This window comes from Pelodiscus sinensis, chromosome 31, assembly GCF_049634645.1.
Source record: "Pelodiscus sinensis isolate JC-2024 chromosome 31, ASM4963464v1, whole genome shotgun sequence".
NCBI classification, from domain to species: Eukaryota; Metazoa; Chordata; order Testudines; family Trionychidae; genus Pelodiscus; species Pelodiscus sinensis.
The window spans coordinates 7,737,597-7,943,635 of NC_134741.1; the positions used below are offsets into that span (position 1 = coordinate 7,737,597).

General features: G+C 53.0%; 4 protein-coding genes and 50 non-coding genes across 65 annotated transcripts; 27 read left to right on the forward strand and 27 right to left on the reverse strand.

The window, feature by feature from the left end:
* Window positions 1–503: 503 nt before the first annotated feature.
* On the reverse strand, window positions 504–191,630 carry LOC142821517 (uncharacterized). Of its 10 annotated transcripts, none has more exons than XM_075912670.1 (11): window positions 191,356–191,630; window positions 188,997–189,462; window positions 186,973–187,044; window positions 186,155–186,385; window positions 185,819–185,841; window positions 185,201–185,308; window positions 185,005–185,120; window positions 179,647–179,706; window positions 178,120–178,320; window positions 174,883–174,996; window positions 166,167–174,578 (listed from the first exon to the last, which is right to left on the reverse strand). In XM_075912670.1, the coding sequence occupies exons 1-11, from the start codon at window positions 191,613–191,615 to the stop codon at window positions 173,158–173,160; spliced, it is 3,072 nt and encodes a 1,023-aa protein (XP_075768785.1). In that variant the 5' UTR covers window positions 191,616–191,630; the 3' UTR covers window positions 166,167–173,157. The 10 variants fall into 10 exon arrangements, with proteins under 10 accessions (XP_075768788.1, XP_075768793.1, XP_075768785.1 ...); XM_075912672.1 differs by having other exon boundaries at window positions 186,155–186,226; window positions 186,973–187,068; XM_075912669.1 differs by having other exon boundaries at window positions 186,973–187,068.
* On the forward strand, window positions 27,704–27,777 carry TRNAI-AAU (transfer RNA isoleucine (anticodon AAU)). Its single transcript has one exon. It is a non-coding gene; the product is annotated as a tRNA-Ile (tRNA).
* On the reverse strand, window positions 28,757–28,828 carry TRNAE-UUC (transfer RNA glutamic acid (anticodon UUC)). The gene has a single exon. It is a non-coding gene; the product is annotated as a tRNA-Glu (tRNA).
* On the reverse strand, window positions 30,044–30,125 carry TRNAS-GCU (transfer RNA serine (anticodon GCU)). The gene has a single exon. It is a non-coding gene; the product is annotated as a tRNA-Ser (tRNA).
* Window positions 31,649–31,753, forward strand: TRNAR-UCU (transfer RNA arginine (anticodon UCU)). Its single transcript has 2 exons — window positions 31,649–31,685; window positions 31,718–31,753. It is a non-coding gene; the product is annotated as a tRNA-Arg (tRNA).
* TRNAC-GCA (transfer RNA cysteine (anticodon GCA)) lies at window positions 33,782–33,853 on the forward strand. Its single transcript has one exon. It is a non-coding gene; the product is annotated as a tRNA-Cys (tRNA).
* Window positions 37,799–37,871, forward strand: TRNAV-AAC (transfer RNA valine (anticodon AAC)). The gene has a single exon. It is a non-coding gene; the product is annotated as a tRNA-Val (tRNA).
* TRNAK-CUU (transfer RNA lysine (anticodon CUU)) lies at window positions 40,726–40,798 on the forward strand. Its single transcript has one exon. It is a non-coding gene; the product is annotated as a tRNA-Lys (tRNA).
* On the reverse strand, window positions 41,307–41,388 carry TRNAF-AAA (transfer RNA phenylalanine (anticodon AAA)). The gene has a single exon. It is a non-coding gene; the product is annotated as a tRNA-Phe (tRNA).
* TRNAI-AAU (transfer RNA isoleucine (anticodon AAU)) lies at window positions 43,721–43,794 on the forward strand. The gene has a single exon. It is a non-coding gene; the product is annotated as a tRNA-Ile (tRNA).
* TRNAE-CUC (transfer RNA glutamic acid (anticodon CUC)) lies at window positions 45,991–46,062 on the forward strand. The gene has a single exon. It is a non-coding gene; the product is annotated as a tRNA-Glu (tRNA).
* LOC142821711 (small nucleolar RNA U3) lies at window positions 47,385–47,600 on the reverse strand. The gene has a single exon (XR_012898397.1). It is a non-coding gene; the product is annotated as a small nucleolar RNA U3 (small nucleolar RNA).
* TRNAR-CCG (transfer RNA arginine (anticodon CCG)) lies at window positions 49,210–49,282 on the forward strand. The gene has a single exon. It is a non-coding gene; the product is annotated as a tRNA-Arg (tRNA).
* Window positions 51,167–51,249, reverse strand: TRNAL-UAA (transfer RNA leucine (anticodon UAA)). Its single transcript has one exon. It is a non-coding gene; the product is annotated as a tRNA-Leu (tRNA).
* Window positions 53,746–53,854, forward strand: TRNAL-CAA (transfer RNA leucine (anticodon CAA)). The gene is made up of 2 exons: window positions 53,746–53,783; window positions 53,809–53,854. It is a non-coding gene; the product is annotated as a tRNA-Leu (tRNA).
* Window positions 55,025–55,107, reverse strand: TRNAL-UAA (transfer RNA leucine (anticodon UAA)). The gene has a single exon. It is a non-coding gene; the product is annotated as a tRNA-Leu (tRNA).
* On the forward strand, window positions 57,656–57,729 carry TRNAT-AGU (transfer RNA threonine (anticodon AGU)). Its single transcript has one exon. It is a non-coding gene; the product is annotated as a tRNA-Thr (tRNA).
* Window positions 61,026–61,098, forward strand: TRNAA-UGC (transfer RNA alanine (anticodon UGC)). The gene has a single exon. It is a non-coding gene; the product is annotated as a tRNA-Ala (tRNA).
* Window positions 62,483–62,555, forward strand: TRNAV-AAC (transfer RNA valine (anticodon AAC)). Its single transcript has one exon. It is a non-coding gene; the product is annotated as a tRNA-Val (tRNA).
* Window positions 64,066–64,137, forward strand: TRNAK-UUU (transfer RNA lysine (anticodon UUU)). Its single transcript has one exon. It is a non-coding gene; the product is annotated as a tRNA-Lys (tRNA).
* On the forward strand, window positions 65,659–65,731 carry TRNAF-GAA (transfer RNA phenylalanine (anticodon GAA)). Its single transcript has one exon. It is a non-coding gene; the product is annotated as a tRNA-Phe (tRNA).
* Window positions 68,208–68,289, reverse strand: TRNAL-CAA (transfer RNA leucine (anticodon CAA)). The gene has a single exon. It is a non-coding gene; the product is annotated as a tRNA-Leu (tRNA).
* On the reverse strand, window positions 72,472–72,543 carry TRNAE-UUC (transfer RNA glutamic acid (anticodon UUC)). The gene has a single exon. It is a non-coding gene; the product is annotated as a tRNA-Glu (tRNA).
* On the reverse strand, window positions 73,240–73,321 carry TRNAS-GCU (transfer RNA serine (anticodon GCU)). Its single transcript has one exon. It is a non-coding gene; the product is annotated as a tRNA-Ser (tRNA).
* On the reverse strand, window positions 75,975–76,047 carry TRNAV-AAC (transfer RNA valine (anticodon AAC)). The gene has a single exon. It is a non-coding gene; the product is annotated as a tRNA-Val (tRNA).
* TRNAK-UUU (transfer RNA lysine (anticodon UUU)) lies at window positions 76,494–76,566 on the reverse strand. The gene has a single exon. It is a non-coding gene; the product is annotated as a tRNA-Lys (tRNA).
* LOC142821557 (E3 ubiquitin-protein ligase TRIM15-like) lies at window positions 84,009–85,876 on the reverse strand. Of its 2 annotated transcripts, none has more exons than XM_075912819.1 (3): window positions 85,608–85,876; window positions 85,275–85,297; window positions 84,009–84,556 (listed from the first exon to the last, which is right to left on the reverse strand). In XM_075912819.1, exons 1-3 carry the CDS (start codon window positions 85,872–85,874, stop codon window positions 84,406–84,408), a joined length of 441 nt encoding a protein of 146 aa, XP_075768934.1. In that variant the 5' UTR covers window positions 85,875–85,876; the 3' UTR covers window positions 84,009–84,405. The 2 variants fall into 2 exon arrangements, with proteins under 2 accessions (XP_075768934.1, XP_075768935.1); XM_075912820.1 differs by having other exon boundaries at window positions 84,470–84,556; window positions 85,655–85,876.
* On the forward strand, window positions 91,102–105,256 carry LOC142821519 (uncharacterized). Its single transcript, XM_075912680.1, has 10 exons — window positions 91,102–91,496; window positions 91,850–92,320; window positions 95,623–95,718; window positions 96,295–96,507; window positions 96,816–96,838; window positions 97,511–97,626; window positions 98,176–98,235; window positions 99,764–99,964; window positions 102,550–102,663; window positions 102,960–105,256. Exons 1-10 carry the CDS (start codon window positions 91,368–91,370, stop codon window positions 104,201–104,203), a joined length of 2,667 nt encoding a protein of 888 aa, XP_075768795.1. The 5' UTR covers window positions 91,102–91,367; the 3' UTR covers window positions 104,204–105,256.
* TRNAT-UGU (transfer RNA threonine (anticodon UGU)) lies at window positions 109,958–110,031 on the forward strand. The gene has a single exon. It is a non-coding gene; the product is annotated as a tRNA-Thr (tRNA).
* TRNAR-UCU (transfer RNA arginine (anticodon UCU)) lies at window positions 110,793–110,897 on the reverse strand. The gene is made up of 2 exons: window positions 110,861–110,897; window positions 110,793–110,828 (listed from the first exon to the last, which is right to left on the reverse strand). It is a non-coding gene; the product is annotated as a tRNA-Arg (tRNA).
* Window positions 115,000–115,073, forward strand: TRNAM-CAU (transfer RNA methionine (anticodon CAU)). The gene has a single exon. It is a non-coding gene; the product is annotated as a tRNA-Met (tRNA).
* TRNAV-AAC (transfer RNA valine (anticodon AAC)) lies at window positions 116,082–116,154 on the forward strand. Its single transcript has one exon. It is a non-coding gene; the product is annotated as a tRNA-Val (tRNA).
* TRNAL-CAA (transfer RNA leucine (anticodon CAA)) lies at window positions 117,739–117,847 on the reverse strand. Its single transcript has 2 exons — window positions 117,810–117,847; window positions 117,739–117,784 (listed from the first exon to the last, which is right to left on the reverse strand). It is a non-coding gene; the product is annotated as a tRNA-Leu (tRNA).
* Window positions 120,227–120,298, reverse strand: TRNAE-UUC (transfer RNA glutamic acid (anticodon UUC)). Its single transcript has one exon. It is a non-coding gene; the product is annotated as a tRNA-Glu (tRNA).
* On the reverse strand, window positions 120,812–120,893 carry TRNAS-AGA (transfer RNA serine (anticodon AGA)). The gene has a single exon. It is a non-coding gene; the product is annotated as a tRNA-Ser (tRNA).
* On the forward strand, window positions 128,610–128,681 carry TRNAG-UCC (transfer RNA glycine (anticodon UCC)). The gene has a single exon. It is a non-coding gene; the product is annotated as a tRNA-Gly (tRNA).
* On the reverse strand, window positions 131,392–131,500 carry TRNAL-CAA (transfer RNA leucine (anticodon CAA)). The gene is made up of 2 exons: window positions 131,463–131,500; window positions 131,392–131,437 (listed from the first exon to the last, which is right to left on the reverse strand). It is a non-coding gene; the product is annotated as a tRNA-Leu (tRNA).
* On the reverse strand, window positions 132,955–133,026 carry TRNAC-GCA (transfer RNA cysteine (anticodon GCA)). The gene has a single exon. It is a non-coding gene; the product is annotated as a tRNA-Cys (tRNA).
* On the forward strand, window positions 136,815–136,897 carry TRNAS-GCU (transfer RNA serine (anticodon GCU)). Its single transcript has one exon. It is a non-coding gene; the product is annotated as a tRNA-Ser (tRNA).
* TRNAE-UUC (transfer RNA glutamic acid (anticodon UUC)) lies at window positions 138,121–138,192 on the forward strand. The gene has a single exon. It is a non-coding gene; the product is annotated as a tRNA-Glu (tRNA).
* TRNAI-AAU (transfer RNA isoleucine (anticodon AAU)) lies at window positions 139,186–139,259 on the reverse strand. The gene has a single exon. It is a non-coding gene; the product is annotated as a tRNA-Ile (tRNA).
* TRNAI-AAU (transfer RNA isoleucine (anticodon AAU)) lies at window positions 140,914–140,987 on the reverse strand. The gene has a single exon. It is a non-coding gene; the product is annotated as a tRNA-Ile (tRNA).
* Window positions 143,230–143,302, reverse strand: TRNAV-AAC (transfer RNA valine (anticodon AAC)). Its single transcript has one exon. It is a non-coding gene; the product is annotated as a tRNA-Val (tRNA).
* On the reverse strand, window positions 146,655–146,728 carry TRNAT-UGU (transfer RNA threonine (anticodon UGU)). The gene has a single exon. It is a non-coding gene; the product is annotated as a tRNA-Thr (tRNA).
* On the forward strand, window positions 150,689–150,761 carry TRNAK-CUU (transfer RNA lysine (anticodon CUU)). Its single transcript has one exon. It is a non-coding gene; the product is annotated as a tRNA-Lys (tRNA).
* Window positions 151,174–151,245, forward strand: TRNAV-AAC (transfer RNA valine (anticodon AAC)). The gene has a single exon. It is a non-coding gene; the product is annotated as a tRNA-Val (tRNA).
* On the forward strand, window positions 153,161–153,232 carry TRNAQ-CUG (transfer RNA glutamine (anticodon CUG)). Its single transcript has one exon. It is a non-coding gene; the product is annotated as a tRNA-Gln (tRNA).
* TRNAG-UCC (transfer RNA glycine (anticodon UCC)) lies at window positions 156,697–156,768 on the reverse strand. Its single transcript has one exon. It is a non-coding gene; the product is annotated as a tRNA-Gly (tRNA).
* On the forward strand, window positions 159,425–159,498 carry TRNAI-AAU (transfer RNA isoleucine (anticodon AAU)). The gene has a single exon. It is a non-coding gene; the product is annotated as a tRNA-Ile (tRNA).
* TRNAE-CUC (transfer RNA glutamic acid (anticodon CUC)) lies at window positions 160,428–160,499 on the reverse strand. The gene has a single exon. It is a non-coding gene; the product is annotated as a tRNA-Glu (tRNA).
* On the reverse strand, window positions 163,842–163,931 carry TRNAY-GUA (transfer RNA tyrosine (anticodon GUA)). Its single transcript is given in 2 exon segments — window positions 163,842–163,877; window positions 163,895–163,931. It is a non-coding gene; the product is annotated as a tRNA-Tyr (tRNA).
* Window positions 165,809–165,882, forward strand: TRNAT-AGU (transfer RNA threonine (anticodon AGU)). The gene has a single exon. It is a non-coding gene; the product is annotated as a tRNA-Thr (tRNA).
* TRNAF-GAA (transfer RNA phenylalanine (anticodon GAA)) lies at window positions 167,941–168,013 on the reverse strand. The gene has a single exon. It is a non-coding gene; the product is annotated as a tRNA-Phe (tRNA).
* LOC142821539 (uncharacterized) lies at window positions 190,446–200,386 on the forward strand. 2 transcript variants are annotated; one of them, XM_075912774.1, is made up of 7 exons: window positions 190,446–190,942; window positions 193,809–193,831; window positions 194,534–194,649; window positions 195,216–195,275; window positions 197,037–197,237; window positions 198,480–198,593; window positions 198,909–200,386. In XM_075912774.1, exons 3-7 carry the CDS (start codon window positions 194,541–194,543, stop codon window positions 199,922–199,924), a joined length of 1,500 nt encoding a protein of 499 aa, XP_075768889.1. In that variant the 5' UTR covers window positions 190,446–190,942; window positions 193,809–193,831; window positions 194,534–194,540; the 3' UTR covers window positions 199,925–200,386. The 2 variants fall into 2 exon arrangements, with proteins under 2 accessions (XP_075768889.1, XP_075768888.1); XM_075912773.1 differs by having other exon boundaries at window positions 190,449–190,942; window positions 198,906–200,386.
* Window positions 200,387–206,039: the final 5,653 nt, after the last annotated feature.

Genomic DNA, 206,039 nt, shown 5'->3' on the forward strand with positions numbered 1-206,039 from the left:
TGACTGAAGGAAGGTTGCAGGTGGAGCACAATAAACTTAACTGGAGAAGTGCTGCCTTTACAGGCCAGAGGTAGCAGGATTCACTCCCATCTTCTCCTGCCTGCGCCTTGGTGCTGAGGGACCGGCCCCTTTCCTGCTGCCTCAACTCTTATTCCCACAATGCACTTTGTGCAGGGGCCATTGGTTTTTGTGCCAAGGTACATGGCTGGGAGCCAGGACTCAGGGCCCTTCCCCAAATACACAAATCCCCCCCTCCGACCTGCTCACACTGTCTGGCTGCCTCCAGCATGGGCTAAGCTCAGGGGCCAGGTGGGTGACCTGCCTTGCAACTGTAATATCATCAGACCCCTCCCACCCGCCCGCTTTGTCTGGCAACAGTGCTCCAGTGGGCCTCAGACACCCAGCAAGAGGAAAAAAACCATGTTTTTTAAAACCTCAGTGCATGGAAGACAAAGCACCAAGATTTCACAGTACCCAACCCAACCCCAGCAAGTCCGACTCAGATCTGAGCTCAGATTACAGGATTCAGAGCCCTGAGTGCTGCCCCTTACACCATTGGACCTGGGCAGCTAGTACTCTTAGTTCTCAGGCTGGCCTCTGTTTTCCTGGCTTCCCGCCAGCTGCTTCATCTCTCAGGACTGCTGCTTTCAGGACAATTCCCTTGTTAGAACCAGTCACACTCTGGGGTCCGTGAGGATCCATCCCGCATGAAATGTGTGTTACACAAAAGTCTCTTGTTCCTGGCCCAGTTCCCAACACTGGATGCAAACGCATGGTTGCTATGGGGGTGTAGCAAGTGCCCCCTTACATAGTGGATTATTTTTAATTAAACATTTGCATCTCCATTTGTGTCACATTTTGGATTTCTATTAAACAGGGATTCTTAAAATGACCACAAACCCCTAATGTGTTCCTGCGCCAATGCATATAAACCAGGCAAACCCAGCCCTCAGCTGGAACCAGTTCAAACCCGCTGTGTGTTTGGTTTCTGTTTCCATCCATTCCACAAGGGAGAGATCTGGATGCCCATTGGCAAACCACAGAGCTATTACTAGTCACCCAGCTGTTTGGCAGACAGTATTTAAGGGCAATAAACTCAAGTGAAGTACTGGGGTTTTGTGTTCAATCCTACTCTAAAACAGTGATTTATACTTGCTTTACCTTTACAATTAACTTATAAAGCTGGAGTCCCAGCCCAGAGGCCAGTGAGGAAGGGAGCAGTTAAAATGCTCCTTTATGTCTTCTCTCCTCAAAAATCCACCCTCCTTTCTTACGCATCTGCCGCTGTGCCAGGCTCCCTCAAGCAGAGGGAGAAATGGGGCGATAACCTGATGTAGATATGAAATGCTGATGACCCTGACTCCATTTAGTGGCTCCGTCATAACGTAACCTAAACACGGTTATAACATTGCTTTTTAATGAGGTAGAACAATTAAACCGAACACCCTCACCCAGGGGAGATGCAGAGAGCAGAAGTTTCCTGCCTCCCTCAGCTTGTCTGGCTTCTCGGCCCCTTTCTTGCCTCTCTTTCCCAGCTGAGCTGACCGAGGGGCTGAAAGGGACTGCCGCTGCTGCTGGCCGGGAAGAAGATGGGCAACAAGACTCTGGAAGCAAGAGGGGTCAAGGGTCCAAACCTCTCTGTACCAGTCTGCCGGGAATCCTGGCCACCCCAGCATTCACTCTGATGAGGCCATAATATGCGAGAGGGAATTTTGACTAGTCCCCATCTCTCAGATGCAATCCCAACTCCCACAGGGTTCACTAGAAGGGTACAGCCTGGTAGGGCCTGAAAACCACTGCTCTAGGTGAAGTTTGAACTCACAAGCTCAGCCTGTTTTCTATGACTATTACTTTATAGGTACTGGACACTGACCCATTGCACCACTGGAGCACTTTCTCCAAAGTCCTCAGATTGTGAAAGTCAAGAAGCACAAAGTGGAATTGAAGCAAAGGGGGCAAGAAGATCAGTTCTCAAGGTTTTCCAACAAACCAACATCTCACCAGCAGATCCCACAGAGATTTGAACTCAGCTTGTAGGATTCAAAGTCCTGACTGCTGCCCCCTTACGCCATAGGACCATCACTCTGTTACATACATGAGTTTCTCAGCTGGCATCTGATCCTCTGATCTCCCTTTTTTTCCATTCAGCTGCTTTACCTCTCCAGACCCTGCCCCATCTGTATGTGGCCTCATGGGAACTATCTGGCTCCCTCTCCAGCAGAGGAAGGAGAAATGTTGCCATGTGTTACACACGTTGGCACTGTACAGACATCGTCCCAGTATCCTCCTGCCCTGAGCTCCATGGGACAGGGAGAAGCTCCAAGAGATGGCTCCCCTGGGATCACATCTCACATGGATCCAAAGGCTGGGGGCTCCCAGATCCACCCTACAGACGGGAATGCCAGTTCCTAGAAGCTCCCACCTAGAAACCCGTGAGTGAGGGTTCACAAAGAAGCTGGGGGAAGAGTAGTTGCAGAGGTTTTTGGGTGGGAGAGTGCAGCTTCTTGGCTGTTGAGATAAGTTCAAGAGCAACAAAGGGAGAGGAGGAGAAGTGGCTGCCAGACACTCTGCATGGCCTCAGGAACTGGACCAAGAGCTGTCCTTGTGTTTCTTGCTTTAAAGTGTTGCTTCTCAGCCATTTGGCTAAGATCAAGCACTTCCCGTGTCTCGGAAAGGATGAAAAGTAGTGAGAGTCAGCATGTACCTCCCCACATTATATTAGCTGGGAATCAAACCCAGGTTAACTGCTTGGAAGGCAACTATGCTCACCCCATACCACCAATCCCTATGCTTAGCATGGCTGTGAAAATTAGTGAGGGAAGTCCATGTCTGCCATGACATGCTGGAGGGTGACCGTGTGGTTTGGGTAAAGCATAACTTCTTGCCCAATTGGCAAAAATCAGGAGTGGTGATGTTGGGGGAGTAGCAGCTCTGTATTCTCTGTGGTGTGAGGAATTGGGTGGCAGAGGAGTCCCAGAGGTTTCTGGGTGGGTGAGTACAGAATCTCAGCTCTTGGGCTGGGTTCAAGAGCAGCAAAGGGAGAGGCAGGGAAGTGGCTGCTGGACACGCTGTGTGGCCCAGGGATACGGACCAACAGCTGTCTTCATATTTTTTGCCATAAAGCCTTGTTTCTTGGCTGTTTGGCTAAGATAAGAACATAAGAACGGCCGTAGTGGATCAGACCAAAGGTCCATCTAGCCCAGTATCCTGTCTACCGACAGTGGCCAGCACCGGGTGCCCCAGAGAGGGTGGACCGAAGACAATGATCAAGCGATTTGTCTCCTGCCATCCCTCTCCAGCCTCTGACAAACAGAGGCCAAGGACACCATTTTATCCCCTGGCTAATACCTTTTATGGACCTAACCTCCATGAATTTATCCAGCTTCTCTTTAAACTCTATTATAGTCCTAGCCTTCACAGCCTCCTCTGGCAAGGAGTTCCACAGGTTGACAACACGCTGTGTGAAGAACTTCCTTTTATTAGTTTTAAACCTGCTACCCATTAATTTCATTTGGTGTCCTCTAGTTCTGCTATTTAGGGAACTAATAAATAACTTTTCTTTGTCTGCCCTCTCCACAGCACTCATGATTTTATAGACATCTATCATATCACCCCTCAGTCTCCTCTTTTCTAAACTGAAAAGTCCCAGTCGCTTTAACCTCTCCTCATATGGGACCCGTTCCAAACCCCTAATCATTTTAGTTGCCCTTTTCTGAACCCTTTCCAAGGCCAAAATATCTTTTTTGAGGTGAGGAGACCACATCTGTACACAGTATTCAAGATGTGGGCGGCCCATAGTTTCATACAGGGGCAGTAAGATATTCAGGGTCTTATTTTCTATCCCGTTCCTAATAATTCCTAGCATCCTATTTGCCTTTTTGCCCGCTGCTGCACACTGCATGGAAGTTTTCAGAGAACTGTCCACGATAACTCCAAGATCTCTTTCCTGATTTGTCGTAACCAAATTAGCCCCCAACATACTGTACGTATAGTTGGGGTTATTTTTCCCGATGTGCATTACTTTACACTTATCCACATTAAATTTCATTTGCCATTTTGTTGCCCAATCACTCAGTTTGGTGAGATCTTCTTGGAGTCCCTCACAGTCTGCTTCTGTCTTGACTATCCTAAACAGTTTTGTATCATCTCCAAACTTTACTACCTCACTGATTACCCCTTTCTCCAGATCATTTATGAATAAGTTGAAAAGGACTGGTCCCATGACTGACCCTTAGGGGACACCACTAGTTACCCCTCTCCAATCTGAAAATTTACCATTTATTCCTACCCTTTGTTTCCTGTCTTTTAACCAGTTCTCAATCCAAGAAAGGACCTTCCCTCTTATCCCATGGCTATGTAATTTACACAAGAGCCTTTGATGAGGGACCTTGTCAAAGGCTTTCTGAAAATCCAAGTATACTATATCTACTGGATCCCCCTTGTCTGCATGTTTGTTAACCCCTTCAAAGAACTCTAATAGATTAGTAAGACAGGATTTCCCTTTACAGAAACCATGTTGACTTTTGTCCAACAAATTATGTTCTTGTACGTGCTTCACAATTTTATTCTTCACTATTGTTTCGACTAATTTGCCCAGTACTGAAGTTAGACTTACCGGTTTGTAATTGCCAGGATTGCCTCTAGAGCCTTTTTAAAATATTGGTGTCACGTTGGCTACCTTCCAGTCATTAGGTACGGAAGCCGATTTAAAGGATAAGTTAGTATCCACAGATAATAGCTCAGCAATTTCCCATTTGAGTTCTTTTAGAACCCTTGGATGAATGCCATCCGGTCCCGGAGATTTGTTAACATTAAATTTTTCTATTTGTTCCAAAACCTCCTCTAATGACACTTCAATCCGGGACAGATCCTCTGATTCATCACCCACAAAGGAAGGTGCAGATTCAGGAATCTCCCTATGTCCTCAGCCGTGAAGACTGAAGCAAAGAAATCATTTAGTTTCTCTGCAATGGCTTTATCGTCCTTGATTGCTCCTTTTTTAGCTCTATCATCTAGGGGACCCACAGGTTTTATAGCAGGCTTCCTGCTTCCAATGTACTTAAAAAACATTTTATTTCTTTTTGAGTTTCTGGCTAGCTGTTCCTCAAAATCTTTTTTTGCTTTTCTTATTACATTTTTACCCTTGATTTGATAGTGTTTATGTTCCTTTCTATTTATCTCACTAGGATTGAACTTTCACTTCTGAAAATATACCTTTTTGTCCCTCACTGCTTCTTTTACATGGTGGTTAAGCCACAGTGACACTTTTTTAGGTCTCTTGCTATGTTTTTTAATTTGGGGTATACATTTAAGTTGGGCCTCTATTATGGTGTCTTTAAAAAGTTTCCATGCAGCTTTCAGGGATTTGGCTCTAGTCACTGTGCCTTTTAATTTCTGTTTAACTAACCTCCTCATTTTTGTGTAATTCCCCATTTTGAAATTAAATGCCGGGGTGCTGGACTGCTGAGGTGTTTTTCCCACCACAGGAAAGTTGAATGTTATTATATTATGGTCACTATTCCCAAGCGGTCCTGTAACGGTTATTTCCTGGACCTGATCCTGCACTCCACTCAGGACTAAATCGTGAATTGCCTCTCCCCTTGTGAGTTCCTGCACCAGCTGCTCCAAGAAGCAGTCATTTAAGCCATTGAGAAATTTTCTCTCTGCTTCTCTTCCTGAGGTGACATGTATCCAGTCAATATGGGGGTAGTTAAAATCTCCCATTATTATAGAGTTCTTTATTTTGGTAGCCTCTCTAATCTCCCTCAGCATTTCAATGTCAGTATCGCTGTCCTGGTCAATTGGTCGGTAATATATCCCTACTGCTAATTTCTTATTATTGGAGCATGGAATTACTATCCATAGCGATTCTATTCAACATGTTCATTCACTTAATATTTTTATTTCATTTGATTCTACATTATTTTTCACATATATTGCCACTCCGCCACCCACCTGGACTGCTCTATCCTTTCTACATATTTTATATCCCAGTATGATTGTGTCCCACAGATTTTCCTCATTCCACCAGGTTTCAGTGATGCCTATTATGTCAATCTCCTCCTTTAATACGAGGTACTCTAGTTCACCCATCTTATTAGTCAGACTCCTAGCATTTGTGTACAAGCACTTTAAAAATTTGCCACTGCATATTTGTTTGCCCTTCCCTGATGCACTGGATTCTTTTGTATGTGGTTATTTGTCTACTCTGGCCCATGGTTTGCCCTCTCCTCTCTTCTCTCTCTGACTACAACTTAGAGAGTCTCTATCAATGGATTCTCCTCTAAGAGAAGTCTCCCTCCGATTCACATGCATCTCCACACCAATCAGCTTTCCGAAACTTTTCTTGCACAAAAGGCCAGTGTGGACAGGCAACATGAATTTCTTGCGCAAGAAGCCCCATGGCTAAAATGGCACATCTTTTACACAAAGGCACATGCCAGTGTAGACGTTCTCTTGCTCAAATACACTAATGCAAAAACTCATGTAAACGAGTATTTGCGCAAAATCTTGCCAATACACATTGGCAGTAGCCAATTACTCTAATGCAGGGGGTAAGGAATGGTGCCCCTGGCCTCTGTTTGTCAAAGGCTAGGAGACAAATTGCCTCATTATGATCTTTGGTCTACCCCCTCTGGGGCACCTAGTACTGGCCACTGTCGAAAAAAAGGATACTAGGCTAGGTGGACCTTTGGTCTGACCCAGTATGGCTGTTTTTATGTTAAAGTTAGACCTGTGTTTGAAGCCTTTTCTGCAATCAGAGCTGTTATGAGGTGACTCTCTTGTATGTTTTATCTGATGGTTAGTAGGGCTGGAGCACCAACTCTTTCCCTGCAGTCAGAGCAGGTGAAGGGTCTCTCTCATGTGTGGGTTCTCCTATGTATAACAAGGTGTGAGCTTCTACTGAAGCTTTTCCCACAGTCAGAGCAGGTAAAGGGTTTCTCTCCTATGTGGGTTCTTCTATGTCTACCAAGCACTGACTTCTGACTGAAGCGTCTCCCGCAGTCAAAGCAATTGAAAGGTTTCTCTCCTGTGTGAGTTCTCCTATGTTTAACAAGGTCTGATCTCTCCATAAAGCTTTTCCCACAGTCAGAGCAATTGAAAGGTTTCTCTCCTGTGTGGGTTCTCCTATGTCTAACGAGGTTTGAGTTCTTCCTGAAGCTTTTCCCACAGTCAGAGCAATTGAAAGGTTTCTCCCCTGTGTGGGTCCTCCTATGGATAACAAACTCTGAACTTGTACTATAGCTTTTCTGGCAGTCAGAGCAATGGAAAGGTTTCTCTCCTGTGTGGGTCCTCCTATGTCTAACAAGGTGCGACCTCTGATTGAAGCTTTTCCCACAGTCAGAGCAGTTGAATGATTTCTCTCCTGTGTGGGTTCTTCTATGTCTAACAAGGTATGAGCTGCGACTGAAGCTTTTCCCACAGTCAGAGCAATGGAAAGGTTTGTCTCCTGTGTGGGTCCTCCTATGGTTAACAAGGTATGAGCTGCGACTGAAGCTTTTCCCACAGTCAGAGCAATGGAAAGGTCTGTCTCCAGAGTGGGTCCTCCTATGGTTAATAAGGTGTGAAATCTGACGGAAGCTTTTCCCGCAGTCAGAGCAGTTGAAGGGTTTCTCCCCTGTATGGGCTCTCCTATGTGTAACAAGGTGTGAGCTGCTCAGAAAGCTTTTCCCACAGTCAGAGCAATTGAAAGGTTTGTCTTCTGTGTGGGTCCTCCTATGTCTTACAAGGTGATCGCTTCTACTGAAGCTTTTCCCACAGTCAGAGTAGTTATGGGGTGTCTCTCTTGTATGTATTTTCTGATGGTTCATAAAGTGAGAGTGCTGACTGAGGCTTTTCCCAGAGTGAGAGCACTTCAAGGGCTTCTCTCTCATACGGGCTCTTTGATGTTCAATAAGAGTTTCACAATCACTACAAATGCAGGGTGACTGTTGATGGGAGATTTTCTGTTGAACAGTTTCCGTGTTACTTTTCTCCCCTCTGCTTCTGTGACTGTATTTACCCTGTCCCTCTCCTGGATGGTTTCCATGCTGCCTTTCTGGGCTATGCTGACTCTCGCAAGTCTCTCCCTGCTCATGTATGTGGGAAACATGCCCTTCAGGTCTTCCCAGTAACATCTCACATGGAGACACTTGCTCCGATCCGTCCTGCTGAACAAGATCATGGTTCTCAGTCAGCATCCCATCACCTGTTGGGATAGAGAAATAATCCAGACAGGAGTTATTGTCTATGATGAGCTGAAAGAAAACTCTGAAAGAGGAAAGGAAAAGGGGACACGCTAAAATAATGACTGAATTATCATGAGCTTAGCCCCCTTCACAACTCTTCCACAGAGGAGAGATCCCAGCCTCTCCCCACCCACCACACTCTGGCTCAAGTTGAAGACAGACTGAAGAGTGAGATAGACTACATGAAAACACACAAGTTACACCTGCTATAAGCTGGTTTCTGAGGCAATTTAACTGATTGCTCACCTGTGTGGGTGCCACTGATGATCTCCCCTTCCTTACAGCTCTGGTGATCTGGGACCTGCAACTCCTCCTCTCGCTCCACCCAGGAGATCACATGAGCTTCAGAGAGTGGAAATCCTGTTTGGAGAGCAATTAATCAAGTGCTAATCTTGTTCATTAAGGTCTCTGCCATTACTGCTTCCAGAGGCAGGATCGGAGTCACCCATCCAGAGAGGCTCCTTTCCCCACCTTGCAGAGAATGGGATCTGGCTGATACAAGAGCCCAGGACACACACACCTGCAGTAAAGGTGCACCCCCCCACACCTTGAGAATGGCCCAGCTCTTTCCCCGGGGGAGCTGAGCACTCTGCTGCACTCTCTAGGGTACAACTCAGTCCCCCTCAGAGCCCATTCCATCCCCCCCATCCCCAGTATCTCTGGGCAGGACAGGAACACACTGCTCAGAAGGGGAGCTCTAGGGAGGGCTGGCAGGTCTGACACCAAGGCCCCCAGACAGGGCTCAGACTGTAGTGACCACATGCCAGGTCACTAGGACTTGGAGAGGAAGGACTAGCTCTTGCTTCCCAAGGCTCTGTCCACAAAGCTCCTGGCTGGTGGGCTGGGCTCCCCCTGCTCTTTGGCTCAGATGTTCTACTTGGGCCAGAAGGAGGCAGAGGAGGTTGTCGAAGCAGCTAAGTGAATCCTTGGCAGGCTGCTTCAGGCCCTGCCTATGCTCCTAACCCCGACTACCTGTGTCTGGGTGGGCCCTGCTAGCTGCCCACAACAGCTGCCATTCCCACGGCTGCCCAGGGTGGCGCTAGGCTTCTCCAGCGACCAGCCAGGGTGAAGCTGGGTCGTGCTGCTTCTCTGATGCTTGGGGCTGTTACTCAGCTCCTCGTCTGTAGCCTTGGTTCTACTTTGCCAGCAGAAGACTTTGTGTGGTTTCCCAGTCTGCCTCTTCCAGCGAGCCTGGCCTTTGATTTGGGAGGCACAGAATCTACCACATTTGCACCTTGTAAGCGCCTTCCCCTGAGCTTTGCCTCCACCCCTTCTTGGACCTGCATTTAGTGTTTGGAAGAGCCACCTGTGATGTGACCATGGAGATCATTGTGCTACCACTGTTACACAATCGCAAGAAACCTTGTGCAAAGTGTGCTGTGTGCCGAGTCAATGGGAAAATTCTGATCTGATGACTATGATTATCTTGTTTATGTCCATTATTTTGTAACTAAAACAAGCCAGGCTTTGGCAGAATGGTGGAGCACTGGGTACCAACTAACCAAGAAATCCCATTCCTGAGCAGGAGGAGGGCAATCAACTCAACGCTCTCTGCAGTAACTGCAAACACACAGTCCTAACAAATAGCTGTGCACATGAACAGGATGAGGGGATAATGGATATGGATGTTTTTTTCAAACAAACAGGCAGAAGGCCAAAGGGGGTAGCAACACATGGAACGCAACATGCATTTTGTTTGTGTCAATGTGAGAGGAGGGGCATGTTGATACTGGCTGAGGGGCAGTGTTCTAGCTGCTGACTGAGCTGGTACCATTATTGGGTTGGGACAAGTCTCACTATACCTGTGCCTGAGGAGAGGGGACACTAGCACCCTGCTCCTTTCACAATAAACCTGGCCGAGTGCCTTAGCCTCCGAATGGAGCTTAGGTCTTTCTTAGCGGCAACCCTGTGGTGTGCTGCATGGATAAGCTGCACGCTCTGACAGTGCCGCTGGCATCAAGGCTCCAGAAAGAGCCGCACTGAATAAGCCATATCAACGCTCTGTGGCGCTAGCAGCAATTCTAATGGCACTGCAGTTGCTGAGGGAAGCAAAATTATCAATCACAGCAGCACCTGGGAACTCTGATGTAAATCAGGACCCCATTGTGTTATCGCAGTGCTCATATGGAGCTAAGCATCACCCCTCTTTAGTGTAGGTATCCTTCCCAGCCCTGAGAAACAGGGACACACTATAAAAGCTAGTAAAGAGAGAAATGACCACACAGAGAGTCTAAGAGACTTGATCAAGGTCACACAGGAAGATTGTGATGAGCAGAGAACTGAACACAGGTCTCCTGAAGATAAAGCCAGACATTCACACAGGAAGAAAAAGTCCCTATCCAAAGATATTTCACTCTAAAAACACAACACAGATGACGTGATTTATCTCTACTGCACACAGAGGCAAGTGAGCCCCAGAGAGAATAAAGCTGAAGTTTTGAAAGGAAACCCAGCCTGTGCCTGAAATGCAAGGAGAGCTCTGCTCACGTTTCTCTACTACAGAGCTACCTCGGACAAAATACTCACAGAGCGTGAACTGCCTCATCCACCCTCCCTCAGCCCCAGTATCCAGCCCCTCCCACTGGCAAGAACAGGATGTCACAGATTAGCTAGAAGCAGGGAAGGACTCTGGGAACCACACCCTCCTTCCAGTGGCTGAGCACACTGCCACATGGGGACCCTGCAGCCACTAACAGCAGCCAGACCCAGACCTCTAGTACCTGCTGTTCCTGCCTGAGCCCTTCCATTCACACCTCTGGTCAAGGCGCAAGATGGGGGGGCAGAAGCGCAGTGAGACCTTAGGTGTGGGAAGAGGCACACCATTGTTACATCCCTGAACCTGCTTTCCCTGGGAGTGGGCACGGAGGGGACAGTCTTTCACACAAGAGCCAGGATTATTATGGCAGATACTCCTGACATTGGGGGCAGAGGCAATGAATAACCCTGAACCAAACCCAACCCAGATGCTCCAGAGCCCACCCAGCTGCTGTTACCCAAGGAGGCAGGAATCCTTACTCAGCCAGCTCACAGCCTCATAATTTTCCTGCACCACATCCCAGTAGAGGGCTCTCTGGCCCGGGTCCAGCAGAGCCCATTCCTCCTCAGAGAAATACACAGCCACCTCCTCGAAGCTCACAGGCTCCGCCACGGCCATTTCCTGTCCCAGGCTCTGCAGGCCAGGGGCTGAGCTGGAGTCAGACATGGGTGTTCTGCAGCCTGGCAGGGGGAGAAAAGGAATTGGAGACATTTGAGAAGAGGCTTTAATCCTTTCCAAGCCCCCATTCTTCCCAGACTCTGTCCGTGGTGACACACATGCTAGACTGCCATTGTGGGCAAAAGTTTTAGTCTAGATATTCCATAAACAGCGCACAGGAGTTAGATCCCAAATACACATTCATTTCTGTCTGTACCTGGCTTGTGTTACATTACTGCGTCTGTAACAACGGGATTTAGTTCTCAGCACCCAGTGTTTCTGATAAGCCTGACCATGGACGTAGGTTAAATGTAGGCTGCTGTATTTAAAACCCTTAGTCTTCATTCATTGATTTGCAGCACAAACTTTGCTCTCTCATCTGAAAGACGTTAGAAACTCTTTCCACAACAGAGTCAGTGAAATTAACACCACCATTCAGATGTTTATTATTAAACATGTGCGCTGAGTGTTAGCAGGATGAGATCTTAAAATTAAAGATCTTCTCAGTCATGCAGTCTGACCCCCTCAGTGGCACAAGCCATTGCACTTAGTCCAGTTACCCAGGCACAAAGCTCTGTTTCCCCACAGTAGCTGTGTCTAGACTGGCAAGTTTTTCCGCAAAAGAAGCTGCTTTTGCTGAAAAACTTGCCAGCTGTCTACACTGGCTGCTTGAATTTCTGCAAGAACACTGACGATCTCATGTAAGAAATCAATGCTTCTTGTGGAAATACTATGCTGCTCCCGTTCGGGCAAAAGGGCCAGTGTAGACAGCTCAAATTTGTTTTGCACAAAAAGCCCCGATCGCGAAAATGGCAATCGGGACTTTTTTGCGCAAAAGCGCGTCTAGATTGGCAAGGATGCTTTTCCGCCAAAAGTGCTTTTGCGGAAAAGCGGCCGTGCCAATCTAGACGCTCTTTTCCGCAAATGCTTTTAATGGAAAACTTTTCCGTTAAAAGCATTTGCGGAAAATGCCAGTCTAGACGTAGCCAGTGTTTTCTAGAAAGTCCCCCAGTGATTTGAAGACATCAGGAGATGGAGAATCCACCAGTTTTTTGCTCATTTGTTTCAGCAGCTAATCCTCTTCCCTGTCGAACATTTTTGCCTCTTCTCCAGCCTGAAATAGTCTGGCTTCAGCTTTTACTTACTTGGCTCTCACTGAGCCTTATCCAGTCAACGGCATGGGCAATACATTTTGATGGGGGGGCCAAATGGAATGTGGCTGAGAGCTGCACTCTTCCATGACATTAATGCAGGGTCTGGGATGGACATTGGGAGAAGGAAGCAAGCTTGGGGTAAGGGTTTGGGATGCAGGACAGATAGAGTGGTCTAGGAGGGAGTTTGGGTGAAGGAGGCAGGCTGTGATCTAGGACACTGGATTCGCCAACTACTCATTAGATATTTAAAGTAACTTTAATTTAGGTAAGTGGCTGAGTGGACTAATAAGGGGTTGTAGGTTTCTGACCACTGAGAGCTCTTGCATATATAGATGAAGGAGTACAACAGAGTTTGGGCATGGTGAGTGTGGGGCAGGAGTGGGGAGCAGAGATTAGGAGGGGAAGGGAGAGGTTGGGGTGGCAGAGGCAAGCTCTGGCCAGGAGATTTATCTGAGTGACTCCTGGCCAGAGGCCAAGCACCTCAGGAAGGCAGGGAGCCTGCCCGACCCTCTCACAGGCTGCAGGGCCATGTGGGTGTGTGAATAATTATGACCCAGAGGGGAGGGAGCGCGGTGCTTTATTTCTGTCCAGAAACCGGCCAATGAGATTGTCCTGGGGGGTGGAAACAGCACCTGAAGCCTTCCCCCCTCCCCTCCAGGCTCACAGTTGCTTTCTGAGGGACCTGTAGATGGGGAGTGGCATCTGTGAGCTGGATCCGATGGCTTGGTGGGGTGGATCCGACCCATGGGCTGTATTTTGCCCAGGCCTGCACTAGACGTAACAGCCCTTAGGGATCCAGAACTTTCTTGCCTTGAACGAACTGCCGATTTATTGTTTGAAACCAACCCCATATTGAAACTGAGCAGTGAAATCTGAGCTTGAAGGTGCTGTCCACTGTGTGCTTTAACTTCACCCCTTTAGCATCACAAACCCACAGACCAGTGTTTCTCCAAGGCTACGTCTAGACTGGCCCCTATTACGAAATAGCCATGCTAATTTCCAACTTGGGGATATTTAAATCCCCCACGGATTTCCCTATTCCAAAGTTGGAAATTAGCATGGCTATTTCATAATAGGAGCCAGTCTAGACGTAGCCCAAGGGTTCACAGGTCCCCATGCAGTGCCCCTGGGTCTCCTCACTGATCAGTGTGTGAGAAATAAGGCTGTGTGCACCGTGGTCACTGGGTCTGGTTGGTAACTTCAATGACAATCCCATGAGGATGTTTTCACTGGAATTTTCTCATCATTTAAAGACTCTCCACCTGCAAACTCACCCTGTCTGAAAGCTCCCAGGGATTTTCCTCTTGCTCTCTCCAGTGTAGAGGGCAGCGTCTCTGGTGGGGGAAGGGATAAGGGAGGTGAGACTCCAGGCACTCCTCTTTATAACAATGTCCCCACTCTGAACTCTGCATTTCAATTGTATCAGAGACCAGACAGACACACACTCAGGAACTGAGTATGAAAGAGTCTGAAACTTTCATTTCCTCTCTCATTCGGGCACCTCCCAGCAATGGAGCCAACATCCCAGCAATGGAGCCAACATCCCCGCAACCTGTCCCAGGAGAGACAAGCTGTAAGTGAGATTTACTTTACCCTCCTCACTCCCTCCCACTTGGTTTCTCATTCACTTACTGCCTCTTATCATAACCTGGAGCTGTGGTGGTGGGACACGTGGCCAACACAGTAACTTTAACCATTTTGATCTCTGAATGGGAGGTCCAGAGTTTGCAAACCCCTGGCTCTATCTCCAAGTAGCTGGGTCTGTTCAATCAGTGTCTCTAAGGACAGCAGAGTGATGGGGCCGTCATTCTCCACGTGGGAATTGAGGCAGAGGAATATTGGCTTCAGAGGCCAGATTCAATGGTCTCAGATACTTGAACCATTTTCTCCTCATCCATCTCTTCCAGGTACCTTTGAACTCCCTCAGAGTCTCTGACAGAGCAATCATTTTCTGAGAGAAACTGCTGACTTGTTCTTCCAGTTCAGGGGAAATCTCCTCTGGTAGCTGGAACTGCCCCATCTCACACCTGGACAGAAACAATTCAATGTGATTGTATTTAGTTTACTGCTGATAAGTTCTGGCTAGGAAGTCTCAGCTCTAACAGGCCTGGAGTTAGAATTCCTCCAATTTTCCCAGCATGAGAGCAGGAACACCACAGTCAATGGCCATGCAACTTTCCCCTGAAAGGCCCCATTGCTGTTCTTCACTTCTGGCCTGAGAAGACTGGCTGGGGGACAAAAGGGGAATTGAGTCTTCATGGCCAACTCACTCCTTGGCCTTCAGGCACTGAGAGACAAGAGGTTCCCAGGTGAAGGACTGAAGGAATCTGTCCAATAGGGACTAGACTGAGACACCAGCTCCACCCTCCCCTGCTCCTTCCACACAGGTCCCCAAACAGCCCTCAGATGGGACAGACTCTTGGTCCTTGCTGCCCTGGGCTGACTGTGCCCAGTGCCCAGCAGTGACAGGCCCATGTTCCACCCCACAGTTCTGAGGTAGCCAGTCCACAGGGAGGTAACAGCTCCAGGAAACACTTGAGGTCAGACTGTGCCCTGAATGGGGAATTCCAGAGTCTGCTGTGTGAGGATGAGACCCTCAGAATTAAATAAATGAAAAATATTCGTATCTAACATCTGGCTGTAGAGCCCTGGGGAGATGTGGTGCTAACATCAGCTCCAAGCCTTTTCCCTGCTCTCTGCAGTGTGAGGGGAGTGAGAGCCACATACCTAATCAGGGTGCTTCTGACGTCCTAGAAAAAAAAGACACAGAAAAGACTCTCAGCCCCATTGGACACACACAGGGGATCTCAGGGAAGGGATTTTGTAAACATGGGAAGAGAGGACCTGCCCTGGCCCCAGGAAAATGGATCCCCTGAGAGAATGGGGCTTTACAATCTCTAGTAGCTCTGTGCCTGTAACTTTACAAAGCACAGCAATCCTCATATGGCAGCAATGCACATGGAGTTACACCCAGATCTGACAACTGGACCACAGCACTTGGGATTCAGGAGCCTCCTTTCCCTATGTGGCGAGCTGAGACATTTCTCCCTCAGTCTCACCTTCAGGAGTTCATTTGCTGGCTTCTGACACTTCCCCTCCAGCTCACTGATCCGCTCCCTGAGACAGGAAATCTGCACAGAGAGTTTTCTGACAGTGTCAGTCTGGAGCCTCCCAATCTCCTCATCCAGCTTCTCCAGCTGGGCCAGCAGGAGTCGCTCTTGTTCCTCCAGGAACTGCCGCAGCTGCTGAAACTCAGCCACAATCATCTGCCTCTCTGCTTGGGTCCATTTCTGTATGAAAACAGGGAAAGGGCTGGTCAAGGGCATGAACGGAGCCCAGGGCCCTTTCATGGAAAGCTGAGTGCGCAGTAGGGAGAATTTCTTGGAAAACCCTAAAATGTGTGACATTTGACTCTACTTTGTGGTTAGTAGGTAGAGGTGGCTCTCCCAGCATCTCCTTTGGCCCCTGTGTCCCCCTGAAAGGGATTTTCCCATGTCTGTCATGGGCAGCTGTGACGTACTGTTGGTATCTTGCTGGTTGCTGGGCTTGGGCTGTGGGTGACCCCCACTGGTCATTTTCTGTACCGCGGCCCAGCAGAGTAGCTGATGGTCAGGGAGGTAACCTGTTCGACCAGTTACCTACCCGGGAGAGGAACAAAGGAAGGTGGAATGCCGCCACTGCCTGGGGGCAGGGCTGGAAGGGTTTTTTTTTACTGTTGGTCTAGGAAGCAGGGGAGAAGGAGCTAGGGAGGGGGCTGGGATTGTAGGGCCCAGTCATCCCCCATCTCAAGGGGGGGCACTGAGGCCTCCTAGTCCAGTTCCTGTAACCAGATTACATTCGTGCTGTGCTGTATTCTGGAGAAGCAATAAACTCCCTCTATTCTACTGGCTGGTGGAGTCTGTTCGTGCCACTACAGGGGTGCAGGAGGCGGGGGACCCCGATGCGCCGCCACAGCAGCATCTTTTGTTATTCATGGGCTCTGGAAATTCAGACCCTGAGCAGCATGAGGCAGGACTCAGCACCACCCTGACAGAGATACCCTGTGAGGAAAAAGAAGGAAACATGTTAATGTACCAAGTGAGCAGAAAGCCCTTCAGGAGGGGACACAGCTCCTTTGGGGAGGATGTCTGGGAAAGCCAGAGAGGCTGGTCTCATGCAGGGCCGCATTATGACTTTTGTGGGCCCTAGGCACTTTTGCCTTCATGGGCCCTTTCTTCCATAAAAAAATATATATATATAGACATAAAAAAATTATATTTTACGACTGCGTTGGTATAAGGACGAATATAATCCAGGCTCAATTATATTCGTCTTTATACCAATGCAGTCGAAGTAAACTGCCCTGAGGCAAAGTGGGCCTCCTATCCGCCATCATTCAGTTGGCGCCTATGGCCGAAGCCATACTGGCCATACAGTTTACAGTCACTAAGCTTCTCACTATAGTACAAAATAATAGTGCATATATCAAAGCGTTCTCCATTTTGATTACTTAAAAGGTATATGTATTATAATTAATTTCATCAGTAAGTTATATCTTTAGGTTAGTGATTACCTTATATAAATAATTTATTAATTTTGCAAATATGGGATTGTTATTCACTAAATGTGTGAATAAATTTGAATGGAATGAAGTGCACATGTATATTTTATTGTGTTTATATTGGGTGCTTAATTATAACATTTGAAAAAAACCGTTACATCTCAAATATACTCACCTTATTTCAGAATTGATAAGTAGTTCCATAAAATTATTATATGTACAGGCAGTCCCTGGGTTACGTACAAGATAGGGACTGTAGGTTTGTTCTTAAGTTGAATCTGTATGTAAGTCGGAACTGGCGTCCAGATTCAGCCGCTGCTGAAACAGACCGCCAGTTCTGACTTGGTTCTTAAGTTGAATCTGTATGTAAGTCAGAACTGGCGGTCAGTTTCAGCAGCGGCTGAATCTGGACGCCAGTTCCGACTTACATACAGATTCAACTTAAGAACCCGAAGTCAGCTGCTGCTGAAACTGATCAGCAGCTGATTCCAGGAAGCCCGGGGCAGAGCAACTGTGCCTTGGGCTTCCTGTAGTCAGTGCTGGTCAGTTTCAGCAACGGCTGACTTGGGGACGTCTGGGTCAGAGCAGCTGGGGTGCTGCTGGGTTGCTCCAGTAGCACCGCTCCTCGGCGCTACTGGAGCAACCCAGCAGCACCCCAGCTGCTCTGCCCCAGGAGTCCCGATTCAGCCGCTGCTGAAACTGACCAGCAGTGGCTGAATCAGGACGCCTGGGGCAGAGCAGCTGGGGTGCTGCCGGGTTGGTCCAGTAGTGCCCAGAGCGGCGCTGCGGGACTAACTGGCAGCGCCCCAGCTGCCCTGCCCCAGGGTCCACAACAAAAGCCTGGTCTGCTGGGGAGGGCACACTAGCTGCGCCCCCTTCCCCAGCAGACCAGGGACACAGGGAGAAAAGCGGCAGCGGGGGGTGCCTCGCCTCTGAGGCTTTGCTCTAGCGCGGGACCACTTTGCTCCCGGTGCCCCTGGTTTGCTGGAGACGGTCCCCAGCAGACCAGGGGCACCGGGAGCAAACCCGCAGCAGCGGCGGGGTCCCCGCGCTTCTGAGACTTTGCCAGAGCAAAGCCTCAGAAGCGCGGGAACCCGCCGCTGCTGCGGGTTTGCTCGCGGTTCCCCTGGTCTGCTGGAGACGGTCCCCAGCAGACCAGGGGCACCAGAAGCAGCTTTTCTCGCCCCGGAGGTCGAGGTGGCTGACCGCTGCCTGTGAGCTCCGGGGCGAGAAAGCCCCGTTCGTAAGTGCGGATCCGACATAAGTCGGATCCGCGTAAGTCGGGGACTGTCTGTATACATGTGCAAGTAAGTATTCGGTAAAAATGCAAATGTGTATTACTGACGGAAATTCCGTTACGGTGTAATATCCGATTGTTGAGTTGAGCTCTAACTTTCTATTTGAATTATTGCAATTAATAATATAATATAAACAATTAAATTTTTAAATACTGTGGTTTTTTTTATTTTAATAAACATTTTTCTGAGCCCTAAAAATTTCGTGGGCACAAGGTACTTATGCTTTGGTGGGCCCCTTCCACCATAATAATATCAATATTAAAAATTATTTTTGATATAACTTTAACTACTTCAACATTTTATTTTTTTTCTTTTTTAGGCAAAATTTAATAGATTTTCGTGGGCCCTAAAAGTTTTTTTTTTTCTGATGTGAGAAAAAAAATTAAAACATTTTCTTCAACCCTAAGAGTTCATTTTTTCTTCTGACTTTAAAAGAAATTAAAACATTTTTGTGGGCCCCTAAAAGTATCATAGGCCCCAAGCACTGCGCCTAATGAATACGTTGGCCCTGGACTCATGCACTGACATGGATGCTCAAGGCCTTTCTACACATGGATCTCACCCTGCAATCCACGATCCAGGAGAAACACAAACAAGCCCAACCTCACCAAGGCCACACAGGAGTCTGCCTCCTAACACAGCCCTCCCAATGCCAGTTCCTGCTGGTCCATAGCCACAGGCACCTACCAGATACTCCTGGCGTTTTCCTTCTGCTGTTGTTTTCCTTCCCAGCACCTGCTCTCTCTCTTCCCTCAGAGTCTTCAAATGGGCCTCCAATTTTTCCTGAAGAAACAGATATAAGCACGAGGGCAAACCCCATCAGATGTTGGGAGCCCATCTGTCTGCCTTTAAGAGAGTCCCTGTTTTGTGGAGCTCTGCCCTTGTCCAGTAGGGACTCAGCCCTGGACATGGTTTTGTCCGTAGAAGGAGACTGCAGATGCAGCAGGACACCTGCGACGGTGGGAGAATGATCAGTAGTAGCACCTTTATAAAGAATGATGCAGGTGGGGATTAGGGAGGTAAAAAATCGTTAACAATACTAATCATGTAACCGATTACAATTTTATCAGTGACAGGAGTTCTTTAACCTGCTGACAGGGCTGATAGTGGAAATGGGCTCTCCTGGGCCAGGGATCTCTCCCGAGGTCTGCCTGGGGTGGCCACAAGGACTGCTGGCTGATGATAACTCCCAGCAGCTGCAGACTGACATTAGCTACCAGAGGGAAGCAGGCACTGGTGGGGCAGTGGGGAATTTAACTAGTAACTAGCACTGATAATTAAAACGCCCCTGACAGCAACTCTGTACCTTGTACTCCTGGGCAGCTTCCTTTATGGGCAGCACCCTGGGAGCCTGGGATCTGTCACACACCACATGGATGGGAGTTTGATCCTCTTCACAGAACAGCTTCAGAGCCTCCTGGTGCTCCCCGCACACCCCGTCCCATGTTGCTCTCTTTGCTGACTGGAAACTCAGCGGCTTGGCTAGTTCCACCACGTTTGCCAGCTGCCGGTTGGGCCGGAGGGGTCCCTGCTGCTCAGTGTCTCTGCCCTGAGGGCTGAGGGGGGCCTGGCAGGAATTGTGCCCACACTCCAGAGCGACAGGGGCTGTGAAATCCTCCAGACAGACGGGACGCGGCGCTTCCTCCCGGACACTTTCCACGGGGCTCTCTGCAGCCATGGCTGCCTCTGGGCTGGGGGACAGGGGCCGTGTCACTGTCCTGAGCTCAGCGATGGGGGGGGCGGGTCCGGGGGGCGGGGGCGGGAGGTATCAGCACTGAGGATAAAACAAAATTAAAAACTGAAAAAGCCCCAAAATATTCGTTCAGTCCCTGCCCCCGCCAGGGCCCCCCATGGCCCCTCAGCCACCTGCCCCAGCCAGACCCCCCCCCCCGCACACTCTGCAGCCCCGCTGTGAGCCCCGGCGCGCACCCCCAGACACCCCGAGCCCGGCGGGAGAATCAGGAAGCCCGACGGAGGGACCGCGGGGGGGGGGCGCCCCGATACCTAACGCCGCCCCCTCCCCTCTGTGCCAACCCCGCAGCGAGTAACGGCGCTAACGGTCCCCCCCGAACGGCTCCCACCTCAGGGCGCGCGGCGAGTGACGTTACTGCGGCCGCCGCGGGGCGGGCGGGGAGCGACGGGCGGGGACGCACTAAACTGCCGGCTGCGGGGTGTAGAATGGGGCGGGCGCGGTCAGACCGCGCATGCGCACCGGGCTAGTGACCCCGCTCAGAGTCCAGCGCCCGGGGTTTAGCTCAGCCCGCGAGCTGCCCGGCCACGCCCCCAGCGAGATTCTCCAGGCCCCGGGGCACCCGCTCCCCGCGTGTCTGTGCCGAGAGCAGCTCCCCTGGGGCGGGCACCGGCTCTGCGGGGGGAGCCTCCCGCGGGACAGCGGAGCGGCCCAAACCAGCTGCTGCGCCGGGGGCCCGGAGGGGGGGAGCCAACGGGCTGCGGGTCCCCCCCCCTGCCCCTGAGCCCCATGGCCCCGCCGCAGTGCAGCCCCTGCTCCTCCATCGCCCCCACAGCCCGGCGCCCCAGCACTCGCCGTGGCAGCCACTGGCCGCAGCGGGAGCCCGACGGACCCCGCCCCCCACTGTGACGTTGCTTGCTCCGCCCCTTGTTCTCGCTCCGATTGACAAGGGTTCCCCGGGCTGTCACGCCCCAGTGACGCACAATTGCCAGCCCCCCCGTGGCCTCATCATCATCAGTGACGTAATTGCTCCGCCCCTTGCTCTCCCGCCCAGGTGACGGGATTCCTCTGGCCCAGCTGTCAGGCCGGGAGTGACGGGGCCGCCCAGAGACGCTGAGGGCGGGGCAGGGACTCGGAAGGGGGCGGGGCCGGGGCTCCACGAACCAATGAGAGCGCGGAGCCCAGTGACCCGCCTGCTGCCGCCTCCCCCTCCGGCCGAGACACGGACCCGCCTCTCGGGCCACTGGGGCGGGAGCGCGCGGACTCGGCCGGGCCCGGGCCCTGGAACGTGTCACCTGCGGGGGGGCGCCGGGTCCTCGCCCTGGGCAGGCAGCTCCTGCGACTCCCCCCCCCCGCGACCGTGACAATCCCCCTGCGAGCCCCCCCACAGCTCCCCCGCGAGACCCCCGCAGCCCCCTTGCAAGCCCCTCACAGCCCTTCCTGCGAGCCCGCCCCCCTCCAAACCTCCCACCTCATCCCACGGGGCTTTGACAGACACCCCGATATCGTGCAAAGCCCCGCTCTGAAGTGCCCCTGGGCTCTGTTTGTAGGACGCTGGGAACGGGCCACAGGGGGCCGGTCACTGGGGATCCCTGTTCTGTTCATTCCCTGTGGGGCACCCACATTGGCCACTGTGGGCAGACGGGACACGGGGCTGGAGGGACCTTTGTCTGACCCGGCCTGGCCGCTCCTGTGCGCATGAGACTCATAAAGTCATGAATTTTGGCAGCGCTATTGACACAGGCTCCTTTTGGAACGAGCCAGAGCAACCTTAGTGCACGTCAGAATCGGGCCCTTGAATCATGGATTCCAGCTGGAATAAGTGTTTGGCCTGAGAATTGAATGTCACTGGGCTTGGAGGGAGCAGATGCCAGCGAACCTCGATTTCACTGTCCGCTCACAAACTGATGAAAAATCTTTCCCTTCATAGTAACTGAAAGTTCCACACAGGCCCAGGAAGAGCCAGGCTGCTTGAAAACTTCTTATTTTTGAAGAACTTTGACTTACTCTGTTTTGAGAGTCACATTAACAATTTCCGGTTTAACAATAAAGTTTTTCCTGTTTGAATCTCAGTGTCTGTCACTGAATAGTTACTGTCTGAGCCAAGTACTGCCTGCCCCTCCCCTTAGCATTTCCCACTGCTGTGAAAATTGAACATGGGAAAACTGCAACTAGATCCATATAAATACTCAACTGTTACTTTATCTGTCAACATCAAACACAATGAATTCTGCACAAGATTCACTCTCACTCCTTATAGGCACAGTTCTGGGAGCTGAGCAGCACAGCCTGGTGGATTCTGGGGAACATGTGATTCCCCAGGGACCCTCCACACCAGCCCAGGGGCAGGTGCCAGAGCCAGAGTGTGGGACATTGATCACGGAAGCCTCCAGGGCTGGGATGTCTCCTGCTGGCTCTTCCCCTTCCAGGAAACAGCCTGAGTCAGCTCCAGGGAGGGGAACAGCCAGCTGTTGCTGGAGGCAGGTAGAGCCTGAACTCAGGAAATTGAAACTGATCCTCTTCCCCAGCCCAGAGGGAGCCATGGCCGCAGCGAGCACAGTGGAAAGTCTCAGAATGGAAATGACTTGTCCTGTCTGCCTGGAGTATTTCACGGACCTGGTGGTCACAGCCTGCGGGCACAATTTCTGCCATGCCTGCCTCAGCTGGTGCAAGGAGGGACCCGGCTCAACCGTCACCTGCCCGCAGTGCAGGGCCCCTGTGCAGCAGGGACCCCTCAGGCCCAACAGGCAGCTGGCGAACGTGGTGGAACTCGTCAAACAGCTCAGTTTGCAGGTAATGAAGGGAGCGGGCAGGGGCGGGGTGTGCAGGGAGCACCAGGCAGCACTGAAGCTGTTCTGCCAGGAGGATCAAGCCCCATCTATGTGGTCTGCAGAGAGTCCTGGGTGCACCAAGCACACACGGTGCTGCCCATCTGGCTAATTTCCCTGACTGTTCTCTGGCCCAGTGCAACTCACCAGCCAGCTGAAGTCTGCCTGGCCCAGGAGAGGCTGTGACAAAAGAAATGCTCCGGCCAGGGGGCAACAGAGGCCAAAATCCAAGTCTTTAAAGACACTGCATGTGAGAAACTTCTCTGAGATGCTCAGCGGAATCCTTCTGAACCTACCCCCCTCCTCCCGGGAGAAATGAGGGCCCATTACCGCATGGGAGGGGTATGGATCAGCAGCAGGCTGGCCTCTGGGAATGTGCTGCCTTCAGACAGGAAAAGGGGAGTTACAAGCTGCTGTTGTTGTTACAGATTTGATGACTAGAATTTAATGTTATTACTTGTATTTGCATCGCAGTTGCCATGTGAGATCCGGGCTCTGCACAAAACACAACCAGGGACAATCCCTGCCCTCAGCAGTTTACACTCTAGATAGACAAAAGTTAGGAAGGAAATTGAGGCACAAGGGGAGGGGGGAGAGAGAAGAGACAGTGAATCAGCCAGGTAGTTCACGGGTGAGGTCTGTTTAGAACCTCAGTTTCTCCAGACACAGTTCATGATCCTAACCACTAAGCCATGCTGCCACCTTAGCCCCAGGGCTGAAATGTGTTGGTTAGGTGAGAAAGATGGCCAGCGGGGGGTCAGTTTCCCACTGGGATGCTGAACTCCTGGGCTGCTCCAGGAGGGGTTAAACTCAGATTCTGTGACCAGCACTAGAGGAGATCGCTGGGCTGAACACTGTGTGGGACCCAGGAACCTTGAGTTCACCCACAGCAGGGCTCCAGGCAGCGCAGGGCCACGCCAGACACCACTGGGAGCAGACTGGGTTGGAGCAAAACTACCCCCAGGCTGGAGCTGCCCAGTGCGACTCTGACCTGTGCCAAGCAGCTTTTGGGAATCTCCCAGGATGCACTGCTGCCAAGAGCTGTACCAGGCACTGGGTACCTGCCCAGAGGGTATTACCACTGCAGGGCAAACCCCAGCCATCCTGAACAGAAATCAACCTGTTTAATTAAGGGAGTCACAGACCCATCTGCAGAGCACAGGACATGCCCACGCCTGCCTGCCAGGCCTCCCCCACCTGCATTGGTCGGCCTCTGTGGGCCTGTTCCTGCCTCAGTCAGACCATCCCCACCTACATCATTCTGCATGGAGGTGCCGCCCCCTCCTGCCCCCACCCTCACAGGTGTCCTGCTGCAGCCTCAGTGTCCCTCAGCTACGGCTACACTATAGCCTTCTTCCAGAAAAGCTTATGCAAATGAAGCACAGTGTGGAATATCGCTGTGCTTCATTTGCATCAGTAATTAGCATCCGCTTTTGAGAAAGAGGCTTTTGCGCAAAAAGGAGCTGTGTAGACAGCAGATAAAGGCAACTAAGTGGAGGGAGAAAAGGGGATACTTGAAAGCAGCAGCGATGCACAGCTAGGCCTGGGATCAGCTGGGCGGCACTGCTGCTTTGAAACGCCAAGGCACCGTTCTAAGGGGCAGCACCGCTGAGCTGATCCCTGGCTCGGTGTTTCAAAGTGGCAGTGCTGCACAGCTGATTCCAGCCTCAGCTGAGCGTCGCTATGCATATGGAGCCTGGGGTCAGCTGGGGACACCCCAGCTGATCCCGCGTTCCACGTGGCATTTCAAAGCAGCAGCGCAGCATGGAGCCCGGGGTCAGCAGGGGACTCTGACTCTCACTGGGGACTCTTGTGCATTTCAAAGCTGGCACCCACCTGCAGCCCGGAGTCAGCGGGACTTCCCACCTGCCCTGGGCTGCACACAGAGTTCTGCATTCCTCCTTTGAAACATACTAGAACCCCAGTGGGAGCTCTTTTACATTTAACATGAGGAATGCAGAAGTGCCTATCGACTAATCGAGAAGTCGATGGAAATTCCATCTACTACTCGACTAGACAATTAACCACTAGTTAGCATCCTGAGTTTCTCCATGATCTTGGGTGTGGACAGGCCCTGAACTTCCATGGCAGGGGATGAGTTAATGTCCAGCCCTGGTGGCTTTCCCAGAAATCCTCTGCCAGGGTCAGACATGGAAACATCCCTTTCAGAGGGACATAGGGGGCAAAGGGGAAACAGAGACACCTCAGCTTAGTACCCATAGGGTGGAGCCAAGTGTCAGAAATCTGTGGGTTTGCCAAGTTCTCCCTGCTGTGCACTCAGCTCCCCATGAAAGGGCCCCGGGCTCCATCCATGTCCCTGACCAGCCCTTTCCCTATTTTCATGCAGAAACAGACACAAGCCGAGAGGCAGAAGATTGTGGCCGAGTTTCATCAGCTGCGGCAGTTCCTGGAGGAACAAGAGCGACTCCTGCTGGCCCAGCTGGAGAAGCTGGACGATGAGACTGGGAGGCTCCAGACTGACACTGAACTGGAAGAACAAGTCAGGGGTTTCTCCCAGAAAACCACTGCGCTGTCAGAGACTCTGAGGGAGTTCACAGGTACCTAGAAGGGATGGGGAAGGGGAGAGTGAGCGAAGCATCTGAGGCCATAGAAAGAGACCATTGATGGTCATTTGGTTCCTAATTTGATGAAGCTTCTGTTGAATTATGGGATGAGAATGGTGCCCACTTCCTGTCCCAGAAACTCAGGTGGATTAATTGAACCTTATTTGTCCCAAAAGCCACTTTGTAATTGCACTGACAGAGCACAAAATGGCCGACACACAGACAGAAAGGCACCCAGCTCCGTGTTGCTCTCTGCAGAGACGCTGAGCACACAGACCCCACGGCTCACAGGTAGAGCCAGGAGTTCGCAAACTCTGAACCTCCTGCTCGTGTCAAAGGGACCCAAGCGGGTGAAGTTACTTTGATGCCAAAGTCTTGGCAGGATCTGGGCCTAGGCTGTGACAATTGTCAGGAAGTGAATGAGCCAAACCCAGTGGAGTCTGCAGTCGGGGAGGGGTTGTTGAGGAGAAAGCGAATCTCTTCACAGATTGCCCTGGGCTGGCTGTGAAGCTGCAGGGACGTAGGTTCTTTTGCTGGGAGAGGCCTGAGTGAGACAGAAAGTAGGAGGCTTCAGGACTTTTTAATTGCATTAATGCCTAGCTGAAGTCGAAGTAGCTTAATTCAGCTTTTAGAACCATAGCATCATAGGGCCGGAAGTGACCTCAGGAGATCATTGAGTCCAGCTCCCTGCCGAAAGCAGGACCAACCCTAGTTAAATCTTCCTAGCCAGGGTTTTGTCAAGCCAAGACTTAAAAATCTCTAGGGATGGAGATTCCACCATCTCCCTAGGGAACCCATCCCAGTGCTTCACCTCCCTCCTAAGGTAATAGTTTTTCCTAATATCCATCCTAGACCTCCCCCACTGCAACTTGAGACCATTGCTCCTTGTTCTGCCATCTGTCACTACTGAGAACAGCCTCTCTCCATCCTCTTTGGATCTTCCCTTCAGGAAGTTGAAGGCTGCTATTGAATTCCCCCTCACTATTCTCTTCTGCAGATTTCTTCTTCTTAAACGTTTGTACTCCAAGTGGAGCATAGGTCATCTACAAGTCTCCACCTCACTGTGTCTTGACTCACATGAGTGTAGATTATGAAACTTTGTAGTTGTTGTTGCCTTGGAAACTCCCCACAGACCTTCCCTTGGGGTCCCGGGCAGCCGGTCACACTGCACAGCTTACTGTGATCTGAGGGTGCTGTGTAGACACACCCACCCTGTTGTGTACTAGACTGCAGGGGGGATGCTCTGGCCACTTCCTTTCCTCGTCTCTCTCAGGCTGTGTCTCCACTGCAGGGATACGTCTACACTGCAGGCTTTTTGCACAAGAGCAGCTGTTCAAAAACTTGCAGAGCATCTACACTGCATCAGAAAACAGGGCTTCTTGAGCAACAGCTATTCCTCTCCCCCTGGGAGTTGCCCCCTGGGAAAGTGCCTGCTACACAGGGGAGAGGCAGCTTCTCCCTCCACATGGTCTCCAGCCGGCTCCCTGGGGGTGGGGCCTTGGCTGCTTCCTTGCTGGCCTAACAAGAGAGCTCATTGCCCCGCCTCCATGAACCTCCTCACAAAGCTGATTGGCTGGCTAAGAAGGCCACTCAAGGGCACAATCACTCAGCTCCCTGGCATGCACTGAGTGATGGAGCTGACTGACGGGAGGTGTCGGTGGAGTAGGACAGAAGCCCAGCCCCGTCTCCTGTCACTGGAGAGATGGCCCTGTGCTGGGAAATGAGAGTATCCCAGTGATGCTCCTCGCAGCCCAGGAGAAGAAGGGGGCTCTGGGTGGAAAGAAGCCAAGTAAAGCAGGTCCTAGTGGGCATGAACTGGGCACCAGTTTGGCCCAGTTGATTGAGGGGTGGTTGGTGTCATGGGCAGCGCTCAGGACTCAGAACCCTGGAATCTGAGGCCCCTTTCCTGCCCCCCTTCCCGGGCTGTCCCAGTGGCAGAAAGGGGCTGCGGCTGCTGCTGGCAGGGAAGAAGCTGGGAGGCAAGGTGCTGGCAGCAAGAGATTCCGGCTTCTCTTTGCCCTGGGTCTGCCGGCCACCAGCCACCTTGACCAACCCTCAAACCAGCTGCACTAGCCAGCGCACGTCACAGTGAGTCGCTAGTGGCCCTGTCAGAGAAGAGCCATTGGCAGCTGCAGAGACGTCCCTGCAGCTGCCTGAGGCGCCTTTCTTGAAAGGGCCACTGGTGAGCTGTGGAACTGCACTTTTGTAGGCTGGCTAGCTCAGTTGGTTAGAGCGTGGTGCTAATAACGCCAAGGTCATGGGTTCAAGCCCCATGCTGGCCACAGGGGTGTTCAGTTTGGTGACTTCCCTTCCTTTAGCTGCCTGCTATGGACAGGGAAGCAGAAACAAGCAAAAATGTGAGCTTTGCAGGAAGCAGGGCAGAGATCTGGTAGGGGGAGGCTCCAGCCTGTACAGCTCCAGTGGCTAAAAGGGCCTGGGCCTGGCTTCCTGTCCCCAAAAGCAGGGGACCTGATGCCCAAATTCCTGCTGCTGCAGTGGCTACCTCAAGGCACCAGCTGGGGGGCAGGCTCTGGAGCCCAAGCCACACAGGGAGACTCAATATGACTGGGAGGCCTGGAGCGTGTGAGCCCTGCACAGAGGCTGCTGCTGGGGGCCTGCTTCAGTGGCCCAGCAGCTCAAGTTCCCCTGAACCAGCTTCTCTCCCTGGAGCCACCCCCCAGCGCTGCTGAGGCCCCTGACATGAGGCAGTGGGACCACCAGAGGAAGGTGCCAGCCTTAGCCCTTCCTCCCAGCCTCCTCCCCCTCCCAGGGTCTTTCCCCAGCCCCTCCCCAGTTCTACAGTCCCCACATAAAAACCAGAGAGTTTGTTCTTTCAAGGGAAAAGTCCTGATTGTGTTACCGGGGCGGGGGGGAGGGGTAGTGGGAAAGGGGGTGTGTTGGAGGGGAGACACAGAGGGCAAAAAATGAGGAGTAAAGTTAGTTGGAACCTAGGGGCTGGGTTTGAACTACTGCAGAAAAAAGGACTCTGCCCCTGGAGCTGCCCTGTCCGCTCCAGAGCCCTTAGGCTGGCACTGGGGAGGCCTGAGCCCAGGCAGTGCCCAGCCAAGGGGGAGGGAAGGGCTGGGGGATGTTCTGAAAGGCTGCTGGCAGCATTAGACCCTTTTTTTAGCAGTAAGGGAGAGGTGGGAAAGGGGCCCTGAGTTAACCTCTTGGGTCACAGCTGCTGTAACATGTGGCAATAAAGTTGACTAAGGCCATGAAAGTAGACTATGGAGTTGTTTGGTAAAAGTTGCCAGGGGCTTCCCTGACTGGGAATTGAACCCAGACCACAGCAGTGAAAATGCTGGATCCTAACCACTAGACCATAAGGGACACATAAAGCATGTCTCCTTGCTCACCTACACTAGCCTTTCACAGGCCATTTAATGTCCACTTCAGGATGGGGGGGAGGGTCCATTCTCCCTTTCCCAGAGGGGACAAGAACAGCCAAATAGAACATCAAAGCAGCCAGACTGGGCCATGCCAGTTTGCCAGACCAAATAACTAGCCCCTCCCCCGCCACTCTGGAGTCTCTGCCTCTCATGGGCCTTCTCATCCTCAGGCTCCGCTTTGTCTCCAGACAGACCCTGCTCTGCTGCAGCCACCTCCCTCCGGCTGTCACTTCTAGAGCAAAATGCATCCCCTTCATTCTGACTTTGCACACCTGGGATTTTAGCACTCAGAGCTGCACCTAACACCAGCATTGGCTAGTGAGGGGTCTGAACAGCTTCTGCAGAGAGGGAGAGAGAGAGAGAACCACTGTGGAGCATCCTTGCCAACTGTCTCAGAAAGCAGAGGAATGTAAATTCTTTGAGAGGTGGGACAGTGCCAGAGACAGAAATTCACCTTCTAAATGTCCCTTCTTCAACTTTAGCTCCTGATTAAGCCCCTTTGAAGAAGCCAGATACACAGGAAGGGCTGATCACACCTCTCTGAAAATCAGCTTTCCATGGGTATCTGTAGCTGGCTCCAAGTCATGGGACTTGACATCTCGTCTCCCTCCCGAAACCAGGGAAGTGTCTCCCACTGCTGCAGCCTCCTGAGGCTCTATGGCCGTGTCTGTACAGCAGGGACAGCAACACTCACAGCCCCACAGGAGGGTCCCTGGCCTAGCAATGTGAACCCCTGAGCAGCCTCTGATGTTCCCTGTGTGAGCCCCAGAACCAGCCCTGAGTAAGGGGGGCAGAGGGGGAGCAGCTCACACATGCCAAGGGGCTGGCCAGGAGCAGGACATGAGCCCTGGGAGGCAGCAGTGACATCACAGGGGCCTTGTTCAGCACCTCAGCTCATTGGCTGGGAGGCAGTGACCTCACAGAGGGACCATGGCAACAGCCAGGTGGGACAGGCTGCAGGGCTGGGGCATCTCAGAGACCCCCATGGCCTGGCTGCCTGGAATCTCCTTTGTGAGGTTTCCCCTTGAGGTCAGAAGGGATTGAGGGTCCCAGCTGGGAGTGTCTCTCTGGAGATTTCCCCTGTGGAGCAGGCAGGGTTGCAGGAGAGGCTGGCACTGAACCTCCAAGAGAGGCAAGAGAAAGGGCTGCAAGCACCCGGTGAGGATGGGATTTGAACCCATGCATGCAGAGCACAATGGATTAGCAGTCCATCGCCTTAACCACTCGGCCACCTCACCTGAGCTGTTACAATTTGCTTCAAATCACATGAAGTCAGCACTTCAGGGAACCTTTCTGCCACTTGCTGACTGGCCAAGGACACCCAGGGCTGGAAGGTTTTGGCTTTTCACAATGTTCCCTGGGCTGTTGTACAAAGCTCAGTGCTCGTAACAAACCCAAACACCCCCTGGCTACATCTACCCTGTTTTGTGCAAAAGGTCTTGCCCAACAGTGTGTCCACACTGCCATGTGCTGTTGCACAAGAGAAGTGCTTTTCTGTTAAGCAGCCATGGCAGTGTGGATGGTCTCCTGCGTAGGAAAGCTCTGACGGGCATTTTAGATATTTGGCTTTCTTGAGCAAGAAACCCCTGTTGTCGGTCCACACTGCCTCCTTGTCTACGAGTTCTTGCACAAGAGGGCTTATTACTCATGGGGAGAGCAATAACTTCTGTGCAAGAAGCCCTGTTGTCTGATGCTGCACTATAAATTTACTTGTGCAAAAATGTGCCTTCAGTGTAGACGCTCTGTAAGTTTTTACACAAGAGCAGTTGCTCTAGCACAAAAAGCCTGCTGTGTAGACGTAGCCCTGCAGTGTAGACACAGCCTGAGAGGCACGAGGAAATGAAGTGGCCAGAGCCTCACCCCAGCAGGCTGGTCCTCAACAGGACGGGCACGTCTACACAGCACCCTCACCTCGAAGTGAGCTGTGCAATGTGAGCGGCTGCCCGGGACCCCAGGGGAAGGTCTGTGGGGAGTTTCCAAGGCAACAACAACTACAAAGTTTTATAATCTACACTCATGTGACTGTGATTTATTCCTCCACTAACAAGTGTCTCTGAAGGGATGAGAAATGCAGGGCCCAGGTGCAGGGAGCCGGGTCACATTCTCCTGCCTGAGTCTCAGTCCTGGCTGAAGCCTGGCGACAGAGAGAAGAGGTCAATGCAAACAGCCCCATGGCAGCGAGGGAGTCAGTAGGTAGGTGGGTGAAGCAGGGAGCTGGGGGCAGAGTTCAGCTCTAACTCACTAGGGGTGCGTCCCGTACTTCAAAATAATCAATGCGCCTATTTTGAAATAGCTTATTTTGTAATTTGGGTCTGGCTACACAGCACTTGGAAATAAATCCGCATGCAGGGACGTCGGAATAGCGAGCCTGTTATAGCTTGAAATAAGGGGCTTGCTCTTAAGACGCGTCAGTGTGATATGAGCACCACGTCCTCTAAACCTCTGAGCTAGCCGACCCACAGTTGTGAGTCTCACAAGTAGCACTCGCAGGGATGTTGTGGGCTCTGGAACAAGGTGGGTGAGGCAGCAAAGCCTTTCACAGGCAGGGGAATTAGCTCAAGTGGTAGAGTGCTCGCTTAGCATGCAAGAGGCAGTGGCATCGATGCCCACATTCTCCAGTTACAGCTCTCTCTTTTAATTTCAGTGGCCCCCTCCATCTTCCTTCCTTCTCACCCAAAAGAGACAGACCCCGCCCTCCCCCCCCCAGCAATTGCCATGCTGCAAAGCAGAGAGTGGAGATATCAAACTCACCAGCCCATCAGGCTCTGTGGTGCAATGGAAAGCACTTTGGACTTCTAAGCTGTAATGGTTAATGTGAGTCCAGCTAGACATTCAAAGATTGTGGGTTCCAGTCCCACCAGAGTCACTTTAGCTGCTTCCTCATTTCCAGGATGCAGCTTTTACAGACCAGTCAATCCTTAGGCTGACACTGGGGTGGGCTGGCATCCAGGCAATTCCCAGCAGACCCCAGTAAGGGTGGAGGGAAGGAGGGAAGGGCTGGTCCTTGGGGTTAGGGGCTGGGGGTTGCTCTGAAAGGCTGCAGGTGCCATTAGACCATTTTGTCCCTCCCTGTCTCCTGCTAGTGCTGAGCAACACTCAGGCTGTGACACGGCTGCCAAACATCCTGGACAGTTAATAATGAGCCAGACGGGTTTGTTGGCAGCTCAGTGTGTGGAGCCTTAGATGAAACATTTAAAGGTCCCTGGCTCAATCCCAGGCTTTGGCATGTCTCTCGGTGCAGCAGGGCCCTCTCTGCTCCCCTGGCCATGCTCGTGCCCTGTGACATCCCCTCATCCATCCTGGCAGCAGCCCATCTTTGCTTCTAAACCTCCCTCAGATTGGCTGCTTCTGCTTCCTTGGCTAAAGTCCCTCCCCCTGTGCGTGTGGCTGGCAGGGATTGCTAGAGGGATCCATTTACATGTAGCTTCACTGAAACCCCCCTCACTGGCCTGCGCCCAGGTCAGTCCATGTGTGTTAAAGGGCCTCAGGGAGCACAGAGCAGAGGGATCCCCTCGACACACACACACAGTCCCAGCCCCAAGCCTCCCCCATATCCCAGATCCTGTGCCCTGACTTCTCTACCCTCCCACATCCTCACCCCTGCCCTGAGCCCCCCCCCACTCTCACACACTCCCCAAATCCCTGCCATGAGCCTCCCACACTCCACATTTTAATTTCTTACAGGTACTGTCCTATCACAACCCCTCCCCCAACTTCCTGCCTTGAGCCTCCCCCTCCCTCCTGCCCAGCCCAAGGGGTGGTGCCCAATAGAACAGGCCCTGTGAGAAATGTGTCACTTTCACCCCTGGGAGCAGCTCAGCCATGCAAAGGGGCTGCCTGGGGCAGGACATTAGCCCTGGAGGGCAGGTGTGGGTGTGGCAGTGACATCACAAAGGCCTTTTCCAGCCCCTCAGCTTATTGGTTAAAGGAGGTTGGGAGGTGATGACCTCACAGAGAGTCCATGACAATGGCCAGGTGGGACAGGCTGCAGGGCAGGGGCCATCTCAGAGCCCCCCCCCTCCCCCCCCCCATGGCTTTGCTGCAGGGAGTCTCCTTGAGAGTTGCCCTTGAGGCCTTTTTGGAGCCTTCTCCTTTCCCACGACTAACTGACCTAGAAGGTCGATGTCTCTGTGGAGAAGGGAAGAGCTTCCAAGAAGACCATTATATGTATAACAGGAGAATTAGCTCAAGTGGTAGAGCGCTTGCTTTGCATGTGAGTGGTAGTGGGATCGATACCCACATTCTCCAATGAGGGGAAAAATTTCCAATTTTTCTTTTTACCAGCAGAGCCAGCCAGGGGGCTAAGTGGCTCCAGTAGGCCCCCCGCCCCGGCCCCCACTTCCTACTTACTCTCCCCAAAAGCCAGCCACGTTGGGGCAGAGAGCTGCTGGACACCAGCCCTCCTGGGCCGGACAGTGGCAGAAGCACTGGAGAAAGGTTGCAGGTGGGGCAGAATTAGCTCCATTGGAAAAGTGCTGCCTTTGCGCATGAGAGGTAGCAGGATTCACTCCCATCTTCTCCCACCTGCTCGCTGGTGCTGAGGGGCCAGCCCCTTTCCTGCCGCCCCACAATGCGCTTTGTGCAGGGGCCTCTGGTCTTTCTGCCAAGGCGCGTGGCTGGGAGCCAGGACTCAGGACCCTTCCTAAAATATACAAATCCCTGCCCCCCACAAGTCTCTGTTCCACTCACACGCTCTGGCTGCCGCCCACATGGAGCTCAGGGGCCAGGTGGGTGACTTGCCTTGCAGCTGTGACAGCATCAGACCCCTGCCACCCGCCTGCTCAGTGTGGAGACCAAGCCCAAGGGTGGCACCTGGGATGTGAGTTACACAAAAGCCTCTTGTCTCTTGTTCCTCGTCCAGTTCCCAACATTGGCTGCAGACACCACTTTCTGTGGGGGTGTAGCTCAGTGGTAGAGTGTTTGACTGCAGATCAAGTGGTCCTTGCTTCAAATCCAAGTTCCCCCTTGGAAAATTTCCTTCTAGTGGAAATATTTTCCTTTCCAGTTCCATCACAATCTGGCTTTACATTGCTTGAGGTTCTTGACATTAATAAGAACCCATAATGCAGAGCTACTCAACTTTGGAAGCCCTGGTGGCCACAATGAATGGCATTTCACCAGGATGGACAGGGAAGGTGTCCCTAGTTAGTGTATTCCAGGAGCTGGGAATGGGTGACAGGAGGGATCACTTAACAAGTGTCTGTCCTGAGGATTCCCTCGGGACAATGAAATTGGCTGCTGTTGTGAGACAGGATCCTGGGCTAGTTGGGCAACTGGCATGGCCCAGTCTGGCTGCTTTGATGTTCTGTTTGGTTTCTGTTCTTGTCCCCTTTGGGCAAGGGAGAATGGACCCTCATTACCCTCATCCTGCGAAAGGCTAGTGTAGGTGAGTAGTGTAGGTGAGCAAAGAGGCATGTGTCAGGTGTCTCTGGTGGTTAGGATACAAAACTCTTGCTGGTCTGGTCTGATTCCCACTCAGGGAAACCAGCCAGATGTTCCACTTGGCCACTGTCTAGTCATTTTTCTCACCTCAGTGTCTCATTGTCTCATGTAAAAGCAGCTGTGACCCAAGAGGTTACTTCAGGCTCCTTCCCACCACTTCCTCACTGCTAAGGCAACACTTGCCATTTTCACATGGGGCAGAGCTGGGTGACTCAAACTGCCCCTTCTCTCTCTCTCTCTCTCTCTCTCTCATGGGCAGTGCTACAGGAGGAGAAGCTGACACTCTGCTCCATGCTTCCTTTCCACTCTTTCACCTTTCAGAACTTTTTTCTCCTTGCTTGTTCATAGCAGGTAGGTACACAAAGGCAGGGCACCAAACCAAACAGCCTTGGCACCAGCATGGGGCTTGAATCCATAACCTTGGCATTACTAGTATCAAGTATTAAACACCCAAACCAGCAGTGCCACAAGAGAGCTGTTGGAAAAAACACTACAGACAGCTACAGGGACGTCTCTGCAGCTGCCAAGGGCTTTTCTGTGATGGGGCCACTAGTGACTCACTGTGATGTGGGCTGGCTAGTCCAGCTGGTCTGAGGCTTGGTCAAGCTCATCTTGCCCTACAGGGCCACTGGCAACAGCTGCTCTCTTGTGTGCTGCTGTGGGGAAAAGCTTCCCTGACAGCTGCTGATCTAGCTTGGTGGGGACAGTGTTAAACTGAAGGTTTAAAGGTGTCTGGTTCAATTCCTGGCTCTAGCAAGAGACCTTTGTTTCTGTGGCTGAGCTGTTGGTTGGGTCCTCTGTAGAGAACCTGTCTGTCCCCCCTAAAAGGGCCTTGCCTGCTCTGCCTCATCCAGGGGAGGGGAAAAGAACTCTCCTTAGAAGTAGAGTCAAACCAGCCACCTAGGGGCAGCTGCTCCAGTCCTCTGCTCTATAAGCTGAGATATGGAGGGGCCTATGGAGGGGATGCTTCTCTGTCAAGGTGTATCTGTACACAAGGGCAGGAACAGAATCCTGGAATCACCTTCTGCCCAGACTCACCCTCTTGGAAACAGCTGGTTTGTATAGGTGAGGAGAGAGGGTCTGTGCCCATCTGCCAGTAGCTCCTGGGGTGGGGGGCAGGGCTTTGTGTGTTGGTATCACACGTGACATCACAAATGCCCTGATGCACATGGCTTGACACCCCCTCCTGGAGCAGCAGCAGGCTGGGAGGGTGGCGCGCTGGGATGGAACAGGCTGTCAAGCCTCTTTGGCTCCTGCCATCTGCTGCTACATGGCACCAAATTTTGGAAAACCCTGTTCTCTGGACATGTCCCTTCTGCCTCGTAGAAAGAGTGTCCTCTTCAGTCTGGACGTGGCACTGAAAGAAGTAGAAGGAGATTGACGGGATGGGGAGAGTGGGGAGAGTGTCTCAGGAGTTTGTTGCTTTGGTTAGAGGTGTGGCCAAAACACAGGCCTCTCTGTGAGGAAGATTTGAACCTTTGCAAGGAAAGTCTATTAGATTTCAAGTCCAACACCTTAACCACTTGGCCATCACAGCTGTGAGCTCAGCGGTGCTTGGGCACCAGCAAACAAAAGATCTGAGGGCCACATTGTCATTCCCTTCGGTGGGGCCCTGCTAGACTGTAGCTGTGAAAGCTTAAAAATCAACAAATGGTCCTAGAATGAGAGAATCCTGCCTTGTGTCCATGTTTGCTGTCCCAGAGAGCGGCCCCATAGCTAAGCTGGCCCAGGCACCTGCCAGGTCTGGGGGAGGTGAGGGATGCAGCCCCCAGTGGTGCCTGGCCAATGTGTCTGCTCTTCCCACCATCCCCCCTTATGTAGCTGGAGGCAGCTTCCTTCAGTTGAGCTTGGCCATGTCCTCACAGCAGGAAGCCAAAGGCAGCAAGAGCAGATTTCTGGCACCTAGTAAGGTGCTCTCTGGTAATAAAGGTTTTCTGTCAACTTTTAAGTTCAAAAAATATGAACAGGAACATAACACCAAGTATACATGTTGTGTCCAAATATATTTATAGCTGATTTAGACCAACTGACATTAACTGAGATTTTACAATGTATTCATCTCAATACATATGGATTCGTTGGGGGCCATAAAAGATAGATATTGCCAAATTACCTGTGGGGCCGTATTAAACCGGAACACGGGCCGCAATTGGCCTCCGGGCCGGACTTTGGACATGCCTGCCTTAGCCAAACAGTCTGACGTCAGGGCATCCAATTACAGAAATCGTCAATTAAATTTGGAAAAAAACAAAGCCTTATCAACAAGATGGCAGACAGGTACGAGGGAGTACATCTCCTGTCCCAACCAGCCCAATTAACACATACCAATAGCCCATCCTGTAGGCCTCTTCTCACGGGGTGACAGAAAGTTCACTCTGGTCTACGTGCTTGAGAGAAAAGCTGAAATGGTTTCTGATATACAAGATGGCTTCTAGCTAAACATAAAATAGCTTCTACACAGGGAACACGAGGCTTTTGTGTAACACACATCTCAGGTGGGATGGACTCTCACTGAGCCCAGACTGAGATGGACCCTAACGAGTGAATCTTGCTACCTCTGGGGTCTAGCAGCTTTTCACCCCAGCTTTGTGGGAGGCCAAGTAGGAAGGGGCCTCTGGAGGCTCATAGCCCGCTGGCCTGCTGTGTCTGTGGAAAGGGGGGAAGAGGACACATACTTCTCACTGGGGAACAGGGCGCATGGATCCCACTCGTTCCTGCAGAAAATGAAACAGGCTGAGCATTTTGCAGAGAACAGGCCAGAGCCCTTCTCCTGCCCCTGGAGAGATGGAAATGGGGCCGTTCCTTGTGGGGAAAGAAGTGGATGTGTCGGGAGTGGGGTTCGAGCACAAACCTCTCCACAGACCAGAACCCCACATTAGGGGCAAAAAAGAGCCTTGAGTCAGGCAGTGGAGAACACCTGGCTCCTGTTACGCTGAGATGGGATATTAGGAAACTTTTTCCATGCAGCCTGGCTAGATCAGTTGGTAGAGCATGAGACTTTTAATCTCAGGGTCATGTGTTCAAGTCCTTTGCTGGGCAGTACCCTTCTTTAACTCACATTCTCAGCCTGTGAGCAATTGGCTCTCAGTTTTCACCAGTGTTTTAGAAAGAAAAAGTCTAGTCCTGGGGTCCAGCTTTAGTAGAACCAAAGAGAGAACCAACTGCAGTTTCCATCTTCTAAGGAGAAGGGAAGAGAATTTTCTTCTCAGTTCTAGCCACATCAGCCCAGGGAGGAGAAAAAATAACCCTTCGCCGGCTGATTGTCCCCCGTCAGCTTCTGTAGCGTCACCTCCTTCCACAGCAGCTCCAGCTTTGAGCTACAAATCTCAAGGGGCTGGTGAGGAAATTAGGCGCTTCCCTGAGAACAAGAGGTGGAGTGTTCACAAGGAGCATCCCCCTCCCCTGCAGAGCAGGGTGTTAGAAAGAGCTAGGAACAGACCAGTCAGACAAGTTCCACCCCTCAAAATGTGTTTCTGTGGTGTAGTGGTTATCACGTTCGCCTAACATGCAAAAGGTGCCTGGTTCAAATCCAGGCAGAAACAGAGAGTCTTCTCTTATTGCGCTGCCCAGGTAACTGCAGCTGCTGCTGACCAGCCTGTTGATGAGCCCAACGCTCATGTGACCGGGGGGGGGGGGAGTAACGTCAGCTGATAATGCCCCTGGGTGGCAACCTGGGGAAGCCAGATAAATTAGGCCAGGCAGCTGCTTGTGCCTTGGCCTCCCCTGCCCTGGGAGGCTGGTGCATTGGGCCGGCTCTGCCTACTGCCTCCCTTGTGTGACTTGTCCAGTGTAACAGGCCACATGTCGGAAAAGCCTCTTCCCCCCCCCCCAAAAAAAAAGCAGAAGAAAAAGCTGCACAAATTGGGTTTTGAAGTTTGCGTAGCTTTTCCCAGAAGAGCAGTGTAGGGCAGACATAGCCTGAGTGTTGCTCAGCACTGGTAGGAGACAGGGAGGGATAAAACGATCGAATGGCACCTGAAGCCTTTCAGAACAGCTCCTAGCCCCAACCGCAAGAACCAGCCCTTCCCTCCATCCTCACTGGGGTCTGCTGGGAACTGTCTGGACTCAAGCCCACCCCAGTTTCACCCTAAGGATTGCCTGTTCTGTAAAAGCTGTGCCCTGGAAATGAGAAAGCAGCTAAAGTGACACTTGTGGGACTTGAACCCACAAACTTTGAATGTCTAGCTGGGCTCACATGAATCACTGCAGCTTAAAATAGTGATAGAAAAGTAGCTATGTTAGTTTAGGGTAGCTGAAACAAAATACAGAAAAATAGAGAAAAAAACAGTTTCTTGCCATTTCAGCCAGAAAGGACATTATATCAATGACTTAATTACCTGCATCCTGCTTCAAAAGCCTTTTAAAACTGCACTTTTAAGGGAATTCTCTGAACTGTTATTCATGCTAAAATTCGACACTTTACGGCGGGGTCCTAACAAAGACTCTAGTTATCTTACCCATTACAAAGATAGCTTCCCCAATTATCACCTCTAATATCATTAGCTCACAGACATTTACCTTCCCCCCCCCCCCGCATCCCCGTTCTGTTCTGAAATTTGATTTGTCCTTTTCATATGTGTTCGGTTTTTTTAATTGTATCCGTTGATATATATGGTTGTGACAATTTTCTTCCACTATTTGATCTGAGGAAGTGGGTCTGGCCCACGAAAGCTCATCATCTAATAAACCATCTTGTTAGTCTTTAAAGTGCTACGTAGTCCTGTATTTTGTTGCAGCTTAAAAGTCCAACATGCTTTCCATTGCACCACAGAGCCTGATATCTCCACTCTCTGCTTTGCAGCATGGCAATTGCTGGTGGCAAAGAAAGGGGAGCCAGGTCTGTCTCTTTTGGGAGAGCAGGTAGGAAGAGGGAGGGGGCCACTGAGCCCCTGACAGTGAAAATAAGGGATAAAAGCTGAGCTGCAGTTGGAGAATGTGGGCATTGATCCCACTGCCTCTCGCATGCTAAGCAAGCGCTCTACCACTTGAGCTAATTCCCCTATTGCATTTATAGAGCCCTTCTTGGAGGCTCTTCCCTTCTCCACAGAGACATCGGCCTTCTAGGTCAGTTAGTCGTGGGAAAGGAGAAGGCTCCGAAAAGGCCTCAAGGGCAACTCTCAAGGAGACTCCCTGCAGCAAAGCCATGAGGGTGGGGGGGCGCTGAGATGGCCCCTGCCCTGCAGTCTGTCCCACCTGGCCACTGTCATGGATTCTCTGTGAGGTCATCACCTCCCAACCTCCTTTAGCCAATAAGCTGAGGGGCTGCAAAAGGCCCTTGTGATGTCACTGCCACACCCACCCCTGCCCTCCAGGGCTAATGTCCTGCCCCAGGCAGCCCCTTTCCATGGCTGAGCTGCTCCCAGGGGTGAAAGTGACACATTTCTTACAGGGAGTCCTGGGAGATGAAGCAGCTGGAGAGAAGCCAGGAGAGCAGAGGCCAGCCTGAGAGCTGAGAGTCAGAGGTGCCCACTGCACTGTCACACCACAGGTCGTATGGTGTAAGGGGCAGCACTCAGGACTCTGAATCCTGCAATCTAAGTTCAAATCTCAGTGGGATCTACTAAGACTCAGCTGGTTGTTACAAGGTTCAGGTGTTTTGGCTTCCATGCCCTGAGGCTCAAAGAAGAGAGTTTTGTTCCTCTTGCTGGGTGTCTGAGGCCACTGGAGCTCCATCTCCAGACGGAGGAGGCCGGCGGGAAGGGCCTGATGCCATCACAGCTGCAGGGCAGGTCACCCACCTGAGCCCAGCCCGTGCTGGAGGCAGCCAGACAGTGTGAGCAGGTCAGAGAGGGGATTGGGGGAAGGGCCCTGAGTCCTGGCTCCCAGCCACGCACCTTGGCAGAAAGACCAAAGGCCCCTGCACAAAGTGCATTGTGGGAATAAGAGTTGGGGCAGCAGGAAAGGGGCTGGCCCCTCAGCACCAGGGCGCAGGCAGGAGAAGATGGGAGTGAATCCTGCTACCTCTGCCATGGCTTGGCCCAGGAGGGCTGGGGTCTAGCAGCTTTTCGCCCCAGCTTTGTGGGAGGCCAAGTAGGAAGGGGCCTCTGGAGGCTCATAGCCCCCTTGTCTGCTGTGTGTGTGGAAAGGGGGGAAGAGGACACATACCTCTCACTGGGGAACAGGGCGCATGGATCCCACTCGTTCCTGCAGAAAATGAAACAGGCTGAGCATTTTGCAGAGAACAGGCCAGAGCCCTTCTCCTGTCCCTGGAGAGATGGAAATGGGGCCGTTCCTTGTGGGGAAAGAAGTGGGTGTGTCGGGAGTGGGGTTCGAGTTCAAACCTCTCCACAGACCAGAACCCCACATTAGGGGCAAGAAAGAGCCTTGAGTCAGGCAGTGGAGAACACTTGGCTCCTGTTACCCTGAGATGGGATATTAGGAAACTTTTCCCATGCAGCCTGGCTAGCTCAGTTGGTAGAGCGTGAGACTCTTAATCTTAGGGTTATGGGTTCAAGCCCTATGCTGGGCAGTGCCCTTCCTTAACCCACAGACTCTGGTGCTGATTGTGGAATAAAAGCACTTTATCTTTAAACAGCTGCCATGTGAATGTACCTGAAAGTCACAAGGATCAATGATCTTTGTGAAAGGCAGGTGGCCAGTAATTAGAGCCCCAGGTATGTTGTGTGCACAAAGGAAGGTAGGAATGTGCACTGGGCAGTCTGATAATGGTGCTTAGTGAAAAGTAATAGGTGTAATCGCAGTGCGCAGGAGGGTTTTTCTTGTGCAAGAAGGGGCAGTGTAGACGCTCCTTCTTGTGCAAGAGTCTCTTCTGAAAAAAGTGGTGGCAGCTTATTAGCTATGCAAATGAGGCTCAGCAATATTCCACACTTAGCCTCATTTGCATATTACTCATGCAAGAAGCTACAAGTGTAGAAGCACAGGTGTCCCTTCTGATGGGTCAGGCACGTTCTTCTCAGGAGTCTCAGAGTTTGGGTACCTTGTTGCCTTAGGAAGGGGTGTTACCAAAACACAGGCCTCACTGTGAGCAGGATTTGAACCTACAGAGGGAAACCCTATTGGATTTTTAGTCCAACACCTTAACCACTCAGCCATCACAGCTCTGAGTCCTAGTAGCTCAGGGAAACCGGTAAATAATCTCAGTGCCAAGGCCTGACGTCACCTGACAGAATTCACACAGCAAACCATTTCAACGGTCGTACAGAGGGGTCCTGGGCGCTCTGGTCTGAGGCTGCCTTGGAGGTGAGTTCAGCTTCCAGGTCTCCCTCCTCCTTCTTGGTCTTCTTCCTTCCTTTCCCTTTCCCTCCTTCTTCCTCTTCTCTTCTCCCCTTTTCCTTCTTCTCCCTGGTCTCCTTCTTGGACCCCAGTTTATATAGTGATAATTTAGTCCTGCTTAACCAATTATTTTAGTTTAATGTTACTAACCAAAGCTAACATACTATTATGATTTACCTAACCAATCATACTTCACCGCCTTTGTTGATTTTCCCCCAGCAACATTAATGATACAGCCGACAGAAACAGCTACAAACCAGACAGCGATCACACAGACAAACAATAGGAAAGTGAGGACAATAATCATAGAATGCCGACTGCACAAACACAACTCTTGCTAAGCAGTGTTTTGCCAGACAAAGTGCTGTTAACTAAGTTCTCTCTACCCATCCTTAGATCTCTTTCTTACTTGGTGACAGTGGGGGTCAATAGGATCAGACCCCATGGTCACAGCCTAGTGTGACCCTATTGAAATGCCACTTAGATGGAACGTGAGCCCAGTCTCTACAGTTAATTGCTGCTGTTCTGCAGTCTGCTTTAGTTTAGATCTGCCAAATAGCTAGAGGTCTTTCAATGGACACACATTGTTACAGAACCTTTCCAAGCATAAGACACCCAGACCCACAATCAACACAACTGCAAAAGGACTCAAACCCTCAGTCTTTTGACCCAAAGTCAGATGCCTTATCTTTTAGGCTACACAGTCCTATTTAGGAATGGATATTTTGAAGTGTGTAAGAAGGGAACAGTCTAGCTAGCCCCCCCCCCCCCCCCGCTTTGTTCTGCCAAAGCCGGTTGGGTGGGGTGGGGCTGGTTATGGGGAGGCAGAGTCCTGTGCCTGTCTCAGGGTATCCCAGGGAGGCTCCTTGCAGCCCAGGAGAAGAAGGGGGCTCTGGGTGGAAGGAAAACAAGCAAAGCTGGTCCGAGTGGCCATGAGCCAGAACTCCAGTTCAGCCTAGTTAAATCACTGCTGGCTCATGTAGGTCCCATGGGCTGTGTCTCGACGGGCCAGTTTTTCCGGAAAATCAGCTGCTTTTCCAGAAAAATTTGCCAGCTGTCTACACTGACCACTTGAATTTCTGCAAAAGCGCTGACTTCCTACTGTAAGAAATCAGTGCTTTTTGTGGAAATACTGTGCTGCTCCCATTCGGGCAAAAGTCTTTTTCCAAAAGACTTTTGCACAAAAGGGCCAGTGTAGACAGAGATTTCTTTTTTGCAAAAAAGCCCCAATCGAGAAAATGGTGATCGGGGCTTTTTTGCGGAAACGCGCATCTAGATTGGCCACGGACGCTTTTCCGCAAAAAGTGCTTTTGCGCAAAAGTGTCCTGCCAATCTAGACGCTCTTTTCTGAAAATGCTTTTAACGGAAAACTTTTCCGTTAAAAGCATTTCCGGAAAAACATGCCAGTCTAGATGTAGCCATGGTGTAAGAAGCAGCACCCAGAACTCTGAATCATGTGATCCGAGTTCAAATCTCAGTGGGACTTGCTGGGGTTGGGCTGGTTGCTGCAAAACCCTCCAACTTTATGAGCTTTGGGCTCCTTATCTGCAGGCTCCCCAGAGAGAGAGTTCTGTGTCTGATGCCCCCTGGAGCTCAGTCTGATGCTATGGTCTGCCTGGCTGAGATGGGCTGGGCCCTAAAACTTAACCTGCCTGGAGCTTGCTGCTTACCCTTGTGGTCTCTTGTGTGGTCCCCAGGAGCTGCCAGGCTCTGACTCTTGCCCCCCTGGCGCTAACTGGTGCCCCCCCCCAAACAATCTTTTAAATGGGTCTTTCTGGTCCCTCTCAGGGTGTTTTTCTCCTCAGCAGCAGCGCACAAGAGAGAAGCTGTTGCCAGTGGCCCTGCAAGACAAGATGAGCTTTGCCTGCCCCCCTCAGCCTGACTCGTTACTTGGCCCCATTCCTGCCTCTCTTCCCAGTGGCTGAAAGGGGCTGCGGCTGCTGCTGGCAGGGAACAAGCTGGGAGGCAAGGTGCTGGCAGCAAGAGATTCCGGCTGCCTCTTTGCCCTGGGTCTCAGTGCGCCATGCCGGCCACCAGCCACCTTGACCAAACCTCAAAGCATCTGGACTAGTGAGCCCACATCACAGTGAGTTGCTAGTGGCCCTGTCAGAGAAGAGGCACCTTTCTGAAAGGGCCATTTGTGAGATCAGCTTCCGAAGGCCAACTAGCTCAGTTGGTTAGAGCGTAGTGCTAATAATGCCAAGGTCATGGGTTCAAGCCCCATGTTGGCCACATGGTTGTTCACTGCAGTGACTACTCTCCCTCTTTTTCTCTCTCTCCCCTCCCCCTAGACACAGTCTTTAGCTGCCTACTATGGACAGGGAAGCAGAAACAGGCAAAAGGCTGAGAGCTTTGCAGGACTCAGGCCAGAGAACTGGTAGGAGGAGGATCCAGTCTCCACAGACCCAGTGGCTAAATGGGTCTGGCCAGCTTTCCCCTAATGGCAGGGAAAACTCTTCTCTTCCCTCCATTGTCCCCAGTGGGGTGACCTGATCTCAAATTCCTGCTGCTGCAGTGGCTGGCCCATGGCTCCTCCAGCCCAAGCCACAGAGGGAGGCTCCATATGTCCAGGTGATGGGACCATGTGCCCAGCCCACAGAGCTGCTGCCAACCACCTGGTCACCTGCTTCAGTGGCCCAGCAGCCCCTCTCCCAAAACCTGCTCCTGCTCAAGGCCCCCCTGAACCCACCCAGGCTCCTGCTCCTCTGACTCTGCACTAGCCAGACCACATCTCAGTGAGTCGCCCGTGGCCCCATCAGAGACGAGCTCTGGGCAGCGGCAGAGACGTCCCTGCAGCTGCCTGTGGGGTCTTTCCCAAAGGGCCCCTCGTGGGCTGCTGGCTCAGCTGTTTAGAGCTTGATGCTGATAACGCCCAGGTCGTGGGTGCAAGCCCCATGCTGGCCACAGGGGTGTCTGGTTTGGTGACCTGCCTTTGTGTAGCTGCCTGCTATGGACAGGGAAGGAGAAAGAAGCCCTGGGAGGTGAAGCAGCAGGAGGGAAGCAAGGAGCAGAGTGTCAGCTGCCAGCCGAGAGTCACAGGTGCCCTCTGCCTCCTGGGACCGCCCCTCCCTGAGCCCCCAGCCCCCTGTCTCTCACCGTGTGCCCCTTGGGGAGTCCACTCGCTCTGGGCTCCGGGGGCCTCCCGCTCCCACAGGGAATGACACAGCCCTGTGCCCTCGCCCAGAGCCACTCCTAGCCCATGTGAAACAGGAGGGTTCATTGAGCGTCTGACACAGCACAGGGACCCAGGCAGGCAGCAGGGGCTGCGGGTGAGGAGTGAGGGCACCAGAGGGGGCAGGGAAACAAGTAGCACCAAGACTCTTGCCACCAGGGTCTGGCCACCCGACTCCCTGCCCAGGCTGCTGGGCCCCCGACCACTTCAGCTGCCAGGTCAGCCTGGGAGCTAAGGCAGGAATGGGGGGAAGGAGCAAGTCAAACTGCAGGTGGCAGGAAACACCAGTCTCGCCTTCCTGGGCCGGGCACGACGGCATCATGTTTGTGACACGGCTGCCAGACATCCCGGACAGTTAATAACCGACTAGAGGGGTTTATGGGTAGCTCAGTGTGGGGAACCTGAGATGAAATATTTAAAGGTCCCTGGTTCAATCCCAGGCTTTGCCATGTCTCTCGGTGCAGCAGGGCCCTGTCTGGTCCCCTTGCTGTGCTAGTGCCCTGTGACATCCCCTCATCCATCTTAGCCACAGCCCAGCACTGGAAACTCCCGTCCATCTGATTAACCCCCTTCACTTCCAACCCTCCCTCAGAGTCCTTGCTTTCTTGGCTAAAGTCCCCTCCCTTGTGCGTGTGGCTGGCAGGGGTTACTAGATGGATCCATTTACATGTAGCTTCACTGAAACCCCCCTTGGTGGCCTGCGCCTAGGTCAGTCCGTGTCACTGGCTCAGGGGTTTCTCCCCCCAGCGCGCTGCAGAGAAAGCCCTTGTGTGTTAAAGGGCCTCAGGGAGCCCAGAAACCAAGTTAAAAATAAACCAAAAGGAAACATTTTTGCGCCCAGTGGAACTCCTTGCCAGAGGATGTTGTGAAGGTGAAATCTACAAGAAGGTCCAAAATAGAACTGGAATATTTAATGCAGGAAAGGTCAATCAATGGCATTTAACCAGGATGGACAGGGCAGGTGTCCCTAGCTGGTGTATACCAGAAGCTGGAAATGGGCGACAGGAGGGATCACTTAATAACTGTCTGTCCTGAGGATTCCCTCCGGACAATGAAATTGGCTGCTGTCATGAGACAGGATCCTGGGCTAGTTGGACAACTCACATGACTCAGTCTGGCTGCTTTGATGTTCTGTTTGGTTTCTGTTCTTGTCGCCTCTGGGCAAGGGAGAATGGACCTGCCACCCCATCCTGAAGTGGACAGAAAATGGCCTGTGAAAGGCTAGTGTAGGTGAGCAAAAAGACAAGTTTCATGTGTCCCTGATGGTCTAGTGGTTAGGATCCAGCACTCTCACTGCTGTGGCCTGGGTTCGATTCCCAGTCAGGGAAACCAGCCTGTGGTTTCATGTGACAGCTACCTAGTCTCTATTCTCACCTATGTGACAGCAGCTGTGACCAAAGAAGTTACTTCAGGCTCCTTCCCACCTCTCTGGCACTGCTGAGACAACACTTGCCATTTTCAGAAGGGGCAGAGCTGGGTCACTCAAACTGCCCTTTCCCTCTCCCATGTCGGCAGCCCTGCAGGAAGCTCTGTGGCACACACAGCACTAGCCTGTGTAGTCAGGTTGGTACAAGATCCATTGGTTCAGTTTGGTTGTTGAAGGAGACAGAACTTGCTGCAGCCTCAGTACCCTGCGGAAATGACCCATCAGGCCTGGGCCCCTTGGAGAGGCAACGATTCCCCACTGGCCAGGGCAGAGCCTCCCTCTGACACAGTCATGGAGCCTTCTCCCCCTGGTCCTGCCTCCCCCTTCACTCTGCTCTCACTGCTCGGTGCTGCCAGGGAGGGGCCTCACTGCTCATCAGTGTTTCTGTTCCAGGAGCAGGGTGAGTTTCATCTTGTGCACCAATATTGAGTCTGTGGGTGCCTGTTCGGGGGTGAGCCCCTGCGGTGCCTGCCAGTTACTAACAGTTACTAACAAATATCTTAGCTACACGTTATGGGAGAAAGACACTAACCCAAGGGATAATTAACACTGGGCTGCGGCTGGGCTGCGGCTAGTCTCTGCCTCCCGCAGGGCCACTAGGGAACAGATGGGAGACAAGGCATAAGGCAGATCCAAGGGGCTGGCTAAATCCAGTGTGAGAAGCAAATGGAAAAAGACGCAGCAGCAGGTGAGAGAACATCATGAAAACATCAGGATCAGGACCAGAGCAGTTTGGCTATGTCTACATTGGCAAGATTTTGGGCAAAATCTTGCCGCCTGTCTACACTGGCCACAAGTATTTACGCAAGAACAGTGAGTTTGTAATGTACAAAATCAGTGGTTCTTGCGCAAACACTCTGACGCGCCCACTCACGGATAAGCCCTCTTGTCAAGTATTCTTGCGCAAGAGGGCCAGTGTAGACAGCAACGTTAATTTCTTGCACAGCAAAGCCCAATGGCTAAAATGGCCAGCGAACCTTTCTTAAACAAGAGAGCATCTACACTGGCACGAATGCTTTTGCACAAAAGCACATGCCAGTATAGATGCTCTCCTGTACAAATGCTTTAATGCAAAAATTCTTGCATTAAAAGTATCTGCACAAAGTCATACCAGTGTAGATGTAGCCTACAAGTAAATCCAGAAATTAAACAAAAACCAAGACAAAACAATAAAGTGAAATCCCCATTCCTCTCTACTGCAAAACTAATTTTGAACATTAGCTAACCACTCAGCCTGTGTTCTCTTCCTCCAGCTTCCCAAAAAGAAAGAAAGAACAATCATCAACAGCAGACAGCAATTACATTAAAGCAATACTGTCTGCTTGCCTCATGCTCAGAAGAGAACACTGTCACTCATCCTCATGGATAGCGAGACCAACCACTTTCAGCTGTATTTCTCTAGTTACCAACTATAGGAATGATCCCTGAAAGTACAGTCTTATTAACACCCGCTTCCCTACACACCCACACTCATGTGCATTCACTTTCTCCTCATGAGGAATGTTTTCAAACAACACTTAGAAAACTAAAAAACAGAAATAATCTCAGCAAAGTGCTTGTCCCATTCAAACACACTCCACCAGGTTTAGAAATCTGCATATTAGAATATGCTCCATGTCCCTGTTTACAGAAACACGCCTCCTGATTAGCATGTGGAGCACCTGGCAGCCAATCAAAATCTCCTGGTCTACGTCTACACTGGCACCCTTTTCCCGAAAAGGGATGCAGATGAGCCAAGTCAGAATTGCAAATGCAGCGGGGATTTAAATTTTCCCCGCTGCATTTGCATGAACATGGCTGCTGCTTTTTTCCGGCTCGGGGCTTTGCCGGAAAAAAGTGCCAGTCTAGACGGGATCTTTCGGAAAATAAAGCCTTTTCCAGAAGATCCCTTATTCTTCTTAAAATCAGGAAAATTTAAATCCCTGCTGCATTTGCAATTCTGACTTGGCTAATCTGCATCCCTTTTCCGGAAAAGGGTGCCAGAGTAAACACAGCCCTGCTGTTTCATCCTGAAACTGCAGTTCCTGGGGCTACTCTAAGTCAGTGGTAACAAACTGCCAGTCCGCAGACCAGCAAGGGGCCAAGAACCCCTGCCTGCCGGGCAGAAGTGGAAAGTAATAAAGTAGAAATACTTGATCACACTACTCAAGACCTTTTTTGGGTATTTGTACTTTACTCAAGTAATTTATTTTTGTTGCACTTTCATTTTTATTCAAGTTATTTTATTTTTTATAGACAATATTGTACTTTTTACTCCACTCCCATGTCCAGAGGCGCTGGGTTACTCACGACTTACATCGTTCTGATTTGCTAAAGCCCAGCTGCATGTGCAAGAACCAGTCATCCAAGAAACAGCCAATCCAAAAGCACAATGCCCCTGCCAAGGAAGAAGCCTTTTAATAGCTGCTCCAACACCTTGTCATTCAAACCCAGTATCCCTGCAGGCCCTGCCAGCCTGAGACCTGAGCGAGCAGGGCGGCTGCCCAGGGCTCTGTGCTGAGCGGGTGATATGAGCAGTCTCATGTGACCTTACCTGGGGCCAGGCAGCTAAACAGGAGGGAACCCAGCAGCCGGGGTCAGGGAGGACAGAGACACTTACTTGTGCAGGGTGAATCCTCTGCTCTGGTGGGTGGGTGCCGGGGGCAGGGGCTCCCCATTCCCCCTGGGACAGAGGTCCCTGTAGAAGCCCTGTGGGGGGGGGGGGCAGGCTGTGCTGGAAGAGGCTGGGGGTGGGCGGCCGAGGGGGGTGGGGATTGAAGAAGCATCTGTGTGGGCACTTGGGCAGCCAGCTCGTCAGTGAGCAGCAGAGCACACGGGCCCAACACCCCCCAGCCGAGCCCCCCAGCTGCTCTCCCAGGGCTGTGGCCGACCAGCCTGCACTGCTGCCAGCCCGGGCTCAGCTCTGCCAGCAACCTGCCCAGTTGCCTCTCTGCCAGGGGCTGCAGACGTATCTGCTGGGGTAGAGAGGAGGGACGTGTCTGCCCAGCCAATGTGAGGGGTGCGCCTTTGGGACAGAGAATTTCTGTCCCATCTCCTTGTTTTTTGTCTTGTCCCAGTGGCCTAATGGACAAGGCACTGGCTTCCGGAGCCAGGGGTTGTGGGTTCAAGTCCCACCTGAGGTATAGAGCTGTGACCTTCTGGGGTTTGATTTTGAAGCACTGTTTTGCTTTTCCCCATGGGAACTGAGAGATGGTTTCCCAAGAAGTGTCACATCCCATAGGACAGCAGCTGTCTAGTCCCACCAGCTCCAGGAGTGACTCAGACAGAGCGAGGGGGCTGGAGCAGAGCAGGGCCTGTCTGGTGACAAGGCAGAGCCTGAGGAGGGGCAGCTCTGGCAGAGGCTCAGTAGGAGCCAGGGGGGAGCTACTTGGCCTGGCCCTTTTACAAAGCCCTTGAGCATGGGGCTGGCTTTGGGGGAAAGTTCCCTCAGCGATGGGATGGGGAGGAGGTTGGGCTAGGAAGGCGCCGTTCTCCCTGCTCTTGCCCCCAGATGACATGGCTGCCAGGCCTGGGTGCGGGCAGACTGGCAGTTGCTGCACCAACACGGGCAGGAGTCCCCACTGATGTGGGGGGAGGCAGCCCCACCAGCAGGCACAAGGCTGGGCCAGCATACGGGGGGAGGTGTTCGACTGCGTTTCCCTGCTGACATGGAGCTGGGATGCCAGGTGTCTGGATTTGAACCAGACAGTCCAGTATTTGAGCTTTCTGATCAGGAAACAAACTGAGAAAATAGAAATGTCCGGTATTTTCTAAATAACAATAATGTCGATTGTGGTGTCATGTCAAGTGTCTCTGGTATTTTTGTAGAAACCATCTGGCAGCCCTACACGGAGCCCAGGTGACAGGACACCTCCTAGTACTCACTGCTGCTAGCAACACCCTCACACCACTCCTCACAGCTCCCCCCACCATGGGGCAGGCAGGAGGGGATTGTTCCCCCCAACTGACAGAGGGAGGGACAAAGGCTGAGAAAGGCAAAGGGCCTTGTCTGACCTCACACAGCCAGTCTGGGGCAGCGCTGGGCACAGGACCCAGATGCTGAAACTCCCCCTCAATCTGGAGTTTCACACCCTGACTGATCAGAATAACGTGACCTCCAGTGAGATAGAGCCCCACAGCCCCGCCTAGGGATGGCTCAGCCAGTGGGTTAGAAGCACCGGGACACAGAGAGACTCAGGAGCTGCTCAGAGACAACCACTGGCGAGAAACAGAACAATTCCCCGAGCAGACGATTGGTTCTGGCTCATTTGCTGGGACTTAAGGAGAACAAGGAAGTCCTGAGTCTCCTCCCTGTGACTTCCTCCCAGCTCAGCCAATCAGAACTGGGACTAGAACTGGAAGGCTGTGTCCGCACTGATGGGCTGTGTCTACACTGGCGGGTTATTGTGCAAGAAGGGCCGTTCTTCCGCAGAGCATCCACACGGCCCACTCGCTCTTGTGCAAGAAGTTTTACAGTAAAGCGTGGTAAGAAAGGGCTTCTTGCGCAAGAGCTACGCTCTTTTCTAACAGGTGTAAGTCCTCTTGTGCAAGAGGGCAGTGTGGATGCAGGACAAGGGTTTCTTGCCCTATAGCTAAAATGGCCATCAGAGCTTTCTTGCACAGGAGAGCATCCACACAGCCATGGATCCTCTTGCACATGGCAAGATGCCACCAGACATAGCCAAAGGGACCTTCAGAGATGAAGTCCAGTCCCCTGCGATGGTAGCAGGGCAAATCACAGTCCAGATGGATGTCTCTGCAAAGCAGGGAGCTACCAGGAGTGGGGTTTGTAAGTCCTCTTGTGCAAGAGGGCAGTGTGGATGCGGGACAAGGGTTTCTTGTGCAAGAAAGCCCTATAGCTAAAATGGCCATCAGAGCTTTCTTGCACAGGAGAGTATAGATCCTCTTGCACAAAAGCACATCTCACACATGCCACCAGACATAGCCAAAGGGACCTTCAGAGATGAAGTCCAGTCCATAGCAGGGCAAATCACCATCCAGATGGATGTCTGTCCAAAACAGGAAGCTACCAGGAGTGGGGTTTGAACCCACACAGACAAACATCTATTGGATCTTAAATCCAACAACTTAACCACTCGGCCATCTTGGTGATAGAAGAAAGGCTAGATGTGTGCAAGTTCTCTCTCCCAAATAGCCCAGGGACTCGTTCTCAGAGCATCTTCCCGGCCCATCCCTGTGCCAGGGCTTCCCACTGAAAGGGTGAGAAAGCCTCCCCCTCTTCCCTAGTAAGGAGGGAAGCAGGGAAAAGGGAAACCAAACAAGACAAAACCCAACGTCCCCAGGGATTCCGAGGGACAAAGGCCTGGTGGGGAAAATACCCCCCGCCCCCGACCTTCACCTAGGCTATGTCTACACTCCCAGCTTCTTGCACTAGAAATATGCAAATGAGTCTAAGTTTAGAATATAATGGAGCCTCATTTGCATACCTAATGAGCTGCCATTTTTGTAGAAGCAGTTCTTGCACCAGAGAGAGCTGTCTACACTGCCCCTTCTTGTGCAAGAAATCCCCTCTTTTGCAATGCCACTATTCCTGAAAATAATCGTCGTAGCGGCCTTGCACGAGAGGGTTTTTCTTGTGCAAGAAGGGGCAGTGTAGACAGCTCCTTCTGGAGCAAGAGCCTCTTCTGCAAAAAAGGTCACTCATTAGGTATGCAAATGAGGCTCGGCGATATTCGACGCTTAGCCTCATTTGTATTTTTCTCACGCAAGAATCTGTGAGTGTAGACAGAGCCCTAGTGTTTTCCCTGCCTTGCATTTGGCCAGCCCCCATGGATCAGGCCAGTGTTTCCAAATCTTTTTTTTATACCATGGATTGCCAAACCCATTCACAAATTTTTGAACGACCGGTAATATTACATTTACATATCTGCATATCCATTATGCAAATAACAAATCTGCAAATATGGAAATAAACTGTTGCCGGTCCCTAACAGATCAGTGTTTGCAGATATCTACACTTAAAAAAATTCACAGAAACAATTCCCCTCAGGCTGCTGGAGGGGGCAGCTCCTCCCCCAGGGGGACTGGAGCCTGCAGAGGGAGGGGCGCAGGGAGAGGCACCCACAGAGGCAGGGGGCATTTGGGACACCCTGGTTATAAACTTCAGAAATTTTGTCGGGGGCAGAGCAGTCGGTGCCCTCAAGTGCCACCACCAGGCACCTCTGCCCCCCCTCCTGCCCCATGGGTGTGGGGGAGCTCCCGTTGTATCTCCCCCCTTCCTTCCGTACAAGCCCTGCCCTGTGTCTCCCCTTTCCCAGCCAGGCTGCTCTTGCTCCCCCAGTCTCCTCCCAACCTCCCCTGCCCCCTTTCCTTTCCTGTGACCCCCCCCCCCCAAGTTTCCCTCCATTGCACCCCTGCTCCCAGCCACCCCATGTCTGGCATGATCCCTCCAACCTCCCTTCAGCACCTCCTGTCTCCCCTTCCTGCCCCACCTCACACGTCCCTGTTCCCTTTCACTTCTCTTATCTGCCCCACCCCTCTGCCTGTGCTGGGCACTACCTGGACTCAGGCCTCCCCAGTGTCAGCCTAAGGGCTCTGGAGAGACATGGTAGCTTTGGGGCTGGGCTGCTGCACAGCTTAGGGCAGGGGTGGGCAGTGACTTTTGATGTGGAACCACTCCCAGGGCTGCACTTTTCCATGCTATTAATGGAGGAGGTGGGGGTCTGGGATGCAGGTTGGTGCAGACAGGAGCTTGGGGCAGAGGACTGGGGTGCAGGAACAGTTCCAGGAGGTTGGGTTGTGACCTGGGGCAGAGGATTGGGGTGCAGGATCTGGAAGGGGTAAGGGATCAGGATGGGGGCAGAGGGTTTGGTTTACATGGGGTACCAGTGGGTTGAGGGAAGGGAGGGGCTGGGGTGCCAGAGGCAGGCTCTGGCTGGGAGACTTACCTGGCTCACTCCTGGCCAGCAGCCCAGCACATTTCTCAGGCAGCCTGCCCTGCCCCCACACAGGCTCTCAACCTCCGTTAGCCAATAAGCTGAGGGGCTGCGAAAGGCCCTTGTGATGTCACTGCCACACCCACCCCTGCCCTCCAGGGCTAATGTCCTGCCCCAGGCAGCCCCTTTGCATGGCTGAGCTGCTCCCAGGGGTGAAAGTGACACATTTCTTACAGGGACTGTTCTATTGGGCAGAACACTGCTGGGGGCGGATACGTGTCTATTTGAGGCAGGTTCCTCACTCCCACCTCCCAGACACGTACTGTGGCACAAAGACTAACGGTCCCTGCACAAAGTGTGTCACAGGGATAAGCGTTAGCCCCGGGAACAAGCATCGCCCTTCAGAAGAGACACCCCTGGTATGGAGCCAACAAGCCCAGGAGACACCCACCTCAGGATCCCCAGGCACTGACACAGACTCCCTGGCACAGGAGAATCCCAAGCCTCAGTTCTGCTGGCCAGAGTTTTCTCCTCTTCTGTTTCTTGTCAGCTCCCTGCAAAACACCTCACAACGTTAGATGAGGGTGAGTGGGGATAAACCCAGCTGGGCTGTAGAGCGGCTGTTAGATGGGGAAAGAGAGGTGCTCCCGCCGCCTCCCCGAGCAACTCACACATGTAAGAAAACTGCCATTGGAGATGTCTGCATGGGTGTCAGGATGGCCGAGTGGTCTAAGGCGCCAGACTCAAGGACCTGTCTTTCCCTTAGTTGGGCGTTCTGGTCTCCAAATGGAGGCGTGGGTTCAAATCCCACTCCTGACACATCTTCTTTTCTTAAATCATCTCTTTTATGTCTAGAGAGGTGACCTCATTTCCTCATTTCTCCTGACATTGTAGGAGCCCTTGCTCCTCCCACATGCTCAGGAAAGCATTTCTCTTAGGCTGCATCTACACAGCAGCGTTCCTTGGGCATAACGGCCATTATACTGCAATAACAATGGGAGCGTCTACACAGCAATTCCATTATTCCGACGTCTGTAACACACCATCCAGACCAGTGGTCTGAGGAGCCAGGAGGTTTCCAGGCTGCAGACAGCCAAACCCACAGGCAAAGACAAAGCAAAGTCCCAGCCACTTCCTGCTCAGCCCAGTGGGGTCTCTGTGTGGCCCCCAGACCTTTTGTTTGCCATTCCTCAGGTGCAGGGGCCCAGATTCAGCAACACTCACAGGCCCCACAGGAGGAGGCTGGTTTCCTGCTTCACCCCACGGCCCAGCAATGAGCCCACAGACTCCCCCTGTGCTCTGGAAGCCAGGTTAGTCATGTGAATTGGGTGGGGGTAGGTAACATCAGGCCTGGGCACTGGGATTATTTACCAGTTTCCCTGGGGGCCCTGCTGTTTTCACAGCACAAATATCTTTCCCATCACCCCGAGTCGTCCCTTTCCCAAGCTGAGAAGAAGAAGTTCCATGAACTCCTGGGAGCTGCTGTTCCAAAGAAGAGGCATTTCCCGTGGAAAAGATGGCCAAGACCAATCCCCTACACAGTACCCCAGAAAATACCAATGGACACTGGGCGCTTGTAAAGCTCCCTCTCAGGCAGCGCTACGGAATGGATCCAGCTGGCCATCGGGCTGACTAACGCCATCAACAGACGAGTCCCAGTGAGACTTCTCAGCCCAAGTGCAAAGACTGTGGAGTCTCCCACTCCCAGCCCAGGGGCAGAGGGGCAGCGCCCTGAGGAGGCGGGTCCCGAGGCAGCAGAAACCTTTGAAGGGAACGGAGACGTAAGGTCAGAAGGAAGGAGAACGAGTCACCTCTTCCCAGGAGAGATGTGGTGGGAAACTACCAGATCCGGTGCAGATCTCACACATGGCAGGGGGGATGTGCTCTTGCGCAACATGCCACCACAGCCAAAGGGACTTTCAGAGATGAAGTCCAGTCCATAGCAGGGCAAATCACCATCCAGATGGATGTCTCTCCAAAACAGGAAGCTACCAGGAGTGGGGCTTGAACCCATTCAGACAAACATCTATTGGACCTTAAGTCCAACGCCTTAACCACTCGGCCATCCTGGTGATGAAGAGAAAGGTAGACGTGTGCAAGTTCTCTCCCCAAATACCCCAGGGACTCGCTCTCAGAGTATCTGCCTGTCCCATCTCTGTGCCAGGGCTTCCCTCCGAAAGGGTGAAAGAGCTGCCCCCTCCTCCGCAGAGAGGGTTTTTCTTGTGCAAGAAGGGGCAGTGTAGACGCTCCTTCTGGTGCAAGAGCCTCTTCTGCAAAAATGGTGGCTCATTAGGTACGCAAATGAGGCTTAGTGATATTCGACGCTTAGCCTCATTTGCATATTTCTCATGCAAGAATCCGTGCGTGTAGACGTAGCCCTAGTGTTTGCCCTGCTTTGCATTTGGCCAGCCCCCATGGATCAGGCCAGTGTTTCCCAACCATTTTTTTTTATACCATGGACAGCCAAGCCCATTCACAAACTTGTGCCAGACCAATAACATTATATTTACATATCTGCATATACATTATGCAAATAACAAATATGCAAATATGGAAATAAACTGTTGCCAGTCCCTAACAGATCAGTGTTTGCAGATATCTACACTTCAAAAATCACAGAAACAATTCCCCTCAGGCTGCTGGAGGGGGCAGCTCCTCCCCCCGGGGGACTGGTGCCTGCAGAGGGAGGGGCGCAGGGAGAGGCACCCACAGAGGCAGGGGGCATTTGCGACACCCTGGTTATAAACTTCAGAAATGTTGTTGGGGCAGAGAAGTTGGTGCCCCCAAGTGTCACCACCAGTCACCTCTGCCCCCCCTCCTGCCCGATGGGGGTGGAGGAGTTACCGTTGCCCCCTTTCACTTTCTATGACCCCCCCGAGTTTCCCTCCATTGCACCCCTGCTCCCAGCCACCTCATGCCTGGCATGATCCCCCCAACCTCCCTTCAGTGGCTCCTGCCTCCCCTTCCCGCCCCACCTCACACGTCCCTGTTCCCCTTCACGTCTCTTATCTGCCCCCACCCTCTTCAGCCACCTCCCCACTCTCTCTGGGATGGTTCCCCCTGCCCGGCATGATCTGGTAGCAGCTTCCCTGGCCCCAGGCTGGGATCACAGCCCCCTCTGCTGAGAGCAGCCCATGGCCAGATCCTCCCACTGCAGCCCTGGGGGGGCCTGCTCTCTGGGAAGGGGAGGCGGTGCTATACCCAATGCTGGGGCTCAGGGATACACCAGAGCTGGGCCCTGCAAGCAGAGGGCAGCAAAGGAGCCAGGCTGAGGCTTTGCAGGGAGCTGGCCGGGGACCTGGCAGGAGGAGGCTCCAGCGAGCACAGAGCCTGCGCAGGGCCAGCCTGCTGGGAGGGGAGCAGGAGCATCCAGCACCATTCAGGCCAGCGGCAGCCGACACTGGGGGAGCTCTGAGACTCCCGGGCAAAGGCCTCCAGCCCCACAGCCCTGGGGTTAGGTGGCCCTGGAACCAGGCCCCCTGGAGTATCATTGTGGCCAGGGGGCTCTAACCCACAGGGGGGCTGGCCCCAGAGCCCAGGGCCTGGGAGTCTGGTCAGCAAGTGAGACTCGCCCGTCAGTCCAAGCTGCTTTCTCCCCGGCTGCCGTTCCTGCCTGTCCCGTGCCAGCGCCGCACGCAGGCCAGTGGGGCAGGACGGGGGGTGTCAGTGGGGCCCTGCTCTCAGACCGTCCCTCACAGGCCCTGTGGGCTGCTGGAGGGCTGAGCCCGTCACCCAGGCCTGGCGCGGGGATGGACCATGGGGCACGTTTCCCCCTGTGAGCGTGTGCGGGGGCAGGAGGGAGCCATACGGGCCCGGCTGAAGGTTTTGTGCTGGGGCTGGAGGCTTGAGCCCGAGCTGTCGGCCTCAGCGGGACTTGCTCCTCCCCCCTCTCCTGCCTTGCTGCCTCCTTTGGCCAGCAGTGCTCAGGGGCAGCCGGGAGAGCCGGCACCAAGGGCAGAGGAGGCCGAGGCACAAGCCCCTCAGAGGGGACAGGCCTGAGGCCTCTGGCTTGCCCAGGCTCACGCCAAGGGGCTTTCTGTGGTGCCGGGCGGGGGAGGGAGGCCAGGCCCAGGCCGGTGGGAGAAGGGGCAGCGCCTGCCAGGGCAGCAAGGGGAGCTGCAGGGAGCGAGACGCAGCGTTTCTGCCGGGATCACTCAAGGGTCCTTCTGTACGTGAAGGCTCCTGTGACACCCCTGTGCTGCTGGGTTCTCCTGCTCTGGCTCTTGCCCTGGCACTCGTCCAAGGGCTACCGGGGCAAAGCAGCCTGCCCCAGGCACCTTCCATAGCTCAACTGGCAGAGCAGAAGCCTCTAGCGGGTGCTCAGGAAGTGCCCTTAGGTGGCTGATTCAACTCCAGCTGAAAGGAGAGATTCTTCTCCCTCCCCCTGGCTGCAGGCCCGGCCTTAGGACCAGGCGGCTGCCTTGGGTCTGTCCCTTTGGGGCCTGGTGCTACAATTGACAAAAAGGTTTTGGGTTCCAGCTGCCAATCAAGTGTCTCAGGCTGCGCAGACCTTGAGTCATGGCAAGAGCTGGAGGGGAATGGGGAACGGCTGCACTTTGGAATGGGAAGGGGGTGTCTGGAACCATAAAGTAGAACAGTTTTAAGACTGCTTTCAAGTAGGGCACCATGGCTTAGCTGGCTAAAGCACCTGCCTAGTAAGCAGGAGATCCTGGGTTCAACTCCCAGTGGTGCCTTGTTACCAGGTCAATGGGTCTTTTCTTCCCACCATTCTTCAACATGTATCTGGAGTTGGTTTTACCTTCAGCTGAGCTTGGTGGTGCCTTCACAGTGGGAGTAGGATAATAGCAAAGAGCAGGAGGTGCCCTAGGGGTTTGATTTAGTGAGGCTTAGCTAGACTTGCTAAATCAAGCTCTGGAAGATGGATTGCAGCAGTGATCTCCACCAGAGTGAAGACATGGCCTAATGGTGCAATTAGTTAGATGCAGACACTAACAGCCCCACTGCTGGTAACTCACAGAGGCTACATCTACACTAAGGCTGTGTCTAGACTGCATCCCTTTTCTGTAAAAGGGATGCAAATTGGACACATCGCAATTGCTAATGATGCAGGGATTTAAATCCCCCCTGCTTCATTTGCATAAAAATGGCTTCCGCTTTTTTCCGGCTTGGAGCTTTGCCGGATCTTTCAGAAAATAAACCCTTAAAATAAGGATTAAGGGATCTTTTGGAAAAGGTTTTATTTTCCGAAAGATCCGCGTCTAGACTGGTGCTTTTTTCCAGCAAAGCTCCGAGCCTGCGTGTTGCACAGCACTGGTAGGAGACATGGAGGGTCAATTGACACCTGCAGCCTCTCAGAACAACCTGTCTCGACCCCCAAGTCCTAGCCCTTCCCTCCACCCTTACTGGGGTCTGCTGGGAATTGCCTGGATGCCAGCCCACCCCAGTGTCAGCCTAAGGATTGTCTGGTCTGTAAAAGCTGCATCCTGGAAATGAGGAAACAGCTAAAGTGACTCTGGTGGGACTTGAACCCACAACCTAAGAATGTCTAGCTGGGCTCACATTAGCCAGTGCAGCTTAGAAGTCCAACATGCTTTCCATTGCACCACAGAGCCCTATGGACTGTCAACATTGATATCTCCACTCTCTGCTTTGCAGCATGGCAATTGCTGGGAGAAAAGAAAGGGGAGCCACGTCTGTCTCTTTTGGGAGAGCAGGTAGGAGGGGCCACTGAGCCCCCAGCAGTGAAAACTAGGAACCAGGACAAAGCTGCAGTTGGAGAACATGGGCATCAATCCCACTACTTTTTGCACACAGAATAAGGGGTTTCTCATTTGAGCTAACTCCCCTGCATGAGAACACATCCCCTGCTCCACCCATCTTCTTCTAGACCCCACAAGGTCTCTGTGGCGGCCTGAGGCTCCTTTCTGAAAGGGCCACTTGTGGGACTGACACCCGTGGGCTGGCTAGCTTGGAGGTTTAGGGGACGTGATGCTCAAAGCACACTGACACGTCTTAAGAGCAAGCCCCTTATTTCAAACCATAACGGGCTCGCTATTCCAACGTCCCTGCAAACCTCATGGCGCGAGGAGTGAGAGGCATTTCGGAACAGTGATTTATTTGGAACTAAGTGCTGTGTAGCCAGCGCCAAATTACAAAATAAGCTATTTCAAAATTGACTTGAAATGAGCTACACAATTGTATCACTTATCTTGAGCTATGGGACGCACCCTAGTGAGTTAGAGCCCAGCTCTGCCCCCAGCTCCCTGCTCCACGCACCCACGTACTGACTCCCTCGCTGCCATGGGGCTGTTTGCATTGGCCTCTTCTCTCTCTAGCCAGGCTTCAGCCAGGACTGAGACTCAGGCAGGAGAATGTGACCCGGCTCCCTGCACCTGGGCCCTGCATTTCTCATCCCTTCAGAGACACTTGCTAGTGGAGGAATAAATCACAGTCACATGAGTGTAGATTATGAAACTTTGTAGTTGTTGTTGCCTTGGAAACTCCCCACAGACCTTCCCCTGGGGGTCCCGGGCAGCCCACTCACACTGCACAGCTCACTTCAAGGTGAGGGTGATGTGTAGACGCACCCATCCTGTTGAGGACCAGCCTGCGGGGGGAGGTTCTGGCCACTTCCTTTCCTTGTCTCTCTCAGACTGTGTCTACATTCCAGGGCTACATCTACACTGCAGGCTTTTTGTGCAAGAGCAGATGTTCTTGCGCAAAAACTTGCAGAGCATCTACACTGCACGTACGTTCTTGCACATGTAAATGTATAGTACAGCATCAGAAAACAGGGCTTCTTGCACAAGAGTTATACCTCTCCCCACGTGGAATAAGCCCTCTTGCACAAGAACTCATCCACAAGGAGGCAGTGTGGAGAGCCAAGAGGGGTTTCTTGCTCAAGAAAGCCCTATGGCTAAAATGCCCATCAGAGCTTTCCTGCGCAGGAGAACGTCCACACTGCCATGGGCGCTCTTACAGAAAAGCACTTCTCTTGTGCAACAGCACATGGGAGTGTGGACACACTGTTGGGCAAGACGTTTTGCACAAAACAGTTCTTGAGCAAGAAGTCTGCAGGGTAGATGTAGCCAGCCCCTCTCTCCAGGGAACTGCAGCCCCTCGGACCAGGCAGCTCCTCCCAGCATTCAGGAGGCACTAGGCCGAGAAGAAACCATCTGACACGGTGCTGCCAGGCAGGAGCCTCACTGCTAGTCACTGTTCCTGGTCCAGGAGCAGAGCGAGTTTTGCCCTGGGCACCGATAATGAGGGTTTGTGCCTCTGTTTGTGTGAGCCCCCATTGGCTCCTACTGGGGGGTGGAGGGTCCGCTGATGCCATAGCTCCTCCTGGGGAGGGGTGGAGGGACCCCTGGTCCAGTATTTCCTGCTATGGAGAAGTAGAGGTAGCCCATTCCCTATAGCTCCTGCCGGAGGGGACCCTGACCCCTTATCTCATGATGCGGTTTCAGTTTTTCCCTGGCGGATGCTCCAGACATGAGGGATTCCAGCGCACTGGCCCAGCCCGGGCCGGCAGTGATGGTTTTATACACAGCAGGGAAATTCCCCGGCTTCTCTCCCTCACAGAGCTGCTGCCTCTCCGGGAGGCGGATGAACTGCGGGTGCGGGACAGCTCCCTGCCAGCAGGGACAGCAGCCAAGGCACCAAATATCGCTGGGTCTGCAGCCAGTGCTGGGAACTGGGCAGGGAACAGGAGGCTTTTGTGTCACACACGTCTCAGGTAGGACGGACCCTCACTGAGCCCAGACTGTGACTGGTCCTAGCCAGGAATGTGTCCGGGGCTGGTTTGTGACACTCTCAGGCCGTGTCTACACTGGGCGTAAGAGCGACGCTGCCGCGGTCGATGTTCCGGGCTCTAGGGAAGACCAGCTGATTGGAACTGAGCTGTGCAGAGTCTTGTAAAGGGAACCGCAACTTCTCTGGGTATTTGACGAGTTTTATATGAGGGTTTATCAGAAGGGATGTTGTGGGCTCTGCAACAAGGTGGGTGGGACAGGAAAGCTGCACACAGGCAGGGGAATTAGCTCAAGTGGTAGAGTGCTCGCTTTGCATGCGAGAGGCAGTGGGATCAATACCCACATTCTCCAGTGCAAGGTGTTTGCTGCTTCCTCTTTTCCACAGGCAGAGCCAGCCAGGGGCTAAGTGCTCCCAGGGGCTCCTTCCCTCTTCCATAAGGAAATGGGCTGGTTTCTGCAGGGCAGGGGGTGTCATGTTTGCCTCACAGGGTGCAGTTCCCTGGGTAAAAGTCAGGCAGGCCAAGTTCAGCCTGTAACACCCAGCAGAGGGGATTCGCCAGCCTGGGGAGGGAAGGAACAGACCAGCACTTGGGAGCTTGGCTGCCAGCTGCTTAGCACATCTGGACACAGAAGAATCCCAAGACTTGGTTCTGCCAGGCTCCAGTTTCCCCTCTTCTGTTTCTTTTCAGCTCCCTGCAAACTGCCTCCCAGCTGTGGGTGAGGCTGAGTGTGTGTGAAACCAGCTGCGCTTTGGATGATTTTGCTAATTGTTTAAAAAGCCTCAGGCACCTCTTCTGCTTGGGGAGGTATCTGTAACCATCCTTCCCGTTTGTCTATACCAGAGTCTAAGGGTACGTCTACAGAATCTGACGGGGGACAATCAGCAGGCAGAGGGTTATTTTTTGTCCTCCCTGGGCTGATGTGGCTAGAACTGAAGAGAAGAAAATCCTCTTCCCTTCTCCTCAGAAGATGGAAATTGCAGTTGGTTCTCTCTCTGCTTCTACTAAAGCTGGACCCCAGGACTAGACTGTTTCTTTCTAAAACCCTGGTGAAAACTGAGAGTGAATTGCTTAGGGTACGTCTAGACTACAGGCTTTTGTCGACAGAAGTTTTGTCGACAGATACTGTCGACAAAACTTCTGTCGACAAAGAGCGTCTACACTACATTCAGTTCTGTCGACAAAGCAAGCTGCTTTGTCGACATGGTAGTGTAGACGCAAAGGACAGTTTACATGCAATAACACCTTCTGTCGACAGAAACTCTGTCGACAGAAGGCGTTATGCCTCGTAAAATGAGGTTTACCAGCGTCGACAAAACTGCTGAGTTCTGTCGACTTTATGTCGACAGAAGTCAGCGGTAGTGTAGACGCAGGTATAGTTTTGTCGACAAAAGTCCACTTTTGTCGACAAAACTCTGTAGTCTAGACACACCCTAAGACACAGATTAGATTTTGCTTCCCAGTGGTGCCGCATCCCTCCTTTATCTCTGCAGTTACAGCCCCTTCTCTCTCCCATTTCTAACCCATCTCCTGGGTTTCCATGCTGTTCACTTTCCTGTGGGCATTGGGCACCTGCCCCCGTCAAACCTACTTGAAATCCTCAATTTGGTCCCTTCCTGAGGACACAAAATTAAAAACTGAGAATTCCTTTGCCCCGCAGCAATCTCTGTTGGACAAAGCGTTAGCAACTGAATATTTGCCCAAGTTTAAGTGCAACAGAAAACAAAAGCTAGTGTGTTTCTGTGATGTAGTGGTTATCACGTTTGCCTAACATGCAAAAGGTCCCTGGTTCAAAACCAGACAGAAATACAGTGTCTTTCCTTATTGCAGTTCCCCTTGGTGCCCACAAGGCATTTCCAGGGTCTGCCCTCTGATGCAGGGCTGGAGGGCCTGTGTGTTGGCTTTCAGGAGCATGTAGGAGAGCTAAACAGGTTAGGCTGAGATGGGAGGAGGCAGGGCTGGGGCTGAGACTTCTCAGCAGTCCTTTATGTGGGACCAGGTCATTGAAGGGACTCAATTCAGGGCTCACCCTGGAAGTGCCACTACTGTGGCTGTGCACCTTCGGGTCAGTGTGGCTGTCGCCTTTGGTGCAAGGGGACACAAAGCCACATAATGTCCTGCCACATGCCCAGACATCCTAATCCCCTCACTTCCTTCCCACCCAGCACCCCCCGCTTCCTTTGACACCCTCCCTTGTTCCTGCTCCCCCACCCTGCTCCTGCATCCACGTTCCTTCTCCATCCTTTCTCCTGGCCACACACGGCTCCTTGGCGCTTCTCAAGCCAGGCCCTGCAAGGAGCCACCAGAGCAGGAACCAGCCCTGGGAGCTCAGCTTGCACCAGATCTGGTAGTTTCCCACCACATCTCACCTGGGAAGAGGTGACTTGTTCTCCTTCCTTCTGACCTTACGTCTCCGTTCCCTTCAAAGGTCTCTGCTGCCTCGGGACCCACTTCCTCAGGGCGCTGCCCCTTTGCCACTGGGCTGGGAGTGGGAGACCCCACAGTCTCTGCACTTGGGCTGAGAAGTCTCATTGGGACTCGTCTGTTGGTGGCGTTAGTCAGCCCGATGGGCAGCCGGATCCATTCCATAGCACTGCCCGAGAGGGAGCTTTACAAGTGCCCAGTGTCTGGTATTTTCTGGGGCTCTGTGTAAGGGGTTGGGCTTGGCCATCTTCTCCACGGGAAATGCCTCTTCTTTGGAACAGCAGCTCCCAGGAGTTCATGGAACTTCTTCGTCTCAGCTTGGGAAAGGAACTACTCAAGGGCGATGGGACAGAGATTTATGTAATGATGACAGGGGTGCAGAAAGCAATAAGAATTTTTTTATTCTACTCAAGATCCCAGGTGACAGAATGAAACTGGTAAGTAACCAAATTAAAAATAAACCAAAAGGGACCATTTTTGCACCCAGTAGAACTCCTTGCCAGTGGATGTTGTGAAGGTGAAATCTACAAGAAGCTGCAAAACAGAACTGGATAATGTAATGCAGGAAAGGTCAATCAATGGCATTTAACCAGGATGGACAGGGCAGGTGTCCCTAGCTGGTGTATTCTAGAAGCTGGGAATGGGCGACAGGAGGGATCATTTAATAACTGTCTGTCCTGAGGATTCCCACTGGGCAATGAAATTGGCTGCTGTGGTGAGACAGGATCCGGGGCTAGTTTGGCAACTGGCATGGCCCCATCTGGCTGTTCTGCTGTTCTGTTTGGTTTCTGTTCTTGTCCCCTCTGGGCAATGGAAAACGGACCCATGTCCTGGAGGGGACAAAAAGTGGCCTGTGAAAGGCTAGTGTAGGTAACGAAAAAGATATTGTCATGTTTCCCGGGTGGTCTAGTGGTTAGGATTCAGCACTTTTACTGCTGAGACCTGGGTTAGATTCCCAGTCAGGGAAATCAGCCCCAACTTTGACATGACTCTTTCATCTTACCTCCTAGTTACAGCAACTATGGCCCAAGAGGTTCACTCAGGGCCCCTTTCCCACCTCTCCCTCATGGCCAAGACAGCACCTGCCATTTTCACAAGCCCTTCAGAAGGGGCAGAGCTGGTGACTCAAACTGCCCCTCCCCTCTCCCATGTGGGCAGCCCTGCAGGAAGCTCTGTGGCACACACAGCACTAGCCCAGCACAGTGTCAGGTCGGCACAAGATCCATTGGTTCAGTTTGGTTGTTGAAGGAGACAACCCAGAACTGGCTCCAGCCCCCACTCAGTAACCTGGGGAAATGACCCACCAGGCCTGGGCCCCTCGGAGAGGCAACGATTCCCCACTGGCCAGGGCAGAGCCTCCCTCTGACACAGTCATGGAGCCTTCTCCCCCTGGTCCTGCCTCCCCCTTCACTCAGCTCTCACTGCTCGGTGCTGCCAGGGAGGGGCCTCACTGCGAGAGCCGCCTGGGCAGGTTCCTGCCACAGAGACACGTCCCAGAGCAGGACGGATGCTCAGACCGACACTGAGTGTTGCTCAGCGCTGGGGTGAGACAGGGAAGGAGAAAAGGGTCTAACGGCGCCTGCAGCCTTTCAGTACAGCCCCCGGCCCCACCCCAAGTCCCAGCACCAGCCCTTCCCTCTGCCTCTGCTGGAATTCACTGGGCACTGTCTGGACTCAGGCCTCCCCGGTGCCAGCCTAAGGGCTCTGGAGAAGACATGGCAGCTCCATGAGCAGAGTCCTGAGCCCCTGGCTGGGCAGGGCTCATTAAGCAGCTGGGGAAGGCTGGTCTGCTGCAGAGCTTAGGGTAGTCGGGGGCAATGACTTTTGCTGGGAACCGCTCCCAGGGCTGCACTTTTCCATGCTATTAATGGAGGAGGTGGGGGTCTGGGATGCAGGCTGGTGCAGACAGGAGCTTGGGGCAGATGATTGGGGTGCAGGATCTGGGAGGGATGCGGTTTCAGGATGGGTGCAGAGGCTTGTGTTTACATGGGGTACCAGTGGGTTGAAGGGAGGGAGGGGCTGGGATGCGAGAGGCAGGCTCTGGCTGGGAGACTTACCTGGCTCACTCCCGGCCAGCAGCCCAGCACATTTCTCAGGCAGCCTGCCCTGCCCCCACACAGGCTCTCAACCTCCATTAGGCAATAAGCTGAGGGGCTGCAAAAGGCCCTTGTGATGTCACTGCCACACCCACCCCTGCCCTCCAGGGCTAATGTCCTGCCCCAGGCAGCCCCTTTGCATGGCTGAGCTGCTCCCAGGGGTGAAAGTGACACATTTCTTACAGGGCCTGTTCTATTGGGCATCACTCCTTGGGCCAGGGGAGGCTCAAGGGAGAAACGAGGGGGGTTTCAGTAAAGCTACATGTGAATGGACCCATCTAGCAACCACTGCCAGCCACACGCACAGGGGGAGATGTTTGTGCAAGCACAACATGCAGTGAAGACATACTGGGAGAGAAGTGGCAGGCCCAGAAAAAGTAGCTCTCTCAGTTGCCAAAGTAGCTCAGTGGGGAGAGCGTTAGACTGAAGATCTAAAGATCCCTGGTTCAATCCCAGGCTTTGGCAAAAGTCTTTGTTCTTGAGGCTTGTCCCTTCTTTGGCTCCTCTGTGAAGAGCCCAGCTGGGCCTCCTGGAAGGGCCTTGTCTGCCCTGCTGCTCCAGCTAGGAGCCAGCAAGTCCTGCCCCTCCTCTGCCAGGGAAGGAAAAAGGAGCTCTCCTTAAAGCAGCATCAATGCCCTCAGAACACCTGCCCTGGCTCTGCCAGCTGAGTTGTTGAAGCTCCTCTGTCACTGCTGCTTTGTCCATCCTGGCAGGAACAGAATCCGGGATTCACCCAATCAGGCCAGTGCCCAGTAACCCCAGACAGACGTGCACATCTGCACGCTGGCAGCAGCTATTGTGGGACTCTGCAAATCCACCACTAGACCTGAGTCCCCACATGCCCGGCAGCCCAAGGGAGGGCTCTGGGGTCTCAAGCAAACAGAGTCTCAGGCGGGGCGGGGGGAGGGTCTCAGCAAACTGGGATCTCGGAGTTTGGGATCTCTGGAGGGGTGAAGCATCAAACCAGCCTCCTCCTGTGGGGCCCGTGAGTGTTGTAGAATCTGGGCCCCTGCAACCTGGCAACAGCAAACAAAAGGTCTGGGGGCCACACAGAGACCCCGCTGGGCTGAGCAGGAAGTGGCTGGGACTTTGCTTTGTCTTTGCCTGTGGGCTTGTCTGTCTGCAGCCTGGAAACCTCCTGGCTCCTCAGACCACTGGTCTGGGTGGAGCATTACCGAAGTGAGAATAATGGAATTGCTGTGTAGATGCTCCCATTGTTATTGCAGTATAATGGCCGTTATTCCCAAGGAACGCTGCTGTGTAGATGCAGCCGCAGAGAAATCCTAAGCAAGCGCTTCTACAATGGCAGGGGAGACCCACATCTCCATTCAGAGGCCATCCTGACACAACTGAAGTTTTCTTATATGTGTGAGTTGCTCCGTGAGGCCAAGGGGGCCCCTCTCTTTCCCCTTCTAACAGCTGCTCTGCAGCACAGCTGGGTTTATCCACTCTCACCCTCACTCACCGTTGTGAGGTGTTTTGCAGGGAGCTGAAAAGAAGGCTATGGCTACACTTGTGGCTTCTTGCACGAGTAATATGCAAATGAGGCTAAACATGGAATATCTCTAAACCTCATTTGCATAGCTAATGAGCTCCATATTTGCGGAAGAAGCTCTTGTGCCGGAAGGAGCTGTCTACATTGCCCCTTCTAGCATAACGAAAACCCTCCTGCAGAATGCCGTTATGCCGATTATTTTCAGGACATCACAAGGGCCTTTTGCAGCCCCTCAGCTTATTGGCTAAAGGAGGTTGGGAGGTGATGACCTCACAGAGAGTCCATGACAATGGCCAGGTGGGACAGGCTGCAGGGCAGGGGCCCTCTCAGAAATGCCCCCCTGATTTTGCTGCAGGGAGTCTCCTTCTTGAGGTCTGCTCTTGAGGCCAGAGAGAGAATGAGGGTCACAAGCACAAGTGTGAGGAGGAGCCTCATAGGAGTCATCGCCTTTCCCTCGACTGACTGACCTGGAAGACAGATGTCCCTGTGGAGAAGGACAGAGTCATCAAGAGATGCTGCACTAGTATAGCAGGGGAATTAGCTCAAGTGGTAGAGCACTTGCTTAGCATGTGAGAAGTAGTAGGATTGATACCCACATTCTCTAATGCTGTGTGGTCCCTTTTTTTTTTTCACAAGCAGAGCCATTCAGAAGACCAAGAGCCTCCAGTGGCTCCTCTCTCTTCCTACTCACTCACCCTAAAAGCCAGCCACGGCTTAGTTCCAAATCAGTAAATCTCATTGCACAAGGGACATCGCCTCTTTCGAAATAGCTATTTTGAAATAGTGGTAGTGTGGATGCTCCACTGCTGTTATTTCAAAATAGCTCCTGCCCAGGGCCATACAAAGTAATTACTCCCCAGTGCCTCCTGGGGATCTAAGTCCAGGTAGAGCGTCCACTGGCAGCTTCTTGTGCAACAACTCTTTTGCGGAATAGTTCTTGTGCAAAAGGTCTTGCACAAGAGAGCATCCACACTGCCATGTGCTTTTTTGCAAGAGATGTACTTTTCTGCAAGAGCATCCATGGCAGTGTGGACGCTCTCTTGCGCAATTAAGCACTGATGGCCATTTCAGATAGGGGCTTCTTGTGCAAGAAATTAATGTTGCCTGTTGACACTACCCTCTTGTGGAAGAGCTGTTGCACAAGAGGGTTTATTCCTCGTGGGGAGAGGAATAACTCTTCCGGAAGAAGACCTGTTTTCCGATGCTGTACTGTAAATTTACTTGCGGAAGAACATGCGTGCAGTATAAACGCGCTGCAAGTTTTTGTGCAAAAAGCCTGCAAGTGTAGACATAACCCCCGAGATGGATTGCAGCAGAAATCCCCACCTGAGCAAAGACAGGGCCTAATGGTGCAAGTAGTGAGATGCTGACACTAACAGCCCCACTGCTGGTAACTCAGAGATGCCCTTGTTGTCCTAGGAAGGGGTATGGCCAAAACGCAGGCCTTACTGTGAGCAGGATTTGAACCTGCACAGGGAAACCCTATTGGATTTTGAGTCCAACACCTTAACCACTCAGCCATCACAGCTGCATGTAGTGGGGGGACCAGGGAAACTGGTAAATAATTCCAGTGCACAGTCCTAACATCACCTGCCATAGAATTCACACAGCAAACCATTTCAACAGCTGTGCAGAGGAGTTCTGGCTGTTCTTGTCTTAGGCTGCCTTGGAGGTGAGTTCTGCTTCAAGGTCTTCGCTCCTCTTCCTTTCCCTTCTCTTCTCCCCTTTTCCTTCTTCTTGCTGGTCTCCTTCTTGGACCCCAGTTTATATAGAGAAACTCAATACTGCTTAGTTCTTCCTTAACCAATTATTTTAATATAATTTCACTAACCAAACGTAACATACTGTAACAGAATGACCTAACCAATCATACCCCACCGCCTTAGTTGATTTACACCTAGCAAAATCAATTATACAGCAGACAGAAACAGATCCAAACCAGACAGTGATCACACAGACAAACAACAGGAAAGTGAGGACAAGAATCATAGAATGCCCATTGCACAACCACAACTATTGGTAAGCAGTCTTTTGCCAGTCAAAATGCTGTTAAGTTTTCTCTACTCACTGTGAGATCTGTTTCCTGCCTGGTGACAGTGGGTGCCACTAGGATAAGAGACCCTCCTCCAGCCTTGTGTAGCACTATTTAAATGACATTTAGCTGGAATATGAGCATGTGACTCCAGGCTTTACAACTAATTGCTGCTGCTCTTCCATTTGGCTACAGAAGAAGGCTTCAGTTTAGACCTACTGAATACCTACAGGCCTTCCAATAGGGTTACAGAAAAACCACAGTGCTACATAGGATCTTTCCAAGCCAAAGATAGCAGGATCCACAAGCACAGACAAATGGAAGTAAATACAACTGCGAAGGGATTCACACCCTTAAACTTTTGATCCAAAATCAGACACCTTATTCTTTAGGACACACACTCTTGTGTTGGCTACGATTGGACTTCCTGAAATGTGTAAGTAGGGAGTAGTCTCCCTAGTCCATCAGGTTTCATTTTCCTTGTTTGGGGGTTTAGAAATCATGTCTGAGCTGATGAATTATTCTTATTGTGTGCAACTAAGGATTGCAGCCCAGGGATTTTTCCTGAATCTATGTTACCACCTAGGCTTAAATTCAACACTACACCTAAGCTTAAACAAAGACATTAATTATCTTACCCATTACAAAGATAGCTTCCCCAATTATAACCTCTAATATCATTAGCTCACAGACATTAACCTCTGCCCCCATCCCTCTTCTGTTCTGAAATGTGATTTGTCCTTTTCATATGTGTTCGGTTTTTTAATTGTATCCTTTGATATATATGGTTGTGACAATTTTCTTCCACTATTTGATCTGAGGAAGTGGGTCTGGCCCACGAAAGCTCATCACCTAATAAACCATCTTGTTAGTCTTTAAAGTGCTACATAGTCCTGGTTTTTGCCTCAGTCTGGAGTTTCACACCCTGACTGACCAGAATAAAGTGTCTCAAAGCCTCACATAGGGACAGCTCAGCCAGTGGGTTAGAAGCACCGGGACACAGAGAGACTCAGGAACTGCTCAGAGACAACCACTGGCGAGAAGCAGAACAATTCCCCCAGCAGTCGATTGGTTCTGGCTCATTTGCTAGGACTTAAGGAGAACAACAAAGTCCTGAGTCTCCTCCCTGTGACTGGCACCTGCTCGGTTAATCAGAACCAAGAGTCTAGTCACAGAGCACTAGAACTGGCAAGGATCTTCAGAGGTGAATTCCAGTCCCCTGCCCTCATACCAAGGCAAAGCACCATCCAGATCAATGTCTCTCCAAAGCAGGGAAACTACCAGAAGTGAGGTCTGAATCCACACAGACAAATATCTATTAGAACTTAACTCCAACACATTAAACACTCGGCCATCCTGGTGGTGCCAAGGTGGGAGGAAGGATGAAAGATCTCTCTCCAAACAGCCCAGGGACTCGCTCTCAGGGCATCTGCCCATCCCATCTCTGTGCCAGGGCTTCCTGCCGTGAGGGTGAGAGAGCCGCCCCCTCCCCACAGCCAGGAGAGAAGCAGGGAAAAGGGAAACCAAACGAGACAAAACCCAGCGTCCCCAGGGATTCCGAGGGACAGAGGCCTGGTGGGGAAAATACCCCCCCCCCCTTCACCCAGTGTTTTCCCTGCCTTGCATTCGGCCAGCCCCCAGGGATCAGGCCAGTGTTTCCAGCCTTTGTATTTATCTACCATGGACAGCCAAACCCATTCACAAACTTGTGCCAGAGCAATAACATTATATTTACATATCTGCATATACATTATGCAAATAACTAATATGCAAATATGGAAATAAACTGTTGCCAGTCCCTAACAGATCAGTGTTTGCAGGTATCTACACTTAAAAAATCACAGAAACAATTCCCCTCAGGCTACTGGAGGGGGCAGCTCCTCCCCCGGGGGACTGGAGCCTGCAGAGGGAGGGGCGCAGGGAGAGGCACCCACAGAGGCAGGGGGCATTTGGGACACCCTGGTTATAAACTTCAGAAATTCTATTGAGGCAGAGGAGTTGGTGCCCCCAAGTGCCACCACCAGTCACCTCTGCCCTTCCCACCCCCCTCCCCACCTGATGGTGTGAGGGATCTGCTGCTGTATCTCCCCCCTCTCCTTCTGTACAAGCCCTGCCCTGTGTCTCCCCTTCCCCAGCCAGGCTTCTGGGGCTGGAGGCTTGAGCCCGAGCTGTCGGCCTCAGCGGGATTTGCTCCTCCCCACTCACCTGCCTTGCTGCCTCCTTTGGCCGGCAGTGCTCAGGGGCAGCCGGGAGAGCCGGCACCAAGGGCAGAGGAGGCCGAGGCACAAGCCCCTCAGAGGGGACAGGCCTGAGGCCTCTGGCTTGCCCAGGCTCACGCCAAGGGGCTTTCTGTGGTGCCGGGCGGGGGAGGGAGGCCAGGCCCAGGCCGGTGGGAGAAGGGGCAGCGCCTGCCAGGTTTCTGCATGGTTTCACTCAAGGGTCCTTCTGCGTGTGAAGCACCAGTGACACCCCTGTGCTGCTGGGTTCTCCTGCCCCTCCCCTTCGGGGGGCTCTTGCCCTGGCACTCATGGGAGGGCCAACCTGGGCAAAGCAGCCTGCACCAGGCACCTTCCATAGCTCAGCTGGCAGAGCAGAGGCCTGTAGCGGGTGGTGGGCAAGTGCCCTTAGGTTGCTGATTCAACTCCAGCTGAAAGGAGAGATTCTTCTCCCTCCCCCTGGCTGCAGGCCCGGCCTTAGGACCAGGCGGCCGCCTTGGGTCTGTCCCTTTGGGGCCTGGTGCTACAGTTGACAAAAAGGTTTTGGGTTCCAGCTGCCAATCAAATGTCTTGGGCTGCGCAGGCCTTGAGTCATGGCAAGAGCTGGAGGGGAACGGGGAACGGCTGCACTTTGGAATGGGAAGGAGCCAGCCATGGTGCTCTCCTCAAAAACAACCCTAAAACAGTCCCTGCAGCTGCCTCCGGCTCTCCTCTGAAAGGGCCACTAGCCACTCCCTTTGCTGTGGGCTGGTTCATTCAGAAACTTAGCAGTTGGGGCTAATAGCATTAAGTTGTTGGGCTCAATCCCCTTGGTGAGTTGGTGTTTCTCAGCCAGTCGTCTGGTTTTCAGTCTAATGCTCTCCCACCTGAGCTACTCTGGCTGCTACAAGCAGGCCTCTCTGGAAGAGGGGGAGGGGGACAGAGCTAATCAGATTAAGATAATTTGTCAGTGCCAGGTTGTGCCTGAGAAAGCTGACATGACGATCAAACACAAGAATAACTCGAGGGCTATGTCTACACTTGAGGTTTCTTGTGCAAGCAAGAAAACATCCACGCTGCCATGTGCCAGCTGTGCTTTTGCGCAAGAGCGCCCATGGCAGTGTGGATGCGCAACGGCAGGGATAGCCCCACATTACTGAGTGGGGGCTGGAGCCAATTCTGGGTTGTCTCCTTCAACAACCAAAGGGAACAAACAGATCTTGTGCAGACCTGACTGTGCGCTGGGCTAGTGCTGTGTGTGCCACAGAGCTTCCTGCAGGGCTGCCCACATGGGAGAGGGGAGGGGCAGTTTGAGTCACCCAGCTCTGCCCCTTCTGAAGGGCTTGTGAAAATGGCAGGTGCTGTCTTGGCAGTGAGGGAGAGGTGGGAAAGGGGCCCCAAGTGAACCTCTTGGGTCACAGCTGCTGTAACAATGAGGTAAGATGAAGGAGTGGGCAGCTGTCATATGAAGAGTGAGGCAGGTTTCCCTGACTGGGAATTGAACCCAGGCCTCAACAGCGAAAGTGTTGAATCCTAACCACTAGACCCCCAAGAAGACATGAAGATGCTTCTTTCCTTACCTACACTAGCCCTTCACAGGCCACCTTCTGGCAGTGAAGGACTCAGCACATGGGTCAGTGGGTGGGGCAGGGAACTGGGAGTAGATCTTGGCTCTAACTCACTAAGTCATCTTGGCCTGTTCAGTGAATCTCTCCCTGGCTCTATGGCCGTGTCTGTACAGCAGGGACAGCAACACTCACAGCCCCACAGGAGGGCCCCTGGCCTAGCAATGTGGCCCCCTGAGCAGCCTCTGATGTTCCCTGTGTGAGCCCCAGAACCAGCCCTGAGTGACGGGGGGAGGGGGAGCAGCTCACACATGCCAAGGGGCTGGCCAGGGCAGGACATGAGCCTGCACGGCAGCAGTGACATCACAAGGAACTTTTTCAGCACCTCAGCTCATTGGCTGGGAGGCAGTGACCTCACAGAGGGTCCATGGCAACAGCCAGGTGGGACAGGCTGCAGGGCTGGGGCATCTCAGAGACCCCCATGGCCTGGCTGCCTGGAATCTCCTTTGTGAGGTTTCCCCCTGAGGGCAGAAGGGATTGAGGGTCCCAGCTGGGAGTGTCTCTGTGGAGATTTCCCCTTTCCCCAGGCTGCAGTGGGAGGGGCTGGGGCAGGCAGGGGTACAGGAGGAGCTGGCACTGAACTGAAGAGAGACCTAGGAGAAGCAAGAGGAAAGGCTGTGAACATCTGATGAGGATGGGATTCAAACCTATGTGTGCAGAGCTCAATGGATTAGCAGTCCATTGCCTTAACCACTCAGCCACCTCATCTGAGTGTTGGGAATTTGTTACAAACTACCCAAAGCCATCACTGCGAGGAACCATTGTGCCACTCGCAGGCTGGCCAGGGACACCCAGGGCTGGAAGGTTTTGGCTTTTCACAATGTTCCCTGGGCTGTTGTACAAAGCTCAGTGCTGGTAACAAACCCAAACACCCCTTGGCTACATCTACTCCGCAGGCTTCTTACACAAGAACTGTTTTGTGCAGGAGTTCTTGCGCAAAATGTCTTGTGTAATAGCACGTCCACACTGCCATGTGATTTTGCACAAGAATGTCCGTGGCAGTGTGCGCACTCTCTTGTGCAAGAAAGCTCTGATGGCCATTTCAGCCATGTTGCCCGTTCATATTACCTTCTTGTGCAAGAGCTCTTGCACAAGAGGGTTTATTCCTCATGGGCAGAGGAATAACTCTTGCCCAAGAAGCCCTCTTTTCCTACGTTTTGCCATAAATTTACTTGCACGAGAACGCGTGTGCAGTGTAGATGCTCCTCAAGTTTTTGCAGAAGAACGGCCATTCTTGAGCAAGAAGCCTGCAGTGTAGATGTAGCCCCTGGGAGCCCAGAGAGGGGCTGTCTAGTCACAGTCTGGCTCGGCGCGCTCTGCAATGGGAAGATGTCCATGGAGCAGGCAGATGGCAGCGGCACAGGGCTCTGGTGGGCCCAGCATCCAGAGGAGCGTTTCCGATATGAGTGTTTACTGACAGCGTCCGTCTCTGGTCTGATTTCACAGTGTGGTGAGACACTGGCACCCACAGCAGCATGGATGGGGTGGCTGGAGGAAGTGGCTGGCGGGCGGCCGGTAGGAGCAGTGGCAAGTGGCCAAGGGAGAGGGTGAGCCTCATTTGCATATCTAATGAGCCACCATTGTTGTGGAAGAGGCTCTTGCGCCAGAAGAAGCATCTACACAGCCCCTTGCGCAGTGCCACTACACTTAGCCTTATTTGCATATTTCTGGCGCAAGAACCTGCCAGTGTAGACATAGCCCAATTGTTTTCACTGTCAGGGGGCTCAGTGGCCCCTCCCTCTTCCTACTTGCTCTCCTAAAAAAGACAGATCTGGCTCCCCTTTCTTTTCCCCCAGCAATTGCCATGCTGCAAAGCAGCTATCAAGAGACAGCAAAACCAACAATTTCTGTGGCACAATGGAAAGTGTGTTGGACTGTTAAGGTGTTATGATCCAGGTCAGTTATTCAAAGGTTGTGGGTTCAAATTTCACCACAATCACTTTAGCTGCTTCCTCGTTTCCAGAGCAGCTTTTACAGAACAGGCAATCCTTAGGCTGGCACTAGGATGAGCTTTAGTCCAGCAGACCCCAGCAAGGGTGGAGGCTGTTCTGAAAGGCTGCACATGCCCATGGACCCTTTTGTCCCTCCATCTCTACTACTAGTGCTGTGCAACACTCAAGCTATGTCTACACTACACTGTTCTTTTGAAAAAGCTTGGTAAATTGTGAACCCCAGTTTGCATAGCTTTTTCTGCTTCTTTTTTTGGAAGAGGCTTTTCTGACATTTGGTCTGTCTACACTGGGACAAATGTGGGGAAAAAAACCCTTTTTTGGAACATCCCTTATTCATAAAATGAAGTTCACAGAGATGCCAAAAAAGCATGTCTGCTCTTCTGAAAAATTTAGTGGAAGAACAGATGTGATCCCTGGACTAAAGCATTGTCTCTTGTGCAAACAGAGCCCTGATGTAGCATCTTATTTCAAGTTTAGGGTTCAGCGTAGCAGAGGGTTGACATATGGTAAACATTTTGAGCTACAGAAGTTGTCATTTTTATCTTATTTTGAAAAACGCTTTGGTGTTTACACAGCACCACATTTTGAAATAACCTGCTATTCTGAAATGTCCCTTCCTTCTCATGGAATGAGGTTTACAGGGATGTTGGACTAGCGAGCCCGTTGTATTTCAAAATAATAGGGCACTGTTAAGATGCAGGATAGATATTACAGATGCCTTAGTACCCTGAAATAGCCCTGCAGGGTCAAGGTCACCTTATAGGACCACAACAGGTTTGATGCTGAATTTTCAGCCTTCTCCTCTTGGATGTCTTTGCTGCTGTCTACAGCCACGCGTAGGCCTGACTCTGCATTGCCAGGGCCCCAGCCCCTCCCAGACTGCCAGACAAGAGACAGAGCTGCCAGGGGGCAGGTGTTTTCAGACTCGCAGCAGGGGGCACAAATCCCTCTCTAGGGAGCCTGCAGGAAAGGGAGCCAAAGAAGGTGGATTTTGAGGACTCTGCCTCCCCACAGCCATCCCCACCCCCACAGGCTTTGGCAGAACAAGGGGGGGAGGCTCTGCTCACCCTACTGAGTCCCACTGAGATGTTGAGCTTTTGTCCTGCCCCCCTCAGCTTGGCCTCCCTCCTCTGCCCCATTCCTACCTCACTGCCTCCTTAGGAAAGTCACACAAGGGAAGCAGCAGGAGGAGCCGGCCCCATACGCCAGCTTCCAAATGCAGGGGAGGCTGAGACACAAGTGTCCATCAGGTGCCTGGCCTGACCCATCTGGCTTTCCCAGGCTGGCAACAAGGGGCATTCTCAGCTGATGTCACCCCCCCCATTGCATGGGAGTTGGGCTTATCCCAGGCACAGTCTGAGTAGCAGGAGCTGCATGTATCCGGGGCGCAGCAATAAGAGAAGACCATGTGTTTCTGCCTGGCTTTGAACCAGGGACCTTCTGCGTGTTAGGCAAATATGATAACCACTACACCACAGAAACACACACAAAGGCTGGGACTTGGAGGACAGTTCTGTTCCTGGCTCTTTCTATCACCCTGCTCTGCAGGGGAGGGGATGCACCTTGTGAACACTCCACCTCTTGTTCTCAGGGAAGCCACTAACCGGAGCTGCCAGCTCCTCATTTCCTCACCAGCCCCTTGAGATTTGTAGCTCAAAGCTGGAGCTGCTGTGGCAGGAGGTGAAACTACAGAAGCTGACGGGACAATCAGTGGGCAGAGGGTTATTTTTTCTCCTCCCTGGGCTGATGTGGCTAGAACTGAGGAGAAAAAAATTCTCTGCCCTTCTTAGAAGATGGAAATTGCAGTTGGTTCTCTCTCTGCTTCTACCATAGCTGGACCCCAGGACTAGACTTTTGCTTTCTAAAACCCTAGTGAAAGCTGAGAGCAAATTGCTTGTAGGGTGAGAAAGTGAGTTAAGGAAGGGCACTGCCCAGCATGGGGCTTGAACCCATGACCCTGAGATTAAAAGTCTCATGCTTTACCAACTTAGCTAGCCAGGCTGTATGCAAAAAGTTTCCTAATATCCCATCACAGCATAACAGGAGCCAAGTGTTCTCCACTGCCTAACTCAAGGCTCTTTCTTGCCCCTAATGTGGGGTTCTGGTCTGTGGAGAGGTTTGAACTCGTACCCCACTCCCGACACACCCACTTCTTTCCCCACAAGGAACGGCCCCATTTCCATCTCTCCAGGGACAGGAGAAGGGCTCGGGCCTGTTTTCTGCAAAATGCTCAGCCTGTTTCATTTTCTGCGGGAACGAGTGGGATCCATGCACCCTGTTCCCCAGTGACAAGTGTGTGTCCTCTTCCCCCCTTTCCACAGACACAGCAGGCCAGGGGGCTATGAGCCTCCAGAGGCCCCTTCCTACTTGGCCTCCCACAAAGCCGGGGTGAAAAGCTGTTAGACCCCAGCTCTCCTGGGCCAAGCCATGGCAGAGGTAGCAGGATTCACTCCCATCTTCTCCTGCCTGTGCCCTGGTACTGAGGGGTCGGCCCCTTTCCTGCTGCCCCAACTCTTATTCCCAACAATGCACTTTGTGCAGGGGCCATTGGTCTTTGTGCCAAGGTGCGTGACTGGGAGTGAAGGCTCCGGGCCCTTCCCCAAATACACAAATCCCCCCCTTCTAACCTGCTCACACTGTCTGGCTGCCTCTAGCACCAGCTGAGTTTAGGAGCCAGGTGGTCTACTGAGCCTCCGACAGTGAAAATAAGGGATGAGAACTGAGCTGCAGTTGGAGAATCCATTGTGCTCTGCACGCTTGGGTTCAAATCCCATCCTTGTCGTCTGTTTGCAGCCCTCTCTCTTGCTTCTCCCAGAAGTTCAGTGCCTGCCCCTCCTGTAACCCTTTTCCGTTAAAAGCATTTGCAGAAAATCATGCCAGGCTAGACGTAGCCGAGATGTCTGCCTCAGTGACGGCCCTTTTACAGCCCTATCCAGGCCCTGCAATAGCTCAGCTGGCAGAGCAGAGGACTGTAGCAAGTGCCCGTTAGGGGGCTGGTTCAGCTCAAAGGGGAGACTTCTTTTCCCTTCCCCTAGCAGAGAAGGAGAAGAGAGGAAGGGCTTGCTGGCTCCTAGCCTGCACTGAGCTGCAGCCTGGGCTTTCCACATCCACCCGATCCTGCTATAGCTGAGACCTGCCATGGCCTGGTCACCTCTTCCTAGCACAGAAGCCCACGCTCAGCCCTGCCAGGCTGGAGCCCAGGCAGGAATGCTCTTCCCAGACCTGTTGTGTCTTCCCCTGCCTCAACTCAGCTCAGAACTGGACCTGCCGTGGCTGGGGCGCCCTTCTCTGGCTGGAACCCAGTCTGGGACTGGACCTGCTGTGTGAGGTAGAGAGGCCTGTCCTGTGGCCGTAGCAGAAGAGGAACCCCTGGGCACTGACCAGCCCTTGTTGCTGTGGCTGTCAGCAGGGAGGAGGGTCCAAAGGGGACACTAGGCCAGCGTGCCCCGGAGCAGGGCACCTGCCAGGCAGTGTCCGGCTGGGGGGAAGGGCTCTGGATGTTGCTGCTCACCATGCACGGGAAAGGTTCCTGTGCCACTGCTGGGGATGGGTGGCCCTTGCTCCCATTCTGGCCCCCCCAAAAAAACAAACCCTCCCCCACCCCGTGGGCCTCACCCCAGAGGTTGGCTTGTAGCAAAGTTACTGCAGAGGTAGGAAGCAGAAGTGGGAGGCTGCAGGTGCCTTTATGTGCTTTTGCCATGAGGCTGGTACTTCCTGTCCCCAAACAGAAGCTTCACCACACAGGCCCCTGCCTGGCTCGCTGGCTCAGCAGGCGTCGGCCCTGGTCTGTCACTGGGGTTATGGCACACCCCATGTCCCTGGCTGGAGCACCAGGTGGGGGAGGCCGTGCTCATGCCGATCCGCCTGGGAGTGGGCCCAGCTGCACAGCACAAGTATGAAATTCAGACAGACCCAGAGCTCCCAGGGCAAAGGGGAGACAAACGGACCGACAGGAGACTTGCAAAGCAGCATGTTTGCAGATACCTCCCCTGGCATTTCTGCTTTGAGTCCTGGCAAGCGAATAACATCGGTGTTAACAATTTCCTCGCATGTCTCCCCTAATTCACACAGCACCACACAAGTGACCTGGGGTAAGTGGCTGGGCCTTGGGACTGGGCACAACCTGAATGTTGGGGTGATCTGTCGTTTGAGGAAACATCAGTCACAGAGGCCGGCTTGCCCCGGCGACAGGCCAGACCAAAGTCCCCGCGGGGCCTGTCTGTGACTCCTTGTTGAGGGCCATAGACCCCCCACCCAGCACTTGCAGGGTCCCTGCTCAGCCCAGCAGGCCAGGGGAGGCGGGGTGGGGCAGAGAGGAACAGGCTCCCAGGCTGCTCCAGGTTCACCGCGGAGGTGAGTGTGGGGAGGGGGGGACAATCCCAGCTGCCACCCCACACCAGGCCCCTGATAATTCTTCGGCTTGCGTTGCACAGGGAAAGAGATGGAGCAGGGGAAGAAGGGGTGTGATGGGGCAGAGCAGGGGTGGTGCAGGTAGAGCAGAGGCAGGGTGGGACTTGTGCCAGTGGGGTTGCCCCAGGTCCCCGGTCTCCCTTAGGGATGGCCCTGCTCACCGTGTCCTTCCTGTCATCCAGCCCCTACCTGCGAGACACCTCCCCCAACTGCTCACTGTGTCCCTCCTCTCCTCCAGCACCCTGCCCGCAGGACCCCCCACCCTTCACTTGTCATGTCCCTCCTGTCTGTACATCCCCAACCCTGAGAGACTCCCCCCCCTCTCGCCCGCATCTCTCCTCAGCTCTCCTTGACCCCACCCCCCACCCCCCGCTGTGTCCCTTCCCAACCTCTGCATTCACGGGGGCAGGGCAGGAGGGGTGCAGCGGTGGGACTAACCAGGGAAGAGCAGGGCCTGGAGTGGCTCTGGGGCAGGGCCTGCGGTGGAGCAGGGGTGGGACGTGGGTGGCAGAGACGGGCCAGGGAACCAGCCTCCCCCGGGGAAGCTTCTCCCCCCCCCCCACGTCCAGGCTGTTAGTGCTTGAGGGGCTCACACTGGATAGCTGGGGGGTGAGGTCTCAGTACAGAGCCGCCCCCAGCCTGGGGACGGGCCCTGGTGTGTGGCTCTAACCAGGGGGTGAAATCACCAAACCCCCCCTCCCCCTCCCCGACTGCATATGGGGCGAGGCAGGTGCCTGCCTTATTCTGGCAAGAAACACCTCAGGTGCCTGAGCCACCCGACCCTGCCGCTGGGTTCCCGCCGGTGGATTGCTAAGCAGGGACTGGCGCCCCCTGCAGCCCAGACGCAGGCATCTCCCTGTGAGAGGGGCGGGGCTTAGCGCACCCCTCCCCTCCTGTCAGCATCTCCCCTGGCTGGCTTAGACGGCTCCCGGGGACCTGCCTGCTGAGCTGGCTTTTGTGTGTGTGACGCCCACGCGTTGCTTACGGAGTTTAAGCCCCTAACTCAGCTGTGCAGGTCACACTCTCTTCCGGGAATTATCTAGTGGCCAAAAAATTAGGCCCCATGATGCTCAGCATTACAACACCTGGGACCCTTCCTGGATTGCACCTTGTGCACCAGCCACCTCCCCACACAGCCCCGTGGAGGAGCTGCTGGTTGACAAGGTGTGGGCAGGACAGAGGAGCCCAGGCTGGGCAGGAACACAGCGCAGCAAACCCCAAACTCTCCTCCTAGGGGTGGGATATTCTCTGTGGGCACTCCGGGGATGCACCCCCCTCAGGCAGCAAATCCCTGGCCTCTGCCTCCAGGAGCTGCAGCTGAGACAGTGAAGTGGCACAAACAAGAATTGCTTGTCTAGTTTATTTACAGTAAGTCACCGACGCTGGACAGCGAAAGGGCCTGAGAAGGAGGGTTCAAAACCCAGCCTGGAAGGAGATTTTCACCATGTCTCCAGGACTCTCCCTTTAGTCTTGTTTTATTTTCATTTGAATTTTCCTTCTAATCCCCTCTGGCTAAACAAACCCTTTTCCTGCCTCCCCCAGGCCTCAGGATTAAAAAATAAAATAATAATAAAAACCCTTCATGCGACTGGCCCAGTGATTTTGAAGGGGATGGTCACCAACCAGTAGAGCTTGGAGGCTCTGACAGGGGATCCTGACTGGTCTGGCTGGGAGCCTGTCAAGTGCTGGCACGTCAACTCCCCTCCCCCCAGTGCCCTGCTGCTCCTGCCCAGCGCCTCAGCACTGCCCCCGGGATCCTCCTGCTTGTTGTGCAGGGTGGGGGAGACAGAGGCAGGGGGCGCTGATGTCATGCTGTCCCTCTCCTCCTGTACAGAGTGAGGAGGGTGAGACCTCAGCAAAGAGGTGGGGCAAGAGCAGGGCCTCGGAGAAGGGGCGGGGCAGGGCAGGGGTACTTGGGTTGCGGTAGCTCCTGGACTGACTTAAATAAAACTCGGGATCTTCTGTTTCCAATGGCTGGAGTTGGCTGTGTGAAGGGGTTTGGTCTGTCTACATCCCTCACCCTCCTCCGCACTCTGTGTGTGACCGTCAGTGTCACCGGCTCCCCAAGAGTCACAGGGGAAGGTGACTGTGCCCTGCAGCAGGAGCTCTGGCTGGCAGATGGGTACAAACCACTCCCTGTGTCTGTGGAGCTTCCAGCTTCTCCCCAACCCCTTAGTGATTAATTCTGTGTCCTCCCCCACCCCTCCTACCAGCCTGTCCCCTGCCCGACTCTTAGATCTGCCCCCTGCCCAGCCCTCACCTCTGCCTGTCCCCAGCCCAGCTGTTAGTTCTGCCCCTGCCCAGCCCCCACCTCTGCCTCATCTGCATTCTCAAGGGGTTTTCTCCGTACCCTTCCAATCTCTGGGGCTGGAGGGAGGGAGGGAGGGGCAGGAGCTTTCAGGGATCCTAGAAATGAGGAGCCAGGAGGTAGGTAGGGGGAAGTCCTCCAGGGTCACAGAGGGGGTGTGTGAGGCTAGAGAAGCTGATTTCAGGGACACAGGCTGAGTGGGGATGCTGACCACACCCCCAGCCAGGGTCGGATTCTCTCCCCAGGGAGGGAGCCCGTCGGGAAAGTGAAGATCAGGGCCTCAGAACCAGCATCAATAAATCTCACCTGCCCCCGGTCACAGTCCAGACAAACACGGATCCTGCTGGGGGGGATCAGGTGCAGGGGAGTCAAAGGGGAGGTGAGAGCCCGGAACTGACTCTCCCACCTCTCCACAGCCCAGATCCCCTCTTTAGGGATACGTCTGATCCATCCCTTCCTGCTCACAGACTCTCTGGCCACCCCCACAGCCCAGTGTCGCCCATCCCCCACCTCCACCTCCCAGCAATGTCTCCCCGAGGTGAACCCCTCACGGCCCAGCACATAGGGCCGAGTGTCAAATCTCTCCGGGTTGTCAGGCAGTCGCTCCTGGGTACGGTCCCAGATAACATATTTCCCATCCTCAGACAGGACGAGGCTGGGATGAGCCGTGTCTGGATCCAGAGTCACAGTCGCTGGGGAGAGAGAATCAGGGCGTGAGGGGCAGAGCTCAGCCCTGGGGGCGGCTGGGGCCATTTCTCACCCTCCCCAGCAGCCCTGTTGTGGCTGGGACAGGCCTGGGCCCCAGGGAGCTGCCTCTGCCCTGGGCCCTGAGACTGAGCTGAGCTGTCACTGCAGCACCTGAGCTTGGGCAATGGGACCCGCTTCATCAGCTTCTCATTTGTGTGCAGAGGCTGCAGCCTCCTGCCCCCCAACTCGGGCTGCTCCACCCCCAGGGCCAGGCCCAGAGCAGGAGGGTTCGGGGGGGGGAGGGCAGAGGAGGCAGGTTCCAGCTTTAACCCCCAGAGGGAAACTCCCTCCCCTGCTGCAGCCTCCACCCCCCGCCCAGGGCACAGAGGGGAGGGGGCAGCGCGGGGGAAGAGCCGCCTCACCCCAGAGAGCAGGGCCTGGGCATTAGTCACCCCAGGGCAGTGGAGGGTCCAGGGCTCTTCAGGGCAGCCAGGCTCAATGGGGGGAGCCCAGCTCTGGCTTCTGGCCTGGCCGGGGACAGGGCCTCTGGGGAAGGGGATCTGGGGTGGGGTCACTGGGAGGGGCAGCACAGGGCAGAGGCTGGTGCCCAAGGAGGGGCTGCGCTGATCAGCTGCCCCGACACAAAGTGCAGCCCCTGTCTGCAAAGCCCCCTGCCTGCAAACTGCGCCCTTAGTGAGAAGTGGGGGGGTCCGACCATCCCATTGCTTAAAGGGGCAGGACACGGCCCCTCGTCCTTCTGATCCAGTGCCCCTGGGGCTCCTCACCACTCAGTGGGCAGGTTTGGGCTCTGCCTGTCGTGGTCACTGGGGGTTTGGTTGGTGACTTGAGCTACAAGCTCAGGAAGGTGTTTTCAGTCTCCACTTGAAACCTCACCTTGTCTGAAAGCTCCCGGGGACTTTCCTCTTGCTCTCTCCAGCACAGTGGGCAGCATGTCTGGTGGGGGAAGGGAGAAGATGGGTGAGATTCAGGAGTCTATATTGCCCACGACATCCCCAATCCTAACACACAGAGCTGGGTTTTTGTTATAGCTGCCCTCCCCCCCCCCCCCCCCCCGAACCCTCTTGGGTATGTCTACAGTGCAGAGAAGAGGCTGCTGCTGCCGATCTCCCAGGGTTTGAATTAGCAGTCATGTTAAGACAGCTAATCACACTGAGAGGCTCTTCTGTAGCTGGTGGTAGACCTGCTTTCAGGAGGAGTAAAGGAAGTCAGAGGGAGAATGCTCTTCTCTCCATTTTCTGCTATGTGTACATGCCAAAAGGCCCTGGGGATTCCAGTGGATGAGAAGCTGGTTATGAGTCAAGAGGGTACCCTTGTAGCCAAGAAGGCGAATGGCATATTAGGATGCATTAGGAGGAGCATTGCCAGCAGATCTAGAGAAGTGATTATTCCCCTCTATTTGGCACTAGTGAATCCACATCTGGAGTATTGTGTTCAGTTCTGGGCCCCCCACTACAGAAAGGATGAGAAGAGTGAGGGGGGATTTGGTGGCAGCCTTCAACTTCCTGAAGGGGGGTTCCAAAGAGGATGGCGAGAGGCTGTTATCAGTGGTGACAGATGGCAGAACAAGGAGCAATGGGCTCAAGCTGCGGTGGGGGAGGTCTAGGTTGGATAGTAGGATTAAACTATTTCCCTAGGAGAGTGGTGAAGCACTGGGATGGGTTCCCTAGTTAGGTGGTGAAATCTCCATCCCTAGTGATTTTTAAGTGTTGGCTTGATAAAATCCTGACTGGGTTGATTTAGTTGGGGTTAGTCCTGCCTTGGGCAGGCATCTGGACTCAGTGACTCCTGAGGTCTCTTCCAGTCCTATGATTCTATGTTTCTAAGAGCTGAATTAAGCTACTTCAACTTCAGCTAGGCAATTCATGCCGTTAAAAAAGTTTGAAGCCTCCTACTTTCTCACTCAGGCCTCTCCCTGCAAAAGAACCAACCTCATAGCCTCACTGGAAGCCCAGGACAATCTGTGAAGAGATTCGCTTTCTCCGCAACATCCCTTCCCACCCTGCAGACTCCGCTGGGTTTGGCTCATTCACTTCCTGACATTTGTCACAGCCTAGGCCCAGATCCTGCAAAGACTTTGGCCTCAAAGGAACTTCACCCACTTGGGTCCCTTTGACACGAGCGGTTCAGAGTTTGCAAACTCCTGGCTCTACCTGTGAGCCGTGGGGTCTGTGTACTCAGCGTCTCTGCAGAGAGCAGCACGGAGCTGGGCGTGTTTCTGTCTGTGTGTCGGCCATTTTGTGCTCTAACAGTAGCTGTAATTACAAAGTAGCTTTTGGAACAAATAAGTTTCAATTAATCAACCTGAGTGTCTGGGATGGCAAGTGGGTGCCATTCTCACCTCACAATCAACAGAAGTTTAATCTAATGAGGAACTAAATAACCACCATCGGTCTCTTTCCATGGCCTCAGACGCTTCACTCACTCTCCCCTCCCCGTCCCTTCTCGGTACCTGTGAACTCCCTCAGCGTCTCCGACAGCGCAGTCGTTTGCCGGGAGATACCCCTGACTCGCTCGTCCAATTCAGGAGAAATCTCCTCTGGCGGCTGGAACGGCCCCATCTCACACCTGGGGATAGACAACGTCACATGGGGACAGTGCACCGAGTGACTCAGTTCCCCAGCTCTGGCCAGTGAGTCGCTGCTCTGCTGGGCCTGGAGTTCGAATCCTCCAGTTCTCCCAGCCCCAGAGCAGGGGCAGCGCAGCCCTTGGCCCTGCAACATCCCCTCAAAGGTCCCATGAACAGTCTGCAGCTCTGGCCTGGGGAGACCAGCTGGGGGACAGAAGGGGAACTGAGTCTCTCCAGCCAACTCACCCCTTGGCCTCCAGGCGCTAAGGGGCAGGAGGTTCCCAGGGGAAGGGCTGTAGGAATCTGCCCACTAGGGACTCGACTGAGACACCAGCTCCCCCCTCCCCAGCCCATTCCCACAGGTCTCCAAACAGCCCTCGGGTGGGACAGACTCTGGGTCCCTGCTGCCCTGGGCTGAATGTGCCCAGTGCCCGGCAGTGACAGGCCCATGTCCCACCCCACAGCCCTGAGGCAGCCAGTCCCCAGGGAGGTGACAGCTCCAGGAAACACTTGAGCTCAGACTGTGCCCTGAATGGGGAATTCCAGAGTCTGCTGGGCCAGGGGAGAGCCGCAGGCTGACGCTGATCAGAGATTTGTGCCCAGCCTGTGACCTTCCCCTCACATCCGGCTGCAGAGCCCTGGGGAGATGTGGTGCCAACATCAGCTCCAAGCCCTTTCCCTGCACTGTGCTGTGTAAGGGAAGCGAGAGACACCTACCTGCTCAAGGTGCTTCTCACGTCCTGGAGGAGAGAGAGAGAAAAGAATCTCAGTCCCATTGGGCACACACAAGGGACTCAGTGAAAGAATTTTGCAAACATGGGAACAAGGGGCCCTGCCCTGGCCCCAGGAACATGGATCCCCTGAGTGAATGGGGCTTTGCCATCTCTAATAGCTCTGTGCCTGTGACTCTGCAAAGCACACGAGTCACTCGCACGGCAGCAATGCACACGCCGAGTTACACCCAGATCTGACAGCTGGACCCCAGCGCTTGTGATTCAGGAGCCTCCCTTCCCTGTGTGAGGAGTTGGGACGTTTCTCCCTCAGTCTCACCTGCACGAATTCACTCGCTGGCTTCTGACACGTCCCCTCCAGCTCACCGATCCGCTCGCTGAGATGGGAAATCTGAGCAGAGAGTTTCCTGACAGTGTCAGTCTGGAGCCTCCCAGTTTCCTCATCCAACTGCTCCAGCTGGGCCAGCAGGAGTCGCTCTTGTTCCTCCAGGAACTGTCGCAGCTGCTGAAACTCGGCCACAATCTTCTGCCTCTCGGCTTGTGTCTGTTTCTGTATGAAAATGGGGAAAGGGCTGGTCAGGGGCATGGATGGAGCCCGGGGCCCTTTCGTGGGGATCTGAGTGTGCAGCAAAGAGAACTTCTTGGAAAACCCTCAGATTTCTGACATTTGACTCTACCCTGTGGGTCAGTTTTCCCTTTGGCCCCTGTGTCCCTCTGAAAGGGAGACCCCCGTGTCTGTCATGGGCAGCATCTTCTGCTATCCATGAGCTCTGGGAATTCACATCCGAGCAGTAGGGGGCAGGACTTAACACCCAGATTCTCTTTAAATTTCTTCATCAATGTGTGGAATATTTTTTCTATGTGCACTGAGGCAAGTGTAAATATGCACCACCAGCTGAAACACCTAGCTGTTGACATTCTGCCAATTAGCTGGGGAGCATCTGAAACTCTCCTGAGCTGCCGCCCAAGCACTCAGTGTACTGGGAACACTGCTTGGCCCCACACTGACACAGATACCCAGGGAGAGGACAGAAGCAAAGCCATTAGCAGGAAATGAGCAGACCCAGCAGACAGCCCTTCCCCGGGACATTCAGGTAACTGGAGGAGGATTTATGGGAAAGCCACAAAGGTTGGATATGAACTCATCCCCTGACATGGAAGCTCAGGGCCTGTGCAGATATGAATCTAATCCAGCAACCCAAGATCATGGCGAAACTGAGGATGTTAACTAGCGATTAATTGATTAGTCAAGTAGTCGATGGAATTTCCATTGACTACTTGACTAGTTGATATACACTTCCCTATTCCTCCTTGTACATTTCAAAGGAGGAATGCAGAATTCTGCATGCAGCCCAGGCTCAGCGGGAAGTCCCACTGACTCCGGGCTGCGTGTGGGTACCAGCTTTGAAATGCACAAGAATTCCCAGTGGGAGTCAGAGTCCCCGCTGACCCTGGGCTCCATGCTGCGCTGCCACTTTGAAATGTCATGCGGAGCCGGGATCAGCTGGGAAGTCTTCAGCTGACCCCAGGCTCCACATACACTGCACCACACAGCTGAGCCTGGGATCAGCTGTGCAGCACTGCCCCTTTGAAATGCCAAGCTGGGATCAGCTGTGCAGCACTGCCCCTTTGAAATGCCAAGCTGGGATCAGCTGTGCAGTGCTGCCCCTTTGAAGGCCGCCATGGTGTTTCAAAGCAGCAGTGCTGCACAGCTGATCCCAGGCTCAGCTGTGTGGCACTGCCACTTTCAAGTACCCCTTCTTCTCCCCTTTGCTGCCTCTGTCTGATGGGGGGGGGTGGAAATCAACTAGTCGACTAGCTATCAGATCAGCATTTGCTGTTTTTACAAAAGCGCGTGGAGCGTCCTAACGTCAAGAGCATTTTTGCACAAGAAAATGTACAGCAGATCGGCAGAACAGAGGGCTTTTTGTGGCATAGCTATTCCTCTTTCTATGAGGAATAACTCCTTTTTGTGCAAGAGTTCTTGTGCAAAAAGGTGTGTGTGGATGGGCAACAGGGTTTTTTGTGCAAAAAGTGCTACTGGAAAAAAGCACAGGCTATTCTGTGAATAGCAATCAGAGCTTTCTTGCAAGAGAGTGTCCGTGCAGTCTGGATGCTCTCTTGCGCAAAAGCGCATCGCTCTTCCGATGCACTTTTGCAGGGTGGACGCGTTCTTGCACAAGACGTTTTTGCGGAAGATCCCTTCTGCAAAAATCTTCTTGCGCAGGAAGCCTGCAGTGCAGACATAGCCTAAGTGATGCCAATCCCAGGAGCCACCAGGGTTTAAACAGGGGCTGGGAGCTCAGCCCTGAGGCCTGGGGACTGCGCTGGTAGGACAGAGCTGGGCTAAGCACCAGGGCAAGCCCATTCGTTACAGGGAGGCTCAGAGGAGCAAGAGCATCACTGGGCTGCTGTTCGGTAAAGTGGAGGGAGTGGGGGAGGCTCCACCCTCCCTGGAGGGGAAGGGCCTCAGGCGGAAGGGGCAGGGATGGGGACAGTCAGCCCTCAGCACCACATGGAGCGCGCTGAACCATGTCCCCCTCCCTGCCCCCCCACCCCCCTCCCGCCCCCGGCAGCCCTCACAGCCACCCAGTGCACTGCAGCAGTGATTTAATCAGCAGACCCCAGGGAAGTTGCCCTTTGTCTCCCCCCCCTCTCCACTGTCTGAGGGCTTGGGGGGGCCATTTGTCTGCACAGTCCCAGTTCTGTGGGGCTCTGTCCCTGCCTGGTGGGGACTCAGCCCTGGCCGTGGCTTTGTCTGGTGAGAAAGGGACAGGAGGAGACTGAGGCTGCAGCAGGAGGGGGTGGCACCTCCACGCAGAATGACATAGGTGGGGATGGTCTGACAGAGGCAGGGACAGGCCCACAGAGGCCGACCAAGCATTGAGGGAAGGGCCAGGAGGCAGGCGTGGGCATGTCCTGTGCTTTGGGGATGGGTCAGTGACTCCCTAATTAAACAGGCTGATTTCTGTTCTGGATGGTTGGGGTTTGCCCCAGTCCCTGGTACAGCTCCCGGCAGCAGTGCATTCTGGGAGATTCCCACTGGCTGCCTGGTGGGACTAAGGGAGCCTCACTGGCTGGTCTGTGCCCAGGTACCCACTGGCACAGGTCAGACCGGCACCGGGCAGCTCCAGCCTGGGGGTAGTTTTGCTCCAACCCAGTCTGATCCCAGTGGTACCTGGCACAGCCTGCACTGCCTGGAGTCCTGCTGTGGGTGGACTCAAGGCACTTGGGGTCCCACATTTGCATCCAGTCCAGTGACCTCCTCTAGTGCTGGCGGCAGCATCTGAGTTTAACCCCTCCTGGAGCAGCCCAGGAGTTCAGCATCCCAGTGGGAAACCTTCTGTCCCTGCTGGGCCTCGAGCAAGGTGCCTTTCCCACCTAACTGACACATTTCACGATGTGGTTGAGGTGGCAGCAAGGCCTAGTGGTTAGGACCATGGACTTCATCTGGAGAAACTGGGATTCTGTGCTGAGCTCAGCCACTGACCTACTGGGTGATTAACTCCCCTGCGTTGTGCCTCAGTTCCCCTCTTCACCTTTTGTCTATCTCTAGACTATAAACTGCTCAGGGCATGGACTGTCCCTGGCTGTGTTTTGCATAAAGCCCGGATCTCACATGGGGTCTGTGAGAGCAACTGTGATGCAAATACAAGTAATTAAAACAATCTCTAGTCATCAAATCTGTAACACCAGCCACTTGTAACCCCCCCTTCTCCAGTCTGAAGGCAGCACATTCCCAGAGGCCAGCCTGACATTGATTGCGTCCACCTCCCATTTGATTTCTTTGGTTACAGCCTGTCCCAGGCCAGGCAGGCTTTAGCTGGCTGTTGAGTCGCACGGGGCAAGGGAAGAGTCAGGGAAATTAGCCAGTGACTAAAACCCAGAATAATTCCCCAGCAGACAGGGCAGCAGCTCCCTACCTTGTACTCCTGGGCAGCCTCCGCTATGGACAGCGCCGTGTGCGTGCAGTGCTTCTGGGACCTGTCGCACATCACGCAGATGGGGCCTTGATCCTTCTCACAGAACAGTTTCAGCACCTCCTGATGCTCCTCGCACAGCCCGTCCCCTCCTGCTTTCTTCACTGGCCAGAGGGGTCCCTGCTGCACAGGATCACTGCACTGCAGGCAGGAGGCGGCTGGGAAGGGTCCCTCCCAGCACTGGCTGATGCAGGCCTGGCAGAAATTGAGCCCACACTCCAGAGAGACAGGGGCTGTGAAATCCTCCAGACAGACAGAACAAGATGCTTCCTCCTGCAGGCTTAGTACAGGCTCACTGTGGCCAGGGCTCCTTCTGATCTGGGGAACAGCATCAGTTTCAATTTCCTGAGCTCAGGCTCTACCTGCCTCCAGCAACAACCGGCTGTTCCCCTCCCTGGAGCTGACTCAGGCTGTTTCCTGGAAGGGGAAGAGCCAGCAGGCGACACCCCAGCCCTGGAGGCTTTGGTGAGAAACGTCCCACACTCTGGTTGTGGCCCTGGCACCTGCCCTTGTGCTGGTGTGGAGGAGCCCTGGGGCATCACATGGACCCCAGAATCCACCAGGCTGGGCTGATCAGTTCCCAGAACTGTGTGTGTAAGCAGCCAGAATGAAGCTTGTGAAGAATTCATTGTGTTTGATGTGTGATGTTGACAGGTAAAGTAACAGTTGATTATTTATGTGTATCTAATTACACGCTCCCAGTTGCAGTTTTACCACGTTCAATTTTCACAGCAGTGGGAAATGCTAGGGGGAGGGGCAGGCAATATTTGGCTCAGACAGTTGCTATTCAGTGACAGACACTGAGATTCAAACAGTAATTTTTTTATTATTAAACCACAAATTGTCAATGTGACTCTCAAAACAGACTAAGTGAAAGTCCTTCAACCATAAGAAGTTCTCAAGCAGCCCGGCTCTTCCTGGGCCTGTGTGGAACTTTCAGTTACTATGAAGGAAAAGATTTTCCCCTCGGTTTGTGAGTGGACAGTGAAATCGAGGTTCGCTGGCATCTGCTCCCTCCAAGCCCAGTGACACCCAATTCTCAGGCCAAACGCCTATTCCAGCTGGAATCCATGTTTCCGGGGCCCGATCCTGACGTGCACTCAGGCTGCTCGGCTCGTTCTAAAGGAGCCTCAGTGTCCCTAGCGCTGCCGATGTTAATGACTTTACGGGTCCCGCACAGGAGCGGCCAGGCCGGGTCAGACAAAGGCCCCCCCAGCCCCGTGTCCTGTCTGCCCGGTGCCCAGTGCGGGTGCCCCAGGGGGAGGGAACAGAACAGGGATCCCCAGTGACCCGCCCCCCGCGGCCCGTTCCCAGCGTCCTGCAAACAGAGCCCAGGGGCGGGGGGGGGGGGGATCTGCCTGCCCAGGGCGAGGACCCGGCCCCCCCCCGCAGGTGACACGTTCCGGGGCCCGGGCCCGGCGAGTCCGCGCGCTCCCGCCCCAGTGGCCCGAGAGGCGGGTCCGTGTCTCGCGCCCGAGGGGGCAGCGCGCAGGCGCGTCACTGGTCTCCGCGCTCTCATTGGTTCGTGGAGCCCCGGCCACGCCCCCTTCCGAGACCCTGCCCCGCCCTCAGCGTCTCTGGGCGGCCCCGTCACTCCCGGCCTGACAGCGGGGCCAGGGGAATCCCCGTCAGAGCAAGGGGCGGGGCAATTCATGTCACTGATGATGCGGCCACGGGGGCGGGCAATTGTGCGTCACTGGGGCGTGACAGCCCGGGGAACCCCTGTCAATCGGAGCGAGAGCAAGGGGCGGAGCAAGCAACGTCACAGTGGGGGGCGGGGTCCGTTGGGCTCCTGCTGCGGCCAGTGGCTGCCACGGGGAGCGCTGGGGGCGCCGGGATGCAGACAGTGGAGGGGCGGGGGGAGGGGCGGGGGTTGCACCGCGGCGGGGGAGGGGGGCGCTGCCGGGTGTCAGGCTGCGAGGGGGCGCATGGGGCTCGGGGGAGATCGGACCCGTGGGAAAGGGCAGCGCATCGCCCCGGCCCGGCGCCCAGCAGCGGAAGCAGCATCTGCCCGGGGGCCTGGGGGCGTGGCCAGGCATGTCTCGGTCTGAGCTAAGCCCGGGCGCTGGATTCTGATCGGAATTACTGACCCGTTGCGCATGCGCGGTCTGACCGGGCCCGCCCCATTCCGAACCCCGCGGCCGGGTTTTCAGCGCGTTCCCGACCGTGCTCAGGCCCCGCCCACCTCGCAGCAGTTTGCAGCAGCGTCACGCGCCGCGCGCCCTGAGGTGGGAGCCGTTGTGAGGGGCCGTTGGCACCGTTACTCGCTGCGGGGGAGGCCGCAGCCCAGCGTCAGGGAGCGGGGCGGGGAATTGGCGCGTCACAAAAACTCAACCCGCGCGTGCCCCCCCCCCTCGGGCTTCCTGATGCTCGGGGTGTCTGCGGGGGGCGGGGCTGTGAGGGGGCTGCAGAGTGTGCGGGGGGGGGGGGGGATTTAAACACAGGGTGGGGAGGGGCACAGAGACCGGGGGGGGGGTCTGGCTGGGGCAGGGGGCTGAGGGGCCCGGGGGGGGGGGGGGAGGTGAGCGAAGCTTTGGGGGACTTTTTTGGTTTTTATTTTTGATTTTTTTTGTATCCTCAGTGCTGGTGCCTCAGACCCCCCCCCCCCCCGGACCTGCCCCCCCCCATTGCTGAGCTCAGGACAGTGACACGGCCCCGGTCCCCCAGCCCAGCGGCAGCCATGGCTGCAGAGAGCCCCGTGGAAAGTGTCCGGGAGGAAGCGCCGCGTCCCGTCTGCCTGGAGGATTTCACAGCCCCTGTCACTCTGGAGTGTGGGCACAATTCCTGCCAGGCCCCCCTCAGCCCTCAGGGCAGAGACACTGAGCAGCAGGGACCCCTCCGGCCCAACCGGCAGCTGGCAAACGTGGTGGAACTAGCCAAGCCGCTGAGTTTCCAGGCAGCACAGAGAGCAAGATGGGACGGGGTGTGCGGGGAGCACCAGGAGGCTCTGAAGCTGTTCTGTGAAGAGGATCAAACTCCCATCTGTGTGGTGTGTGACAGATCCCAGGCTCACATGGTGGTGCCCTTACAGGAAGCTGCCCAGGACTACAAGGTACAGAGTAACTGTCCAGTGTGTTTTAATTACAGTGTTATTTCACGAACAGTTACTGGGCACAGTTGTGACACAGCTCTGTAAAACCTGCAAGAGATGCTGTAAAAAGTAAATGCTCTGGCTTTGTGGAAACTTACGTAAGATACCTGATGTGGGAAATGTTTCTCTGAGGCTCTGAATCCTGAAACCCAGCCCTCACTGGTGACGGGAGGGGGGGGGGTGTTAACAATCAGGGTATGTCTACACTACAGCACTAATTCGAACTAACTTAATTCGAATTAGTTAATTTGAACTAAGCTAATTCGAACTAGTATGTCCACATTGAGTGGACCCTGAACCAAAGTTAAGGCTGGCTGGAAGCAGTGCCAGCAGGGCATCAGGTTAGGACTTAAGAGTATGGAGCTGCTTCCTCAGGCTAGCCGAGGGCTGTGCTTCAAGGGACCCGAACCCCACCCCGGACAGACAGTTCAGGGTTCCCCGCTTGCTTGTCTACCTCGATGAGGGACAGCAATGCAGTCCTGGCTTGGAGTGCCCTGAGTGCCCACACTCGGCACATCACAGCACTCGGCCATCAGCCCGTCTGCACTTGCCGCAGGCTGCCATCCAGGGGGGGTCAATCGGGGGGGCTACAGGAGAGTTTCCATCCTGAGGAGCCCGCAGAGCCACCCCAGTCCTCCTCATCAGGGGCTCATACCCCATTCATCACTCACATCCTTCCACTTACCCATCCCTAGCCCCCCTTCCTGATGTACAAAATAAAGGACACGTGTGGTCAAAAATAGAAACTCTCTTTATTTAACAAAACTGGGGGAGACTGGGAAAAGGAGGTGGGAGAGGGGAAGAGAGAGGGTGAGAGAGGGGAGGAGGGAGCTGGAAGGGGGAAGCCAGGGGAACAAGGAGGAGGGGAATACAGATGTGATCTCCTCACCCCAGAAAAGAGATTTTGGCCTTGGAAAGGGTTCAGAAAAGGGCAACTAAAATGATCAGGGGTTTGGAACAGGTCCCATATGAAGAGAGGCTAAAGAGACTGGGACTTTTCAGCTTAGAAAAGAGAAGACTGAGGGGGGATATGATAGAGATCTATAAAAGCATGAGTGGTGTGGAGAGGGTGCATAAAGAAAAGTTCTTCATTAGTTCCTATAATAGAAGGCCTAGAGGACACCAAATGAAATGAATAGGTAGCAGGCTTCAAACTAATAACAGACAGTTCTTCTTCACAAAGCAAATAGTCAACCTGTGGAACTCCTTGCCGCAGGCTAGAACTATAACAGAGTTTAAAGAGAAGTTAGATAAAGTCATGGAGATTAGGTCCATGGAGTGGTATTAGCCAGGGGATAGAAATGGTGTCCCTGGCCTCTGTTTGTGGAAGGCTGGAGATGGATGGCATGAGACAAATGGCTTGGTCATTGTCTTGGGTCCATCCCTTCCAGGGTACCTAGTGTTGGCCACTGTCGGCAGACAGGGTACTGAGCTAGATGGACCTTTGGTCTGACCCAGTACGGCCATTCTTATGTTCTAAGCTCAGGGTCGGGGGTCTCACTGGACCACCTTGATTTTCATGCAAACCTGCTCCTAGGTGGCCAGGCTGGCAGCTGTCCTGCCCTAGATGGCCACTTTCCTGTGCCTAGTGTGGAGGTCGTGGACGTTGGACACCTCCCCCCAAACCTGGATGAAGTCCACAATCTCCGCACTAGACCAGGTGGGCGCCCACTTTTGCAGCCCCGGGCAGACTCCTGGGAGCCGCCAGCCTGGTCCCGGGAAGAGGCAGAGGGTTGAGTGGCAGCGGGTGGCTGGCTCATGCCATGCCAGGTGCAGGGTCTGCTGGCTGGGTGCTGGGAGGCTTGCACCTGGCATGGGCACCGTAGCCAGACGGTGCCCCTTTAAGGGCTCCGGGGCCGGGAGGGGGGCAGATGAGTTTCCCTGGTGGTGCCCAGAGTGGCCACCAGGGCAAGCTGGGAAGGGCTAGCCTCCCACTAGTTCGAATTAAGTGGCTACACAGCCCTTAATTCGAACTAGGCGTTAATCCTCGTAGAATGAGGTTTACCTAGTTCGAATTAAGCGCTCTGCTGGTTCGAATTAAGTTCGAACTAGCGGTTTGCCTGTCTAGCGCCTATGAACGTTAATTCGAACTAACAGCTGTTAGTTCGAATTAAATTTGTAGTGTAGACATACCCTCGAAGAGGTTTAGATCGCAGGAGGTACAAGCCACTCTGTCAGTGAGCTGCCTTGGGATTGGAGAAGAGTAGGTTACAAGCTGTTAATGATCAGAAGAACAATCTGTCATTTGCCTTATAGATCCGCAATGGCAGCAGGGACCTGCAGAACATCCAGCAAGGGAAAATCCCTTCTCTGAGCAGGTCACAATCCAGTTAGACAAACTGTGGGAAGGGAAGGTGGGGCAGCACCTAGTCGCTCATAGTCGCCAAGCATGTCAGGGATAGAGTTTAGCACCATACCCTGTTAGACTTACACTGCTCCCTGCCCCTCAGCATCACTGAATAGTGATGAAGTGTGGCCCTTTAGGAGGGAAAGATGCCTTGATAAAGCCCTAGGTCCAGCAGGGAGTGAAGGTTTCTAATAGGGATACTGAACTTCTGGGGTGCTCCGTGAGGGGTTAAACTTCAATGCAGCCACTGACACTAGATGAGGTTGCTGGGCTGCATGCTGTGCGGGGTCCCGAGTGCCTTCACTCCACCCATAGCAGGACTTCAGGAAGTGCAGGTCCATGCCAGACACAACTAGGATTCAACTGGATTGTAGCAAGAGTTCAAACTGGTTAACTGAAGAGCCAATGCTTATCGGTGCCAGTTACTGGTTAAACTCCCCACTTCCCCAGCAGTGCCTGGTTCCCTCTGGCAGCTAACGTCAGTCTGCAGCTGCTGGGAGTTCCCATCAGCCAGCTGTCCTTGTGGCCACCCCCGGCAGACCTCGCGAGAGATCCCTGGCCCAGGAGAGCCCATTTCCGCTACCAGCCCTACCTGTCAGCAGGTTAAAAAACTCCTGTCTCTGATAAAATTGTGATCAGTTACATAATTAGTATTGTTAAGCATTTTTACCTCCCTAATCCCCACCTGCTTCATTCTTTATAAAGGTGCCACCACTGATCCTTCCCCCACCCTTGTAGGTGTCCTGCTGCATCCTCAGTATCTTCTTGTGTCTTTTTCTATGGACACAACCATGTCCAGGGCAGAGTTCCTGCTGAAGAGGGGCAGAGCTCCACAAAACTGGGACTCTCTTAAAGGCAGACAAATGGGCTCCCGACATCTGATGCGGTTTGCCCCTGTGCTTATCTGTTTCTTCAGGAAAAATTGGAGGCCCATTTGAAGACTCTGAGGGAAGAGAGAGAAAAGGTGCTGGGAAGGAAAACAACAGCAGAAGAGACACGCCAGGAGTATCTGGTAGGTGCCTGTGGTTTGAAACAGCAGGGACTGGCAGTGGGAGGACTGTTAGGAGGCAGACTCGTGTGACATTGGGCTTGTTTGTGTTTCTCCTGAATTGTGGATTGCAGGGTGAGATCCATGTGTAGACAGGCCCTGAGCATCCATGTCAGCGCATGAGTTAATGTCCAGCCTTTGTAGCTTTCCCAGAAATCCTCCTCAAGGGAGCTGTGTCCCCCCCTAAAGGGCTGTCTGCTCACTTGGTGTATTAACATGTTTCTCCTTTTTCCTCCTGGGTATCTCTGTCAGGCTAGTGCTGAGTCTTGCCTCGTGCTGCTCAGGGTCTGAATTTCCAGAGCCCATGAATATCAAAAGATGCTGCCCATGACAGACATGGGAAAATCCCTTTCAGGGGGACACAGGGGCCAAAGGAGATGCTGGGAGAGCCACCTCTGCCTACTAACCACAAAGTAGAGTCAAATGTGACACATTTTAGGGTTTTCCAAGAAATTCTCCCTGCTGCGCACTCAGCTCTCCATGAAAGGGCCCTGGGCTCCATACATGCCCTTGACCAACCCTTTCCCTGTTTCCATACAGAAATGGACCCAAGCCAAGAGGCAGATGATTGTGGCCGAGTTTCAGCAGCTGCGGCAGTTCCTGGAGGAACAAGAGCGACTCCTGCTGGCCCAGCTGGAGAAGCTGGACGAGGCGATTGAGAGGCTCCAGACTGACACGGTCGGGAAACTCTCTGCCCAGATTTCCCATCTCAGCAAGGGGAAGTGTCAGAAGCCAGCGAATGAATTCCTGCAGGTGAGACTGAGGGAGAAACGTCTCAGCTCCCCACTCAGGGAAGGGAGGCTCCTGAATCACAAGTGCTGAGGTCCAGCTATTAGATCTTGGTGTAACTCCATGTGCATTGCTGCCATGTGAGTAACTGCCATGCTTTGTAAAGTTACAGGCACAGAGCTACTAGAGATCGTAAAGCCCCATTCACTCAGGGGATCCATGTTCCTGGGGTCAGGGCAGGGCCTCTCTTCCCATGTTTGCAAAATCCCGTCCCTGAGGTCCCCTGTGTGTGTCCAATGGGGCTGAGAGTCTTTTCTCTGTCTTTTTTCTAGGACGTCAGGAGCACTCTGAGTAGGTACGTGGCTCTCACTCCCCTCACGCTGCACAGCTCAGGGAAAGAGCTTGGAGCTGATGTTAGCACCACATCTCCACAGGGTGCCAAGAGGCAGATGTTAGAGATGAATATCTCTGACTCATTTAATTCTGCGGGTCTCACCCTCACACAGCAGACTCTGGAATTCCCCATTCAGGGCACAGTCTGACTTCAAGTGTTTCCTGGAGCTGTCACCTCCCTGTGTACTGTGGGGTGGAACATGGGCCTGTCACTGCTGTGCACTGGGCACATTCAGCCCAGGGCAGCAAGGACCAAGAGTCTGTCCCACCTGAGGGCTGTTCGGAGACCTGTGTGGAAGGAGCTGGGGACGGAAGAGCTGGTGTCTCAGTCTAGTCCCTACTAGACAGATTCCTTCAGCCTTTCACCTGGGAACCTCCTGTCCCTCAACGCCTAGAGGCCAAGGAGTGAGTTGGTCATGAAGACTCAATTCCCCTTTTGTCCCCCAGCCAGTCTCCCCAGGACAGAAGTGAAGAACAGCAATGGGACCTTTCAGGGGAAGGTTGCATGGCCATGGACTGTGTTGCTGGGAAAATTGGAGGAATTATGACTCCAGACCTGTTAGAGCTGAGACTCACTAACCAGAACTTATCAGCATTAAATGAAATACAATAACATGGAATTGTTTCTGTCCAGGTGTGAGACGGGGCAGTTCCAGGTTCCGGAAGAGATTTCTCTTGAACTAGAAGAACAAGTCAGACGTTTCTCCCAGAAAACAATTGCTCTGTCGGAGACTCTGAGGGAGTTCAAAGGTACCTAGAAGGGATGGCGGAGGGGAAAGTGGTTCAAGTATCTGAGACCACTGAATCTGGCCTATGAAGCCAACCTTCCCCTGCCTCAATTCCCACATGGAGAATGACGGTCCCATCACACTGCTCTCCTTAGAGACACTGAGCGAACAGATCCAACTGCTTGCAGATAGAGCCAGGGGTTTGCAAACTCTGAACCTCCCATTCAGAGATCAAAATGGCTAAAGTTACTGTGATGGCCACGTGTTCCGCCACCACTGCTCCACGTTATAATAAGAGGCAGTAAGTGAATGAGAAACCAAGTGGGAGAGTGTGAGGAGGGAAGAGTAAATCTCACTTACAGCTTCTCTCCTGGGACAGGTTGCGGGGATGTTGGTTCCATTGCTGGGAGGTGCCCAAGTGAGAGAGAGAATGAAAGTTTCAGACTTTCATACTCAATTCCTGAGTGTGTCTCTGGTCTCTGATACAATTGAAATGCAGAGTTCAAAGTGGGGACATTGTTATAAATAGGAGAGCCTGGAATCTCACCTCTCTTATCCCTTCCCCCACCAGACACTCTGCCCTCTGCACTGGAGAGAGCAAGAGGAAAATCCTTGGGAGCTTTCAGACAAGGTGAGTTTGCAGGTGGAGATTCTTTAAATGATGAGAAAATTCCAGTGAAAACATCTTCATGGGATTGTCATTGAAGTTACCAACCAAACCCAGCGACCATGGTGCACACAGCCCTATACCTCACCCACTGATCTGTGAGAAGCCCCAGGGGCGCTGCATGGAGACCTGCAAACACTTTGAGAAACAGTGATCTATGAGGTATGATGCTAAATGGGTGAAGTTAAAGCACACAATGGACAGCACCTTCAAGCTCAGATTACACTGCTCAGTCAGTTTCAATATGGGGTTGATTTCCAGCAATAAATAGTCTGTGAGCTGCCTTACTTCCACTATATCAGTTCGTTCAAGGCAAGAAACTGCTGGATCCCCAAGGGCTGTTACGTCTAGTGCAGGCCTGGGTAAAATACAGCCCATGGGTTGGATCCACCCTACCAAGCCATTGGATCCAGCCTACAGATGCCACTCCCCATCTCAAGTCACTCAGAAAGCTACTGTGAGCCTGGAGGGGAGGAGGGAAGGCTTCAGGTGCTGCGTCCACCCCCAGGACAATCTCATTGGCCAGTTTCTGGACAGAAACAAAGCACCGTGCCCCCTTCCCTCTGGGTCATAATTATTCACACACCCACATGGCCCTGCAGCCTGTGAGAGGGTTGGGCAGGCTCCCTGCCTTCCTGAGGTGCTTGGCCTCTGGCCAGGAGTCACTCAGATAAGTCTCCTGTCCAGAGCTTGCCTCTGCCACCCCAACCTCTCCCTTCCCCTCCTAATCTCTGCTCCCCACTCCTGTCCCGCACTCTGCATACCCAAACTCTGTCCTCCTCCTGCAGCTATATATGCAAGAGCTCTCACTGGTCAGAAACCCACAGTCCCTTATTTGTCCACAAATGAACAAAGAACTGGTGGATTCTCCATCTCTTGATGTCTTCAAGTTACTGGGGGACTTTCTAGAAAATACACTGTGGGAAAACAGAGCTTTGTGTCTTGGTAACTGGACTACGTGTAATGGCTTGTGCCACTGAGGGGGTCAGACTGCATGACTGAGGATATCTTCTGATCCCATTAATTCATGAATTTTAAGATCTCACCCTGGAAACACTCAGCACACATGTTTAATAATAAGCATCTGAATGGTGGTGTTACCTTCACTGACTCTGTTGTGGAAAGGGTTTATAACGTCTCTGTCAGATGAGAGAGCAAAGTTTGTGCTGCAAATCCATGAATGAAGACTAAGGGTTTCAAATACAACAGTCTACATTTAGCCTATGTCCATACTCAAGCAGATGAATATGTGGCTTGTTATAAGAAACACTGGGTGCTGAGAACTAAATCCCATTGTTGCAGAGGCAGTAATGTTGTAACTCACGCCAGGTACAGACAGAAATAAATATGGATTTGGGATCTAACTCCTGTGTGCTGTTTATGGCATATCTAGACTAAAACTTTTGCCCACAATGGCAGAGTCTGGGCAGAATGGGGATGTGGAAAGGATTAAAGCCCCTTTTGAAATGTCTCCCTCTTCTCCCCCTGCCAGGCTGCAGAACACCCATGTTTGTCTCCAGCTCAGCCCCCGGCCTGCAGAGCCAGGGACAGGAGATGGCCGTGGCGGAGCCTGTGAGCTTCGAGGAGGTGGCTGTGTGTTTCTCTGAGGAAGAATGGGCTCTGCTGGACCCAGGCCAGAGAGCCCTCTACAGGGATGTGATGCAGGAGAATTATGAGGCTGTGAACTGGCTGAGTAAGGATTCCTGTCCCTTTGGGTAACAGCAGCTGGGTTGGGTTTGGTTCAGGGTTATTCATTGCCTCTGCCTCCAATGTCAGGAGTATCTGCCCCAGTAGTCCTGGCTCCTCTGTGAAAGACTGTCCCCTCCGTGCTCCCTCCCAGGGAAAACAGGTTCAGGTCTGATTCCACTTCCCCCCCATCTTGCTCATCTTGTGCTTTGACCAGAGGTGTGAGTGGAAGGGCTCAGGCAGGAACAGCAGGTACCAGAGGTCTGGGTCTGTCTGCTGTTAGTAGCTGCAGGGTCCCCTTGTGGCAGTGTGCTCAGGCACTGGAAGGAGAGTGCGGTTGCCAGAGTCCTTCCCTGCCTGTAGCTAATCTCTGTGACATGCTGGTACTTGTCAGTGAGAGGGGCTGGATGCTGGCGCTGAGGGAGGGTGGATGAGGCAGTTCACGCACTGTGAGTATTTTGTCCGAGGTAGCTCTGTAGTAGAGAAAAGTGAGCAGAGCTCTCGATGCATTTCAGGCACAGGCTGGGTCTCCTTTCAAAAGTTCAGCTTCATTCTCTCTGGGGCTCACTTGCCTCTCTGTGCAGCGGAGATAAATCATGTCACCTGTCTTGTATTTTTATATCTTCAGGTAGGAACTTTTTCTTCCTGTGTGAATGTCTGGGTTCATGCTCAGGAGACCTGTGTTCAGTTTTCTGCCTGTCAAAGTCCTCCTGTGTGACCTTGATCAAGTCCCTTAGACTCTCTGTGTGCGGTCAGCTCTCTCTTTACTAGCTTTTATAGAGTGTCCCTGTTTCTCAGGGCTGGGCAGGATACTTACACTAAAGAGGGGTGATGCTTAGCTCCATATGAGCACTGCAATAGCACAGTGTGGTCCTGATTTAAACCAGAGTTCCCAGGTGCTGCTGTGATTGATAATTTTGCTTCCTGCAGTGACTGCAGTGCCATAGGAGTTGCTACTAGCGCCACAGAGCGTTGATACGGCTGTTCAGGGCTTCTGGAACCTTGATGCCAGCGGCACTGGCAGAACGTTAAGCTTATCCATGCAGCGCACCACAGGGTTGCCGCTAAGAAAGACCCAGGCTCCATTCGGAGGCTAAGGCACTCGGCCAGGTTTATTGTGAAAGGAGCAGGGTGCTAGTGTCCCAGCACCTCAGGCACAAGTATAGTGAGACTTGTCCCTACCCAATAATGGTACCAGCTCAGTCAGCAGCTAGAACACTGCCCCTCAGCCAGTATCAACATGCCCCTCCTGTGGCTTCTCCTCTCATATTGACCAAAATAAAATGCATGTTGCGTTCCATGTGTTGCTACCCCACTTGGCCTTCTGCCTGTTTGTTTGAACAAAACATGCATATCCATTATCCCCTCATCCCGCTCTTGTGCACAAGGGTCAGTGAGCTATCTGTTAGGACTGTGTGTTTGCAGTTCCTGCAGAGAGCGGTGTGTTGATTGCCTTCCTCCTGCTCAGGAATGTGATTTCTTGGTTAGTTGATAGCAGTGCTCCACCATTCTGCCAAAGCCTGGCTTGTTTTAGTTCCAAAATAATGGAGATAAACAAGATAATCCTAGTCATCAGATCAGAATTTTCCCATTGACTCATCACACAGCACACTTCGCACAAGCTTTCTTGCGATTGTGTGACAGTGGTAGCACAATGATCTCTATTGTGGCTCTTCCGAACACTAAATGCAGGTCCGAGAAGGGGTGGAGGCAAAGCTGAGGGGAAGGCGCTCACAAGGTGCAAATGTGGCAGATTCTGTGCCTCCCTGGAGCGGCCCCAAATCAAAGGCCAGGCTCACTAGAAGAGGCAGACTGGGAAACCACACAAAGACTGCTGCTGGCAGAATAGAACCGAGGCTACAGACGGGGAGCTGAGTAACAGCCACAAGCATCAGAGAAGCAGCACGGCCCAGCTCCACCCTGGCTGGTCGCTGGAGAAGCCCAGCGCCACCCTGGGCAGCTGCGGGAAAGGCAACTGTTGTAGGCAGCTAGCAAGGCCCACCCAGACACAGGCAGTCAGGATCATAGGCAGGGCCTGAAGCAGCCTGCCAAGGATTCACTTAGCTGCTCAGACAACTTCCTCTGCCTCTTTCTGGCCCAAGTAGAACATCTGAGCCAAAGAGCAGGGGGAGCCCAGCCCACCAGCCAGGAGCTTTGTGGACAGAGCCTTGGGGAGCTAGAGCTAGTCCTTCTTCTCCCAAGTCCTAATGACCTGGCATGTGGCCGCTATAGTCTGAGCCCTGTCTGGGGGCCTTGGTGTCAGACATGCCAGCCCTCCCTAGAGCTCCCCTTGTGAGCAGTGTGTCCCTGTCCTGCCCTGAGATACTGGGGATGGGGGGGATGGAATGGGCTTTGAGGGGGACTGAATTGTACCCTAGAGAGTGCAGCAGAGTGCTCAGCTCCCCTGGGGAAAGAGCTGGGCCATTCTCAAGGTGGGGGGGGGGGGAGTGCCTTTACTGCAGGTGTGTGTGTGTTCTGGGCTCTTGGAAAGGAGCCTCTCTGGATGGGTGACTCAGATCCTGACTCTGGAAGCAGCAATGGCAGATACCTTAATGAACAAGATCAGCACTTGATTAATTACTCTCCAAACAGGATTTCCACTCTCTGAAGTTCATGTGATCTCCTGGGTGGAGCGAGAGGAGGAGTTGCAGGTCCCAGATCACCAGAGCTGTGAGGAAGGGGAGATCATCAGTGGCATCCACACAGGTGAGCAATCAGTTAAATTGCCTCAGAAACCAACTTATAGCAGGTGTTAGTTGTGTGTTTTCATGAAGTCTGTCTGATTCTTTAGCCTGTCTTCAACTTGAGCCAGAGCATGGTGGATGAGGAAAGGCTGGGTTTTCTCTTCTGTGGAAGAGTTGTGAAGAAGGAGGGTGAACTCATCTCATGATAATTCAATCATTATTTGAGCGTGTGTCCCCTTTTCTATTCCTCTTTTAGAGTTTTCTTTCAGCTCATCATAGACAATAACTCCTCTCTGGATTATTTCTCTATCCCAACAGGTGATGGGATGCTGACTGAGAACTGTGATCTTGTGCAGCAGGAGGGATCGGAGCAAGTGTCTCCATGTGGGATGTTACTGGGAAGACCTGAAGGGCATGTTTCCCAGATACGTGAGCAGGGAGAGACTTGTGAGAGTCAGCATAGCCCAGAAAGGCAGCATGGAAATCATCCAGAAGGGGGACAGGATAAATCCAGTCACAGGAGCCAAGGGGAGAAAAGAAACACAGAAACCATTCAACAGAAAATCCCCCATCGACTGTCACCCTGCACTTGTAGTGACTGTGAAACTCCTATTGAACATCAAAGAGCCCACACAGGAGAGAAGCCCTTCAAGTGCTCCGACTCTGGGAAAAGCTTCAGTCAGCACTTGCCCTTTACGAACCATCAAATACTACATAGAAGAGAGACACCCCATAAATGTTCTGACTGTGGGAAAAGCTTCAGTAGAAGCGATCACCTTGTTACACATAGGAGGAGACACACAGGAGAGAAACCTTTCAATTGCTCTGACTGTGGGAAAAGCTTTATTGCGAGATCAGACCTTGTTATCCATAGGAGAACTCACACAGGAGAGAAACCTTTCAATTGCTCTGACTGTGGGAAAAGCTTCCAGAAGAGGTCAAACCTTGTTACACATAGGAGGAGACACACAGGAGAGAAACCTTTCAATTGCTCTGACTGTGGGAAAAGCTTTATTGTGAGATCAGACCTTGTTATCCATAGGAGAACTCACACAGGAGAGAAACCTTTCAATTGCTCTGACTGTGGGAAAAGCTTCCAGAAGAGGTCAAACCTTGTTACACATAGGAGGAGACACACAGGAGAGAAACCTTTCAATTGCTCTGACTGTGGGAAAAGCTTTATTGCGAGATCAGTCCTTGTTATCCATAGGAGAACTCACACAGGAGAGAAACCTTTCAATTGCTTCGACTGCGGGAGATGCTTCCGTCAGAATTCACACCTGGTTAACCATAGGAGGACCCACTCAGGAGACAAACCTTTCACTTGCTCTGATTGTGGGAAAAGTTTCAGGAAAAGCGAATACCTTGTTAGCCATAGGAGAACCCACACAGGAGAGAAACCTTTCCATTGCTCTGACTGCAAGAAAAGTTTCAGTACAAGTTCAGTGCTTGTTACCCATCGGAGGACCCACACAGGAGACAAACCGTTCGATTGCTCTGAGTGTGGGAAATGCTTCAGTAGACGTTCATACCTTATTAGACATAGGAGAACCCACACGTGAGAGCTACCCTTTACCTGCTCTGACTGCAGGGAAAGCTATAGTCGGTGCTCCTGCCTTACTAACCATCAGATAAAACATGCAAGAGAGTCGTCTCATAACAGCTTTGATTGCAGACAAGGCTTCAAACACAGGTCAGACTTTAACATAAGAATGGCCATACTGGGTCAGACCAAAGGTCCATCTAGCGTAGTATCCTTTCTTCCAACAGTGGCTAGTACCAGGTGCCCCAGAGGCAGTGGACCGAAGATGATGGTCAAGCAATTTGTCTCCTGCCATCCTTCTCCAGCCTTTGACAAACCGAGGCGAGGGGCACCATTCCTTACCCCCTTGCTAATACCCTTTTAAGGACCTAATCTCCATGATTTTATGTAGCTCTTTTTTAACCCCTGTTACAGTCCTAGCCTTCACAGCCTTCTCTGGCAAGGAGTACCACAAGTTGACTGTGTGCTGTGTGAAGAACTTTCTATTATTAGTTTTAAACCTGCTACCCATTAATTTCATTTGGTGTCCTCTAGTTCTTATATTATGGGAACAAGTGTACATAGTTTTTCTTTATTCACTCTCTCCCCACCACTCATGATTTTATATACCTCTATCATATCCCCCTCAGTCCCTTCTTTCTGAACTGAAAAGTCTCAGTCTCTTTAGCCTCTCCTCATATGGGACCCATTCCAAACCCCTAATCATTTTAGTTGCTCTTTTCTGAACTATTTTAATGCCAAAATATCTTTTCTGAGGTGAGGAGACCACATCTGTACACAGTATTCAGGATGTGAGCGTGCTGTAGATTTATATACGGGCAGTAAGATATTCTTCATCTTATTTTCTGTCCCCTTTTTAATAATTCCTAACATCCTATTTGGTTTTTTGACTGCCACTGCACACTCTGGACATTTTCAGAGAACTATCCACGATAACTCCAAGTTCTCTTTCCTGATTAGTTGTAACTAAATTAGCCCCCATCATATTATATGTATACTTAGGTTTATTTTTTCCAATGTGCATAATTTTACACTTATCCACATTAAATTTCATTTGCCATTTTGTTGTCCAGTCACTCAGTTTGGTGAGATTTTTTTTTTGAAGTTCTTCATAGCCTGCTTTGGTTTTGACTATCTTGAACAGTTTAGTAACGTCTGCAAACTTGGCTATCTCACTGCTCACCCCTTTCTCTAAATCATTTATTAAGTTGAATAGGATTGGTCCTAGGACTGGGGGAACACCACTGGTTACACCTCTCCATTCTGAAAATTTACCATTTATTCCTACCCTTTGTTTCCTGTCTTTTAACCATTTCTCAATCCATGGAAGGATCTTCCTGGTTATCCCATGATAACTTAATTTACACAAGAGCCTTTTGTGATGGACTTTGCTAAAGGCTTTTTTGGAAATCTAAGTACACTGTATCTACTGGATCCCCCTCGTCCACGTGTGTGTTAAACATAAGACAATCTACAGATGAGAGAGAACTATTCAGCTGCTCTGACTGTGGGGAAAGCTTCAGTCAGAGCTCAACTCTTGTTATCCATTGGAGAATCTACAGTGGGAAGAAACCTAGAACCTGAGTTCCCTGTAAGCTATGTGTCCAGGTGGCTGTGCCTCAGCTTATTAAATGCCATATGAGCTTATAGGGCTTTGGTGGGGAGAGATACCTCTACCCACAGGTCTCAACCCCAGCCCAGTTCTGCTGTGGCCAGAGGACAGTTGGCTATCCCATGGCCCCAGGCCCAGAGTTACCATGGCAGGGAGAGGTGTGTCTCGTTCCTCCCCCTTCACAGTAACACGTGTGCTGGGGCAGTGAGAGCTCGTGGGAGTCTTTTCTCCTTGATGTGGCCTACATGTCAGTCCCCTCTATCTTTAAGATCACAGTCCCAGCTAGAGCCTTCAACCAGTAGTCCTAAGATTTTCCATCCATGAGCAGAGTGAATTTTTTCTTGTGCACAAAGAGTGACATCCTGTGTGCTTGTTCAGATGTGTGCCTACGTGGCACCCAAGAGTTATTGAGAGTTTTACACACACACACACACATGCAATTTAAATTATGGAAGAAATATACTAAACCAAAGGATAATTAGCAAGGTGCGTGACCCTGCACACATGCACCCTGAAAATGTACCAGCTTGGCACGCAGTCTCATTTCCACCCAGCCTTGCTCTACCGTTCCTGCATCCATGAGCTCCCCATCTCCTGCACCCCCATCCTGTGCACCCTTTGCCACCAACCCTGCATTGTGCCCCTAACTTCTGCAGTGTTCCCTTCATCCCAACCCCTGCACTTTTCTCCCAGTCTAATCTAGTCATAGGCTGTGTCTAGACTGGCCAGTTTTTCCGGAAAATCAGCCGCTTTTCCGGAAAAACTTGCCAGCTGTCTACACTGGCCACTTGAATTTCCGCAAAAGCACTGACTTCCTACTGTAAGAAATCAGTGCTTTTTGCGGAAATACTATGCTGTTCCCATTCGGGCAAAAGTCCCTTTTGCGCAAAAGGTCCAGTGTAGACAGCTGAGATTTGTTTTCCGCAAAAAAGTCCCGATCGCGAAAATGGCAATCGGGGCTTTTTTGTGGAAAAGCGCGTCTAGATTGACCACGGAAGCTTTTCCACAAAAGTGCTTTTGCGGAAAAGACGCCCTATGGCTAAAATGGCCATCAGAGCTTTCTTGCACAGGAGAGCATCCACACTGCCATGGATCCTCTTGCACAAAAGCACATCTCCCACATGGCAAGATGCCGCCAGACATAGCCAAAGGGACCTTCAGAGATCAAGTCCAGTCCCCTGCCCTCATAGCAGGGCAAATCACCATCCAGATGGATGTCTGTCCAAAACAGGGAGCTACCAGGAGTGGGGTTTGAAACCACACAGACAAACATCTATTAGATCTTAAGTCCAACGCCTTAACCACTCAGTCATCCTCATGATAAGGGAAAGGCTAGAAGCGTGCAAGTTCTCTCCCCAAATAGCCCAGGGACTCACTCTCAAAGCATCTTCCCATCTCTGTGCCAGGGCTTCCCACGGAAAGGGTGAAAGAGCCGCCCCCTCCCCCACAGTGAGGAGGGAAGCAGGGAAAAGGGAAACTAAACAAGAGAAAACCCAACGTCCCCAGGGATTCCGAGGGACAAAGGCCTGGTGGGGAAAATACCCCCCCCCTTCACCTAGGCTCTGTCTACACTCCCAGCTTCTTGCATGAGAAATATGCAAATGAGCCTAAGTGTGGAATATCATGGAGCCTCATTTACATACTTAATGAGCCGCCATTTTTGCAGAAGAGGTTTTTGTGCCAGAAGGAGCTGTCTACACTGCCCCTTCTTGCGCAAGAAAACCCCTCTTGTGCAATGTCTTTCTTCCTGAAAATAATTGTCGTAGCGGCATTGCACAAGAGGGTTTTTCTTGCGCAGGAAGGGGCAGTGTAGACAGCTCCTTCTGGAGCAAGAGCCTCTTCTGCAAAAATTGCAGCTCATTACGTATGCAAATGAGGCGCAGCGATATTCCATGCGTAGCCGCATTTGCATATTTCTCATGCAAGCATCCGTGAGTGTAGACAGAGCCCTAGTGTTTTCCCTGCCTTGCATTTGGCCACCCCCCATGGGTCAGGCCAGTGATTGCTAACCTTTTTTTAATACCATGGATGGCCAAACCCATTCACAAACTTTTGCCAGACCGGTAACATTACATTTACATATCTGCATATCCATTATGCAAATAACAAATCTGCAAATATGGAAATAAACTGTTGCCAGTCCCTACAGATCAGTGTTTGCAGGTATCTACACTTAAAAAAATCACAGAAACAATTCCCCTCAGGCTGCTGGAGGGGGCAGCTCCTCCCCCCGGGGGACTGGAGCCTGCAGAGGGAGGGGCGCAGGGAGAGGCACCCACAGAGGCAGGGGACACCCTGGTTATAAACTTCAGAAATTTTGTCAGGGGCAGAGGAGTTGGTGCCCCCAAGTGCCACCACCAGTCACCTCTGCCCTCCCCCTCTTGCCCCATGGGGGTGGGGGAGTTGCTGTTGTATCTTTCCCCGTCTCCTTCTGTACAAGGCCTGCCCTGTGTCTCCCCCTCCCCCAGCCAGGCTGCTCTTGCTCCCCCAGTCTCCTCCCAACCTCTTCTGCCCCCTTTCCCTTCCTGTGACCCCCCCAAGTTTCCCTCCATTGCACCCCTACTCCCAGCCACCCCATGTCTGGCATGATCCCCCCAACCTCCCTTCAGCACCTCCTGCCTCCCCTTCCTGCCCCACCTCACACATTCCTGTTCCCCTTCACCTGTCTTATCTGCCCCCACCCTCTCTGGGATGGCTCCCCCCGCCCCGCATGAGCTGGTAGCAGCTTCCCTGGCCCCAGGCTGGGATCACAGCCCCCTCTGCTGAGAGCAGCCCTGGGCCAGATCCTCCCACTGCAGCTCTGGGGGTCTGCTCTCTGGGAAGGGAAGGGGGGCCTTTCCTACCTGCCCCCCCAAATGCTGCCCACCCTGGGGCGGGGGCTGGGCCAGGAAGGGGCTGTCCAGGCTGGGGGCGCTGCCGTGGGAAAGGTTCCCAGGTAGCAGCTTTCTACATCCCACTGGCCCTGCAGGAGATTCCCCCTCCTGGCTGCAGCCCGGGCTCCGGGGGCCCAGCAGTGCTGCACCCAATACTGGGCCTCGGGGATCTGCTCGGAGCTGGCCCCCAAAGGCCCCGCAAGCAGAGGGCAGGAAAGGAGCCAGGCTGAGGCTTTGCCAGGAGCAGGCCGGGGACCTGGCAGGAGGCGGCTCCAGCGAGTACAGAGCCTGCGCAGGGCCAGCCTGCTGGGAGGGGAGCAGGAGCATCCAGCACCATTCAGGCCAGCGGCAGCCGACACTGGGGGAGCTCTGAGACTCCAGGGCAAAGGCCTCCAGCCCCCCAGGCCCTGGGATTAGGTGGCCCTGGAACCAAGCCCCCTGGAGTAGCATTGTGGCCGGGGGGCTCTGACCACAGGGGGGCTGGCCCCAGTGCCCAGGGCCTGGGAGTCTGCTCAGCAAGTGAGACTCGCCCGTCAGTCCAAGCTGCTTTCTCCCCGGCTGCCGTTCCTGCCTGTCCCGTGCCAGCGCCGCACGCAGGCCAGTGGGGCAGGACGGGGGGTGTCGGTGGGGCCCTGCTCTCAGTCCGTCCCTCACAGGAGAGCTGGCACCAAGGGCAGAGGAGGCCGAGGCACAAGCCCCTCAGAGGGGACAGGCCTGAGGCCTCTGGCTTGCCCAGGCTCATGCCAAGGGGCTTTCTGTGGTGCTGGGCAGGGGAAGGAGGCCAGGCCCAGGCCAGTGGGAGAAGGGGCAGTGCCTGCCAGGGCAGCAAGGGGAGCTGCAGGGAGCGAGACGCGGCGTTTCTGCCTGGATCACTCAAGGGTCCTTCTGCGGGTGAAGCGCCTGTGACACCCCTGTGCTGCTGGGTTCTCCTGCCCCGCCCCTGGGAGGCCGTCCCCTTCGGGGGGCTCTTGCCCTGGCACTCGGCCAAGGGCCACCTGGGCAAAGCAGCCTGCCCCAGGCACCTTCCATAGCTCAGCTGGCAGAGTAGAGGCCTGTAGCGGGTGCTCGGCAAGTGCCCTTAGGTTGCTGATTCAACTCCAGCTGAAAGGAGAGATTCTTCTCCCTCCCCCTGGCTGCAGGCCCGGCCTTAGGACCATGCGGCTGCCTTGGGTCTGTCCCTTTGGGGCCTGGTGCTACAATTGACACAAAGGTTTTGGGTTCCAGCTGCCAATTTAATGTCTGGTGCTGCGCAGACCTTGAGTGCAATTTTACAGTTGCTTCCAAGGAGGGCACCATGGCTTAGTTGGTTAAAGCACCTGCCTTGTAAGCAGGGGATCCTGGGTTCAACTCCCAGTGGTGCCTTGTTGCCAGATCAGTGGGTCTTTTCTTCCCACCATTTTTCAACATGTATCTGGAGTTGGTTTTACCTTCAGCTGAGCTTGGTGGTTCCCTCACAATGGGAGTAGGATAGTAGCAAAGAGCAGGAGGTGCCCTAGGGGTTTGATTTAGTGAGGCTTAGCTAGACATGCTAAATCAAGCTCTGGAAGATGGATTGCAGCAGCAATCTCCACCTGAGTGAAGACATGGCCTCATGGTGCAATTAGTTAGATGCCGACACTAACAGCCACACTGTTGGTAACTCACAGAGGCTACATCTACACTAAGGCTGTGTCTAGACTGCATCCCTTTTCCGTAAAAGGGATGCAAATTAGACACATTGCAATTGCTAATGATGCGAGGATTTAAATCCCTCCCTTCATTTGCATAAAAATGGCTTCCGTTTTTTCTGGCTCGGAGCTTTGCCGGATCTTTCAGAAAATAAACCCTTAAAATAAGGATTAAGGGATCTTTTGGAAAAGGTTTTATTTTCTGAAAGATCCGCGTCTAGACTGGTGCTTTTTTCCAGCAAAGCTCCGAGCCTGCGTGTTGCACAGCAGTGGTAGGAGACATGGAGGGTCTATCGGCACCTGCAGCCTCTCAGAGCAACCCCCAAATACCAGCGCTTCCCTCCACCCTTACTGGGGTCTGCTGGGAATTGCCTGGATGCCAGCCCACCCCAGTGTCAGCCTAAGGATTGACTGGTCTGTAAAAGCTGCATCCTGGAAATGAGGAAGCAGCTAAAGTGACTCTGGTGGGACTTGAACCCACAACCTTTGAATGACTAGCTGGGCTCACATTAACCAGTACAGCTTAGAAGTCCAACATGCTTTCCATTGCACCACAGAGCCTGATGGAAGGCTGGTATTGATATCTCCACTTTCTGCTTTGCAGCTTGGCAATTGCTGCGGGAAAAGGAAGGGGAGCCAGGTCTGTCTCTTTTGGGAGAGCACGTAGGAAGAGGGATGGGGGTCACTGAGCCCCCAACAGTGAAAACTAGAAACCAGGACAAAGCTGCAGTTAGAGAACGTGGGCATCAACCCCACTACTTTTTGCACAAAAAGCAAGGGGTTTCCCCTTTGAGTTAACGCTCTGCATATGAGCACCTCACCTACCCCACCCACCTTGTTCTAGACCCCACAAGGTCTCTGTGGCAGCCTGAGGCTCCTTTCTGAAAGGGCCACTTGTGGGACTGACACCCATGGGCCGGCTAGCTCGGAAGTTTAGAACATGGTGCTCATATCACACAGACATGTCTTAAGAGCAAGCCCCTTGTTTCAAACGATAACGGGCTCACTATTCCAACGTCCCTGCAAACCTCATGGCAGGAGGAGTGAGGGACATTTCGCAATAGCGATTTATTTTGAACTAAGTGCTGTGTAGTCAGCACCAAATTACAAAATAAGCTATTTCAAAATTGACTCAAAATAAGCTATACAATTGCATTGCTTATCCTGAGGTATGGGACACACCCCAAGGCTGTGTCTACACTGGGCCGCTTATTCTGGAAAATCAGCCGCTTTTCCGGAATAAGCTGCGAGCTGTCTACACTGGCCCTTGAATTTCCGGAAAAGCAATGATGCTCTACTGTACAAAATCAGCCGCTATTCCGGAAAAACTATTCTGCTCCTGCTCGGGCATAAGTCCTTATTCCGGAACACTGTTCCGGAAAAGGGCCAGTGTAGACAGCCCAGTAGTCTTTTCCGGAAAAAAGCCCTGATCGCAAAAATGGTGATCGGGGCTCGTTTCCGGAAAAGCGCGTCTACATTGGCCACAGATGTTTTTCCGGAAAAAGGGCTTTTCCGGAAAAGCACCCTGCCAATGTAGATGCTCCTTTTCCGGAAAAACTGAAAACGGAATAGTATTCCGTTTTAAGCAGTTCTGGAAATTCATGCCAGTGTAGACACAGCCCTAATGAGTTAGAGCCCAGCTCTGCCCCCAGATCCCTGCTCCATGCACCCACGTACTGACTCCCTCACTGCCATGGGGCTGTTTGCATTGGCCTCTTCTCTTTGTCGCCAGGCTTCAGCTAGGACTGAGACTCAGGCAGGAGAACGTGACCCGGCTCCCTGCACCTGGGCCCTGCATTTCTCATCCCTTCAGAGACACTTGTTAGTGGAGGAATAAATCACAATCACATGAGTGTAGATTATTAAATGTTGTTGTTGCCTTGGAAACTCCCCACAGACCTTCCCCTGGGGGTCCCGGGCAGCCCGCTCACATTGCACAGCTCACTTTGAGGTGAGGGTGATGCGTAGACTCACCCACCCTGTTGAGGACCAGCCTGCGGGGGGAGGTTCTGGCCACTTCCTTTCCTTGTCTGTCTCAGACTGTGTCTACATTCCAGGGCTGTGTCTGCACTGCAGGCTTTTTGTGCAAGAGCAGATGGTCTTGCACAAAAACTTGCAGAGCGTCTACACTGCAGGCACGTTCTTGCACATGTAAATTTATAGTACAGCATCAGACAACAGGACTTCTTGCACAAGAGTTATTCCTCTCCCCACAAGGAATAAGCCCTCTTGTGCAATAACTCATCCACAAGGAGGCAGTGTGGATGGGTAACAGGGGTTTCTTGCTCAAGAAAGCCCTATGGCTAAAATGCCCATCAGAGCTTTCCTGTGCAGGAGAACGTCCACACTGCCATGGGCGCTCTTACAGAAAAGCACTTCTCTTGTGCAAAAGCACATGGGAGTGTGGACACACTGTTGTGCAAGACCTTTTGCACAAAACAGTTCTTGAGCAAGAAGTCTGCAGGGTAGGTGTAGCCAGCCCCTCTCTCCAGGGAACTGCAGCCCCTCGGACCAGGCAGCTCCTCCCAGCATTCAGGAGGCACCAGGCCGAGAAGAAACCGTCTGACACGGTGCTGCCAGGCAGGGGCCTCACTGCTAGTTACTGTTCCTGTTCCAGGAGCAGAGTGAGTTTTGCCCTGGGCACCGATATTGAGGGCGTGTGCCCCCCTGGCACCCATTGGCGCCTGCTGGGGGGTGGAGGGTCCCCTGGCCCCATAGCTCCTCCTGGGGAGAGGTGGAGGGACCCCTGACCCAGTATTTCCTGCTGTGGAGAAGTAGAGGTAGCCCATTCCCTATAGCTCCTGCCAGGAGGGACCCTGACCCCTTATCTCCTGATGTGGTTTCAGTTTTTCCCTGGCGGATGCTCCAGACATGAGGGATGCCAGCGCACTGGCCCAGCCCGGGCCGGCAGTGATGGTTTTATACACAGCAGGGAAATTCCCCGGCTTCTCCCCCTCACAGAGCTGCTGCCTCTCTGGGAGGCGGATGAACTGCAGGTGCGGGACAGCTCCCTGCCCGCAGGGACAGCAGCCAAGGCACCAAATATCGCTGGGTCTGCAGCCAGTGTTGGGAACTGGGCAGGGAACAGGAGGCTTTAGTGTCACACACGTCTCAGGTAGGACGGACCCTCACTGAGCCCAGACTGTGACTGGTCCTAGCCAGGAATGTGTCTGGGGCTGGTTTGTGTCACTCTAAGGCCGTGTCTACACTGGGCGTAAGAGCGACGCTGCCGCGGTCGATGTTCCGGGCTCTAGGGAAGACCAGCTGATTGGAACTGAGCTGTGCAGAGTCTTGTAAAGGGAACCTCAACTTCTCTGGGTATTTGCTGAGTTTTAGATGAGGGTTTATCAGAAGGGACATTGTGGGCTCAGGAACAAGGTGGGTGGGGCAGGAAAAGCTGCTTACAGGCAGGGGAATTAGCTCAAGTGGTAGAGGGCTCACTTCGCATGTGAGAGGCAGTGGGGTTGATGCCCACATTCTCCAGCAATAGATGTTTGCTGCTTCTTCTTTTCCACAGGCAGAGCCAGCCAGGGGCTAAGTGCTTCCAGGGGCTCCTTCCCTCTTCCATAAAGCAAGGGGCTGGTTTCCGCAGTCCAGGGGGTGTCATGTTTGCCTCACAGGGAGGAGTTCTCTGGCTAAAATCAGGCAGGCAAAGTCCAGCCTGTAACACCCAGCGGAGGGGATTCACCTGCCTGAGGACGGTGGGAACAGACCAGCACTTGGGAGCTTGGCTGCCAGCTGCTTAGCACATCTGGATACAGAAGAATCCCAAGACTTGGTTCTGCCAGGCTCCAGTTTCCCCTCTTCTGTTTCTTTTCAGCTCCCTGCAAACTGCCTCCCAGCTGTGGGTGAGGCTGAGTGTGTGTGAAACCAGCTGCGCTTTGGATGATTTTGTTAATTGTTTAAAAAGCCTCAGGCACCTCTTCTGCCTGGGGAGGTGTCTGGAATAGACGCCTAGTGTGACATCACCCTGGGGTTTTACCCCTTTGACCTCACCCAGAGACTCCTGAGAAGTCTATCTGCTGTGTCCAACTCTGCCTCAGGCCAAGTGTTTGCATGTTTCATATCTAAGGAAACTCCTCCTCCCTTTTTCCCTGCCAGTCCTTCCTGAGCAAGCTGTACCCTTCTGTGCCAATATACCAATAAAGTGTATTATCCCACCACGTCCCTGTGATACCAACTTCTTCCTGCTCATTACCCATTGTTTCCATGTGTCTATACCAGCATCTAAGACACAGATTAGATTTTGCTTCCCAGTGGTCCCTCGTCCCTCCTTTATCTCTGCGGTTACAGCCCCTGCTCTCTCCCATTTCTGCCCCATCTCCCAGGTGTCCATGTTGTTCACTTACCTGTGGGCTTTGGTCACCTGCCCCCATCAAACCTAGTTTAAAGCCTCCTCACTAGGTTAGCCAGTCTGCACCCAAATACTCTTCCCTTCCTCGACAGGTGAACCCCGTCCCTGCTGAGCAGCCCTTCCTGCAACAGCATCCCATGGGCAAGGAGGCCAAAGCCACCTGCCCACGGAGCTGTAGCTTTCTGTGCCCAGGAGGCCAGAAACCGCCTGGACTCCATGGCTGGAGTGAAATGGGGAATGGCTGCACTTTGGGAGTCAAAAGTGTTGTCTGGAAACATAAAGAGCCATTTTAAAGAGGCTTTGGAGGAGGGCACCATGGCTTAGCTGGCTAAAGCACCTGCCTCATAAACAGGAGATCCTGGGTTCAACTCCCAGTGGTGCCTTGTTGTAACCTTTGCTCACATTTTCCTAGGTCCTTCTGGGACACAGAAGAGGCCTCCCCTGGGCACCCATGGAACTGCTGGTTCAGGAAAGGCTGACTGGGGAGGGATGTTGGGAAGAAGGAAACAACAAGCCTGGAGCCAGTGCAGGGGCTGCTGTGACTGGCAATAACAGGGCTCTCACTGCAATTACTGGGACAGGAGAGTCAGCACCACACACACTTGTGAATGTGTGAAGGAGTCAGGGCCTAGAGAGCCTGAGGGTGCAACCTCTGCAGCTCCTGCAGCCATGGAGAGTCAGGGTCTGTGGGCATCAGGAGCTTCTCACTTGTGGGGGAGAAACCTCTTGGGACTTGTGGTTTCCTTCTTCCCAACACACCTCTGCAATCAGCCTTTTCCTGAACCAGCAGTTCCATGGGTGGCCAGTGGAGGCCTCTTCTGTGTCCCATAAGGGCTTAAGTAAATGTGAGCAAAAGCTGCAACAAGGCACCAATGGTAACTGAACCCAGGTGCTGTTGTCTATTAGGCAAGTGCTTTAGCCAGCTAAGCCACGGTGCCCTAATCAGACCCACCTCTAAACTGTTCTACTGTATGGTCCCAGACAACACCATTGTCTCGCAAAGTTCAGCCATTCCCCATTTCCCTCCTGCCTTCCCACCCTGGTGGTGTCTGGCTCCCTGGGCACAGAAGGCTACAGCTCAGTGGGCAGAGGCTCTAACATGCACATCTCCCCCAGCCACTGGGACTGTGGAGTTGCCTTTGAGGTTCTGCAGGGTTGGGGGAGGGCAAAATGCAGCAAACTTTGATTCTCTGGCTTGTAAACCTCTTGGTCTCAGGGTTTAGGTTGGAGTCCCCAGGTGGGGGCCCAGCCTCCTTCAGTTTGGTCCCTTCCTGAGGGCACAAAATTAACAACAGAGAATTCATTTGCCCTGCAGCAATCTCTGCTGGCCAAAGGGTTAGCAACTGAATATTTGCCCAAGTTTAAGTGCAGCAGAAAATACTTTTCAGTGTGTTTCTGTGGTGTAGTGGTTATCACATTTGCCTAACATGCAAAAGGTCCCTGGTTCAAAGCCAGGCAGAAACACAGGGTCTGCTCTTATTGAACTTCCCCTGGGTACCCACAAGGCCGTTCTAAGGCCTGCCTCCGGGTGCAGGGATGGGTGGCCTGTGTGCTGGCTTTCAGGAGCATGTGGGAGACAGCTCAGCAGGTTAGGCTGAGATAGGAGGATGCAGGGCTGGGGCTGAGACTTCTCAGCAGTGCTTTACCTGGGACCAGGTCATTGCAGCCACACAGTCCAGGACCCACCCTGGAAGTGCCACTGCTGTGCACCTTCAGGGCAGTGTGGCTGTGGCCTTTGGTGCAAGTGGACACAAAGCCACATAATGTCCTGCCTCATGCCCAGACCCCAGCCACCCTGTTCCCCTTGCTTTCTTCCCCCCCAGCTCACCCAGCACCCCCAGCTTCCTTTGACACCCTCCCTTGTTCCTGCTTCCCCACCCTGCTGCTCCCTGCTGCTCCTTCATCCATATCCCTTATGCTCCCTTTCTCCTGGCCACACACAGAACACACGGAACTACTTGGCGCTTCTCAAGCCAGGCCCTGCAAGGAGCCACCAGGCAGGAACCAGCCCTTGGAGCTCAGCTTGCACCCGATCTGGGAGTTTCCCACCACATCTCACCTGAAAAGAGGTGACTTGTTCTCCTTCCATCTGACCTTACGTCTCCGCTGTACGTCTCCGCTCCCTTCAGAGGTCTCCGCTGCCTCGGGACCCACCTCCTCAGGGCGCTGCCCCTCTGCCACTGGGCTGGGAGTGGGAGACTCCACAGTCTCTGCACTTGGGCTGAGAAGTCTCACTGGGACTCGTCTGTTGATGGCGTTAGTCAGCCCGATGGCCAGCCGGATCCATTCCGTAGCGCTGCCCGAGAGGGAGCTTTACAAGTGCCCAGTGTCCATTGGTATTTTCTGGGGCTCTGTGTAGGGGATTGGGCTTGGCCATCTTTTCCATGGGAAATGCCTCTTCTTTGGAACAGCAGCTCCCAGGAGTTCATGGAACTTCTTCTTCTCAGCTTGGGAAAGGGACAACTCAGGGGGGATGGGAAAGATATTTGTGCTGTGAAAACAGCAGGGCCCCCAGGGAAACTGGTAAATAATCCCAGTGCCCAGGCCTGATGTTACCTGCCCCCACACAATTCACACAGCAAACCTGGCTCCCCGAGCACAGGGGGAGTCTGGGGGCTCATTGCTGGGCCGTGGGGTGAAGCAGCAAACCAGCCTCCTCCTGTGGGGCCTGTGAGTGTTGCTGAATCTGGGCCCCTGCACCTGGGGAAAGGCAAACAAAAGATCTGGGGGCCACACAGAGACCCCGCTGGGCTGAGCAGGAAGTGGCTGGGACTTTGCTTTGTCTTTGCCTGTGGGCTTGTCTGTCTGCAGCCTGGAAACCTCCTGGATCCTCAGACCACTGGTCTGGATGGAGCGTTACAGACGTCGGAATAATGGAATCGCTGTGTAGACGCTCCCATTGTTATTGCAGTGTAATGGCCGTTATGCCCAAGGAACGCTGCTGTGTAGATGCAGCCTAGGAGAAATGCTTTCATGAGCATGTGGGAGAAATGGGGAAATGAGGTCACCTCTCTAGACATAAAAGAGATGATTTAAGAAAAGAGGATGTGTCAGGAGTGGGATTTGAACCCACATCTCCATTTGGAGACCAGAACACCCAACTAAGGGAAAGACAGGTCCTTGAGTCTGGCGCCTTAGACCACTCGGCCATCCTGACACCCATACAGACATCTCTACAGCCACCTCCAATGGCAGTTTTCTTACATGTGTGAGTTGCTCAGGGAGGCGGTGGGAGCACCTCTCTTTCCCCACCTAACAGCTGCTCTACAGCCCAGCTGGGTTTATCCCCACTCACCCTCATCTACCGTTGTGAGGTGTTTTGCAGGGAGCTGACAAGAAAGAGAAGAGGAGAAAACTCTGGCCAGCAGAACTGAGGCCTGGGATTCTCCTGTGCCAGGGAGTCTGTTTCAGTGCCTGTGGATCCTGAACTGGGTGTCTCCTGGGCTTTTTGGCTCCAGACCAGGGGTGTCTCTTCGGCAGGGCGATGCTTGTTCCCGGGGCTAACGCTTATCTCTGGGACACACTTTGTGCAGGGACCGTTGGTCTTTGTGCCACAGTACGTGTCTGGGACGTGGGAGTGAGGAACCTGCCTCAAATAGACACGTATCCGCCCCAGCAGTGTTCTGCTTGAAACCCTGGAGCCCTGGCTTTAACTGGTGCCTGGCACGTGGGGAATTAGATCTAGGGGGAGATTTCTAGAGCCCCACAACAGCTGCTGCTCACATGCAGATGTGCACATCTGTCTGGGGTTACTGGGCACCCGGACTGCTTCCTGTCCCTGCCAACCTGGGCAAAGCGGCATCACTGCCTCAGGGGTTCCTCTCCTCAGCGCGCTACAGAGAAAGCTCTTCTGTGTTAAAGGGCCTCAGGGAGCCCAGAGCAGAGGGAGCTGGGAATCTAGTCCCATTGATCCCCTCAACATACACACACAGTCCCAGCCCCAAGCCCCCCCACATCCCTAATCCTGTGCCCTGACTCCCATATCCTCCCACATCCTCACCCCTGCCCCCCACTGACACGCTCCCGAAGTACCTACCTTGAGCCTCCCACACTCCACTCCACACTTTAATTTCTTACAGGTACTGTCCTATCACAACCCCTCCCCCAACTTCCTGCCTTGAGCCTTCCCCTGCCCAAGGGGTGGTGCCCAATAGAACAGTCCCTGTAAGAAATGTGTCACTTTCACCCCTGGGAGCAGCTCAGCCATGCAAAGGGGCTGCCTGGGGCAGGACATTAGCCCTGGAGGGCAGGGGTGGGTGTGGCAGTGACATCACAAGGGCCTTTTGCAGCCCCTCAGCTTATTGGCTAACGGAGGTTGAGAGCCTGTGTGGGGGCAGGGAAGTAGCTTCCTGAGAAATGTGCTGGGCTGCTGGCCGGGAGTGAGCCAGGTAAGTCTCCCAGCCAGAGCCTGCCTCTGGCACCCCAGCCCCTCCCTTCCCCCACCCACTGGTACCCCATGTAAACCAAACCCTCTGCCCCCGTCCTGAACCCTCACCCCTCCCAGATCCTGCACCCCAATCCTCTGCCCCAGGTCACAACCCAACCTCCTGCAACTGTTCCTGCACCCCAGTCCTCTGCCCCAAGCTCCTGTCTGCACCAACCTGCATCCCAGACCCCCTCCTCCTCCGTTAATAGCATGGAAAAGTGCAGCCCTGGGAGTGGTTCCCAGCAAAAGTCATTGCCCAGGCCAGCCCTAACCTGTCCAGCAACCCAGCCCCCCCCCCCAACTGCTTAATGAGCCCTGCCCTGCCACGGGCTCAGGACTCTGCCCATGGAGCTGCCATGTCTTCTCCAGAGCCCTTAGGCTGGCACCGGGGAGGACTGAGTCCAGACAGTGCCCAGCAGAGTCCAGCGAGGGCAGAGGGAAGAGCTGGGATGTGGTGGTGGGGCCAGGGGCTGTTCTGAAAGGCTGCAGGCGCCGTTAGACCCTTTTCTCCTTCCCTGTCTCACCCCAGCGCTGAGCAACACTCAGTGTCGGTCTGAGCATCCGTCCTGCTCTGGGACGTGTCTCTGTGGCAGGAACCTGCCCAGGCGGCTCTCGCAGTGAGGCCCCTCCCTGGCAGCACCGAGCAGTGAGAGCTGAGTGAAGGGGGGGCAGGTCCAGGGGGGAGAAGGCTCCATGACTGTGTCAGAGGGAGGCTCTGCCCTGGCCAGTCGGGAATCGTTGCCTCTCCGAGGGGCCCAGGCCTGGTGGCTCATTTCCCCAGGTTACTGAGTGGGGGCTGGAGCCAGTTCTGGGTTGTCTCCTCCAACAACCAAACAGAACCAATGGATCTTGTGCCGACCTGACACTGCGCTGGGCTAGTGCTGTGTGTGCCACAGAGCTTCCTGCAGGGCTGCCCACATGGCAGAGGGGAGGGGCAGTTTGAGTCACCAGCTCTGCCCTTCTGAAGGGCTTGTGAAAATGGCAGGTGCTGCCTTGGCAGTGAGGGAGAGGTGGGAAAGGGGCCCTGAGTGAACCTCTTGTGTCACAGCTGCTGTAACAATGAGGTAAGATGAATGAGTAGGCAGATGTCAGGTGAAAAGTGAGGCTGGTTTCCCTGACTGGGAATTGGACCCAGGCCTCAGCAGTGAAAGTGCTGAATCCTAACCACTAGACCATCAGGGACACCTACACATGGCTCTTTCCTTACCTACACTAGCCTTTCACAGGCCACTTTCTCTCCCCTTCAGGACATGGGTCCATTTTCCATTGTCCAGTCTGAGCCATTCTAGTGCTCCCGGCATGTGGCACTGCCCCCCGGCTCATGGTGCGTGTGTGGCTCCACCCTGGGTGCACAGTGCATATACAGCCCCTCCCCCTCCATGCAGGGAGCTTGTGGTGGCAGGATGCTCTTGTGCTGCCCAGCCTGGCCCTGCCACCACCGCCGGCGTGCAACCCAGGGTCCCCTGGGGCAGGCCATGCAGAGCCCCACAGCTGCATGGGGAAGGGCACTGCTGTCAGGTGCTGTGGAGGTTAATGCAGCCCCAGGGAACTGCTGCAGCCTGCCAGGAGCCAGGGCCTGATGCCCACTAGCTCAACCCTTAATCCAGTCCTGATGCCAACAGTAACAGCCCCACTGCTGGTAACTCACAGAGGCCCTTGCTGCCCGAGGAAGAGGTGTGGGCAAAACACAGACCTCGCTGTGAGCAGGATTTGAACCTGCACAGGGAAACCCTATTGGATTTCTAGTCCAACACCTTAACCACTCGGCCATCACAGCTCTGGGCAAAGTGGATCCAGGGAAACTGGTAAATAATCCCAGTGCACAGCCCTAATGTCACCTGCCACAGAGTTCACACAGCAAACCATTGCAACAGCTGTGCAGAGGAGTCCCAGCCGTTCTGCTCTTAGGCTGCCTTGGAGGTGAGTTCTGCTTCAAGGTCTTCCCTCCTCCTTCTTGGTCTTCCTTTCTCTTTTCCTTCCTCTTCTCTCTTCTTTTCCTTCTTCTTGTTGGTGTCCTTCTTGGCCAATGTAGACGTGCTTTTTCCGGAAATCCTTATAACGGAAAACTGTTCCATTTTAAGCATTTCTGGAAAAGGGTGCCAGTGTAGACGTAGCCCTAATGTGTTTCTGTGTCAATGCGCATAAACCAGGCAAACCCATCTCAACTGAAACAAGTTAAAATCTGCTGTGTCTGGTTTCTATTCCCATCAGTTCAGCAAGGGTGTGATCTGAAGGTCCTTGGTCTACCTGGGCTGTGCTGTGCAGAAGAACAAGAATCACACCCACTGGGGGAGGAATGGCCACTATCTTTAAATCTTCTGGAGTTTGATTTAGCAAGTCCCACTAAGACTCACTAAATCAAATTCAGAGGGTACCCCACCAGCTTCCAGTACTTCTGCTCTTTGCTCCCTTTGGGTTCCTGCAGTAGGGACATAGCCAGGCTCAACTGACGGAGGCCAACTCTCGCTATGTAGGGTATGTTTACACTTGCACCCTCTTTTCCAAAAAGGGATGCAAATGTAAAGATTGAAAACTGTAAATGAAGCCACCAGGGACACATACAATGGGCCTGCAAAAAAATGAAACAGCTGAGCACTTTGCAGAGAACAGGCCAGAATCCTGCTGGGAGAGGCTCCATCATGCACAGACTCTGCGCAGGGCCAGGCTGCTGGGAGGAGGCTCTGGCCATGGACTTTCCTCCCCTCTCTGTTACCTCCTGCACCTGGGGCTGAAAGGGTTGTGGGCTGCCAGACAGTCCTGCCCAGCTGCCTTCCCCAATGGGAGCAGAAAATGTTTATTGGACAGCTCACACATTGTCCCAAATGCACTGGCCTGAGGGCCTTAATTCTTGCTGCCCCTGGGTGCACCCAAATGCCCCTTCTGAAGGGGTGGCAGGCTCCCCAGCTCACTCCCCTCCTGTCATACAAAGCTTGCAAATGGGGTTGATTTTCCTCCATCTCCCCTTGCTTGCTGCTGCGCTAAAAGAAATCTTGAAACCAGCCCCGTCTCCTGTCACTGGAGAGATGGCCCTGTGCTGGGATATGAGAAAGGATCCCAGTGATGCTCATCGCAGCCAAGGAGAAAGAAGGGGGCTCTGGGTGGAAGGAAACTAAGTAAAACAGGTCCCAGTGGGCATGAGCTGGGCACCAGCTTGGCCCAGTTGAGTGAGGGGAGGTTGGTCCCATGGTGTCAAGGGCAGCGCTCAGGACTCTGCTGCTCCTGGCAGGGAAGAAGCTGGGAGGCAAGGTGCTGGCAGCAAGAGATTCCAGCTGCCTCTTTGCCCTGGGTCTGCCGGCCGCCAGGCACCTTCCTGTCCCCAAAAGCAGGGGACCTGATGCCCAAATTCCTGCTGCTGCAGTGGCTACCTCAAGGCACCAGCTGGGGGGCAGGCTCTGGAGCCCAAGCCACACGGGGAGACTCAATATGACCGGGAGGCCTGGAGCATGTGAGCCCTGCACAGAGGCTGCTGCTGGGGGCCTGCTTCAGTGGCCCAGCAGCTCAAGTTCCCCTGAACCAGCTTCTCCCCCTGGAGCCACCCCCCAGCGCTGCTGAGGCCCCTGACATGAGGCAGTGGGACCATCAGAGGAAGGTGCCAGCCTTAGCCCTTCCTCCCAGCCTCCTCCCCCTCCCAGGGTCTTTCCTTAGCCCCTCCCCAGTTCTACATTCCCCAACCAGAGAGTTTGTTCTTTCAACAGGGAAAGTCTTGTTTGTGTTACCAGCAGTGGGAGGGGGAGAGGAAAGTGGGAAGAGGGTATGTTGTGGGGGGGGGGGGGGATTGGTGTGTGCTGGGGGGAAGGCACAGAGGGCAAAAAATGATGAGTAACATTAGTTCGAACCAAGGGGCTTGGTTTGAATTAATGCAGCAGCCCCTGACGCCCTTTCACTTTCAAAACACTGCATGGGTGAGAGTATGCAAATGAAGTGTGCACTATTTAAATCCCTGCTTCATGTGCAACTCTGGAGTGTCTACTTTGCTAGAAATAAGACCCCAGTGTAGACACACCCACACAAGGGCTCAGCCACAGGAGCTAAGATTTCCACCAAGGACTGGGATTGAACCAGGGGGCCCTTAGCACTTCACACTAATACACCCCCCATTCAACTACTTCAGCTGGTATGAGGGCTGCTCTGACATCACCACTTCTCCCTCAGGGATACTTTACTCCCCAGCCATGCAGAAGGGAGATGCTGTTGCTGGTGGCCCTGCAAGGCAAGATGAGCTTTGCCTGCCCCTCACACCCTAACTCGCTACTTGGCCCCATTTCCTGCCTCCCTTCCTGGGCTGACCCAGTGGCTGACGGGCTGTGGCTGCCAATGGCGGGAAGAAGAGGTGGTGAGACCCTGGTGCCAGGAGGGCCCACCCACCTCTTTCCTGCTTGGACCTGGCTCCCAGCCTCCCCCCATGGCCACAGGGGTGTCTGGTTTGGTGACCTGCCTTTGTGTAGCTGCCTGCTATGGACAGGGAAGGAGAAAGAAGCCCTGGGAGGTGAAGCAGCGGGAGGGAAGCAAGGAGCAGAGTGTCAGCTGCCAGCCGAGAGTCACAGGTGCCCTCTGCCTCCTGGGACCGCCCCTCCCTGAGCCGCCAGCCCCCTGTCTCTCATCGTGCGCCCCTTGGGGAGTCCACTCGCTCTGGGCTCCGGGGGCCTCCCGCTCCCATAGGGAATGACACAGCCCTGTGCCCTAGCCCAGAGCCACTCCCAGCCCGTGTGAAACAGGAGGGTTCATTGAGCATCTGACACAGCACAGGGACCCAGGCAGGCAGCAGGGGCTGCGGGTGAGGAGTGAGGGCACCAGAGAGGGCAGGGAAACAAGTAGCACCAAGACTCTTGCCACCAGGGTCTGGCCACCCGACTCCCTGCCCAGGCTGCTGGGCCCCCGACCACTTCAGCTGCTGGATCAGCCCGGGAGCTAAGGCAGGAATGGGGGGAAGGAGCCAGTCAAACTGCAGGTGGCAGGAAACACCAGTCACGCCTTCCTGGGCCGGGCACGACGGCATCATGTTTGTGACACGGCTGCCAGACATCCCGGATGGTTTGTTAGTTGCTCAGTGTGGGGAGCCTTAGATGAAACATTTAAAGGTCTCTGGCTCAACCCCAGGCTTTGGCATGTCTCTTGGTGTAGCAGGGCCCTCTGCTCCCCAGCCATGCTAGTGCCCTGTGACATCCCCTCATCCATCTTTGCCACAGCCCAGCACTGGAAACTCAGGTCCATCTGATTAACCCCCTTCGCTTCCAACTCTCCCTGGGTATGTCTACACTACCCTCCTAGTTCGAACTAGGAGGGTAATGTAGGCATACCGCACTTGCAAATGAAGCCCGGGATTTGAATTTCCCGGGCTTCATTTGCATAAGCCGGGCGCCGTCATTTTTAAATCCTGGATCGTTCAAACCCCGTGCTGCGCGGCTACACGCAGCACGGACTAGGTAGTTCGGACTAGGCTTCCTAGTCCGAACTACCATTACTCCTCATTCCACGAGGAGTAACGGTAGTTCAGACTAGGAAGCCTAGTCTGAACTACCTAGTCCATGTCACGTGTAGCCGCGCAGCACGGGGTTTGAACGAGCCGGGATTTAAAAATGACGGCGCCCGGCTTATGCAAATGAAGCCTGGGAAATTCAAATCCCGGGCTTCATTTGCAAGTGCGGTATGCCTACATTACCCTCCTAGTTCGAACTAGGAGGGTAGTGTAGACATACCCCCTCAGAGTTGCTGCTTCCTTGGATAAAGTCCCCTCCCGCTGTGCGTATGGCTGGCAGAGGTTCCTAGATGGATCAATTCACATGCAGCTTCACTGAAACCCCCCTCGTTCCTCTGCACCCAGATCAGTCCGTGTCACTGGCTCAGGGGTTTCTCTCCCCAGCGCACTGCAGGGAAAGCCTTTGTGTGTTAAAGGACCCCAGGGAGCACAGAGCAGAGGGATCCTCTCAACACACACACAGTCCCAGCCCCAAGCCTCTCCCACATCCCTAATCCTGTGCCCTGACTTCTCTCTCCTTCCACATCCTCACCCCTCCCCTGAGCCCCGCACCACTCTCACACACTCCCCTACTTCCTGCTTTGAGCCTCCCCCCGCCCAAGGGGTGGTGCCCAATAGAATAGGCCCTGTAAGAAATGTGTCACTTTCACCCCTGGGAGCAGCTCAGCCATGCAAAGGGGCTGCCTGGGGCAGGACTTTAGCCCTGGAGGGCAGGGGTGGGTGTGGCAGTGACATCACAAGGGCCTTTCGCAGCCCCTCAGCTTATTGGCTAAAGGAGGTTGGGAGGTGATGACCTCACAGAGAGTCCATGACAGTGGCTAGGTGGGACAGGCTGCAGGGCAGGGGCCATCTCAGAGCCCCCCCCCCACTCCATGGCTTTGCTGCAGGGAGTCTCCTTCTTGAGAGTTGCCTTTGAGGCCTTTTTGGAGCCTTCTCCTTTCCCACGACTGACTGACCTAGAAGACAGACGTCCCTGTGGAGAAGGGAAGAGACACCAATAAGGACAGCTATAGCACAGCAGGGGAATTAGCTCAAGTGGTACAGTGCTCACTTTGCATGTGAGAGGCAGTGGGATCAATGCCCACCTTCTCCAGTGCTGGAGGCAAGCCCCAATTTTCTTTCTACTGGAAAAGCCAGCCAGGGAGGGGGCTAAGTGCCTCCAGTAGCCCCCCCTCCACTTCCTACTTGGTCTCCCCGAAATCCAGCCATGCTGGGGCAGAAAGCTGCTGGACACCAACCCTCATGGGCCAATCAGTGGCAGGAGCACTGGAGGCAGGTTGCAGGTGGGGCAGAATTAGCTCCACTGGAAAAGTGCTGCCTTTGCAAGTGAGAGGTAGCAGGATTCACTCCCATCTTCTTCCACTGACTTCCTGCTGCCCCAACTCTTATTCCCACAATGCACTTTGTGCAGGGGCCATTGGTCTTTCTGCCAAGGTGCGTGGCTGGGAGCCAGGACTCAGGACCCTTCCCAAAGTATATGAACGCCACCTCTCCGTTCCACTCACACTGTCTGGCTGCTGCACACATGGGCTGAGCTCAGGGGCCAGGTGGGTGACCTTCCCTGCAGCTGTGATGGCATCAGACCCCTCCCTCCCACCTGCTCAGTCTGGAGATGGAGCTCCAGTGGCCTCAGACACCCAGCGAGAGGAACAAAGCTCTCTTTGTTGAACCTCAGTGCATGGAAGCTGAAGCACCTGAACCTTGCAACAACCAGCTGCGCCCCAGTAGGTCCCACTGAGATTTGAACTCAGATTGCAGGATTTAGAGTCCTGAGTGCTGCCCCTTACACCATAGGACCTGTGGTGGGAAAGTGCAGTGGGCACCTCTGACTCTCAGCTCTCAGGCTGGCCTCTGCTCTCCTGCCTTCCCTCCAGCTGCTTCATCTCCCAGGACTCTCTGTCCTGTCCCAGCTCTGCTGCTTTCAGAGCAAATTCCTTGTTAGGGCCAGTCAAAGCCTCTCCTGATCAAGTGGTCTGTGGTTCAACTCCAAATTCCCCCTTGGAAAAAATTCCTTCTAGTGGGAATATTTTCGTTTCCCGTTCCATCACACTCTGGCTTTACATTGCTTGAGGTTCTTGACATTAATAAGAACCCTTAATGCAGAGCTACTCAACTTTGGAAGCCCCGGGGCCACAATGAATGGCATTTAACCAGGATGGACAGGGCAGGTGTCCCTAGATTGTGTATACCAGAAGCTGGGAATGGGTGACGGGAGGGATCACTTAATAATTGTCTGTGCTGAGGATTCCCTTGGGAGAATGAAATTGGCTGCTGTCGTGAGACAGGATCCTGGGCTAGTTGGACAACTGGCATGGCCCAGTCTGGCTGCTTTGATGTTCTGTTTGGTTTCTGTTCTTGTCCCCTCTGGGCAAGGGAGAATGGACCCTCCCCCTCATCCTGAAGTGGACAGAAAATTGCCTGTGAAAGGCTAGTGTGGGTGAGCAAAGAGATACATTTCATGTGTCCTTGGTGGTCTAGTGGCTAGAATTCAGCTCTCTCATTGCTGTGGTTTGGGTTCTGTTTCCAGTCAGGGAAACCAGCCTTCTCCGTATTCATGAAATCTGCCTGGTCTCTGCCCTTCTCCATCATGGGGAGGGCCAGTGGGTGGAGGGAAGGGAGGGGCTGGGGTGCCAGAGGGAGGCTCTGACTGAGAGACACTCCCAGCAGCCAAGCAACAATTCCCAGGCAGCCCCTTTCCTGCCCAGGCAGTATGGGTCATACACATGGATGAATAAGAGCAAACCTGGCTCCCAGAGCACAGTGGGAGCTTGGGGGCTCCTTCCTGAGTCATGGGGTGAAGCATCAAACTAGGCCATGGAGACAGGGAGAGGTTCTCTGAATGGGCCAAGGTTGCCCAGCTCTGCCCCCAGCTCCCTGCCCCACCCATGGACGTGCTGGCTGCCAGGGGGCTGTTTGCATTGGCCTCTTTTGTTTTCTTTTCTGCTGAGAGATATTGGGACAGTTGGCCAGGGCGTCCTGCAGTTGCCATCTCCCTCTGTGCAGGTGCTGTCCAGAGCCCCGACTAGCAAACGCTGACACTGCTGTTAGGTCCAGACCAGAGGGGAGTGTTGAAGGGTTATTTCGGAAGAAGGGTTTTCTCCCCAAATAACTGCATCTAAACAGTGTTTTTTATTTCAAAAGAAAGTATTTCGAAATAGCGCCCGGATGCGATTATGCAAATGTAGCGTGGGATATTTAAATCCCGGTTTCATTTACAATTTCGAATGTCTCCATTTGCATCCCTCTCCTGAAAGAGGGTGCAAGTGTAGACATATTTTGGGGTATTGCAACCTCCCGGCACTCACCTAATGTTCCCTCCTCGCTGCCTGAAGACGTTTGGGAGTCCCCCTGCATCTGGGGACCGGCTCCAGGGTGAAGGTCACAAAGCTTCTGGAATCTTCCTTCTCATCCTGGAGCTGCAGGTCATCAGCATTGTCATCCTGAAGCTGCAGCTGCTGCTGCCCAGGTGTCTCCATCCCAGACTCCACAACTATCCCTGAAGACAGGGGCTCCTCACACCCCAGGATTCGGTCCAGTTCCTCACAGTATGCACAGTGCTGCGGTGCTTACCCAGCACGGGAGCTGCCCTCACAGACCCTCACATACCTCTGCCACAATTCGTTGACCTTGAGCAGAAGTGCTCGATCTTAGCCCAACGACCAAGAAACAACATTTACAGCAACAAGCACGATAACAGCTCTTGGTCCGGATCCCCGAGCCACACAGAGTATCCAGAAGCCACTTCCCCACCTCTCCCTTTGCTGCTCTAGAGCTTAGCCCAAAGTCTGATAAACTCTACTCTCCCACCCAACAACCTCTGGGACTCCTCTCCCGCCCGGCTCCTCACACCACGGAGAGTGCAGGGCAGCCACTACCCCAGCATCACCACTCCTGATTTTAGCCAATTGGTCAAGAAGTTATGCTTTACCCAAACCAACAGGCACCCTCTGGTCTCCAGCTCGCATCACGGAAGATATGGATTTCCCTCACTAATTTTGCCACTGAACAGTAGCCATGGAATTGGTGGCATAGTGGTGAGCATAGCTGCTTTCCAAGCAGTTGACCTGGGTTCGATTCCCAGCCAATGCATGCTGGAGAGGGAGCATCCAAGTTCCTTACTGACCTCTTACTTTAACCCTGAAAAAACAGGTACAAATGGGTCCTGCAGCTATAGGCTGCCACTCACCACTTTTCATCCTGAGAGTATGCACAGTAAAGGGTGCTTCCCTGACATACCCCTGCCGCAATTCCTTGACCTTGGTTCTGACTTGGTCTAGGATGCAGTCTAGGAAAGGAAGGAGGTGGCCTTTCTTTGTAAGACCATTGGCCATTCGGCCATAAATGTCTGCATTCCTCCGCATGGACTGCAGGGACTCCTCCTCCGACCACAGCTTCAAGAGGGTCTTTATCTGTGGCCCAGACCATGACGGTGCCTGGCGTTTGCTGCCCCTTGCTTGATTTGATTCCCAGCCAATGCAAGGTGGGAAGGGAACAGGCAGCCTCCTGGGGGAGATCTTATTTAACCCAGAACAACAGGCACAAGTGGGTCCCACAGCCAAGGGCTCCCTCTCACCGCTTTTTGTGGGGAGCAGCTCAAACACCCTGTAGTGTGTAGTCTCAGAGATTGCCCCTGTCCCACCTGGCTGTTGTCATGGACCATCTATGAGGTCACTGCCTCTCAACCAATGAGCTGAGGTGCTGCACAAGGCCCTTGTGATGTCACTGCTGCCTTGCAGGGCTCATGTCCTGCTCCTGGCCAACCCTTTGGCCTGTTTGAGCTGCTCCCCCTGTATCACTCCCACTCGCTCAGGGTATGTCTGCACTGCAGAAGTAAACAGGGTCTCAACCACTGTTTCCAATACAGCCAGCTGAAAGGGGAGAGCAGTCCTAGGTGTGGGGACACTCCTTCAGTTGTGTAGCCTTGCAAGATAATCAGCTGTTGATATGGAAATACAGCTCATGCTGGGCTGGGAAAGGAATCCGGGCTGTGGCTATGTAAATCCAGTTCAGCCAGTGCTGTAGGCCTGATGGAGGATCGGTTGTGAGAATGGAATGTGGAGTATTGTAACTAATTTGGCTGTTGTGGGGTCACAAACCATTTTATCTCTAACTGTAGGAATTGTAAAATATGACACCAGTGCTTGCAGGAGAGACACTGTCACTGAAAAAAGTCTGGGATGGACGAGCCTTCCCCTTCCAGACTCAAGTGGAGTGGACTCTGGGTGTGGGGGGAAGGAGCGTGAACCCGCAGGCCACATGTCCTCCAGCCATGAGCTATGAGACGGGTTCATTCTGCCTCTCCCTCCCCCACTACCCATTCTAAGGATAGACCTAAAACAGACTCCTTAAGGAATCTCTTTGTTATTTTGAAATATTATTCCAGTGGGGGCTGGAATCTTTTGTCCAGCCTAGGCGGGGGGCCAAGAGCTGAAATCACCAAGGAAACTGACAAAGAGCAGAAATCACTGGGTTTAGCCCAGAGCCAGACCGATCCCGCTCGTAGAAGCAGCAACTGGCAGGAGCAATCAGCCAGCAGGGTGAACGATAGGGGCAAGAGCAGGTAGTTGGTAGGTGGCCAGTAGGAACAGTGGCAGGTGGCCAGCAGGGTAGCTGGTGGGAGTAGCTGGCAGCAAGCCAGTAGGAGCAGTGGCGGGTGGCCAACGGAGTGGGTGAGATGCCTCCTATGCCCACTCCCTCCAAGAGTGGGAGGTGAACTCTGAAAATCACGCCTGAGCTCTTATCTGCCCTGAGCAAGGGCAGCAACTGCGAGTGGGGTACAGAGAAAGTTTGGGCATGTGAGTGGGACACGTACATTGCTGGACTTACATTGCTGGCAAAGGACACTGCTCAAGCCACTTGAGCCGAGACTTATTTGTGGGTTGGTTCTGAACCCTGCTTGTGGTATTTTCCCAGGCGAATGCCACGTTACTTCTCACCCTCTTTCATTCAATTTTCTTTTCTACATTCAGACTCTGTGCTGGTGAATGGGGAAACATCGCCTCCCCGAGGTACTCGCGGGGGGGGGTGGATTTCCCAGGCTGCTGAGTGGGGGCTCAAGCCAGTTTTGTGTGAGATGAATGAAGAAAAACCCCTAGACATCGAACCCAGGCCTGGCTGCTGCCAGCACTACCTGGCAGAAGAGATACACTAGCAGGGGGAGTGACCAAAGCACAGGCCTCGCTATGAGCAGGCTTAGAAATTTTTCAGGGAAACCCTATTGGATTTCTAGTCCAACACCTTGACCACTTGGCCACCACAGATATGAAGACAGCAAAGCGCCAGGGCCAGGGGAACTGGCAGATAATCCCAATGCCCAGGCCTGATGTCACCAGCCACACAAAATTCACACAGCAAACCGGGCTCGTAGAACAGGGGAAGTTTGGGGGCTCGTTGCTGGGCCGTGGGGTGAAGCATCAAACCAGCCCCCTCCTGTGTGGCCTGTGAGTGTTGCTGAATGTGTGCCCCTGGAAATGGGAAACAAAAGGTCTGGGAGCCACACAGAGACCCTGCTGGGCTGAAGTCCCAACGACTCCACTTTGTCTTTGCCTGTGGGCTTGTCTGTCTGCAGCCTGGAAACCTCCTGGCTCCTCAGGCCACTGGTCTGGATGGAGCATTATAGAAGTCGGAATAATGGAATTGCTGTGTAGACGCTCCCTTTGTTACTGCAGTATAATGGCCGTTATTCCCAAGGAACGCTGCTGTGTAGATGCAGCCTGAGAGAAATGCTGAGCAAGGGATCCTGCAATGTCAGGGGAGTCATTGAAATGAGGTCACTTCTCTAGATATAAAAAGGAAGCCATGTCAGGAGTGGGATTTGAACCCACGCCTCCATTCAGAGACCAGAACACCCAACTGAGGGAAAGTCAGAACCTTGAGTCTGGCGCCTTAGACCACTCGGCCATCCTGACAGCTGTGTGAAGATATTCAACCGCAGTTTTCTTATATGTGTGAGTTGCTCGGGAGGCAAAGGGAGCACCTCTCTTTCCCCACCTAACAGCCTCTCTACAGCACAGCTGGGTTTATCCCCACTCACCCTCATCTACCGTTGTGAGGTGTTTTACAGGGAGCTGACAGGAAACAGAAGAGAGGAAAACTCTGGCCGGCAGAAGCGAAGCCTGGGATTGTCCTGTGCCAGGAAGTCTGTGTCAGTGCCCTTGGGGATCCTGAACAGGGTTGATACTTGGGGTGGGGCCGGGGGCTGTTCTGAAAGGCTGCAGGCGCCCTTAGACCCTTTTGTCCTTCCCTGTCTCACCCCAGCGCTGAGCAACACTCAGTGCCGGTCTGAGCATCCGTCCTGCTCTGGGACGTGTCTCTGTGGCAGGAACCTGCCCAGGCGGCTCTCGCAGTGAGGCCCCTCCCTGGCAGCACCGAGCAGTGAGAGCTGAGTGAAGGGGGAGGCAGGACCAGGTAGAGAAGGCTCCATGACTGTGTCAGAGGGAGGCTCTGCCCTGGCCAGTGGGGAATCGTTGCCTCTCCGAGGGGCCCAGGCCTGGTGGGTCATTTCCCCAGGTTACTGAATGGGGGCTGGAGCCAGTTCTGGGTTGTCTCCTTCAACAACCAAACTGAACCAATGGATCTTGTGCCGACCTGACACTGCGCTGGGCTAGTGCTGTGTGTGCCACAGAGCTTCCTGCAGGGCTGCCCACATGGGAGGGGCAGTTTGAGTCACCCAGCTCCGCCCCTCCTGAAGGGCTTGTGAAAATGGCAGGTGCTCTCTTGGCAGTGAGGGAGAGGCTGGAAAGGGACCCTGCGTGAACCTCTTGGGTCACAGGTGCTGTAACAATGAGGTAAGATGAATGACTTGGCAGGTGTCAGGTGAAAACTGAGGCTGGTTTCCCTGACTGGGAATTGAACCAAGGCCTCAGCAGTGAAAGGGCTGAATCCTAACCACTAGACCATAAGGGACACATGAACAAGGCTCTTTCCTTACCTACACTAGCCTTTCACAGGCCACTTTCTGTCCCCTTTAGGACACGGGTCCATTTTCCATTGCCCAGAGGGGACAAGAACAGAAACCAAACAGAACATCAGAACAGCCAGACTGGGCCATGCCAGTTGCCCAACTAGCCCAGGATCCTGTCTCACAACAGCAGCCAATTTCATTGTCTAGTGGGAATCCTCAAGACAGACATTTGTTAAGTGATCCCTCCCGTCACCCATTCTCAGCTTCTAGAATACACCAGCTCAGGACACCTGCCCTGTCCATCCTGGTTAAATGCCATTCATTGTGGCCACCAGGGCTTCCAAAGTTGAGTAGCTCTGCATTAAGGGTTCTTATTAATGTCAAGAACCTCAAGCAATGTAAAGCCAGAGTGTGATGGAACTGGAAAGGAAAATATTCCCACTAAAAGGACTTTTTCCAAGGGGGCACTTGGAGTTGAACCAAGGACCACTTGATCTGCAGTCAAACACTCTGCCACTGAGCTACACCCCCACAGAAAATGGTGTCTGCAGCCAATGTTGGGAACTGGACAAGGAACAAGAGACAAGAGGCTTTTGTGTAACTCACATCCCAGGTGCCACCCTTGGGCTTGGTCTCCACACTGAGCAGGCGGGTGGCAGGGGTCTGATGCTGTCACAGCTGCAAGGCAAGTCACCCACCTGGCCCCTGAGCTCCATGTGGGCAGCAGCCAGACCGTGTGAGTGGAACAGAGACTCGTGGGGGGCGGGGATTTGTATATTTTAGGAAGGGTCCTGAGTCCTGGCTCCCAGCCACGCACCTTGGCAGAAAGACCAGCGGCCCCTGCACAAAGTGCATTGTGGGAATAAGAGTTGGGGCGGCAGGAAAGGGGCTGGCCCCTCAGCACCAGCGAGCCGGTGGGAGAAGATGGCAGTGAATCCTGCTACCTCTCATGCGCAAAGGCAGCACTTTTCCAATGGAGCTAATTCTGCCCCGCTTGCAACCTGCCTCCAGTGCTCCTTCCACTGTCTGGCCCAGGAGGGCTGGTGTCCAGCAGCTCTCTGCCCCAACGTGGCTGGCTTTTGGGGAGAGCAAGTAGGAAGTGGGGGCTGGGGCTGGGGAGGGGGATACTGGAGCCACTTAGCCCCCTGGCTGGCAAAAAGAAAAATTGGAAATTTCTCCCCTCATTGGAGAATGTGGGCATCCATCCCACTACCTCTCACATGCGAAGCGAGCACTCTACCACTTGAGCTAATTCCCCTGCTGTACGTACAATGGTCTTCTTGGAAGCTCTTCCCTTCTCCACAGAGACGTCGGCCTTCTAGGTCAGTTAGTCCTGGGAAAGGAGAAGGCTCCAAAAAGGCCTCAAGGGCAGATCTCAAGGAGACTCCCTGCAGCAAAGCCATGGGGGGGGAGGGGGGGGGCTCTGAGATGGCCCCTGCCCTGCAGCCTGTCCCACCTGGCCATTGTCATGGACTCTGTGAGGTCATCACCTCCCAACCTCCATTAGCCAATAAGCTGAGGGGCTGCAAAAGGCCCTTGTGATGTCACTGCCACACCCACCCCTGCCCTCCAGGGCTAATGTCCTGCCCCAAGCAGCCCCTTTGCATGGCTGAGCTGCTCCCAGGGGTGAAAGTGACACATTTCTCACAGGGCCTGTTCTATTGGGCACCACCCCTTGGGCTGGGCAGGAGGGAGGGGGAGGCTCAAGGCAGGAAGTTGGGGGAGGGGTTGTGATAGGACAGTACCTGTAAGAAATTAAAGTGTGGGTGACTCAAGGCAGGGATTTGGGGAGTGTGTGAGAGTGGGGGCTCTGGGCAGGGGTGAGGATGTGGGAGGGTAGAGAAGTCAGGGCACAGGATCTGGGATATGGGGGAAGCTTGGGGCTGGGACTGTGTGTGTGTGTCGAGGGGATCCCTCTGCTCTGTGCTCCCTGAGGCCCTTTAACACACATGGACTGACCTGGGTGCAGGCCAATGAGGGGGGTTTCAGTGAAGCTACATGTAAATGGATCCCTCTAGCAATCCCTGCCAGCCACACGCACAGGGGGAGGGGACTTTAGCCAAGGAAGCAGAAGTAGCCAATCTGAGGGAGGTTTAGAAGCAAAGATGGGCTGCTGTGAGGGTGGATGAGGGGATGTCACAGGGCACGAGCATGATAAGGGGAGCAGAGAGGGCCCTAGCTGCACCCAGAGACATGGCAAAGCCTGGGATTGAACCAGGGACCTTTAAAGGGGGAGGGATAGCTCAGTGGTATGAGCATTAGCCTGCTAAATCCAGAGTTGTGAGCTCAATCCTTGAGGGGCCATTTAGGGATCTGGGGCAAATCTGTCAGGGATGGCACTTGGTTCTGCCATGACAGTAGCAGACTGGACTTGATGACCTCTTGAGGTCCCTTCCAGTTCTATGAGATAGATAAATGTTTCATCTAAGGCTCCGCACACTGAGCTGCCAACAAACCCGTCTGGCTCATTATTAACTGTCCAGGATGTTTGGCAGCCGTGTCACAGCCTGAGTGTTGCTCAGCACTAGTAGGAGACAGGGAGGGACAAAATGGTCCTTTCAGAAAAACCCCCAGCCCTAACCCCAAGGACCAGCCCTTCCCTCCACCCTTACTGGGTTCTGCTGGGAATTGCCTGGATGCCAGCCCACCCCAGTGTCAGCCTAAGGATTGACTGGTTTGTAAAAGCTGCATCCTGGAAATGAGGAAGCAGCTAAAGTGTCTCTGGTGGGACTTGAACCCACAATCTTTGAATGTCTAGCTGGGCTCACATTAACCATTACAGCTTAGAAGTCCAACATGCTTTCCATTGCACCTCATGGGCTGGTGAGTTTGATATCTCCACTCTCTGCTTTGTAGCATGGCAATTGCTGGAGAGTCTGTCTCTTTTCGGAGAAGAGGTAGGAAGAGGGCCACTGAAATTAAAGGATAGAGCTGTAATTGGAGAATTGAGAATGTGGGCATTGATCCCACTGCCTCTCGCATGCTAAGCAAGCGCTCTATCACTTGAGCTAATTCCCCTGCCTGTGAAAGGCTTTGCTGCCTCACCCACCTTGTTCCAGAGCCCACAACATCCCTGTGAGTCTACTTGTGAGACTCACACGTGTGGGCCGGCTAGCTCGGAGGTTTAGGACGTGGTGCTCATATCACACTGACGCGTCTTAAGAGCAAGCCCCTTATTTCAAGCTATAACAGGCTCGCTATTCCGACGTCCCTGCATGGGGATTTATTGCCAAGTGCTGTGTAGCCAGCCCCAAATTACAAAATAAGCTATTTCAAAATAGGCACATTGATAATTTTGAGCTATGGGATGCACCCCTAGTGAGTTAGAGCTGAACTCTGCCCCCAGCTTCACCCACCCACGTACTGATTCCCTCACTGCCATGGGGCTGTTTGCATTGGCCTCTTCTCTCTGTAGCCAGGCTTCAGCCAGGACTGTGACCCGGCTCCCTGCACCTGGGCCCTGCATTTCTCATCCCTTCAGAGACACTTGCTAGTGGAGGAATAAATCACAGTCACATGAGTGTAGATTATGAAACTTTGTAGTTGTTGTTGCCTTGGAAACTCCCCACAGACCTTCCCCTGGGGTTCCGGGCAGCCACTCACATTGCACAGCTCACTTCGAGGTGAGGGTGATGTGTAGACGTGCCCATCCTGTTGAGGGCCAGCCTGCTGGGGAGAGGCTCTGGCCACTTCCTTTCCTCGTGTCTCTCAGACTGTGTCTACACTGCAGGGCTACGTCTACACTGCAGGCTTTTTGTGCTAGAGCAACTGCTCTTGTGTAAAAACTTGCAGAGCGTCTACACTGAAGGCACATATTGGCGCAAGTAAATGTATAGTGCAGCATCAGACAACAGGGCTTCTTGCACAGAAGTTATTGCTCTCCCCATGAGGAATAAGCCCTCTTGTGCAAGAAGTCGTACACAAAGAGGCAGTGTGGACCAGCAACAGGGGTTTCTTGCTCAAGAAAGCCGAATATCTAAAATGCCCATCAGAGTTTTCCTGCACAGGAGAGCGTCCACACTGCCATGGCTGTTTTTAGAGAAAAGCACTTCTCTTGTGCAACAGCACATGGCAGTGTGGACACACTGTTGGGCATGACCTTTTGCACAAAACAGTTCTTGAGGAAGAAGTTTGCAGGGTAGATGTAGCCAGGGGGTGTTTGGGTTTGTTACCAGCACTGAGCTTTGTACAACAGCCCAGGGAACATTGTGAAAAGCCAAAACCTTCCTGCCCTGGATGTCCTTGGCCAGTCAGCAAGTGGTAGAAAGGTTCCCTGAAGTGCTGACTTCAGGTGATTTGAAGCACATCCTACCAGCTCAGATGAGGTGGCTGAGTGGTTAAGGTGATGGACTGCTAATCTATTGTGCTCTGCACACATTGGGTTCAAATCCCATCCTCATTGGGTGTTTGCAGCCCTTTCTCTTGCCTCTCTCAGAGGTTCAGTGCCAGCCCCTCCTGCAACCCTGCCTGCCCCAGCCCCTCCTGCTGCAGCCTGGGAAAGGGGAAATCTCCACAGAGACACTCCCAGCTGGGACCCTCAATCCCTTCTGCCCTCAAGGGGAAACTTCACAAAGGAGATTCCAGGCAGCCAGGCTATGGGGGGGTCTCTGAGATGCCCCAGCCCTGCAGCCTGTCCCGCCTGGCAGTTGTCATGGTCCCTCTGTGAGGTCACTGCCTCCCAGCCAATGAGCTGAGGTTCTGCAAAAGTTCCTTGTGATGTCACTGCTGCCTTGCAGGCTCATGGCCAGCCCCTTGGCATGTGTGATCTGCTCTCCCTGCCCCCGTCATTCAGGGCTGGTTCTGGGGCTCAAGCAGGGAACATCAGAGGCTTCTCAGGGGGCCACATTGCTAGGCCAGGAGCCCTCCTGTGGAGCTATGAGTGTTGCTGTCCCTGCTGTACAGACAGGGCCATAGAGCCTCAGGAGGCTGCAGCGGTGGGAGACACTTCCCTGGTTTCGGGAGGGAGACGAGATTTCAAGTCCCATGACTAGGAGCCAGCTACTGATACCCATGGAAAGCTGATTTTCAGAGGGTTGTGATCAGCCCTTCCTGTGTATCTGGCTTCTTCAAAGGGGCTAAATAAGGAGCTAAAAGTTGAAGAAGGAACAGTTAGAAGGTGAATTTCTGTCTCTGGCACTGTCCCACCTGACAAAGAATTTACATTCCTCTGCTTTCTGAGACAGTTGGCAAGGATGCTCCACAGTGGCTGTCTCTCTCTTTCACTCTCTCTGCAGAAGCTGTTCAGACCCCTCACTAGCCAATGCTGGTGTCAGGTGCAGCTCTGAGTGCTAAAATCCCAGGCGTGCAAAGTCAGAATGAAGGGGATGCATTTTGCTCTAGAAGTGACAGCCGGAGGGAGGTGGCTGCAGCAGAGCAGGGTCTGTCTGGAGACAAAGCGGAGCCTGAGGATGAGAAGGCCCATGAGAGGCAGAGACTCCAGAGCGGGGGGGCTAGTTATTTGGTCTGGCAAACTGGCATGGCCCAGTCTGGCTGCTTTGATATTCTATTTGGCTGTTCTTGTCCCCTCTGGGCAAGGGAGAATGGACCCTCCCCCCCATCCTGAAGTGGACATTAAATGGCCTGTGAAAGGCTAGTGTAGGTGAGCAAGGAGACATGCTTTATGTGTCTCTGATGGTCTAGTGGTTAGGATCCAGCACTTTCACTGCTGTGTCCTGGGTTCAATTCCCAGTCAGGGAAACACCTGGCAACTTTTACCAAACAACTCCATAGTCAACTTTCATGGCCTTAGTCAACTTTATTGCCACATGTTACAGCAGCTGTGACCCAAGAGGTTAACTCAGGGCCCCTTTCCCACCTCTCCCTTACTGCTAAAAAAAAGGGTCTAATGCTGCCAGCAGCCTTTCAGAACATCCCCCAGCCCTTCCCTCCCCCTTGGCTGGGCACTGTCTGGACTGAGGCCTCCCCAGTGCCAACCTAAGAGCTCTGGAGAGGACAGGGCAGCTCCAGGGGCAGAGTCCTTTTTTCTGCAGTAGTTCAAACCCAGCCCCTTGGTTCCAACTAACTTTACTCCTCATTTTTTGCCCTCTGTGTCTCCCCTCCAACACACCCCCTTTCCCACTACCCCTCCCCCCCCCCCCCCCCCCCCCCCCCCGGTAACACAATCAGGACTTTTCCCTTGAAAGAACAAACTCTCTGGTTTTTATGTGGGGACTGTAGAACTGGGGAGGGGCTTGCAAAAGACCCTGGGAGGGGGAGGAGGCTGGGAGGAAGGGCTAAGGCTGGCACCTTCCTCTGATAGTCCCACTGCCTCATGTCAGGGGCCTCAGCAGCGCTGGGGGGGGCTCCAGGGGGAGAAGCTGGTTTAGGGGAACTTGAGCTGCTGGGCCACTGAAGCAGGCCCCCAGCAGCAGCCTCTGTGCAGGGCTCACACGCTCCAGGCCTCCCAGTCATATTGAGTCTCCCCGTGTGGCTTGGGCTCCAGAGCCTGCCCCCCAGCTGGTGCCTTGAGGTAGCCACTGCAGCAGCAGGAATTTGGGCATCAGGTCCCCTGCTTTTGGGGACAGGAAGCCAGGCCCGGGCCCTTTTAGCCACTGGGGCTGTACAGGCTGGAGCCTCCCCCTGCCAGATCTCTGCCCTGCTCCCTGCAAAGCTCACATTTTTGCTTTTTTCTGCTTCCCTGTCCATAGCAGGCAGCTAAAGGAAGGGAAGTCACCAAACTGAACACCACTGTGGCCAGCATGGGGCTTGAACCCATCACCTTGGCATTATTAGCACCACGCTCTAACCAACTGAGCTAACCGGCCTACAAAAAGGCAGCTCACCAGTGGCCCTTTCAAGAAAGGCGTCTCAGGAAGCTGCAGGGACGTCTCTGCAGCTGCCAATGGCTCTTCTCTGACAGGGTCACTAGCGACTCACTGTGACATGGGCTGGCTAGTCCAGCTGGTTTGAGGGTTGGTCAAGGTGGCTGGTGGCCGGCAGACCCAGGGCAAAGAGGCAGCCGGAATCTCTTGCTGCCAGCACCTTGCCTCCCAGCTTCTTCCCTGCCAGCTGCAGCTGCAGCCCCTTTCGGCCACTGGGTCAGCCCGGGAAGGGAGGCAGGAATGGGGCCTCAGCTTGCAGGATTCCGAGTCCTGAGCGCTGCCCATGACACCAACCACCCCTCAATCAACTGGGCCAAACTGGTGCCCAGTTCATGCCCACTGGGACCTGCTTTACTTGGTTTCTTTCCACCCAGAGCCCCCTTCTTCACCTGGGCTGCGAGGAGCATCACTGAGATACTCTCATATCCCAGCACAGGGCCATCTCTCCAGTGACAGGAGACAGGGCTGGGCTTCTGACCTGCTCCACTGACACCTCCCGTCCTTCCATCAGTCAGCTCCATCACTCAGGGCATGCCAGGGAGCTGAGCTGAGAGATTGTGCCCTTGAGTGGCATTCTCAGCCAGCCAATCAGCTTTGTGAGGAGTTCATTTAGATGGGGCAATGAGCTCTCTTGTTAGGCCAGCAAGGAAGCAGCCAAGGCCCCACCCCCAGGGAGCCGGCTGGAGACCATGTGGAGGAGCCGCTGCCTCTCCCCTGTGTAGCAGGCACTTTCCCAGGGTGGCAACTCTGGGGCCCGTCTCCATCGCTTCAGTCACTGCCAGGAAATGGGAGAGCGAGTGGACTCCCCAAGGGGCGCACGGTGAGAGACAGGGGGCTGGCGGCTCAGGGAGGGGCGGTCCCAGGAGGCAGAGGGCACCTGTGACTCTCGGCTGGCAGCTGACACTCTGCTCCTTGCTTCCCTCCCGCTGCTTCACTTCCCAGGGCTTCTTTCTCTTTCCCTGTCCATAGCAGGCAGCTACACAAAGGCAGGTCACCAAACCAGACACCCCTGTGGCCAGCCTGGGGCTTGAACCCACGACCTGGGCGTTATCAGCATCAAGCTCTAAACAGCTGAGCCAGCAGCCCACGAGGGGCCCTTTGGGAAAGACCCCACAGGCAGCCACGAGCTCGTCTCTGATGGGGCCACGGGTGACTCACTGAGATGTGGGCTGGCTAGTGCAGAAGTCAGAGGATCAGGAGCCTGGGTGGGTTCAGGGGGGCCTTGAACAGGAGCAGGTTCGGGGGAGGGGCTGCTGGGCCACTGACGCAGGTGACCAGTGGTTGGCAGCAGCGCTGTGGGCTGGGCACATGGTCCTAGTTTCCTGGACATACAGAGCCTCAGGGAAGTCACTGCAGCAGCAGGAATTTGGGCATCAGGTCACCCCACTGGGGACAATGGAGGGAAGAGAAGAGTTTTGCCTACTCTTGGAGAAAGCAGGCCAGGCCAAGGCCCTTTTAGCCACTGGGTCTGTGCAGGCTGGATCCTCCTCCTACCAGTTCTCTGGCCTGAGTCCTGCAAAGCTCTCAGCCTTTTGCCTGTTTCTGCTTCTCTGTCCATAGCTGGCAGCTAAAGTAGTCACCACAACAAACAACTGTGTGGCCAACATGGGGCTTGAACCCATGACCTTGGTGTTATTAGCACCACGCTCTAACCAACTGAGCTAGCTGGCCTTCAGGAGCTGAGCTTACAAATGGCCCTTTCAGAAAGGCACCTCCGGCAGCTGCAGGGATGTCTCTGAAGCTTCCAATGGCTCTTCTCTGACAGGGTCACTAGCAACTCACTGTGACGTGGGCTCACTAGTCCAGCTGGTTTGAGGTTTGGTCAAGGTGGCTGGTGGCCAGTGGCCGGCAGACCCAGGGCAAAGAGGCAGCCAGAATCTCTTGCTGCCAGCACCTTGCCTCCTAGCTTCTTCCCTGTCGGCAGCAGCCTCAGCCCCTTACGGTGTCAGCCGACGGCCAGGGCAGTGAGTCCCTTATGACCGGCTGAAGTTCTTTTAAATTGTGCTTGGTTCTGTTACAGCAACTGAAGGAGTCAGGTTAAAGCTTAAACAGTTACTATTTTATTGTTACAGGGTTTGAGTCCCTTTGCAGTTGTGTTGACTGTGCTTGTGGGTTCTGGTATCTCATGCTTGGAAAGGTTCTTCGTAACGATATGTATCCATTGGAAGGCCTCTAGCTATTCAGCAAATCTAACCTTTACCATTCTGCAGAGAGGCAGCAATTAACTGTAAAGCCTGGGCTCACATTCCATCCAAATAGCATTTCAATAGGGTCACACTAGGCTGTGAGAAGGGGCTTGGATCCTAAGGACACCCACTGTCACCAAGTAAGAAACAGATCTCAGGATGGGTAGAGAAAACTTAGTTAACAGCATTTTGTCTGGCAAAAAACTGCTTACCAGTGTTTGTGCAACTGGCATTCTATGATTATCATCCTCACTTTCCTATTGTTTGTCTGTGTGATCGCTGTCTGCATTGTAACTGTTTCTCTCTGCTGTATCATTAATGTTGCTGGGGGGAAATCAACAAAGGTGGTGCAGTATGATTGGTTAGGTAAATCATAATAGTATGTTATCTTTGGTTAGTAACATTAAACTAAAATAATTGGTTAAGCAGGACTCAATTTTCACTCTATAAACTGGGGTCCAAGAAGGAGACCAGGGAGAAAAAGGAAAAGGGGAAAAGAGAAGAGGAAGAAGGAGGGAAAGGGAAAGGAAGGGAGAAGACCAAGAAGGAGGAGAGAAGCCCTGGAAGCAGAACTTACCTCCAAGGCAGCCTCAGATCAGAGCGGCCAGGACCCCAGACTGAGCTCCAGGGGGCATCGGACCCACTTCCTCAGATCAAATAGTGGACGAAAATTGTCACAACCATATATAGCAACGGATACAATTAAAAAAAACGAACATATGTGAAAAGGACAAATAAAATTTCAGAACAGAACGGGGATGCGGGGGGGAAGGTAAATGTCTGTGAGCTAATGATATTAGAGGTGATAATTGGGGAAGCTATCTTTGTAATGGGTAAGATAACTAGAGTCTTTGTTAGGACCCCGCCGTGAAGTGTCGAATTTTAGCATGAATAAGAGTTCAGAGGATTCCCTTTAAAGTGCAGTTTTAAAAGGCTTTTGAAGCAGGATGCAGGTAATTAAGTCATTGAGATAATGTCCTTTCTGGTTGAAATGGCAAGAAACTGGTTTTTTTCTGTATTTTGTTTCAGCTACCCTAGACTAACATGGCTACTTTTCTATCACTATTTTAAGCTGCAGTGATTCATGTGAGCCCAGCTAGACATTCAGAGTTTGTGGGTTCAAGTCCCACAAGTGTCACTTTAGCTGCTTTCTCATTTCCAGGGCGCAGCTTTTACAGAACAGGCAATCCTTAGGGTGAAACTGGGGTGGGCTTGAGTCCAGACCGTTCCCAGCAGACCCCAGTGAGGATGGAGGGAAGGGCTGGTTCTTGTGGCTGGGGCTGGGAGTTGTTCTGAAAGGCTTCAGGTGCCATTAGATCGTTTTATCCCTCCCTGTCTCCTACCAGTGCTGAGCAACACTCAGGCTATGTCTGCCCTACACTGCTCTTCTGGGAAAAGCTACGCAAATTTCAAAACCCAGTTTGTGCAGCTTTTTCTTCTTTTTTTTTTTTTTGGAAGAGGCTTTTCCGACATTTGGCCTGTTACACTGGGCAAGTCACACAAGGGAGGCAGCAGGCAGAGCCGGCCCAATGCACCAGCCTCCCAGGGCAGGGGAGGCCAAGGCACAAGCAGCTGCCTGGCCTAATTTATCTGGCTTCCCCAGGTTGGCACCCAGGGGCATTATCAGCTGACCTTACCCCCACCCTGTCACATGAGCATTGGGCTCATCAACAGGCTGGTCAGCAGCAGCTGCAGTTACCTGGGCACCACAATAAGAGAAGACCCTGTGTTTCTGCCTAGCTTTGAACCAGGGACTTTTTGCATGTTAGGCAAACATGATAACCACTACACCACAGAAACACTTTCAGGAGGTGGAACTTGGCTGACTGTTCTGTTTCTGGCTCTTTCTAACACCCTGCTCTGCAGGGGAGGGGGATGCAGGGGAGGGGGATGCTCCTTGTGAACACTCCACCTCTTGTTCTCAGGGAAGTGCCTAATTTCCTCACCAGCCCCTTGAGATTTGTAGCTCAAAGCTGGAGCTGCTGTGGAAGGAGGTGAAGCTACAGAAGCTGACGGGGGACAATCAGCGGGCAGAGGGTTATTTTTTCTCCCCCCTGGGCTGATGTGGCTAGAACAGAGAAGAAAATCCTCTTCCCTTCTCCTCAGAAGATGGAAATTGCAGTTGGTTCTCCTAAAGCTGGACCCCAGGACTAGACTTTTTCTTTCTAAAACCCTGGTGAAAACTGAGAGCAAATTGCTCACAGACTGAGAATGTGAGTTAATGAAGGGCACCACCCAGCATAGGGCTTGAATCCATGACCCTGAGATTAAGAGCCTCATGCTCTAGCCACTGAGCTAACCAGGCTACCTGTGAAAAGTTTCCTAATATCCCATCTCAGGGTAACAGGAGCCAAGTGTTCTCCACTCAAGGCTCTTTCTTGCCCCTAAGGTGGGGTTCTGGTCTGTGGAGAGGTTTGAACTTGAACCCCGCTCCCGACACACCCACTTCTTTCCCCACAAGGAACGGCCCCATTTCCATCTCTCCAGGGACAGGAGAAGGGCTCTGGCCTGTTCTCTGCAAAATGCTCAGCCTGTTTCATTTTCTGCAGGAACGAGTGGCATCCATGCGCCCTGTTTCCCAGTGAGAGGTATGTGTCCTCTTCCCCCCTTTCCACAGACACAGCAGGCCAGGGGGCTATGAGCCTCCAGAGGCCCCTTCCTACCTGGCCTCCCACAAAGCTGGGGTGAAAATCTGCTAGACCCCAGCCCTCCTGGGCCAAGCCATGGCAGAGGTAGCAGGATTCACTCCCGTCTTCTCCTGCCTGTGCCCTGGTGCTGAGGGGCCGGCCCCTTTCCTGCTGTCCAGTCAGGGAAACCAACCTCGTCTGTATTAATGAAATTTGCCAAGTCTTTGCCCTTTTCCATCACAGGGAGGGCCAGTGGGCTGAGGGAAGGGAGGGGCTGGGGTGCCAGAGGCAGGCTCTGACTGGGAGACACTCCCCGCAGCCAAGCACATTTCTCAGGCAGCCCCTTCCCTGCGCAGGGGGTACAGGTCACATGCCTGGGTGAATAAGAGCTTGTGGGGACTGGCCAGGGCTTCAAGCAGGCAGCTCCCATTGGCCACAAACAAGCTTGGAGCAGGGACCAGGCCTGAAGCCTTTTCCTCTACAGCTGAGAGACACAAAGGGCCCAGCAGCCCCTTCTCTCAGCTGTGCGTGGGGGCAGGGCAAGCAGGGAATCTGCCTGAGGCTTCTTGCTGCCATGTTGGGTGGCTTCATGGGCTGGATCCAGCCTGCTGGCCTGTATTGCCCAGGCCTGGCTTAGAGGGAACCTTGGCTCTGGCTGTGGGGGAGGGGCGCTGTGGAAAGGCCAGTCTGGCCTTCCTGGGCAGGGCATGACGACGTCCACTTTGTGCAGCACGGCTGCCAAACATCCCAGACAGAATTATAGGCCAGAGGAATCCATACCCACCAGGTGAAGTAGCTCAGTGGGGAGAGCATTGGACTGAATATTTAAAGGTTCCTAGTTCAATCCTAGGCTTTGGCAGGGGCTGACATGTCGCAGGAACCTTGTCTCTGATCTGGTGTTACTCCTGTGCTTTATCCTTATCTTACCTTTTTTGGCCACAGCTTGGCATTGACAAATCAAGATCATCTCATTAGCCCCACCCCCGACTTCTTCCTGTGAGTCGCTGCCTCCTTGACTACTGCCCACCCAGTGCTGGCCCTAGATATGGAACAGGGCTGTGGGCTGATGGGGATGTGTTTGGATAATCTCATGTGGCCTTACCTGGGGCCAGCCAGCTAAGCAGGAGGGACAAGGCAACGTTTCTCCTTCCTCTGCCAGAGAGGGAGCCAGCTCATTGCCATGAGCCCACATACAGATGGGGCAGGGTCTGGAGAGGTGACGCAGCTGAATGGAAAAAGCAAGGAGAGAAGAGTTTCAGCTACCAGCTGAGAACCTCAAGCACAGAGCCATGTGATGGCCCCATAGTGTAAGGGGAAGGGGTCAGGAGTTTGAATCTTACAAGCTGAGTTCAAATGTTGGTTTGTCCCTGCTGGGGACTTGTTGGTTTGTGTAAATCCTTGAGAATTGATCTTGCCCCTCTGGCTCAATTCTACTTTGTGCTTCTTCACTGTCTCAATGTAAGGACTTCGGAGAAAACTCTTAAACATCTGCTCCAGTGGCACAATGGGTCAGTGCACAGTATTTATAAAGCAGTGTGTGTGGGAAACATGCTGAGGTTATGAATTCATACCACACCTGGAGCAGTGGTTTTCAGTCCCTACTGGGATGCCCCTTTCCAGTGGTCACTGTAGGAGCTGGAATTCTAGCTCAGAGGAGACTGTCAGTGAAAATTCCCCCTTCACATATTATGGTCTTGTCAGACTGAATGGTGGGTGGCCAGGGAAGGTACTTCTTGCTTCCAGGATCTTGTTGCCGGTCTTCTCCCCGCACCTCTTACCCATCAGCAGCTGCTGTCCCTTTCAGCCATTGGGTCAGCTCAGGGAGGGAGGCAGGAAATGGGGCAAAGTATCCAGACAAGCTGAGGGAGGTGGGGAAATTCTGATCTTTGCATCTCCCCATGTGAGGGTTTGTCTACACGTCATTCCTCTTCCCAGAGACCAATGCAAATTCAGCCAAGTGACATTGCAAATGAAGTGGAGATTTGCATAATCATGTCTGGCTGCTATTTCGAAATATGCTATTTTGAAAGAACAGACGCTGTCTAAACACAGTTCTTTGGAAAGAAAACCCTTCTTTCAAAATCACCCTTACTCCTTGTGAAATGAGGTTTAAGGGTTAGTTCTGACGAAGGGTTTTCTCCCGCAATAAGCGTATCTCAACAGCGTTTTGTATTTCAAAATAAAGTATTTTCAAATAGCACCAGTCTGTGAATATGCAATTGAAGTGCAAGATATTTAAATCCCAGCTTCATTTCCAATGTTGAGTGTCTACATTTGCATCCCTTGCAGGTTCTCTGGGCACTGACACCCCAAGAGAATCACAAAGGCATGTGCTGCTGGCTCTCCTGTCCCAGCAATTGGAGTCAGAGCCCTGCCTTGCCAGTGCCAGTAGCCTCTGCACCAGGCTTGTGATTTCCTTCTTCCCAACACTCCTCCCCAATCAGCCTTTTCCTGAACCAGCAGTTCCACAGGTGGCCTCTTCTGTGTCCCAGAAGCACACAGGAAAACATGCAAAGGCTACAACAAGGAACCACTGGGATTTGAACCCAGGATCGCCTGCTTACAAGGCAGGCCCTTTAGCCAGCTAAGCCATGGCACCCTGTTTGGCTGTAAACCCACTATAAAGCTTTTCCAGGGTAGCTTTTGTATCTCTGGAAAACTCTGCTGTGTTTATGGAATGGGTCGACTCTTTTAGATCATTTCCAAAAAAGTGGGCGTGTTCTTTTGGAAGGCCTGTATTCCTCATTGTATTAGGAATAAGGCTCTTCCCAAAGAGAAGGTTTTCCCCACATTTGCGCCCGTGTAGATGGGCCAAATATCAGAAAAGTCTCTTCTGAAAAAAGAAAAGTCTCTTAAAACTGTTTGAATTTATGGTCCCAGACAACATCTTTGAATTCCAAGGTGCAGCCATTCCCCATTTCCCTCCAGTGTTGGAGGGGTCTCAAGGCCTGTGCAGCAAAGAAATGTGATTGACAGCTCATACCCACAAACTTTTTGTCAATTGCAGAGCAACCTAAGGATTACTTGCCAAGCAGGCACTACAGGCCAGGGTCAGGCTGGAACCAGGGGAATCAGGAGGAAGGAAGAGCCCCTGTCTGCACAGCTCCTCTGCACAAAAGTCTCTTGTTCAAAAACGGACCCCAATTAATTATGCAAGGAAAATCTCTGGGCTGCAATGCTTAGTTACACACAATAAGAATAATCCACCAGCTCAGATGTGATTTCTAAACCCCAAAAAGGGAAAATAATAAATTCTGATGGACTCGGTAGTCCCCATGGGCTTTGCCTGCACCATGCTCAGGGCCTGGGGATTTTCTGTCTGTTTGCCAGACCAAAAAACTAGCCCTCCCCACCCCCACTGCTCTGGAGTCTCTGCCTCTCATGGGTCTTCTCATCCTCAGGCTCTGCTTTGTCTCCAGACAGACCCTGCTCTGCCATAGCCACCTCCCTCTGTCACTTCTAAAGCAAAATGCTTCCCTTCATTCTGACTTTGTACACCTGGGCTTTTAACACTCACACCTGCACCTAACACCAGCATTTTCTAGTGAGGGGTCTGATAACAGTTTCTGTAGAGCCGTGGTCACCAACAGGTCGATCGCGAGCTACTGGTCTGCCGGCCGGGTGTACTGCGGGAGGGAGCATTGGCTCCCTGCACCTCACAGGAGGGGTGAGTCAGCCCCGCGGGAGGCATGCAGGGGGTTTCCTGGTGTGTGGGGGGGTCGGCCCCCTGGGCAGGTGCGCGCACACGGGACTTCCCTGCATGGAGTGGGGGGTCGGCTCTGGGGCAGGCATGCACGGGTTTCTCGGGGGGGGGGGAGAATCTTGGGAGGAGGGAGATGCAGGGGACTCTCTGCCTCCACTGGCACCCCATTCCCCAGCCCCCACTCCCCAGACACAGAACGCTGTCCCCACTCCCGTCCCCACTCTCCTGTCCTCAACTACAGAATGCTGTCCCCATTCCCCTGGCCCCAGCCACAGAACTCGGTCCCCACTCCCCGAATTGTCCCCACTCTCCTGTCCCCAGCTACAGAACTCTGTCCCTATTCCCGTCCCCACTCCCCGAACTCTGTCCCCACTGGCACCCTGTCCCCAGCTGCAGAACCCTGTCCTCTGCCCTCCCAGCACCCTGTTCCCTCTCCCCTGCCCCCAGCTGCAGAACTCTGTCCCCACAAAATGTATAATTATAAAAGCTTCATTTTAGATTTAAATAGCATGAATAAAAAACAGACCATTTATTTCATAGCTATAAACACCTGATTTTAATTCTATGTATCGCATAATTTAAAAATAAACTGTTTATCAGAGTGTGTAAGTAAGGGCTGGGGATAGCAAGTGATGGACAGGAGGAGAATAGAGAGGGCGGGGCTTCAAGGAAGGGGCGGGGCGGTAGATCTTCGCCTGTTCTGAGATTTAAAAAGTGATCTTGGGTGTAAAAAGGTTGGAGACCACTGTTGTGGAGAGAAAGACAGCCACTGTGGATAAACCTTACCAACTGACTCAGAGAGCAGAAGAAAGTAAGTTCTTCGCCAGTGAAAGGAAACTGTTACCCCAGATGGGACTTAAACCCATAACCCCTAGCTGAGGAAGTCAGTGCCTTGTCCATTAGGGCACAGGAGAACACAGACAACAGTCCCAGAGACAGAAATTCACCCTTCTAAATGTCCCTTCTTCAACTTTTAGCAACTGATTAAGCTGGTTTGAAGAAGCCAGATACACAGGAAGGGCTGATCACACCCCTCTGAAAATCAGCTTTCCATGGGTATCTGTAGCTGGCTCCAAGTCATGGGCCCTGACGTCTCCCAAAACCAGGGAAGTGTCTCCCACCACTGCAGCCTCCTGTGGCTCTATGGCCCTCTCTGTACAGCAGGGACAGCAACACTCACAGCCCCACAGGAGGGCCCCTGGCCTAGCAACATGGCCCCCTGAGCAGCCTCTGATGTTCCCTGCTTCAGCCCCAGAACCAGCCCTGAGTGAGTGGGGCAGGGGGAGCAGCTCACACATGCCAAGGGGCTGGTCAGGGGCAGGACATGAGCCTGCAAGGCAGCAGTGACATCACAAGGAACTTTTACAGCACCTCAGCTCATTGGTTGGGAGGCAGTGACCTCACAGAGGATCCATGGCAACAGCCAGGTGGGACAGGCTGCAGGGCTGGGGCATCTCAGAGACCCCCATGGCCTGGCTGCCTGGAATCTCCTTTGTGAGGTTTCCCCTTGAGGGCAGAAGGGATTGAGGGTCCCAGCTGGGAGTGTCTCTGTGGAGATTTCCCCTTTCCCCAGGCTGCAGTGGGAGGGGCTGGGGCAGGCAGGGTTACAGGAGGGGCTGGCACTGAACTCCTGGGAGAAGCAAGAGGGAGGGCTGCAAACACCCAAGGAAGATGCAATTTGAACCCATGCGTGCAGAGCACAATAGATTAGCAGTCCATCACCTTAACCACTCGGCCACCTCAACTGAGGTGTGGGGGGTTTGTTTCAAATCACCTGAAGTCAGCACTTCAGGGAATATTTCTGCCACTTGCTGACTGGCCAAGGACACCCAGGGCTGGAAGGTTTTGGCTTTTCACAATGTTCCCTGGGCTGTTGTACAAAGCTCAGTTCTGGTAACAAACCCAAATACCTGCTGCCTACATCTAACCTGGAGACTTCTTGCTCAAGAACTGTTTTGTGCAAGAGTTCTTCTGCAAAAGGTCTTGCACATCAGTGTCTCTGCACTGCCATGTGCTGTTGCACAAGAGAAGTGCTTTTCTGCAAAGAGCGCCCATGGCAGTGTGGACACTTTTCTGCGCAGGAAAGCTCTGATGGGCGTTTTAGCCATAGGGCTTTCTTGAGCAAGAAACCCCTGTTGCCCGTCCACACTGCCTCCCTGTGGACGAGTTCTTACACAAGAGGGCTTATTCCTCATGGGGAGAGCAATAACTTCTGTGCAAGAAGCCCTGTTTTCTGATGCTGCACTATAAATTTACTTGCACAAGAACGTCCCTGCAGTGTAGACGCTCTGCAAGTTTTTACACAAGAGCAGTTGTTCTTGCGCAAAAAGCCTGCAGTGTAGACGTAGCCCTGGAGTGTAGACACAGCCTGAGAGAGACAAGGAAAGGAAGTGGCCAGAGCCTCCCCCCAGCAGGCTGGCCCTCAACAGGACGGGCACGTCTACACAGCACCCTCACCTCGAAGTGGGCTGTGCAGTGTGAGCGGCTGCCGGGGCCCCCAGGGGAAGGTCTGTGGGGAGTTTCCAAGGCAACAACAACTACAAAGTTTCATAATCTACACGTCTTGTGCAAGAGCACGTCCACACTGCCATGTGATTTTGTGCAAGAATGTCTGTGGCAGTGTGCACGCTCTCTTGTGCAGGAAAGCTCTGATGGCCATTTTAGCCATAGGGGTTTCTTGCACGAAAAAAACCCTGTTGCCCATTCATACTACCTTCTTATGCAAGATCTCTTGCATAAGAGGGTTTATTCCTCATGGGGAGAGGGAGAGGAATAACTCTTGGCTTGAGTCAGGCAGTGGGGAACACTTGGCTCCTGTTAACCTGAGCTGGGATATTAGGAAACTTTTTCAGTGCAGCCTGGGTAGCTCAGTTGGTAGAGCATGAGACTCTTAATCTCAAGGTCATGGGTTCAAGCCCTATGCTGGGTGGTGCTCTTCCTTAACTCACATTCTCAGCCTGTGAGCAATTGGCTCTCAGGGTTTTAGAAAGAAAAAGTCTAGTCCTGGGGTCCAGCTTTAGGAGAACCACCTGCAATTTCCATCTTCTGAGGAGAAGGGAAGAGGATTTTCTTCTCCTCCGTTCTAGCCACATCAGCCCAGGGGGGAGAAAAAATAACCCTCCGCCCGCTGATTGTCCCCTGTCAGCTTCTGTAGCTTCACCTCCTTCCACAGCAGCTCCAGCTTTGAGCTACAAATCTCAAGGGGCTGGTGAGGAAATTAGGCGCTTCCCTGAGAACAAGAGGTGGAGTTGTTCACAAGGAGCATCCCTCTCCCCTGCAGAGCAGGGTGTTAGAAAGAGCTAGAAACAGAACAGTCAGACAAGTTCCAGCCCTCGAAATGTGTTTCTGTGGTGTAGTGGTTATCACGTTTGCCTAACACGCAAAAGATCCTGGTCCAAAGCCAGGCAGAAACACGGGGTCTTCTCTTATTGCGGTGCCCAGGTAACTGCAGCTGCTGCTGACCAGCCTGTTGATGAGCCCAATGCTCATGTGACGGGGGGGTAACATCAGCTGATAATGCCCCGGGTGCCAACCTGGGGAAGCCAGATAAATTAGGCCAGGTAGCTGCTTGTGCCTTGGCCTTCCCTGCCCTGGGAGGCTGGTGCATTGGGCTGGCTCTGCCTGCTGCCTCCCTTGTGTGACTTGCTCAATGTATCAGGCCAAATGTCGGAAAAGTCTCTTCCAAAAAAAAAAAAAAAAAAAGCAGAAGAAAAAGCTGCACAAATTGGGTTTTGAAATTTGCGTAGCTTTTCCCAGAAGAGCAGTGTAGGGCAGACATAGCCTGAGTTTGCTTAGCACTGGTAGGAGACAGGGAGGGATAAAACGATCTAAGGGCACCTGAAGCCTTTCAGAACAACTCCCAGCCCCAGCCACAAGAACCAGCCCTTCCCTCCATCCTCACTGGGGTCTGCTGGGAACTGTCTGGACTCAAGCCCACGCCAGTTTCACCCTAAGGATTGCCTGTTCTGTAAAAGCTGCACCCTGGAAATGAGAAAGCAGCTAAAGTGACACTCGTGGGACTTGAACCCACAAACTTTGAATGTCTAGCTGGGCTCACATGAATCACTGCAGCTTAAAATAGTGCTAGAAAAGTAGCCATGTTAGTCTAGGGTAGCTGAAACAAAATACAGAAAAAAACCAGTTTCTTGCCATTTTAACTCAGAAAGGACATCATCTCAATGACTGAATTAGCTGCATCCTGCTTCAAAAGCCTTTTAAAACTGCACTTTAAAGGGAATCCTCTGAACTGTTATTCATGCTAAAATTCGACACTTTACGGCGGGGTCCTAACAAAGACTCTAGTTATCTTACCTATTACAAAGATAGCTTCCCCAGTTATCACCTCTAATATCATTAGCTGACAGACATTTACCTTCCCCCCCGCATCCCCGTTCTGTTCTGAAATTTGATTTGTCCTTTTCATATGTGTTCGGTTTTTTTAATTGTATCCATTGATATATATGGTTGTGACAACTTTCTTCCACTATTGGATCTGAGGAAGTGGGTCTGGCCCACGAAAGCTCATCATCTAATAAACCATCTTGTTAGCCTTTAAAGTGCTACACAGTCCTGTATTTTGTTGCAGCTTAAAAGTCCAACATGCTTTCCATTGCACCACAGAGCCTGATATCTCCACTCTCTGCTTTGCAGCTTGGCAATTGCTGGTGGCAAAGAAAGAGGAGCCAGATCTGTCTCTTTTGGGAGAGCAGTAGGAAGAGGGAGGGGGCCACTGAGCCCCTGACAGTGAAAATAAGGGATAAGAGCTGAGCTGCATTTGGAGAACGTGGGCATTGATCCCACTGCTTCTCGCATGCTAAGCAAGCGCTGTACCACTTGAGCTAATTCCCCTGCTGCATTTACAGAAGCCTTCTTGGAGGCTCTTCCCTTCTCCCCAGCGACGTCCGTCATCTAGGTCAGTTAGTCTTGGGAAAGGAGAAGGCTCCGAAAAGGCCTCAAGGGCAACTCTCAAGGAGACTCGCTGCAGCAAAGCCATGGGGGGGCTCTGAGATGGCCCCTGCCCTGCAGCCTGTCCCACCTGGCCACTGTCATGGACTCTCTGTGAGGTCATCACCTCCCAACCTCCTTTAGCCAATAAGCTGAGGGGCTGCAAAAGGCCCTTGTGATGTCACTTCCACACCCACCCGTTCCCGCCAGGCCTAATGTCCTGCCCCAGGCAGCCCCTTTGCATGGCTGAGCTGCTCCCATGGGTGAAAGTGACACATTTCTTACAGGGAGTTCTGGGAGATGAAGCAGCTGGAGGGATCCAGGAGAGCAGAGGCCAGCCTGAGAGCTGAGAGTCAGAGGTGCCCACTGCACTTTCGCACTGCAGGTCCTATGGTGTAAGGGGCAGCACTCAGGACTCTGAATCCTGCAATCTGAGTTCAAATCTCAGTGGGACCTACTAAGACTCTGCTGGTTGTTACAAGGTGCTGGTGCTTCAGCTTCCATGCGCTGAGGTTCAAGAAAGAGAGTTTTGTTCCTCTTGCTGGGTGTCTGAGGCCACTGGAGCTCCATCTCCAGACTGAGCAGGTGGGCTGGAAGGGCCTGATGCCATCACAGCTGCAGGGCAGGTCACCCACCTGACCCCTGAGCTCAGCCTGTGCTGGAGGCAGCCAGACAGTGTGAGTGGGTCAGAGGGGGGATTGGGGGAAGGGTCCTGAGTCCTGGCTCCCAGCCACGCACCTTGGGACATGATATTTGCCGACGACGCAGCAGTCGTCACACACACCCAGGAAGAACTACAGTCGCTGATGAGCCGTTTTTCCATGGCCTGCAAAGACTTTGGGCTGACTATCAGTTTGAAAAAAACAAACGTCCTAAGCCAGGACACTGTCACTCCACCGGCCATCACAGTAGACGACTACCAGCTTGACGTCGTCCACCAGTTCACGTACTTGGGCTCCACCATCACCGATAATCTCTCCCTTGACGCTGAGCTCGACAAGAGGATCGGGAAGGCAGCCTCTACTTTAGCCCGCCTGACAACCCGAGTGTGGACCAACCCCAGGCTGACAACCGCAACAAAGATGGCAGTGTACAACTCCTGCGTCATCAGCACCCTGCTGTACGGGAGCGAGACATGGACCACATACGCGAGACAAGAGCGGAGACTGAACGCCTTCCATCTACGAGGTCTGCGCCGCATCCTGGGTATTACCTGGCAAGACAAAGTCTCCAACCTCGAAGTTCTGACTCGAGCCGGCCTCCCCAGCATGTACACCATGCTCCGACAACGTCGCCTGCGTTGGCTTGGCCATGTACGCCGCATGGAGGATGGGAGGATCCCAAAGGACATCCTCTACGGGGAACTGGCATCTGGGAAGAGAACCACAGGGCACCCGAACCTGCAATTTAAAGATGTCGTGAAGAGGGACATGAAAGCCATCGACATAAACACGCAGTCCTGGGAAGACCTCGCAGCAGACCGCCCAAAGTGGAGGGGCACCCTGACCACACAGCTCAAGTCAGGCGAAACGAACATGATGCGTGCATCAGAAGAAAAGTGAGCCCGCAGGAAGTTACGCAACAACAACAGCCAGGGAACCACCTATAGCTGCGACTTCTGCGGCAAAGAATGCCTGTCCCGGATTGGCCTTTTCAGCCACCAACGACGCTGTCCCCGACGCTGTCCCAGACAATTCGACACGAACCAAGACGAGAACTAGGATACATCATCCATGGTCAACTGACCAACAGAGGCTGACAACAACAAGGTGGTCTAGTGGTTAGGATACAGCACTCTTATTGCTGTGGCCTGGGTTCGATTCCCAATCAGGGAATGTAGCCTCAATCTTCACATGACAACTGCCTAGCCAGTTTTTTCACTATCACATGTTACAGCAGCTGTGACCCAAGAGGTTACTTCAGGATCCTTCCCACCTCTCCCTCACTGCTAAGACAACACCTGCTCTTTTCAGAAGGGGCAGAGCTGGGTGACTCAAACTGCCCTCCTCTCTGCTGCATGGGCAGTGCTACAGGAAGCTCTGTGGTGCACACAGCACTAGCCCGTTAAGTCAGTAGTAACAAACTGCCAGTCTGCAGACCAGCAAGGGGCCAGGAACCCCTGCGTGCTGGGCAGAGGTGGAAAATAACTAAGTAGAAATACTTGATCACACTACTCAAGACCTTTTTGGGGGGTTTTGTACTTTACTCAAGTAATTTATTTTTGTCTCACTGATTTTTATTCAAGTTATTTTATTATTTTTAGACAATATTGTACTTTTTACTCCACTCCCATTTCCAGAGGCGCTGGGTTACTCACGACTTGCATCGTTCTGATTTGCTAAAGCCCAGCTGCATGTGCAAGCACCAGTCATCCAAGAAATAGCCAATCCACAAGCACAATGCCCCTGCCAAGGAAGAAGCCTTTTAATAGCTTCCCCAACACCTTGTCATTCAAACCCAGTATCTCTGCAGGCCCTGCCAGCCTGAGACCGGAGTGAGCAGGGCAGCTGCCCAGGGCTCCGTGCTGAGGGGGGGTGATATGAGCAGTCTCATGTGACCTTACCTGCGGCCAGGCAGCTAAACAGGAGGGAACCCAGCAGCCGGGGTCAGGGGGGACAGAGGCACTTACTTGTGCCGGGTGAATGCTCTGCTCTGGGGGGAGCAGCAGCAGGGTGGGAGGGTGCCGGGGGCAGGGGCTCCCCATTCCCCCTGGGACAGAGGCCCCTGTGGAAGCCCTGTGGGGGGAGGTGGGGCAGGCTGGGGGTGGCCGGCTGAGGGGGGTGGGGATTGAAGAAGCATCTGTGTGGGCACTTGGGCAGCCAGCTCGTCAGTGAGCAACAGAGCACACGGGCCTGTCGCCCCCCAGCCGAGCCCCCAGCTGCTCTCCCAGGGCTGTGGCCGACCAGCCTGCACTGCTGCCAGTCCGGGCTCTGCTCTGCCAGTGACCTGCCTAGTCCCCTCCCTGCCAGGGGCTGCAGACGTGTCTGCTGGGGTAGAGAGGAGGGTCATGTCTGCCCAGCCAATGTGAGGGGTGAGCCTTTGGGACAGGGAATTTCTGTCCTTTCTCTTTGTTTCTTGCTTGGGGAAAGGCGCTGCTGACAGGTGCTGTGGAGGTTAATGCAGCCCCAGCCCTGGGGCAGCTGCTGGGAGCTGCTGCAGCCTGCCGGGAGCTGCTACAGCCTGCCAGAAATCAGGCACGCAGTGCCTGATGGCAGCTGCCCCTCTAGCTCACCCCTTAATCCAGTCCTGATGCCAACAGTAACAGCCCCACTGCTGGTAACTCATAGAGGCTCTTGCCGCCCGAGGAAGAGGGCAAAATACAGACCTCACTGTGAGCAGGATTTGAATCTGCGCAGGGAAACCATATTGGATTTTTAGCTTAACGCCTTAACCACTCGGCCATCACAACTCCAGGCAAAGTGGAGTAAGGGAAACTGGTAAATAATCCCAGTGCACAGCCCTAACGTCACCTGCCATAGAATTCACACAGCATACCATTGCAACAGCTGTGCGGAGGAGTCCTGGCTATTTTGGTCTTAGGCTGCCTTGGAGGTGAGTTCTGCTTCAAGGTCTTCTCTCCTCCTTCTTGGTCTTCCTTTGCCTTTTCCTTCCTCTTCAGTTCTCCCCTTTTCTTCTTCTTGCTGGTCTCCTTCTTGGACTCCAGTGTATAAAGAGAAATTCAAGTACCGCTTAGTTCTACCTTAACCAATTATTTTAGTATAATTTCATTATCCAGTCATAACTTACTGTAACAGAATTACCTAAAAGGCGTTGCTTCTTGGCCATTTGGCTAAGATTGAGCACTTCCTGCCTCTCAGAGAGGAATAAAAGTGGCAAGAGGCAGCAGGACCCACTTGTGCCTGTTGTTTCAGGGTTAAAGTAGAAGCTCTGCAAAGAATGGTGCAGCTACCTCCCCACATTGCATTGGCTGGGAATTGAACCCAGGTCAACTGCTTGGAAGGCAGCTATGCTCACCACTATACCACCAATGCCTGTGTTAAGCCTGTTTGTAAAAATTAGTGAGGGAAGTCCACCTCTGCCATGAAGCACACTTGAGGGAAGAGGGTGCCCCTGTGGTCTGGGGTAAAGCATAACCTCTTGCCCGATTGGCTAAAATCGGGGGGGGGGGTGATGTTGGGCAGTAACAGCCTTGTGGCTCTCTGTGGTGTGAGGGATTGGCTGGCATAGGAGTAGCAGAGGTTTCTGGGTGGGCGAGTACAGCTTCTCGGCTCTTGGGCTAAGTTCAAGAGCAGCAAAGGGAGAGGCAGGGAAGTGGCTGCCGGACACTCTGCATGGCCTAGAGGTACAGACCAAGAGCTGTCCTCATGTTTTTTGTCATAAAGATCGAGCGCTTCCTGCCTCTTGGAGAGCCATGTCACAGGCACAAGCCCCCAGAGATCCCTCTGGCCCTTCCATGGACACATCACAGGACCAAGCAAGTGGCAGCAAGAGCTGGGCACTGTCATGGTCCAGGCCAGAGATAAAGCTGTGGTTCAAGGAGGAGTCTCTGCAGGCCTGGAAATCCAGGCGGAGGAATGCAGATATTTATGGCCAAATGGCTGATGGCCTTGCAAAGAAAGGCCACCTCCCGCCTCCCCAGACCAAGTCAGAGCCATGGTCAAGGAATTGCAGGAGGGCTACATGAGGACCCGTGAGCACAGCTCCCACTCTGGGGAAGCACCATAGCACCGTGCATACTGTGAGGAACTGGACCAAGTCCTGAGGGTTGGGAACCCTGTCTCCAGGGACAGTTGTGGAGTCTGGGATGAAGACACCTGGGCAGCAGCGGCCGCAGCTTCAGGACGACAACCCTGCTGACCAGCAGCTCCAGGATAAGGAGGAGGATTCCAGGAATGTTGTGACCCTCCCCCAGATACAGGAGGCCTCCCAAATGTCTTCGGGCACCGGGGAGGGAACATCAGGTGAGTGCTGTGAGGTTGCACCACACACAGGGCAGGCGGGAGCACAGGGGATGATGTGTTATTGTGATGCGTCATGCTGATCGTAGGTTGGGGGACACCACACATGTCTGACCCCATAGAGGGCCATTCCCCCCCACCATGTGTGCAAGGCACCACCTGCTCCTGCAGAATGTGCTGCCAGCGGCTAATTTCCTAACACTGGATGCAAACAAGCAAGTATAATGGGGTGTAGCTCAGTGGTAGAGTGTTTGACTACAGGCAAAGCGGGCTCTGGTTCAATTCCAAGTGCCCCCTGAATGGTTGATTAACTTCATTGAAACTCCTGTATCTCCAGTTGTATCACAGTCTGGATTTCTGGTGTGCAGAGATTCCTAAAATTACTACAAACCCCTAATGTGTTCCTGTGTCAATGCACATAAACCAGGCAAGCCCATCTCAACTGAAACAAGTTCAAATCTTTTGTGTTTCTGTTTCTATTCCCATCAGTTCAGCAAGGGTGTGATCTGAAGGTCCTTGGTCTACCTGGGCTGTGCTGTGCAGAAGAACAAGAATCACACCCAGTGGGGGAGGAATGCCAACTATCTTTCAATCTTCTGGAGTTTGATTTAGCAAGTCCAACTAAGACTCACTAAATCAAATTCAGAGGGTACCCCACCAGTTTCCAGTACTTCTGCTCTTTGCTCCCTTTTGGTTCTTGCAGTAGGGACACAGCCAGGCTCAACTGACGGAGGCCAACTCTCGCTATGTAGGGTATGTTTACACTTGCACCCTCTTTTCCAAAAAGGGATGCAAATGTAAAGATTGAAAACTGTAAATGAAGCCACCAGGGACACATACAATGGGCCTGCAGAAAAATGAAACAGCTGAGCACTTTGCAGAGAACAGGCCAGACTCCTGCTGGGAGAGGCTCCATCATGCACAGACTCTGCGCAGGGCCAGACTGCTGGGAGGAGGCTCTGGCCATGGACTTTCCACCCCTCTCTGTTACCTCCTTCACCTGGGGCTGAAAGGGACGTGGGCTGCAGGCTGGTCCTGCCCAGCTGCCTTCCCCAGTGGGAGCAGAAAATGCTTATGGAAAGGCTCACACATTGTCCCCAATGTACTCGCCTGAGGGCCTGAATTCTTGCTGCCCCTGGGTGCACCCAAATGCCCTTCTGGGGGGGCGGGCTCCCCAGCTCACACCCCTCCTGTCACACAAAGCTTGCCAACGGGGTTGATTTTCCTTCATCTCCCCTTGCTGCTGGGCTGAAAGAAATCTTGAAACCAGCCCCGTCTCCTGTCACAGAGAGATGGCCCTGTGCTGGGATATGAGAAACCATCCCAGTGACGAGCCTCGCAACCCAGGAGAAGAAGGGGGCTCTGTGTGGAAGGAACCCAATAAAGTAGGTCCCAATGGGCATGAACTGGGCACCAGCTTGGCCCAGTTGAGTGAGGGGAGGTTGGTCCCATGGTGTCAAGGGCAGCGCTCAGGACTTTGCTGCTGCTGACAGGGAAGAAGCTGGGAGGCAAGGTGCTGGCAGCAAGAGATTCCGGCTTCTCTTTGCCCTGGGTCTGCCGGCCGCCAGTCACCTTGACCAACCCTCAAATCAGCTGGACTAGCCAGCCCACGTTACAGTGAGTCGCTAGTGGCCCTGTCAGAGAAGAGCCATTGGCAGCTGCAGAGACGTCCCTGCAGCTGCCTGAGGCGCCTCTCTTGAAAGGGCCACTGGTGAGCTGCACTTTCATAGGCTGGCTAGCTCAGCTGGTTAGAGCGTGGTGCTAATAACACCAAGGTCATGGGTTCAAGCCCCATGCTGGCCAAAGGGATGTTCCATTCAGTAACTTCCCTTTCTTTAGTTACCTGCTACAGACAGGGAAACAGACACAAGCAAAAGGCTGAGAGCTTTGCAGGAAGCAGGGCAAAGAGCTGGTAGGGGGAGGCTCCAGCCTGTACAGCTCCAGTGGCTAAAAGGTCCTGGGCCTGGCTTCCTGTCCCCAAAAGCAGGGGAACTGATGCCCAAATTCCTGCTGCAGCAGTGGCTACCTCAAGGCAGCAGCTGGGGGGCAGGCTCTGGAGCCCAAGCCACACAGGGAGACTCAATATGACCGGGAGGCCTGGAGCGTGTGAGCCCTGCACAGAGGCTGCTGCTGGGGGCCTGCTTCAGTGGCCCAGCAGCTCATGTTCCTCTGAACCCTCTGAACCAGCTTCTCCCCCTGGAGCCACCCCCCAGCGCTGCTGAGGCCTCTGACATGAGGCAGTGGGACCATCAGAGGAAGGTGCCTTAGCCCTTCCTCCCAGCCTCCACCCCGTCCCAGGTCCTTTCCCCAGCCCCTCCCCAGTTCTACATTCCCCACATAAAAACCAGAGAGTTTGTTCTTTCAACAGGGAAAAGTCCTGTTTGTGTTACCAGCAGGGGGAGGGGGAGAGGGAGAGGGAGAGGGAAGGGGATGTGTTGGGGTATGTTGGTATGTTGATGTTGGGAGGGAGGCGCAGAGGGCAAAAAATGAGGAGTAATGTTAGTTAGTTGGAACCAAGGGGCTGGGTTTGAACTACTGCAGAAAAAAGGACTCTGCCCCTGGAGCTGCCCCGTCCTCTCCAGAGCCCTTAGGCTGGTACTGGGGAGGCCTGAGTCCAGGCAGTGCCCAGCGAAGGGGGAGGGGTTAGGGTTAGCCCCATGATAGGTCTCAGCTGCTGTAACATGTGGCAAGAAGATTGACTAGGGACATGTTTTGGGAAAGCTGCAGTTGGTTTCTGTGACTGGGAATTGAACCCAGGCCACAGCAGTGAGAGTGCTGGATCCTAACCACTAGACCATCAGGGACACATGAAACAAGTCACCTACACTAGCCTTTCGCAGGCCATTTTCTGTCCACTTCAGGATGAGGGGGGCGTCCATTCTCCCTTGCCCAGAGGGGACAAGAACAGCCAAATAGAACATCAAAGCAGCCAGACTGGGCCATGCCAGTTGTCCAACTAGCCCAGGATCCTGTCTCACAACAGCAGCCAATTTCATTGTCCGGAGGGAATCCTCAGGACAGACAGTTTTTAAGTGCTCCCTCCATTCCCAGCTTCTGGAATACACCAGCTAGGGACACTTGCCCTGTCCATCCTGGTTAAATGCCATTGATTGACCTTTCCTGCATTCAATTATCCAGTTCTTTTTTGGACCTTCTTGTAGATTTCACCTTCACAACATCCTCTGGCAAGGAGTTCCACTGGGTGCAAAAATGCTTCCTTTTTAACTCGGTTACTTACCAGTTTCATTCTGTCACCCTGGTTCTTAAGTAGGCGAAAAAATAATTTCTTATTTGCTTTCGGCACCCCTGTCATCAGCACATAAACCCCTGTCCCATCGCCCCTTGCTTGTCCTTGTCCCAAGCTGAGAAGAAGAAGTTCCATGAACTCCTGGGAGCTGCTTTCCAGAGAAGAGGCATTTCCAGCAGAGAAGATGCCAAGCCCAATCCCCCTACACAAAGCCCCAGGAAATACCAGTGGAGATTGGGAAAGCTCCCTCTCGGGCAGCGCTACAGAATGGATCCGGCTGGCCATCGGGCTGACTAACGCCATCAACAGACGAGTCCCAGTGAGACTTCTCAGCCCAAGTGCAGAGACTATGGGGTCTCCCACTCCCAGCCCAGTGGCAGAGGGGCAGCACCCTGAGGAGGCAGGTCCTGAGGCAGCAGAGACCTTTGAAGGGAACAGAGACAAGGGAGACGTGAGGTGAGAAGAAGGGGAACAAGTCGCCTCTTCTCAAGCGAGACGTGGTGAGAAACTGCCGGTTCCGGTGCAAGCTGAGCTCCAAGGGCTGGTTCCTGCCCTGGTGGCTCCTTGCAGGGCCTGGCTTGAGAAGCACCAAGAAGTGCCATGTGTGGCCAGGAGAGAGGGTGGGGAGAACAGGTGTTGGAGCAAGCTGGGGCTGCCGGGTCTTGCGGGATCTGGGCATCAGGGGGAAACCTTACCTGGTTTTGTGTCCCCTTGCAGCAAAGGCCACAGATGTCCCAGAGGCTAGAGGTGCTGCCCTTGGCCTTGGCCTTGGCCTATGTGGTTGCAATACCCTGGTCCCTGCCAAAGCACCACTGAGGAGCTTCAACCCCAGCGGCACCTCCTCCCATCTCAGCCTAACCTGACTAGGTCTATGTCTATTCTCATGGCTTTTTGCGTGAGTAATATGCAAATGAGGCTAAGCATGGAACATCGCTGAGCATCATTTGCATACCTAATGAGCCACCATTTGTTTCAGAAGAGGCTCTTGTGCCAGAAGGAGCATCTACACTGCCCCTTCTGGCACAAGAAAAACCCTCTTGTGCAATGCCGTTCTTCCTGAAAAGTAATAGATGTAACGGCATTGCACAAAAGCATTTTTCTTGCGCAAGAAGGGGCAGCGTAGACAGCTCCTTCTTGCGCAAGAGCCTCTTCCGCAATTTCTGCTGAGATGTGTTTTAGTAGTTAAATTCCTGGATTGCCCTTGCTCATTAAAACTGCTGTCATGTGGTTGGAAATGGGGAAAATATTGAATGTTATTAACATCAGCAGAACTGACTTACAAAGGGCCTGTGTGTTGTGTAGTCTTGCCTTAATCTTTGTATTCATGCCCATTAGTGTGAAAGAAGATATTTGCATATATATTTGCATATACAGACAACTGTGTATAATTCCCTGTAATATTATCACTCTCATATAACTTTGTATTAACATCTCCTTTTAGATATATCTCTAAGGCTATGTCTACACTCGCGGCTCCTTGCGCAAGAACATCCTGCGCAAGAGTTCTTGTGCAAGAAGTCGTGCACAAGAAAACGTCCACACTTCCACGTGCACGCTGTGCTTTTGTGCAAGAGCTCTCTTGGCAGTGTGGACGCTCTCCTGTGCAAGAAAGGGGTGAGGATGTGGAAGGTAGAGAAGTCAGGGCACAGGATTTGGGATGGGAAGGAGGCTTGGGGCTGGGACTGTGTGTGTGTGTTGAGGGGATCCCTCTGCTTTGGGCTCTCCGACACCCTTTAGCACTCACGGGCTTTTTCTGCAGCGCACTTGGTGCCATGAGAACAAAGCTTGGAAAGAGGGTTGATTTTCCTCCATCTCCCCTTGCTGCTGCGCTAAACGAAATTCTGAAATGGGCCTCTTTACCTGTCACTGGAGAGATGGTTCTGTGATGGAAGACTACTGCAGCATAGAGCCTGGCTAGCTCAGTTGGCAGAGCATGAGACTTAATCTCAGGGTCATGGATTCAAGCCCCATGCTAGGTAATGTCCTTTTTTTAACTCACATTCTAAGTCTACAATCAATTCACTTTCAGCTTTCACCAGGGTTCTAGAAAGAAAAAGTCTAGCCCTGGGATCCAGCTTTAGTAGAACCAGAGAGAGGGGAACAAGCTGCATTTTCTATCTTCTGAGGAGAAGGGAAGAGGATTTTCTTTTCTTCAGTTCTCGCCACATCAGCCCAGGGAGGAGAAAAAATAACCCTCCGCCCGCTGATTGTCCCCCGTCAGCTTCTGTAGCTTCACCTCCTGCCACAGCAGCTCCAGCTTTGAGCTACAAATCTGTGTGTGTAGCCATATGGAATACTGAGTTTTCAGGCTGGCCTCTGCACTTCTGGCTTCCCTCCTTCTGGCTACGACTACACGGCACATTTATTTTGGAATAAGCTGGTTTTGAATAGTTATTACAAAATATCTTATTTCAAACTAGCACTTCTACACTGCAGGGAAACCTCAGAATACTCCGAGGCAGGCTCCCCAGTGTAGACGAGCTACCTCGATTTAGAGCCCCTGGAAGAATAACTTAGACTGGCCCCGGGGAGGCGCAAGTTCAAACTAGCAGCAGTGGCGCAGCTACACAGGCCTTTTTTTAAAATAGCTAATTGGAACAGGTGTTATTCTTTGTAGAATGAGGTTTGCAGAAGTCGGAATAAGCCATCTGTTACTTCAGAATTATTTCAAAATAACGGAATTGCTGGGTGGACTCTTGCAGTGTTATTGTGGAATAACAGCCATTGTTCCAAAAGAACTTTTGTGTGTGGAGAGAACCTGCACAGCCCAAGAAATGTGATTGGCAGCTCATACCCACAAACTTTCTGTCAATTGCAGTGGAGAGCTCTGAAGACATGGACCCAAGGCAACCACCTTGATTGCCTTCTGCTAAGGCCAAGCTGGAGGGAAAACAATCACTCCTTCAAGCTGGAGTTGAACCAGCAACCTAAGGATCACTTGCCAAGCACACACTACAGTTCTCCGCTCTGCCAGCTGAGCTATTGAAGGGAGCCTGACTAAGGGTGGCTAGTCCAGGTTGTCCCTTCTACAAGTCTTGGGGCACGTGCTCCCCCAAGTATACGGCATTGCTGATGAGGGGCAGAAGCGCACAGGTGCTGTCACAGGTGTTATACCAATAAAAGCAAGCAGGATCTTATGAGGGGGATAAGGCAAAAAGCCACATTTATTGTAAAGATAATAATAAAGAATAAAGAAAAGATAGAAGCAAACAACATTGTTTAACTACTTATTCCTATCACTACTTAACCCTTATAAATATATATATATATATATATATATATATATATATATATAAACATTCATTCTATCATTCATCCATTCATCCAGGTTCTGTGTAGTTGTTATAGTTACCAGCCTGGAAGTTGCTTGTGACAGAATACTGGCCAGGTATTCTGTACACAAGTGAGGGTAGTGGGGAGCGAAGTCCTGATCAGATGTGCATCTGAAGCTCCTGGTGGGCTGGCAGCAGAACGTTGGACTCTGACTCCATAGTCTTTTAGTCCAGTTCTTATAGGAATTTCTTCCTATGCCAGTCTATGGGAATTGCTGCATCACGTTCAGGGTGGCTGTCAGGTGCTCATCAGTGATCTCATAGGGTGGGCCTCCAGTACTTGGTTTTCTCCACTTGACACCTTTTGGTTGCCCTGGCACCTGACGCCTTCTTCAGCCCTTTGTTGCTGCATTCTCAGGCTGGCACCTCTCAGAACCATTCATTCATCGTCCAAGCACTCTCTCTCTTTTACATACATTCCCTAATTAATGTTTCCCATACAGTATTTTGTATAATAATAACTTTACATATACAAGAGTTGTAGTTACAAAAAGTCACAGGTTTCTGGGTGGCATTTCTTAAAACATTCTCTGAGTGCTGAGTTAGTTACTGTTATAGTTACAATGTTTCACTTTGCGATTAGGGTTAATTGCTTCACAATGCTTTGAAGAGAATGGGCGTCAATTGTGTAACAATAAGTTTGAGTGTGCCCTGGGACACAGAGAGAAGAGCTGTTTCTGGCTACATAGTATTATATTTTTAACAGTTTTAAGTTACATGACCTAATATTACATTCCTAACAAATTATATTCTAGAGGGGCAATAATTATAAATCTAAACATTTAACAATCTTAACAAATAATAATAATAATAATAATAAATCTAAACACTTTAAGTTGTGGGGAACAAATTATGGGGAGTCACTTTCAATTGGGGGAATCATTTTTAATACATTTATATGTTATCCCTACACAGGTACTTCACATGCAGATGGACCCCTTCAGTGAAACCTGAGCTAGATCCATCCATGTCACAGTAAAAGGAATAAAGTTGGGTTCTTCTCATGTGTCTTCTTTGTTCCAGAGTCTCTAGGGGTGCGGTCGGGGCAGGTCCACAAAAAAAACCCCACTTGAATGAACCTCGGTCTACAAACACACAGAAACACCCTTGAGGGTTTCCTTGCCTCTACTTAAATGTTGACGAAAAATTTGTTGCTAACTCCTTGGCCAACTCTGATTGCTGTGGGGTTAAGAAATCTTCTCTTGTTAATTCTGTGCCCTCAGGAAAGGAGGAAATTGAAGAAGGCCAGGCCCCCTCCTTGGGGCTCTAACCCAAACCCTAGGACCAAGGGATTAATGTTTGTTGTACTTTTCCCTCCCCACATCTGGGCCAAACCGCAAAGGCCACTCTACAGCCTCAGCGGCTGGGGGAGATGAGCATGTTAGAGCCTCTGCCGACTGAGCTGTAGCTTTCTGTGCCCAGGGAGCCAGACACCCCCAGGGCTGGAGGGAAATGGGGATTGGCTGCACTTTGGCAGTCAAAGATGTTGTCTGGGACCATGGAAAAGAACAGTTTCACCAGACTTCCTGAGGAGGGCACCATGGCTCAGTTGGCTAAAGCACCTGTCTAGTAAACAGGAGATCCTGGGTTCAACTCCCAGTGGTGCCTTTTGACACCCTTTAATCACATTTTCCTATGTGTTTCTGGGACACAGAAGAGGCCTTCCCTGGCCACCCATGGAACTGCTGGTTCAGGAAAAGGCTGATTGGAGAGGAATTTTAGAAAGAAGGAAACCACAAGTGAGAAGCACCTGCTGCCCACAGACCCTCACTCTCCATGGCCGCAGGAGCTGCAGAGGTTGCACCCTCAGGCTCTCTGAGCACGGACACCCCCAGGGAATCACAAGGGTGTGTGGCGCTGGCTCTCCTGTCCTAGCAATTGCAGTCAGAGCCCTGCCTTGTCAGTGCCAGTCACAGCAGCCTCTGCACCCGCTCCAGGCTTGTGGTTTCCTTCTTCCCAATGTTCCTCCCCAATCAGCCTTTTCCTGAACCAGCAGCTCCATGGGTGGCCAGGGAAGGCCTCTTCTGTGTCCCAGGAGGACCTAGGAAAATGTGAGCTGTCACCTGGGATACGTTCCTGGCTTTAGGCAACGTGTCCTGTCTAGGGCTTCATCAGCCCGGGACCAAAGGGCAGGCAGCATCCCCCATGATGCAGAGGGGCAGATCCACATCTCCGGCCCTGAGGGTGCAGCCAGGGGAGAAGTGCTGGGGAGCATCTATGCTGGCATCACGCGCCTTCTCCGAGAACGGACCCACGTCCTGAAAGGGAGAGAAAGTGACCTGGGATGACTAGTGTAGCTGAGCCAACACTGCAGGTTTGTGTCTGTTGAGTGGCTAGGATTGAGCACTTCCACTGCTGCGGCCGGGGTTGGGCTCCCAGTCAGGGGAAATAGCCTCCTCTATATTCATGAATTCTGCCAAGTCTTTGCTCTTTCAGCATGGGAAGGGGCAATAGGTTGAGGGAAGGGAGGGGCTGGGGTGCCAGAGGCAGGCTCTGGCTGGGAGACTCACCTGGCTGAGCCCTGGCCAACACCCCAGCACATTTCCCAGGCAGCTCCTTTCCTGCACAGGCTGCAGGTGTCAGGTGCCTGGGGAAATAAGAGCCTGAGTGGAGGAGGGGGGAGGGCTTCATGCAGGCAGCTGCCATTGGCATTGGAAACAGCCCAGAAAAGTACGAGAAAAATGATGAAAGTTTGAATCAGCTGCCATCGTTAGTATAAACAATTAGTAACACACATACTAAATGAAAGTGAATATGCTACAACAAGTCACAGCTGGAGACATCTCTGAAAACATCCACTCCATGTGCAGCCACAAATGTGATGTTAGAAATTATTTTAAAAGGCCTTGACAAGAAGACAGTGACTATCATATTACATCTCTATAAATCCACGCGGTGCCCACAACTTGAGCACTGACTGGAAATGTGGTTGCCTTATCCCCTGCCCCCCAAAAAACCATACCTTGGTATTGGAAACTTCAGAAAAGCACAAGAAAAATGGTGAAAGGTTTGGATCAGCTGCCACATGAGGAGAGATTGGGACTTTTCACCTTAGAAAAGTGGAGACAAGGGGAGATAAGATAGAGGTCTATACATCATGGCTGTTGTTGAGACTGTAAATAAGGAAAGGTATTTTTCTTGTTCCCATAATAGAAGAACTAAGGGTGCGCCATGATATTAGCAGGTTGAAAACAAACAAAAGGAAGAATTTCTTCACACAAGCGCAGTCAACCTGTGGAACTCCTTGCCAGCGGATGTGTGAAGACCAGGACTATAAGGGCATGTCTATACTTGGAAACTATTTTGAAATTGCTTAAATCAACTTAATAACTTACAGTCTAAGAAAACAGAAATAGCGTGTCCCCTGTATGGGGAAGCCTCAGAATTAGTCCTAGGCAGGCTCTGTTACTGTTCCTTTCTGGGGGAATGGAATTAAAAACAGAGTTGCAAGGCTGGGAGCAGCTGAAGCCAAGAGCTCTGTTCTCCTGTGTCAACAACCTCTGAGGTGTCATGAAATCCCCTTTCTAGTTTCTGTCCCTGAAATATGATCATCTTTATGATGTAATTCCGGGCCTCTTGGTTCAGCTTTGAACTCTGACTGCAGATGTTTGCTTACCAGAGATGGAGAGATGCCAAAACAGACTATGCCATATTGGCAAAGGTTTCTGCCAAAGCCCAGAATTGAACCAGGGACCTTTAGATCTTCAGTCTAATGCTCTCCCAACTGAGCTACTTTGGCAACTGCTTCAAGGGATCTGAGCAAATATAGAAAATAGCAGCAAAAGTTGAGGAACAAAAGAAAAAAACAGCTGGGTCACCTCATTCCCCCCCCTGAAATTTCTTCATGCCTACTCCGGGGGGCATCCCCCACCCCAGTTTGGGAACCCAGGCCTTGCAGTGAACGCTGGGGGAGCTGGGATTCCACCCCAGAGGATGGGATAAGTGAAAATTCCCACTGCACATATTATGGCTTCATCAGAGTGAATGCTGGGTGGCTAGGGTCCTGTTGCACATCTTCCCCACCCCGTCAGCAGCCACAGCCCCTTTCAGCCACTGGGTGAGCCCAGGAAAAGAAGTGGGAAATGGGACAAAGTAGCTTGTCTCTGTTCATGAGCTTCTCCAATGGCTGAAGGCAAGAGGAGAAAATGGGCAACAAAGACCCTCCACTGAACTGGAATCACAGCATTCACTGGAAGGGGCCAGAGCAGCAGGGAGTAGAAACCATTACTCCAGGGGAGGTTTGAACTCACAACCTCAGCACTTCTCCCACAAGTACTGCCTTATAAGTACTGTGCACAGGCCTTTTGCACCACTGGAGCAGCTACTATAGCTGTAGGAGCTTTGCACTTGCATGATCTCTGGGTGCTGACCCCCCACCCACGGGAATCACAAGGGCAGGTGCTGCTGGCTTTTCTGTCCCAGCAATTGCAGCAAGAGCCCTGCCTTGCCAGTACCAGTCACAGTAGCCTCTGTACCTGCTCCAGGCTTGTGGTTTCCTTCTTCCCAATGTTCCTCCCCAATCAGCTTTTTCCTGAACCAGCAGTTCCATGGGTGGCCAGGGGAGGACTCCTCTGTGTCCCAGGAAGACATAAGAAAATGTGAGCAAAGGCTACACCAAGGTACCACTGGGAGTTGAACCAAAGAACTCCTGTTTACTAGACAAACACTTGACTCCCATGCTAGACAATGTCCTCCCTTTAGTTACATGGCATTCAGTCTTAGCTTTCTCCAGCTCTCAGGTAGGAAAAGTCTCTGATTTCTCTAGTAGGAGGGAGGACACTAACTGACATCTCCAGCCTCATAGGAGAACAGAAGCAAATTTCCCCCAACAAAGAAAGGGAAGGGAAAAAAAATACTTCAGTATCTGATTAGTCCCCTTCAGCACTGTGTAGCTTCCTGTCCTTCAGCATCAGCTCTGTGATGGGACAATAAGAGCATGTCTACACTGGAGTGTTATTTGGAAATAAACTGCCTGTCTACACAGCAAGCTGCTATTTCAAATTAAGTACAAATTGGCAGACTTCCTACTCTGACTCCAGTAACCCCCATTTCATGAAGAGTAGGGAAAGGTCTCTTCCTGCCAAAAGCCAAGTTAAGCTACTTCAACTACACAACTAGCTGAAGTTGTGTATCTCAGTTTGACTTTTGCCCTGCTGTGTAAACATGCCCTAAATGAGCTACTAGTTAAGAAGCTGGCAAAGGATCCCTTCCCATGGTATTATAGTGCCAGGGAAGGGTACACACCTGGGCAGAAAGCAAAGCAGCTGGGGTTGAGAGACAGACAGGAGTGGGCCTGAGGGAGCAGAGAAGGAATTGAATGGAGAAAGAGGGGGGCTCTTTCCGCCTGGGTTTGACACAGACCTTTTGCATGGCAGACAAATGGGATAACACCACAGAGCAGAAACAACAGAACAGAGGAAATTTTTCAATTAAAGCTTCAAACCCCCCACTTGCAGAAACAGTTTACATCCATCGACATTTACAAAATGCTTCCCCACAAACATCTCTCCAGCTTGTGTCTCTCTGGGAAAGATTTCTGCCAAGCCCGGTCCCAGCCCAGTGGTCAGAGCTCCCTGAGAAACAGAACACCCTCACTCCCAGCTGTGTCCCCGCCCAGGTGAGGAAGGGGAAATGAGCCACAGGCTGCTGTCCCCTGGGTCAACAGGTGAGTGGGTTGACTGTTCTCAGGGACACCACAGCAATATCCCTGCTTCCCCCTCGGAGGGGGTTTCCTCAGGGCCAGAACAAGCCATTCCAGTGCCCTGGGCAGAAAGCTTAATTGCACCCTGGGTTGGGGAAGGGCGCATGCATGGCCCAGCCCCCGCCTGGAACGTGGGAGAAGGCGCACGGAGCTGGCAGCAAGGCACATGCCTCCTGCTGCCCGGCCACCGCCACTGGCGCCGCCGGGAGCAGGCCGAGCAGGGTCCCGCAGCCGCAGGGGGAAGGGTGCTTCTGGCCAGCGCTGCGGGGGTTAACGCAGCCCCTGCCTTGGGTGGTCACTGCAGCGTGGCTGGTGGGAGCTGCTGCAGCTTGCAATACAGACACGTGGTGCCTGATGGCAGTTATCAGCTGTAAGGGGCACACAGCACCCCTTATATCAGGTGCCCCGGGCAGCTGCCCAGCTAGCCCATGCCTTAATGCAGCCCTGGGTTTCCTGCATAGAACGACCGAAGCCCCACAGGTCAGGAGAGGGGTTCCCAGCGGGGGATCTCCGGCAGCAGCCATGGGATGGTGGGAGCCAGTTACTGCAGGACAAAGGACACCAGGGCTATGTCTACACTCGCGGATTCTTAGCAAGTACAGCCGTTCTTGGCAAGAATCCATAGAGCGCCCACACTGGCCGCCAGCTCTTGCTCAAGGAAATTTACAGTACGGCGTGGTAAGAGAGGGCTTCTTGCGCAAGAGCTACGCTCTTTTTTAACAGGTGTAAGCCCTCTTGTGCAGGAGCTCTTACGCAAGAGGGCAGTGTGGATGCTCGGCAGGGATTTCTTGCGCAAGAAAGCCCTATGGCTAAAATGGCCATCAGAGCTTTCTTGTGCAAGAGAGCGCCTACACTGCCATGGGCGCTCTTGCACAAAAGCACAGAGCGCACATGGCAGTGTGGACATTTTCTTGCGCAAGAAGGCATGAGTGTAGACATAGCTCACGAGTGGAACAAACTAATCATCTGCTTTATTGGCAAAGGAGAAACAAAGACAAACCCCACCCCGCTCTGCCTGACACTTTGCACCCCCAGCCAGGGCCAGATTAAGGCATGGGTGCCAACCTATGGAAGCACCTGACTGAAGTGTTAAGGGACACCGCATCAGGTGCCCCCATAGGTTGCCGCCATGGGGTGGAAGCGTGCATGCAGCACGCGCCCACTGCCCAGGGTGCAAGAATGGCTCGGGCCAGCCCTGCCCCCAGCCCAACTCTTCCAAGCACCCCTAGAGAGCAGCACTCACACATGGGGGGCTGGAAAGTGGAGAGACTACCACTCAAAAGGAATCGCTCTGGGTAGGTCTGCACTGAGATAGCAGCCCGGTGGCCAGGCTGTAGCTGGTTCAGCTCAGTTGTACCTGGCCTGGAGGGCTTTGGTTGGGAGAATAGAAACCTGCAGACAGGGGCATCTCCGGAGGGCAGGTGGGGGATGTCACAGTGTCAGGGCAAGTGTCATGCCCCCCCATCTTCCTTTGCTCCAGCCCCACTGCTGAGAGATACTGACCATTGTCATTGCTTAAACTGCACACAGAACTTGTGGCAAAGGCTAGCATATGGTTAAAATACAATGAACATTCTGGTAAATTATCAGAGGGGTGGCCATGTTAGTCTGAATCTGCAAAAGCAGCGAGGAGTCCTGTGGCACCTAATAGACTAACTGAAGTGCATCTGACCAAGTGGGTCTTTGCCCACGAAAGCTTATGCTCCAACACTTCAGTTAGTTTATAAGGTGCCAAAGGACTCCTCGCCGCTTTTATTCTGGTAAGTTCTCATTTGTGTTGTGCTGTCTGCACATCGAACTCACCAGAGATCAAAGTGCATGACCCGAAGGCCTTCACAGAAAGAGAAAACCCACAACACAGGGTAGGTTATTCAACACGTTCACATTTATAAGAGTGAAACATAAGGAAATCTTTTAAGCCTCAGAATCTAGGAAATAAATAAACTTACTCCTTTTCTTCTGCAGTGGCTAAACCTGCTTTATTTCTTGCCTCGTTACATGTCTGTGTTTTAGTACAATGACATAGTTAAAAAGTTCTATAACAAAAACACAAGTTCACCTGAACAAATGATCTGGAGTAGTCCAGAAAAGCCCAGCAAGAACTATACCCAGAGACGGAACCAGTGCTCTGAGATGGGACCAATCACGCTCTGCCAGGAGGTTCATCGGGATTTCCCTGTCCACACCAGGTCTTTCTCCTGCAGCCCTCAGACGCCGGACTTAGGACCAAAGAAACCACACTGGGATTCCTGAGTATGGGGAGCCCAGGCCACTGGTCAGTGACCCTTGGGGTGCATCTACACAGCAGCCTTATTTCGGAATTACAGTGCATGTCTACACCGCAAGCCGTTATTTGGAAATAACATCCACCTGGAGGACTTGATCTTTTGGCCGGGCTGCATCTGAAGGAAGGAGCCAAAGACCCCAGGGTGGGGGAGAGCCCTGGTTTGGAGGGGCAGCTGGAAAAGAGGTTTTAGGGGGAGTTTGTAAAAGTTTGTACTGAAGTTTCAGTGGAGCATTAACAAAGCATTTTTTGTTACCTTTGAGTTTGTAATCTGCTTTGCTCTGCCTGTTCTCACTTATCACCACTTAACTCCTACAGCTTGTACTTGATAAAACCACTTTTACTTACTATCAAGCCTAGTGTAAACAATTACTACCTATGGGAGCAATGGGTGTGCACTTTCCCCTTTCATTGCTAAATGGGGCTTGCCCCATTCTTTGGGGTTTGATCCCATTTGGGGAGCCCGATCCCAGAAAGCTGGGCCCTAAACTGCTCTCTCCTCAGACCTGAAGAGGTTCAGCATCAGTACCACTGCTCAGAGACGGGGGTGGGGGCGGGCATCTCAGCTCGGGGCCTTGGCCAAGGAGCTGCCCCAGCAAGACCGGGTGGTCAGAAGCCCCAGAGAGCAGAAAGGTGATTGGCAGTGGCCAGATCAGTAACCCAGGAGGCCCTCCCCAAGGGGGTCTTCTGGGACCACAGCCACCTAGCCAAGCAACTTAAAGGGAACTCAGGGTATACGTTTCTCTCCTCTGTGGGTCCTCCAAAGGCTAAGAAGATTTGAGCTCTGACTGAAGCTTTCCCCAGTCAGAATAACTGAATGGTTTTCTCCCCTCTGTGGACTGTCTAATCTTTAACAAAGTCTGACCTGTGTTTGAAGCCTTTTCTGAAATCAGAGCTTTTATAAGGCGACTCTCGTGTATGTATTCTGATGGATAGTAACGCAGGAGCACTGACTGAAGCTTTTCCCGCAGTCAGAGCAATTGAAAAGTTTCTTTCCTGTGTGGGTTCTCTTATGGTATAAAAGGCTTGAGCTGTGACTGAAGCTTTTCCCGCAGTCAGAGCAACTGTAAGGTTTCTCTCCTGTGTGGATCCTGCTATGGATAACAAGGTCTGAGTTTCTTTTGAAGCTTTTCCCGCAGTCAGAGCAATCGAAAGGTCTCTCTCCTGTGTGGGTCCTCCTATGGGCAACAAGGCTTGAGCTACTACTGAAGTTTTTCCCGCAATCAGAGCAAGTGAAGGGTTTCTCTCCTGTGTGGGTAATCCTATGTCTAACAAGGTGTGAGCTTCTACTGAAGCTTTTCCCACACTCAGAGCAGCTGAAGGGTTTCTCTCCTGTGTGGGTAATCCTATGTCTAACAAGGTCTGAGCTGAAACTGAAGCTTTGTCCACAGTCAGAGCAATTGAAAGGTTTCTCTCCTGTGTGGCTCTTCCTATGGGCAACAAGGTTTGACTTCTGACTGAAGCTTTTCCCACAGTCAGAGCAATTGAAAGGTTTCTCTCCTGTGTGGATCCTCCAATGGGTAATAAGTTCTCCATTACTACTGAAGCTTTTCCCACAGTCAGAGCAGTAGAAGGGTTTTTCCCCTGTGTGGGTCCTCCTATGTCTAACAAGGTGTGAAATCTGACTGAAACTTTTCTTGCAGTCAGAGCAATTGAAAGGTTTCTCCCCTGTGTGGCTCCTCCTATGGGCAACAAGGCTTGAGCTACTACTGAAGTTTTTCCCGCAGTCAGAGCAAGTGAAGGGTTTCTCTCCTGTGTGGCTCTTCCTATGGGCAACAAGGTTTGACTTCCGACTGAAGTTTTTCCCGCAGTCAGAGCAATTGAAAGGCTTCTCTCCTGTGTGAGCCATCCTATGGATAACCAAGTGTGAGTTTGTACTGAAGTTTTTCCCACAGTCAGAGCAGTTATGGGGTGTGTCTCTTGTATGTATTTTCTGATGGTTTGTAAAGTGTGAGTGCTCACTGAAGCTTTTCCCACAGTCAGAGCACTTGAAGGGCTTCTCTCCCGTATGGACCCTTTGATGTTCAGGAAGAGTTTCACAGTCACTACACGTGCAGGGTGACTGTTGATGGGGGATTTCCTGTTGGACGGTTTCTGTGTTTCTTTTCTCCCCTGTGCTCCTGGAGTTACCCTGTCCCTCTCCTAGATGGTTTCCCTGCTGCTTTTCTGGGCTATGCTGACTCTCACAGCTCTCTCCTTGCTCACGTATCTGGAAAACATGTCCTTCAGATCGTCTCAATAATAGTCCACATGGAGACACTTGCTCCAGTCCTTCCTGCTGAAGACTCTTTTCATGGTTCTCAGTCAGTGTCCCGTCACCTGTTGGAATAGAGGAATGATCCACACAGGAGTTATTCTCCACGATGAACTGCAAGGAAACTCTAAAAGAGGAATAGAAAAGGGGACACACACTCAAATAATGGTCAAATTATCATGAGCTGAGTTCGTTGTCCTCCTTCACAACCCTTCCACAGAGAAGAGAACCCAGCCTTTCCTCGCCCACCACACTCTTACTGGAGTTGAAGACAAGCTGAACAGTCAGTCAGACTTCATGAAAACACACAAGTTACATCTGCTATAAGGAGACAGAAATTGGTTTGAGTCAGTTTATCTGATTGCTCACCTGTCTGGGTGTTGCTGATGATCTCCCCTTCCTCACAGCTTGGAGGATCTGGGACCCGCAGCTCCTCCTCTTGCTCCACCCAGGAGATCACATCAGTTTCGGAGACTGGAAATGCTGTTTGAAGAGCAAAAAGCCAAGTGCTGATCTTGTTCATTAAGGTCTTTGCCATTCCTGCTTTCAGAGCCAGGATCCGAGTCACCGACCCAGAGAGGCTCTGTTCCCCACCTTGCAGAGACTGGGCTCTGGCTGGTACAAGATCCCAGGACAAACTCACCTGCAGTAAAGATGCATCACTCCCCCACCTTGGGAATGGCCCAGCTCATTCCCCAGGGCAGCTAAGCTCTCTGCTGCACTCTCTAGGGTACAACTCAGCCCCTCTCACAGCCCGGTCCATCCGCCCAGAAACCCACAGCTGGACAGGAACACACTGCTCAGAAAGGGAGCTCTAGTGAGGGCATGAAGGTGTGACACCAAGGTCCCCAGGCAGGGCTCAGACAGCAGCTGCCACATGTCAGGTCACTAGAACTTGGAGATGAAGGACCCCGCAGATGTCTAGCTCCCCAAGTCTCTGTCCACAAAACCCCTGGCTGGTGGGCTGGGTTTGCCCTGATCTTTGGCTCAGATATTCTACTTGGGCCAGGAGGAGGCAGAGGAAGTTGCCTGAGCATCTAAGTGAATCCTTGGCTGGTTGCTTCATGCCCTGCCTATGTGTCACACTCCTGATCCCAACTGCCTGTGTCTGGGTGGGCCCTGCCAGCTGCCCACAACAGTTGCCATTCCCATGGCTGCCCAGGGTGGCGCTGGGCTTCTGTTGGGGCAAGCCAGTGCGGAGCTGGGCCGTGCTGCTTCTCTGGTGCTTGTGACTGTTGCTCAGCTCCCGCTCTGCAACCTCCATTCTACTCTGCCAGCAGCAGCCTTTTTGTGGTTTCCCAGTCTGGCTCTTGTGGCCAGCCTGGCATTTGATTTGGTGCCCCTCCAGGGCTGCACAGAATCTATCACCTTTATACCTTGTGAGTGTGTTTCCCTCAGCTTTGTTCCCACCCCTTCTTGGAACTTCATTTTCTGTTCAAAGTTCCACCTGGGACATGACCATGGAGATCACTGTGCTACTGCTGTTAAATAAGATAATCATAGTCATCACATCAGAACATTCCCATTGACGTGGCACCCAGCACACTTCGCAAAAGGTTTATTGCAGCTGTGTATGTCCATTCTTTTTGAACTAGAACAGGCTGGGCTTTGGCAGAATGGTGGAGCACTGGGGACCAACTAACCAGGAAAGCGCATTCCTGAGCAGGAAGAGGCCAATCAACACACATCTCCACAGTAGCTGGAAAAACAGTCCTAAGAGATGGCTCAGAAAGACACTGACCCTTGTGCACAAGAGCGGGATGAGGGGATAATGGATACGGATGTTTTGTTCAAAATAAACAGGCAGGAGGCTAAGGGGGTAGAACACATGGAACATGCATCTTGTTTGTGTCAATGTATGAGAAGTCACAAGAGGGGCATGTTGATGCTGGCTGAGGGGCAGCATTCTCACTGCTGACTGACTGGTACCGTTATTGGGTTGGGACAAGTCTCACTATACCTGTGCCTAAGGAGCTGGGACACTGGCATCCTGCTCCTTTTCACAATAAACTTGGCCGAGTACCTTAGCCTCCAAATGGAGCCTGAATCTTTCTTAGCGGCAACCCTGAACTGTGCTGCATGGATAAGCCGCAGGCTCTGACAGTGCTGCTGGCCTCAGAGCTCCAGAAAGAGCCACCCTGAACAGCCATAACAACGCTCTGTGGCGCTAGCAGCAATTCTAATGGCACTGCAGTCACTGTGGGAAGCAAAATTATCAATCACAGCAGCACCTGGGAACTCTGGTATAAATCAGGACCCCACTGTGCTATTGGGGTGCACAAATGGAGCTAAGCATCACCCCTCTTTAGTGCTGGTATCCTTCCCAGCCCTGAGAAAGAGGGACACACTATAATAGCTATTGCAGAGAGAGGTGACTGCACACAGAGGCTGCGCCTAGACTGGCATGATTTTCCACAAATGCTTTTAACGGAAAAGTTTTTCCGTTAAAAGCATTTGCAGAAAAGAGCGTCTAGATTGGCACGGATGCTTTTGTGCAAAAGCATCAGTGCCAACCTAGTCGCGGTTTGGCGCAAGAAAGCTCCGGTGGCCATTTTTGCCATCGGGGCTTTTTTGCGCAAAACAGTTTTTAATCTATCTACACTGGCCCTCTTGCGCAAAAGCATTTGTGCAAGAGGGCTTTTTCCCGAGCGGGAGCGTCAGTGTATTTGTGCAAGAACGCTGACAATCATACATTAGATTGTCAGTGTTCTTGTGCAAATTCAAGGAGCCAGTGTAGATAGGTGGCAAGTTTTTGCGCAAAAGCGGCCACTTTTGTACAAAATCTTGCCAGTCTAGACACAGCCAGAGAGTCTAAGGGACTTGATCAAGGTCACACAGGAAGACTGACGGGCAGAGACTGATCTCCTGAGCATGAAGCCAGATATTCACACAGGAAGAAAAAGTTCCTACCCAAAGATATTTCACTCTAAAAACACAACACAGATGATGTGATTTATCTCCACTGCACACAGAGGCAAGAGAGCCCCAGAGAGAATGAAGCTGAACTTTTGAAAGGAGGCCCAGCCTGTGCCTGAAATGCAAGGGGAGCTCTGCTCACGTTTCTCTACTACAGAGCTACCTCCGACAAAATACTCACAGAATGTGAACTGCCTCATCCACCCTCCCCTCAGCCCCAGCATCCAGCCCCTCTCACTGGCAAGAACAGCATGTCACAGAGATTAGCTACAGGTAGGAAGGACTTTGGGAACTGCACCCACCTTCCAGTGGCTCGGCCCACTGCCACCAGGGGAACTTGCAGGCACTAAGATCAGCCAGACCCTGATCCAGAGCCAGACCTCTAGTACCTGCTGTTCTTGCCTGAGCCCTTCTTCTCACACCTCCAGTCAAGGCATAAGATGGGCAACATAGGGGGGAAGCGCAGTGAGACCTTAGCTGTGGGAAGAGCAGCTCCACTGTTAAGTCCCTCAACCTGCTTTCTCTGGGAGGGGCCACGGAGGGGACAGTCTTTCACAGAATAGCCAGGATTATTGGGGCAGATACTCATGACATTGAGGGCAAAGACAATGAATGATCCTGATCCAAACCCAACCCAGCTGCTCCAGAGCCCACCCAGCTTCTGTTACCCAAGGGGACAAAAATCCTTACTCAGCCAATTCACAGCCTCATAATTCTCTTGCATCACATCCCTGTAGAGGGCTCTCTGGCCCGAGTCCAGCAAAGCCCATTCCTCCTCAGAGAAATACACAGCCACCTCTTCAAAGCTCACCGGCTCCGCCACGACCATTTCCTGTCCCTGGCTCTGAAGGCTGGGAACTGAGCTAGAGACAGACATGGGTGTTCTGCAGCCTGGCAGGGGGAGAAGGTGAATTAGAGACATTTTAGAAGGGGCTTTAATCCTTTCCACACCCTCATTCTCCCCAAACTCTGTCCCTAGTGACGTGACAAGTGTTAGATTCTGCCACTGTGGACAAAAGCTTTAGTCTAGATATTCTATGAACAGCGTACGGGAGTTAGATCCCAAATCCATATTAATTTCTCTCCGTACCTGGCTTGAGTTACAAGATTACTGTGTCTCCAACAATGGGATTTAGTTCTCAGCACCCAGTGTTTCTGATAAGCCACATATTCACCTGCCTGAACATGGACATAAGTTAAATGCAGGCTGTTGTATTTAAAACCCTTAGTATTCATTCACAGATTTGCAGCACAAACTTTGCTCTCATCTCACAGAGACGTTATAAACCCTTTCCACAACAGAGAATCAGTGAAGTTAAGCATCTGAATGGTGGTGTTATTATTAAATTCGTGTGCTTATTATTAAACACTTGTGCTGAGTGTTAGCAGGATGAGATCTTAAGATTCACGGGAGCAGAAGATATCCTCAGTCATGCAGTCTGACCCCCTCAGTGGCACAAGCCATTACACTTAGTCCGGTTACCCAGGCACAAAGCTGTTTCCCCACAGTGTATTTTCTAGGAAGTCCCCCAGTGATTTGAAGACATCAAGAGATGGGAGAATCCACCTGTTCTTTGTTCATTTGTTTCAGCAGCTAATCCGCTTCCCTATCAAACATTTGTGCCTCTTCTCTAGTCTGAAACAGTCTGGCTTCAGCTTTCAATTATTGGCTCTCACTGAGCCGTATCCATTCGAAGAGGTGGGCCAAATTTTCATGGCGGGGGGGGAGTGGGGCAAATAGAAAGTGGGGCAAAGGGGAGTGGCTGAGAGCTGCACTTCTCCATGACATAAATGCAGGAAATGGAGGATCCGGGACGGGCATTGGGAGGAGGAAGATGCTTGGGGTAACGGTTTGGGATGCAGGACAGATAGAGGGGTCTAGGAGGGAGTTTGGGCGAAGGAGCCTTTCAACCTATTTATTGTTTGAAACCAACCCCATATTGAAACTGACTGAGCAGTGAAATCTGAGCCTGAAGGTGCTGTCCGTTTTGTGCTTTAACTTCACCCCTTTAGCATCACAAACCTATAGACCAGTGTTTCTCCAAATGTCCACAGGTCCCCATGCAGCACCCTGGGGCTCCTCAGTGATCACTGGGTGATTTAGGGCTCTGTGCACCATGGTCGCTGGGTTTGGTTAGTAACTTCAATGACAATCCCATGAAGATGTTTTCACAGGAATTCTCACATGACTTAAAGAATTTCCAACAGCAAACTCACCTTGTCTGAAAGCTCCCAGGGATTTTCCTCTTGCTCTCACCAGTGCAGAGGGCAGAGTGTCTGGTGGGGGAAGGGATAAGAGAGGTGAGATTCCAGGCTCTCCTATTTATAATAATGTCCCCATGCTGAACTCTGCGTTTCAATTCTATTAGCAACCAGACAAATTCACACTCAGGTATTTAGTATGAAAGAGTCTGAAACTTTCATTTCCTCTCTCACTCGGGCACCTCCCAGCAATGGAGCCAATATCCCTGCAGCCTCACACCTGTCCCAGGAGAGACAAGCAGTAAATGAGATTTACTCTTCCCACCTCACCCCCTCCCACTTGTTTTCTCATTCACTTACTGCCTCTTATCATAACCTGAAGCTGTGGTGTTGGAACACGTTGCTATCACAATAACATTAGCCATTTTGATCTCTGAATGGGAGGTGTCACGTTACTGGATGTGATGTAGTGGGGGCCCAGCTGCTGGCTCTGGGGTAACCCCCACTGGCTGCCGGGGGTACCACGACCCAGCAAAACAGGATGAGTCACTATGCAAACCAGTGGCCAGACACCCCCCATGGAGAGGAACAAAGGAAGGTGGAATGCTGCCCTGGCTGGGGGGCAGGGCTGGAAGAGGGTTAGTTAGTCGCTGGCTGTCTGGGAGCATGGAGGAGACAGGCTAGGGAAAGGGGCTGGAGTTTAGGGGCCCAGTCTCCCCCATCTCAAGGGGGCCTGAGGCATCCTAGCCCAGCTCTGTGACCAAATTACATCTGTGCTGTGCTGTATCCTGGAGAGGCAATAAACTTCCTCTATTCCACCGGCTGGTGCAGTCTGTTCATGCCATTTCGGGGTGCAGGAGACGGGGGACCCCCAACGCGCCGTCACACTGGTGTCAGAAGTGGGATGCACTGCACCCCGTGGATGGAGCTTCCAGCGGCGAGCGACAAGGCGCTGTAGAAGCAAGAGCCCTGGAGCCAGGCATGCTGGAGACAGAGCGAAGCGGTTCCTGGGAATCGTGGGGCGCTGCAGCACTAGACTGGTGAGTCTGCACCGAGGGGACCCGCGGGCAGATGGCCTACGCCCGACTCTTGAAGGCAGAGCTGGTGGAGCTGTGCAGAGAGAGGGGCTTGCCTGCGCAGAAAGCAACCAAGGCCCAGCTGATTGCCCAGCTGGAAGATAATGACCAGCCACAGGGCCAGGATCTTGTCCCCAGGGGAAGCAGCCAGACCCCCCTGAGAGTGTGTCAGTCTCAGAGAGGGGGAGGAGCGCTGGAACCCAACAGAGAGATGAGACAGCATCTCCCGGGAGGCCTGCAAGTCATAGCCCATCTAGGACAGGGGCCAGCCCAGCGGAGCTACGGCAGCTGGAGATCCAGCTGCGGATCAAGGAATTGGAAGTAGAGGACCGAGAGAGGGACCGCCAGGACCGAGAGAGGCAGTGGCAGCATGAGCTGGCCATGGCAGAGCGGAGAACTGGCGGGGCACCGGCTGCGCCAAGTGCGGATGGGCCCCAGGGTCCCAGGACTGCCAGACGCTTGGAGAGGCTCGTGGTGGCCCAATTGAAGGACGTGGGCGACATAGACGGGTTCCTCAGCTCCTTTGAGAGGGCCTGTGGACTGCAACGGGTTCCCCCAGCTGACTGGCTGCAGGAGCTCATCCCTGCACTGAACCAGGAGGCGGCCGGAGTTCTCAGTCAGCTGGAGGACCTACAGCCAGGGGATTACAGCCGAGTCAAGGAGGCCCTGCTGCACAAGTTCGGGCTGACCCTCGAGATGTACAGGAAGAAGTTCCGTGGGGTACAGAAAGGGCCACGGGAGACCTATGTGGATCTGGCCTCCCGCCTGTCGCAATACGGCCGCAAGCGGGTGTCTGGAGTCGGAGCCCAGACCGCAGAGGAGCTGCTCAAGCTGGTCCTGATGGAGCAGTTCTATGAAGCGTGCCCACCCAAACTGAGGCTGTGGCTCAAGGACCGGAGACCAGAGAACCCCCAGGAGGCCGGGAGGCTGGCGGACGAGTTCACGGAGAGCCGGTCCGGGTGTGAACGGGAGTCCCGGACAGAAAGGGAATCGTGCAGAGACCGGATCTCGGCTGAGCGACGGAAGGAGTCAACTACGGGGCGAGACCAAGGAACAGGTCGTCTGCGCCCCAGAGAACCAGCCAGGGCCTGGACAGAGACAGCCCAAAGCCTAACTTGCCATCGCTGTGGGCAAAAAGGCCACAAGAGGGCTCAGTGCACCAGGTCCCAGGACTGGGGACTTTCCAGGGTTAACTGGCTGGGGCGGGAGGAAGGGCAGGCTGCCCCAGAGGCAGGGGCTGGCAGGCAAACCTCAGCTCAGAGAGAGGGGAAGGATGCTCAGTGCACCTCCCCTGGGAGGTCTGATTCTCAGGAGGCGGATTTCTCTGTGTACCGGGTGGGGGCAGGACGGCCCCTGCGGAGCGAGTGCCTCATACCCCTGGAGGTGGATGGTAGGAAGGTGACGGGCTTCTGGGACACGGGGGCGGAGGTGACTCTGGCCCGATCCGACATAGTGGCCCCAGACCGGATACTACCCCACACGCAGCTGACCCTGAAGGGCATAGATGGGTCCCCGTTTAAGGTGCCTGTAGCCCGGGTGCATCTGAAATGGGGGGCGAAGGAAGGCCTCAAGGAAGTGGGGGTGCACCCGCACTTGCCCACCGAGGTGCTGATGGGGAATGACCTAGAGGAGTGGCCCCATGAATCCCAGCGGGCTCTAGTCACTACCCGGAGCCAGAGCCAGCGGGGGGCTGACAACGTGGGTCCAGGGAAGGACTCCTGGCAGCGTCCTCAGGGTCCCATCCCAGTGGACACGGGGTCCAGCCAGGCTGGGACTCCGGACCTAGGCAAAGGTGGGGAACAGGTCCCGATCCCTGCCTCAGCGGCTGAATTCCAGGCTGAGGTGCAGGCAGACCCCTCCTTGCAGAGGCTGAGGGACCAGGCTGGCCTCCGTGCAGCTCAGTCCCGGGGGAGAGGTGGCCAGGAGAGATTCCTGCAGGAGCGTGGACTCCTGTTCCGTGAATGGCTTCCCCCCAGGAAGGTGAGGGCATGGAGGGTCCAGCGGCAGCTGGTCGTCCCCCGAAAGTATCGCCTCAAGCTGCTGTATTTGCCCCTCGACGTCCCCGTTGGGGGCCACCGGGGGATCCGTAGCACCCGGCTGAGGCTGCTCCAGCACTTCTATTGGCCGGGAATCTTTACAGCCGTGCAGCGGTACTGCCGGTCCTGTGACTCCTGCCAGAGGGGCGGGAAGGCCCAAGACAGTAGGAAAGCGGCTTGGGGCTCTCTACCCCAGATAAAGGACCCTCTGGGCTTGCTGAGAGAGTTATGGGAAGGGAAGACCTCCCTGGATGGAGCATCGGGGGTGGAAGCTGCCCTGGCTGTCCAGAGAAGGCTCACTGGGCTCATGGCCCCGGCCCGAGAGACCCTGGCCAGAGATCAAGGCGCGTGGAAGGGTGGGTGTGACCCCCGAGGACAGGCCTGTGACAGTCGCCCTGGAGCGGGGCGACGAGTGGACAGAGGGAAGCCAGCTCATGTGGGGCCTCGCCACGGCCGGCCCGAGTCAAGGGGAGCACCCATGTCCCCAGGGCGGGTTCCCACGCAGAGGACCCGAACTTCCCTAGGTCACGAGCGGAGTGACCCTGCTCAATTCGCTCTCGGAGGGGGGAGAACTGTGATGTAGTGGGGGCCCAGCTGCTGGCTCTGGGGTAACCCCCACTGGCTGCCGGGGGTACCACGACCCAGCAAAACAGGATGAGTCACTATGCAAACCAGTGGCCAGACACCCCCCATGGAGAGGAACAAAGGAAGGTGGAATGCTGCCCTGGCTGGGGGGCAGGGCTGGAAGAGGGTTAGTTAGTCGCTGGCTGTCTGGGAGCATGGAGGAGACAGGCTAGGGAAAGGGGCTGGAGTTTAGGGGCCCAGTCTCCCCCATCTCAAGGGGGCCTGAGGCATCCTAGCCCAGCTCTGTGACCAGATTACATCTGTGCTGTGCTGTATCCTGGAGAGGCAATAAACTTCCTCTATTCCACCGGCTGGTACAGTCTGTTCATGCCATTTCGGGGTGCAGGAGACGGGGGACCCCCAACGCGCCGTCACACTGGATTTTGAGGGGAGCAGCCAGATCATTGCTGCACCCATGGCGAAATGTTGGCACCAGAGGTGGCACAAAGGGGGGCCATGTGAGGTGTCAAATAGAAGCCTACTTCTGATTTCACATATGCTATTCATGTGATTGTATAATGTTGGTATGTGAAGTTATAAGCATGTACTTTGTGTGGATACCAAATGTTTCTCTATATGTGGCTGAACTATGGGCAAAGCTAACAAGCAAAGCTCTATAGGCCAAGGACACACCTCAAGAGTGATGACTCATACCTAGGGGCTACCAGCAGGGAACACAGGGATAGGCCATGGGCCAGGTGACCTGCTGTAGCCAAGAAGAGACCAGGAAGGAGGGATAAATAGGCCATGTGGCTGACTCCATCTTGGTACTGAGCTCAGCACTTCATCCTAGAGGCAGCAGTGCAGGGACTGAAGGGCCAGAAAGAACTGTGGACCCATCCTGACCCTAGGATGCGCAACAAGGACTTAAGCCAGCAGCTGTAACATCTCTGTTAGAGCCTGCATCGAGAACCGGGAGATTCGATGCACGTAATGTACTATCCTTTAACAACCTTACTCTCATGCTTTTCTTTATTGTAGTAATAAACCTTTAGATGTTAAATAGTGATAGAAATGTAGCCATGTTAGTCTGTTGTAGCTGAGACAAAATACAGGACTATGTAGCACTTTAAAGACTAACAAGATGGTTTATTAGATGATGAACTTTGCTTTAGATGTTAGACGCTAAAGGATTGGCTCAGCGTGATTTCTGGGTAAGATCCAGAGGGTAAGATGACCAGGGATCTGTGGCTGGTTTCTTGGAACCGGACAGAACTTGTTCGGGATAGGTGGGAAGGGGTGTTAAGACCACCCACCTGTGAATGAGGCCTGGGGCCATCTGGGGAATGGATATTGCTGTGGTGCCGGAGGGGTTTTGCTCGTGAGGCTTCAGGCAGGAAGCTGAAGTGCTCTGTGGGACTGGTTTGTGGCGTGTTTGGAGAGGTCACCCGTCTGGGGACTGTAAGGAGCCCCGAAGTTGAGCAATTCGCCCTGACAGACGCCCTAAGCTGTGCCTAGACAAAGCCCAGTCCGTCACAGGAGGTTCAAAGTTTGCAAACCCCTGGCTCTCTCTGCAAGCAGTTGGGTCTGTTCGCTCAGTGTCTCTAAGGAGAGCAGACTGATGTGGCCATCATTCTCCAGATTCAATAGTCACAGATATTTGAACTGCTTTCCCCTCATCCATCCCTTCCAGGTACCTTTGAACTCCCTCAGAGTCTCCGATAGAGCAATCGTTTTCTGGGAGAAACCTCTGACTTGTTCTTCTAGTTCAGGGGAAATCTCTTCCGGCAGCTGGAATTGCCCCATCACACACCTGGACAGAAACAATTCAATGTGAATGTATATCGTTTACTGCTGATAAGTTCTGGCTAGTAAGTCTCAGCTCTAACAGACCTGGTGTTAGAATTCCTCCAATTCTCCCAGCATGAGAGCGGGGGCAACGCATCCCATGGCCATGCAACCTTCCCCTCAAAGATCCCATTTCTGTTCTTCACTTCTGGCCTGGGGAGAGAGGCTGGGGTAGTAAAGGGGAATAGAGTCTCCATGGCCAACTCACTCCTTGGCCTGCAGATGCTGAGGGACAGGAGGTTCCCATGTGAAGGGCTGAAGGAATCTGTCCACTAGGGATTAGACTGAGACACCAGCTCCCCTCAACCCAGCTCCTTCCACACAGGTCTCCAAACAGCCCTCGAGTGGGACAGACTCTTGATCCCTGCTGTCCTGGGCTGAATATGCTCAGTGCCCAGCAGTGACAGGCCCATGTTCCACCCCACAGTCCTGTGGCAACCAATCCCCAAGGAAGTGACAGCTCTAAGAAACACTTGGTCAGACTGTGCCCTGAATGGGGAATTCCAGAGACTAAAGTGCGAGGATGAGACCCTCCGAATTAAATGCATCAGAGATATTTATGTCTAACATCTGGCTGTAGAGCTCTGGGGAGATGTGGTGCTAACATCTGCTCCAAGCCTTTTCCCTGCTCTGTGCAGTGTGAAGGGAGTGAGAGCCACGTACCTACTCAGGGTTCTTCTGATGTCCTAGGAAAAAAAAAAGACACAGAAAAGAATCTCAGCCCCACTGGACACACACAAGGGACCTCTGAGAAGGGATTTTGCAAACCTGGGAAGAGAGGCCCTGCCTTGGCCCCAGGAACATGGATCCCCTGAGTGAATGGGGCTTTGCCATCTCTAATAGATCTGTGCCTGTAACTCTACAAAGCACAAGAGTCATTCACATGGCAGCAATGCACAAAGTGTTACACTGAGATCTGACAACTGGGACCGAGCACGTGTGATTCAGGAGTCTCCTTTCACTGTGTGAGGAGCTGGGATGTTTGTCCCTCGGTCTCACCTGCAGGAATTCACTCACTGGCTTCTGACATGTCCCCTCCAGCTCCCCGATCCTCTCGCTGATACGGGAAATCTGCACGGAGAGGTTCCTGACAGTGTCAATCTGGAACCTCCCAATCTCCTCATCTAATTGCTCCAGCTGGGCTAGGAGTCGCTGCTTTTGTTCCTCCAGAAACTGCAGCAGCTGCTGAAACTCAGCTACAATCATTTGCCTCTTGGCTTGGGTGCATTTCTGTGTGAAATCAGGGAAAGGGCTGGTCAGGGGCATGGATGGAGCCCATGGCCCTTTCACAGGGAGCTGAGCACGCAATAGGGAGAATTTCTTGGAAAACCCTAAAATTTGCAACATTTGACTCTTTGTGATTACTAGGCAGATATGTCTCTTCCAGCATCTCCTGTGCCCCGTGTCCCTCTGAAAGGGATGTTCCCATGTCTGTCATGGGCAGCATCTTTTGTTATTCATGGGCTCTGGGAATTCATATCCAGAGCACCAGGGGGCAGGACTCAGCACCAGCCTGACAGAGATACCCAGGAAGGAAAAAGAAGCAAGCATATAAATACACCAAGTGAGCAGACAGTCCTTCAGGGGCACATTCAGCTCACCTGGGGAAGATGTCTGGGAAAGCCACAAAGGATGGACATTAACTCATGCACGGACATGGATGCTCAAGGCCTTTTTACATATGGATCTCACCCAGCAATTCATGATCCAGGAGAAACACAAACAAGCCCAACCTCACCAAGGCCACACAGGAGTCTGCCTCCGAACTCAGCCCTTCCACTGCCAGTCCCTGCTGGTCCATAGCCACAGGCACCTACCAGAAACTCCTGGCTTTTCCATTCTGCTGCTGTTTTCCTTCTCAGCAGCTTTTCTCTCTCCTCCCTCAGAGTCTTCAAATGAGTCTCCAATTTTTCCTGAAGAAACAGAAATAAGCACGAGGGCAAACCACATTAGATGTTGGGAGCCTATTTGTCTGCCTTTAAGAGAGTCCCAGTTTTGTGGAACTCTGCCCCTGTCCAGCAGGGACTCAGCCCTGGACATGGCTTTGTCCATAGAATAATACACAGGAGGAGATTGCGGATGCAACAGGACACCTACGAGCATGGGGGACAGATCGGTGGTGGCACCTTCATAAAGAATGATGCAGGTGGTTAATAATACTAATCACGTAACCGATTACAATTTTATCAGTGACAGTATTTTTTAACCTGCTGACAGGCAGGGTTGGCAGCGGAAATGGGCTCTCCTGGGGCCAGGGATCTCTTGCGAGGTCTGCCACGGTGGCCACAAGAACTGCTGGCCAATGGGAACACCCAGCAGCTGCAGACTGACGTTAGCTGCCACAGGCAAGTGGGAACTTCTGGGGCAGTGGGGAGTTTAACCGGTAATTGGCACCGATAAACATTAGCTCATCAGTTAACCAGTTTGAACTCTTGCTACAATCCAGTTGAATCCCAGTTCTGCCTGGCATAGACCTGTGCTTCCTGAAACCCTGCTATGGGTGGAGTGAAGGTGCTCGGGGCCCCACACAGCATCCAGCCCAGCAACCTCATCTAGTGCCAGCTGCTGCATCAGAGTTTAACCCCTCACAGAGCAGCCCTGAAGTTCAGCATTCCAGTGGGAAACCTCTTCTCCCTGCCAAGCCTAGGGCTTTATCAAGGCATCTTTCTCTCCTAACAGCCACACTTCATTGCTGTTCAGCGATGCTGAGGGACAGGGAGCAGTGTAGTCTAACAATTGGACTAGGGTTCAGGACCGAACTCTATCCCTGATGTGTTTGGCGACTATGAGCAACTTGCTGCCCCACCTTCCCTTCCCACAGTTTGTCTAACTGGACTGCGATCTGCTCAGAGCAGGGACTTTCCCATGCTGGGTATTGTGCAGGGCCCAGATGTCATTGCGGATCTATAAGGCAAATGACAGATTATTATTCCTGCTCATCCAATCAGTAACAGCTTGTAACCTCCTCTTCTCCAGTCCTAAGGCAGCTCACTGACAGAGTGACCTGTAGCTCCTGCAATCTAAACCTCTCTGATTATTAACACCTTCCCTAGTGCAAACACCCTTCCTGCCACCAGTGAGGGCTGGGTTTCAGGATTTAGAGCCTCAGAGAAACATTTCCCACATCAGGTATCTGTAAAGACTTGACATAAGTTGCCACAAAGCCAGAACATTTACTTTTTACAGCATCTCTTGGATCATGAAGGCTTTACAGAAGTGGTCACCAACCAGCCACCAATCAGCTGCCCCCTCTCCCTGCTGCTGCATATCTCCTGCCCTTTGCCTTGGAGCTGTTTCCTTCTCCCACCCTGCATTCTATCTCCACAGAGGGAGTCTGTAGGCTGCTTTTGAGAGTGGTGCAGGGGTGAGCCTTCCTTAGCCCCACTGCACCACCAAAGAGGAGCCACCTGTGGTAAGCAGTGTGCAGCTGGAGCCTGTATCCTGAATCCCTGTTGTAGTCATGTACCTCTCCTTCACCCCAAGCCCCTTCTCTAACCCTGAGCACCCTGAACTCAAACTCCCTTACAGAGCCTGAACCCTCTCCTGCACCCCAACCCTCTTCCCCTGCCTGATGAAAGGGAGATAAGATGAGGGAGGGAGAAGGGATGCAGTGAGCAGAGGCGGGGCCTCGGAAAAGGGTCACAAAGGAGGTGGGGCAAGGGCATTTGGGTTTGAGGTAGATCCTGGATTGCACTTAAATTCAAAAAGTGATACTTTAAAAGGCTGGAGACCACTGCTTCACACTGGTTGGTTCACATCTGTGGCTGGTAACAGTCAGTGAAGTTAGCCTGTAATTAAAACCCAATGTTATTTCCCATCACTCTGGACAGCCACTCTGTACCTTGTACTCCTGGGCAGCTTCCTGTAAGGGCACCACCATGTGAGCCTGGGATCTGTCACACACCACACGGATGGGAGTTTGATCCTCTTCACAGAACAGCGTCAGAGCCTCCTGGTGCTCCCCACACACCCCGTCCCATCTTGCTCTCTGTGCTGCCTGGAAACTCAGCGGCTTGGCTAGTTCCACCACGTTTGCCAGCTGCCGGTTGGGCCGGAGGGGTCCCTGCTGCTCAGTGTCTCTGCCCTGAGGGCTGAGGGGGGCCTGGCAGGAATTGTGCCCACACTCCAGAGCGACAGGGGCTGTGAAATCCTCCAGACAGACGGGACGCGGCGCTTCCTCCCGGACACTTTCCACGGGACTCTCTGCAGCCATGGCTGCCTCTGGGCTGGGGGACCGGGGCCGGGTCACTGTCCTGAGCTCAGCAGTGGGGGGGCAGGCCCGGGGGTGGGTGCGAGAGGCGCCAGCACTGAGGACAAAAAAAAATCAAATTGAAAAATTGAAAAAGCCCCAAAAGCTTCGCTCCCCCCTGCAGGGTCCATTGGGCCTCCCCCGCTAACTGCCCCGGCCAGAACCGCCCCCCCATCGCTGCGCCCCTCAGGCCCGGGCCCCTCCACTCTGCAGCCCCCTCACAGAAACAGGAAGCGCCAACAGCCCGAGGAAGGGGGGGGGCAACCGCAGCGGACCCGCCCCCTCCCTGCCCCCAGCGGGCGCGCCCCGATACCCAGTGCCGGACCCACCAGCAGCGCAGGACGGTGGGTCACAGCCCCCCCTCCTCCGCAGCGAGTAACGGCCCCAACGGCCCCTCACAACGGCTCCCGGCTCAGGGAGCGCGGCGCATGCGCAGTAACCGCGGCGCAGTCTGGTCCCTTTCCCTGCCCGCGCGCGGAGCGATGGGCGGGACCCGCCGAAAACCCGACCGCGGCGGAGTAGAACGGGGCGGCCCGTCAGACCGCGCATGCGCAGCAGGTCCATGACTGCGACCAGACTCAAACGCCAGAGCGTCTCTCAGACCCGGCGCTGCTTGGCCCCGCCCCCCCGGCCAGAGGCTACTTCCGCTTCTCGGAGCCCGGGCCGGCTCGCAGGTGGGGCGGGGCTTTTGCAGCGCGTGGAGCGACCCGGGGGATTCCCTCCCTGCCGGGCTGGGAGCGGGGGGGGGCGTGTCCCGAGGTGGGCGGGGCCGGCGCGCGCTGCTGGGGTTGCAGGGTTCGCTCTGGGCCCCACGTGGCTGCGCGAGGGAGGCTGCGGCGGGTGCGCGCGCGGGGCGCTGGGACCGGCCCTTTGTTGGTCCCGGGGCGGCGCGCGGAGGGGGATGCTCACTCTGCCCAGGCACTGCGCATGCGCAGCGGTTCTGGCGCAGCCCTTGCCCGTCTCTACCCGCGCGCGGTGAGTGTCCCGAGGGGGACGCGGCTCCGCCCCAGAGGCGGCTTCACGTGGACTTGGCGGGGGGCGGGGCAGATGCGGGGGGCGGGGCTAGGTTGGGGTCTGAGCAGACTCAGGTCCGGTGGGGGGAGGGGCGCCAGGTAAACTCTGCAGCACCGAGAGCGAAGCCCCAGCGCGGGGGCAGAGGAGTTAAAGCAGCGTCCCCAGGGGGATGAGGTGCGAGTCAGAGAGTGGCCCCGGCTCCAACATTTATTTTAATCCCTTATTCACCTGGGAGGCGCTGGGCAGGCTCCGGAGGCTGCAGACCCCCCCCCCCCCGCACTGCGCCCGGCCCACTCGAGTGTATGTTTGTGCTGCTGCATCTGAAAGGTGTTTGCAATGTAAACAGGGAGCTAAAGACAGGACAGAGTCTCATCACTTTTCTCTTGTCTTATTCCCGGGACTCACAGAATTGCTCTCCCGTCTCTGCAGCCCATTTTCATTGTTTTACTCTGTGCAAATGCAATGCCTAGTTCTGTAACTACTCTGTGCAATGCAACTCAAAGTCCTGCTACTTTGAAACAAATGTAAGTAAAAATCACAGTAATCTTCCGACCAGACTCCAGCGCCAGGGCTTAGCTCAGACCGGGCGCTGCTTGGCCCCGCCCCCCCGGCCAGACGCTACTTCCGGGCCGGCTCGCAGGTGGGGCGGGGCTTTTGCAGCGCGTGTAGCGACCCGGGGGATTCCCTCCCTGCCGGGCTGGGAGCGGGGGATGTCCCGAGGTGCGCGCTGCTGGGGTTGCAGGGTTCGCTCTGGGCCCCACGTGGCTGCCCGGGCGGGGGGGGGGAGGCTGCGGCGGGTGGGCGCGCGGGGCGCTGGGACCGGCCCTTTGTTGCGGGGGCGGGGCCGAGAGATGCCCACGTGGGCCAGTCCCGGCTTCTGCCCAGCGCGTCTGGTTGGTCCCAGGGCGGCGCGTGGAGGGGGGCGGGGGATGCTCACCTGAGAGGCGGTGCCACTGCGGGCTCCTGCCCGGGCACTGCGCATGCGCAGCGGTTCTGGCGCAGCCCTGGCCCGTCTCTGCCCGCGCGCGGTGAGTGTTCCGAGGGGGACGCGGCTCCACGTGGACTCAGGTCTGGTGGGGGCGGGGCGCCGGTGGGGGATGTAGGACTCAGGGGGATGTGGCGGCTGCTGGAGGATTGATGCCGCAGCCCCGCACTTTCGAAGGCCAGTGCGGGCCACGTGGGGCCGAGGGTGCGCATGCGCGTGACGCCACGGTCGGTACTTTAACAGCGCGCGGCTCAGCGTTGCACGTGGAAGGCAGAAGGTGGATGGCAGAGGCTTGTGCTGTGGGGGGCGGGCAGGGTAGGGTAGGGTGATGCTCATGCGGCAGAATATGCCATGGTTACGGGCCCATTGGTGAAAGCACTAAATATTATCCAAGCACAGATAAGCAGTGGTCCCCAACCTTTTCAGGTTGGCGGGCGCCAGGGGGCGGGGACACTTGCCCACCCGGGGGCGGCCCCCCCCAGCCGCATGCCGAGCCGGCAAGGGCACGCACGGTGCTCCCGGGGGCGGGGCCAAGGTCGGCGCCGGAGCTGGCAAGGGTATGCGCGGCGCCCCCGGGGCCGGGACCGGCCATGCGCCCGGGGCTGGCACCTGCCAGCCCAGATTGCTCCGCGGGCGCATGTAAAGAGCCCGGGGGGGGGGGCCATGGCGCCCGCGGGCAAAGGGTTGGGGACCACGGCACTAATGGAATGGAGTGCAGCTGCGTAAATTATACTGGTTTTATTGGCAGAATATGCCATGGTTATGGGCCCATTGGTGAAAGCCCTAAATATTATCCAAGCACAGATAAGTACACTAATGGAATGGAGTGCAGCTGTGTACTTATACCAGCTTCAGGGGGTAGCAGAGATTTTTTTTTTTTTTTCAGTTCATCCTGTACAGACTAACAGTCTGGTAGCACTTTATAGTCTGCCAATAAAACCAGCTCTGCTAGATTCAGCCTTTTAACCAGCCAATATGTGATGTTAATAAAAATACAGAATGATCAGCGGGGGGGGGGGGTTAACAAAAAGAAAAGCATAAAGCAAAGAACTGCTTCTTGCATACTAATTTGGAGTCCTGGGCACACATTTCTCATAGACCTTTCTTGTTCATTCCGTATGCACCGAATTCTCTCCACAGCCATGAACACAGAGTTCCATCCTTTCTGGCATGGCCGAATAAACTGGGGCTTGCATTCTGCTTCCATCATTTTTGCTCCAATTGCTGGGTGTTCAATTTTAATTTATAGTGCTTAGCATATGGCAAAAATGGGCCTGGCCATCTTTTTTTAGGGGTCATTTGATTCTTCTTGTACCACATCTATAAATGAAACTAGATTCTGCAAGTGGCAGGCTCAATGTTGGTGTTTTGGTTCAATTTATTCACGGTTGTTATCGCTGTCAGGGACGGCTTCAGTTTTCTGAAATTCAGCTTATCAACATGAAACCCTGTTGTTGAAAACACATTTGAAAGACACCCCCCCCCCAAAACAAACTCAAGCCACATTAATATGTCCCCCAATTGATATACCATGCTGGGTAAAATACATTGAGTGGATCCTGGGGGAAGCTGTGATTCCACCCCTGAGCCAGACATCCTCTGGTCCATCCCTCTTTCCTGCCCCCTGCACTCCAGCCCCCAGCTGCTCTCCACACCTGAGGATTCCCCTGCCCTTGGCCTCATGACTGCACCATGCCAAGCAGCAGGACTGGCAGTGGGGTGGCCGTTCCCCCCAGGCACTGGAGGAATTGGGTGTGAGGGGTGGCAGAGGGGAGGGGGCTTGGATTAAAGTTAGGAGCCTGGTCAGTGGCCAACCCTATTCACCGTGCTGCCCAAGAGTGGTTCTTGTTCTGCCCTGGCCCAGCTGATTTCCCCCTTCCCCCCCAGTTGCTCCAATGCTAAGAGCCGGATATGCTGACTCAGGGATTTGCGCAGGGGCTGGCAGGGAGCCTATGAAGCCGCAAACTGGGTGTTTGACAGCCTGGGCCAGTAGCGCTGCCTGGCATCTCCAGGAGCCTGTTGGGCCAGGGGCTTCCAGTCCCAAACTGGACACCTGTCTCCCTCAACCTTCCCCCTCTCACCCTGCCCCCATCCCCTCACAGCTCCCCTCTCCCATCCCTCATAATTTCTGCTCCTCAGCTAGAGACCCCAACTATGCAGGCACAAGTGTTGGGGTCCAGCCATCTGATCTGGGTGTAATTCGGCATGTGCATTTCTGCCATGCGAGTGACTGTTGTGCTTTACAGAGTCACAGGCACAGAGCTATTGGAGATGGCAAAGCCCCATTAGGTCACGGAATCTATGGGCCTGGGGCCAGGTCAGGGCGTCTCTTTCTCATATTTGCAAAATGCCTTCCCTGTGTGTGTCCAGTGCAGCTGAGATTCTTTTCTGTCTCTTTTCTCTAGGACATAAGAAACAGCTTGAACAGGTAGGTGGCTCGCACGCCTGTCATACTGCACAGCTCAGGGAAAGAGGTTGGAGCTGATGTTGGCACCACATTTCCCCAGGGCTCTACAGCCAGATGTTGGATAGAAATGTCTCTGACTCACTTAATTCTGAGGGTCTGACCCTTGCACAGCAGACTCTGGAATTCCCCATTCAGGAGCACAGTCTGACTTCAGATATTTCCTAGAGCTGTCACATACCTGGGGACTGTCTGCCTCAGACTGTGGGGCTGGAATATGGGTCTGTCACTGCTGGGCACTGGGCACATTTAGACCGGGGCAGCAGGGTCCCAGAGTCTGTATTACCTGAGGGCTGTTTAAAGAGACCTGTGTGGAAGGAGCAGGGGAGGGAGAAGCTGGTGTCTAAGTCTGGTTCCTAGTGGGTAGATTCCTGCAGCCCTTCACCTGGGAACATCCTGTCCCTCATCGCCTGGAAGCTAAAGAGTGAATTAGCAATTGAAACTCAATTCCACTTTTGTCCCCAGCTGGTGTCTCCGGGCCAGAGGTGAAGAACAGCAATGGGACCTTTCAGGGGAAGGTTGCATATCCATGGGCTGTGTTGCCCCTGCTCTCAGGCTGGGGGAATTCAAGGAATTCTAACTCCAGACCTGTTAGAGCTGACACTCACTAGCCAAATCTTATCATCTGTAAATGAAATAGAATCACATGGAATTGTTTCTGTTCAGGTGTGAGATGGGGCAGTTCCAGCTGCCAGAAGAGATTTCCCCTGAACTGGAAGAACAAGTCGATGCTTTCTCCCAGAAAACGATTGCGCTGTCAGAGACTCTGAGAGAATTCAAAGGTACCTAGAAGGGATGGAGTAGGGGAAAGTTGTTTAACTATTAGAAACTATTGAATCTGGCCTCTGAAGCCAACCATCTCCTTCCTCAGTTCCCACATGGAGAATGACGGCCCCATCATGCTGCTCTCTTTAGAGGCACTGAGCAAACAGAGTCAACTGCTTGCAAATAGAGCCAGGTGTTTGCAAACGCTGAGCCTCCCGTTGGTGTCAAGGGATCAAAATAGGTAAAGTTAATGTCATGGCAACGTCTTCGCCCCAGCACAGGTCTAGGTTATGACAAGAGGTGGTTAGTGACTGAGAGAAACCAGGTGGGAAGGGATGAGGAGGGAAAAGTAAATCTCACTTTCAGTTTGTGTCTCCTGGGGCGGGGATGAGGCTGCAGAGATGTTGGCTCCATTGCTGGGAGGTGCCCAAGCGAGAGAGGACACGGAAAGTTTGACCTTTTCATACTAAACCCTTGAGTGTGTGTCTGGTCTCTGATACAAGTGAAATGCAAAGTTCAGCGTGGAGACGTGTTATAAAGAGGAGAGCCTGAAATCTCACCTCTCTTATCCCTTCCCCACCAGACACTCTGCCCTCTGCACTGGAGAGAGCAAGAGGAAAATCCCTGGGAGCTTTCAGACAAGGTGAGTTTTTCAGGTGGAGATTCTTTAAATGAGAAAATTCCTGTGAATAAATCTTCAAGGGATTGTCATTAAAGTTACCAACCAAACCCAGCGACCATAGTGCACATAGCCCTAAATCTCACCCACTGATCAGTGAGGAGACCTGGGGTGCTCAGTCAGTTTCAATATGGGGTTGGTTTCAAACAATAAATAGGCTGAAAGGCTGAGAGCTGAGTGGCTTCCATGGTATCAGTTTGTTCATGGCGAGAAACTGCCGAATACGCAAGGGCTCTTCGGTCTAGTGCAGGCCTGAGCAAAATACAGCCCATGGGATGGATCCAGGTCACCAGGCCATCTGATCCAGCCCACTGATGCTTGGCAAGCAATGGGCTACTTCCATACTTGCAACTTCCCACCTGCAAGCCACTCAGAAAGCGAAGGTGAGTCTGGAGGTGAAGGGGGAAGGCTTCAGGTGCTGCTTCCACCTCCAGGACAATCTTATTGGCTGGTTTCTGGCCAGAAAGGAAGCACCGTGCCCCCTCCTCTCTGGCTCATAGTTATTCACTTACCCACATGGCCCTGCTGCCTGTGCAAGGGTTGGGCAGGCTCCTTGCCTGCCTCAGAGAGGTGCTTGGCTGCTGGCCGGGAGTCACTCAAGTAAGTCTCCTGGCCAGAGCTTGCCTCTGGCACCCCAACCTCTCTCTTCCCCTCCTAATTCTCTGCCTCCCACTCCTGCCTCCCACTCCACATACCCGAACTCTTTGTTTTCTTCCCCCATTCAAGTATGCAAGAAGCTCTTCATGGTCAGAAACCCTCAGCTCCCTATTTGTCCACTCAGCCACTTTTCTAAATGAACCTTACTTTAAATATCTCATGAGTAGTTGGCTAATCCAGTGCCCCAGATCATACCTGCCTCCTTAACCAAACTCCTTCCCAGACCCCTCTTTCCCTCCTACATCCCAAACCCTCACCCAAAGCTCCTTTCTTCACCCAGTGTCCATCGCATTCGCTGTATTTCCTGCTTAATGTCTTGGAAGAATGCAGCTCTCAACCACTTTCCAAAATCTTGGAGTGCCTCTCCCCCATCAAAATGAATTGCCCATCCTTGGTCTAGTGGATACAACTCAGTGAGAGTCAATAACTGAAAGCTGCAGCCGGAGAATTTCAGGCTAGAGAGGAGGCACAAATATTTGATGGGTAAGAGGATTCACTGCTGAAACATGAGCAAAGAACTGGTGGGTTCTCCATCTCTTGATGTCTTCAAATCAGCACTGGGCAACTTTCTAGAAAACATGCTGTGCAGAAACTATTCCGAAGTAGGAATAAGATCCTCTGGAAAAGGGCGTTTTTTCCGGAGGATCGGGGCCAGTGAAGACGCTCTTTTCCGGCTTTTCTAAAAGCCGGAAAAAAGCGGCAGACATTTTTATTTAAATGCCGCGGGGGATATTTAAATATCCCCCGCGCATTTCCCTATTGCGACTCGTGAAATTAACATGCCCCTTCCGGAAAAGGGGCCAGTGTAGACGAGCCCTGGGTGCTGAGAACTGAATCCCATTGTTGCAGGCAAAGTAATGTAACTCAAGCCAGGTATTGAGAGAAATAAATACGGCTTTCGGATCTAACTCATGTGTGGTGTTTATGGAATATCTAGACTCAGTGTTTGCCCAAAACTGCAGAGTCCAACATGTTTTTCACCAGGGACAGAGTCTGGGCAGAATTGGGGTGTGGAAAGAATTAACGCCCTTTTTGAAATGTCTCCAATTCCCCTTCTCCCCCTGCCAGGCTGCAGAACACCCATTTCTGACTCCAGCTCAGCCCCTCGCCTGCAGAGCCAGGGACAGGAAATGGCCGTGGCAGAGCCGGTGAGCTTCGAGGAAGTGGCTGTGTATTTCTCCGAGGAGGAATGGGCTCTGTTGGACACAGGCCAGAGAGCCCTCTACAGGGATGTGATGCAGGAGAACTACGAGGCTGTGAGCTGGCTGGGTGAGGATTCCTATCCTCTTGTGTAACAGAAGCTGGGTGGGCTCTGGAGTAGCTGGGTTGGGTTTGGTTCAGGGTCCTTCATTGTCTGAACCCCCAATATCAGCAGTATCTGCCCCAGTAATCCTGACTCCTGTGTGAGAGGCGGTTCAGTGACATAATAGTGGTGCTGCTCTTCCCACAGCTAAGGTCTCACTGTGGTTCCCACAATCTTGCCCATGCTGTGCCTTGGCCGGAGGTGTCAGTGGAAGGGCCCAGGCAGGAACAGCAGGGACCAGAGTTGTGGGGCTGGGTGCAGCTGCTCTTAGCGTCTGCAGGGTCCCCTTGTGCTATTGTGCTGAGCCCTTGGAAGGAAGGCGCCAACTCAGAGTCCTTCCTTGCCTCTGGTAGATTCTGTGCAAGCCAGAGAGGCACCAAATGGCAGGCCCGACTGGCCACAAGAGGAGGGCTGCTGCTGCTGACAGAGTAGAAACAAGGCTGCAGAAGGGGAGCTGAGCTGCAGGAGCATCTACAAGCAGCAGAGAAGCAGCCCATCCTGTCTCCACCTTGGCCAGAGTTGTGACAAGAACAGGAACAGGCCAGCACTGCCCTGGCTGTCTGTAGGACTGACCGCTGTTGTGGGCTGCTGACAGGGCCCACCATGGCACAATCAGTCAGGATCAGGAGTGTGGACCATAGGCAGGGCCTAAAGTGGCCAGCCAAGGAATCATTTTCCTGATCAGACAATTCCCCTGCCTCCTGGCTCAAGTAGAGCATCTGAGCCCAAGAGCAGGGCAAGTCCAGCCCCCAGCCAAGAGCTTTGTGGACAGGGCCCATAGGGCTCTAGAGCTCTGCTGGATCCTTTCCCTCTCAGCCCTAGAGACCTGACATGTCAGCTCAAATATGAGTCCTGGCTAGAGGCATCTGTCAGTCCTGAAAGTCCTAGAGCTCTCCCCTTATGAGCAGTGTGTTCCTGTCCGGCCCAAGTATGGAACAAGCCCTAAGGGAGACTGAGTTGTATCCTGCAGAGTGCAGCAGAGCGCTCAGTTCCCCATGGGAGTCAGCTGGGCTATTCCCAACATGGTAGTGGTACAGGGGGAGTATGGAATTAGTGTATCCTGGGATCTTGTACCAGCCAAAGACCAGTCTATGGAAGGTGGGGAAGGAGCCTTTCTGGGTAGGAAACTCAGATCCTGGCTTTGGAAGCAACAATGGCAAAGACCTTAATGAAAAAGATCAGCATTTGGTTAATTTCTCCCACAATAGGATTTCCAGTCCCCAAAGCTCATGTGCTCTCCTGGGTGGAGCAAAGGGAAGAGCTGCAGATCCCGGATCTCCAAGGCTGTGAGGAAGGGGAGATCATCAGTGATACTCACACAGGTGAGAATTCAGCTAAACTGACTCAAACCAATTTCTGTGGTCTCATAGCAGGTGTTGGTTGTGTGTTTTCATCAAGTCTGACTGGCCCTTCAGCCTGTCTTCAACTCCAGTCTCAGAGTGCTGTGTGAGGAAAAAGTGATGAGGGAGCAAGGTGAACTCAGCTCATGATTATTGTATCTTTACAGCCATTCTTTGTGTGTCCCTCCCCCCCCCCCCCCCCCCCGCCCTCCACATTTTCTGTTCACCATTCAGAGTTTTTCTTTCAGCTCAGCACAGGGAATGACTCCTGTGTGGTTTCTCTCTCTATCCCAGCAGGTGATGAGATGCTGAAAGAGAACAATGAGAGGAGTCTTCAGGAGGAAGGACCTGAGCAAATGGCTTCATGTGGGGTATTAGTGGGAAGATCTGAAGGGCATGTTTCTCAGAGTCCTGATCAAGGAGAGACTTGTGACAGTCAGCGTAGTCTACAAAGGCAGCAGGGAAACCATCCCGGAGCAGAACAGGATAAATCCAGTGACAGGAGCAGAAGGTTGAAAACAAACATAGAAACTGTTCAAACAAAAATCCCCCATCAACATTCACCTTGTTCTTGCAGTGACTGTGCAACTCCTATTAAACATGAAAGAGCCCACACAGGAGAGAAACCCTTCAGCTGCTCTGACTGTGGAAAAAGCTTCAGTCGGAGGTCTCACCTTGTTAACCATAGGAGAGTTCACACCGGAGAGAAACCCTTCAGCTGCTCTGACTGTGGGAAAAGCTTCAGTTGGAGGTCAGACCTTGTTAACCATAGGAGAGCCCACACAGGAGAGAAACCTTTCAGCTGCTCTGACTGTGGGAAACACTTCAGTCAGAGATCAAACCTTGTTAGCCATAGGAGAGTTCACACCGGAGAGAAACCCTTCAGCTGCTCTGACTGTGGGAAAAGTTACAGTCAGAAGTCATACCTTGTTATCCATAGGAGAGCCCACACAGGAGAGAAACCCTTCAGCTGCTCTGACTGTGGGAAAAGTTACAGTCAGAGGTCAAGCTTTGTTAACCATAGGAGAGTTCACACCGGAGAGAAACCCTTCAGCTGCTCTGACTGTGAGAAAAGGTTCAAACGGAGGTCACACCTTGTTAGGCATAGGAGAACCCACGCAGGAGAGAAACCCTTCAGCTGCCCTGACTGTGGGAAAAGCTTCTGTCGACAGTCACAGCTTGTCAGCCATAGGAGAGCCCACACAGGAGAGAAACCCTTCAGCTGCTCTCACTGTGGGAAAAGCTTCAGTCAGAAGTTGCACCTGGTTAGACGTAGGAAAACCCACATGCAAGAAACCATTCAGCTGTTCTGACTGTAGGAAATGCTGCAGTCAGAGGTCACAGTTTGTTATCCATAAGAGAACTCTCACAAGAGTGAAATCCTTCACCTGCTCTGACTTTGGGAAATGTTATTGCGAGATTTCAAGTTGTATAGAGTTGAAGCCACACATGTGAGAAACCCTATAGTGGTGGTGAGCAAAATTTTCTCTGTTGGCACAATCTAGCCTGCCGAAGGCTTTGATCCTGTCCACAAGGAAATGGCACGCCCCACTTCCAAATGGGCATGTGCTGAGGGGGAAGGAGCTTAGCCCCACCCCCTCTTTGTGTTGTGTAGCTACTAGAGAGGAGGCAGCGCTAGGCTGAGTCCTTGCCACACAACCTAAGGCTGGCATTAGAGGCACTACTGCCACTGCACTGCTGGCCTCCAGGGCTACATGGCCATGTCAGGGGTGCCTCTGCATAGCTGCAGCAGTAGCACCTCTGGCCCTGGATTGAATGGTTATGATTTTATACTGGCATGATTTTCCGAAAATGCTTTTAATGGAAAAGTTTTCCGTTAAAAGCATTTTCGGAAAATTGCATCTAGATTGGCAATCTAGACGTGCATTTCTGCAAAAAAGCCTCGATTGCCATTTTCGTGATCGGGGCTTTTTTGCAGAAAACAGTACTGTGCTGTTTCATTGGCCCTCTTGCGCAGATCATTTGCGCAAGAGGGCTTTGGCTCGAATGGGAGCAGAACAGTATTTGCGCAAGAACACTGACGATCTTGCACAAGATCGTCAGTGTTTTTTCGGAAATTCAAATGGCCAGTGTAGACAGGTGGCAAGTTTTTCTGCAAAATCACCTTGCCAGTCTAGACACAGCCAATGGTTGCAGCAGTGGTGCCTCTGGTGTCCGGGGCTGGTCCTGGTCTTTGTGGCTGCTGCTGCAATAGCAGAGCCTCGCTACAGGGTGACCAGGACAGTGTGGCTGCAGATGTTGCTGCAAGGGGGGCCCAAAGCCAGGTAATATTTGCTGTCCTCTCCAGATACTCCCTCCCAATCTCCTCAATTCCCTTTCCCCTGGAAGGCAGCTCCCCCAACTTGCTCTGGCACTCTCCTTTTTTCTTGCACCCTCTCTCCTGGCCCCACACTTCACCCTTCCCCTGGCCAGATAGCTGCCTGCTTCTGCATCCCAGATCCTTCCTTAAGACCCCAACCCTTTCTTGAGCCCCCTGTTACATTATTGGATTTTAAGGTGAGCATACAGATCACTTGCTGTGATCATGGGGAACTGTTTGCCTCAAATTTGGTACAAAGTGGGCCATGGGAGGTATCAAATGAAAGCTGATATTGTGTTGATTCTATGTATGGTATTCATGTACTTGTTTGGAGTTGGTATGGGGAGTTATCATGATGGGCTCAGTTGATGCTGTGTATGGACTGCCTGTCATGGGGAAAGAATGTCCAATGAGTGACTATTCTAATCAGTACGGATCCAAGGACAATGGCTCTCCGGGTGGCCAATACACAGCTGAGGAATGCATGTGGTAAGGTGCAAAGCAGCCAGGTTACAATGGCTGCTGGCATATGAAACATGTCACTTGACCATAGGATTATCTCCAGCTTGGGAAACACCAGGAATGAATATCAAACACCATGAGGGGGGCTCCATCTTATCTTCAGTCTTGCTACTTATCCAGATGAAGCCTTGCTAAGGACAGAGACAAGGGGAATGAGTGCTGACCCCTCCTGATATACAATGTACGCCAAAGACTTTTGTGCTAGCAGTTTGTAACATCTCCGCTACGATCCTGCATCAAGAATTTGCCGATTGATGTATATAATGTATTCTCCTTAACAACCTTACTCTGAACCTTTGTTTTTTTATTAATAAACCTTTAGATTCTAAAGGATTGGTCCGCTGTGATCTTGTAGGTAAGATCTAAAGTATAAATTGACCAGAGATTCATCACTGGTTCTTTGGAACCAGGTGGATCTGTTCTGGGTTGGAGAGATTGGGCTGTATAACCCCTCACCTGTGTGTAAGCCCAAGGCTGATTGTGGCACAGGAAGAGCTGGAGTATCTGAGAGTTTTTACTTATGAGGCTTCCTGTGGGTGGACTGGCAGGTAACGTGCTCTGTATGACTGGTTTGTGACCTATTTCAGAAAGGTCTCCAGTCAAGGGCTGTAAGCAGTCCTGGTTTTGAGCAATTTGCCCTGAGTGGATTCCCTCAGCAGTGCCCAGGCCCAGCCCGGCCCTCTCCAAACCTGTAGACTACTGTTGCTCATGGAAACTCACTGTTAATTACACAATTAGTCAAGCCATTTTGCTAGGGCTGCATCTGGGGAGTTGCATTTAAAAGGTTTAATCTCTTCAGTAATTTAACTTTCATGTTAGTTGATCAAACTTTATTGTATATTATGTAAAATATTTATGTCCAATACATACCAAAAAAATCAATGTTTTTACTTATGGTAGGGGTGGAGAACTTTTTTTGTATTGGGGGCCACTCACCCACAGAAAAATCAGTTCGAGAACACTCAAAGATGTGGCCCCTGACTGAGACACCTCACTCTTGTGGCATTCACAGGATAAGGGGAAGAGACAGAGAGGACTGAAGTTCAGGGCTTCCCATAGGCCAGATTTACTTTCCTGAGGTTCCAGAGTTAGTGGATTTTGTGGATCTCCTTAGGCTGTAGGGTGGAAACAAAAGTGTGCTGACCTGACTCTGCACTGGGCTAGTGCTGTGTGTGCCATGTAGCTTCCGGCAGAGCTGTGGGCAACATTTAAGTCCTGTAGTCACTCTCTGACGTACCTGAAGAAGGTCTCCAAGAAGCCCTGAGGGTTGGGTTCCTGCAGATCCTGGAAGGCAGCTTGCAGAAAGTACTGTATCAGTAGTAAATGCCTTGATAGGTTTCATCACTGTATTGTTTTGACAGATTCCCCACCCCTCCCTTAGGCCTTGCTCCTAACCCTACCCCCTTCCACCACCAGTGTTACCAAAAGACAGACAACATAGAGGGCCACGAGTCTTACATGTGTAACATCTTGTCTCCAGAGTTGGGGGAGGACTATGCATTTTATACGAGAAGAAAAACAAACCCTCTTTTCCTGGTCTTTGGTCTGTTCTAGTCTTCCTGGCATGGGAGTGGGAGACTGGGCCTGCCCACTCCACTGGACTTCTCCCAGGGACCCTACAGGAAGAGCAGCTGGCAGGGCTTCTTGCCCCACTCTAATACCACTACCTCTCCACCGGCCTCTTCACCCACTGCTTCCTTCTATTATCCTCTGCCTTTTACCTTGGGGCTCAGCTTGGCTGTGCTCTGCATCTCTCAAAACTCTACCCCTTGCTGCCTGGGAGGAAACCTTTTATAGGGAACGGGAGGCCTTAACTAGCAACAGGTGCTTAATTAACACCTGTTGCAGGCTGATTCCTAATTAGGCCTTCATTATCTGCCCTGATTACTGGGCTGTATTCAGGTGAGGCTAATTGGGAAACAAGAAGGTATTAACCCCTCCTCCCAATATGGCTGCCTTCTATAGCATTTTGTAGACCTTCTGTGAGGCCTTGGTAGTCCCCTGCTCTAGGTGTGCTGTGTATTCTCCTACACCCCTCTCTCCTTTTTGGGTGAGGGGTGCCTATGGAGTGCGTTGCCTTTTTGTGGTTAGCAGGTCCTGGCTACCATTACATTCTAGGCCAGACCCCCTTTTCCACCAGCTTTTTTAGCTATTGAGGGTGTGGGGGGGGTTTCCTGCCCTTCTTCTGGGTGGGGGGAGCTCTCTCCCATCTCTTTCAGGGTCTATTGTCCCCCACCCTTCTCCCCTCCAGTATGCCTGACCTCCACTATTCCTGTTGCTGCTTCTTTCTCTGAGGTAGAGGAGGTAAGGGGGCTGCTTTAGAGCAGCCTCTGAAGTTCTCTCTCCTCCCACAGCTTGTCCTGTGTTGGGGATGTAGGGAATAATTCCGGACACCCTGGCTGTGTCTAGACTGGCCAGTTTTTCCGGAAAATCAGCCGCTTTTCCGGAAAAACTTGCCAGCTGTCTGCACTGGCTGCTTGAATTTCCACAAAAGCACTGACTTCCTACTGTAAGAAATCAGTGCTTTTTGCGGAAATACTATGCTGCTCCTGTTCGGGCAAAAGTCCCTTTTGCACAAAAGTTTTGCGCAAAAGGGCCAGTGTAGACAGTTGAGATTTGTTTTGCACAAAAAAGCCCCAATCGCAAAAATGGTGATCGGGGCTTTTTTGCGGAAAAGCGTCTGTGCCAATCTAGACGCGCTTTCCCGAAAATGCTTTTAACTGAAAACTTTTCCGTTAAAAGCATTTCTGGAAAATCATGCCAGTCTAGACGTAGCCTTTGGGTGCAGGTGAAAACAAGCAGAGGATTTATTGATTCACACAGCTGGTGGAGTACCCACTAGGGGTAAACCTGGTGAGCACTAACTTAACCAAACAAACATTAGATTATACATTCAGCAGGTGGGCAGAGGGGAAGTGATTTGCTAGGTCTAGCAGTGGAAACATTATGAGTACATAAGCCAATGGACTACAAGGTTACACAGGATCCCTGCCCATCACCAATTAAACATCTTATCAATAATACAGGTAATTATTCCTAACAAGTAAAATGAGCCAACATAAACAGAGGCATGTTGATGGTAACTCTTTCAGCCGGAAATATAATGCGGCTGCTGCAGGGGTGATATTGCCTTGGGTTAGCGCAGTCTTAGGGACCCAGGCTTATTTTCTAGGAATAAAGAAGACAGTGAAAAACAATCCTGCAGAGTTGTTTGGTACGAGCCTTATCAAAGTGAAGCCCACTTGCAATGTGGTTGCCAAGGGTCATGGTAGCTACTGTCTGTGTGCTTCCCAGGCCTGGCCTAATGATGTAAGATTTGAGTTCTCATTTCTCAGCAAGATACCATGGACTGCCTCAGTTTACCCCTACAGTTCCCTCCTCTTGAGCTTAGGGCTCTTTAACCCACCAGGTTAAGTACAATTTCAGGGTTTTTAATTTACTTTAGAAGTGCTGATACAGCACCAGTACTATTATAAATGTTATAATCAAAACTCGCCACATGATTTGGCAAAACACTACTCAAATCCATCCCCAAGATATTTTGTCACCAGTAAAGGCACTGCCCGTGATTATAGATTTGACCTCTACTTCCTGGTTGAGTGTCTCAGAGTAAGGTGTTATGGCATGGTCCACGGTTTTCCCTATGTGTGTGTACCTCAGACGGCCAATCCTGATATGCCTTTGGGCACCGTCCACCAACTCCTCAATCTCTGCCTGCAGGGCCAGTAAACCCTCCTCTAGGTACTTACTTCCTCCATGCCACTCAGGATCCCATGTTAGGTTACCCGTCATTGCCGAAGTGCTGTAGTGCCAAGTCCTGTGAATGGTCAGGGTAGCCCAGCAAGGGACTGTTATGCACACGGATGGATATGTAGAGGGCAGGGCCTTCCATTTAGTTCAATGGTGTGGACTGTCTGGGTGGTCAAACACCAGGGCTGTGTCTAGACTAGCATGATTTTCCACAAATGCTTTTAGCGGAAAAGTTTTTCTGTTAAAAGCATTTGCGGAAAAAAGCGTCTAGATTGGCACGGATCCTTTGCTCAAAAGTGCTTTTGTGCAAAAGCATCCGTGGCCAGTCTATACACGATTTTGCACAAAAAAGCTCCGGTGGCCATTTTCACCATCGGGGCTTTTTTGAGCAAAAAATTAAGTGCCTGTCTACACTGGCCGTCTTGTGCAAGAGGGCTTATCCCTGAGTGAGAGCATCATAGTATTTGCGCAAGAAGCACTGATTGTGTACATTACAAAGTCTGTGTTCTTGCGCAAATTCAAGTGGCCAGTGTAGACAGCTGGCAAATTTTTGCACAAAAGTGGTCACTTTTGTGCAAAATCTTGCTAGTCTCATAAACTCATAGACTTTAAGGTCAGAAGGGACCATTATGATCATCTAGTCTGACCCCCTGCACAGTGCAGGCCACAGAATCTCACCCACCCCTCTTAGAATAATCCTCTCACCTATATCTCAGATATTGAAGCCTTCAAATACTTTGAAGGCCCCAATATGCAGAGAATCCTCCAGCTGTGATCTGTGCCAATCTACCCTAGAGGAAAATTCCTTCCCGACCCCAAATATGGCGATCAGCTAA

Coding starts and splice junctions, on each gene's coding strand:
- LOC142821557 (XM_075912819.1), bottom strand. CDS start 85,874: ATGCCCCTGACCAGCCCTTTCCCCATTTTCATACAGAAACAGACACAA. Junction 85,298..85,607: donor CAGCGAGTGAATTCGTGCAG/GTGAGACTGAGG, acceptor TCTCTCCTCCAG/GACGTGAGAAGCACCTTGAG. Junction 84,557..85,274: donor GTGAGAAGCACCTTGAGCAG/GTAGGTGTCTCT, acceptor GTCTATCCCCAG/GTGTGAGATGGGGCCGTTCC.
- LOC142821519 (XM_075912680.1), top strand. CDS start 91,368: ATGCGCGGTCTGACCGGGCCCGCCCCATTCCGAACCCCGCGGCCGGGT. Junction 92,321..95,622: donor AAGCTGCCCAGGACTACAAG/GTACAGAGTAAC, acceptor CTGTTTCTTCAG/GAAAAATTGGAGGCCCATTT. Junction 96,839..97,510: donor GTCAGGAGCACTCTGAGTAG/GTACGTGGCTCT, acceptor GTTTCTGTCCAG/GTGTGAGACGGGGCAGTTCC.
- LOC142821517 (XM_075912669.1), bottom strand. CDS start 191,615: ATGCGCACCCTCGGCCCCACGTGGCCCGCACTGGCCTTCGAAAGTGCG. Junction 185,121..185,200: donor TGGAGGAATTCTAACACCAG/GTCTGTTAGAGC, acceptor GTTTCTGTCCAG/GTGTGTGATGGGGCAATTCC. Junction 179,707..185,004: donor GACTCTGAGGGAGTTCAAAG/GTACCTGGAAGG, acceptor TTCCCCCACCAG/ACACTCTGCCCTCTGCACTG.
- LOC142821539 (XM_075912773.1), top strand. CDS start 194,541: ATGGGGCAGTTCCAGCTGCCAGAAGAGATTTCCCCTGAACTGGAAGAA. Junction 194,650..195,215: donor GACTCTGAGAGAATTCAAAG/GTACCTAGAAGG, acceptor CTTCCCCACCAG/ACACTCTGCCCTCTGCACTG. Junction 198,594..198,905: donor CATCAGTGATACTCACACAG/GTGAGAATTCAG, acceptor TCTCTATCCCAG/CAGGTGATGAGATGCTGAAA.